Source organism: Gymnoscopelus braueri, assembly GCF_963280865.1.
Source record: "Gymnoscopelus braueri genome assembly, chromosome: 8".
NCBI classification, from domain to species: domain Eukaryota; kingdom Metazoa; phylum Chordata; class Actinopteri; order Myctophiformes; family Myctophidae; genus Gymnoscopelus; species Gymnoscopelus braueri.
In genome coordinates this window covers 38,847,334-39,135,691 of record NC_137609.1, presented here as the reverse complement: position 1 = coordinate 39,135,691, position 288,358 = coordinate 38,847,334, and the positions used below count along the sequence as shown (strand labels likewise).

Sequence of the window (288,358 nt, the reverse complement as noted above, 5' to 3'; positions counted from 1 at the left end):
TTATTGTAGCGGTCAATGTCAGTCATTTCTTTGTATATTAAGTTACTTGTCATATCTGCCCTGTGCATTTTTTTGTTTACAAAGCCTGAAAGACAAACAGAAATTTCATTTTCATTGATACGTTCCAATGTTCAATGCCAAAAACACAATTAAATTGTTAATCGCAATTGTTTATATGAAAATAATCGTCAAGTAAAAATTCATGATTGTGACAGCCTCAGGCCTACTAGCATGGGGTATGACCTCTACACGGGGTCGGCGTGGCGGAATGCATCCCTGACAGCAAATGGCGGCGTTGGGAACCTCATCGGAAGGGAGACACAGAAGCTGACTTTTGCTGATTTTGTGAATGAAACAGGCAATAAATGCACCTTTATGATTTATTTAACACAATTGGAATAAATGACAAATTAAATGCTTGCTCCAATGGTAACTATATTTGTACTGTGTAAATGAAAGGCTGCAGCAAGTATACACACATTGATACAACAAACGGTTCTATACACTTTCTGTAGTTACAGACCTGTAAGGGTCACTTTGGACCATTGGTGGTCCCCGAACTGTTGAGATTGAGAACCAGTGCATTAATATCACCAAGGAGTAGTAGCTGCCAAGAGTCAGATCAAGTTACACTTTTTACAGAACAAAATTGGCCCTAAATACATCAGTACGTTCAAAAACAGGGACATAAACAACATAACATGAACAATAGAATCCTCCAAAAATATAATTAAAGGTAGGGTAAATTATATCTTTGGTAAAAACAAAAAGGTTTTTGTTAAAAGGTTAAAGCACTATATTGTGATAGTAATCATTGCTATAGAGTGTTTCTCGTCTCTCCAGATCTTTAATGAACAGAAACTTAATTTTCAGGTGGGTGGCCAATCTTCAGCAGCAGAAAGTATCCATTTATCAGCTCCAATTTTATAGTGTTCCAGTTCCAATTTTGTCTGCTCATATCTTTGTCCCTTCCAATTTCACTTGTTTAATCGGGGTCATCCCTATGTTCCCCGGGTTCTATGTTCCCCATGCACTTACCTTAGGGTTAGGGTTAGGATTACATAGAACCTGGGGAACATAGATACGCCCCTGTTTAATCTGTATCCTGTGTGAGTTCTCTCTCCTGAATTGATCAAATCAAGAGCTGAGGGACCCTGTTACTGAACAAACACTCTATGCTAATGAGTACCATGAACATATAAAGAAATGTAACAATTATTTTAACAAAATCACTTACCCTACCTTTAAACAAAAAAGAACACATTTAATAATGTTAACATTTTTAAACAAATGAGCAGAACTTGAATACAGTCAGTTGAATAAACAACACAATACGGAGCAAGTTAAATTATAGTCAACTGAACAAACAGAAAAAACACAATACTGAGGTACAGTCTGAATCACTTGCACAAGTTGACTTTGGTTAGAGTCTGCTCCAATTCAATCCTCCTGCATTAAAAGATGAACATTAAAAGATGGGTGACACAGATATACGTACAAATATATTCATATTCAGTAGCTCATTTCATAAACAGTAAATTTGGTGTGCTTCACACTAAAAGCCTGGGAAAGATGGTACTGTAAGTCTGCTTTTAGAAATGACACAGTTGTAGCAGATCTCAGGTCACCAGGAGGTTGTTCCAGGGAGTAGAACCATGACTAAATGCACCTTCACCTGATTCACATTTTATTCAACGTACACAGTATTTAGGAGACCAGTTCCTGTTGATCTGCCATGATTTGATTGGTTCATAGGCAGTGAGGAGGTCAGAGATGTATTCAGATGAGGATACACCATTTAGGGCCCTATTCACCTCTTCAGAATCTATCTCACCCTCTGGCACTCCCCTTTCCTTGTATCACTTTTTGTTGCCTATATTTTTGATAGATGCTAGTTATACTATGCTGATGTATGTTGGTTACTTGTTCACATGATGTTATTAAAATAGACAAATACTGTTTCCTTGACCACAAATGCTAGGAATGTAAGTTTGGTAGCATGTTGTTTAGACAGATGCTGGGTTTGATCTGTACCTGGCATCCTGGTTACTTTGTATCACTTCATTATTTTTCTTTGCACTCTTATGTGACCATTTACCCATGTTGTTTGTTAGCTAGGGTTCATGGCATTTACTCTGATCTTGCACTTAGTTGTAAGTCACTCTTTCTTTGCAACAAATACTAAATACAACGTTTTGATCATCTCTGGTATAAGACACAGTTGGCATAATATGCTGTACAAAGCACATCTAAATGTATGTAGAAAAGACAGGACAGAGAAATGATAATAGCTACAGTGTACCTGTGAGGCTGACGGCACTTTGTAGAATGTGATGCCATCTATGGTATGTTCTCTGTCGGAAAAAAAAGCAACACATCATAATCTTTAAACAAACATTATTTTCTGGGGGTCCCTGGCACAAAGTATTTTCAGGTGGGGGTCCGCAGCCAAATACACATCGATTTGGGGTTCCTTGATATGAAAACATTTGATAAACAGTGGGTTAGCCGTTAGTGGACACTCACCGTTGTTCAGACAGTCCAGTGAGCTCTGGGCTTGTTTGGTTCCCCTCCATCTGCACACACTGTAGCGCCTCATCCAGAGTAGACTGAGCTCTAAACACAATCACAGTTGAACAATCACTGTTGTGGATAAAAATCCTCTACTACACATATCCTGCTATAGTATACAGTATGTTCAGTGTGTCCATGTTTCTGAACATACTGACGTACTTATGGGCAGTTCCCATGGCATTATTAGGTCTATTCCGTATTGGTTTTTTGTTCTGTGAACTTCAACTTTATCGGACTCCTGGCAGCTGTCCAGGCTGTAACTACTCCTTCGGGCCATTAAAGCAAGCTAATGATGCAGAGGTATTACAGCTGTGCAGAGTTCTGTATGTTATCATGTTCATCAATGTATTGGCCTACTGTCAGCGTGCACAAGAAATGTGATGCTGATCAATTGTGTTGTGAGTTTTTAGATCAGTGAAAGTGATTAAGTTTGTGGGTTTTTTAAATACTGAACCAATGAAAAGTATTAACACGCTTAATAACTACATTGGATCGATCTTTTTTCCATTTCCTGAAAAATAACATACAAGGTTGCCACCCGACAGCGACAATATACAAAGGTGTCTACAGTACCTGTTGGTGTCCTCTAACAAGCTGGCTCCTTCAGCAGAACCTACACCCAATGCTGGCCACTTCTCCTCTGGATGGAGATCACAGTCACCTGTAGGGGTGGAAAGTAACAAGAGTACATTTAAACTTTTACTCTAATTCACCACATCTCAGAGGCATAAATGAAATTATAAATTAGGGCTTAAGTGGTTAATGCATGTTTTGTAATGATCTAAATCTGCAAAGTAACTATAATCAATAAACAAAGGTGATTTGATTTGTTGGACATGGACAGCATTATTGTTTCTATGGTTCCCATCCTGCTTGCTCAGTACCTTCTTCCGGTGACATCTCCTCCCCAAACTCTTCATCACGGCTCAGCACTTGATCCATATCTTCATCATCCTCATCTGCCAATGCATCAGGATTATTATAGTCAAAAGGTAGAGTTAGTGTAATTTTTTGGTTAAAACAAAACGTTTTTTGTTAAAAAGGTTAAAGCTCTATATTCTGATAGTAACCATTGCTATAGAGTGTTAGTTCAGTAACAGGGGTCTTTCCATCTCTCCACCTCATTAATTAACAGAAAATAAAAACTTTCAGCCAATCATGAGAGAGTACCTTTTTATCAGTTTACATTCTATACTGTTCCAGTTCCAATTTTGTCTGCTCATTTCTTTGTGTCACCACTTCCAATTTCACCTGTTTAATCTGTGTCCTGAGCGAGTCCTTTCTCCTGATTGGATACAATTGGTATCCTGACCTAAAAATGCAATGTCTGTTTACTTAAGAGCTGGAGAGACAGGGAGACTCCTGTTACTGAACAAACACTCTATATCAACGACGACTATCAGAATATAGAGCTATTTTAATTTAACAAAATAAATCACTTACCCTACCTTTAACTAAAACCAACAAAATAACTACAATTGGGAAAAACATTTCAGTTAACTGAAATAGGAAATAAAAACGAGGCCTAAAACAATAACTCACTGAAACTGTATTGTGTGTTTACAGAAATAACTTCAAGCAAAATCGTAGAGAAAATGCCCTTAGTCTTGGTCAAAAATAGCAAAAATAGCAGATCTACAAGCTCACAATATGGCGCAGTGCGTAGCTTTGTGAGCTTGTAGATCTGCTATTTAGCAATGTTCTGACCTTGTTCAATCTTGCCCCTGACCAATCCATCTTACAATAAAACATTGGTTGAACTAATACAGTAAAACAAATATAATTTAACTAAAACTAAGCCTTTTCAACAAAATAAATACTAAACTATAACAACAAATCTGTTTTAATCTAAATTAACATAAATTGAAAACAAAAAGTAAAACAAAATGAAAAACTAATAAATGCAAAACTATAATAACCTTGCAATGCATGTGCCTCTCTGTGTAGCATTCCTTGCTTCCTCTCCTCTTCCTCCTCCTTCCTCTGGTCTCTCAGCTCTTTGCGAGCACGTCCCTCCTGCTGGTCTCCTTCCACTGCAAGGAGAGCTGTGGTGTAGGTCTCTCCTTCACCAACAGGTGGCACTGCGGCGTAGGTATCTCCTTGACCAGCAGGTGGCACTGAGGTGTATGCATCTCCTTGACCAGCAGGATGTTTAGAGGCGGGGCCCGCCTTGATGGGCGGAAGCTGAAGCACGCTGGACGCTGAGGCAAAGATCTGCACATCCACAATAGAACAACACAGTTAGTTAATATTACACTAATGGTTCTCAAAGAACGGTCCAGGGACCCCCAGGGCTCCTTGAGGGGGTGCCATGAGGTCTCTAGGTAAATGATTGATAGTTAGGAATAACATGGAACCTTACAGGTCTGTAACTCTGAGAGGGTATAAAGGTGGTCCGTGACCCATTAATGCATACCAAAGTGGGGACCTTAAATTAAAGTTGAGTACACTCATAACAAATTAACTGTGCATTCAGATTCTACTTTTAATTGCATCCATATACGGACACAATAAACTCAAATTGACCTTATCCCTGAACATATTGGTATCTAAAGCCTAGTTCAGGCCCAAGATTTTCGATGAGACCAAACCGCTTTAAGACCAATTTATACTTCAACATATGATAGGTGTCATGTGCTGAAAATAACCCATCTGCAAGTAGATCCGCTATTTCTGGCATGCGACAGCATCGTACAACGGAGCATAAATTAAGCATTACAGTTTTGTGGAGAAAAATCACAGCTCTCTGAATTACCTCAATGTTGCAACAATGAAAAGGTGTCCCTTACAGCAGTGTTATGATGCAGCATAAGGGGCCGTATCCACAGAAAGACTTTTATGAGCGGAGGAGTGCTTTGGACATCATGTCCTGAGCGCTCACACAAAGCGTAATATTCAAACCTATCAACACTTGCTGTGCTCGAACAATGTCATGTCATGTCGTGTTATCAGCACGGACAGCTTAGCTGAAATAGCATGGACTGATGATGAGCAGCGCTCCTCTCCAAAAATTTAACTATTTTCTGCTTAAAAATAGCCCAATAAAACGCTGGATGGCGAGATTGCTGAAGCGCGATGCTCGGCGCTGGGAAAAGCCTTTACCATAGAAATGCATGAAATACGGCAGCTCATAAAATGCTTTCTGTCGACACGACTCCTAATGCAATAAGTCAGCGTTTCCCAACCTGTGGGCCGGGGCCCACTGGTGGGCCATGAGGATATTGCAAGTGAGCCCCCAAATATTTGGCAAAACACTTTTTTAATGATTTTAATGATAATAATAAATAACAATATAAAACAAATATGTAAAAAGAAAAAAAACTTGGTATTTTTTTTCTTTAAAAGCTTGAAAAAATCGTTTTCATTGTGATACCGATAAAAAGGAACTGAAAGTATGCTACAGTAATGTTAGTTCCGTCACTCCGTGGATCCAAGTCAGAGCACAATCGATCGATTGATCATTCAAATAAACACGCTCAGAAAGGTAACGTGGTCCACCCAGTATAGTTTAGTATTTATCAGTGGGCCCTGATCCAGAAAAGGTTTGGGGAAACCCCTGAAATAAGTGAATGTAGGACGTTGTTTGTCTCACAGAGCTGGCTGTGGTGAATGTGACGGCTCCAGATGTGGAGTGACCACAGGAGGAGGGGTCCAGGGAGCTGCCAGGATATGGGATGACCTCTACACTGCCTCGCACCACACCATGCTGCTTCTGGTGCTGGTGTGCTGCAACAAAACACAACACAAGCACGTCAACCACGCGTAGAAGAGCTGTCTGGGAGAAACAAGACTACTTCAGCCGGTAACCGGAGCAGTGAGCCCACTGAGAACACTGGGGACCATTTAAAAAATTATAATTACTTCATATTTTATATTTGATTATATATTTGTTTTACAAATGAGGAGCCAAATACATATAATATTGTTTAATTACATTTAAGGTCCAATATTTCTACAAATGCTACAAATTGCTACAAAACCTGTGATATCCAGTCATTTCGGGGATAAACGAGAAGTTGAAGCGTAAATTTAGGGCTGATAATGATAATGATGTACCGTGCATGTACAAATCATTATACTTTACCAATCATTTTCCAAAGCATACATTCATAGTGAGCTCTTGACCTGTTCCACTATTAAACTGAGTTCACAATATGAATAAAATATCGAAAACATAATTACATCCAACATCTAAAGGCTTCCTAGTACAGAATTTGTGAAGCGTTATTGAAATGTGCAAGGGAGAATTATATCAAGTGAAGGGTATGTTTTTAACAAATTCTATAAAAGGAGGTCCAGGTTTTAATATATCTGTTTCTGGAACCACTCCGGTTGTATCTTAATTTCTCTAAAGAAATCATGGAAAGTACTTCTTTGACCCAATGAGAGGTTTCCCTGACTTCCACGGCCGAAGAATCAACCTCTGACCTACAGAGTTAAGAATGCTACAGAGTTTGCCTGGAGACTCGTTTCACCGATGGAAACACCCCAAAAACAGCCATCACTGGGCACGCCTAATCTCTTGCCACCTATTAGCCTATATTTTGATCCATTTTCAGTATCACAAATGTAAGTCTATGTCTTGTAGGGCAGTCTGTCTTGGAGTTCCAGTAACATCACTATCAGTTTCTCAAATTAGCTTTTCATTTTATGTTTTGGTCCGCCATTTAATGCCTTAGAAAAAACTTGGCCAGAGGCCAAACCTATTAATTTACGTAAAAATCAAAACGTCTAAATATAGAGATACAAAGTTTCTGCCTGACAGCGACGATATGTACAGTAGGGTGTATGTGAGAGTGTACAGATTGTACCTGGGCTGCGTGGTGTACTGTTGTACAGTGGGGGCATTCTGTTGAGAGGAGACTGCAGTCTGTTCTGGAGATGGGTTGGAGAGCATGTGATGCTCGACAGCTCATCCAGCTCTGGAAGAGTTCTGGAACCACAGAAAGCAGGTTTTGGCAAGTTTAGTAGTTTAGTGTACTTGGTCCCCTCTTTTTTCCCCTCTACACCAAATCTACAAACTCAAGCTTGTAGATCGGCTATTTTTGGCAAATGTTCTCCTATTATGACATGCTCAGAATAGGGATGCTAGGGTTCATTGGGTTAATGCCAGCTGTGTGTGGGCCAAAACATGTTAAACAAAATTAAAGGACACTGTCCATAAATTACTCTAAAGTTCTCTTGCAGGTCATGATTTAGGAAAAACACTACACTACACTGCTCAAATAAGAGTATAAAAAACTAAAGCACACTGTGTCTTAATGTTCTACAGTATTTAACCACTTAAACTTTATTTACTTTGTTGACTGGTGTCCCCCAGGGGTCTATCCTTGGCCCCATTCCTTTTCCCCCTAGTCTAAAACAAATGTCTTCACTGAAAGTAGCCGCTCTACAAGCTCACAACACGTTGTGAACTTAGCAAAAGTTCAGGGACGCTAGGGTTCAAATGGTTAAATACATCAGCATACACTACAGCCCTTGATTGTGCTTTGAGTATAACTGTTTATTACTAATGAAGAGAAGCCCAGGTGCGTACGCACATGTTTTCAGGCAGTGGGAAAGAGGCCTGTGCAGCACTGATGGCACCACCGGTGTGTGTTTCTTCACAGTTCTTTACAGCCACACATTCTGTGAGAGAGAAGAGAAAGTAACTTTACATTGATAGATTACATAAACACATTTATATGATTAGTGACTGTGTATTACTGCATTGGTTCTCAAACATTTTCATGCCAAATTGATATGCATTAGGCTGCATACCCCCATTTGGAAATCTTTTGTTCCAGGGAAGAGAAGATTTGGGTTAAAAACATTCCAAACTAGAAAATGTGCTCCTCGGAGCACAAGTCTCCGCCAGCAGACTATAGCAATTATATTATCATAGCATAATGTATAGAGGATTGTTTTTCTTTAGCCAGTTTAGGGCGTCAAGCACCTTTTTTGGCCGCACATATTCATGTATATAGTGTCCCTTGTAAGCCAATTTTCGTTTTAGTTTTAAGGGAACAACCTCCGCAGTTTCAGGAAGTCTTGGCAATAATTTGATAATAGTGTCTAGGTTAGATGGCACATTGACTGCATTACCATGGATTGCCTTTTGTCTGCCTCTTGGCCAGCCAACAAGTTTCATGAAGGCAATACGTTGACTTATCAACCTTTCTTCTAACGGGTGCAAGTCCTGCAGTTCTCGGGGTATTGGGTCGAGTAATAATTTGTTAGCCCAAGCCTGTGTAGGGAGTTTCCCAAGTTTAATGGACCGATGACACGTGTGGCACATCCAAGTGTTGTTTTGCTTGATTGCAGTTGGGTTTTTGTCTAGGAGACTTACAATGTCTATCGTTCCTGTATACTTTCTAGGTTTAAACTCTGCCACTGATTCTCTGTAGAGCATTCGTTCACAGGAACCACAGACATAATTGGGTCCACTTTCGGACATCTTCTTTAAGAATGCGAGAGAAGCTTCATTAACTTCTAATTCTTGTGATCTGTACCGTTTCTTCTTACTCGTGTTATGTGCTTGTTGATGTTGTCTTTCATTATTTGAATACTTTGACCAGTTCCTTTTTTTCCTTTCGATGTTCTCTTCAGACTCTTCTACTTTTTCTTCCAGAGATTGTAGCAATCTTTGCTGTGTCATATTGTCAGCATTCATGGCTAGTCTTCGTCTTTTGTCATTTAGCGATTCTTTGTCTCTGATTAATTTCATTCTTTCTTTATGATTCTTAGCTCTGTTTAATTGAAGCAATGCTCTGTTTACATTGAAGCAATCTATCATATGGGAGTCATCGTAATTGACTGGTTTGTTCAAATACTTGTCTGTCTTCTTCATCTTCATTGTCTTGAACAGTTTCAGCAGTTGATTGGTGTGTTTGATCTATGTCAGTTTTCTCTAGTGCTACATAATGTATTTGATCAAGGTGGCCAATTGTTATAGTATTAAGACTTCGGCCTTGTTGTGGGATCAATTCAACTCTAGTCCTCTTCTGTGTTACTGTTGTAGATGAGTATGCTTTCTTAGCTTTGGCCTTCTGCGCCTTTGTTTGACCAATGTTACACACATACGCACGAGGGACACACACACGCACGGACGGGTGATTTGGACTAGAAGATACTGTTCCAATCAAGACTGATTGATCCTGTCTTACCTCGCTTCAAAAACGTAAACGGCTTTTTGAAGTGACACACCTATTTATAGAATTGTATTTCGTCATGCATCCCTCTAGCCAATCAAAGGCATTGGTGTCAACATATTAACACGTATTAAGACTTCGGCCTTGTTGTGGGATCAATTCAACTCTAGTCCTCTTCTGTGTTACTGTTGTAGATGAGTATGCTTTCTTAGCTTTGGCCTTCTGCACCTTTGCTTGACCAATGTTAGGTGTTCTCAGAGGGACACACACACGCACGGACGGGTGATTTGGACTAGAAGATACTGTTCCAATCAAGACTGATTGATCCTGTCTTACCTCGCTTCAAAAACGTAAACGGCTTTTTGAAGTGACACACCTATTTATAGGATTGTATTTCGTCATGCGTCCCTCTAGCCAATCAGAGACATTGATGTCAACATATTGACACGTATTAAGACTTCGGCTTTGTTGTGGGATCATTTCAACTCTAGTCCTCTTCTGTGTTACAATTGTAGATGAGTATGCTTTCTTAGCTTTGGCCTTCTGCGCCTTTGCTTGACCAATGTTAGGTGTTCTCAGAGGGAAACACACACGCACAGACGGGTGATTTGGACTTACTGAAGGTACTGTTCCAATCAAGTCTGATTGATCCTGTTTTACCTCACTTCAAAAAGTAAGAGCTTTTTGAAGTGACACACCTATTTATAGAATTTTATTTCGTCACGCGTCCCTCTAGCCAATCAGAGGCATTGGTGTCAACAAATTGACACGTGTCACGTGGAGCTTGCCCAATGTTAGCTTGGCTAACAATGTTTGCTCACACACGGCGGGACGAAGCGAAAACATATTCTCCACCTTCGGCGGAGACAATTACTTAACATTTTCACAACTTTTCAAATATTTTCTACAATAGCAGATATACAAGCTCTGCGACGCGTTGTGATTGGGTTCTGTGGTATAATGCATACCAAACAGGGGGTCCTTGACATTAAGTTGTTTGAGACTCCATAGTTGCCATAGTTGAATCATGAACATGTCGTTACCCTCGTTGTTGTTGGTATCCAAAGTGTCTCCAGGTGGAGTGGTCCTGCTGGCTGCAGGTCCACACACCTCCAATGTAACGTCTGCTGCTTCTTCTGCACAGCAAGTCTGGAACACAAGAGGGCATGAGCTTTTAACCACATGAACCCTATAGCCTCCCTATTCTGGGCATGTTAGAATGAGTTCCCAAACCTTTCCATGCCAAGGACCCCCAAATAGCCATATAGCCACTGACCTATGGTAAATTGGCTTAAAAAAATAAACAAAAAAAACGAAGATGGCTAAAACGGCCGAACTACAAGCTCACAATGCATCGCAGCACACCACACTGTGAGCTTCTAAATGCCAGAATAGGGACAAGGCCGAAATTGGGACACCAGTTTGATTATTGCACAATAATCTTATCAACAGAATTTCAAATGTTTTTCTTTCTTTTTTCAATTGGCCCCTTGGTTCTCCCTGGCGGTCCCCATTTTGAAAACCACTGGTCTATACATTCTGATCCCAACCTGATTGTCTTCAGAATGTTGACTCTCCTCCTCTGCTTTGGCACTGCCTGCAGCAGTTTGATTCTTCTCTGTGTTGGCACTGTAGAAAACACTTGACAAGTTGCTCCATGCTGTTGTACCATGCTGATTCTCCTCCTCTGAACTAGGACAGTCTGTACCATGCTGATTCTCCTCGTCTGTGCTAGGACAGTCTGTACCATGCTGATTCTCCTCGTCTGTGCTAGGACAGTATGTAAGATGCTGATTCTCCTCCTCTGTGCCGCTACTGTCTGCAGCATGGTGATTCTCCTCTGTGTTGGCACTGTAAAAAATATTTTTTTTCCCTTCCTCCTGAAAACATGCAGTCACACGTCAGGTTGCAATGAGCCATGCATTAAAACATAGTCACACAACATTAAGGCCGTGGCTGTCCATCAAAGCCTAGAGTTGAAATATTTTCAACTCTCTGTGACCAGATAAAAATGCCATACGTAAACCCGGCACTCAATTATTTTAGTTTTTCTCTCTCTTTCATAGTAGATTTAAAAATAAAAAAATACATTTAAATTAATCTTTACTTGATCATACTACCACAAAAGCATCAAAAGTAGCAGATCCACTCTCGAAGCGTGGCACAAAGCGACGTGCTTTGAGCTTGTAGAGCTGCTACTTTTGCTACTATTGAATACTTTGTCCACCATTGGTTAAAACATACAGTGGTTAGAGTGAGACATGCATTTTGACCAGTTGGAAGCTTAGGTTTGGATACCTGTGGACATGCTTCTTCATCCCAGACTCTACAGGTCTGACTAAAGCTCTCGTTGACTGTGTGGAAATCTGCGTCCAGCTCACTCTCCTCCTCAGCTATTAAAAACAAGCCTTTAGAGATCAAGACAGAAGAAGAGATTTGGTGTAGAGGGGGAAAGGATGGGGCCAAGAATAGACCCCTGGGGGACCACGGTCAATGATGTATGTAGGGTTCAAGTGGTTAATGACATCACGTCTTACCCACTGAGCTGTTCTCTGAGTCTGTGCCACTCTCAACCTCTGTTGTTCTCTTCTGTGTGTGGGGATCTGTAGAGGGCTTTCTGTTGTGGTCCCTGCAGCCTAAGAGCTTCTGGTTGGATTCACATGCTGCCTGCATATTGTTGTCCACCTCTTCACTGTCACTGCTACCTGGCACCTTGTATCCGGTCATTCTATCCACCAAGTCCGATATGTAATCTACAAAAAACAGAATACAAGTGGGACACATATAGTCTATCAAGTGGCAGAAGATACGCCTGGTATCCTGCGCTTGACTCTGGTTTACGTATAATGCAGAATATCCCTCACAGTTGTACAGGCCTGGCATATGCACTAAGGTGGTTTTTAACCACATTTGAATGTGAAATATGTGGGGGGGGGGGTTTCTTTACCTTTCCATGCTGCACAAACTGGTCTTAATTTTCTACCCAGTTCCAAACATCATGTATATACACAGTACCAGCGATCACATACGCCAGTGGTTTTCAACCCTTTTCATATCAAGGTCCATTATTTATTCGGCAATTGAGCCACGGACCACTGTTTGATGAGATTTAGACTCTCAGACTCAAGACTTTAAATATTTTGTTGTCATTGGATAAGATTTTGTCCACAATTCCATGCTGTATTGATGTTGGTACCATAGGAGAGATGACAGGCAAAAGTTGATCAAAATAACAATTCTTTAATTAAGTAATGCAGATGTTTAACAATAATTTAACTCGTGAGAGCATAAAATGAAACCAAATGGACCCGTTTGATTTTACGCTCTCAAGAGTTAAAGATCTATAGGGTCCATTTGGTTACTACTGGTTAACAACTCTCCATCATTTAGCTGGGGACCACCTGGAACCGGACCACTGGTTGAGAACCACTGACATACGCTATCTGTAAATGTATATATAAAATACAAAGATATTCTATTCTTCTACAAAAAATAAAACTGCTTCTTAATTATTTGATTAACCTACATGAGCAAGATTAAGTGTGGTATTGGTAATAAATGTGGGTTTGGATATATTTTGGGTTATTTTCCCAGCTCTAGTGTTCAGTACAACTCACTGGTCCATGAGGCTGGCTCAGGCTGTAGAGAATGTCCCTCCTCCACACAAACACAATCTGTGTCAGGTGAAACACAGCGTCTGGAAGCAAAAACACATTTTGTACCATCTGTGTGTTAAGATATAAACAAATCGAAAGTCGAATCGAACCGTGGATTAGGCGTTCAGCCGTACATTTTAGGCTGAACTGGTGACGCAAAGGGCCATGGGCAGCAGTGTTCTTTTTCCTCCATTTCATTTATAGTAGCTAGTTAGTGCTATGCTCAAGTGCCTTGCTCCTTGTATTCAGCTTTTATAGCATTCATTATACACGTACCTTCACATTGATGACCGTTGCTTATCCCTTCCCCACTCCTAGTGTGCAGTATTTCTAACAGTGTAGTGCAGTGTTTTCATATGGTGTGTATTTTACAGAGTTTTCATTTGTGTGCACAACTTAGGTCACAGTCTCCAACAGCTTGTAGTGTTATTATCCTAAAATGTCATTATTGTCCCCTTAGTAAATTGATGTTGGTACAGACACAAACGTGTCATTTGTATGCTTTTTAATGGTGCTGTTTAATAAAACTGTGAGAGAGAGAGTGTGTGTGTGTGTGTGTGTGTGTGTGTGTGTGTGTGTGTGTGTGTGTGTGTGTGTGTGTGTGTGTGTGTGTGTGTGTGTGTGTGTGTGTGTGTGTGTGTGTAGTATTGCACATGTCTAATGCACACTAGTTTGTGTGGCCTGTACCTGGGTTGTATAGTTCGTGTGGCCTATACCTGGGTTGTGCCTTTGGCTGCTGATCACAGGGTGACTGGGACCGCTGTCTTCTCTCTGGTCCTCTGGAAAGTCTGCCTGGGGCTGCCTAGCAACGCCAGGGACAAACACGCATTATCGTCAACCCTCACAGGCCCTGATATATAGGAAATACAGAGATATTCTGTATAATAGAAAACAAAAAACCTGCTTCTCGATTATTCGATTAACCATCATTAACAAGAGTATGTCGGTGAGAGGTTCTAAATGTTGGTTAACCCTTTAAGACCGGGAAAGCATCTGTCATTTTCGATTTGAACCACTTTAACCATTATCTTATACTTTGGCTATTAAAAAATCATGATTTTTTTTTGCAAATCTTTGAATATATATATTTTTAAAGGGTTATCTTTGCTTCTGGGGGATTCTACAAATGTCTTCTAAATCCTAACAGTTTTCTGGAAAAAAATTGTATAATCAGTGGTTCTCAAACTTTTTCATGTCAAGGACCCCCAAAATGATATGTATTTGGCCGCGGACCCCCACCTCAAAATATGTTGTTCCAGGCACCCCTTGCAGAAGCAAATATTTGAGTTAAAAATGTTCGCTTTTAAAAATATATATATTCAAAGATTTGCACAAATTTTCACGATTTTTAAAAAATAGCCAAAGTATAAAATAATGGTTAAAGTGGTTACACAGATGCGTTCCCGGTCTTAAAGGGTTAACTGCCCAGCCCTACATTGTTACATTATCTCACCACTGTCCACTTGTCCCTGAGCAGCAGGCTGTCACAGATCAGCTCCTGGCTGCCACCACCAGCCCCCTCAGAGGTAAACTCTGAGCTGCTGGAGTCTGCATCTGAAAGCAGTGGTGGAAAGTAACTTCAGTACATTTACTCAAGTACTGCACTGAAGTACAATTTTGAGGTTATTTTAGGTTACTCGAGTATGACTACAGTATGTGCATGTTTCAATACTTTATACTTCTACAATCTACTCCACTACATCTCAAACTACAAGGCAAATGTTGTACTTTCTTGCTCCACAACAATTATTTGAAAACTTTAGATAGAAGTTACTTTGTAGAGTTAGATTACTATTACAAAATGTACATTAACCAAATACTCCCCATTATGTGGCTATTCAAAAATAGCAGATCTACAAGCTCACAACAGCAGATCTGCTATTTTCGAAAAATTATGCCAATACTTTTGTACTTTTTACTCAAGTAAAATATGGAATACAGGACTTTTACTTGTAACAGAGAATTTCTACACTGTGGTATTGCTTAAGAAAAAAAAATCTTAAGTTATTTTTCTAACCTCTGTCTGAAAGATGGTCTGGTGGTGAACTGGACTCGTGGAATGGGTGCTGCTCAGCTGGGTACTGAGTCAGCCAGAAAGACAGTTCTTCTTGGTCCAGCAGGGTGAACTCTCCTGTTAGAAATCGGACATTTTTGAAAGTGTCAACTTAGAGGAGTTTTTAGAATGTCTAATGTACCGATGTCTGTTCTCTGTGGTTGTAGAGATATCTACAAGCGATTTTCAGGGGGATGTTCCGTCTTTATTGATAGTACACTGATTGAACAGGAAATGGGGAAAGAGTCGGGGAGTGACACACAGCGTGGCTCCGCCGGACTCAGGAATCGAACCCGGGACTTGCTGAGCCCCTATTTGGTACGCGCCATAACCACTAGCCTAGGCCATCGGCACCCCCACGCAATCTCCATATACTGTATGGACATATTGGTCGGATCGGCCGGTGCGACGTAGGTGTGAGGGCCGTGTAGCGGGCTGAACTCTAGATGTGAGAGCCGTGTGTAGCGGCCCAAACCTCTAGTACCACATATAGGCTCTAATGAGTCCGACGACCTTTGCTGCATCTCACTCCCCGTCTCTCTCTCCTTGTTTCCTGTCATTCTCAACTGTATTAAACAAATAAAGGCAGAAAAGCCCCAAAATATATTTAAAAGAAAACATGAAGTCCAAATAAATCAAATCAAATCAAACCGGTTAGAAGCTGGAGCTCCATCTTCTCAACTGCAGGGTGCCCCTGTGGCTGGAGCCGGTACTGTGACGGTGGCCCCACTGCTGGAAAGATGAAAACATCATGGGTGCCTCCCATCATGTCCATGTCCTGGAGATTTTTCTCCACCGCGTCCAGGCTTCTATTGGCCTGCTGCAGCAGCTCACGGGAAAGCTTATGGTTGGATCTGATCCTCGCCGCCCTTTCGGTGTATTCACTGATCTCTGTCTGGAGCGCTGTAGAAAGTACACCTGAGGGAAGAGACAGAGAGAGAACCCCTATGATTGACTGCTCACCAAGGTTATTATAGTTTTAGTCTCACATGGCCAGACTGTTGCCTCCCACAATTTTCAAATGTTTCCGGTCATACAGTCTGGGACTCGGAAGCTCTGATCATGATTAGAACATAAAGTGGATGTGAAGCCTCCTCCCCACTTCCGTTTCGTCTTTACGTCAAATTTATCCTAATATAAATCAAAATCATCTAAGCATATATAGCTTGCTGCTTAGCAGAAATGGAAATTCAAAAATAAAATGTAAAGATATTTTGAAATATATTTACGTGAACGGAAGTGCCAGCTTTCTCTCTCTTTTCTTAGCATTATATTATATCATAAATATATGTGTTTTTTTTTATGTAAACAAATCACTTTTAGGTAAATAAATCACTTAAGCCCTATGTTATACTTCGTCACACAATGTTGTTGCACAAAAGAAATTTAAAAAACGCATCACATGAGCTTGTAGATCTGCTATTTTAACTATTTATGTATTTATTTCAAACGTTTGCCTATGGCATGCCCAAAATAGGGTACGATTATTTGATTAAATTATCGATAATCAATTACTTTTCATAAATGATTAAATTTAATAGTTTGATTAACTGTTGCATCCCTAGATTACTTCCACCAGTGTATGTTATTGAATTCAACAAATCCATCCACTGCACACAATACAGGGATCGTAATGAAAATGTAACCATTCGTATGATCCATCCCTGTGTGCTATAGTAGAGTAGAGCCGTGGTTCTCAATTTTCTGGATCAGGGCTCACTTGAAAATCTCAAAAGCATCCATCTGACCACTTAACACGGCAGCCAATAAAAATGGTCAGATGGGTGAGCCGCGTGCATTTTCAGAGCATGTTTACTTGTGATCTGGCTTGGATCAGTGAAACTAACATCGATATCACAGTGAAAAAGTTGTAAAGAAAAAATACCCTGATTGTTTGTTTTTTACATAAATATTTTTAATATTATTACCGTAATGTTATATTATCATTCAAATCTTAGTGTTTGGCCAATTATTTGGAGGCCCACTTGTAATACCCTCACGGCCCACAGGTTGAGAATGGTTGGAGTAGAGTTTAAGTGTGTGTGTTCATGTGCTCAGTCAGTACCAGTGTCAGTGTCAGAGTGTTGTGGAGAAAAGCCTGGATCTAGATGCGAGAGCCGTGTGTAGCGGCCCAAACCTCTAGTACCACATATAGGCTCTAATGAAGCCTGGCGGCGAGTCGCGGGTTCGATTCCGGAGTCCGACGACCTTCGCTGCATCTCACTCCCCGTCTCTCTCGCACCCAAAGCGTATCCTGGCTCAGCACGCAGCCCATCGTTCATCCTTGCTTCCTGGGGGAGCTTCTACAACACACACACACACACACACACACACACACACACACACACACACACACACACACACACACACACACACACACACGTCTTTGGCTATTCTACAATAGCAGATATGCGTGGCTATGAGCTTGTAGATCTGCAAAAACATTTTGTAATCTTTTTAATCGTGAAAATGTGTGCAAATCTTTGAATATATATATATTTTTAAGCAAACATTTGTAAAATATTTTGTTCCACGGACCTCCAGAAGCAAATATGTGAGTTAAAAATGTTGTTTAAAAAAATATATGTGTATTCAAAGATTTGCACAAACATTTAGAACCAACAACCGACTTAATCTTGCTCATGTAGGTTAATCGAAATTAATCGAGAAGCAAATTGTTTTGCCCACAGGTTGGGACTCACTGGACTGGAAGTACAATGTATTGGTCACCGTCAGGCAGAAACCTTGAATCTCCGTGTGTTTTCGTAAATGAATGCCCTACTCCATCATACAAAATGTGTCACACTAAAGTAGTGAAAATAGCTGATCTACAAGCTCACAACTAGTCGCAACGTGCTGTAAGCTTGTAGATCGGCTATTTTCACTATTTTAAAACGTTTTCAAAATAATAATGCACAGTACAAGGTTTCCATCCGACAGTGACGTTATGAGAAGAAGGCAGACCTTGCTGTGGGAGCGTAGAGTGTCGTATAGGTCCTGCAGGCTACGGGTGCGGTCCTGAGCTCTGGGTCGCAGGCCCATTTTGATCACGTCGTAGTGTGGCTGAGGAACCTTCCAGTGTGGGTCCAGGGCATGGCCACCGTCCACCATCTGTTTGATCCATCTGGGTTCAGCTAGGCCCCATGGTACCATGTCTACGATATAGAGAAAATATCCTTAGGGACCAGTCGAAATTTACATAAGGGGGGGCATGGAGGAAAATAGGGGAGGGTCATGCCTTTCTAATTTTGGTCCAAGGGAGGGTCAGCTAATTTTACTTTGAATCCAAGGGAGGGTCATGCAATTTTGAATTGATAAAATAGTCCGTTTTTTATATACCTTTTTAGTACAGCAGAACAGTGGTCAATGACCCCTCTCCATTTCAAAGGATACAAAGAATTCAAATCAAGTAACACCTTGTCTATTTAGAATCAATGACGGTCGTTAACAAGCCATCAACGCACAGCGAGTGTGAACGACCCAGTCAAATCTATTCAGCGTCTTAACGATGGTGGTTGAACAATTAAGCAAAACTTCAACAGGCGTTATTGGAGAGATGCATTATAAATAGGCCTACTATAACTGGATATTCATAATAATTTGAAGTAATTCTGTGCATGTGATTAATGTGGATCTATATGGACAGTTGTGTATAGATGCCTAGCTCCACAAGTAAACCCAGAAGCATCAGGCCATAATTGATAGCCTAATTTGTTTTATGTAGGCAACAGTGTAGTTGTAGTCACTGTAGTTGATAATTAAAAGGGCAGAGTGACAAAAGTTTTAAACTACTGGTTACCAAATATTCAACTTTTTTCAATCTGACCAGGATTCAATGGGTTTCCCACATGTAAGATGAGAACACTATCCATTCTGCTACCACTACTACAGATACACTGTGCATTTAGCAAGACTGACTACACTACAGCAATGTTCTAATCAATGTGGAAAGCAAAACATTGGACATATCAGTTTTAAATGTCATGTTGTATTTGATGGGGAGGGTTAGGGGTGTCAAGAATTTCACAATACGATATATGATGTTGGGCATGATATCGATATGATATATTATTAATGTTCTTTTCTCATGTATCATCAACATTGGCCATCATCTTATAAATAACGTTATAAAGCAAGTTAGAAACAATTACAAAGGGCTTTGTACACACAAATAAATACATTTGTGCAAGCTTAATGGAGAAGTGAAGTTCTCACTAACTATAAACCCATTGTTTCAGAGGACAGATAGACACTAATATAACAAATATAATATAATATAAGACTGCATAACTATAAATTCCACAAACCTCATATTTTTGTCATCTGGACTTTACCAACCAAGTGCAGCCTAGTTATTTCCAACAGCTAAAAAAAATCTATAATACCAGATACAGTATAATACAATCTTAGATTAGATGTAGGCCTATTTGAGAGTGCAGATGCATGTCACATTAACTAGCGTCAACGAGCATCAGCTGACACACAACACCTCCCCTCTGCAGTGCTTTAAACTGAAAGTGACTGACTGGAGTCTGTTTCATTTCTCTCCAAAATACCTTGAATATGATGGAGGACATGATTAATAATTACTATGATAAGCTTTACATTTCATATCATACAGTAAAAACTCCTAACTTTCACCGGCCAAAAAAAAGAAAGTGTTTTTTTTGTATTAAAAAAACAATTAAAAAAATATTACGATACAGTATGACATCATGACAATACCTATCATCACATTTTAATACCACGATAGGCTATATCGTGACACAATATATCGTGACACTTCTAGGCGGGGAGGGTTACTCTTTTTTTTGTAATCACTTGGGGAGGGTCATTGATTTTTTTTTTTTGTCAAAGGGAGGGTCATGGCATTTTAGATCAGGGCACATACATTTCCTCCATGCCCCCCCTTATGTAAATTTCGACTGGTCCCTAAAGATCTGCTATTTTCAAAAGATTTGTATGGATTTTACACATTTGAAAACTTGTGAAATGGGACATTCTGCATAATGAGTAATTTCTACTTTTGGTAGCCTACTTTAAGTACATTTTGATACCAATACTTTAGTACTTTTACTCAAGTACATTTTGAATTCCGGACTTTTACTTGTCGGGGCGCGCTCTCACCAAAAGTTGGCTGGCCTCTGTTAAACGCAGGTTGTGCGCGGCCACAGTTTTTTGCAGCCAGCGGATAAAAAAAAAACGCTGTGACGCACCTGTCACTCACATTCAAGACCGTCCCCGTAGCCCGCACCGCCTTCTGCCTTGAGCACCATGTTGCTTCCTGAGTCTTGGGACGGTCCGCCTTCGACTCACCCGATTGGACAGAGGGAAAAAATCAGCTCCTGCCTCCAGCAGTTTTATGCTTCCAATGGACAAGTCGCGTAGAGCAGATAAACGCAAGGTCTGCGCGACAAGCGGAAAAATCCGCTCTTGCGTGAATCCACGCATTTACATTGACAATGCATTGGCAGATTCTGCCCCAGAGGTAAAATAAAAGTGCGGTGAGAGCGCGCCCTAACAGAGTATTTCTACGTTGCAGTATTGATACTTTTAACTAAGTGAAACATTTGAGTACTTTTTCCACCACTGGTGTCTGTCTGTCTGTCTATCTATATCCATCCATCCATCCATCCATCCTAGCTTTAATTAACACTTGATCCACGATGAAGATTAATACATCTTTATTTTGCTCAGAGAACAACAAACAAGAAACAAACAACAACTTTATCAACTCTTCAGCAGTGTGCGTCATACAAGTTCAATACATCACAAACGATCAGTTAGTTATGTTTCTGTTTCTCTATTTTATGCATGAAATGTACAATTATTTAGAAGCAGAATAAAAGCTAAATAAATGCAAAGGCAAGCATTAAAACAAGACAAAAATAACATCAACAGCATGATAGGTAGCAGCAGTGTGATTGTGTTCAAAGCTGCAGTGTACAATATTAAATGGTCCAACACTGACACCTAGTGGTGTTTCTCAGTCATTTCAGTCTTTGCTAGTGGAGCTAAACTGTCTCTGCAGTGGCCAGTCCTCATTTCACCAAAACATGTCGGGCAGAAACCTCTTATCTCCATATTCTAACTGTTTGTGTTTTTTTTTGTAAATTAACGCCCTACTTGATCATACTACAGTGTCACACAAAAGCATCAAAAGTATCAGATCTACAAGCTCGAAACGTGGTGCGAAGCGATGCGTTCTGAGCTTGTAGATCTGCTACTGCTTTTGAATTTCAATCCTGAAAAGTAACAGTCTTGGACATGTGAGGTTTCCACCCGACAGAGACGATATACTTTTATTATTATTTTACCAAGAATGAGACCTAAATTTTGGTCAAAATATGACAAAAAAGAAGAAGGAAAAAAATATATAACTTTGGCCTTTTTTGTGCATAATTGCATAATACCTTTTTGTAGCTTTTCATTATTAATTAAACACATTTAATGTCAATTAATTATCAAGGCTTTTGTCATGACGAGGTAAATGAGGGTCATTGCATAAATACTTTTTGCACCCTTGACATACCAGTGGTTCCAATTACTATTACAATATAAGACTATTCAAAAAGGGATGTTTTAAATGTACTATACCAGTACACAGATATACAGTATGTCATGTGTCTATGTGTCTGTGTATCTTTTACTTAACTGTAACCAGGCCTTCAGTAGTCATATCATTATTTGAACCATTCATTTCAAAGCGGTCATAAAGGCTGCTATTCCTTTATGGCGAAGAGCAGAAAACCACTGAAAGTGTTCCTTTTTTGTTTATCATCATAAAGTCTATAGTCTTTAGGGAGACGCATGGAGACGACACTCCCCTTCTCCAGCTGTAGAATCACTCCGTTTGATATGAAGGTAGAGTCATCAGCTATCTCTGCATTGCACACGATCATCTCGTCATCGTGGTAGAGGCTTACTCCCATCCATTGTCCTTTGCCGTAGACCCAGTGGTACGCAGTGAATCTGAAGTCGTAGACTCCCTTGACTGGTGCTGTGAAACAACCTGCGTCAGAAAAGGAACACTTGTTTATACAGTGACACTATAGACCAGTGGTTCACAAACGTTTTAGTTCGAGACCCAAAAGAGACACTTTATGTCTCCCCGGCCGGGACCCACACAACTAGTGAAAATAGCAGATCTACAAGCTCACAACGCGTCGCGTTCATGGAATTTCTTAGATTTTGTTATTTATTAATTAAATTCTTTGATAAATATGTACTATATTATTATTTATGAAACATTTTGAGGGATTTAAAAAAATATATATATTGAAATAATAATAATAAATAAAACAAAATGTAGGAAACAATAAATAAAGGGTATTTAGTCACGACCCACAAATGGGTCCCGACCCAGACTGTTCTTGGATCAGTGTTCATTTTGACGACTAAAACTATGACCAGAAAGGTTTGTCGACTACTTTTTTTCCACTGACGAAAACTAAATAAAAACTAAGCTATGAAGACAAAAGCTATGACTAAATAAACAGACAAATAAGACTAAAACTAGACTGTTTTGTACATGCTTATAAAATCAATAAAAAATGGTTCACAAAAGAAACAAACAAAAAAATAGACTAAAAGTCAAACATTTCAGATGACTAAAATAAGATTAAAACTAAATGGAATTGTATAAAAAATACAACAACTAAATTGAGAGAGAGAGACCCCTCACCCCTCCCATCCTCCCCATACCTGTATCTGGGTTGTAGCCCTGGCCGTTGTTAGTGATCACTGTTTTGTAGATCAGTGGAGTTTCGGTGCCGAAGGGTCCGACGCGAAGGTCGCCTCCGGCTGGTTCATTCAAACTTGCACAGAAAGCAACGTTTGGCTCTTTTGTAAGTACAGAATGAAAAGACAGTGACATTTAATTGTATAAATCAATAACAATAGTAATTTTGAGATATCTTATATGCAAGTGAAAATGTGTAGCCTAAAGGGGCGTGTCCGCAGAGAACGCCTTTTGAGCTGAGGAGTGCTTTGGATATCATGTCCATAGTGCTCACACACAGTGTGGATATCATGTCCATAGCGCTCAAACACAGTGTGGATATCATGTCCATAGCGCTCACAAACAGTGCATATATCATGTCCATAGCGTTCACACACAGTGTGGAAATCATGTCCATAGTGCTCACACACAGTGTAGATATCATGTCCATAGTGCACACACAGTGTGGACATTTTCTGGGCGGGGCTAAACACCTCACCTGATGACAGGCTCAGGTGATGTCATCAGAGTCACTGATGGCATAATTCCTAACTATGCCAGTCTTCTGCCAAGGTAGATTTTTTCCCACATACTTAACAACTCATTTGCTGGGTGGTTTAAAAAATATTATTCTGTGGTCTGACACAAAATTAATACATACTGCTTGTAGGCCTACTCATACTGGGTCAGAGTACTTCCTGTTTACAGGACAAGCCCCTTGTCAAGATGTAAACAATGTGAGAATTGTTTCAACGATCAGGGCCAAATCAAGTATGACATCCGTTTGGAGCTCAGGGTTGCAAAGGGGCATGGATATTAACCACTTAGACCCTCTACACTTAAGTCAACTGGACCTGAGTTGTCTCTGTACTTGGACAATTTTTTTCTGTCTACACCAAATCTCAAAAATATTTACAAGCTCACAATGCATCTCGTTGTGAGCTTGTAGATCGGCTATGTTTTGGCAAATGCCCCCTCCCTCCAGAATATGAATGCTGGGGTTCAAGTGGTTAAATATCAACAACAAGCTCTTCTATGAACTCACCTGCAATCGTCTTCTCCATGGCTGCCAGTTTGGAAGATAGTGGCTTCAAAGTCTTCTCCATGTCTGCCAGTTTGGCAGTTAATGGCATCATATCCTCCACCGTCTTCTCCATGGCTTCCAGTTTGTAAGTTAGGACTGAAACCAGTAGGGATAAAGATCACTTTAATTTAGGACTGAAACCAGCAGGGATTGACAATGGTGAAAAATAGTCACTGAATTAATTTGACTTTGGTTGATGTAATCAGCATAGTATGATCTAGCATCAGGAGTTCTCCTTAATGCTATGCGACTGTAGCGTGTATTTTCCTCATTTGAACGAGTAAACGATGTGATGTCAACACCTTAAAACCGCATTTGTTTCTGTAAGTTGTTTATTTTTTACTTAAGTGTAGATATCGTGCTCCCGTTCACACGAGGGAAAATATACGTGTACAGTCCCATAGCGTTAAGGAGAAGTCCTAACGCTATGGACCAGAGCTAAGCATGATCCATAATATATTTACTTTACCTGCATTAGCTCTCTCCAAACCAGCCGTTTTCTCTTTTTCGTTTCTCAGCTCCCCCCTCATCTCCACCACCATGTCTCTGAGCTCCTTCAGCTCCTTCCACATGTCCATGCCTTGAGACAGAGCAGCAGACAGACAGAATATCAACACAGACTTTTTTTCTGTTAGCAGTACAGTTAAACTGTGTCCCTCTCTCTATCTCTCTGGTTGAATAGAGCTATCTTATCAGTTGGAAAGTGTTGGTCTATAAATCAAAAACAACTCTCTTATCAGTAGGAAAGAACACCGTGACCACACGAAAGGCCAACTTCTGAGGCAACTCTGTAATTCAACTTTTTGAACAACTGATTGTTCAAGATTAGTTAGTCAAGTGACTTATCACTTAGTCATCGTGTTAACACACTCCTGAATGTCAACAAAGGCAGCAGTGAAAGATAGTCCAATGTTTTTAAATCTGAATGATTATCCACTCCCTTCCTTCTCCTTTAGTTTACTTTAGATCTTCCTCTTTTTGTATTAGGGGCATCAAAATACTCTTAAGTAAGCATATCATCACCCACTACACAAATGCATTTATGTAATTAGGGGCAGAAGAATAATCTTCATAGCAATATTCATTAGCTCATGGAGGCAAATGTTGTACCTTTACTCAACTATAATTATTTGCATTTTTTAGTTACTAATTACTTTGTAGATTTTGATTATTATTACACAACCGCTTCAGACCTATATACTGTATACGTTGTCAATTTGAATATATCAAATCTACAAGCTCACAACCTGTTGCTTTGCGATGCGTTGTGAGCTTAGATCTACTACTATTTTCAAAGAAGTTTTATACATTTTATACATTTGAAAACGTGTGAAATGGGACCTTCTGCATAATTAGTACTTTTACTTTTGGTACTTTAAATATATTTTGATGACAATACTTTTACTCAGGTAAATGTTGAATATCAAACTTGTAACAGACTACTACAAAAGGGTATTGATACTTTTACTTAAAAACAAGTAAAACATGTGAGTACTTCATCCATCACTGCAATTCAATTATTTTCAATTCAATTCAATTCAATTCAATTCAATTCAATTCAATTCAATTCAATTCAATTCAATTCAATTCATTTCATTTCAGTTCAGTTCAGTTCAATGTGATCGTGTCTAGAGTCCTTACCTGTCTCAAGTCCTGATGAATCCCCGTCTGTAGAAATGCCAATGTATTTGAATGGAATGCAATTTAAATGTAATTGTTGAATGACAAACAGTCACACGTAGTGTCAGCTGGGAGCGGTTACTATATACTGACATAACATGTGTTTTGTGTCCTGCTTATATACAGAGACCAGCTGGGAGGAGACACACAGGTAGAGAAGTGTGCCTGATAGCATTGGCCAGCCTCAACAAAGCCAATCAAACAAATGATTGGATCCTTTGATCACAAGTTGTGTCCCTGTCATTGTCATGGGCAAGGATGTCATTGTAAACTAATTGATGATAATTTGAGGATGGTTTCATTGTAAACTGATTGAGTCACCACATTCCATTGTGATTTTTTTTTTTTTTTACTGTAATGGAGTATTTTCAATACTTTTACTTCTACTCCACTACATCTCAGAGGCAAATATTGTACTTTTACTCCACTATAATTATTTGAAAACTTTAGTTGCTAGTTACTTTGTAGATTTTGATTATTAATACAAAACACACATTAACTACTTCAGCCTACATACGTTTTTTCCATTTGAACATAGCCAATCTACAAGCTCCCAATGTGTCGCATGGTGACGCATTGTGAGCTTGTAGATCGGCTATTTTCAAAAGATTTGTATACATTTTAAAACTTGTGAAAAGGGACATTCTGCATAATGAGTACTTTCTACTTTTGGTATTTTAAGTACACTTTGATACCAATACTTTTGTACTTTTACTCAAGTCAATTTTGAATTCTGGACTTTTATTTGTAACAGAGTATTTCTACATTGCAGTATTGATACTTTTACTTAAGTAAAAAAAAAAAAATCCACAACTGTTCATCTGACTACACTACAGCAATGTTCTAATCAATGTGGAAAGCAAAACATTGGACATATCAGTTTTAAATGTCATGTTGTATTTGATGGGGAGGGTTAGGGGTGTCAAGAATTTCACAATACGATATATGATGTTGGGCATGATATCGATATGATATATTATTAATGTTCTTTTCTCATGTATCATCAACATTGGCCATCATCTTATAAATAACGTTATAAAGCAAGTTAGAAACAATTACAAAGGGCTTTGTACACACAAATAAATACATTTGTGCAAGCTTAATGGAGAAGTGAAGTTCTCACTAACTATAAACCCATTGTTTCAGAGGACAGATAGACACTAATATAACAAATATAATATAATATAAGACTGCATAACTATAAATTCCACAAACCTCATATTTTTGTCATCTGGACTTTACCAACCAAGTGCAGCCTAGTTATTTCCAACAGCTAAAAAAAATCTATAATACCAGATACAGTATAATACAATCTTAGATTAGATGTAGGCCTATTTGAGAGTGCAGATGCATGTCACATTAACTAGCGTCAACGAGCATCAGCTGACACACAACACCTCCCCTCTGCAGTGCTTTAAACTGAAAGTGACTGACTGGAGTCTGTTTCATTTCTCTCCAAAATACCTTGAATATGATGGAGGACATGATTAATAATTACTATGATAAGCTTTACATTTCATATCATACAGTAAAAACTCCTAACTTTCACCGGCCAAAAAAAAGAAAGTGTTTTTTTTGTATTAAAAAAACAATTAAAAAAATATTACGATACAGTATGACATCATGACAATACCTATCATCACATTTTAATACCACGATAGGCTATATCGTGACACAATATATCGTGACACTTCTAGGCGGGGAGGGTTACTCTTTTTTTTGTAATCACTTGGGGAGGGTCATTGATTTATTTTTTTTGTCAAAGGGAGGGTCATGGCATTTTAGATCAGGGCACATACATTTCCTCCATGCCCCCCCTTATGTAAATTTCGACTGGTCCCTTAGTTTTAGTCTTTGTCACCATTTCATACTAATGCAGCTACAAAAGATACAACGTGAAAGATATAAAGGAAAATAAAGCCTGGTGTTAAAAAGAACATGGAACTAGCGGACGGAAATAATTTGTTTTCCCCAAGTACATGCAGGAATTGTGTGGAGAGTGAAGGTGAGTGGAAATGGCTTATCAACACTTTTGAAGCATTTGTAGTTTTGTAACTGCAGTTGAAGCCAGCTCAACTTGGATTACAATTTGTAGCAGCTCCAAATGTCGGGTGTATCTTTGTCGCTGGTTTCCATTGAAAATGAACGGTAGCCTGTAGCTTTGCATCTGCCAGCGTGAAGACAGTATAAGATTTCGGTTGGACCTTTTAGAATCTCACCCATGAAAGAAATAAAACTACTTTGGGGCGTAATTATTGCTACTTTTGTGTGACACTGGCATATGACAAAGTTTAAAAGAAATATGGCGAAACAAGGTTTCTGCACGACAGCGACCATTATGTTTATTATTAGGGTTTTTTCTTACTCTTGTGTTGTTTTTAAGCAAATGTTTTTATTCTGTACTGTAACACTTTAAGATTTGTTCAAAATGTAAAGTGCAATATAAATAAAAATGTTTTATTATTACCTGCGTAGATTTCTTGGATGATGGCACACAGGCTGTACAGGTCAGCCTTCCATGTGCATGGTTTCTGCTGAATGACCTCTGGTGCAGCCCAGTTGTACAGGCTGGGTGGTAGGGCTAGACACATTGCCGTTTGGGCACACGTCTCCTTACTGACAAGTATACACACACACATCAGATATGTCAAGTATACACACACACTCATGATTTTTGGCAAAACGGCACGTCTGCAAAATTAGGAGCCAGTCAGAATGGAATATGAAAGCTCTGACTGATACATACAAAATCTGGAGTAGTCGCAGGAATCCAGGGGAACAATGCTTTATTGTATGACGTTCAGTTCAAGAGTAATAGGCCAAAACACGAAGCGGCCTGTTATAGCGCCATGATGAGGTCGATTTGAAAGATTTGGGGTGGAGGTTCTTCCTTGGCCTACTGGGAGTGTGTGTGCAAAGTTTCACGCCGATCAGTCTAGTGGTGTCTGAGATTCGCTGTTCACAGTCACACAGACAGACCCACGGACCGACAGGGGTGAAAACATAATCCCAGCTTCCAGCCATTTCGGCCTGACGGTCGTGAGATAATGAAGTGTGGGTTGGGCTGTATGGAGCCTATACAGTACAAAGTTCTATAGAGCCTATATACAAAAAAACTTGTATTTACTATTCAAGCTTAGAGTCTATAAAATACAGAGACATTAAAGCCTACTCCACAACGGGAAACACATTGCAGAATGACAAGGAAATGAGGAAATATCAACCACAATACATATGCTGGTTTGAGGTCAGCTTCACTGCACACACACTGAGACAGACAGTCAAGAGAGACAGCTCAGAGTGACAAAAAAAATAGATATTCATATCAGAATGTCTGGGATCAGATGGATTCAACTGTTTTTATTGTTGCTGCTTGGAGTCGACAACACCCACCACCAAACACTAACTCCCCTCTACAGTAGATCTGGATATACTGTCAATCTGCCATTTAACAAAGAATTACCCGATGACCCTGGCTGTGTTTCAACTGTGTGGCTTTACAGGTATAACGGAAAAGATTCTGTTCGTGTGGCTGAAAGTGGTTCGATTCGAACGACTCGAATAAATTCATCTAAAGGAAACAGAATGAACTTGGAGTCTAACTGCTCTCTGACTGTTAAAGATATCAGAGCTGAAGATGTTGGTCTTTATGGCTATCGACTATATGTCAACAGCCATAATCAAACAACCAGACATGGAGAAAGTCTATGGATTGCTTTGACTGTATTGGAAGTGAGAGACATCACCAGAGGAAGCAGTTTGACTGAACAAACATTGAAGTGCACTCTGTTTACAACAAAGGGTATAAAGGGTACAAGCTGTGAAGATCACACTCTGAGCTGGATAAAAGAAGAAAGTACCCTGATAAACTCAACGTCTGGATGTTCTACCACACTGACCATCAAAAAAGACAACCCGACCAAGAAGATCAGCTGTCAGGTGACTGTCTATGGAGAAGTGCAGGCATCTGTTGACTTCCTACGAGGTAGGGAGGGGCTGTAACTACCACAATGGTATTAATTTGCTACCGCTATTGTTGGCTTGCCTTCCTAGTTTCTGTAGTTGTTGCACAACAAGCAGTGTGGCAACTAGTGTCATTCACTGGCTGCCAAAACGGAGCAGGAAGAAATACTGTACAGCAGGCGTTTGGACAGTTGGGACGCACTTACACCGTGTGTCTTACATCTCTCTCATTCTGCCTGTGTATGTGTCAGTTTGCCGCTCTGTGGAAGAGACACATGCGTGTTGTTGTGATCTTTAGCAATCTCCCCGAAGACAACTAAATATCTCTTGACAAGACACTGTTGGTGTAACCGGAGCTGGGTTAACCACCACAGGGCCTGGGGTTAATCATCTTTGCAGGCCCACTGATGCATTACATACATCTTTATTACACAGCTTGGTTGAATGCTTAATTATGATTGGTCAATCACTGTATTCAGCATTGTGTTATTGCCAGACCCAGGGGGTCGGGCCTACATGAGGCTTTGTCGGTCCCCCTCTCCAAACGTTTTCGTCCATACATGGGCATTAAAGAGGTCTGTCTTCTGTCCTCTTTTTGATTGGCCAAGCTTAGCGTGACGTAGTGCTCTGATCTTTCAACCACTAGGGGTCTGGCAGTACCAGGTCTCCTGGTTCCCTTGTTTCTGTATAATGACCGATGATGAGCTCAATAACAGACCACTGTCTAATCAAAGGTTCAGAGCGCCACCTGCTGCGCTGCTTGATGTTGTGCCGAATCCAACATGACAGCCATGTACTGTAATAAACACAATGTCATTTACATGTCACAACTGACCCCATGTTACAACTGGGTCAGTTGTATGTGCGGTCAGGTGTAAAAATGTGCTTCTACAAAGAAATGTCTGGTTAATTTAATGTATTAAAAAAAAACTTGTGTAAAAGTGTAACAACTGACTCTAGTCTCCTCTCACCAGCACCAGAACATGAGGGGGGTCCACATGTCATTGCCACGGTGATCGTTGTGATGTCGGTGGTTGTAGTCGTAACGACAGCGTTTGCGATCGTCATCGTCAAGAGGAGGAACATGCCAACCCAGAACAATTCCCTGAACTCAACCAATCAGAGCGCAACAACAGTGAGCCAACCCGGACTATCGTCCAATCAGATCAACCCTGATGGCGGTCTGACCTACTCGTCTATCATCCACACTAGTGAGACGAATGCTGCTGTGGGAGGAGACACAAGGGCACAAGATGACGATAAGGTGACCTACGCTAGCGTCAAACCTGGCTCTTCAAAGGACCTCTAAGCCAAGGGCAACACATGACATGTATTTTTGTACAGAGAGGTTTAGTATTAAGGAAATCTAGCAAAATGTTTAATAGACAACGCTTTTAGCATCTGTATACTGTAGATCCAATTGTCTATACATACGTATCTGTCTAAAATGTCTACTGTCTACACTGTGCATCTGTATATCGATCGACTTTATATACTGTGCATCTGTATATCGATCGACTTTATATACTGTGTATCTGTAGCTCTACTGCTTATACATTGTATTTACTGTCTATACTGTACATACAGTATATGTATATAGATCTACTCTACTGTATGCACTGTCAGAATATTTTGTGGTGCCACAGATAGAAACCCCGTAATTTTTTCCCATAGCGATGTCCGAAAATTGATTTTCGACAAAATTTCAGCCAATCAGGAGAGAGTACCCTTTTTTTTTTGTGTTCCACTTCCAATTTTGTCAGCTCGTTTATGTGTGTCATCACTTCCAATTTCACTTGTTTAATCTGTATCCTGACGAGTTCTCCATCCTGATTGGATAAAATTGGTATCCCAACCTGAAAATAAATGTTCTGTTTAATAAAGAGCAGGAGAGACATGGAGACTCCCGTTACTGAACAAACCCTCTATAGCAATGAGTACAATCAGAATATAGAGCCATTTAACGCTTATTTTAACAAAATAAAATCACTTACTCTACCTTTAATAAAGAAATCTTAAAGTTAACTATAATAACTCTGCTGACAATAATAGCATGTTGCCCTAATGCACAATATTTTAAAACACCATACACCAACACCTGTCATATGAACTGTTGAATTATAGCAACCCATATTCAAACAAAACTAACCTATCTTTTGGATTGTATTGTTTGTGTGCGTGTGCATGCGCGCGTGTGTGCTTTCTTAGCCAGGTGAGTCACTCTCTGATGCAAAACAATGGAAATGTCACAATATGATGTGGCTTAGTGCTGTACTGGCACACTACACTAAACACTACTACACTACACGTACTGTATAGATTCGGATCAACTCCTTATGCCGTTTTCTGATCCGGTCTAGAGCGGATATAACTTTGCGTCATCAGGCGGGCAGAAACCATGGTGAAAACCAAAAACGTGCTCCTCCAAAATCATTCCTCTCTACCAGATCAAATTAGTAATTAAATTAGTAAAAATTATTCCGACAAGTTTCTTCAAGTAAAACTTGAATACTTTGTATATCCATCCATCTTTTATTCCAACTTGTAGTGCGACTGGTGAGAGTAGATTATTCGATTCGGCATTCATGTGGGGGGGAAGAAAACAAGGTGGCTCAGTCAGAAACTACAACCGGAAACCACTTTCTAGAGGGCGTGGCCAAAATCGGATCACACTGGTCTGTTCAGAATGAGAACCAGGCTTTCCTCTGTGTGGAAAGCCTGGTGACGCAAGGTTAAGACTCATACAGACCGTTGGAGCTGCTGCTACAAAGCTGTGTGGCCTGTGGCAGCAGGGGAAATACAGACTTTGTCACGTTTAATGTCACATCATCATCAGCTGAAGGGGGGGTCACTGCATGACAATGGTTTATGTTGTGTGTGACGTGACATCAGAGCTTTGATCATCATAGATAAGCAGTTGCAGGGTTCTAACATAGAATACTTCTGTTGTAGAGACAGAGGGAGAAGAGAAGAGACAGCTACAGTGAGAGAGGAGATAGAGATAGAGGAGATTGAGAGACAGAGAGAGAAACACAAAGACAGGGAGAGATGTTACGCTGGCAAACAGAACGGTAGACCAGGGGGAGACTATCATGTTTGTGAAACAGTAGGTTACAGTAAAATGGAGCACAGTGATCAGATTGAGGTGCACGTCTTAAACGCAACGTCTTTGATCAGGATGGAGTTGCCCCCAGTAACAACTGGAAAAGGATAATGTCACCTTTAGGCCACAACAGGCACTGGGGCCACACAGTTGCTTTAGGTTACAACCGTAATATGTCTGATACAGGGAAGTTACGCAACATTCTTTATACCTTTAATGTTATGTATATGTTATGTATGCCACCATCATTGGGACAAAGATCATTCAGCGTTTGCTTACAATGGAGAGCTGTATATATTTTGGGGCTACAGCATGTTCAATAATCTGGGGAAATTCAATAAGGAGACCTTCTGGAAGAAGGTTAGACCTAAGGGGAAAGGGCCACGTTTGATGAATTGGATATGCTCTGGCATGGTTGGGGATCGTATCATCCTCTACAAATAATTAACATCCATTGATAACCTGTACATCTTAGACTTAAGTCCTAGTCTGAAGACGATATGCAAGCGAACAGTTAATAAGTACGGTCTGAAGCTGACGGACTCCCACACAATATCAGGTTGGAACTGGCAGCAATGACAAAGAAAGTAAAAAATAAGTAAAAACAATGAGCCCACTAGGAAACAAAAGTAAGGTTGGGAACTGGCAGCGTGGAGACAAGAGAATATAAAATAAACTAGAAAGGTGCATTAGCTCAGTGGAGCGCATTATCTCCGCAAGGAAGTGTGGCCAATCTATGATGTCAGTACTATAACATCAGTCCATCTCCATATTTGGGTACAATTTCAGCCTTATCCGACCTTCCAGAATAAAATCCCCCAAAATAAAGGAGAACAAAACAATAACTACCAGGCTGCTCTGTTTGAGGCCGCGGTTTTCCCTATTCAACTGACCAGGTTCACGGTTAAGTCCCATCACCTCTAGATTGAGGAGAACCAGCCAAAGTGGAGATGCAGACCTTCCTCAAAGGACGGAGAGTCGGGTATTGGCTCAGCGAGAAGAAGCTGAAGAAGCTGAATTTTCAGGCCTTCGCTGATTTGTGCAGGACAAGAGGAATTGAAGTGGTTCAGCTGGATCTCAGCCAGCCTCTGGAGGAGCAGGGACCGCTGGACATCATCATCCACAAGCTGACGGACCTGGAGGCCGAGCAGAATGACTCCCAGTCTGTCTTGCTGGTGCAGAGAGTACAGGACTACGTTGATGCCCACCCTGAGACCACTGTTCTGGATCCTCTTCCAGCGATCCGGACCCTGCTGGATCGCTACACGTCCTACCAGCTCGTGCACAGGATAGAGCACTGCATGAAAGACGAGAGGATTAGTTCCCCTCCGTTCATGGTTCTCAACACAGAGTGTGGTCCGGACACAATGGAGCAGATGAAGACGCATGGACTCAGCTTTCCCTTAATTTGCAAAACACGGGTGGCCCACGGAACCAGCTCCCACGAGATGGCCATCATCTTCGGCGAGGAGGGCCTGGCGGACGCGAGGCCTCCTTGTGTGATCCAGAGCTTCATCAACCACAACGCAGTGCTGTACAAGGTGTTTGTGGTGGGAGACTCGTACAGCGTGGTGGAGAGGCCTTCCCTGAAGAACTTCCCCGTTGGACCGGCAGACAGGAAAGTCATTTTCTTCAACAGTCACAACGTCTCCAAGCCAGAGTCGTCCTCAGACCTGACGTCTAGAGAGAATGTGGAGGGGGTGTCTCGGCCGCCTGACGATGACGTGATCAGAAAGATGTCTAGGTGTTTGCGGCAGTCACTGGGGGTGTCCCTGTTTGGCATTGATGTCATCGTCAACAACCAAACGGGCCAGCATGCGATCATTGACGTTAATGCATTTCCTGGTTACAAGGGTTACCCCGGGTTCTTTGACGACCTACTGAACCACATCATCAGTGTTCTTCAGCCTAGTGCTGCGTTCACACCGGCAGCTATAGAAGAAGACACTAAGATACAAAGCGACACAGCATCTGTCGCTGAGTCGCTGTTGAATTGTTGATCAACAAGCTCCTTGACTTCAACCATGCGTCCTATGAATGACAAAAATATAGGAAAATACTGTATAAAGCCTGGGGTTAAAAAGCACACAGAACTGGCTGACGGAAATAATTATTTCCCCCCATTACAAGCAGGAATTGTGTGAAGAGAGAAGGTGAGTAGTTTTGTAGCTGCCAGTGTGTGAACCCAGCCTAAAGGCCTGGTGGTGACCCCCAGCACCAATGTACCCAGCTCCAGCCCCCCCGACACAGGGGCTGCTGCAGCAGCGTTCTGGGGAAGGAATCCAGTAGCAGCCCCTGGGTCGTGGAGGGTGATGGAGGGGTTAAAAGCTCCCCGCCAGAGACTGGGCTGCAACTCAACCATGTCCCCCAACTTCCAGAAACAGTCTCCACAATATCTACGAAGGCTTCGTCTGAGTGACTGACACCCGCCCTGTACTCCCCCCAGAGAAAAGTTAAAAAGGGGACAATGTTAACCCATTAATACCTGGAACGCATCTGTGTCACTTTAGATTTCTTTGGCTATTCAAAAATAGCAGATATACAAGCTCATAGCGCGGCACCGAGTGCCACGCTACGAGCTTGTAGATCTGCTATTTTTGAAAAATCGTGAAAAAATATTTTTATATATTTTTCAAAAATCTGTTCAAAACATTTTAAGAATCGGACTCAGGCCTTAAAGGGTTAATGAATAATCATAATATGATATTAATGATAATGTATCTGCAGATTTTGACGATGATGGTGACTGGGTGTTGGCTTCTTCTCTCTTTGCCTTTTTTTGTGTTTTACGTTCTGTCTAATAAGACTTACTGTACTCTACTGAACTCTTGGGAACTTTGTCTAATTGTTGAGTTTATTTCTTACTCTACATGTGAATTCTCTGTAATGTAGGGGTCCACATTTGGTAGTTGAGGGAGAATGGCAACGTCTGTTTCTGACGATAGATGTGCCATTAGTTGTGCAATTATTCATCTTTCATAACACACACACACACACACACACACACACACACACACACACACACACACACACACACACACACACACACACACACACACACACACACACACACACACACACACACACACACACACACACACACACACACACACAATATTTGCGACTATGAAAACGATTTGAATGGAAAGGAGTAGGATATAGAAAATAATTACAGCTTCATCTTGCATTAATTATCTAGGCTACAATCGCACAGGTTGTGTCCGTGGCTGTGTGCGTAATGATTTCTCAAGCCGGTAGGCTCGAAACATCCCGTCCAATTATGGTGTAAAATGGAATTAAACAAATACATTTTTAAGCTTTGGAGCATGACCCAATGTGCAGACTTTATTCTTTTTGGATTCTGACCTCAGCACCTGGTTTTTAGTGAGAGGCTGTGTGTGCTTTATTGTTTGTTTCTTCAACATGTGTTGCATCATTAGTTTCATAGTAAAACATGTTCTTCAGAATAATGAGCAAAGTCGGGTCTGCGCAAATCTTTCATAAGGTTGATTGATTCATCTGGCCAGCAATGAATCAAAATATAGGTTACTCACCATATGTGGTTGTATGGTGACATAATTACATGTTCGGGACTAGGGAGTGTGTCCATGCGTCTGTTAGCAACTTTGGGAAAGTTGAATAAGCTTTTGTGGTGATCCTCTACTACAGTCTCCTGACTGACTCCTCATAAAGAATTTAAATTCAAGTGGTAATGATAGTTTACGGTAGAACACACTGGCCATGGTTGAGAGAGAGAGAGAGAGAGAAAGAGAGAGAGAGAGAGAGAGAGAGAGAGAGAGAGAGAGAAGCAGCTACAGAGAGGCACAGAGGATTTGAAATTTGTTTGATTTGCAGACAGTGATAATAATAAATGACTGTGCGTTTTTTCGGAAACTGTCTTTTTCGACCAATCACAACACAATGCTCTGTGTCAGCCTTTCCCTACCTGGGGACCATGAAGCCCAGGCCGGTGAGCTTGGCCAGCCCAGGGCGCGTGAGCATGACACTGTGAGAGGACAGAGCTCTCATGACCAGGCCTCCACTGTGCAGGAACATGAGACCTTCACACACCTGCAGCACCGTCCACAGCAGGTCCTCTGCTTGTGGTGTTGGAAACTCTGGTGGCTAGAAGACAGAGAGATAATCAAACTAATACATTTAATTGATTATTTAAAAGAATGATCTCTATCGTTTTTTTTAAATACCAGAAATAGCTGATTTACAAGCTTGTAGATCAGCTATTTTTGTTGTTTGTGTGCAACACTGTGGTTAATCACACTAATCTATTTAGTCAATTATATATAAAAGATAATCTCATCAAAAAAAGGTGTGGAGTCAAGGGGGGGTAGTGTTTTTGTGTTACCTCCTGGTGAAGCAGGTTGTATAGGGAACCAATATGGACCCTCTCAAATACCAGTCTGGTCCTGTGAAGGTCATCTGACAGATTCACTGCCAAGAGCTGCAACAGCTGGGGGTGGGGCAACTGACTGCAAACACACACACACACACACACACACACACACACACACACACACACACACACACACACACACACACACACACACACACACACACACACACACACACACACACACACACACACACACACACACACACACACACACACACACACACACACACAGATGAACTAGGTAGAACAATTGGTTCATCACTGTCATTCTACATTAAAAGTGGCTTAAGGGAGGACCGGCCGGCGGACCACAGCCACGTCACTCTGATTCAGACATAACCATAGACAAACACGATACACCCATATATAGGCATGTCACTATGACTCAGACATAATCATAAACAAATCCGATATGCCCATATATAGGCATACAGTATAATGGAGATCCGGTTGTCCAGAGCCACAGATCCTACCGCTATACGGTCATGTGCATATACTGTATGGGACCGACTGACTTCAAACTTGACTCGCCATGGGCATATATGGATATCCAGTTGTCCAGAACTGCCGAGCCAACCAATGTTCACTGCATGTTCACCCAGCCAGAATAGGGATGCTAGTGGTTAAAACTGATCCTAAACGTAACTGGCAGCCAGTCCAACAAAGGCAAAATGAGGGATTCAAACGTAATAGGTTTGAATCTAGGTAATAAACCCATGTTACCTTCCCTGTCCCTTCGTTCTACCCTCACTGACATGGGAGGTTTTGTCGTACGCTATTCCCGGCCTGTCCCACCCTGATCCCTCGCTCACCAGCAGTAGTCTTGCTCGATTAGGAGGAGGTCGAGGTAAGATGTCGGGATGGCCCTCAGTTCTTTCACTGTGACCCGGGAGTCTTTCCACATGCATCTGAAATACAATGTGCACATTTATGAAAGGATATTTAGAACAGTCACAGTGGTTCTCAAAGTTTTTCAGGCCAAGGACCCCTTAGCTGAGAGAGAGATGAAGCAAGGAACCCCACTACATTTTCCATAGATTTCATAGATACCTACATAGACTTGTTTAACAGCACTATCATCAGTGTTGTGTAAATGAATGTTTTTGTTCATGTGTATTTTCAGACATTTAACTTTGATTTTTTTCTTTTTGCCGAAAATATTCGATCGGCTATTTTCTGTGAATGTTCCCCCCAGAATAGGGATGCTAGGGTTCAAGTGGTTAATGTAAAAAAATATTTGGCAGCCCCCCTGTAGTAGCTCTTAGGACCCTAGGGGTCCCAGACCCCCTGTTGACCCATGATTTAGATAATTTATGTTCATGTAAAGTAATGCTGAAATGAAGCTATAGTATGGGCGTGGCAGCAATCACACCGAGAAACGTTGTCATGATGGTATTCCCATAAAGAAATGCCTTTAACACATCAATAATACATAATGAATGTATGGTCTCACTTGGTCATGGAGATGAAAGAGCCACAGCTAAATGAGAACGGAGCTTCATCATCATCCAGTGTCAGATCACTGTCCAGAATCACTGGAATTGGTGCCGACATACCCAGCACCTGGCGCGGCTTGTCCACGCACATCTGGATAGACACACACAAAGCAGGAGATGCCTTAGTTAGGTAATGTCTTCAGCTGGCGAAATAATTGATATCTCTCTCTCTCTCGCTGTATAAGCGGTGTGTCAGATCTAGAAAAGGGACGCAATAATATGTAGACTAGAGTGAAAGTTTCACTGTGTCAAACCAGCCTTAGAGGGCAGGGCAGCACATTTTCCTATTCCTGTATACATCATCATCATTTTTCTACTCAATATTTTGTATATTTTTTTACCGTTTATTATGTGGTTGTACTATGCTACTTTTGTGCACGTTTATGATTGATAAAGTAGCAAAATAAGCTCAAGAACTAATCATTTCAATGTATAGTAGTGACTGTTGATTTAATAGGGAGTTTTGAGATTGGTTGTAATTTATAGCATATGGATCTAATGAGGGCTTATTAGGATAGGTTGAACTACGCACAGCATGTATGACATGTGTTTTAATAGTATCTGTCAATAATGAACATCTAATGCCATGTAGAACAGAAGAAGCTCTGCTACTTAACTGACTTCTTCCCTCAGTATGAAAATCAAAGAAATACCTTTCCGAAACCTCGACACGGCACCTGGTTAGACATGGGAGACTTGCTGCCCAGCAATCTGTTCAAGTCCCAGCCTCTGTGGAAAACAGGATCATACACAAGCCAATTATTAGTACCTGTACACTATTAACGTCAACTTACAAGTTCACTTGACCTGTAACCAACAACAACCACAACAACCAAACCCCTATACATATACTTTGCCGTATGACATATAGCAAAAATAGCTATTTCCGTTTTTGTGAAAAAAAAATAAAAAATGAAAAGCTTAAGGGAAAATTGGCTAAAGGGAGGACCGGCTAGTTGGCCGGCCGGCGGCCGGACCTATGATGCCACCCTCATGTCACCATGACTCAGCCATTACCATAAGGAGTTTCCAATGCAGCTACGCCCAAATTTGGAGTGTGTTGTCTAACCTCAATGTGTCGTCATGGCATCAGCAAACAAATCAGTCAGCTCCATAAATGGGCATAAAAGGGACAAGGACTGACAGATAAAATATCTCCATATATGGACATAAAAACAAGGACTGACAGATACAGAGATCTCCATATGGGCATATCAGTCAAATCAGCGGTGCGATGTAGGTGTTTGGGCCGCATAGCGGAAAAAAAGTCCCAAAATAGGGATGCCGAGGTTAATGTGGTTAACAATAACCTGAGATTTTACACAAATTATACCAATATTTTACATTGCTATACAAAAATACACGTGTAACTGACAACTTTGATGAATGATTTCATGTCGTCTGTGCTAGTGTTATAAACCAATTCGACAGGGTTGGGGATGAAGAATATGAGGAGCATATGTCTGGACCATACCGGGACTTGAAGAAGCGTGAGATGGAGTTAGAAGTATGGAAGTGTTCCTTCATCACTGGACTCAGCAAGCGCTGGTGCACCTGAAACGTCAGGCTGTGCAGAAAGTCCACCATCTGTATGACCAGAACAAAGAGAGTAGATTACAGTAGGGCTGCAACTATCCATTATTTCCTTATTTGGTCTATTTTTTTATATCAGTGGTTATTCAAAGTGGGGTCTGGGGACCCCCAGGGGTCCTTGGGGGAGAGATTCCAGGGGGTCGCCAGCAAAATGTGTTAATATTAGCGTCACAATCATTTTAACCACTTTAACCATATTTTATACTTTGGCTATTTAAAAATAGCAGATCTACAAGCTCTTAGCAGATCTGCTAGTTTTTTTTTATCGTGAAAATTTGACATGAAAAGGTTTGAGAACTACCATTTTATATATCAACGAATGACTGAAATGAACGGTGGTTCCCATCACTAGTGGAGACCTACTCTAGCGCGGTGCTGCTCAGGAGCAGTGGTGAGCCAGTCCTGCGGTGTCCTGCCGTCCAGGTCATGCAGTCGGAGGTCTCCTCCAGCGTCCAGCAGTGCACCCAGCAGCCAGGGCTTACAGGAGAACACCGCGGCATGGACCGCCGTGCTGCCGTCCTCACAGCGGCTGAGGCAACAAGCAAGTATAGGGTGCAACAGTTAATCTAACAAATCGATTTAAGCGATTAAGAAAAAAAAAAAGAAAAAAAAAGAACGTTAATTTAATAAAATAATCTATTAAATCAATCCCTATTATGGGCATGTCATTATAGGGGAAAGTTAAAGAAAAGGCGTTTAAAAAAATGCTTTAGTGGTTGGTTCATTGATATATAACAAATACATAAAAAAGATGCTTCTTGATTATTCAATTAATGACAAAGTAATCGATAGGATAATCACTAAGAAAATAATTGAGAGAAGCAGCCCTGCAAGAGAATCAAGAGGGGTTTATTTGTAACTCACTCATAGTGGTACAAACAGTTAAATGTTGGTGTATGTTCTGCAAGAATGTGCAACAGCAAAAAAAACTATATACAACAACATAATAAGAGAGATAATACTGGATTGTAAGACCGCACTTGATATTAAAATGTATTTTTAAATGCAAGGCAACATTTACACTTGTGATTTCTGTTACATTTTGGCATTACATTTTTTTATGAAAAATTAAATATGGTTAAAAAGTACAGATAAAGACACTCTAACCCTCTTTAAAAACCTCTTAGCAGTAATGGGGAATGTGCAGAATTGGGGGGGGGATATAGAATGCAGGAGGTAAGGTATACTATACATCAAGTACACATATCTATGTACTTTAGTGCAAGCAACAGAATGAGCAAAACAAGCATGGTTACTTATTAGATTAATGCAGTTTTTGAGTACTGGAACACAATTCGTTTTGTAATGCCATCTTTGAAATGACCAAAAACCTCTTATTACAGACAGAATTTAAGCCTTAATACCTGTTTCTGATTCTTTTTGTGTCTGTCTGTCTACTAATCTCCGGCACCGCTGGACCAACTGGCGTGAAACTTTGAAACTGGTGGTTTATGATGAGCGCTCAGGGGTGAGCAGTTAGGGCTTAAAGGAGTAGTTCACCCAAAAAAATACTTATTTTCTATCATTGACACACCCCATGAAGCCTTGAATTCATGGAGATTTTTTAGTTTTTGTCGCATTCCTAAGCCAAAAAAACGTAAAAAAAAACGTTCAGAGACATTTCAACGCATGTCCCATGGGATGGGAGGCGAACCGGTGACCTTCTTATTACCAGATGGCCTCTAATGTGTCACTATTCACCACAAAACGTCCTGAGTGATAACTAGCTGCAGTAAAATTAGAGTTTGGGAAGTTTTATCATAAAGAGTACAAATGGTAACCTGACACCGTCAAATGGAAGAAGCTTGCGACACACATTTAAATCAAATGCAAATGAGATTTCCGGAGGGAGGGGGTTTACCAGGCTATACAAATGGTTGATGGAGAGGATGAACGAAAGTGCAATGAGGTTAGTACCACAAGCAAAGACTCTTTGTGGAACCTAAACACAAGTGACCAGAAAACACATTTTAACGAGTTTATCGTGCACATATGGAAAATTAATTGGGTGGTGGGTAAGGTAGAATTCCTGTACTGTGACTACTGTCTCTCCTCTCCTAGAGGAACACATTGACTCATCATCACATGGACTTGCAGCAGTTATTTCCTACTGTACAGGTAATAACTCCCTCAGCTCGCAGCAAAAGCAAGCTGAGGGATAGAGGGACACATTTCTAAGTGAAGGAAGAGGTAAGGAAGTAAGGAAGAGGTGATTGCTCAATCATGTGTAAGAGCACCATCCGGTGGACATTTGGTGTAAGCACCAGTTTCACTATCCAGTAGGTTTGTTCAATTGAAGAGGTCAACCAAAGGCATTTCAAATGCGTGTTTGGTGCCGTGCTTCTAGTATCTTCTTCTATATTGCTTTGTTACTGTCCACCATCGGTCATATTTTACATTGTGGTAGACAGATTACCCAAGGCTTAGTTCATGACTTAACACGTTTCAAGGTATCAGCTCTGTTTTTTAACCACATGATCCTGAGTCTCACACAGCCAGACGATCAGAGATCTCTACTTACTGGTTGGAAATGTATAATTTTAATAATATGATTATTTTAATAAAATAAATGTATAATAACAGCATCACTGGAACCAATGCAAAGACTTTATTGCAGTCCTTCATACTGGGACGTACCGGGTTTGGTTTTCAAAGCAGTGGGCGTACAGTAGGATTGTTACCACTGGCTGGTTTTCAATTAATCTAGATGTCCCCCAGATGTATCATCAGCAGGCAGGGCAGAGATCTCTGATCGTCTGGCTACGCAAGACCACATGAACCCAAGCGTTCCAACTATGAGCATGTGATAATAGGCGAACATTCAGTAAAAATTCGGTGAAAATAGGTGAAAACTGTAGACCGGTTATTTTCGCTATTTGAAGTACAGCAAAGTATAAAGGGCTTAAGTACTCACTGGTTTGGGTCAGCACCATATTGCAGCAGCAGCTTTGTGACAGCCGTGTGGCCCAAGAGAGCAGCATAGAACAGGGCTGTCTGACCCAAGTGGTTAATGGAGTCCAGATCCACATCCACCCCTGCAACACACAAGAACAACACTGTATACACTACTAGAACATATAGTCGCTGTCGGGCAGAAAGCTCCTATCTCCATATTCTAATTTATTTAGTAAATTAACGCCCTACTTGATCATACTACAGCGTCACACAAATGCATCAAAAGTAGTGGATCCACAAGCTCGAAACGCGGCTCGCGCTGCGTTTTGAGCTTGTAGATCTGCTGCTTTTGCTATTTTTTTATTTGAATCCTGAAAAGTAACAGTTTTGGACATAATGAGGTTTACACCCGACAGACGATATACACCTGGAACACACAAGAACCAGAGGCAACCACACTAATAACATATCTGAATACACAGTATTTGAACTTGCTTGCCTTTTAAATAATAAAGAACAAAAATGTGTTCTCATTTCTTACCATGAATGTTTTTCCAAGAATCTATAACACTTTGCTCCGAATGGACATGCATGAATCTTATTTACCTCGTCAAAATGATCTCTTAAACGTAAATTTAAGTATAATTATCGCAGGAGGATGTCACTTGTCAAAAAATAACTGCTCTATCGGTTAACAACTGTTCCTTTTGGCAAGCAACGCCATGGTACTATAGAGTTAGCCTGGAAACCAGACAAATCTGCCATTGCAAAAACAAATTGCCCTCGGCAGATTTGGTCTGGCACCGCTCAGTTGTGATTGAATATCACTCCCTCCGAAGTAATCATGGACCAACAGGGCCCAGTATGCAAATATGGGGCGGATTTATCACTGGAAGCATTTTTTTTTATTCGCCCCTTGGAAATGCAGGTTCCACACAGAGATTCCAGACTAATATCTACGCAGTGATATTAGTCTGGCCATGCCAGGCTAATACAGAGTATATATGAGGCTTTAATAGTATGAGTCAGTGGTTCTCAACCAGTGGTCCGGGGACCACCAATGGTCCTTGGGGGGGTAACAGGGGGTCCCCAGTGAAATTAGTTAACATAGCGTCACATCATTTTAACCACTTAGCTTTGGCTATTAAAAAATAGCAGATATACAAGCTCATAGCGCGGCACCGAGTGCCGCGCTATGAGCTTGTAGATCTGCTATTTTTGAAAAATCTTGAAAATGTGTGCATATCTTTGACTATATGTGTTTTTTAAAGCAAACATTTCTAACTCAAATCTTTGCTTCTGGGGGTCCCTGGCACAAAACATTTTTAGATGGGGGTCCGCGGCCAAATGTATATCAATTTAGGGGTCCTTGGCATGAAAAAGGTTGAAAATCACTGGTAAAAGTAGTCACGAGTTGTGTACCTTTGTTCAGCAGTTTCTCCATCTCTGCCATGTTTTTGTCCAGGGTGTATCTGTGCAGCTGAGCAGACAGGTCAGCATCACTTCTCACAACAACACCCAGATGCACATCGCAGGGGAATGGCCACGCCGTCATCCTGCTCATCTCTGCTCACTGTGTTAAACGCAACAACAGCATTTTGACATTACAATCACACAGAGAACATTTACAATAATAATACATCAGACTTATATAGCGCTTTTCTAGTACCCAAAGTCGCTTTACAAAACAGCTTAAAAACAATTTTATTAGGAGAAAAGAAAACATTAAAAAGGCTAAAAACAAAAGGCTAAGACTTAGAGGAAGAAAGTGAGGTTTGGTTTGGGTTAGGCAGGGAAAGCGAGTCTAAAAAGGTGGGTTTTGAGGGAGGCTTTGAACACGGCAAGAGTGGGGGCGGCTTTGATGTGAGGTGGGAGTGGGTTCCAAAGGGTGGGGGCCGCAACTGAAAATGCCCTGTCACCCCAGGTGCGTTTTTTGATATTTTGACAACATTATGAGTCAACTTGTGATAAGCATTTACCATCATTTTGCTCTTTAATCCATTAAGACCGGTAAAAGCATGTGTGTGTCATTTTAGATTTCTTTGGCTAAAATGGCAGATATATAAGCTCATAGCGCAGCACCGAGTGCCACGCTATGAGCTTGTAGATCTGCTATTTTGGAAAAATCTTGGACAACGGGTATTGCGTTCCCAATGGGTATCGCCCTAGTAAACATTTTCAGCTCGTCTTAAACTTCAAGTGAAGGCTCTTTTGTTCAGCTTGTTTGTTTACTTTTGGTGACATGAACTACATAAATAAGTAGACTTATTCATAACTATCTTTACTGGATGTTAAGTTTAGCACTCAACTGAGAATCCCACTGTTGGAAGTGAAACCTAAATAAGTACAGTACCTCTTTATCTAACACACCCTGTTGCATCGCGAGCATGTGATGCATATACTACAGTAGACTTTGTAGTTTACAGTGGAGCTATTTTTGAAGGAGTCTAGCCGAGTAGCCGTCTAGACCAGTGGCTCTCAACTTTTAAATTTCAAGGGCACCCCAGTTTGGTATGCCATTAGGCCATGGACCCCCATAACTCTGAGAGTTTACAAATGGGAAGCGTAAGGGTCCATTTGGTTCCATTTGAACTCTTGAGTTACTGACCTGTAGCTTCAATTTGGTTCCTCAGAATCCTCACTATCAATAATTTATCTGGGGACACCCTGGAGGACCCCTGGGGGTCCCAGGAACCCAATGGTCTAGAGTCTAGACTGCCTGTGTGTCCAGAGCTATACTAATCTCACAAACCACTTGACTGATCAGTACCACCACATTTATTGTGCACAAGTAGGCCACAAGTACCTCCACTAATTATTTTCCACATTTTGTGTTAAAGGGGTAGTTCACCCCCAAAATAACTTTTTTTCTATTGATTACTCACCCCATGGAGCCTTGAATTCATAGATATTTTTTAGTTTGTCACATTCCTAAGCCAATAATTTGATTATAATAAATTTGTCCCCATTGATTCCGGTAGGAGACACAAATGCATTTGTGTCTCCTACCGGAATCAATGGGGCTAAATTTATTATAATCAAATAATAAAGGAAGGAATGCGACAAAAACATATCCATGAATTCAAGCCTCCATGGGGTGAGTAATCAATAGAAAAAAAGTCATTTTGGGGGTGAACTACTCCTTTAAATACTTAATAATGGAAGTCAACAGGGCTCGGATCAGGCTGAAACCTTGTCCAAATTTAAACTCATATGTCTCAGATATATGTGTCATCATGTGTATGTGGGTCGTCATTGGAAACCCACCAAATCTATTGTCTGATAACTGAAGAGTTTGGGGAGCCTCCTGTTATTGAACTCAACAAACACTGAGCAATGATTAGATTACTATCAGAATATAGGGCTTTAACCCCACCCCCCATAATAATAATTTGATATATATTTATCACTTAGCCTACCCTTTAATCCATTTTAAATTAATTAGTTGCAGTCCCGATTGCAACATAGTTGCTATTGCTTTAATTACTAAATTCATACATATAGCTACAGAGTTCCCTCTATGACATTCAAACATAAGTTCAACATGAATAATATACAGTGATCAGTGGTGGAAAGTAATTAAGCACATGTACTCAAGTACTGTACAATTTTGAGGTATTTTACTTCCTTTTTTTCTGTACTTTTACTTCTACTCCACTACATCTCAGAGGCAAATATTATACTTTTAATCCACTACAATTATTTGAAAACTTGTTACTTTTTAGATTTTGATACTACAAAACATACATTGCCCACTTCAACCCTGGCCTGTATACAATGCGGCCTTTTGAAAATAGCAGATTTACAAGCTCACAATGCATCGCATGGCGAGGCATTGTGAGCTTTTAGATCTGCTATTTTCAAAAGATTTTCATGCATTTTGAAAACTTGTGAAAAAAAGGGACAGTTTTGGTACTTTAAGCACATTTTTATACCAATACTTTTGTAGTTTTACTCAAGTAAATTAGCCTAAACAAACATCACTTTGAAGACCAATTACTTGTAATGTTATTAGCCGACGTTAGCTAACTTGTTAAACACACAACTCACATTATTATGGACGACTTACCAACACAGTTCTGTAAACACTGTCATAATGTGGAGTTAAAAGAACGTCTTACCTGTTTAAATAAAGCTTTTACGATTAAATATAGCTTTAATGATGGAACAGTAGGTAGAACGAGTGTTGCCAGATTTTGCGAGAGAAATAAGCAGCCAGGTGTAGAAAAACAAGCCCAAAAGCAGAAACTATTAGGCCAGTATAGTTGGAAAATAGCCAATCTACAAGCTCACAACGCGTCACGATGCGATGTGAGTGAAATCTGCAATTTTCAAAAAATCTTATAAATAAATTATGGAATATTAGGAATATTTTTGAAACATTCTAACAAATAATTATGGTGGGATCCCTGGCATTTTCTAATAGGGGTTAAATCATTTAATAATTGTGAAGCAAGCCCAACTACACTTTAGAAACGAGCCCAAAAAACCTGCAACTTCACAGAAAGATAAGCCCAAAGTCGCTTATAATAAGCGGACATGGCAACACTGGAAAGAACAGTCAACATGTCATGTGTGTCCTTCAGGGTGGAGACTCAATTTGGTATATAAGGTGTGTCTTTAGGGACAAAAAGGGAGAGTGTTAAAGACAAGTGGTGGAAAAAGTACTCAAATGTTTCTTTAAAAAAAAAGGTATATATATATATATATATATATATATATATATCTTAGTAGACTAAAACAATCAGGCATCAATATGCAAATCTGAAATGCAATTTAACTCTGATATTATGTAGGAATCATCTTGAACTCCAAAGATAATTTCCATTCAAAAACAACCCATCACTCAATATATATGTGATCAAGCAACTCTTATTCAGTGGTCAGGGAGACATGTTGAGGTTTTACTTTTTTCCCTCCTGCAGTCAAAAAACACCCACTACCACAAAATATGATGGCCTATAAATATTATCCAAGACAAGGAAACACTACAAGGATTTGCCTGTTGTGGTTTTTTCCTCCAATATTATCTATATTCCAAGTGTAACACCCAGGGCCGAAACAGATTACTAAATACATGAACTTAACAACTCTTGAACTCAATGGCATTTGGATTTACACCAACAAACCAATTAAGGCTTTAATTTTAGCAAAACAGGTTAGTTTAACAGAGCTTTAAAACTGGGTAAGAGGCTCAGTGAAGACACCAGAAGTTACAAAATTGACATTTTATTTTCATATTCAACAGTTGCAATTTAGGCCACATTACAGCACATAGATTGGTACAGTATCCTGACTCATCCTCAAGATACCATACTAGATTTAAGGCAGCAGTCAGACCATCAAAAGTAAAGAAGTGAATACACGGCACACAAGGGCTATTCCCCCATTACTAATTTAGTAGTTATTTTCACTGCACTGAAAATAACACCACACAACTGAGAGGTTACTGCAATAAAATTTTACATGGCATACAAGCACGGATGGACTAATCTTACTGCATTCAGTGGGTTCAAAACATAAGATAAAATAATTAACAAGAAACAACACACTTTGAAAGAACACACTAACATTACATGCACGCAATAAACCAACTTACCACAGGACAAGCAGAGTGAGCGGACCATTGCAGAAAGCTGCATAGTTACTGAGTCCTAATACACAATATAGCGTACATTGTTACATTATTGACCCCCATTCATGTACTAGTACTTTAACATGGTACCTGTAATCAAAACCATTATTAAAAGCTGGTCATACTGGATCACTCTGCTTGCCTGAGCAAAACAAATCTATAACTGAACTCAATCGTTTAAACTTCCTGATTTTAAAAGCATACCTAGACCATGATTGGACAGCATCAGATTGGTTCACCAATCCTGATGCACCAAGTCTCCACACATGCACACCTGCTCTCAACAACACAATAAATCACATCAATTGGTGTCAGTGAGACAAGACATACCACTAAAAACTCCACCCAGTTACACAAGCAATAATAGAGATATTCCATAATCTGATAATTAGACTTCCATATTCCTGAATGTTTTACTGGCAAATTGACATTTTTTTGGTATAAAAACGTTTTGAAAAACCTAAAAATAAAGGGAAAGCAATGTAAAAAGTGGATAAAATGTCACAGGAAAAACATTTCCACCCTTCTCTACCTCACTTTGTGCAAAAAGATGTCAATGACATATAATGCACAAGCTCTATTTGGGCTCTTTTCTAGGGCTGAAGTGTTTAAACATCCTTGTTGTTACTGGGGTTGACCTACATACAGACAAACCTATGTGTTGGTCCTACCGCTGTCCCAAAGGCAGACATGCACTATGTTTATGTTGTGGGTTTGTCATAACATGGTCATGTGAGGGAAAGGGTACAAGAGTGCACTACATGTATTGCACGTATTGCACACATGCTGTGTGCAATACGATGTGTTGATGTATGTGTGCACGCACACATGCATAATAAGTGTGCTTCTGCGAGAACGCGTCTGTCCACGTGCGCGTGTGTGTGTGTGTGTGTGTGTGTGTGTGTGTGTGTGTGTGTGTGTGTGTGTGTGTGTGTGTGTGCTATGAGACATAGCATGAGGTATATTTTGTGTGTTTTCTTGTGTGGGTGTGGGTGAAAGGTCATTGCGTGGGTGGTCATCCGGGGTTGTGTGAGGGAAGCCATGCTAGCCTGGGATGTTGTTTTGAGACAGGAGGGAACAGAGAGAGAGAGAGGTGTGACTGTATGTGTATGTGTATGTGTATGTGTGTGTGTGTGTGTGTGTGTGTGTGTGTGTGTGTGTGTGTGTGTGTGTGTGTGTGTGTGTGTGTGTGTGTGTGTGTGTGTGTGTGTGTGTGTGTGTGTGTGTGTGTGTGTGTGTGTGTCTGTGTCTGTGGGGGGGTCCCCATCAAACATGAGGCCCTGCCTGATGGGCCCCTGTGGGCCCCTGCCCACGCCTGTGTGCACACACACACACACACACACACACACACACACACACACACACACACACACACACACACACACACACACACACACACACACACACACACACACACACACACACACACACACACACACACACACACATGCCTTATGGCTCAATAGACCTGTATCTCTGCAGAGAACACTCACTTTCACTCAAATTGGTCATGGCCTTTGGCTTTTTTAGTGTGTCATCCATCCATTTATCTTTTACTCTGTGTACTACTGTACTTTAAAGAAATGTGTCAATAAAATATTAAGTCAATCAATCAAAACTGATCCAGCAATCCTCAGTGTACATTTACACCTGAGATTGTCAAATGGACCCATAAGGGTATGATCCCACAGGCACATTTTAGAAGGAAAATTGCTGCCTGCAACATCTTTTCTGCTGAAAAAGAAAAAAGAAGGGGATCTGGGGCGTCATGTGATCAACATAAACGGACTACAAACTCTATGGAAAGTATACTAGTGATTATAAAGTTTTAACAAAGTAAAGTAAGTAAAGTAAACCCCTACGCTTGTTTAACAAATGGAGTTGCAACTGTACTTGGACCGCCATTTCCCTCTACAAGCTCACGCGATGTGAGCTTGCAGGTCTGCGTTTAACTTAGACCAATTATTTGTTTACCAACATTGAGCGTGGATGCACAGGTGATTGTTTCACGCAATCAATTCTCAACCTGTTGTTTTGGGGTGCGCTGGTGTGTTGGCTGGTGAGGCGCGTCCTAGCGAGACCTGATAGAATGGGTTTCATTTGCGCATACTGGTTGCACGCATACTGGTTCTTATCAGTGTGACGTCGTCTGTTAAGGGGTCTATAAGACAGCTGATAAAAAGTGGTCCACATCAAAGGCGTATTTCTCAAAAAGTTAAACTTTTCTCAATTTTTAAAAGCACTCGGCTCAGCCAGAGAAAGCGCTCTGATCAGCGCCTTATGAAAGCCTATGCTGTTGCCTTTTGTTAATTTCTCACTGTAAACTGGACCTGAGGGCTCTGTAACTGGACATTTGTCCATCTACACCAAATCTACACTAATGTATGTACCCCCAGAATACGGATGCAGTAGCAGTACTAGTGTTAACACAGCCTCAGGGTTGATTTGGTTCTATTTTACACTCTCAGAGATAAATGAACGCTCCAAGATTTGACTGTGTCAGTGAGAATGGACAGCAAGGAGGTGAAGTGAGGCCTGTGGTTGATTGGGTTTATTTAGTATCCTGGAGAGACAGTCAGAGGTCATCGTGTCACATGACCTTGTTGTGTCCAAACCTTGATCTCAGGAGGTCAAAGGTCAGGGCCGGTCAGAAACAAAACATAGCAGCACAACATGTGGTCTGCTGGGGTTCAACTTCATTTAGCTTATTGTAAAAACAAAAAACAAATCACTGAGCCGCCTGGAATTCTGGCAAATCAAAAATGACCAAATATTTACTGTAACATGCTGGATGCATTCCAATATTCCAATATTAATTATACATTTTGGGGATCCCCTGTTGACCCAGGGCCGCACGCACGCACACACACACATACACACACACACACACACACACACACACACACACACACACACACACACACACACACACACACACACACACACACACACACACACACACACACACACACACACACACACACACACACACACACACACACACACACACACACATTTCCCCCTAGCAAGTGAATATGATATGATATAGAGGCACAATCTACCATTCGTGTACCATCTATCAAAAAAGTTAATTTCACTCTGTAATAAGCATCATAGTGAAAGCAAATATTCTTTTGAAATTGGAAATAAATCATTGCAGGCAGCATTTGGAGACAATAGGGTCATGGAACAATTGTGTTGCCTTCTCACACTCTGTATCCTGGGGTCTTCCAGGAATCTAGAAGAAATAGCAGAATGACTAAGTCAAAAGTAACAAAATAGACAATCAATTTTTCTTCTGTTCTTTGTGCTGCTCTTTGTTCTGCACATAAGTATTTGTGTGTTTGTTTGTTTGTTTGTTTGCTTATTTACACAGACAAGTACATACTACTTATGATGATGATGATGATGATGATGATGATGATGATGATTATTATGATTCAAATAAAGCATAACCTAATAAGGTGGAATATGAATACTATTAAAGGCTTAAGTAACAATGTAAATAATAGAAAGTATTGATTAGATACCTGGTTGCAGACAGCCTTTCCGTATCGTACAAATGTGACAAAGTGTTCGCAGTTGCAGGAGAACAGATCATATGTTAATACCACATCAAGAAGGCCACTGAGACGTTTCTGCATATCTTTCTTTGAGGATGGTGGGAATTTATGGCTGTCGTTGTCGATGGACACGCAGGCTCCTGTGGGCACGTTCACCTCCTCAAGTGGCATCCTGCGTATCTTGGTTTGTCCCAGAAGGATGTCCCCGCTCATGGGGAAAGCTGATTGCAGGTGAGTGCGCACACTGGACATCAATTCGTTCTCATCTAATAGAAAAATAAAAAAATATTTGACAAATATATGCATACTCATATGTTTGCCTTTTAATTTTGCGTCTCCCTAAATAAAATGAACAATCTTATCATCAAGCAAAATGCTTTTCTGCTAATTAAGTTAAGTTATATTATATACATGTCCCACCTGCTACAGCGAAATGGATTACATGTCCATCCTTTTCATATACTGCCCAGTGTGAGTATCCAATAGGGTAGTGAAATTGTATCAAGTCTCCAAACTTGGCACTGGACTTAATTTCACCAATCTGTGTTCATAAAAGAATTGTTAACAACAGAAAAACAACCCTCTGCAGACAGATCTCCATCCTGGTAAACTTCACCTGTCTAGTTTTAAAGCTTAAAGCTTTGGCAGCATTGTAGGCCTAGTGTTCATTGAGGTGAATGCCGAATTGCTTTTTTATTCTTTCTCCTATGTTTTTAGATACTTATTGCATTTGCAAATAATCACTTTCATTGTAGTCTTTGTTAGATTTTGCACCACTATTCTATCTTGTGGAAGGAAGGAATCCATCTATGAATCTGACCATGTCAGACCATGCCTGATTAACAGCATATGTGCTTGTTTCATTGTAATATTTATAAACATGCTGTATAAAATATGTAGGATCTACTTTGCCTATAGTAGATGTTCCTTCTCTTAGAGGTTTACAATCTCAATGCATGCAACTCACTATTCACCTCTTTCCTGACTACGTTTCCGCAAAAACAAAATCCTTACCCACAGCAATCCTCACATTATTCTTTCTGTGCAATTGAAACCATATTTAAATGCATTCCTTTCTATTTTCTTACCTGCTTTTGGTAATCCATTATTGACTACTGACAAGTTGCTCTCAGTGAAAGACTGAATTAATTTCTCTTTCATTCTTTCTCTTTTAGCTAACGCGCCCTACTGGGCGTGTGCCATTGTTATCTAGTTTGAACAAGCGGAGACATACAGATGTAGGATGACCCCCGATGAATCACTTCATTCAATGAAAGGAATTTGGGGACCAAATGTCCCCATTCTTTGGGGTATAATTGTACAATCTCTACAACCCCGCAATTCCTTTCCATTGAATGAGGTGATTCATACATCGGGTGCACACACAGACACACAGACACACAGACACACACACACACACACACACACACACACACACACACACACACACACACACACACACACACACACACACACACACACACACACACACACACACACACACACACACACACACACAGTGTTTGTGTGAGTGTAATAAAGAGAGAGGGGGCACAACAGATATCTTTAGAGGACAATAACATTGACTATATTCATTCAGTGAACCTTCTTATTGTAATTTTATTGTTATCACACCATTGAGGAGGCTCTAAGTACTGGTTATCAAACTGTATGGCCATCACAGAGGCAGTGGAAAGTGAAGTCTGCATCTCCCAGTACTTGACTGGATCGTCAAACAGACTGATGTCATGGAAGAAGATCCTCTTCATGCCAAAGCCTTGAGGGCAGAAGTCATTCATACGCACCTTGCTGATGTAGTTGGAGTGCAGTGTACACCACCTTGAGAAGTAAACAAGCAGAGGGGATGAAGAGCAGCAATGGCTACTTTCATTATCGATTACATTTCAGTTTCATAGATAGGTTTTAAAGAAACCATCATGAATGTTTTTTTTTAAACATTATTATATTAACACTAAAAGGTTAGTGTATTGCCAATTTTATTATTTTATTTTATTTTATTTCAGCTCGTCTTAAAAGTAATTCTCTCCGAACTCAGTGAACTGGTTGCGTTTCAGTTTGAGGTCATGGGATTCCATATGGCACATTATGTAGAATTCTAGAACTGCTATGAATTCAAGTCAAACTTCCATAGCACATTTTGAATGGAAGCAACGTTTAGGTAATGCTGGGTGGCTACGGGTTTTGATAGTTTGCGGTCCTGCAATCCATTTTTAGCAAATAAACAAACACAAAATGGTCATTTTAGCTATTAACTCCAATATTAACTGAGGTTCAATTACACTATAGGTCTACTTGAACTATACAGTTCAGGGGTGCACAAACATTTCCCGCAATGACCCAAAAATATTGATCCATGCTTGTTGTGACCCAACTCAATGTAGTATTTAGTCAATAATTGACAATTCATTGTTTGACTGCTGATAACAGCCATGTTTAAATTGTACAGCTGTTTAGAGTGTTTGTGCCTTCAAAAAGCCAGTGATTCCCCCCCTCCAGACTTGTTACAAACAAATAACATTTTGGCCAAAAATGAGGTCTTCTTCAAAGGAAGTTTTTTATAAAGTTTTTCAATACATACGAGAACCTGCTCTAAAAGTAGGTAAAGAACGCTTTTTTCTGAATTCTCTGAATTTGAGATTGTTTGCATTTATGAATAATGTATTGCTAGGTTCTTAATAATCAACTTTATTAACAATTCGTATTGCTTTTTGGGGGGATTGGTTAATGTTTTGTACGTGTTTCCCCAGACTTCAAATGTACAGTATAATTAATGATTGGTACAAGATGTGTAGAGTGAATTTGTGTAATTTGTGGATGGTTAACATCCAACCATGTTAAAATGTAGGTATGATTTGTGTGGAATGACATAGCCAAGGCTATCCAACAACAGTAACAAAATAATAAATATTGGTACAGGCTACTGTTCTTGCACTGTAAAATCCTCAGTTAATTTAACTGAGTGTACGAAATCAAATTGACCCATAGCCTTAGGAGCCCAAATGGAACTTTGTAATTCTGAGAGTGTACAAATGAAATGAACCCTTAGGTGCCCAAATGGACCTCTCAGAGAGTAAGACTCCATGGAACCAAATGGCCTTAGGGGTTCAAAATTGACCCCTTAGAGTTAGACCAATGAATGGAACCATTTGTACGTTCTCAGAGTTAAATAAAGACGTGGGATTTTTACTGTGTGGAGTCAACTGAGTTGTTCATACCAGTGGTTCTCAAACTTTTCATGTCAAGGAACCCCCATCGATATGTATTTACCTGCCGTGCAGACCCATTTGAAAATGATTTGTGCCAGCTAGGGACCCCTGACACAATATAATGTTTGTGTTGAATTCTTTTCAATAGACCTATATTATTCCACAATGTTTTCTCATTTTAAAAAAAATAGCTGAAGTGTGTTGAACTGATTTATTAACTCATTTATTCCTGAAACCCCCTCAAGGACCACTGGGGTGGCCCGGGACCAGTGGTGTAAAATAACATTTACTCAAGTACTGTACTTTAGTACAATTTTGAGGTACTTTTACTTCTACTCCACTACATCTCAGAGGCAAATATTGTACTTTTACTCCACTACAATTATTTGAAAACTTTAGTTACTAGTTACTTTGCATATTTTGATTATTATTACAAAACATACCCACTTCAGCCCTATATACATTTTGGCCATTTGAAAATAGCAGATCTACAAGATCACAATGCATCGTGATGTGACGCATTGTGAGCTTGTAGATCGGCTATTTAAAAAAAAAAAAAATTAATACATTTTATACATTTGAAAACTTGTGAAATGGGACATTCTGCATAATGAGTACTTTTATTTGTGGTACTTTAAGTACATTCTGATAGACTTTTACTTGTAACAGAGTATTTCTACATTGCAGTATTGATACTTTTACTTAAGTAAAAAAATATGAGTACTTTTTCCATCACTGGCCCCCGGACCCCACTTTGAGAACCACTGGGTTTATACAAGTTGCACAATGTTGTTTCCTGCGTGACGTCACGTCGGCTGTGGGTCCTAGCCATAGATATATCCTAGCGGTCCAGCCGCTGTCTGTCTGTCTGACTGTCACTTTAAATCAGTGTTGCCATGTCCGCTTATTATAAGTGACTTTGGGCTTGTTTTTCTGTAAAGTCACTTGTAAATATTGGTAGTTGCGGACCCCCCACCTGAAAAAAAACAAAACAATTATGCCAGGGACCCCCATACAAGATTTGTGTTGTTAAAATGTTTCAAAAGATATTTGATGTTTGAAAATAGCAGATCTACAATTAAGCTCACAACGTTGTGAGCTTGTACATACATTTTGTGTACATACATTTTATTATGATTATATATTTTTTAATAAAACAAATTTGTAGTTGTATATAAAGTGCTCAATGAAGCCAATTTGCTTATTTTGGGCTTGTTTACATAGACCTGTTTCTGCTTGTTTCTCTCGCAAAATCTGGCAACGCTGCTTTGAAAACCGCTACTTAACTCATCCCTGCCAGGATCATCAGCTCCTGTACAATCCTGAAGGCACTTGATCGTTTAGTTTGTAGTGTGTTTGTGTGAATTGTGTCCGTAGTCCGTATTATACACTGATCAAACACACCTAAACACTGTATTCTATTTTAGATTCATTGGGATCCCCCTACACAGTACAGAGAGTGTGATGTCGTTGAACTTGTCCGTGTCGCTTGTCCTGCTGGCCGCAGTGGCCGGTGGAGCGGCTCTGACTGCAGAGCTGACCGACACGCAGCTGGACAGACAGCAGATCCAGGCCAAGAGACGCCTCACTCTGCAGAACACAGGTAAGTTATAGGTAACCGCCTGTCAGTGGTGGTTTTTGCTTTAAAAAAAAAAGTTGTTAGAAAAACTAACTTATACATTGTTTTATTTTCAAAATGACAAACGACTAAATACATTGATATGTTTGTTGTAACTTTGTTTTTTGAGCAATCAAAATAGGCTATATTTTTCCCATTTATAGTCCTAGATATAAAATATAGCTGGCAAATTATTTTTGATGGCTTGTTAGGCTACTTAGTTATAGGCCTACTAGCTGTCTTATGTCTAGTATGAGAGTTTAATGTGCTAATTAATCGCACGCGTGTGTGTGTGTGTGTGTGTGTGTGTGTGTGTGTGTGTGTGTGTGTGTGTGTGTGTGTGTGTGTGTGTGTGTGTGTGTGTGTGTGTGTGTGTGTGTGTGTGTGCGTGTGCGTGCATGTGCGCGCGTTGGTTTTTGATGGGTTATTATTATATTAGGCAAATCATGTGTCCAAACAGGTTCTGTCCTCTAACAGCAGCAGCAAAAAAAACAACTGCAAATGCAGATTTGATATTCTCCCCCAAGTAAATTGTCCCTGGCTGACAGTGACTGGATTGCTCAGTGGTGGGAAAAGTACAAACTATTTTTACTTAAGTAAAAGTATCAATACTGCAATATAGAAATACTCTACTCTATACAAGTAAAAGTTCGGAATTCAAAATGTACTTGAGTAAAAGTACAGAAGTATTGGCATCAAAATGTAGTTAAAGTACTAAAAGTAAAAGCACTCAGTCATTATGCGGAATGTCCCATTTCAAGTTTTCAAATGTATCCAAATCTCTTGAAAATAGTAGATCTACAAAATCAGTGGTTCGCAAAGTGGGGTCCAGGCAGGGTTCCAAATGGACCGTACAAATTTAACCAAATGAACCCGTAAGGGTCACTCTCAGAGTTATGGTGCTCCTACAAAGCCAAAGTGCTGTAACTATGTTTAATCTGGACACACTGACTTATTTATTTAATTTGTCTCAGAAGTCAGATCAGCCTTCATGATTTCGGGGGATAAAAACAACTATTAGGCCGTGGGCCGAGTGCTCCAATTCTGACTTTCATTGATGCCCACTCAGGAACTGCATTATTTTTTCAGGGTAGTCTTATAAGTACTGTAACGAATGTTTCCAGCTTCGATTCGTGCACCAGAATGAAAGAGACCGATTAAAAAAAATGCACTTTTAAACACGCAAATATGCAGGGCTACTAAGAATCTCCATGGCAACCTGGAAGAAAACATTCTGCAAAACCGAAACTTCTGGTCCAAAAAGACTAAAATGAGCGTAAAATATAGATTTTCATAACGAACTTGCAACAGCTATACCATAGGCTACTAATAGTTCATTAATAACTATTAGTATGGTTTTGCAGAATGTTTTTTTCCTGGTTGCCATGGAGATTCTTAGTAGCCCTGCATATTTGCCTGTTTAAAATTGCAGTTTCTTTACATTCTCTTGACCAATAAAGAGCACATTTCAAGAGCATGTAAGACTAGAAAAGGTATCCAAATAAATGGTTTGTATCAAATGCAGTCTCTTACACGGAGGTTCAATAAACCTACTCACTACCAGTAACCCTGAATTCGACATTGCGAATTTCATAGATATATTCTGAACACTTTGCATCTCAACATTTGTACTAAAAAGAAGTACTTGAACTGCATCAAAAAGCATATATTCAGTAGGGTATGGTAACCAGTAGAGGTAGTACAAAAAGTTACTTTTTTAGAGTGATTTATTCAAAGTTAAGATATTACATAAAGTATCACATTGCAGCAGCAAACTGTGGCATTGATGGATGACATGCCATAGGTCCTTGTCTGTGGCCCAGCTACATTACTTCATATACGTACATTTTCTGCATTTGATTTGATATCAGATCAGCCTTGAACTTCCCCTATAACCACTAGGACAGGTGTTCTATAACGTAGCATGTATCATAGACGCACTGTGAGGAAAACTGGCACATGAAGTTCACTCGAATGCATTGAAGTCGATGAGAGCAGTTTCTATCAGCTTATGAACATATTTTTATAATTTCTACACAATCATTAACACATCTTCATAATCATGTCGACCCATCTCTCATAGACTGCAAACGTGACGCACAATCCACTCTTCTTCAAACATGTCACAATAGTTCCCCAGATCCAGTTGTTTGTCACCTCTTGCACCTCTGCAATTGAGCCACTCCATACAGCCTGCAACACACAAACATCAAAGGTCACTAAAGAGGAAACATTACCACATCTATTTAGGTTTATAGAATTTAATCTCAGGTGTTCTGCACAAATACTTGGGCACTGTAGATTTTTTAAGTCAAAACTGTGTTATCTAGATTAAATACTGTATCAATACATTGTGTCCCATTAACATGTTTAGAAGAACCAGTCAGATTCTGTGATGAGCATAATTCTGCCTAAATGTAGCTTCACAATACTGATTAATATTATGCAAGTGATTTTGTCTAGTGTTGATTTGTTAAATAGCATCTGATTATGTATATTTTTTGTCTACTGTTTTGAAGGTCTTATGAAATGGTACCTACAGTCAGGACATGTATGAAGCAGGATTTGCTTCCGTTTGTGGTTATTGCACACAAACATGAGATAGAGATAACACACACTGTACAAAATAACGAATGCAGCATGAGTGCACACACACTTACTTGACAGACAAACGTAATTTAACCCAACTAAATACATTAACAACTGGTAACTTTAGCTTAGAACTTGTCAAGAGAGAAAGAACAAATCACCAACCATAACTATAATCTAACGTTATAATGATATAATATTGATGCTTAAAGTTGTACAATGCAGAATCACAAATAACGATCTTTAGCAACCTCTGCTGGTCACTACCGTCACTGCATACAATTTCCCTAGTCCTCGATTACCCAGAATTCCATTCGTTTTCACCGGAAGCCGGAAGCGTTTCAAAAAGCGATCTTTTAATTGTTTTATACTATCTACGGATCGTTTCTCTTAGCCAGTGGAGCATTAGTTACCATGAGCTGTGCTTTCTTTTTCTGTTCTTTTTCGATCTTCCAATCTACATTCTCTTAAAATCAGCGTGAGGTTCCTTTTTGTTAATAGCGCGGTAGTTCCTGGCCAAACAGGAAACCGTTGCGGTAGTTCCTGAGGACGTCGGCCACGACGTCATGACGTTGGCCAGGAACGTCATTTTCCCGGGAAAGTCCCCCCCGTACACGTTCAATAGAAAATATATAAATAAAAGGCTTCCGGGGGTGAAATTCACGGAGTGGGTGTTGTGAAACTTTTGCCACTCGCAAAAGATATACAATTTAACTTTAGTTTTGTTGAAAACGTTACCTAGTATTACTTTAATATCATAATGTGCCATCATCAACATGGCTCATTCTATTGTCTGCATCCATTGTATACATTTTCATAAGAATAAGTCCAACAAGCATCCCAAAACAAATATTATTATTACCTCTACTTCTGTTGTTTTCTTGATTCCATCTGAGCTGTATTTCCTGGTTCTGCTTTTCAAGTGGTACGAAGAATGTGATTGGCCAACTGAATTGCACAATACAGTAGGCGAGCTTTGATTGGTTTATACTTCACATGGGGTTGCCAGGTTTTTGAAAATAAGTAATGTTTGGTTAGTGATATTATATCTAAGTTTTATTATTATGGTGCAACTTTTCAGGTTGGAAACATTTGATAATGTGTTCATAAACAATTCATCTACACAATACTAAAAAATTAGCCAGTTCCTTGATGGGGATCAACCAACTCAAAAACTAAAGCAGATAGAGGCACTCGGCACATGGCCTATATGTCAATAACAGATATACAATTAATGCACTTTTAATCACTTATATGCCATTAACGCATTTGGCTGACCAATTGAAACACTTAAAACCTGTTTTATAATTATTTGCATATTACTGAAGGGCTAACTAACTGTCCAAGAACATTCCCCCCTGTGCTGTGTCAACTGGCACCCAGTGTGTAGCTACCCACAGGGACCACTCTAAAGAAAAACAGGGGGAAATGCCCAGGGGCCATTCATGTAGCAAGTCGGTCAATGATTGATCAGGGTATATTTGACCTTTTGACCGCTTACTGACACACTAATTATTAATATCCACTTTAAACCAAAACATCCAATCACTAGACCTGTCACAATGATTACATAATCGCCTAACCGCAATTATTTGAGATTTGCATAATAGTCTGAATCGTTTCCTTGTTGAAAAATGTTCATACATTTTCAAAAATTGTGGAAATGGCTGATCTACAAGCTCTCAAACGTGTCGCTGTTGTGAGCATGTAAATGTACTATTTTCACTCTTTTGAGTGTAAAATTATTAAATATAGCCTATTTTTGATTATTGGTATCGATCATTGCCAGTAATTTCGTTGCATTATTCAAGTTACTGTTAAATTGTTGATCGCAATTAAAATGTCATGATGTGTGTGTGTGTGTGTGTGTGTGTGTGTGTGTGTGTGTGTGTGTGTGTGTGTGTGCGTGTGTGTGTGTGTGTGTGTGTGTGTGTGTGTGTGTGTGTGTCAGTGGACATCCAGGGTTGCTTGGTGAGTTCAGGGGACGTGGGCTGTGGGATGTTCCAGTGCTTCAACAACAACTCATGTGAAGTCCATGGACTGCACCACATCTGTATGACTCTGCTGCACAATGCTGGACGCTACGACTCACAGGTGAGCTGCTGCTGCTGGCACGCACGACATACGCACGTGCGCACACACACACACACACACACACACACACACACACACACACACACACACGCGCGCACACACAACACTACTAATGGGTTGTAGTTAAGCGTATTATTGACTCATGGATTCAAGTTTTATAGTCATTTATATAAGATTAAAGAAGAGTACGGTTGGCTGTATGTAGAATGCAGGGCCGGCGCACCCATCAGGCAGAGTAGGCAGTTGCCTAGGGCGCCACTAGGGGGCGCCTAAAGAAAAAAAAAAAAAAGTTTTTTGTTTTGTTTTTGCAGGCTCAAGTTGGCACTGTGGCAGAAAACGGTGGCGCGGTGCTGTCAGACATAGGATAGGCTCCTGTCCTCTGAATTACTTTCTGTTTAAAAGAGACCGAGGTGCTCTTATTTTTAAATTGGGGGGGAGGGGAAAGGAAAAATATTGCCTAGGGCGCCAAATTGCCTATAGCACCGGCCCTGGTAGAACGGCAAGAACATAGGTTTAGAATGCCAATACATAAACGTCATAATTCTACATATTGTGTTAATTGTTTAGGAAACAGCGCTAATGTGGGGAAGTCCTTTCACAAATCACAGATTGGGAAAGCCTAACAAAGTAATATAAAGAGTCATGACTTTTGTTTTTGCTTTAATCCCTGTATACGTTGTTGACCAGCAACACATTGAGCCTATAGATCTGCTATTTCCAAATGTATAGCCTACCTATAATTACACGCTCAAAATAGGGGCAAAAAATAAGGCATTTTGAGATAAATCAAGTATTACTTTGATTAACTAGGGAAATTGCATCCCTAGACTCAAATATAGCACAACACAATATTCATTAACAAAGACCATGCCAATTCCGGTATGGATTCAGGGAGGTTTATTGCACAATGGATGTACAGTAGTATGGATGTTTGAGGGTTGAGGTATGTAGGAAGGGAGGGATGGGGTAAGGGTCCAGGGATGAAGGTTAGAGGGATGAACGGGTGCGGATATGAAGGGAAGAGGGTTGTGGGATGAAGAGATGAGGCATCATGAGTGGATAGAGGTCAGGGTTGAAGGGATGAAGGTAAGAGTCAGGGTCGTGGGTGGATGGATGGATGGATGGATGGAGTAGTCAGGTGTTGGATTGATGTTGGCTGGTACGTGGCTGGAAGTTGAGATGACACAAGGGGAGTCAAGACACTGGGTGGGGGGCCGTCTCCTTGATTTGTCCCCTCTCTAACCCCCCCCCCCCCCCAAACACGGTCATGGCCGCCCACCCTAGATCCTGGGTCTGCCTGACGTTTCTTCTTGTTAAGCTGGCTCCAGACCAATCCAAATCGGCCCGACTTTGGGCCGATTTGGCTTCGGGAAGCGTCGGCCAGTCGGTTAGGGGTCCGTCGGCCAGTCGGTTAGGGGTCCGTCGGGACCTTTTCGGCCGACCCAGAGCCGACCGAACATGTTCAGCTTTTTAGCCGACTGGCAGAGCAGTGGCAGTGACAACAAAGGGCTGTCGGTGTTGCCAGATTATGTGAGAGAAACAAGCGACCATGTCTATGAAAACCTACATTCACTGTTTCTCGTTGTTGCTCCCAGAGAGAGAGAGAGAGATTGATTGATTTGACCTAGTTTTGCGCAGTTTTGGTGCGCAACACAACCCTCGTTTAAGTGAATTGCTTTCACCTGCTGCTGCTGTGTGGAGCGCAGTGGTGGAAAAAGTACTCAAATGTTTTACTTAAGTAAAAGTATTAATACTGCAATGTAGAAGTACTCCGTTACAAGTAAAAGTCCCGAATTAAAAATGTACTTGAGTGAAAGTACAAAAGTATTGGTATCAAAATGTACTTAAAGTACCAAAAGTAAAAGTACTCAAATGTTTGAAAATAGCAGATCTACAAGCTCACAACGCGTCGCGAAGCGACGCGTTGTGAGCTTGTAGATCTGCTATTTTCAAATAGCCTAGGTATAAAATAGAGCTAAAGTGGTTACTGTATGTTTTATAATGTAATAATTTATATCTGCAAAGTAACTAATAACTAAAGTTTTCAAATAATTGTAGTGGAGTAAAAGTAGAATATTTTCCTCAGAGATGTATGGAGTAGAAGTAAAAGTACTGAAAATTAGAAATACTCCAGTAAAGTAAAAAATCCTCAAAAGTGTACTTAAGTACAGTACTTGAGTAAATGTACTTAGTTACTTTACACCACTGGCGGAGTGTGCGCTACAGGGCATATCTCCAAGCCAGGGTGACCTACCCAGGCTCATGAAATTCATATGCAGGCATAGTAGCCAATTAGAATGAAATCCGCAAAAACGGACTCATATACTGATACAGAACCATATATTGGCTATTATATTATGGCTGTCGGGTGGAAATCTTGTATGTTCCTTTTTTATTATTATTTAAAAACAATTTAAAATCGTGAAAATAGCCAATCTACAAGCTGTAATTATTAATAATTAAGAAATACTATATTTTAAAGAGTGAAAAATCAACTAAAGTCATTATTAGTGCAAGTTCATTCACATTTCATTTGAATGAAAATAACTTGTGGGTAAAATACATTCTGTGAATCTAATGTGATTAATGTGACCCCTACTTCAGTCAGTGAAGTCCAGGGCTGAATGTGACATATTGAGACCTATATAACTAAATATTGGTCATTTGCCAACACATTATTTTGTGAAATAAATGGGTTATATTTCACAGATAGTTATACTATTCTTATAATATATTAAAATACAATGATCCTTAACCTTCAAGTTAAATGCATTATTTCCGTGGACTTAAAAATCATTTTTGGACTTAAAAATCATTATTATTTTTTTGGATGGCCTTCCTGCCCTGGCAGGAAGACCGGGCAGGGCCTTTGTGCCCTCCAAAAAATTACAACACCAAAGGCCAAGTGGCCTTGCCCCTAAAATGACGAAATTCCAGGCTTGAATGCAATAGATGTACTCTGAGTCTGTTACAAGTAAAAGTCCAGAATTCAACATTTACTTGAGTAAAAGTACTAAAGTATTGGTATAAAAATGTACTTAAAGTACCAAAAGTAAAAGTACAAAAATGTTTGAAAATAGCAGATCTACAAGCTCAGAACGCGTGCATCGCAACACGTTGTGAGCTTGTAGATCTGCTATTTTCAAATAGCTTATAGGTATAAAATAGGGCTAAAGTGGTTAATGTATGTTTCATAATGATTTATATCTGCAAAGTAACTAGTAACTAAACATTTCAAATAATTGTTGTGGAGTACAAGTATAGACAATTGGAAATACTCCAGTAAAGTAAAAGTACCTCAAAATTGTACTTAAGTACAGTACTTGAGTAAATGTACTAGTTACTTACACCACTGCACGTCAGTGAAGAAAAAACGCTGGGAACATCCCTAAGTGGCTTTGCAGGGAAACAAGCCCAAAGTCGCTTATAATAAGCAGACCTGGCAACGCTGGCACGCTAAAAGTCAAATTAGCACATGAATGGCCAGTCGGCTGACAGACTTAAATGGTAACTTTTGCCAACCGAATACCAGTCTGTTGCAGTCTGGAGTAGTCTGCAATAGTCTGGACGAGTCTGTTTGGTGCGGAGTTGCCTTTAAGGGGGAGTTTTTCGTTGCCACCGTTACAAAAATGTTTGCTCAGTGTGGGACAATGTCGGGTCTCTGCTCTATATGTATGTGCGTCTTTAGACAACTTGTTGTGATTTGGCACTATAATAACATTTAATTGAATTAGAGCAGTGGGGTCCGGGGACCCCCAAGTGTCCTGGAGGGGGTTCCAGGGGGTCCCCAGCTAAAAGATTGATAGTTAGGAACTAAACAGAAGCTTACAGGTTATGTAACTCTCAGAGTTATGGGGGTCTGTGGCCTAATGCATACCAAAATGAGGGTCCCTTGAAATTTAAATGTTTGAGAAGTTGAACCACTGCAGTAGTGTCCAGTGACCTGTTAGGTGTGTTCCTTCTCTCTCTCTCTCTCTGTCAGGGTAAGTGGTTTGTGAAGGAGGCATTGCGCTGCATGGCAGTGGGTCTGCGTCAGCGCTTCAGCTGTGTGAGCAGGAGGTGCGCGGCGGTCAGGGACATGGTGTTCAGCCTGCAGAGGGACTGCTACTCCAGACACCAGCTGTGTGATGCTCTGAGAGACCACATGGACACCATGGGAGACCTGCTGCACTTCCACCTGCTCTTCCCCCCGGGGTGAGACACACGCACGCACGCACGCACGCTCGCACGCAAGCATGCACACCAAGGTTATTATACTGTAGTTAACTAAAACTACCGAAAACTAAAATTGGAAAAAACATTTTCTTTAACTGAAATACATAAAAACAAGAATTTAAAATAAATAAACGATAACTAACTGAAACTGTATTGTGTGTTTACGAAACTAACTAAAACAAACAACAACAAACAAATTATAGACAAAATGCCCATAGTTTTAGTTTTTGTAAATTTTTGGGATGATATGTTTATTTCGCTGTACCAGCTTTACACCAGCTTTTGGCCCCACCGTTTTTATTACACAATACTTAAGGTCCTTACACACCGGGGGCGATTTTTTCGTGCGAATAATACGTTTTTTTTTAAAACCTTATAAAGTCAATGCAAGCGTACATGGCGCGAAAAAGCGGAAAAGCGAAGCGAAAAAGCGTCTTTTAATTATTCGGAACGAGTCCGAATTTTGCGTATATTCGCCACATTCGCCGGTGTGTAAGGACCTTTACTCTGGCCCTTTTCAATCCTGCACCTGACAATTTTTTTTTTTTTTTGACAAATAACCGAAAGTATAAAAAAACTAAAACTAACACTAAAACTAATAAAAATTAACTAAAACTATTAGAATTTTCAAAAATAAAAACTAATAAAAACTAGCAAATCAGCTATAGAAATTAATTATAACTAACTGAATTACGGAAAAAAAATGTCAGAACGAACTGAAACTAAATTAAAATGAAAAATCCAAAACTATTATAACCTTGATGCACACATACATACGTGCACGCTCGCATGCACTAGGGGTGCAACAGTTAATCGAACAAACTATTTGTACACTCTCAGAGTTACCAATCTTTTAGCTGGGGACCCCCTGTAACCCCCTCAAGGACCCCTGGGGGTCTCAGGACCCAACTTTGAGAACCACTGGTCTACACCCTCCCCAAGCCCAATCAGCAGGGATTGGCAATGCCAGGGACTATAAATATGGGGGGGAAATGTCAAAAACTTGGGGAGGGAAAAAAAAGTAACTTCCCATACTGTTCAACAATACCAGCTACTCTTGCAGACATGACTTCACATTGTGTGTGTGTGTGTGTGTGTGTGTGTGTGTGCGTGTGTGCGTGTGTGCGTGTGCGTGCGTGTGTGCGTGTGTGCGTGTGTGTGTGTGTGTGTCACCACCAGGCCGTATGTAGAGTTGGTCAACTTCCTGCTGGGCTGTGGAGAGGAGGTGAGGGCGTGGGTGAGCCAGCGGCTGGGTGAGCAGTGTGACCAGCAGTGGGGCGCGCTGTGCGGCAGCTTCAGCGGCGGCTGCGCTTTCAACCAATCGCACGTTCCGCTCGCCGCCGCGAACAACTCGTTCCCCACCGCACCCCAGCCTATCACAGAGCAAGACCCCACTGTGCTGCAGCCAACCAGACAAGACCATCCGCAGAGGAGGAGGGATCAGACCAAGAACAACACGACCGACCCCGGAGTCTCCAAATCCGGACACACAGCCGTACCGGCTCTGTAGATGGACACACATATAAGCCTGATTTACGCTTGGTTGTGCGCCAGTGTCGCGCACGGAAAATAACAGATCTACTGTACAAGCTTGGTGCGAGCTTGTTCAAAGTTTTATATAGAAACCTAGCACAAAAGAAAATGTGTTTGGTAGATAATTTCTCTATTGTAAATAACTTTTATACCCTTGGAAAGCCTGTTAATTTTCCTTTTAAATGGTGACCCATTTGTAAGGAACACGCATATGTGGGATGATCAGTGTAGCTGAGTATGTTGGTAGGCCTGTCACAATTATTACATAATCGCCTAATCGAAATGATTTGAGACAATTAATCGTTTCTATGTTGAAAAATGTTCAGTTGTTGAAATAGCAGATCTACAAGCTCACAAGCGGTGTGATGCGTTGTGAGCTTGTAGATCGGCTATTCCCACTATCAATGTTTTTTTTAAGTATAAAGTTATTAAATATGTCAGTCATTTCTTTGTATATTTAGGTTATTTGTCACATCTGCCCTGTGCAACTTCAAAGCCTAAAAGCCTAACTTAATTTATATTCATATTTTCCAGTGTTCAACGACAAAAACACAATTCAATCGTTAATCGCAATTATTTGTGTGACAATGAATCGTCATGTAAAATATCATTATCGTGACAGCCCTGTATGTGGGTTGCATGTAGAATATTTGTCACATTTTTCATGGACTCATCCCACAAAAGCATCTTCCTTACAAATGGGGCAGCATATAAAAGGGAAATAAACATGTTTCCCAACGGTGTAATAGTTATTTCCAAGAAGCATTGTTATAATAGAGAAATAATATACACAAACACAAATTCCCGAACTGTTTGTGCTATGTTTAGATACACATACACACATATATTTATATATTATATATTATACATGAATAATTATAAATTGTAGATTATATACTGTGCAGTATAAGGATGGAACCATTTATCTACCTCACTTCAACATATGAAGTTGTAATGGATATATGCATTACAGCAAGGACAGATGCACACACACACACACACACACACACACACACACACACACACACACACACACACACACACACACACACACACACACACACACACACACACACACACACACACACACACACACACACACACACACACACACGTGAATACTTACAGGGAATGTGTTTCCGGTTGATGCACAGCTGAAGATTCACTGTCTGTATACATGTTGACATATTTAAAGTCTTTATTTATAAAGGGATGGTTTTGCATCATCACATGCTGTCTGAGCCATTCATTATCCTCAGTGGTGGAAAGTAACTAATTACATTTACTCAAGTACTGTACTTAAGTACAATTTTGAGGTATTTTCTACTTTACTGGAGTATTTTCAATTTTCAGTACTTTTGCTTTTACTCCACTACATCCCAGAGGCAAATATTGTACCTTTACTCCACTACAATTATTTGAACATTTTAGTTATTAGTTACTTTGTAGATTTTAAACATACATTAACCATTTCAGCCCTATATACAATTCGGCCATTTGAAAATAACCGATCTACTATTTTCAAAAGATTTTTATACATTTTATACATGTAAAACCTTTTGAATTGGGACCTTCTGCATAATTAGTACTTTCTACTTTTAGTACTTTTTGATACCAACACATTTGTACTTTTACTCAAGTAAATGTTTTGTTCCGGACTTTTACTTGTAACTTGTAGGCATTTCTACATTGCAGTATTGATACTTTTAATACAAAATTTGAGTACTTTTTCCACCACTGACTGTGCTTTTGCTACAGTTGTATTTGTTTACTTTTTTTGTATGAAGCTTTCCTAAAACCAGTGCATTTGAAGCATGTTGTCTACATGGTATGGTGCAACACAATAAAGTCATCAAACGAAGAACTCAATGAGTGTGTCTGTCAGTGTTGCCAAGTCTGCTGATTATAATAAGTGACTTGGGCTTGTTTTTTCTGTAAAGTCGCTTGTAAATATTGTTAGTTGCTGGTCGCGATTCTTTTCGGCTTGCTTCTAAAGTGCAGTTGTGTAATCAATCAATCTAAACTGATCCAGCAATCCTCAGTGTGCATTTACACCTGAGATTGTCAAATGGAACCAAATGCTACAAACTATGGAAAGTACTGAATAGTGATTACAAAGGTTTAACCACTTAAACCCTCTATACTTGTCAAATGGACCTGCAACTGTACTTGAACCGCCGTTTCCCTCTACACCAAATCTCTTTGCCAAAAATAGCTTTGCTAAAAATGTATGTCTAAATTTAGAGTAGCCAATGATCTTTTATCCCCTTTTCTCCCCAATTTAGTTGTTATGCCAATTGATTCCTCCCCACACACATTTCTGTGATATCACTGCTGTCGTATCCTACTGACTCACCAGCCAGTGAGGAGCCCCCACCAGGAGGACGTAGACGTAGAGCCTTCGTCCTACTCCTCCCGCCCAACACTCCCTGCTGACAGGTGCCTCCCCAGCCCACAGAACTACGTGCAATGACCAAATATCATCTTCCCCGCCCGGCTTCCCTCCCCCGAACACGGGACAATTGTGTTCGTGTAGACGCTCGACAAAGCCGGATGCACCACGGTGGATTCTAACCCACAACCTCCGTGGTGGCGGGCAGTGACTTTACCACTGCGCCACCCGAGCGCCGCTATTCTGAACTTTTAAAAGCACTCTGCTCAGCCAGAGAAAGTGCTCTGATCAGCAGCACTTTATGAAAGCCTATGCTGTCGCTTTTTGGTAATTTCTCACTGTAAACTGGACCTGAGGGCTCTGTACTTTTCTTTTTCCATCTACACCAAATCTCTTCGCCAAAAATATGTCAATTTTTGGCTAATGTTAATTCCCCCCAGAATCTGGATGCAGTACTGGTGTTAACACAGCCTCAGGGTTCATTTGGTTCTATTTTACACGGTCAGAGATAAATGAACGCTCCAGGAGAGAATGGACAGCAAGGAGGTGAAGTGAGGGAGTATCTGTGGTTGCTTGGGTTTAGTTAGCATCCTGGAGAGACAGCGAGGTCATCGTGACATGTGACCTTGTTCTGTCCAAACAAAACAAAACACAGCAGCACAACAAGTGGTCTGCTGGGGTTCAACTTCATTCAACTTATTGTAAAAACAAAAAATTAATCACTGAGCTGCCTGGAATTCTGGCAAATCAAATATTACCAAAATATTTACAGTAACATGCTGGATGCATTGCAATATTCCCATATTAATAATACATTGTGTTCCCAGGGCCCTGACAAACTCTCGCGCGCGCGCGCGCACACACACACACACACACACACACACACACACACACACACACACACACACACACACACACACACACACACACACACACACACACACACACACACGGACGATAGCACTAAAATGGTTGAATCAATCCGCCATCCCTTTTTTTTATTTTATTGTAGTACAAATATTTCACTTCCTGTAATATTGTGACAGCTGTATTGTAAGTACGTGTGACAATTAAAAAAGTCTAGAACCATAAACCTTTACCTGTATGAGACCATTATCATAATACAACATTGTTATCTGCTCTGTTGATGAAGAATGGCCAGTGTGCAAAACAAACTACTAAATACTATATACTTTCAAGTAGTTGTCGTTGTTGTTTTCCTTTTTTCTTTCAGGGATCCATTTCTGGGAAATGGGCTGACTGGCTGTGAAGCTACAGTATGTATGTACAGTACATTTAAGAAGAGCATGTTTCATACATCTAACTGGAAAACAAAACAAAACAAAAACAAAGAAAGAAATGTTAGAATTCCGAGAGATTTTAATGTCATCTTTACATACAGTGTGTGCGTTATATGACATTAGAGCAAATATTCTCATCAGTTTAATGGTTAGGGTTAGTTAGATTAAAATTAACAGAAACGTTACCCATTATTATTCTTAGCAAACCATTTTTCACCCTAGCAAGTGAATATGTTAGCGCTATGTTATTTGTTTTGCTCATAAAGTTTTGATGTGTATATATTTTGAAAGAGGCACAACCTACCATTCATGTACCATCTATCAAAAAAGTTAATTTCACTTACTATGAATAAGCAAGATAAGTTCACTTCATTACAGTGAACATCATAGTCAAAGCAAATATTCTTTTGAAATTGGAAATATCCTAAATCATTGCAGGCAGCATGTGGAGGTAATAGGGACCTGGAACAATTTTGTTGCCTTCTCACACTCTGTATCCTGGGGTCTTCCAGGAATCTAGAAGAAATAGCAGAATGACAACGTAAAAATTCACAAAATAGTACATATTACTTATGATGATGATGATGATGATGATGATGATTATTAAGATAAAGCATAACCTGATATGGTGGAATATGAATACTTTAAATAATAGAAAGTATTGATTAGATACCTGGTTGCAGACAGCCTTTCCGTATCGTACAAATGTGACAAAGTGTTCGCAGTTGCAGGAGAACAGATCATATGTTAATACCACATCAAGAAGGCCACTGAGACGTTTCTGCATATCTTCCTTTGAGGATGGTGGGAATTTATGGCTGTTGTTGTTGATGGAGACTCGGGCTCCTGTGGGCACGTTCACCTCCTCAAGTGGCATCCTGCGTATCTTGGTTTGCCCCAGAAGAATGTCCCCGCTCATGGGGAAAGCTGATTGCAGGTAAGTGCGCACACTGGACATCAATGTGTTCTCATCTAAGAGGAGCAGAAGGAATTAGAAAAATCTCAAAACATTTGACAAATTTGATATTACTTACTCAAATGTTTGCCTTTTAATTTTGCATCTCCCTAAATAAAATGAACAATCTTACAGGTCATACATATCATTTTCTTATTTAATTTAAAATGGAAACAGGAGATTCATGTAAAGCTATCATGATACAGACATTCAATATTATATAGGCCTACATGTCCCACCTGCAACAGCGAAATGGATCACTTTTCATATACTGCCCAATGTGAGTATCCAATAGGGTAGCGAAATTGTATCAAGTCTCCAAACTTGGCACTGGACTTAATTTCACCAATCTGTGTTCATAAAAGAATTGTATGTAAACAACAGAAAAACAACCCTCTGCAGACAGATCTCCATCCTGGTAAACTTCACCTGTCTAGTTTTAAAGCTTAAAGCTTTGGCAGCATTGTAGGCCTAGTGTTCATTGAGGTGAATGTATACAGTAATTCGTCTTTTTGCTTTATATTCTTTCTCCTATATTTTTAGAGATGGTAAATGCTTATTGTATTTGCACATATTAATCGCTTTTATTGTAGCCTTTGTAAAATTTTGCACCACTATTCAATCTTGTGGAATGAAAGAATCTAGGAATCTGACCATGCCTGATTAACAGCATATTTGCTTGTTTCATTTTAATATTTATAAACATGCTGTATAAAATATGTAGGATCTTCTTTGCCTATAGTAGATGTTTCTTCTTCATCTTAGAGGTTTACAATCTCAATGCATTCAACTCACTATTCACCTCTTTCCTGGCTACGTTTCCGCTAAACAGACATAAAATCCTTACCCACATCAATCTTCACATTATTCTTTCTGTGCAATTGAAACCATAATTAGATGTATGCCTTTCTATTTTCTTACCTGCTTTTGGTAATCCATTATTGACTACTGTCAAGTTTCTCTCAGTGAAAGACTGGGCGAGTAATTATTAACTTCAGTTTGTTAGCGGTTGTGTGTGTTGGAAGAGGAGAGGATGAGGCCACAGAGAAGGCTGTAAATCCTGATGAGAAAGGACAGATGTGAAACCTTCAACCTAACCACATCCCTATGACTTGCAAACAACACCTGCCTGTCTGCAACCACCATCGAATCGAAAACATAGTCAGAGACAACTATTTCTGCATTGGCTTGTCTTGCACTGTGGGAACAAACACCACGATCATGTTTTGAAACGGTAAAGTTGATGACCGTGCGTGTTGGTGGTATATAGGCCTATATGAAACTGCAGCTAATAGCTCTGTCTGGTGTAATTTAGAGAACAGGGCCGTGGGAGGACGTTTTAGGTTAGAGGTGCCGTATATTGGGGCCGGGTGATAGCTGCACTCCATTAACTCTTTGACTGCCATGAAATAACACATTGTTTGCCACGCCACTGCCAGGGATTTGAGTGTTTTTACTAACCTTTGAAAAATCATGGAATATTTTCCGTGATCGGCGTCCTCACAGCGATCGCCTCATTACGCATGGGGGTCTCGCAGAATCGTTGGAGGTGCGTCGAGGCAGTGAGGCGTTGTGGGCTTGTAGATCAGCTGTTATATGTTTGGGTAGGACACCTGGGCCGTCAATGCCTGTGATTGGGCCAATAGGACGGTATTCAGATGATAGACAAGCCAGTGCGCCAATCATGTGATGTCTCTCTGCTCTGTGGGCCAGTGCTACTGAAGGATTGGCCCTCTCCACTTAGTGGCCCCCCAGCCCAAAAATAGAGTCCCCTGTATACATGGCACCCGTTTAGGATGTGGGACATGGTTTCAGCTATTTGTTCATGACCATGATGTATACAGTGAGGAGCATGGTTGCCTGGAAACCAGATAGAGAGGTTAAGTTTAGATGGTAAAACCTGCAACCTCACTTTCAGAGTAAAAACAACAATGCATTCGTCTAAAGCAACATTTTTTTATTGACAGAATGGTCCGCAGCAGGGAGACATGCAGTCTTCCCTTGCAGTCTTAGCTCAGTCCAATGTTGCCGCTGTCTTTGCTGTTGTGCCCATAAGAGGCGACCTCGGGCATTAGTCAGTGGGAGTTGGTGTTCTGTTCCACACACAGTCATAGATGCTCTGACAGAAATACTGGAGTCAGATATAAAGTCCTCCGAGACAGCCATCGCCTCAGAGTTAGACCCTACCCAGGGAACGCACGCACGCGCACACACACACACACACACACACACACACACACACACACACACACACACACACACACACACACACACACACACACACACACACACACACACACACACACACAGACACACACAGACACACACACACTTATTGTTATCAAACCATTGAGGAGGATCTATCTACAAGGATTTCACTTCCTGAAATGTTGTGACAGCTGTATTGTGCATGTGACAATAAAAACCTTGAACCATAAAACCTGCTTCACACATTGACCTGTATGAGACCACTGTCATAACCCTGTTATCTGCTGTCTGTTGATGCAGAGTTACTGGACATGTGCCATTACACTAGCCTGATTATTGCCCTGAGAGTGGGCGGGGGTCTATGGTCTGGAACCAGGCTGCCATTACACTCTAGTTTGAACAAAATGGTTATTTGGGAATCCCCAGTGTGGTTAGAGCGAAAACATTGGCCTGGCCATGGCCAACATGCTGAGAGGCTGGCCGATTACATTTGCTATAATAATTAGGCATACAGAAAATATATACTAGATGACAATGGCAACACATCAACAACGTTCAACAAAGTGTGAGCACATCAGATTTTATATCAACAAGGTAATGGCATGCTCTGTTCTTAATTTTTAGAAGGAAAACATTTTGTAAATTGAATCTGGTCATACCTAGGAAAATAACTTGATTCATATGAATAATGTTACCCTCAAAATGACTTTTCAATGTGTATATGTCCTTTCCATTCATGAGAAGCTATAGCTAATAACAAAAATAACGTTTTAAAGAAAACATATCATGCAGGTTTTTTGTTGTTGTTTTACATAAATGTTATATTATCACTAAAATCTTAGTGTTTTGCCAATTATTTGGTGGCCCACCTGCAATATATTCATGGACCACTAGTGGGCATACAGTAGTTAGCGTGTAAGTTCCCATTGTGACCGCCTTACTGTATGCTCAACTGGCGGTCCGCGGGCCACATCTGGCCCCAGCGGAGCTTTCATTTGCTCAACTGGCGGTCCGCGGGCCACATCTGGCCCCAGCGGAGCTTTCATTTGGCCCCTGGAAACACATTCCATATCCCAATGTACAATTTAGGCATTTGTCAGATACTCTAAATCCAGAGCAATTTACAGGTAAACCTCAAGGTAAACATGAGGTAATACATCAAATGCATAGAAATAGTCATCTAGGATCATAGCCGGTAAACCAAGAACCTATCATAAGTCTAAATACGTTTTAAAAAAGAAATCTGTACATTGAAACTATACAGGTCATTGACTTTTTGATATTACACTGTTTAGACCAGGGGTTTTCAACCGGTGGTCCGCGGAGATTGCAGGTGGTCCCTGGCCATGCATTAATTATTATTTTTTTACTTTTAATAACTTACAGGAGTTACAGTTACTGTATGGTGTGTGCGTGATATGAAATGTGAGCTTACCATAATCACAGTAATCCTTAATCATATTCTATCATATTCAAACAAAATCACTGTATTTTATTAGATATTATATTGATATTATAGCTATTTTCTCCAGCTCCCTGTGGTGCATGAACACCACTATTGTGTGGGGTGGGTCTATGATGGACCCACCACACACAATAGTGGTGGTCCCCAGGTTGCTCTTAGTCAGGATGGTGGTCCCTGGGTCAAAATCAGTTGAAAACCCTGTTGAAAAGTCTGGTTTAGACTGATGATAGGTTCTTGGTTTACCTTGTAAAAATAAATGTAACAAATTATTATTGGATAGTTGGTTGTACAGAATGACCTTTTTGAATGTTTTTCATAACCGTTAATTGAAGCTTGTCAATGGTTAAGCAACCATTAAGCATCTGCAGTCAAGACACTGCTACAAGAACCCAAATTCGGGTAAATGTAATCTTTGGTGAGAATGGAGACCATCCACCACTCTGGGCCGTATATATTTCCTAAAATACTACTGTAGATTTGCTGTGCTGCGTGTTGTTGTAGCACGTCTGGGTAACTACTGTAGATTAGGCAGTGGGCCTCTTATAAAATTACTGGAAGTTGGTGACCACAAGACCGTGACAATAAAAGAACAACATGTTCATAGTTAACCATTTAACCAGAAACCGTTAAGAAATGTGTAACTGGGTTCATTTATTATTATTTATTTATTTTGGTGCGAGGGTACAGTAGCTTAGCCAGGTTACATAAACAGTAGCCTGAGGCTACGAGCTCAATCCATGGTCTTGAAGGGCGGACCCAAACACAGCCGCCTGGATTTGTGCGTGGCTTCCTATTGCTTCACCAATCTATGTTGTGATATTATCCTATATGATTGACTGCCACTCTCTGGAGGCAAGCTAGAAGACTTATCAAGGTCCTGTTGAAATTTACAGACAGGTGCTCTTTTAAGGATGGTTTTGAAAGAGGATAGGGAGTCGCACATTTTGTTGGCTTGTGGGGTGTTCCTCATTTTTGTCGGTGCATTCACCGGAAAGATTGTTATCCAAAATACAACCCATATAGGTAACCTCTTCTTTCCTTGTGATAACATTGTCACCAACTCAGACCGTAAAGTCTGTGGCCTTACTGAAGTTAATTTTGGACCCAAAAAGTATGGATTCGTTTTTACCCAGGTGTAATGACAGTTTGTCATCAGAGAGCCATGATGTACAGATTCTGCTGCACTCGGAGCTAAGGACTTTTTCCCGATGCATGAGTAATACTGTATGGGCTGTCGTATATTGGTCCATTGATCAGACAAGAAAAACACTATTCCATAACCATTCCCTAAGTGCAAGAATAAGAAGCATCCAGTTTGAAAGAGGGTTTGTCCATAGAAATGCTTTTATTTCCACAGACGTGACACCTGAGTTGCCAATCCACACAGAGTGTACCTGAATCACCAAAACATTGCACTTTATACAGACAGACATTTGACATAGGACCTCCTCCCAGTCCTCCTTCTTGACCACTCACAAACAAGCTTTTAGAAACAAAAGGCTTCTTGGCCAGCCTTTCTCAGTCATCACAAGGAATTAGCATCCGCCTAGATTTATCTATAAATCTATAAAACTATACTTTTACACAAGCTCATATTATGAAATCTTTGTTTAACATCTTATTAGCTTCAAATTAAGACCACACACATTATACATTCACAATTGCAAACAGCTGTTAGAAATACAATGAGTCAACAAAGACAACAGTTATTTTAAGACTGAATATTTTCCTTAAATGACATTTCTCTTTGTTAACAACACAAGTCATAGTTATCAAGACTTTAATCATTTAAATTACACACTGCAGACCTAAGACTGAATAATAATAAAAGTGTATATATTTTACTGTTTACCCAGTCATCTTGACCTGGCTTCCAACCATTCACTACACATTTGCTGTCTGTAGCTGATTGCCCAGGAAGGAACAATGATTACTCTGATTAGTTTAAATGAATACAAAAGCCTTCTTCTGATAATCAAGACAAGACAGAGGGTGTCAATGCCTCTGAACCAAGGAACAAAAGGTTTATCAAAGTGACTGTTGTGCCTCTCACCTCTTACCTGGACTCTACAATGGCCAGGAACTCTGAACTGATTGCATTACAGCTGAGCCCACACAAAGTTGGGTGAAATCTCTCTCTGGCTTACATTATTTGACCAAAGGTCAAACTCAGTCCTAAACACAAACCTTCAAGTGTTTTACCAATTAAATGGAATATCATGTGCTTGAAACGATACTTTAGTCCTGGATATACCATAGGGCATATCGGCAGCCGACCCCACAGGGGCCACATGTGCAACGGGTTCTGTTGTGTCTGACATAAAAGGGATACAGTGTGCCTCGGGCAACGGGCAGCACACACACACACACACACACACACACACACACACACACACACACACACACACACACACACACACACACACACACACACACACACACACACACAGTGTCCCTTTTGTCTCCTTTTTGTCCCCTGTCTCTTGCCATTTTCTATCAGTCACCTCATTAAATTGCCTTCTTTACCTCTCTCTGCTCCAACTTGCCTCCCACTTTGCCTCCATGTTCCTTTTTAACCAATCTCTTTTTCAAAGTTGAATCGACTAGGCTCTTCCTACATGAAAGCCCCCGTACCCGAAAACTGCGTCCTCCCAACTGTGCCCATCACCTTTGAGTGTATGATCTAAATTGATCATAGTATGTTGTATATAGCCTACATAGGCAGCAATAGTGTTGATTCTGAAAAGCAGAAGTGCTTAAAGAATTTGTTATGAATGCAGAATGTTATTTAATTGAAAAACATAATTATTCTAAACATGTGAATTCAAGTTATAGTAATAGAAGATTTTCAAATGTATAAAAATCTTTTGAAAAATAGCAGATCTACAAGCTCACAATCCGTTGCATAGCGACGCATTTTGAGCTTGTATGTCGGCTATTTTGAAATGTATGGGGTTGAAGCGGTTAAAGGCAGGGTAAGTGATTTGCTTTGGTTAAAATAAGTGTTAAATAGCTCTATATTCTGATAGTACTCATTGCTATAGAGTGTTTGTTCAGTATTAGGAGTCTCCTTGTCTCTCCACCTCTTTATTAAACAGAAAATGCATTTTAGTTTCAGTTTCATTTTCATTTCCAATTTTATCCAATCAGGATAGAGAACTCAATCAGGATATAGATTAAACAAGTGAAATGAGAAGTGATGACACTAAGAAATGAGCAGACAAAATTGGAACTGGATCACTATACAAATTAAGCTTAAAAATGGGTACTTTCTCCTGATTGGCTGAGATTTTGACACCTACCGAAAAATGTATTTTCTGTTTATTAAAGAGCTGGAGAGACGAGGAGACTCCTGTTACTGAACAAACACTCTATAGCAATGATTACTATCAGAATATAGTATTTTAACCTTTTAACAAAATACTTTTTGTTTTAACCAAAAAATATCACTTACCCTACCTTTAATGTATGTTTTGTAATAATCAAGAACAAAAAAGTAAGTAGTAACTAATGTTTTCAAATAATTGTAGTGGAGTAAAATATAATATTTGCCTCTGAGATGTATAGTGGAGTAGAAGTAAAATAATTGAAAATTGGAAATACTCCAGTAAAGTACAAATACCTCAAAATTGTACTTAAGTACAGTACTCAAGTAAATTATACTTAGTAACTTTCCAACACTGCATATTGTAGTACTGTCACAGTATAGAGACACACGGTATTTTTTCTGTATTATCTGTATTTTCATGTTGATTTTTGAACTGTTTGGTTGCTACTATATATGTCTATGAAATTAACTCAAGGACCCCAACGGAAACAAGTCCGCAAGGACTTTTTTGGCCGGACCTTTTAGACAAAAGCATTATAAATGTAACTGTGTTGTTTTACATTCTTTTGCCTAATAAAATTTTCAATCAATCAATCAAACGGCCGGAAGCGGAAGGCCTACAAATCCACGCCCACTTTTGACACTCGGGGTCCGTGTACTGCAACGATGTACTGCAGCTCTCAATGCAATTTTTTTTTCCCTACACCGTCGCGTGTCTAAGGAGTTATGACAGACAAGCACTTATGGACATCAGCACAGCGATTACACACAGAATTCCGGACTTTTTTGCCGAAAACCTCCCACTCGGCTGGGTGGGGGGAGGGGTTCCCTTTGTTCCGGCTGGAACAACTGCAAACCCGAGGCGACGGAAAAGACCAGGACGACGAGGGACAAGAGCGGGTCTCCTCGTAAGAACAACAAAACGTGGATATAAACCTGCACTGCCTTCAATCCTGCTAGCGAACGTTAGATCTCTGTGTGAATCAAGAACAGTGACCACTATGGACGACTTATTGGCGCGCATAAAGTATAACAGTGAGACAAGGAACACGTCCATTGTTGTGCTAACAGAGACGTGGCTAACGGAGTTAGCATCTGATTCTTCCATCACTCCTCCTGGCTTCACCGCGTATAGGAAGGACAGAGACCCTGTACTGAGCGGTAAGCAACGTGGGGGGGAGTTTGTGCCTTGATCAACAACAACTGGTGCAAAGATGTTAAAATCCTAGATAGTCACTGCTCACCAGACCTTGAACTTTTAATCATAGCCTGCCGTCCTTTCTACCTACCACGCGACTTCAGCATTGTGATTGTAGCCGTTGTTTACATTCATCCTGGAGCTAATAAGGACACAGCTATGAGGGAATTACACCAGGCGATCAGTGCACAAGAAAATCGCCACCTGGACTGCGCAGTCATCTGCCTAGGCGACTTCAACCGGACAGACTTAAAAAAGGTCTTTCCCAAATTCCACCAGCATGTCGCCTGCAGTACCCGTGGTGACAATATTCTTGACCACTGCTACACGCCCTTCAAGGATGGATACAAAGCTCTCCGCCGCCCACCGCTAGGAAGCTCTGACCACGACGCCATCCAGCTGCTACCTGCCTACAAACAGAGGCTAAAAAGGGAGCCGGTCGTTGAGAAGGAAATCCGAATCTGGTCTGAGGACACAGACGCTATGCTACAATCCTGCTTCTACCAGACTGACTGGGGGATGTTTAAGAACGCCGCTGGGAATAACATCAACGAACTCTCAGACTCAGTCACTGGCTTTATCAGTAAGTGCATAGATGACATAGTCCCAAAAAAGACAGTTCGGATCTATCCCAATCAGAAACCATGGATGGACAGCGGAGTACGTGCACATCTGCATGAACAGGATGCTGGTTTCAAATCTGGCGACGTGGAAACGCGCAACACGACGCGCGCGGCCCTAAACAGCGCCATCAGGAAGGCGAAAAACACAAAAAAATGCAAGACAAACTCAGCAATGGCGACATCAGGAGCACATGGCAGGCGGTACACACCTTGACAGACTGCAAAACAAGAACCAGAAGCGAGGTGAACCCGCCTGCCTCCCTCCCCAACGAACTGAACACTTTCTACGGCCGGTTTGAGATCAGCTCCAACCGCGGCAGCCAAGCGGGGCCATCAGCAGCACCAGCAGAGGAGAACCCTCTAACCATCTCGGAGAGAGAAGTGCGTACAGCCTTCACACGGGTCAACATCCACAAGGCAGCCGGACCTGATGGGATTCCAGGCCGGGTCCTTAAGACATGTGCAGACCAGCTGGCGGGTGTCTTCGCTGACATCTTTAACCTCTCCCTCTCCCTGGCTGTGGTCCCTGCAGGGTTCAAAATGTCAACCATTGTGCCCATTCCCAAAAAGGCCAAAGTGACATGCCTGAACGACTGGAGACCTGTTGCTCTCACCCCGATCGTCAGCAAGTGTTTCGAGAAACTGGTGAGGGAATACATCAGCTCCACGCTACCTGCCTCGCTGGATCCGTGGCAGTATGCATACCGCAAAAACAGATCCACCGACGACGCTATTGCCATGGCTCTCCACACCGTCCTCTCGCACATGGACAACAAGCTGCTGAAGGACAAATATGTACGTATGCTGTTCGTGGACTACAGCTCAGCATTCAACACCATTGTCCCAGCAATACTTGACAAAAAGCTCAGAGACCTAGGGCTACACCCAAGCATGTGCGACTGGATACAGGACTTCTTGTCCAACCGACATCAGGTGGTGAGAATGGGCAGCATCACATCCGACCCCCTGACCCTCAACACCGGAGCACCCCAGGGATGCGTGCTGAGCCCTCTCCTCTACTCCCTGTACACGTATGACTGCATAGCCACACATGTCTCCAACACCATCATAAAGTACGCGGACGACACGACAGTGATAGGCCGAATCGTCAACAACGACGAGTCTGACTACAGAGAGGAGATCAAATCACTGGCACGCTGGTGCCGGGAGAACAACCTCTCTCTTAACGTCGACAAGACCAAAGAACTGATCGTGGACTTCAGGAGGCCGCGGAGAGACCATGCGCCCATCCTCATCGACGGTGCTGCAGTGGAAAGGGTCAGCGAGTTCAAGTTCCTCGGAGTACACATCGAGGAGGACCTCAAATGGGAGACGCACTCCACACACGTGAGGAAAAAGGCTCAGCAGCGACTGTACTGGCTCCGCCGCCTGAAGAAGCTCGGAGTAGGACATCGCATCCTCAGGCTGTACTACAACAGTTCTGTTGAAGGCATCCTAACAGGCTGTGTCACGGCCTGGTACGGGAACTGCACTGCCCGAGAAAAGATCAGCCTACAACGAGTAGTGCGATCGGCAGAGCGGATAATGGGACTCGAGCTCCCAGCGCTCCAGGAACTGTACAAAAAGCGGTGCGTGGTCAAAGCCAAGCGCATCATCAAGGACAAGCACCACCCAAGTCACAGACTGTTCAACCCCCTACAACGACCGCGACCGGGCAAGGGGCTCTACCGCAGTATCAAGAGTTCCACCACCAGATACTGGTGTAGTTTCAATCCGGCTGCTGTCAGAATGCTGAATGGGGCATAAGCCTGAATGAGGCATAGGCCTTGTTCAGCAGCCTGACAACAGGCGGCGCAGACTTTTCTGGCTCTTCCTGAACACACCTGTGGATTATACCAGGGACAATGACTTGGACTTTAGCCCCCCCTCGGACACACCTGTGGACTACACCAGGTACAAATGACTTTTTGTTGCACTCCCTCATGGAGCTACCTGCGGATTATACTAGGGTCAGTCCACTCTAGGTGGACACGCACTGACCTTTTGCACCTTAATCCCTTGTATAACGCACTGACTTTTTTTGTTTTTTTATTGTGCTCCTTTTCCTCTAAGCACCTTAACGTCCATTGTCTATCATGCACAGTATAAGTATAACATGCACAGTATACAATACATTGCTGCTATGCTCAGGCACCTTAGTTTAGTTTTTTTTAGTTTTTTATTATCTCAGGTAATTTGTAAATATGTAGATAACTTGTCTGGCCTTCTGTTGCTCTCTTGTTTTGATCTCCTTCCCACTTGCCCCCACCCTCTTCTTCTCCCCCCCCCCTCTTCTTTCTATGGAAACTAACGTTGCGATGGGAACGATGTACAAAAAAGAATTTCACCCACTTTTTTTACCTTGTAAACCTGTGACGTGACAATAAAACTGATTCTGATTCTGATTCTGAATCTCTATGAGAGGCATTGTAAAATACCGTCATTTCACTGGTTAACTACTGAGGCTGTAGCGATTTTTTTTGTGTTCTAAAAATCTGTCCCATTTGTTTAATTTGTCCTTTTTAATGTCCCATATCTTTCATCTCGATATACTACCCACAATATACTATAATATACTCCATCAGTATGTCAAAACCGCTAGCATCGGAGATCCAGAGTTTAAGTGGTCGCATGGTATATACGTCACGGACGTATCCCTTGAGGTTTTCAATACCCAGAAAACTGGCGAAAGTGGCCGTTTTCAATAGGTTTTGGTCATTATCTCTGGAACAGAAGGTCCAATCTGCTCAGTTCAAAGCTTGTTGGATGCGTGACTTTGAGGACATTAAGCACGCAATGACACATTTTCGGTTTTTTTAAGGGAGGCGAGATCTTAGTTGGGCAGGCGACTGCCTCTCCTGCCTCTACAGTGGGTACGCCACTGGTCGGCGCTCGGCGCTCGTAACTTTAGTGATGTCACTGAAATGCCTGTCTGCCGTTTACCCTCTGCTGTGTTAGCATTATGGGTAACTCGTTAAAGTGGCAAATTAAATGTGAAACACATCAACTATTAAGAAAACAAGAAGATATGTTGACAAAGACACTCCATACATTTGGAAACATATTTTTTATTTAAATCAATATCGTCTCCAGTTAATGTAGGAATATTTCAAAAGTAGGCTAATTCTCATATCCTCTCATAGGGATTGCATTGGCAGCTGCAGTTCATCGTTCTAACGGACCTCGAGTAGCGGCGCTGTCTCAAAAGTGGGCGTGAAATTTGTAGTCCCCGTGTCTCTATATAAACGATAAACAGTACCCGAGACCAACAGTAGGGGGCATCAATACACCAACTGGCGTCTAGACAAAGTGGTCGTCAGAACAACATACCCACAATGCAGTAGTGAAAACAAGTTAAACAACATGGTGTGTTGACTGACTGTTGTTGTCACTTTAAAATACAAAGAAAACTAAACAGTGTCGTCGATAAGTAGCAGGAGGACGTTTGTTAGCAGCTCAACCACTGAAACACAGCAGGTAATGATGAACTCATTCAGGTTGTGTTTCATCTATTTATCATTTAAGATGAACGAATCACGTCTTGTTTAATCCATTTGTCTTTATTAACTCATCATTTAAGTTGGAACATAAATCAAATCACTCTTAGCTGTTAGCTTGTTATAAACAGTGGTGGAAAAAGTACTCAAATGTCTTATTTAGGTGAAAGTATCAATACTGCAATTCAAAAGTACTGTGCAAGTCCAGAATTCAAGATTTAGAAGTACAAAAGTATTGGCATAAAATGTACTTAAAGTATCAATGGTAAAAGTACTAAAATGTTTGAAAATAGCAGATCTACAAGCTCACAACTGTGAGCTTGTAGATCTTCTATTTTCAAATAGCCTATAAAATAGGGCTAAAGTGGTTAATGTATGTTTTATAATTTAATAATTTATATCTGTAAAGTAACTAATGTTTTCAAATAATAGTGGAGTAAAAGTACAATATTTGCCTCTGAAATGTAGTGGAGTAGAAGTGAAAGTATAGACAATTGGAAATACTCCAGTAAAGTAAAAGTACCTCAAAATTGTACTTAAGTACAGTACTTGAGTAAATGTAGTTAGTTACTTTACACCACTGGTTATAAAGTGATCATAAACACAAACAATAGCTCCATAGCAGCAGCAAGACATTGTTGTATTGCATGTTGTTGTTGTCACTATTATCATTGTAACCCTATAGTTACAATGTTTTATAGCATTACAGTGGTTAATCTCCATATAACTTAAGCAACGAGGTCTAAACGTATCTTGTAAACAAGTCGGATCTTTACTCTGTCCACAGTAATGTTAATGTGATTGGCAAGTGAACTTAGAGCTCCATTTCTTCATGCACCAGACATTGAATCCTTACTAAAAAATAAAAGCCTGGAGTTCGAGGCTAAATCCTTACCAACTAAACATTTGTCATGCATTTGTCATGCTGTAGTGTGTCAGGCCTAGAATGATGAATGATGTATTCTTGACAAATACCTGACAGGTGAAAGCATGGCGACAAAGGTGGTCAAAAGAGTAAACCAGAGAACCAAATATATGGGTTTCCTCTTTTGTCAACCCTCAGGCCACTCTCAGGGGCCCTGATTCAACCACTTTTTGACTATGCTTGCACCTCCTGGTACTCCAACACCTCAGTGTCACTGAAGCAGGGCCGTAGGAGACGGGGGGGACGGGGGGGACTCGTCCCCCGCGGGCCGCGGAGCGGCCTCGCGTGGGCCGCGAACCGGTATTTGGGCCGCGAGGCCACGGGGAAAAAGAGGAGGAAAAAAAAGCCTCAAATGAGGCCGGCACTAGGACCCCGCGGCCGCTGCCTGGAAGGGAGGGCTGCTGGCTGCTGCTGTGAGCTGCTGTGAGCTGCTGTGAGCTGCTTGAAGGTGGAAGAGCGGCACAATCACATTTATTAAGAGTTATAAAAAGAAATAACCGCAAATAACCACCCAAAACTTGGAAATATCCGCCCAGAACCGCAAAAAAACACCGGATGGGGGTGCGCACGCGACTTCGTGGGCCGGTACAAATATGTCCCCCCCAACTGGGAATGGCTTCCGACGGCTATGCACTGAAGACTAAGCTTCAAACCTCCCAAAACAAACTGATTCGGCTACTCCTCGGATTGGGGCCCATGACCCACCCTTCTCCCACCCATTTTGCCAGCCTAGGCTGGCTCAGGGTGGAAGACAGGGTTAAACAACTAAAAATGGGACTGGCCTTCAAAATTGTAAATGCAAATTTGCCCGATATGCCCCCTATTCCCGCATATCTGAGTAAATACCTCCAAAAGGTTAGCGACACCCACAGTCACAATACCAGAGGGAGCGTTAACAACAATTTGGTACCACCCACCCATAAAACAAACATGGGCAAATTCTCCTTCTACAGCACTGCCACACAGGATTGGAATAGTCTAACCCCATCCCTCAAAAAATGCAGTTCGCTGGGCTCATTTAAAAGAGCCTTAAAAAATCACCTTTCAGGAGGCCAAAATAGGAGGTAGTACCATTTTCCCGTTAGACAGTCGACCCCCCCCCCCTGTTCTTGTACATATCTTTTTCCCCCCTTTTTTATTTTTCTGTTGTACATAGTGTTATTTTTTTTTCTGTTTTTTTGTAATGATATTCGAACTGTGGTGCCACTATATATGTCTATGAATTGAATACCAAGGCCCTCATTGGAAACAAGTCCGCAAGGACTTTTATGAACGGACCTGTTAGACAAAGTATTTTAAATGTAACTGCTGTTTTACATTTTTTGCCTAATAAAATATTCAATCAATCAATCAATCAATCAATCAATCAATCAATCACCCATCCAGGTAATGTATGGCATTGAAAATAGTTTCCCTGTCTTGATCATAGGCTGAAAATGGTCAGTTTAGCTCCAAACCCATTAACTATATACATACTGTAGTAATATAATGTAGTTTTCTTAAACCAGAAATATTGTACTCGACAACCTGAAGGATAATACGGCAAGAACCATGTTGTACTTGCTCATCCCATTATCTTCCAGTTAAAAGTAAAAGTTGTAAAAAAAGAAAAGAAAAAAAGAAAGGCTGATCTAGCTCACAATGTGTCTCATCGCGATGCATCATTATTCAATGCCTTGTAGATCTACTATTTTCAGATCACCTATGTATATACGGTAGGTTTAAACTGGTTACACTGATTTTGATGCTATACATTTTGCTGGGGGACCACCCCGGAACCCTCTCAAGGACCCAGCTGTGGTCCCCGGAAGTCAACAACTGTGCAGAGCCATGGGCTGTCCTTTTATGAATCATGAGGAGGGTGTTGGGGGGACTAGGATAGGTGGGTGGTCATATAGGAGGAGGTGAAGGGACTGGGTCAGGTGGGTGGTGCTAAGGTGCAAACCAGGTATACTTGATGAACTGGTGGGTGGTGATACACAGAAAAAACATCCTTCCTCCTTATCCTATATTAAAAATGACTAATGGGAGGACGGGCCGGCCAGCTAGCGGGTGGATGGACCTCTGACGTCACTCAGACTCAGCCATAACCATATAAGGAGTTCCCAATGCAGCTATGCCCAAATATGGAGTGTGTTGTCTAACCTCAAGGTGTCGTCATGGCATCAGCCACAAACTTACCAGTCAGCACCATATATGGGCATATATGGGATCGACCGACTTCAAACTCGGCGCGAGCAGCAGCAAGGACTTGAGGGTGTGCGGTGCCCGCCGTAGAACGCTTCGGATATCCAGTTGTCCAGAACTGCCGATCCAACCAATATGCCCATATGTGGGCATTCCAAAATATGGGCATATACTGATGACATCAGGGATCTCTATATATGGGCATAAAAGGGACACCGGTAGACAGACAGAAACAGACATCTCTAAATATGGGCACAAAAGGGACACAGGCAGACAGGTACAACGGTTGCTCTGACAAACCCCCAACACCATGACTCAGACATATTGGTCGGATCGGCAGTGCGACGTAGGTGTAAGCGGCCCCGAATGTCTAGTATAATAATAATACCCAACGACTATGTTTTAGGGGGGAAAAGAACCACGAACCCCATCTTTAAAGTCCTTATTCAATTCTTTCATTTCAGGCCAGTGTGTGGAGTCCAGACAGCAGGTGAAGATGAACTCTCCAGACTCAGCCAGGGCTATCTCTATTAAACAGGAACCTGAAGACCACCCAGCCAGGGCTATCTCTATTAAACAGGAACCTGAAGACCACCCAGCCAGGGCTATCTCTATTAAACAGGAACCTGAAGACCACCCACACCTCGGTACGTTTCATGCGCTCGCTCTTTCTTGAATGTTTTTTATTTTTCTTTCCTGTTCTGTTGTAGGGCTGTCACAATATCTAATTTTACTGAGATTTTACTAAGCATCGGATAGGAACACACAGCTTGACAATACATCAGTGGTTCTCAAAGTGGGGTCCGGGGACCCCCAGGGGTCCTTGAGCGGGTTCCAGGAGGTCCCCAGCTAAATTATAGTTAGGGACCAAATGGACCCTTATGTGTCTGTAACTCAGAGAGTGTACAAATGGAACCAAATGGACCCTCAGAGTTAAATTAATGCCATCAAATGGGGGTCCATCGCCTCATGCGTATCAAACTGGGGGTCCTTGAAATCTTCTCTTATGTGTCCCTGGCATATCTTTTCAAATGGGGGTCCACTGGCTAATGTGTATCAATTTGGAGGTCCTTGACATGAAAAGGTTTGAGAACCACTGCCATACACAACTAAAAGTCTGCAAATACTTTGCCTGGGCACATCCCCGGGTAATGCAGCACTCACTGGGGGTCGACCTGCCTAAAAAAATAGCATGGTGCTAATAGCTACTACTACTTTGTTTAGGGATGTTCAGCAATACAAGTGCTATGCATGTACACAGTGTATAACCCAAGATTTGTAATCTTTCAGTGGGAATGCACCTTAAGTAGGCGATACCTCCTTTGTACATGGTACATGGAGGATGGAAATGTTTATTTACACTTCAGGAATCCATTGTTCACTATCATGTTAAAATATAAAATATGTTATATTTTCTGCTCCAATTAGACATCCTGCACATGGTTGTGTGTAAAGAAGAGGTTTCCCCTAAACAGGAGAGGAGCCCCAGTCTGCTCCAGGAGGAACCAGAGCCTCCACAGATTAAAGATGAACAGGAGGAGCTACTTCAAAGACCAGAGGAGGCTGATGGGTCAAAGTTGACATTACTAGCAGTGAAAAGTGAAGAAGATGATGAAGAAGACATCTCTTCACACTGTTCTGAAGTTGAAGTTGAGCTTGAATCTGACACTGAAGTCACTGAAGACAGTGATGATTGGGAGGAGACTGGTGGAGGTTAGTCAGTGTTAAACACAGGGACAGGACTTACATGGGTAGGGAAAACTGGGAGTTGGAATAAAAGAGGTTGATGAAAAATACAATTAAATCAGAAATATTAACAGGGAAGACGTAATGCTCCGGATTGTAAAACGGACTTGTTTGATGATGGAAGCTTTCAAGTTGTATGTGTACTCACAATTTTTTACCTGCCTCTCCCCTTCTCTCCTCCTCTCCTCTCTCTCTCTCGTTCTCTCTCTCCCCTCTGTCCCTAAACCCCCCCTCTCTCAGGAGTGAGGGTCCAGTCTTCCCAGACTCAGTTCTTCTCTTGTTCTGAGTGTTCATACTCCTTCACATCTCAGGTCTTCCTTCATAAACACATCAGGAGGGGACACGACGACCTCTACCAGCAAATGCTGAGGAATGGACAGATCACCAGCTCTACAACCAACCAGGAAGAAGGAGACACTGATCAACCAGGATCTTACAGTCATCAACAGTTTACCAAGACTTTAACTCAACCAGATGGAGAAAAACCTTTCAAATGTAAACATTGTGACAAGAGATTTTATCAGCCAAGTAACCTGAAGACACACCAGCGTATCCACACTGGAGAAAAACCTTTCAACTGTACACTCTGTAACAAGAGATTTGATCAGGCAGGTAACCTGAAGACACACCAGCGTATCCACACTGGAGAAAAACCTTTCAACTGTAAACATTGTGACAAGAGTTTCAGTTGGTCAATTGACATGAGGAGACACCAGCTTATCCACACTGGAGAAAAACCTTTCCACTGTAAACATTGTAACAAGAGTTTCAGTAAGTCAGGTTCCCTGAAGGCACACCAGCGTGTCCACACTGGAGAAAAACCTTTCCACTGTAAACAATGTGACAAATGTTTCAGTGAGTCATATGACCTGAAGAAACACCTGCGTGTTCACACTGGAGAGAAACCTTTCCAGTGTAATCATTGTGACAAGAAGTTCAATGAGTCAGGTTCCCTCAAGAGACACCAGCGTATCCACACTGGAGAAAAACCTTTCCAGTGTAAACATTGTGACAAGAGGTTCAGTTACCTAGGTTCCTTCAGGAGACACCAGCGTATCCACACTGGAGAAAAACCTTTCCAGTGTAAACATTGTGACAAGAGTTTCAGTGAGTCAGGTTCCTTCAAGAGACACCAGCGTATCCACACTGGAGAAAAACCTTTCCACTGTAAACAAACATTGTGACAAGCGTTTCAGTTACTCAGGTGACCTGAAGAAACACCAGTGTATCCACACTGGAGAAAAACCTCTCTACTGTAAACGTTGTGACGAGAGTCAGTTGTTTTAGTAATCTAAAAAGACACCAGTTTATTTACACCAAGGGAAACAAACCTTCTACTATAAATTAACTCACTGGGAGGATTCAAATTAAACACCTGTATGTGGGTAGTCTCTTGTTTTTTTTCCCACTTTTAAATCCTTAATTTCCTCAATCTGTTTTAAGTGTTAAGAGTAACCATATGCAGCTATGCATTGTTATAAGTATATATGTATACATAAGTTAAAGGTTTAATGACATTCACTTTTACACCACATTCAAAGTCTTTGTCCTGGTCCTTCAAAAGTGTACAAAAAGTTTTAAGTGAAAATTCCATTCCAGTGATCCATGGCAGGTGTTTTTCTCTCACATTTCTAAAGCCTTTTCAACTGCAATGAAAAAAGAAATCTTTGCCTGCGGGTGTCGCTGGTGAGGGATTTTGCCTGTCAATCATCGCCTCTGCTCCGCCCCCCCCAAAGGAAAGGATAGGGGAGGGGAGGGGCGAGGAGGAGAGTGGGCGGGATTAATCGACTGTGACCTCACTGTCGAAGGGCCAAGCTCAGATTACTTTTCAGCCTAATTATTCAGAAAACCCCAGACCACAGAAAATCCACTGAATGTTCTAAGTTCAGGTTTTTTGGGTGTAATTGAGGTCATAAAACCCCAAATAAAACATTGAAAATAAAAAAAGTGAAAATGAATGTCATGATACCTTTAATATAGCAACAGAGCCGTATCTGCAGACAGGACTGATGAAATAGGATTGTGGGTGTGTTTTTAGACCTTTTTGTGGCGCTACATCTTCACACAATCTGAAATCTCATGATAAGTTACACAATTTTTAGGTCAGCCTGACCCAGTGCAATTCATCCATTACAATCAATATATCTTACATAACTATTTTCCTGTTTACTAGAACATTCTGGTACAATAACCAAACTCTGAACTGTAATCCATTATTCTCTTCTCCATGGCTTCATTAAATATTTCTACTACAAAAATAGCTTATTTGTCACAGTCTTAATTCATCATACAGTATGAATACAGCCTATCATAGAAATATTGATACATTCACAGTTTGAAAAATATATGGTTAACACATGTTTAATACATGGTATATGTTGTATCCTGTAACATGGTATTGGTATGTGTCATATTCTGCATTTCTGTGAAACGTGAGGATCAGATCTGTGCAGCATCAATGTGCAGTGATGGAAGCTCAAAGCTGTGATAGATGCCGTGCTGAAACTTTACATGATTTTGTAAGTGATTATTCTATAGATTACTTTTCAGATTAATCCAATAAAATATATATATATCTCAACGAATTGATTAACTGTGTTGTGCACAGTTAAAAATCTTTTGAAAATAGCAGATCTACAAGCTCACAATGCGTTGCATCACAAAGCATTTTGAGTGGAGTGGAGTAAAAGTACAATATTTGCCTCTGAGATGTAGTGGAGTAGAAGTAAAAGTATTGGAAATTGGAAATATTCAAGTAAAGTACAAATACCTCAAAATTGTACTTTAGTACAGTACTCAAGTAAATGTACTTAGTTACTTTCCACCACTGATAGAGATATATATATCTCTGCTGTCTGGCAGGAACCAGTTAACTCCAAAATGTTCATTTTTCAGGAAATGACTGAAACAAAACAAAAAGTGGAGTTAGGAGGTTTTGTTCATCATTGATAAGAACAGCTGAAAGGACCTATCCAAGCTCACAATGAGGATGGGCTGTCAAAAGGGTGGGTGTGGAGCCTGGAGTCAGCAAAACCAGCTAACTCCACCCCCCCTTTGGTGGACTTAGCTGGTTTAGCAGAAAGTTTGAGGATCCAATGGAGTTAGCTGGTTTTGTCAGTAGCACTTTTTAATACTTTTCATTGGTTCAATATGTTTTTAATCAACACACAGACGTAGAGGGTGCACTGACTTGGTGATTTCGGAGATGTGGTTATGGCGGATCTCGCAAAGTCGATGCAGTCCCGGAACTGGCCAGCTACTGGACATCTGCATCATTGGTGGTGATGCTCTCGAACAGCTTCAGGAATTTCGAGTTGTTGGTTGCCAGTGATTTTCCAGCTGCTCCAGCAATGCCAGCTGCTCCGCGTCGGTGGTGATGAGCAGCTTGATATTGCTTGATGCTGTGAGAGGCTACTGGTATCGTTAGATAAGCCGCCCCACTAGAAGGATATTTCTTAATTGTGATAAGTGAATATATAATGTCAGTATCTCTTCTGAAAGATGCACACTGGCTGTGCATCGGTCTATTGTCTTTCTCTCCCTCCATATTTTAACAACTTATTTCCCTCTCAGTCACAAATTGTGTGCACGTGTGTGTGTTTAGGTTCCAAATGTGTCAAATATACAAGTAAAATAATAATTTCCCAACGGAACACCTGAGCTGCTAACTAAGAAATAATTTAATAATTTGTCAGCCTTCACAAAGGTAGATTAAATAGCCTACAGTAGTTTTATAATAAAAAAAAAATCTAAGGGAAATCAAACGGTTAGATATTGCAATACAAATAATATTGAAATCAGTTATGTACAGGATATATTTACTATTTACAATTGACAGCACTAAGTGGGGATTAACAGTGGGGATTAACATTACAGTGTAGGATAATAAATGGATTTGGTCAAAAGGCTGTTGGCTCAGACACCATGCGGTGATACAAAACCATACCTGTGAGAGCCATATTTAAAAGAAATCTGTATTAGAGTATTTTTGAGTACTTTGAGTATTTGGATTACATTGCATGATTGCTATTATTTTGTACATGCTTGTGAGTTTACAGCTAATTAAGTTCATTGAGCCAGTTGCTAGAACAGCCTTTGATTAGAAGCTTTCTGTATTAACAGCACCTGTGTCTAGAAATGTTGGTCAGTCTAGAGCTGGAAGCCTAGGAGCAAACACAGTTTTTTGACCCTGTTAAGAACCTACAAACCTGTTAAGTTAGAACCACCTTTTTGAACACTTTGGATGTATATGTCATGTATGTTTTTTCTGTGCACGTTTTTCTTCACTAAAAAGTTAAACTCATCAAGGTGTGATTTTTTTGGAGTCAAGCTTATTGTTTTTTGGGCTTTCACTGGAATTAAGAATTGGGACCAACATTTTGTCAAAAAACTAGCTCAAGAGAAGCAAGTATAATGGAAGACTAACATCGCTGGAATTACCCACAAAAGAAACTCAAGAAGTTACAGTGACTGTTAATCTTGTGGAAAAAGAAGAAAAGGAAATAAGGATTGATTGCACTGGTGAGCTGAATATTGTTGATTTTGTCATTGCCGTTTTTGAAGATATATTCAAGCCTATATCTGAAGACAGTGCACTTAAGGAACAGTTTGCAACGTTTTATTGGAAGCTTTTTTGGGAAGTTTAAATATTGCACTGTATTTGCATTGAAAAAACGAAATGCCAGATGATGCAACAACCATGGCCACAGATACTCCTAGCCACCACAAGAGGGTGTCAATACCCACAGAAAAGGCTATGGAAGAGAAACTCCATAAACTGATTAGATCTAGGAGAGCAAAACTAGGGCATATAACTAACAAATATAACGAATTGGATATGCTGAAGAAAGATGTAAGCAATGTGGATAAAGTTGAACAAATGGTTCTGGCTGACCTTGCAAAGCTGTGTACAGAATTCAGTGGTGCTAATGATGAAGTGACAAATCTTTTACATAAAGAAGAGGTTACTGCTGATCAGAATAATTGGTATGAACCGAAGATCGCACCAGTCAGAGATTTTGTCAGAGCAACTCAAGAATGGATTGATGGCGTGCGTGAAATAAATAAAGAAGGCCCTCTCAAAGAGGGTGAAGAGGAAGATGACATCAAGCCTGGTGACAGTGCTTCTAATGTGCAATCTTCAAGAGTATCCTCTACCACGTCTTCTGCACGTAGAAAAGTAGAAGCAGAAAAGGCAGCACTGCTGGCACGGGCAGCAAAGTTAAAGGAGAAGCAAGCCCTTGAATTGGAAGAAGCCCAATTGAAAGCTAAGAAAGAACAGTTGGAGCTAGATACAGCCATTGCAGAATCTGATGCCAAGTTACAAGTACTTGAAGATTATGCAGGCACCCAGGATGGAATGAATGACTACTTAAAGTCACGTGGTGCAAAGACATCAAAAGTAGGCTCTAAGACATCAAAGACAGGACCACAAAAGGCATCTAAAGAGGCAGAGGAGCAGTCTCTAACACAACGTTTCGAAAGGAAGGTTGCCTTGGCACCTTCAGGAAGTGAGAGAGACGGCTATGAAGTGATAAGGCGTCAGAATCAGATTACAGAGATGCTCGTCACACAGCAACAATTGTCTTATCTCCCTAAAAGAGACATACCTGTGTTCCATGGTGACCCGCTCACCTACAGGTCCTTTATTAGAGCCTTCGATCACGCCATAGACAGCAAGGCGGGGAACAGCAGAGACACGCTGTATTATTTGGAGCAGTTTACCAGTGGAGAACCACAACATCTAGTCTGCAGCTGTGAACATATGGACCCGGACAGAGGTTACAAAGAAGCCAGGGCGCTACTTCAGAAGCATTATGGTGACGAGTTGAAGATAGCCAATGCCTACATTGAAAAGGCTCTGAAGTGGCCTCAGATGAAGTCTGAGGACGGGACAGCAATGAACACATACGCTCTTTTCCTTATCGGATGTCGAAATACCATGGAAGATATTGAGTTCATGAATGAGATGGACAACCCCACGAATATGAGAGTTGTTATCTCAAAACTTCCTTACAAGATAAGAGAAAAGTGGAGGGTAACAGCGTTTGACATTCAAGAAAGACATGGAAAAAGAGCCAGGTTCTCAGACTTGGTGACATTTATCTCCCGACAAGCGCAGATTGCAAGTTATCCGCTGTTCGGAAATATACAAGACAGTAGCACAGCTACTGAAGGAAAACCAAAGAGCAGTTTTGATACCAAGACCCTGAAGTCTACCAAGCCAAAGGGAAGCAGTTTTGTTACAACTGTAACTTCTGCTGAAGAGGAGAAGTCACAATACTCACCTTACAAGAAGAATGTAACATCCAACACTGTAAATGCTTTCCAGAAACCCTGCTTGTTCTGCCAGAAGAATCACGCTCTGGATGTATGCAGAACTATAAGAGAAAAGCAGGGTAAAGACAGAGTTGAGTTCCTGAAGAAAAGAGGCCTCTGCTTTGGTTGTCTTACGCAGGGACACTTAAAGGGATACTTCACTCTCGGGCCGGGGACACATTTAAAAAAAATATTAAAAATAAATGAAAAAAGTTATGGAAAATTCATGGCCCCCTCACGCATTAGAGTGTCCTACTAATGCGTGAGGGGGCCATGAATTTTCCATAACTTTTTTCATTTATTTTTAATAATTTTTTTAAATGTGTCCCCGTCGGGAGAGTGAAGTATCCCTTTAAGTAAGGACTGCAAAAAGAGGATGACATGTCAAGAATGTTCTCAGAAACATCCAAGCATCTTGCATGTCGACAAAGAAGACAGTGTTCAGTCAAAGAAGAATGAGGACAGCAACACTGAGGAAAGGAGCATCACAAACGCCCTCGTGTCACTAGAGCAAGAGACCTGTGGACGCACTGGGGCCGGAGATGAATGTATCCTTGCAATTGTACCTGTAATGGTTAAGTCCAAGAAAAGTGAGAAGACTGTGAAGACATACGCCTTCTTGGATCAGGGAAGTTCAGCCACCTTCTGTACTGAAGCACTCATGAGACAGCTGAACATCAGAGGCAGGAAGACAGAGATCCTTCTGCGGACTATGGGCCAGGAGAAGCTGGTTCCCAGTTACATCCTGTCTGACCTGGAAGTGTGTGGACTCGAGTCGAAAGATTACATTGACCTACCGAAAGCCTTCACACATAGGGACATACCGGTGAAGAGGGAGAACATTCCCCGGCCAGAAGATGTGATGAGATGGCCCTACTTGAAAGAGGTACAAATCCCGCAGCTCGAAGCAGAAGTCGGCCTGCTGATCGGGACCAACTCGCCTAAAGCTATGGAGCCATGGCAGGTGATTAATAGTGAAGAGGACGGACCCTACGCAGTTAAGACCATCCTTGGTTGGGTAGTGAATGGGCCTGTAAGAAGAGAGGATGACATCACATCAGCAGATGGAGGTCGCAGTCACACAGACAACCGCATTTCCGTAGCAAGCATTGAAGAACTGTTAGTCCAACAGTACAATACAGACTTCCCAGAACAAAGCTGTGAAGACAAAACAGAGATGTCTCAAGAAGATCACAAGTTCATGCGGTCAGTCACTAAGTCTGCTGAGCTTGTTGATGGACATTACTGTATCGGCTTGCCATTGAGGAATGAGACTGCCAATATGCCAAACAACCGCTGTGTAGCTGAGCAGCGTACAGTTGGTCTAAAAAGAAAGCTCAGCAAGAACCCAGACTTCCATGAAGACTACAAGGGATTCATGGCAGGAGTAATAAAGAAAGGCTATGCTGTGAAAATCCCCAAAGAGGAGCTTAGCCGAGAGGATGGACGTGTATGGTATATACCTCACCATGGGGTTTACCATCCAAAGAAAAACAAGATCAGGGTAGTCTTTGACTGCACTGCAAGGTTCCAAGGAACATCACTGAACGATCAGCTGCTTCAGGGACCTGATCTAACTAACACCCTCATTGGCGTCCTGACAAGGTTCAGGGAGGAGCCTGTCGCTATGATGGCCGACATAGAAGCAATGTTCTATCAGGTCAAGGTTCCAGACAAAGATGCTGATCTACTGCGTTTCCTTTGGTGGCCGGATGGTGACCTGAGTCAACCCGTAGAAGACTATCGAATGACTGTGCACCTGTTTGGAGCCACATCGTCTCCCAGTTGTGCATCATATGCCCTAAGAAGAACAACTGAAGACGGAAGGAACGAAACAACACCGGAAGTGGTGGACACAGTCCTCAAAAACTTCTATGTTGATGACTGCTTGAAGTCTGTGTCCTCAGAAGGTCAAGCTGTTGCTCTGGCGAGGGACCTCAGTGCCTTATGTCACACTGGAGGATTCCGTCTGACCAAGTGGGTCAGCAACAGCAGAGTTGTCTTGTCGTCTATCCTGGAAGAAGATAGAGCTACTGAAGTCAAAAATTTGGACTTGAGCCATAACCAGCTTCCTATGGAGAGAGCTCTTGGTATCCAGTGGTGCACTGAATCAGATACGTTCCAGTTCAAGATGCAGCCACAGGATAAACCAGTCACAAGACGAGGGATTCTCTCCGTGGTCAGCTCCGTTTATGACCCCCTCGGTTTTCTGGCCCCCTTCGTTCTGCCTGCGAAGCTTCTACTAAGAGATCTGTGTAGAGAGAAGAAAGGCTGGGATGATGAAATCCAGGGTGAGCAGGCACAAAGATGGATGAAGTGGTTAGCCGACCTGACACAACTTGCAGATTTTTGCTGGGAAAGATGCCTCAAGCCTGTAGGGTTTGGATCTACAAGGATGGCACAGCTCCACCATTTTTCAGATGCCAGTGAGAATGGCTACGGCACAGCTACCTACATCTCACTGACAAATGCACAAGGCAAGAAACACGTCTCCTTTCTGATGGGCAAGTCCAGAGTGGCACCGCTCAAGCAGGTTACTATGCCTAGGATGGAATTGACGGCAGCCGTCGTCGCAGTCAAGATCGACAAGATGATGAGACAGGAGCTTCAAGTACCACTTGAACCGTCTGTCTTCTGGACGGATAGTACTACTGTACTGAAGTACATCGAGAATGATACGGCTCGCTTCAAGACTTTTGTAGCCAACCGAATCTCGATTATCCGTGAGGCTACTACCCCAACCCAGTGGAGGTATGTAAACACCTCAGTTAACCCAGCAGATCACGCTTCAAGAGGTTTGAAAACTGTGCTGAGAACTTTTGTCAATGTGAGATTTGGATTCATGGCCCGAGTTTCCTGATGAAAAATCAAAGTGAGTGGCCAGAAAGACCAGATCAGTCGAATCATGTTGAGGAAGATGACGTCGAGATCAAAAGGTCAGCTGTAGTCAGTCTTCTTACCACAGACACGAACACTGCTACACTGAGTAAGCTAATTGATCACTACTCAAGCTGGCATCAGCTGAAGAAAGCAGTGGCTTGGTTTCTCCGGCTAAGGGAGTTGCTGCTGCACCTAAGTGGCACAAGGAAAGAGCTACAAGCTACCATCAGTCACTCTGAAGATGACCCAGTCAAGCAAGAGATGCTTCTCAAGCAGCAACTGGAGAAACATAGAACAACTTTGGAAAAGAAGCCGCTCACGGTTGAAGACCTGAACGCGGCTGAACAAGAGCTAATTCTCTTCAGTCAGAAGCATTCATTCCCAGAAGAAATTGAAGCTTTGCAAAGAAGGGCACATGTCAAGAAGTGTAGCCCACTTTACAAGTTGGACCCAGTTCTGCAGGATGGAGTGTTGAGAGTAGGTGGACGGTTGAGTAGGTCTGCTATGCCAGAAGAGGCCAAGCATCCCGCCATCCTTTCAAAGCACCAAAGAGTTGCTACTCTCATCCTTCGGCACATCCATCAGGAAGTTGGGCATTGTGGTAGGAATCACATGCTCGCAAAGTTACGGCAGAAGTATTGGATTCCTAAAGCTAACTCTGCGGTGAGAATAATTGTCTCAGAATGCACTGTGTGCAGAAGATTGAATGCCAAGGTTGGAGAGCAGAAGATGGCAGATCTGCCAGAAGACCGCTTGCTGCCCGACAAACCCCCCTTTACGAATGTAGGGGTGGATTACTTCGGACCATTTGAGGTCAAACGAGGGCGCAGTATGGTCAAACGATACGGTGTAATCTTCACCTGCCTCACAATCAGAGCAGTTCATATCGAAGTAGCCCACTCTCTGGATACCGATTCTTGTATCAACGCTCTGCGTCGCTTCATCAGTAGAAGAGGACAGGTGGCTGTTATACGTTCCGATAATGGTACAAACTTTGTCGGAGCAGAGAGGGAGCTGCGTGAAGCTATTAAGGAACTTGATCAGTCCAAGATACAGGATGTGATGATGAAGAAAGGGATCAAGTGGACATTCAATCCACCAGCTGCTTCCCACCATGGAGGGGTATGGGAAAGGCAGATCCGAACAGTAAGGAAGATTCTGAATTCAGTGCTCAAGCAGCAGACCATGGATGATGAAGGTCTTCAGACTGTCTTGTGTGAGGTTGAGGCCGTCATAAATGATCGTCCCATCACCAAGGTCTCAGATGATCCGAACGATCTTGAGGCACTTACTCCGAATCATTTGCTGTTGTTGAAGACACAACCAAATGTGCCTCCAGGTGTTTTCAAGAGAGAAGATCTGTACGCGCGACGGAGATGGAGACAAATCCAGTACCTTGCTGACCTGTTCTGGTCAAGATGGACCCATGAGTACTTGCCGCTCCTTCAGGAACGGAAGAAATGGTCGACAGTAAGAAGGAATTTCCAACCTGGAGACGTCGTTCTGATTGTGGATGACTCCGCTCCTAGAAATTCATGGATGATGGGAAGAATCCTCAAGACTATGCCAGATTCAAGGGGAGTTGTGCGTCGTGTCAGTGTGCAGACGAAAACCAGCACCCTTGAGAGACCAATTACGAAGCTCTGTCTGCTACAAGAGGCAGTGTGAAGAGTTCCTAACAACAGTAAAGGAATGTATTTCAGTTGATTTGTTGATCTTATTATGTATGGCTCTAAGTAATGCTAAGTTGTAATTGTTATGCTTCCCGCCTAGCCAATTAGGGGCCGGAAATGTGAGAGCCATATTTAAAAGAAATCTGTATTAGAGTATTTTTGAGTACTTTGAGTATTTGGATTACATTGCATGATTGCTATTATTTTGTACATGCTTGTGAGTTTACAGCTAATTAAGTTCATTGAGCCAGTTGCTAGAACAGCCTTTGATTAGAAGCTTTCTGTATTAACAGCACCTGTGTCTAGAAATGTTGGTCAGTCTAGAGCTGGAAGCCTAGGAGCAAACACAGTTTTTTGACCTTGTTAAGAACCTACAAACCTGTTAAGTTAGAACCACCTTTTTGAACACTTTGGATGTATATGTCATGTATGTTTTTTCTGTGCACGTTTTTCTTCACTAAAAAGTTAAACTCATCAAGGTGTGATTTTTTGGAGTCAAGCTTATTGTTTTTTGGGCTTTCACTGGAATTAAGAATTGGGACCAACAATACCCTTATAAACAAAGACTTGAAACATGTCTGATTGCGAACGCGGAAGGAGGCGCCTCCGACCAAGTGGAGCTTACTATGTAACCCTGCTCAGGTTGTGTGTCTGTCTGTCTGTATGTCTGTCTGTGTGCATGCACTACCTATGTAGAGGGCGCCAGAGTGCAGGAATTTAGACAATGCTCTGATTTAAATGCAACACCACACACACACACACACACACACACACACACACACACACACACACACACACACAATGTTCTCTCCCCATCACAGTGAAATAACACGGATTACAAGTCCGTAAATACACAATATTTTCGAGCTGCGTTCGCTTCCAGCGTTCGCGCGTCTTACTTGTATATTAGACCGTGAATGCATTCCCTGTAAAGTATTCACCCGTGTGTGTGTGTGTGTGTGTGTGTGTGTGTGTGTGTGTGAGATGATTGACAAACTGACAAATTCAGTTCAAACTCAGTCCTTTTGCCAAGTACACTACGTTAAAATTGTCTTTGACATTCATATTCCTTTTATAAATAAAGACTTTAAATATGTCAGATATATAGACAGTGAATCTTCAGCTGGAAATGCATTCCCTGTGAAGTATTCACCTGTGTGTGTGTGTGTGTGTGTGTGTGTGTGTGTGTGTGTGTGTGTGTGTGTGATTGACAAAATGACAAATTCAGTTAAAACCCAGTTCTTTTGCCAAGTACAGTACATTAAAATTGTCTGCCATTCATTGCAACAATATACTATAGGCAGAAATGTTGGGGATGATCTCCTTGGGCTGGATGGTTGTACAACCTCCACTCAGCTTTCCAACTTTAGGTTTGGACTTTTCTTTCCATCCACACACCCTGCACTACACCCTGTTCCACTCATGCATACACTTACACACTACTGACTTGTGACTCCACACCACATTGCATCCATAGCCCTATCATGCTTTGTTTGTACATTCATTTATGCTTTAGTTGCTTTTTGTTAGTCTGATTAGTTAATAAATGTTACTTGTTACACTTTTACCCGGGGTCTCCCTTCCCCTTTATTTGCCATAGCGAGAGCCAGCTTTGACATTTAACTCTAAAAATTTAGAGCTATTTAAGTCTTATTTAACGAAACAAACTGCACCTTCAATACTATGTACACTTGCAGTGGTTGGAGGTGATCTCCCGACTCCTCCATTCAGATATTTAGACCCTGGCGTCAGGTAGGACACTAGTCACCTACCAGTTGACAAGTAGCACTGCCTTGAGCAATAGCTCCCCTGCATGGGCCCTGGACAAGAGGGAATTCTGTCTTGACAGGGCAGTAGAATGTTGGTCCATCACATAGACCAGGGTTTAAATCCTGGGTAGAACATAAAAGTTACGGATCACAGCTTTAAGCGAGACCCCTTAAACACAAAACTCACTTACTGCAAGCTGTTGTGGACATTGGCACCTAAAACATTTTATTTCACTCAAGTAATGTAATGAAATATAATGTTGAGTGCTGCCATCTACTGGTAGACCAATGGCAATGACTACATAATTCAACCGGTTGGAAAACTACAGCTTCATCTAGAAACACACGAGACATCAATTCAGACATATATCGTTACTGTATACTCTCCACATATTAACCGGCAGTCATCAATGCAGCATGAGAGACGGCCTCACGAATACAGGTGCATTGGAAATAAAGATATTATAGAATGTCATTTATAGAATGTCATACCATTTATAGAAATGCAGACCAGTTACAGAAAAGCAGACCAGTTATATAATTGCAGACCAGTTGCAGAAATGCAGAACATTAGCCCGTGTACACAGAGTAATGTGTCTGAATAGAAAGAAAGGCACTCTATAAATGTCTCAGTAAATACAATTACCACTCGTTAAGTCAGCAGAATCCAAGGCTTGTGCATAAGACGCTAACCTCTTAAAGGTAGGTGATCTTCTTTAATCACATACTCCATACACATGAAAGCCCATTTCCACCACTGAATAGAAATAATAAATACTAATCTGTATGATAGGCAATTGCAAGAAAAAACTGAATGTCCGAATAGAGGGGGAAAAAATGGCAGAATTCGGATTTTACTCAGTGGAAACAGGCTTCTATAATACTGGGATAACGCCCGATGCTGAAAACAAAACAACTCTTATTTACTAAATAACCGCAATCTCAATGTGAATCCCAATGGCGTGAACACAGCCTTTTCTAAATATTACTTTATATGCACTCCAAAAAGTTCAGAAACAATGATTCAAAATGTGCCCAGTTTGCTGCATTCGTTGGCCTGAGTTTCTGCGGCACCGCGGCACAATAATTAGCTTAGTCTGTAACAATCACAGCCTCTTGCAATTTGCAAATACATACAAGACAGTGATGCAATTTTCAATATTTCTTGGCAATTTGTAATGAGCCCTTGACCAAAAACAGAGACAGATGGGAGTGTTTGTTAGTCTAGATGAAGGGGAACAGTCGTTTCTTGAGAATGTAGAGGACAGTGGCCAGGAACAGAGCCAGGGCCAGGAAGATGAGCAGCTTGTCCGTCAGCTCGCGACGGTTGTACTTAAGAATGAGCTTCCTGCCCAGGTGGATGGTCCCCGTCATGGACTTGAACTCCTCGTTGGTCTCCAGAATCGTCCTGGAGGACGTGGCTACACAGCAGAGAGGAGAGGAGACCAAAATGTGAGGCGACATTAGATAGATACAGATGAATGAAACGATTCTGACGATTTTGCTAAATAATTGCGATTATCTCATATAATTTGCGGTCAGGAGATGATGCAATAATTGAGACAGGCCTAATGATGACAGCACGCACGCACACACACACGCATGCAGTGTCTTACACAGTGTGCCGATGGAGTCTTCACTCTGTTTGACGTTGTGGTCCATCATCCTGCAGATAGACATCAGGCTGTCTGTGATGTCACCACTGCTCTGAACCAAGCTCTCCTTCGTCACCTTCCTGACTCATACACGCATGCATGCATACACACACACACACACACACACATATATCATACGCACGCACACAAGCACAGGAACTTAGGGTCAAGGCAGCATGTGGTTGGTTTGAGATTTCAAATTTTCGATTATCTTCTTAGCGATTATCCTATCGATTAACTTTTATAATTTACTTTATACTTAATCATACAATGGCGTCACTCACAAATACCAAAAATAGCTGATCTAGAAGCTCATAACGCATCGGATCACAACGTGTTGTGAGCTTGCAGATCTTACATTTTGAGTATTTTTTAAATGTATTATTTTGTTCAAATTATTATTATTGTCAATTATTGTTTTATAATTGATTAAATTGATTAGTTCTATTAAGTGTTGCACCCCTACAGTTTCCTGAAGGCTTTTGTAGTGGATTGCCTAAATGTCAGTTGTATACTCACCTTTGTGAGTGTAGTATTTTAGTTGTACTCACCTCTGTCTGACTATAGGGTTTTGTTGGCCGTACAACAATTCATCTTTCTCCATGTTGTCGATGGCCAGTTTACAGGCCAGGTTGGCTTTACGCCATGCCGTCTGATTACTGACACACACACACACACACACACACACACACACACACACACACACACACACACACACACACACACACACACATTAGACTTGCTTTCATGCAATTAAACAATTACTTGTTCTATGATGTTGTGTTAACCCATGACGAATTCACTTCTCAAACTAAATAAATCCTGATGTAGGGCTGGGAATTATATGGATATTATATCTACCGTAATACGATTCTAGATATCATCTGGGATTCTGGATATCGCCGCTCACACTGAGCACTATAACAACATAGTTTTTATTATTTTTAAGTCAAGTGAATGGCAGAGTCCACACCAAAACTATAACAAATACAATGGCAAACAATATAATTTTAGTTATAGTGCTCAGTGCAACCCTTAGGTAGGGTAAGTGATATTTCTTAAAAGGTTAAAGCACTATATTCTGATAGTATTGCTATAGAGTGTTTGTTCAGTAACAGGGGTCTCTCTGTCTCTCCAGCTCTTTGATAGAAAATACATTTAGATAGGTGACACCATTTCAGCCAATCAGGAGAGAGTACCCAACTACCCAGCTTCATTTTTTATAGGGTTCCGGTTCCAATTTCATTTCTTTGTGTCATCACTTCCTATTTCACTTGTTTAATCTGTATCCTGTCTGAGTTCTCTGTCCTGATTTGATAAAATTGGTATCCTGACCTGAAAATGCATTTTCTGTTTAATAAAGAGCAGGAGAGACATGGAGACTGTTACTGAACAAACACTCTATAGCAATGAGTACTATCAGAATATAAAGCTATTTAACACTTATTTTAACAAAAGAAAACCACTTACCCTACCTTTAAGTGTTGTCTTTTCCTGGTTTTAATCACTTAAGCCTCAAGATATATGTTAAAAATCACACCCAGTGTGAAGGTGGCGGTGTGGTCATCACAGTGGTCATCAGATCCCAGTCCTATTTATAGGTTATTAATGTCATCGTGTGTCTCGCTAGCCAATCAGAGTGCTGAATAGAGTCAGCCAATAGAGTCAGCCAATCACAGTACAGCTAGGGGTGTACTAATGAGCCAATCACAATACAGCGGAGGGTGTACTAATAAGGTGTCCCAACCCCACTTATAGAGGCGGCTACACCGCCCCAAATTTTTTTCACAACCTGATGGCTTATTGCTCAAGTTACGTCAGTTTCAGACAAACACATTTTCTATGAGCACATCCCACAATGTCCAACATGTACAAAGTATATTAGTGTCCATGTTGCTTGTGTAAACCTCAGTATCTGCTTGCGTTGGCTTTCCGTCTCCGTTTGGATGGCCAGTCTGTCTTCCTCTCTGTCCTGCTCTTTGGCCATCTGCTCCAGGTCCTGTCAAAAACAACCACCACAAAAAATCAAACATTGTTTCGTCGTACACCACTGGTTCTCTCAACGGTGAGTTCAGGGACCACCGGGGCCGGGTCCAAATGGACCTTTTTTTTGGGTCTGTAACAATGAGAGTGTACACTCTCAAGAGTTAAATTAAGAGTGTAGATTGGGGTCCCACTTCCAGAGATAAAAAAATCATATCAAATGGGGGGGTCCTTGAAATGAAAAAGGTTGAGAATCACTGACCTAAACTATACCAATCTACACTGTAAATTCCTCTGTTTATTTAACTCTGAGAGTGTGCAAATGGAAACAGATCCATCTGGTTCCATTTGCACTCTCTCAGAGTTACAGACACGCAAGGGTCCATTTGAACCCCTGGTGGTCCCTGGACCCGACATTGAGAAACAGTGCTGTACACCATTCCGTAATTATCAGTGGTGGAAAGTAACTAAGTACATTTACTTAAGTACTGTACTTAAGTACAATTTTTAGGTATTTGTACTTTACTTGAGTATTTCCAATTTCCAATACTTTTACTTCTACTCTAAATATTGTACTTTTACTCCACTACATTTACTTGAAAACTTTAGTTACTAGTTACTTTTCAGATATAAATTATGATATAATGAAACATACATTAACCACTTTAAACCTATTTTATACCTAGGCTATTTGAAAATAGCCGATTTACAAGCTCACAGCGGCGCGTTGTGAGCTTGTAGATCTGCTATTTTCAAATATTTAGTACTTTTACTTTTGGTAAGTACATTTTGATGCCAATACTTTTGTACTTTTACTCAAGTAAATTTTTAATTCTGGACTTTTACTTAACAGAGTATTTTTATATTGCTGTATTGGTACTTTTACTTAAGTAAAGAATTTGAGTACTTTTTCCACCACTGAGTATTATTAAGTATTGTACAATTGATTCTAAACGTATGTGCGACACAGCTACAACAGCAAGGTGTGTGTGTGTGTGTGTGTGTGTGTGTGTGTGTGTGTGTGTGTGTGTGTGTGTGTGTGTGTGTGTGTGTGTGTGTACGGTTTACTTGCCTGTATCCGCAGTCTGAGATGGTTGAACTTCACCTTGACCAGAGAGTTGAGCTCCATGAGAGTAGACTGAGGGCCCGGACAATCTCTGATGTCCTGCAGCACACGTACATGTACACACACGCAAACATTGCATGAGAGATTATGGATAATAATCAATAGGTGAGTATTAAACTTAGAACATTTAATTGTAGTATTTAATTAAAAAAAATTAAAGAGTTCATTACATTACATTTCCATTGGAGAATAGGTGGACATAGCCAATTATCTTAGGTAATTATTTACTCAATTACTGTACTTAAGTACAATTTTGAGGTATTTTTTACTATACTTGAGTAATTCCAATTTTCAATAGCTTTTTACTCCATTACATCTCTGAGGCAAATATTGTACTTTTACTCCACTACAATTATTTGAACACTTTAGTTACTTTGTAGATTTTGATTATTATTATTACAAAACATACATTACCCACTTCAGCCCTATACATTTCGGCCCTAAAAGCATTTCAGAACGAATACACGCCTAAAGTTCCGTAAATAGAATAGAAAAAATATATATAGATTTTTTATTCTACAACAATGTAACAACGTTATAACTAGGCGGGTAATATTGCCCCCATTGAAACATAGGGCGCGTTCGAAAATACAGCACTGAGCGCACTGGCCAACAAACTAATAGGCGAGTGTGCTCCGGTGCGTAATTTTCGAACGCGCCCATATTTAGTCCTTAAATGCTTTGTAATGTTGTATGGTCATGGATCACACGACGGTCGTCTGTCACGAGTCACGGCCGTCATGGATGAACTTCAATCTGGTGTTTGCATTTTCTCCCTTTTTGGCCCTTCATCTACATAAACGTTCAGACTTCAAATATAAAGTGCTTACCCCACGGCCACGGATGTCAAAATTAGGTACGGGCCCTCAGAATTACCCGTATTTTCCGTATTGTTCAATAAAAAGCATTTTAATCCGATGGGTGGCCATTTTCTCATAGAGTTATCATTGTATAAGAGTGCAATACACCTCCCAACCGATAGGGCAGCGCAGTTGAAAGCATATGGAGGAAATACAGAGAAAATGGCCACCGATCGGATTAAAATGCTTTTTATTTAACAATACGGAAGATACTGGTACTTCTGCGGACCCGAACGGAATTGTAACATCCATGGCTGTGGGTTAGCTCGATAAATTTGAAATCTGTCATGACATGACAGTCATGTTTCAGGGCTCTAGTGTTTTATTTAGGTGGAACGAATACACGCCAGAAGTTCCGTAAATAGAATCACAAAAATAAAAACCGTTTTATTTGTATTGTACAACAACGTAACAACGTTATAACTGGGGTAATATTGCCCCATGGTTACCTATTTAGTCTTTAAACGTTTTTCAATGTTTACTATTTGTAGAACTTCATAACAATGGGTCTGAACTGTATCGTTATGATCTAGACAGACTGTTCATCTCAGTAGAATTAACAAGTTACATAACAATTGTATAATGACGTGAATGCTAGAACATTCCTGATGGTTTACCTGAATGACAGCTTTAATCTCCAGGTCATATTTGATGATTTCTTGTGCACAAATTCGGACGTGTACGTCCAAAGAAGCCGCCATGATTGTTTTGCTGTTGTACGGCAACAATGAGGGACAATCCACACCAAAAAAAGGGCTTGTAAAATCACTGTTTCCCAAACAGTGGGTTGGGACCCATTTTTGGGTCGCGGACTAATTGGCTCGCGAGTAAATATCCCCTATTTTGTCTTCCATAAAAATAAAAATGTCAAAATAATTCAAATTGTAAAAATTTCCATAAATAAAATAAAATAAAATGTTTAAGAAGTAGTGAAAATAGCAGATCTACAAGCTCACAGCATGGCGCAAATCGACACGTTGTGAGCTTGTAGATCTGCTATGTTCACAAGTTTGGGTCCCGGGCAAATGTCTAATTTCTCTTTTGGGTCTTGAGCTAAAAAGTTTGAGAACCACATGGTTAAATCATGAGTAAAATGACCAGAACATTTTTTTTTTTTAAATAATAGACCAGTGAGTGGAGTCTGGAGATCCGAAGGGGTCATTGGTCCCCAGCAAAAATACAGCTAAATTAAAACATCTTTGCTATCTTTGAAACATTTTTACCACAAAAATCTTGTATGGAAGTCCCTGGCACAAAATATTTTCAGATGAGGGTCCACGGCAACTTAGCCTACATATTTATCCTTGACATGAGAATGTTTGAGAACCACTGTCATAGACACAGTGGACAAAACATCTTGATAGCAAAAAATAGCAATGCGCCCACACACACACACACACACACACACACACACACACACACACACACACACACACACACACACACACACACACACACACACACACACACACACACACACACACAATAACGAACAGTCAGAATGTGGTGCTAATGTTTTTATTACTTTGATATTAAAATCAAAAATAATCAGACTACTGTGGTTACAAGAATTGTGGTACCAACTCCTGGCTGATACAACACAGAGAGAAAGGATGATAGAAAACAAAAGAAAAACAAAAGAAAATGAAAGAGGCACAAAGAACACAACAGTTTTGTGGGGCAGGTGGATTCGCAGGATGTTTTAACAGCTAGAGACAAAATACAGTGTCGAAAGCTCTTTTAAGTTGTTACAATACAACTACTGACACGTTATTAATTAATATCTCCATGCTTAATGCTACCACACTACCCACTGGGCCTCGTATCAGAAACAAAACAAAAGATTACAAAGTGTAAAACAAAAAGAAAGTTAAAACAACAACAAAAAAAAGTATAAACCCAGCACGACATTTATTACACAACATAAATATAACAATAGTCAAGATATTGTATTTTTGAACAGGCATATATGTGAACTACAAATATAGACGTCATCGCTAAAGAGAGGATCAAGTTAGTTTCAGCAGGATACACAAGTTCTGCGGATTTTGCTTCTTTTTATGAAATATAAGAATAGTCATAATCACCGAATCCATTAACAGAGCACTTAGCAATGAAGTACAGTCTTCCTACCGAGACTGAAGAGGGGGGCTGACTGAAGTAGAACACACACACAGGACTAGCTACGGAAAAGATCCCATGCGTTTTTTTGACTCAAAAGAGGTTACCGTACAAGACCAGGAGTAGGGCTGTCCCCTCGTAGTCGATTAATCGGTTACGTTTGGTCTTAATCGACCTAGAAAAAGGCATTTTTTAATGCCTTTTTCCATCTGTTGTGATCTCTAGATCAATGGTTATCAAACGTGTTTTAATTTCAAAGTCTCCCATGACTCTCAGAGTTACAGACCACTATAAGGGTCCTTTTGGAATCCCGTCAAGGAACCCTGAGGGTCCCTGTGAAAACTGCTACTATAACCCTTTAATTCTGTCAGGCTATAACTTGTAATAGCCAGCAGCCATTTTGAAATCAACATAAAAAATGTTCAGTTCTTGACCTCACCAACCTGAAAATGCTGAGTCTCTGCATGACTGTATGCAGCAGAACACTATTTTACAGATGTTGTTGATTAAACCAACTAATCGATTAATCGACAAATTCCTATGACTATCATTCCACTGAGAACTTCTTTAGTTGCAGACAGCCCAACCAGGAAGCATCACAACGAGGAGGTGGAGTGTAAGCCTAATGTATAGCCTACTTTGTACGTCAGTGTCGCTCGCCGAAAACAAAGATATTTTTGGCAAGAGACTCCTCCGAACAATCAAGTATTAATTAGGCGTTTAGAATGGTGGGCATCTCCCACATGTCACAGGACTTGTATGGGATTCCTAAAAATCCATGGTAGCCTACTGTTCCTCAATATAAGAAAAAAAGAAAAGAAATAAAAGAGCAAACGTTTGAAACCTGTTGTCTTTCTCACTCCATGCATTTTTTTGGCAAGTCTGTAAGGAGACGTAAATCATTGCGATGTTTTGATGTGTTTGTTGATATTAATAGGATTTCTGTACCGGGTTATTTATTATTGAGGGTGGGTTCTTGTTGTTTATCACAATCAGTCTGCAGGAATGGGAAAGGATAATCCCCCAGCAATTCAAAAAAATAAGGAAACGAAAGGTCTCTGCCCACCAGCCCTTGGTGGCCCCCATGGCTAAATTAAGGGCCTCGCTGACCTTGACATTTGCAAAACGTTGCCCCAAAACCCCTCTAGAGATGCTGCCATGTGGCTCACACATCTCTGTCAAGAGGGTGGAGGGGGGCAATTTAGAGCAGTGGTTCTCAAACGTTTAAATTTCAAGGATCCACATACATCTGAGTGCACAAATGGAACCAAATGGACCCGTATTGGTGCATTTGGTTCCATTTGTGCACTCTCAGAGTTACAGACATGTAACTCTGGCTCCCCGAACCCACTTTTGAGAACCACTGATTTAGGGCACTGCTTAATTTGCTGTACCACTGTGGACGATTGATAGCTCTTTATTACAGAACTTTGTTGGCTGCACAGACATAAGTGATTCTTTTCAGAAGTAAATCCTCCATCTCCCTAAATATCTCTGTCGAAAATATCACGGAAGATCCTGTCTGTGGAATTGACACCAAATGTAAAGCTGGATTCAGTTGAACAACAATATAATTTATGATATATCTACCTGCATATTAAGATACAGGCCTGAACAATAACCTATCTACTTCAATCATAAGGAATTGGGCAATAAAATACAATTTAAGAAAAACAGAAACGAGTCAAACAATATCTTATAGCCTCAGAGCATAAATATTCAACCATACTATTAATGAAAAACATAAGTAGGACAGCAGCGGGCATTTTGACATACAACATTCAGAAATCTCTCTCCCGACTAGTAAAAAATAGCTTACAAAGGTTCATTCAAACTCTGTAACGATAGGAAAATCTCAATTAGTAAAATGTACTGTCTCTACGGGTCATATTAAGGAAGACTAGTCTACATTCAACAGCAAAAGCAGCAGCAACACCTCTCCGTGTCAGTCCACCTCAGACTGACCACAGTCCTCCACAGAATATACACAATATGGCTAATGCAGTGTCTGGAAAGAAAGAACACACTGCCCCCGGTAGCACCACATTTGCATGCACATTGTCATTGCTTAGCAACTCGGACTCAGTGCCAACACTGACTTTAAGGAAGGTCTGGCACTTCACAAAAGCAATGTAATGAAGAACAACGTTCTTATCATTTACACTACTGTAAATCACATTGTATTTCGGTGGGGAAAAGGGGGTCAAACTATGCTAATGACTCCGATATGGTGAGACGCTTTTCGGAACACTAGCAGTAACAGCCAACACAGTATCATAGCTGGGCATAGTGGGCAGAGAAAATGACTCATATTAGGGTTAGGGTTTCTCAAAACAAGATTTTGTGTTGTAGTTCTCAATTTTGTATTTTCATGTCTTTGTGTAAAGACAAGATGTCACTGTTGGGTGGAAACCTTGTATCTCCATATTTAGTTTTTCTTTTTTAATAGGTCAATGTCACACTTTACGTCTCTCTGTAGGTTTTAAAACTATATAACCACTTAAGACCCATCTTATACTATGAAAAAACAATAAAATAAGGGAAATAGACACTCTACCAGCTTGCAACGAGTGCCAGGTTGAAAATGGTTACAGCTTGTAACTATATCTCATAACTCTGTTAGATCCATTCAAATAGGCTAAGTTACGGTGTCGGACACACAAGGTTTCGACCCGACAGCGACAACAATTTGACTGGATGGTTGCCATCCTCACGTGGCCAACAGAGAAACCAACCAATGTACTTGTAGTGATGTTTTGGAAAACCCAACCCCTGGTTCGTGCAGGGAAACCAACCCCCTGCAGACTGACAAGAAGATGCAGGTCCGGTTTGTATTCAAACCGGGACCTGGTTGAGTAAAGCCTGATTTATACCTCACCTCAAAAAACAGCTGACATACGAGCTCTGTGAGCTTGTACGAGATCAGCTATTTTTTCGGCGCGTGACTCTGTCGTGCGACAGAGTATAAATCAAGCATAAGGCACCTGGTTCAGCAGGCATCGTATTCAAAATAATGTTTTGTGGTTTCTTTTTCTTTTTTTTGTTTAGTTTTTTTTACTTGAGATTTTGTTAAAAAGTGCAAGGTGAGCAACGGTGCCGGTCAGTCAACCAGTTGCTTTTTTCATAAGAAAGACGAGTGAAAGAACAGGGTTGTGTAATATATAATTTATATATAATATATCTATATATCGTATTTGTCTTGTACACCTCCTAAAACCTTCCCATGTAGCTCTTTGTGCTCATTCTTAAGCAGCAAGTACAAAATGCTTGGACTGAGAGTGAAGCTAGAAATGCCAGTACTCTAGACCCCTTGTAACACATTTACTCTAAATCAAGGTCAGAGATTTAACCAAGAATTGGTTCAAAACGTATTTCCGTATTCATGTGGACCTTCTCAGGCTTCTAAACAAAAATAATGTAATCATTGTTCTTATGCGGCATGCACACGGCATGCATAAAGTTGGCATTCCAGATGCAGTCACCTCACAAAGTTTCGCCAACAATCTATTTTACACAGAAAGAAAATGGGAGGGGGGTGGGGGAGACCATCAAGCCCAATTTATACTATGTCATATGACGGCATCCGCGACGCCGTCATATGACAGAGCATGAATTAGGCATCAAGCACACAGCCTCTGTTAGATGAGAGCAGCCCAGTTGGATCAAGATGGAAGACCTATGAAAAGGCTCAAACATAAATGTAGAGTCGGCCACAGAGCTCTGATAATCACACCCACTGTGTGTGTTAACGTCAGTGGTGGAAAGTAACTATAAGTCTTAAGTACTTAAGTACTGTACTTAAGTACAATTTTGAGGTACTTTTACTTTACTGGAGTATTTCCAATTTGTTATACTTTTACTTCTACTCCACTACATCTCAGAGTTAAATATTGTACTTTTTACGCCACTACAATAATTAGAAAACTTTTGTTACTAGTTACTTTGTAGATTTGGATTATTACATATATTATTACATATACGTTTGAGAACCACTTCAGCCCTATTTAAACGTTTTTTTTTTTTAAATAGCCGATCTACAAGCTCGATCTGCTATTTGCAAAAGATTATAATTTTTTTTAGACAAGGAACGGGACATTCTGCATAATGAGTACTTTTACTTTTGGTCAATACTTTTGTACTTTTACTCAAGTAATTTTCTGACTTTTACTTGTAACAGAGTATTTCTCCATTGCAGTATTGATACTTTTACTTAAGTAAAAAGAAATGTAGTACTTTTTCCCAACACTGGTTAACATTTGGGTTCAATTGGTTCAACAAGTCCACTTTGCTACAGCGCGAGCATCGGCCCTCTTTTAATTCTTGGGACTTTGAGCTTTCCATAGTCAATTGTCATATTAAAAGCTGCAATCTTCTATCGCTCTGTCAAGAGTGAATCCCTGTTTAAAAACTTTGGGAGATATTGCACTTATGAGCGTTGGGCGGTACTACTTGTCAACCAGTAGATGTCCTTCCCGACACCAGGGTCTAAATTTGACAATGGAAGAGCAGGGAGACCACCTCCACTGTACATGTACTACAGTAGTTATATTGTATTAACATACTATTAACATATTGGTTAAAATAAAGTTGTATTCATTCAAATAAGTTCCCGGATTGCAGCTTAAACTGCATTATTAAAGTATTTGTTACATAAAAGCAGATATGGGTTTGCACACATACACTAACTGAGATAAACAATGTTTCAAATATAAAAAAATATAAAAGCTGCTTGTTTTGTCTACTCAAGTGCCTGAAAAGACATGTCAGACACATTCATAATAATTATTATTTTTAACATATTATCTACAATATATGTTTTGCCAATATGGTGAACATGATTAGTCTTAATGTGAAATAAAGACAGTACAGTACTAGGCAAAGGTGTCAAATTGGACACATTGGTCTGTTTTGAAAAATGGTACGCACATAATAAATACAAAAATTAAGTTATATAGAAATAGCTGTCCTACTGTAGCTTAGAGAAAGAAGTTAAAAGTCTTCCGTTGATTGGTCCAACTGTGCACTGACATGCTATCAATTAACCACTTAACCCCTATACAAGTTACTGTACTTAGTTGACCGAGCTCTATACTAGGCCCCCTCCTGTTTCTGCTCTGGTCTACACTAAATATCTTCGCCAAAAATAGCCCATCTACAAGCATAATGCAGACTGTAGATCTGCTATTTTAGGTTTGCGCCCGGAATACGGACGCAGGAGTTCATGTGGTTAAACATTACTGCCAGTCAGCAGAACTGACAGAGTTAAGGTGGTCTAATGATGTTCAGAATGATAAGTCGCTCGCACAATGTTAAGTATGGAAGGAACTGAATACAAACAGACTGTTTTGGAATCTCTCTCTTACTTAAGATTCTTGGATAATAATCAGCACCATGTGACGCACCCTAGTCGGATCAAAACTGGAAAAGCAGAGACAAAACCCCTCTTAAAAGGAATCTACTGTATGTGGGAATATCCATACAGAGAAAGCTGGGACTTCAGTGACCTCTAGTGACAAATCCGTTGGCCTGTTTCGTATTTATAGATTGCACCATATTGATTTACATTGATAATAACACATACATAGTTTTTTTTTTTTTGTCTTTTTTCTTTTCTTTTTTGTACAGAGGAAAGAATGGCGACATTACTTGGAATACATAAATATATTTTCTTTTAGATTTTATATGTCATCACATATTTCAGAGAGAAGAACAATGTTACCCTGATTTGCTGAAGAGCTTTTACGGATTCAATTATGTTTTATTGGACAGAAGTAGCACAAACTTACACAATCTATTAGCTTAATGTTTGACTGTATAGGTCTTTCATGTATGTCAGAGGAAAAAAAAGAAGGAATAGTTTTACTGGCGCAGAATTTCACCCATTTCCTTAACTGTTAAAATGCCACAGAGTCTCCTGGTGTTTGAATGTAAAGTTGCACAGCTTGCGCCTATCATGTTAAATGTAAAAACCTGTGAGGACTATCTCTCTCCTTGAACCAGCCACGTGACCGACAGTCGACAAGTCTAATGGCTCTTTTCGACTGCGAAGGGCAACCCAGAACCTGAAACGTTCCAGAACTCGTGAAGTTTTGAAATAGTTTCTTTTTTACAATTTAGGCTTTTAGCAGACGCTCTTATCCAGAGCGACTTAGGTTTACGTTTCCATTACGTACGTAAAAATAGCCAATATGCAAGCTTACAAAGTTGTGAGCTTGTAGCTTTTTTGCTAGTTTAGAAACACATTTGAAAGTATAAATTGAGTTCTGGGCTCCCAGAACTCAGGGTTAGTGCCACCTCCTGAGCAGGGACCCAAATTATGTTCTGAGAACCTTATCTGAAACCGAGCCAAAAAAAAAAGTTTTACGGCACGATCCACTAGTCAAAAAGAGCCTTAATGTCAGTGTCAGTCTATCGTCGGTCAACTAGCAGCCCGCTGCTGGCTCGACAACAGGCTATTGTTTTCCCCAACCCTACCCCCACCCACACTCCCACCCCACCCCAACATATTTGGACAAAATTGCAGTTGAACTTGTTTCAAATATGTTTCAAATGTTTAAGTGCCTGATAAGTACATCTAAGCGCCTTGAGAAGTTCAATTATGTGAATATCATTTCGAAGTGTATTTTCCAGATGTCTGCTACCTCTGTCATGGCATCTGACAGTTTATTGTCATGTGGTGTGTAAGCGAGAATGTTATTTAAGAAGGCAATAAGTGTCCGGATTGACTCTCCATTTGTAATTGGCTTGCCATACAGTACAGTGATATAGTAACTTCCCCCAAGGCGGCCAGTATCAACCTCTTTTCAGCTGGGTTGGTACTGGTCGCCCCAGGCTAAAACCCTCCATGTTAAGTCACAAGTAGAAATCAGTTTAAAAATGATAACAATATAGCTCTCTGGAGAAATGTGTCTACACTGTACATCACCCTGAAGAGGAAGCCAAAGCAGAATCAGTTTTTCCATAGGAAACCTCTACTGAAGGCAAACGAGACATGATGCCAAGGAGGTCATCATTAGAATCAATATTGGGGCCTTGGAATCAAAACCTCTTTTTAAGACCACAAACACACTGTCCATACAGTCCCAAGCCAGGTAATAAACCCATCCTGTCCAATAGACAGGCACATCTGAGACAGGCATATCTTTCCAGTACAGCCCGACCGATGCCACATTTTTGGGTCCGATGCTGATTTTGGAGAGTCCTAAAACATCGCTCACAGATGGTTTTCACTGATATTTTGTAAACAATAAAGTAATTTTATGGTATAATCTACAAACTCACAACGCGACACACCACGAAATGTTGTGAGCTTATTAGATGTGCAATTTTAACTTTTTAGCCTATAATGACATGCCCAAAATAGGGACCCCAGGTTGCAATTGGTAAAAAAAAAAAATCAGGACTTATCAGTCGCATCGGTCGGACTCTACTTTCCAGGACCATTCTATGATGTGTATCACGTGATCACATCAACACATGGCTCTGGATAGACCAGTGGTTCTCAAACTTTTCATTTGAAGGACCATCATAACTCTGAGAGCGTACAAATGGAACCAAATGGACCCGTAAGTGTCCATTAGGTTCAATTTGTACATTCTCAGAGTTACCGACCTATAAGGGTCCATTTGGAACCCCCCTCAAGGAACCCCGAGGGTCCTTGGAACCCACTTTGAGAACCACTAGGGATAGACCTACTTATATTACCTAGCCAGGCCATTGAACCAACCTTACCAGGCAACAGACCTTTCCTAGCCAGGTAATAGACATATCCAAGCAAGTAATAGTCAAATTACACTGCAGCATTCAAACGAGGCCTTTTTTAGCAGCAAATGGAAGAAAAAAATGCTTTTTCTTTTTGTTTTTTCCTTTTTTTTGGAACAAAGTGCGTTTGTTTTCATATACGATAGAATATTCTATACACATATCTAACATTTAGAAGATAAATTTCAACTCAAAGTATATATTTACAAAAAAAGCGATCACTGCTAAGAAAATAGCTATGGACGGTGGGGAAGAGAGCGAGTCTTATCGACTTCGACTGGAGCAAGTCAAACAAAACAGTCATGGACGACACGCATCATTCTAGGTTCAGAAAAAGCACCATTTCTCCCTTCTTTAGACTCAACAGAAAACAGATGGAGTAATAAAATATGTATGTAGCACTAGTTCTTCTTCCACCACACACGACACACACACACGCCACAGGAAAACCACAGGCTAGGACAGCAGTTTCTAAAATCGTATCTACTGTAGTTCCAATAAGTATCAGAGACACCCCGAAACAGACACCCCTGTCACAGCCACTCGTATGGCAATTCCAGAGTAGGTGTGCAAGACGTCACAGAGAGGCGTTGTGTTTATCATTTTCATCGTCGTTTTTCTTTTTCGTGTGAATTTGTCGGACTCTGTGTGCAAGGGGCTTTACACTTAGTTGCGCGTGGGTGCCGACACCTGCACGCAGCTAAGTACAAATCGGGTGTTAACAAGTGAAAACTAAAAACAATGGATTGGTGCCAATAGCAGGTGGAATCAAAATGTGGTCTGCCTCAGAACAGCAGTCAGGGCTGGCTAGGCCTGCCTAGCTCCATTCCAACTGCATGCTGAAGCCCTACATCCCTCTTTCTGTCACATGCCCTCCATGCTGTAGAAACTAGCATGTTCAGATCTGTACTACACTGAGCCAGCCCAGGAGACAGGAGGGAACATCAGGACATTTACAACCACTTAAGTATTCCTGCTGTGTCCTTTTTTCCTCTCTCTTTCTCGTCGTCACCTCCTCCAGCTCTCCGTTTCCTCCTCTGTCATACAGGAGAGTACCTGGAGGCTTATTCTATGGATTACTTCCAAACTAACAGGAAATGTAATAGGCAGCTAACATACAAAAATATAATAAAATTATTATTTTTTTGTTGGCTTTTTGTTTTTCATTAGGTTTTTTTTTTCTCCTCCAACTTTCTCGACTCAAAGACAGACTTGAGAAATGTATCATGCTTAATAATAATATATCAATTGTCATGAAAAAAAGTGGCAATTCAACATAGATAAGATATATCATGAATGTAGCTACAGTATATACAGTACTTTTAAAACAATTCAGTTAACAATATTCTATCCAACAAAATATTTCTTGTCTACATGTAGAAATCAAACAGGTGACACGGATATATAACATTTTGGTTATTGTTGGTGACATTTAGACAAAAAAAAAACAGGCAAAAATGTAAATAGCTTATCTAATAGCGCTCTTGTGCCGTAACACGATTAGCTTGTGGAGGGAGAAATCTGTTGAGGAATGAAGCGCTCTCTAAGCGACAGACCTACTAGAAAAGCCCACGGGCAGGCAGGCCAAGAGATTCTTTTAGTTAACAAAACAAAGAGTGAATGAATGTTCCTTTTCTGTACAGAATTGGACCCAAGCTAATTTCACAGTTCTATGAAAGTTCCCTGACCCTCCCACATCTCTTACATTCAATACGGCGTCAGGTAAGCTGTGCAAAACCTTACTTAAACTGGCTAGTCGCCATTTCGTTGCATGTGTCTTTGGTACAAAAAACAATCAAAATATACTGTGCAAATATCTTTTTTTTCTCGTAACTCTAAACAAAAATATCTTCTAAACCCTTTCCCCCCTGTTCCCCCAGATCCCTAAAGACAAGAGTACCAAAAACCAACAGGTCACCTCCTATATACACAGACTCTGTGGCATCACGACTCGGTAGCTTCCATATTCTTATGTACATTCGTTTCAGAACATCTTTAAAACAGCTGAAATACACAACAAACCGCCTCTCTGCGCTCCATCATCATCATCATCATCTCAGGGAGTTTTGACCAATCACCTCTTCCCTGTCTCTCTCTCTCGTTCTCTCACACACATACTGTACACACACATACACAAGGCACAATGAATAGAACTCTGATCAAACACTAGTATGAACACACTGTTAGCCTGGCCATCTCTACTGTACAAAAGAAGGGCCAATGCTAGTTCCATTGGGAGACACCTCAAGTGCAGTGTAATAAAAGAGGAGATGGATCATTGATAGCTTCATTCATCAACAACGTCCCCCTGCCCTTACAAGCTTTCACCCATGTACAAAGCTTTTGGATCGGGGGGCCAGCGCACCAAAACGATGCATTCCCTCTGCACAAAAAAATTCTTCTGCTGCTTCGGTTGATGTGGTCAGAGTTAAGCCAACATCTCCTGCAGCAGACCTGTCGACCATCCTCCTGTGGAGTCAATATATCGGCAGGCCGCTAGGCGCTCGACTGTCTAAAACAGCCTGATTTATAGTTTGTCGTACGACGCTGCTGCGGGCGGAAAAAGCTCACAACGCAGATATTTTCAGCCCCGTGGCGCTGTCGTACGACAGAACATAAATTAGGCATAAGTTAAAACTTTGTGATGTAGACAAGCTTATTTGTACAATATTATCTCACCTCCTCCCACATCGGAGCCGGGCTGCCAGAAAGCAACACGTTACAGAGGAGATGTCACGGATCATATTCCATATTCTGCCTCTCTACTCTTTAGCCTGACACCTTTGGGGTGTATTCCTGCTGTGATGCACCTTTATTTTGAGTGTGCAAGACAATAAAGGTTAACCTCTGCCTTTTAAACAATAACTGATAGGCTGACAGAGAATGGCATGACTTCTATTTAGGCCTTCAATACCAAATACTCCCCTGCCATTCCATGAGGCCTCTCAGCTTGCCGTTTACTCCTCCGTAATTCTGTTGCTGTCCGGCAGTGCGGCTCCCAAGGCCATTATAATGAAAGGCGTGTGGCGTGGGTTGATTTGCCTTATACATCGCACAACTATCGCTTGGAAGGTTGACATTTTACGCAATAGTATTTGGAACGACTTCACTACTTGCAGATTGTGTGAGACTATTCCATAAGGATGCACTCGTAATGACTCTCATTACTATAAACTAGAGGAGAGCGTGTTTACATTAGCAAGACCTGAACATACCTTTAACCTAACATGTTACATTACACACCTATTAACCATCACCTGCTTTAGAGACACTTTTTTCCCCAACGGGTACCCGTTACAGGTTTTGGACTCCTGGGAGTCGGCGACATATTGATTAGAGTGCAGGGACAAAAAAGCTGTAGGCTCTATGTCCCACGCAGAGCGCATGGCGGCACAAGCACACATATGCACGCACACACGCGCACACACACACACGCACACACACACAGGGGCGTGGTATGTGTGTTTGTGTGACTAATAGGGTGGATGTATTCTAGGCTGGAGGGTCATGCAGATACGGGGGTCACAGTTACAGTGGGACAACACGTCACGTTGGTAATATTTAACCCCACTGGGATCCGCCTAGATCCTGGAGGTGGGGACTCGCAGGCCAACCAGTCCGCCGGTGGGATCGCCACTCCCCGTTGTCTCCAGGATCTGGTTGACAAAGTCTGAAGTCTGCCCGGCAACAGGTGGTGTCACTGCAATGGATTGGGTGATGTGGTTAGTAGGGAGGTTTTGCAAACTCACTGTGATCATTCGTAAGTACAATTGAAGGCTGCAATTGACACTGGCTACTAGAAATTATGCAGATGTCTTTGGTGAACTCATCACACAAAAGGGCACAAAAACCCCACCGGTGATCCATGTCTGTTGCTTCCCCTTTTACCCATGTGTTATTCATAGGTAGGGCTTGACAATATGGACAAATTCAAATATCACTATTTTTTTCATCAAATACCTTGATATTGAAATACCATATTTTGGTCAGAAAACCTTGAAAAATATTGAAAATAGGCGATCTACAAGCTCACATCGCGGGGCGTTGTGAGCTTGTAGAAAGGCTATATTTGAGTAAGTACAAAATAAGTAATTAAAACCATTACGATATCCAAAATCCCTATGTCGATATAATATCGATATATATTGCCAAGCACTATTGAGAAGTCTGATTTCAGTAAATACAAACATGAAACATGAACACTGTTCAAATGTGCCATTATAGAACTTTAGAGAACATGTGACAAAATGGAGACATATGGAATGTTTGAAAAATGTCTCTCACCTAGTGTCTCCTGGATGAGTCTATCCAGACTGTCAGCCATGATGCAGGGCTGTGGAGACGAGTCCTTCACCCGGGTTACTATCTCCTCCTTGATGGCATTAATGACAAACAGCAAGCGATCTGCACATACACATACACACACACACACACACACACACACACACACACACACACACACACACACACAGTCCAGTATACCTTAAACATATTCACTGACATGAACTGAAAACATAGCTACGCTAATGAATGCACATGGACTAAAAATAACTATATATTCTGTGGAATCACATGTCTCAGTATCACTAAGGCATCAGAAACAGGGGAAAAGTGGAAAAACAGATAATTTATCATCTTTGATTTATATTTAGCTATTTAGATGAACAGCATAAATTTATGAATATATGAAAAGGGGTGGAAACCTGTCGGGGGGCAAACCTCATTGAACCTTGTTCAAAACAGTTCTTTTCAGGATGCAAATTCAAAAATAGCAAAAGTAGCAGATCGGCAAGCTCAAAACGTGTCGCTTCACACCACGTTTTGAGCTTGTAGATCTACTACTTTTTTCCTTTTTTTAAATATTTTTTGGGGCTTTTTCTGCCTTTATTGATAGTATAAAGTATATAGACAGGAAATGGGGAGAGAGAGACGGGGAGTGACACGCAGCAAAGGTTGTCGGGATCGGGTTTCAAACCCGCAACACACTGTCAGGCATTGGAGCCTAAGTGCCCGGACAACTAGGCCAAAGGTCCGGGCCAGATCTGCTACTTTTGATGCTTTTGTGTAACGCTGTAGTATGACCAAGTAGGACATACATTTACAAAAAACACAAAAAGTTAAAATATGGAGAGACAAGGTTTCTGCACAACAGCAACGATATAACGGAAACACTGTAGCATGACGTACGTACGCGCTGTGTGTGTGTGTGTGTGTGTGTGTGTGTGTGTGTGTGTGTGTGTGTGTGTGTGTGTGGGGTAACATACCGTACTCTGTGCTGAGTCCCCACAGCTTTACTTTGTTTGCCTCATACTGGGCCTTCTTTTTCAGACGGCAAGCTCTGAAACACACAAGAGGACGACACAACAGAGCTGAGTTTGGTCTCAGAAAGCAGTTCCCCAAACACTCAGCAGGACAGGCTCAACACTACAGCAGAGAATGAGACTGGTGTGTGTGTGTGTGTGTGTATGTGTGTGTGTGTGTGTGTGTGTGTGTGTGTGTGTGTGTGTGTGTGTGTGTGTGTGTGTGTGTGTGTGTGTGTGTGTGTGTGTGTGTGTGTGTGTGTGTGTGTGTCTGTGGCTACATGCATACTGTACATGTGTACACTCGGGCAGTGGTTCTCAAACTTTTTCGGGTCAAGGATATGTATTTGGCCGCGGAACCCCATCTGAAAAGGTTTTCTGACAGGGACCCCCAGAAGAGTTTGTTCAAAAAGAATCTTGATTATTCAAAATCTTCCAAAGATTTTCAATATTTTTCAATGATTTTCAAAAATAGCAGATATACAAGCTCACAACGTGCGGTGAGCTTGTACATCGGTACATTTTTGAATAGCCAACATATAAATGGATAAAATGCTTAATTATTTTTTTGTCATATCTGCCCCTTTTGTTTACGAAGCCTAAAAGCCAAACAGAAATGTATTTTGTATTCATAATGAAGGACAGAAACACAATTACATCGTTAATCGCAATTACTTGAGTGACAATAATCGTGACAGCCCTACGTGTGCATGCGTGTGTACATGTGCATGTGTGTGTGTGTGTGTGTGTGTGTGTGTGTGTGTGTGTGTGTGTGCATGCGATACCTGGAGGCCAGCTTGTTCTTCTCCTTGCGGGAGCGTGGCCTGGCGGTGAGCGGCAGCTCGCTGACGGGGGTCAAGTCACTGATCACCTTGTTGAGCTTGCGGAGCTCCGTGCCGATCTGCAGCAGCTTGCGTGGGTTGGGAGTCAAGTCCTCCACGTCCGTACGGCGAGATTTTTTCAGCATGTACTTCCCTGGTGATGGAAGACGGCACGCAAAACGTAGCACCATACAGTATTAATACAGTATCACGTGTTATCGGATATAATACATAACCTAACAAAACTGAAAAACGAAGATTTCAATTTAAACATTTTAAAACCTGGTGCCCCTATTTTTGGCATTATTTTTATTATGATGCGATGTTTTGTGAACTTATTGTGAGGTGTTTTCTAGTGTGTGTGTGTGTGTGTGTGTGCACAACTTGTTTTATCCTGCTGTTCTTATTTCAATATTAATACTATTACTACTGTTGTATTATGCCTTGTGTAATCTCTGCATCATTGAAAACGAGGGCTCTGCCCTCAATGTATTTCCAATAAAATAAATAAAGGTTGAATGAATGAAAAATACCATGGAGGGGTCCATTCTTCTGGTAGAGATTACTGGGCAGGGTGTGTTTGTCCCACTCGGAGGGTTTGAGCATGCGTTCCTGTTTCGAGGGGGTGAGCTGTTCACTGTATTCCCAGAAATAACGCCTCTTCCCTCTCTTGGAGACCCCTGCTGTTAGACCTTTAATGTCCTCCATCAGCTCCATGTCACAACCTGGACAACAGAGAGAGAGACCAAAGGAATCTTTACTGTCTGTCCACATGTGGACATTTCTGTGCTGTGGCGTGGAACACAGACATAAAGATGAGTAGCTAGCAATGCAATCGATTAGTTTGATGAACTTTTGGACCTCTAAAGATGGGCTTCCATTACAAAGTGCATGTCATCCTACATTACAATTGCCTAAATAGGGTGGGTAGACAGTGGACAGTGGACGTCAAAAAAGTTGCATCCGGACTTGCGAGGCGCACCGTTGCTCCGATCCGCACCAAACCTGGCACAGACACAGCTCAAATGGGGATACAAGGCACGTTATACCATTGGTTCTCAAAGTCGGGTAAGGGGACCGCCAGGGGTCCGTGGGGGGGTTCCCCAGCAAAATGTTAATATAGCCTGCAAACAATACCACGGTTTTAACTGGCCATGAATGATTCTATACAATTATAAACTTAAACTGTATTGTGTAAGTGACCTAACAGACAACTACAACAGATGAAACTGCATGTCAATGTGTTATTCTGCGGATCAAATTCTAGGAATTTGAACTATTTAGAAGTTATTGCATTTGCCAAAAACCGATGCAAAACAACAAGGATGTGAAGTCTCCCAAATCGAACAAGAAAACTTTCACAAGACGGCTAAGTCTTCACAGGCATGTGGTGTTGCAGGTCTTGAGTAGATTTGCAGGATTTTAATGAGCATGTTGGATTTGACGACAAGTTATGTGTGATTTATTGATTGTTTGGAATTGTGTCTATTGCTCTCCCCTCCAGAATGCACTGAAGCCTGCAAAGGAGATTCCTCAGCTCTCTAAACTGGAGCATTTGGTCAGAGACTCGCTATGGTTGGAAAAGACACAAAAATTAGGTCTAGGCAGAATTCCCTGTGTTGACAGCCCGTACAGGGACAGCCATTAGGTCCAATAATAGCCGACAGAGTAAATATGGGGTTGGATTTCCACTGTTGGCAAGAGTTGAAGGATAGAGGAGTGAAGAGTGCTTCTGTCACTGGGAATTGTGTTTAATCATAGGAACTCTAGCATACATCCCTATTCTGGGCATGTCAAAATAGTCAAAATAGCATTTGGCAAAACAGGTAGTAGTGTATATCTACAAGCTCACAATGCGTTTCGCCGTGCCATGCTGTGAGCCTTGTAGATATCATAGGCTATTTTATAGGGCTGTGAATCTTCTGCTATCTCACGATTCGATTCCGATTCTTGGGGTCACGATTCAATTAAAATCGATTCTCAATTTGATTCTGATTCTTTCCGATTTTTTTCAATTGAAAACTATTTTAAAAAGAATTTTCTCATTGAAACATTATTTCCTATCAGTTTAATCCAAATGATTTAAGTCATATTGTTTTCATCTGGACTTTAACAACCAAGTGTAGCCTAGTTATTTCCAACAGCTCAAACTAACAATTATATAATACCAGAGAGGGTTGTGTAGAGTAAAAACTCCTGTAACTTTAACCAGCAAACAAAGAAAAAAATAAAAGGAAATCGATTTTTGGAAATTGTGAATCGATTTTGAATCGTTGATAATAAGAGTCGCGATTCTTACCTGAATTGATTTTTTCTAACACACCTACTATTTTAGCTATTGTATTTTAGCTAGAGTATATAGGGTTTAAATGGCTAAAAGCAACAAGAGGAGCAACACACAATGCCCCTCAGTATATTTTTGAAATACATTTTTAACACTTATTGGTTGTGGGTATTCTATAGTCAAACTATTTAAAAGATATGATTAGAAAGAGACAGAAAGACGAGAAAGAGGGACAGAGTAATGAGATTCTGAGAAAAAGGAAAGAAAGAGATGGAGAGAGCAAGAGAGCACAAACGATTTGGAGGTTGATAATGACAAAGATAATTAAACAGATGGTCACCATGGCAACTCAGAGGTCACATGCATTGTGGGTACCTTGCTCCGAGAAGGTGTCACTCATGTCGTCATCCTTGTCAGCTTCGTAATCCTCTTCCTCCTCCTCCTTCTCCTCTTCCTCCTCGTTGTCTGACAGCTCATGTTCGCTGCCGAAGCCCTCGTCGTGGTCTTCGTCATCCAGCTCCAGATCTTCTGCATCTGCCTCCTCCTCCTCCTCCCCATCTTCCTCATCCTCCTCCTCTTCCTCGTCATCCTCCTCCTCTTCCTCCTCCTCCTCCTCCTCCTCTTCGGCCTCCAGCGGGCTGTGGGTTCTGCCAGCCTGCCTGGCTTGGGTCAGGAACAGTGAATAGTTGTGCTCCTCTTCCTTGCTCTTCTCGCTGCCCTCCACCACTAGGACCCCGCTAGCCCCCGGCAGGCTGACCTCAACGCTGACTAGGTCAGCGGTAGCCCCCTCCTCGCCGTGGCTAGCCGCCACCAGCTGAGGCATGGCCGACCGGCTCGCAGACGTGTCCCTTCTCCCTGCACCCTCCGCCCTCCTCTCGTAGCCGATTGTGCGTCCTGAGCTACAGGCTGCGGTACCGGGAGTTACCACCAGGGTGCCGCCAGAGGTGGAGGCCACGTGGTCCTGGGAGAGGGGGAGAGGGGAGTCGGGGTCCTCTGCCTCCGGTTGGATGGGTGTGTCGCTCTGCTCTCTGTGGCCAGAGCTCACACGCACCTTGGCCTTCCGCACAAAGTCAGAGCCGTGAGAAGAGGGGGCCGACATCTTGTTTCCCAGCACTCGGGTCTTGGGTTGAGTCTGGGTGTGGTCCTGGGCGGGGTTTGGCTGGTTCTGAGCCTTAGCCATTGTGTCAGTGCTGGAGGGGACGGGCCAGGTGGCCTTCTGCGAGCCCTCGGCAAAGTCAGCGAGAGGGCTGCGAGAGGGGAGGGAGGTGGACGGCGGTGGGACTGGGAAAGGCCTGGTGGGGCCGGGCCCCAGACCAAAGCCTGGCAGTCTCTTAGGAGGCTGTGGCTGGGGGAGGGACAGGGGCAAGTCAGTAGGGTGGTAAAGTGTCTCGCACACAGGCTGCGAGTCCTCACTGTTGAGTTGGGCTAACGTCGGGGTTCGGGCAATCACCTCCTCGTCCTGGTAGGGACTTGAGAAGTCATCCAATCCCAGGAAGTCCACCTCTTTGTCACAGCTGGTCAGTCGTGTGTATCTGTCAAGCACAGAGAGATGTGTTATATCAAATTGTAACAAAACAAAAATTGTCTTCATTCCGTCTGACACTATTAGGCTACTATCCAACAGTTCAACTAGAGTTCAGCATGTCAGAGCAAAAAGGAAGAGCTTGCAGGAGGTAAAGAGAAACGGGTACAGTTACATCTGGATGAAAACATATTTGTCATGATCAATCAGAGCACATCACAACCTTGACCACAGCATAAAGAAATCTTGACAGAACTAACTTCAAATGTTATCTAATATAACATCTTCTATCACCTATATTTCCCCAGATGTATCCCAATATTCTTCAAATGATGCAGCATCACTCCTGCCCTAGTCTGGGAGACTTCGCCTCAGAGCCTGGACAGCAGGGGCACGGCCACTGCGTTCTGATTCAAATCAACAGCCAATGAAGAAAAGGGGGCGGGATCCACATGCAGTGGGTGTTGCATGTAAATAGGAGCGACACAATTTCTCCTTGTATTGCGGCCGCCATTGTTGTGTACTGCTGTTTGCCTCTCGTCGGACTGTTTAGACGAGTTGCACAGCTCACAGACCGGTAAGAGGCGTGTCCGCTCAGATTCTGAGCGTAAGTTACGTGCCGGCCCAGAAGTTTCCTCGCCCCTCCCGTTTGTATGCGAGAGCTGGCGAAAACTTCTGGGAACTCAGATTACTCCTGCCCTCAAGTAGGAAAACCGGGCCTGCCTAAAAAACTACAGGGCAGTGCCTTCAAACACTTAAAAGAAGTACGTAAAAACTAGGAAACCCTCAATTTCTAAGCCTTCTTGAAAGTCAGAGGTCAGTTCGGGTGGCTGGGACTCTGCCTCACCAACAACGTTACTTTATGGTCCCTCTATCAAATCATTCAACTTAGTAGATGACACACTTCTCTGATAGGGCTCATCGTCAATGGATTGAATAGCATAATAAGCTCTGGGCTTAAGCCTATTCCTCAATGATTTCAGGAACTCTTTCTGTGTGAAATGGACTAGTGAAAGCTTGTTTGATGTATTATGTATGATCCGCTGACATTCACACAATTTGTCGTGTTGCCATTCATTCCTCAACAACTGGGAGTCCATATAATGGAAAGGAGTGAATATGTTCAGCAGCAAACAACCTAGAGGTGGACATATTTAAATATTTGCAAATAACAAGCTCTCGTCCCACCTCATGTTCTTATCCCAGAAGACATCATTGTCAGCAGGTGCACTGCACTGCATTGCACTGCACTGAGATTGTCTGCTGTGCATGCTTGTTGTCAAAACCACAGCCACCACTTGTCACGTGACGGAAGCACCAGACCAAAACATAATGCACACATCAATTCTAAGACGTTTATTAAAGACAAAAGGCCAACTATGGAGAGCTGCTCACAGAAATCCCTGACTTCCAGCAGCTCATTACATACACACTCAAAACACAATTCACTGAACTAAACAAATTACTTAATTACCATTAATGCAAAAGAAGTGTACATCCGATGCCACTACAAAAGTCGGACTTGATTGATTCATTGAATACTTTATTAACAGTTTGCAAAAAAGGCACAGTGGCACAGATTTATACAAAAGAATGCATGAGTGCATGAAACCCTAGAGCTGATTTTGTCATGTGTTTTCTGGTTCAGGTTGAAAACTACTGCAGTGTAAAAACATAGGAAGTTAGCCAGCAACACAGCTCGCTGCAGCTGATCAAATTGATAGTGGGCGTGTTGTTCGATTTAGGTGTCCCCAGAAAACATATGCACTAAAGTAGAAGAAAGTAGTGCATGGAAATACAGTGTTGTACCTGGTGAGGTCCTCCCAGTAGGAATCCCACTGTTCAAAGGCAGTGCCGCCATTATGGGCTGTCTCACAGTCTCCCAGTCCCATCACACCCTCCCAGCCGTCTGCGTCCTTGCCTACATCCACCATCATGCTGTCCCCGTGGGGACTCTGCCGATGGGACATGTCTCTGTCCTGCAGGGGAGAGACACACACACAAAGACAGGTGGAGCTGTTAAGCCTGAGTTATATAAAGTTAACCCATTAATACCCGAGGCCGGGATTCTAAAAATGTCTTCTAAATCCTAACAGTTTTCTGAAAAACCTATGATGCAATATCAGTGGTGCTCAAACGTTTTCTATGTCAAGCACCCCCAAAATTATATGCATTTGGTCGCCGACCCCCATCTCAAAATATTTTGTTCCAGGGACCCTCAGAAACAAAGATTTTAGTTAAAAATGTTCGCTTTAAAAATATATAGATATTCAAAGATTTGCACAAATTTTGCATTTTTCCAAAATAGCAGATCTACAAGTTCATAGCGCTTTTTGAATAGCCAACCACTGTGCTATATATGTAGCAAAAATCTAAAATGACACAAAAGCTTTCCCGGATTGAAGGGGTTAACTAAGTATAACTCAGGCTTCACACGTCCACAGGTTGGAATCCAAAGATATTCTGATGTATGCATGCATTAGTTTTTCCATTGTTCTAGTTGTTGTGTAAGTGTGGTAAAGTTATTTCTGGTCTAGATGGAGTGCATTTCAGAGTGTACTGTGTTATACTTTCTAAGCTAACGGACCATATCGGTGTCAAGAGTGTTTAGAGTTTGCATTTGATTACGTTTTCTCCAGTCATTAAAATGTTACCAAACCTAACTGAATAATTGCGTCAATGTTGGGTTAAACATCACTGCACGGTTAAGAAGTCATGGATGCTTGAATTTCGTTCATAATTTTTTTTTTCTGTGCTTTAAAATTCATTGAAACGCCAACAATAATGTAACTTTGACATAAGGGGGCAATAAAGTTCTTTGTGTGGGACTACGTATCCCAAGTGGGTTTCAAGTCTCTGCAACTTGATCTGCATACCACACTGAAATGAAAGGAATCCTTTCCCTTGACTATCAAACAAAACATGTTATGATTTGGAAAATGGTCGGCAGTAATGTCTAATATACCATGAGTTGTACGGGCCAAACATGCCAGACCACTGGCATGGTCCTTTAAAAGACATTTCCACTTCGAGATTTGAATTATGAATTGAAAACACAAACAACTTAAAAAGTATGATGAAATAAAATCCAGAGCATAGCACTTAACTCATTCCCTGCCTAGAACGTAAAAAACGTAATTATTTCCAATTACCAATTCTGCCAAGAACATAAAAAACGTAATTTTGATAAAACATTTATTTTATAAAGATCTCATCGTCCTTCATCTCTCGAAGTGACACATTTCATTGTAGCACACCCGGATACGGAAATGACGTCAATCGAATATTTCCGTTTCCGCCTGCCGCTCTAAACCTTCCGCTAAATCGCCATTATCTCGGCTTTGTCTTTCTCCGCCCCGGAACGCTGTTTAGAAACGCTGTTTAGAAACGCTGTTTAGAAACGCTGTTTAGAAACGCTGTTTAGAAACCGCTACTACTGCAAAATGGAATGTCGCCGATTGAAAATTTCTTCTCTGGGCCACTCACACAACTACCCTGTGTGTCTACAAACAGTTGAACACGCGATCATAAGGGATTTAGCGAGGTCTGTGGCGAGGTGAAAAAGTAAGTGAGTTTTCCGTTCACATAGCGAAAACATGGTGTTTTTACGTTGGTCTGCTGCACAGAGACTCCGCCCTGATCGGAATGTTTGCTGTCTGAGCGACGTGTGTGTGTGTGTGTGTGTGTGTGTGTGTGTGTGTGTGTGTGTGTGTGTGTGTGTGTGTGTGTGTGTGTGTGTGACTCACCAGTTCATACATGAAGTCTGGGTCAGAGCTACTGGCGAGCAGATCAGTGCTGGTCAGGGCCTGGTCAGCAAACGTGTAGTTCTGAAAGGCATCCCCGAAAGTAGGCTCCATCCCGCTGATGCTGGGCTGAAACACAGCACACACACAAAACCAATCATGTATGGACCAACCAAAAATAAGTCACGTGTATGGAATGACATATTTTGTTTCAAGTCGTGCAATTTTGCAATAAAACATTTGACACTCGCTTGACGTGGATTGGGTCGATGAAGGAATAAATGTATGAAGGATTGAAGGAACAAACCACAGCTAGGGTTCACCTAGTGTCCCTATTCTGGGGGCGAACCTTCGGCGAAAGGAGCCGATTTACAAGCTAACAACACTATGCGTTCTAGATGGGCTATTTTCAGCAAAAACATTTGGTGTAGAGGAAAATAAAGTAGCGGACCAAGAATAGAGCCCTTCTGTGTGCACCCCAGACATGCCCCCCCCCCCCCCCCCCACATAAGCCCATTGAACTTCAAACTAGAGCCCTGCATCGGGAGCGGGATCCCATGGGAGCAGACGCAAATCTTGCTGGAGGGGGTGGTCCCAAAAAAAGAAAACTGTGGGTCCCGCAATAAATCAGATATAACGCACCTGAAACATGTGTGGTCACTGGTCATGCTTGATATGAATACATTTATCTTAAGGCTTAAGATTAGTAATTTTGAAACGTTGTTCCGGACGTATGTGCATAATGCATCTATTTAATAACTTACTGTCAAGCAGTAAGTCCAGCCAAGCCCACTGTGTTGCTGTCCGCGGTGCTGTAATGGCTTTATATATATATATATATATATATATATATATATATATATATATATATATATATAAATCTAAATATTGAATCAAGCAACTTAAAAACTGTCTGGCGTGCACACAAAAGCCAGAGTAGAGGTTAAAATGACCCCAGAGTTATATACATCTTCAAGATTAAAACATGACAATACGGAAACATTAACCTATATTGACAGACAGTTGGTCCATAGATATGGCGAGAATGCTTTTAGATCACATGGTGTGCAGTCCGTGGTACCTGAGGCATCGCCGGGCACAGCTGGGAGTTCCAGCGGATGGAACCGGCGGGTCTCCTCTCCAGTCCCAGTGGTGTGAGACTGCTATAGCCTGGCAGAGAGACCAGGTCCGCAGAGTGCTGTGTGTGGGGGGGGGCCTGTGGGGTCTGCGCGGCTGGACACTGCTTTAAACCTGTGTGTGTGTGGGGTCCGCTCCGCTCTGCTGTGTTGCCGTGCTGTGTCTTCTCTATGCTTCAGGGCTGGAGACACAAATGAAAGGGAACATCAGTTCAGACGGCACATTTTCCCCTCACATGTGTTTGCGTTGAGATTATGCTCATTACATCATTGCTTCTCAAAGTGGGGTCCAGGGAACCCCAGGGGTACTGGGGGGGGGGGGGGGGTTGTGTCACAATCATTTTAACCAATTCAACCATATTTTATACTTTGGCTATTCAAAAATGTTCACAACTTTTTGAGATGGGGGGTCTGCAGCCAAACACATCATTTTGGGGGTCCTTGACACGAAAAGGTTTGAGAACCACTACATTACATCACGTATTTAACCCATTAAGACCTGAGGCGATTCTTAAAAATGTTTTCTAAATCCTAAGAAAAAAAAAAAGAAAAAAAATAATGTTTTCACGATTTTTCAAAAATAGCAGATATACAAGCTCATAGCGCGGCATGAGCTTGTATATCTGCTATTTTTGAATAGCCAAAGAAATCTAAAGTAACACAGATGCGTTCCAGGTATTAATGGGTTAACCTAGATCGTGCACCTAGTGTACATGCACAATAAAAGGAGCCACGTGTATTTTTGTTTCATGGCAGAACAAGTGCAAGACATCAGTCAGTGAGCCATCGGCACTGGTAGACCGCTGCGCGTTGAATTGACCTTTAGCTGGGAGCCAGGAGGCAGATGAAGATAATCTACCTAATACCCTGCTGTAGAAAGAACGGTGTGTGCTTGGTCCTCCTCCTCATTTAGAATCTGTAATGTGATCAATCAATTCTTTAGTGAAACTCTGTCCCCAAGTTAGTCCATCCATAGTCTCATCTCATCAACATGTGCCTCTGGACAATAGAGAAAGCACAAAGTGAGGCTTCCTCACTGTTCCTCTTTAACAATGGGGAACTCTCCTCTTGGGGGTATAGCTACCCTTGAAGCTGCCCCAGTCAACTGTTTGCAGGATTGCAGATGGGGTTCAACACTTTCACCACATTTCTGACATGGTTTAGTTTACATACAGTTTGTGCCAATTTATTTTACTGAGGGTATTCTGTGCAAGTTTTTCATTCAAGCCTCAGTGGTACCTACAGTACCAGCAAAAAAGGATAGCTTTGATTGTAATTCAACAATACATCAAATGCATAATTGAACGAAATTTCGTTCCACTGGCTTACAGAATTCTAAAACTACTCCTAGTTAAAATAATACTAAAAAAATACACCAAAAAAAACACTAATAAAATCAGAGTCAATTCATAATGATACAAAATTCACCCAATAGACCAAAAATATTGTACAGCAACGAGTCCTCAGCAGCTAAAAAAGGAGGCTACACCTCTTTTCTGATGCCTGAAAAGGTTTTTAAAAGTCCTGAGTGAAATTAGCCTACATACAGTGTTTAATTTAACTCGGCAGTCAGAAGCAATTAATTACCAAGCAGGTTCATGCAGTGTTTTGTTAATACTCATGTGCAATTTGCTGAATGGATCTTAACATGCTGTTATGCTGTTGGACACCACCATGTCACAGCACTAGCCCAAAACAATGTTTACGTGCGGGGGGATCAGTTTCCCTATAAACACAGCACATGCTAAGCTAAACTACCGTAGCATAGTACTGTCATTGTCCTTCTTGACCATCACTTTCATCAGTCATCGTCGTTTCATCATTGGTGGTGTTTTATCGTTTTCACACTCTCCTTGTCTACACAGCCAACTGGCTGTCACAAACACAAACACAAACACACAGCGCTGCCTTTGCATAACAAATAATAAAGGGTCTGTGGGAAGGCATGCATGTCATGACCCCTGTATACAGTAGAGCACACGCACACACACAGCAGAGGCCAGCTTCACTATGCTAGGGACAGAAGCTGATGTCATATCCTCTTGCGGTAGGCCTATGTGTTGACTGAGTCAAATGAACTCAGCATCACCTCTGTGATCTCTCAGAAAAACAGAGCAACACTTACACAACTGTAAACACAACACACACACACGCACGCACGCACGCACATGGGCAATATATTGGTATTAAATGTGAATACCGGCATGAAGTAGCTCCAAGATCAGGTTTCTTCCATGTCATAGCGGTCATGAAAAAGTGTAACTAAAATAACCGATAGCCAATAGCATTGTGAAGTGTTGCTAAAGCTCACTGTGAATTCTAAGTTAAATGCATGTTTTCTTCTTACATATTATAAACAAAGATGAATGTACGAAGGGATGACATGTCATCTTAGTGGCATCCCAGTATTCTTGGGCGATCCTTGGTATTTATTTTCATATCATAACATAATTTGTTGCCATTAAAGATTGCTGATACACATCATCAGGGAGTGGTTGGGGTAAAAGAGGTGTCATATATATATCATGGTAAAGATTTACCATGCACGAGGTTAGATGCATTGTGGCAATGGGGGGTTGAGGAAGGGATTGCATGGGTTTTGAAACAGAGTTGGACCTGAGACATTTCGAGATTTGCCTTGAATTTGACTAGAATTATTTGAGACTTGACCTGTTATTCAGAGAGTTTAATAAAAGCATTACTGGAGTAAATAGGCTTCCATCATCTGTTACAAGGGGAGTTACATCACCGCATGGAGCTCACAGCAAAATCAATGACATGATCTGTGTCAAAGTGTCAAAGAAAAATGTAATCTCTTTTATTTGGCAATAGTATGGGTTTTACCCAGAGCATTAAAATGATGAAAGGAGGAGACAGCAAACAAATATCTTTGCCCTCATTACTCATGCTGCAGGCCTCCGCGAGTGCGGTAATGCACAGCGACAGTCGGATTCAGATTCCAGAGCATTGTAAAACATCTTAGTTTTTCCCTTCAAAATCGGTGATATACAATTCTACCGCCATTCGGAACAAACCTACATCCCAGACAGAATTTCCACATCGTAGCAAAACGCAGCAAAGATATTCGACCTGATAGCTTAGTTTGAACTGTACCCACACATGGGTTGGGTTCCATTTGCTACTTGTCACTGCCCTACTCTCTCTCTCTCTTTGTGTCCTGTCTCTCTTCACTGTACCTGTGAAATAAAGGCTACCCCACCTAAAATAAAATAAATAATAATAATAATATAATTGTACCCAGGATCAAGGGTTGAGACAGGATCAAGATCCATCTACAAGTCAATGCACAACACTGTAGGCAATGGGCCTGGTTCTTACAATGTGTCTGGTGCTACAACCTGTGCTAATATGTTGAAATAAAACAAACAGAAGCTCATCATTATTTTGTGTTACCAGAAATTGCTACGTTCGTAATTTTACAGGTTTCATGTGTTCAAGCAAAGGTCAGGGAATCAATATATATCCGTTAGTCTGGTCTGTGCAGAGTTTCGTGAAAAATGGATGGAGAATTGCCAACCCATGAACATTGACAGCCGACGTAGGTTAATAACTCAGTTCATCTCGCACAGTCTGAAAAGGTGGATAATCAAGATTCCTTGATTAATCATGAAAATATACATTCCCATCGCACACTGTGTGATCTGTAATGACAATATGTAATATGATACCAAATTGGTAGAGGGATTCATGCATATTTTCTCAATCTATGTTTAATAAGACTTTATGATAACTTTGTTTGAAGTTGTAAATATCCCCAGATTAGGGTCTTGTGTGAGTGTCTGGTCATGTATTGTTATTATGGTGTTGTGACGGGAGTGCTGTCCTGTGGATTGCACTGTAGATTATCTATGGTTCAGCTGATTGATGTGTTTTTTTTATGTTTCTGCTTTTTCTTTTTATCTTATTTCACTTTTGTTGTACATTTTCATGCATGGATTTTGTCACGCATATCGTCGTGATCTTATTGTCAAGGACCAGTCAGCAGCAAATACTGCAATACAAATTCTAGTTCACATTGCCCACCCCTAACACACAGACACACACAAGGACACACAGACACCCATACAAAAACAGCTGATGACTGAGAAGGCATTTGGTCACAGCCTCTGACAGATTGTGATCATTATAACCCCTACATGTGTACTTCCTTCCTAAGCAGCTGTGTCTGGTTTCAAAATGCGGAAACGCGAGTGCATGAATGCAACAGCATCAACAACACGACACTCTAAGCTTTATTGCTGAGAAGAAACTCAGAAACGTGTTCATTTGACAACAGGATTCTTCAGCATCTGAAGTGAACTGAGGTTCAGGACTTATCTGGGGGAATCTGAAAGTTTGCTTCTCTACAAATTGGCAATCCGACTTGGACTTAATAACACAATATGTCCCAATTGTTCTTCATCTGTGACCCTGAGCAGAGTGTCATACAACCAGATTTTGGGTTAAAAGCCCACCAGCTGAGAAACAATGTGGGATGTGAGTATTTTACATGAACAAACAGAAGGCAAGAATAGTCAAAATATATATTTTTTAGAAGGTAAAACACACTGCTTGTAGCTAACAGCCTGTAACATAGGCCTTCATATTTATGCCCGCCCCGAACCCATGAGGACACGGCGAGCCAAAAGTATTCCTTAACAAGAATATACTTTGTTGTACAAGTAGTGAAAACAGCAGATCTATAAGCTCAAACCTGTTGCAATGCAATGCATTTCTTTAAAGAAACATGCCCAAAATAAGGACGGGTCGGGTTAATGTGGTTAACTCTTTGATTGCCATGGACGTGTAACTAATTATTTGAAAAAGATGACCAGTTTTAGTCTTCAAACGGTTTGGAAATACAGTTTTGGAGTTTGGATTGGACCTGGGTCACACTGACTGACTGCACTATGTCTATGACACTAAAAGATCACATGCGCTGCTTCCCAAAACTGGAGACAAACAGCCAAGAGGACACTTGTGCCGAAATAACAGAAATAGCATAAATAACAGACCTGCAATTTAGGGCTGTTTACTAAAGAATCACAAGGCATTCTTGGGAAATCTCTTTAGGTCACAGGCCTTCAATACGCCTGTGTGCAAGCGCGTGCACATGACATGACTGTCTACTGCAGGTATAAATTAACAGTATAAGCTGTACAACATACAACATACAACGTTATTCACCTGGACATGGTGGACTGTCAGGAATGTTGTTGTCTGTCCAGGAGAAAATAATGACAAAAATTTGCCAGGAATCTTTGTTGTGTTGCATACATTAGTATTGCTTAACTCATTAACACCGTGAAAGCATCCATGTCATTTTAAACTTTGGCTATTCTAAAATAGCAGATATACAAGATCATAGCGAGTCACTTCGTGTCGCGCTATGAGCTTCTGGGAGTGCCTGGGATAACATATTTTGAGATGGGGTTCCACGGCCAAATACAAATAATTTTGGGGGTCCTTGACATGAAAAGATTTTAGAACCCCTGATATAACAACATACGTTTTTCAGAAAACTGTTAGGGTTAAGAAGACTTTTTAGAATCGGCCTCAGGTCTTAATGGGTTAATGAAATAGACAGCTTACAGTGTTCATTCCTGAATGTAATGTGACCCAATCAACTATTTTAGATAAGTAACATATTCATTGCTTTATTATGCATACCAAACTTCGAACCTGAAAGCAGTGTGTGTGAGATTTGAAGCAAAATTTGAAGTAAATTGAACAAATCAAACGATGGCTGGTGCAACGGATGAGGAAGATGATGGGCAAATGAAAAATCCCATTCCTCAAAACATACTAGGACTTTTTGTATCGTACAAGGATTGAGAAAAACACGGGCTGTATGCAAACTGGTTGAAACAAGATCTACTAACCATCAGTATTGAGCAGTGTGTTCACTTTGTCTCTCTGCAATTAATGTGAAATATGAAGACAGAGGAAACCAGTGAGGTTCTGTGTTTGATTAACCAAGTTGTTAATATAATTGACTTGTACCATAAGAAAAAGTGTAATGAAATAGTGATATAAGAAATAATTTCTTGAGAAGCAAGTTTTGTTTGATGCAGATTAACAAAACAAATTACATTTACAAATACTCTGAACATCACTTAGTTTGTCTTAAGTAGTTATTGTTATTGAATAATTTCACCATCACATTTGGCCTATACAGTCCTAAAGGTATATTATTTTTGTATGGTTACCTCTATTCTTATTTATGTAGTCATCCTGAGGGCAATCTGGGAACCCATCGCCAAATGAAAAGGAAAAACAGCGCCCTCTGCTGTTTTTGACTATCTCACTTGGCTCTGGGAGGAAGTCGACGTAGCACCCGTGCGCAGGGAAACCGGGGTTTTGGTCTGCCTTCAGCCTTTCACTTCCGGTGGTGCGACTATGTTTTCATTCCCACTAACAATATTTCTACACGGAACACTAACACCATTTCTCCCAGAGAACATGGATCGTTTTGGTTATAAGCCCACTTGTTTCTATGATGAAAGAGCAAGTTAAAATGTGAATATCTTTCCGTGGTTTTGTCTGCTCCGAGGACGCTATTGTTAAATTAGTTTCGGTTTGCTTCTAGAGGGGAAGGATCGGTACACACGTAAATCCCGCCCACTACATTTGATTGGGTAAAGCGCGGCCTGCTTCCTGATCTGAAGGCACGCACACCTGTAGGCCAGTGCGTACGCGATATGACGAACCCCCCCGACAGATTCAAACGCAGAGCAGAATCTGTTCTTGAGAGATTATCCTGAGGGTAATTATCAAAGCTGGCTAACTCACTAAGATTAACTTCTGCACTAATGTAAAACCTGGAGGCTCTTCAAATATCAAACACAGACTAAAGAAAAACAGCTGTTCTGACTTATACTCTGCATAAATCTGGCCTACTCCGTTTCCCAGCATCGTATGTGTCCAGGACTTAAGTGGTTAAGTGACAGGGAATACAGAGGAGAGAGATAAGAGTGGATTCCATACAAATATGACTGTAGGCTGGAATATGGGTGCCGCTGTGTCATTATTCCGACGGCACGTTGGTCCGACTTGCCCCATTACTAACCCTAACCCTAACCGCACGTGGAAGCCACATAATCGGAGTAATGTCAGACTTATGGGCAGTCCCTGGACAAGGAAGGAAAGTATCATCAGACCAGACGCCGTGTGAATGCTGTTAAACTGTTTGTTTACTCCATAGATCACCTTGCCAGGTAATCTATCATCATCTTATGCAGGTGAATTTGGTGGATGTCCATCACTGTGTCCTGTAGGTCAAAATAGTTCGATTTTAATCCTGCATTTAACCCCCACCAGAAAATTACCCTGTTGCTAATAACAGTTGGAAAATAAAATCACAAACTTTTCAAGACGGATATTATTGGTACGAAACTACGTATTATACCTATAGTAATAACGAGTTCATATAAATAATACCATATTTGAGGCTTTTTCATACTCGTATTTTGTAGCAATAGCCATTCAATTTAATAGCGTCCTTTAAGCGCATTTCTTTTATGCTAGTTTTAACTGGTGGTGGAATCACAAAATCTAGAAAAGAAAGGTTGACTGAGGAGAAAACTCAACTCTCATGTCACAAAACTGGTAAGCCGCCAGCAGTCAGGGTGAGGCGACGCAGGTATTGACTTGACAGACGCACCTGACAGACGCAGATCCGACAGTTCAGTACCAGTGGTGGAAAGTAACTAAGACTAAGTACATTTACTCAAGTACTGTACTTAGACACGTCGCTTTGCGACGCGTTGTGAGCTTGTAGATCTGCTATTTTCAAATTATTTTTATACATTTGAAAACTTGTGAAATGGGACCTTTTGCAGAATGATGAGTACTTTTACTTTCTAAATAGGGTATTGATACTTTTACTTAAGTACTGTAAAACATGTGAGTACTTCTTCCATCACTGTTCAGTATAGGGATGTTAACAATTAATCTATAATCGATTAACTGCCGTTAAGAATTTAATCGATTAAATGTATCGATTTGTTTTTTTTGTGCTAGTGAAAGTTACAGGTATGGTCTGTGTGATATCAAATGTGAGCTTACCATAATCACAGTAATCCTTAATCATATTCCATCATATTCAAGGGCTTTTAGAGAGAAATGAGACAGACTCCATAGAGCACTGCAGGTGTGTGTGTCATATCCAGCTGATGCTTGTTGACGCTCGTTAATGTTATGTACATCAAGGCAATTATGTTTCTGCACTCATTTTCGGTTTTCCTTTTGGTCCTAAAAACGCTGCTAATCGATCGATAAGGTGATCAACTGTAGTATCAATTAATGAATTAATCAATAATTTGCATCCCTAGTTCAGTATAGATCAAACTAGAAAGGTACGCTCAGTAGAGTGCAAATCTCCCTCTCTCTGAAATTCTAAAACATTGTCAAACATAGTGCTTTTATGGTGTCTACGCAAGTTCCCCACCAGGAAGTGCCAATACAATACATTATGTTGAATGATCCAAGTCAGGGAACTTGGAAACATGGATGCAATACGAATTGGACTATTCATAAAGTCAATATAACATTTAATCGTCTGGTCAGTTATAGTGGCCAAATGTATGTAAACTTGTCACTGTAGGTACATTACAAGCCACATCTTTATATTCCCTCCCACGAACACGACCCATGTGCTCGTGTGGTCGCTCAGCCAAGCAGGATGCACCTTAAGTGTGAAAGTGCACAGCACACATGCATGTGTGTCGTAGGTGTGTTCCGGCACTTAAACAAATAGCACTACACTCTTAGTAATCAGTAATCCAGTAATCCTGGTCTCTATACTGCCTCCCCCTGGCCAGCGGGGCGCCTGATGGAGAGAAAGGAACTGGTTGGAATAACGTGTTCCTTCCACGCGCTACATCCTACCGGGGAAACTCCCCCCTGTCAGGTGATGAGAAGCGGCCTGCTCACTCCTCATGCATTGAAGGAAGCATGAGCTCAGTTCGGGGCTCTCCCCAGGCTGGCAAAGGGAGAGTAGCGCCCAGGATTACAGCTTAGGCAATTGGCACTGGGTGAAAAAATGGGTTACAAAAATCGTGGGATAAAACATTTAAAATAAATAAATAACATAAAGACCAATTCATAGTCCAAACAAAGCATACACAGACCGGACCTCTGCGTAAGTTCAACTGGACAATGTCCATGCGAAGCTCAATGTTTGTGATTGCATGTTACCAGCATGTCACCGTCATGCACTATCACAATGAAAATCTGTGTCAGCTGTTCTGTCTTTAGACTTGGCAAATGTAATGAGGTTTGTGTGATTTTAATTAGCAATACCTGAAAACAACGACCGCACATACTAGCAATCTTGATCAACTCCACCAGTTAGGACAAAAGTACATTGCAGCTAGTAGATCCCACATGCCAGATGGACACTTTGCGCCCGATTAGCTAGTTCCACTCCACAGCCTCGCAGACACATGTCACGTGTACCCATAGCCTGGAGGTGGGTCTAAGATTATTAATTAACAAAAATGACAAGTTGTTGTTGACCGATTTGAAAAGTATTCCAAAAATGTGTTCCTTGGCCTCTGTTGGCAGCATGTACAAGAAATGACGCTGATCGGCCCGTCTAGTATGTGAGAGAGATTAGCTGCTGACAGACACATGGAAACACACAGACACACACACACACACAGCAGTGATTTCAATATCTCCACCTGCCTGGCTGAGATCATTATAAAAACTGGGATGTGAGTCACAGTGTGTGTGTGTGTGTGTGTGTGTGTGTGTGTGTGTGTGTGTGTGTGTGTGTGTGTGTGTGTGTGTGTGTGTGTGTGTGTGTGTGTGTGTGTGTGTGTGTGTGTGTGTGTGTGTGTGTGTGCGTGCGTGCGTGCGTGCGTGCGTGCGTGCGTGCGTGCGTGCGTGCGTGCGTGCGTGCGTGCGTGCGTGCGTGCGTGCGTGCGTGCGTGCGTGCGTGCGTGCGTGCGTGCGTGCGTGCGTGCGTGCGTGCGTGCGTGCGTGCGTGCGTGCGTGCGTGCGTGCGTGCGTGCGTGCGTGCGTGCGTGCGTGCGTGCGTGCGTGCGTGCGTGCGTGCGTGCGTGCGTGCGTGCGTGCGTGCGTGCGTGCGTGCGTGCGTGCGTGCGTGCGTGCGTGCGTGCGTGCGTGCGTGCGTGCGTGCGTGCGTGCGTGCGTGCGTGCGTGCATAGCAGCATCACAACACAAAACTATTATTCGACAATAAAAGGGAGGTGGGCAGGTATCATGGTAAACCATCACAAAATTAACCAAAGCAAGGCAAGCACATCTGTTTTAAATGGGGATAGATTGCATGTATATCTCTAGGCGCTCAGTGATGCAACGAGAAAGAGTCAGCAGAAGAGTTGGGTACATGAGACACTGCAAACTTATCAGCAAGCGTAGGCCATCTGTTGTAAACAGGGAAAGGTCTAACTGACGGTTTTAATTTGGCAGCATCAGTCAGACTCATTTTCGGTTAGGGTAGGTCTCTGATTTGTCAGTGCACTCACAGCGCACACTCACCGGATATCTGTGGTTACAATGCCCATACTGATTAGCAGCACAGTTTGCAACTAGGAAAACTTGAGTGGGAGTACTAAATAGAATCCAGTAATAATCGCAACCTTTGGCGATTAGCAGAATACATCAGCCAAAGTTGTAATCTCAATTAATACAGGATATGATTAATTCAATTGTGCACTACTACTATCCATTATCCATTACAACTACTATCCACACCCGAATAGTCGGCTGTCAGTCGAAATTGATGCCCTCAGTTGACTATGGAAATTCTTAGTCAGGGACAGCCCTAATGTCTGTCTATGGTCTGCACTGAGGGAAAATATTTGAGATCATTATTGAGATTTCTCATGAAATGTCAGCGCTGAGACAGATCAGGTACAGATACAGTAAGTGTACACAACTATTTATGGTATTCTTCAAAGTAAACATCCATGTCCAACATGTTTTGTGTTATCTGTCACAGGAAGTGTATTTTGAATCAAAACAGACTTGATGTGCAAACTTTTTTAAAAGGACAATGTCAGCACTTGGCAAAGAACACTGTCACAAGTGCAAAACAATGACCTAAATGAAATAAACATCTTATAACATAAGGTTATGGTCACTGGTGTTTTCTTGTTTCTAAGTGTATGATGTAACAATGCAGGTTGTGAGTTCCAGCGTTAACCCTTGTCTATGTCAAATGTTACGTGCCAATCCGAGGACTAGTTAGTAGGTGCTACCTGTGCCACCCTCTTGACCTGTCTGCCAACCACAGTGTCAGGAATACCTGCTTTAGGTGGCAGGTGTGGTTGAGAGTTGAGAAGGTGGTGGCCCTATTCATATGTGAAGCATACTTGTTCTGAACGCAGCAGTGGTATATACTGTATACTAGCAACCATTCCCTGTTAAGCTGGCTCCAGACCAATCCAAATCGGCCCGACTTTGGGCCGATTTGGCTTCGGGAAGCGTCGGCCAGTCGGTTAGGGGTCCGTCGGCCAGTCGGTTAGGGGTCCGTCGGGACCTTTTCGGCCGACCCAGAGCCGACCGAACATGTTCAGCTTTTTAGCCGACTGGCAGAGCAGTGGCAGTGACAACAAAGGGCTGTCGGTGTTGCCAGATTATGTGAGAGAAACAAGCGACCATGTCTATGAAAACCTACATTCACTGTTTCTCGTTGTTGCTCCCAGAGAGAGAGAGAGAGATTGATTGATTTGACCTAGTTTTGCGCAGTTTGGTGCGCAACACAACCCTCGTTTAAGTGAATTGCTTTCACCTGCTGCTGCTGTGTGGAGCGCAGTGGTGGAAAAAGTACTCAAATGTTTTACTTAAGTGAAAGTATCAATACTGCAATGTAGAAGTACTCCGTTACAAGTAAAAGTCCCGAATTAAAAATTTACTTGAGTGAAAGTACAAAAGTATTGGTATCAAAATGTACTTAAAGTACCAAAAGTAAAAGTACTCAAATGTTTGAAAATAGCAGATCTACAAGCTCACAACGCGTCGCTTTGCGACGCGTTGTGAGCTTGTAGATCGGCTATTTTCAAATAGCCTAGGTATAAAATAGAGCTAAAGTGGTTACTGTATGTTTTATAATGTAATAATTTATATCTGCAAAGTAACTAATAACTAAAGTTTTCAAATAATTGTAGTGGAGTAAAAGTAGAATATTTTCCTCAGAGATGTATGGAGTAGAAGTAAAAGTACTGAAAATTAGAAATACTCCAGTAAAGTAAAAAATCCTCAAAAGTGTACTTAAGTACAGTACTTGAGTAAATGTACTTAGTTACTTTACACCACTGGCGGAGTGTGCGCTACAGGGCATATCTCCAAGCCAGGGTGACCTACCCAGGCTCATGAAATTCATATGCAGGCATAGTAGCCAATTAGAATGAAATCCGCAAAAACGGACTCATATACTGATACAGAACCATATATTGGCTATTATATTATGGCTGTCGGGTGGAAATCTTGTATGTTCCTTTTTTATTATTTAAAAACAATTTAAAATCGTGAAAATAGCCAATCTACAAGCTGTAATTATTAATAATTAAGAAATACTATATTTTAAAGAGTGAAAAATCAACTAAAGTCATTATTAGTGCAAGTTCATTCACATTTCATTTGAATGAAAATAACTTGTGGGTAAAATACATTCTGTGAATCTAATGTGATTAATGTGACCCCTACTTCAGTCAGTGAAGTCCAGGGCTGAATGTGACATATTGAGACCTATATAACTAAATATTGGTCATTTGCCAACACATTATTTTGTGAAATAAATGGGTTATATTTCACAGATAGTTATACTATTCTTATAATATATTAAAATACAATGATCCTTAACCTTCAAGTTAAATGCATTATTTCCGTGGACTTAAAAATCATTTTTGGACTTAAAAATCATTATTATTTTTTTGGATGGCCTTCCTGCCCTGGCAGGAAGACCGGGCAGGGCCTTTGTGCCCTCCAAAAAATTACAACACCAAAGGCCAAGTGGCCTTGCCCCTAAAATGACGAAATTCCAGGCTTGAATGCAATAGATGTACTCTGAGTCTGTTACAAGTAAAAGTCCAGAATTCAACATTTACTTGAGTAAAAGTACTAAAGTATTGGTATAAAAATGTACTTAAAGTACCAAAAGTAAAAGTACAAAAATGTTTGAAAATAGCAGATCTACAAGCTCAGAACGCGTGCATCGCAACACGTTGTGAGCTTGTAGATCTGCTATTTTCAAATAGCTTATAGGTATAAAATAGGGCTAAAGTGGTTAATGTATGTTTCATAATGATTTATATCTGCAAAGTAACTAGTAACTAAACATTTCAAATAATTGTTGTGGAGTACAAGTATAGACAATTGGAAATACTCCAGTAAAGTAAAAGTACCTCAAAATTGTACTTAAGTACAGTACTTGAGTAAATGTACTAGTTACTTACACCACTGCACGTCAGTGAAGAAAAAACGCTGGGAACATCCCTAAGTGGCTTTGCAGGGAAACAAGCCCAAAGTCGCTTATAATAAGCAGACCTGGCAACGCTGGCAGGCTAAAAGTCAAATTAGCACATGAATGGCCAGTCGGCTGACAGACTTAAATGCCAACTTTTGCCAACCGAATACCAGTCTGTTGCAGTCTGGAGTAGTCTGCAATAGTCTGGACGAGTCTGTTTGGTGCGGAGTTACCCTTAGCACACACAGTACACCACGCTTTACTAAACAAATACATAATTGCGAAGCCCTTCAAGCAAGAAAGCAGCATTGCAAATGCATAGAATCTCTGGTCAAATAATAAAAATGTCAGAGTAAACCAGTCATTTTGCTCAGATTGACCAAATACAAAGCATTGATATATAATTATTTCTTTAAAAACTATTTCATACCAGCAATGGGCATTTTGCCCATATGATACTCATGTAGCAGTCCCTTTGTAGATAGATACTATGTGGCAAGGCAAGTACCACAGTGGGAAGCATTTCAGTGGAATTAACCATAGATTCAAAAAGCTGTTTCAGAGGCCTTTCTGAAACAGCACTAGTGAACTGTAGAGGTGTAAGACAAAGTGAACTATCTAAAATGAAATGAATGAACGTGCTCTGCTAAAACACACTCAGGGAAAAGTCCCATTTCTGCACCACTCTGGATCTGCTTTTGAAAAACGCTTTAATTTGGGACACAATTAAATGACCAGCAGCTGCCTGCATAGAAAGAATGAAACCACAATACATTTTAACCAAATCCTTGGGTTCTCTCAACACACACACACACACACACACACACACACACACACACACACACACACACACACACACACACACACACACACAGGACTGATCAAAACAAAACAAAACCTCAACCTAGCGTTTCTGTGCCAACACCCACGTAATCTCGTCTGCGCATTGGTTGAAAGGAACTGGAGGCCCGCCTCCAGATACGCATGATTGGCTAGTCCGGTCTGTCAATCGACGAGCCTCGCTCCATAACAAACATGGCCCGTTTCAATCTAGGTTGAGACTGAAGATAAACAATGTGAAGGCCCGCGTCCGTGGCCTACATATTTGTTTTACAGATAATACCACATTCACGGCCCAATACACCGCTTATGACAAACATCAAGGTGGTGATTGGTCACTACTAACAATAATAAAGCGATAATAGCCACGTGAGAAGCGGGGACATACTGTTCAATATTGATGATCAAGTGCATGCTCTCATAAACTACTACCTAGCACATAGTTCACAATCTAAACTTGGAAATCAAACTGAACCAAACATTAAAATATCTGCAACGACCTTGTTATCATCGACAACATTAATGGCAATAGCATTTATTTTTTACTTTACACATGTCTGCGATCATGTTATGAAGGGGGGCGTGTACCAGTGAACCGATTGCACTGCACTCTCTCTCTGTTCCCTTGACCCAATAAAGCTCCATCTAATTGCAACATCTCATCATAATCACTTCAATGTTTATTGTTTGCACAATAATTCACACAATAAACAACACCACCAGGGATTGCGTTGATGATTTTTTTTTTTTTACGAATAACAACAACAACATGGTGCCTGGATTGTGTAATAATAACACAAGACGATGCACGTGTGCTTATGTAAGTGTGTGTGTAAACGGCTTCCAAAACAAAAGCCCCGTTTCTGATTCCTTTTGGGCCAAACCGTTTGCATGCGGAACTGGTCCGTGCCTTTGCCCCTCCAGCCAGGCACATTATATCACAGTATGGCCTCCAGTCCGCTGCCCTCCGCCCCCTTCGACCAACAACACACAAACACACACACACACACACACACACACACACACACACACGGACGCACACACACACACACACTCACAGCCAGGCTAATAACAAGCTAGAACCAACCCATACCCCCCCCACCCCCCGACAGCCCGTCCATCCCAACAGCTCCAACACAAAACAACCAAAACAACCGCTGCAAAAGTTGTCCAGACGAGCCCCCCCACCCTACGTACGACCACCCTACTCACTTTTACCGTCGCCCCCCACTGTCGCTGGGTGTCACATATAGGCTCCTTTATGTTGAGGAGAACAAGGCCATTCTCTACAATGGAGTCCACGCTGCTGAGCTTTTCCTCCTCGGGTTTGTTTTGTTTTTCTTCTTCCTGACGGGTTCCTGGAAAGCGCGTGACTGCCACCCCCCCCTCGCCCCCCTCGCTCACGTGACCCCCCCGTTGGCCAATGGCGACGCTCAGAGAGGCCTCTGGGTTTTTGCAGAACGAGCTAGAACGATCGAGAACGATTGAAGCCTCAGAAGCCTGGTGGTTAAACCTGGTATTGCAACACTTCTGCATTTAAAACGCTACTACGCATGCTTCTATCGTCTGAAACGCTAGTGCGCCTGCTCTATTGGCTCCAACGTTGGAGTCAGTCAATCCAGGAAGCAGATACTTCTGGGTACTTCATGCGCTCGTGAGCAACTTTCATTGAAATTAACAGGTGGGGCGGGCCGTCCGTTCTCTAGATATATTATAACACTATGTTTTAAACCCCTCTCTCCTTCTCTCTCTTCAGTGACATTTCTGCTTTGTAGCAACACTTATCTTTCTTCTCAAAGACCACACGGATGGTGGCTTTCTGTCACTTGTTACAAAAACATGAAATGCTTGGGTTTTAAAAAAGTACACGGTTGTCCACATGTAGGGCAATGTCTGCCACAAACATAGAGAGAGAGAGAGAGAGAGAGATAGATAGATAGATAGATAGATAGATAGATAGATAGATAGATAGATAGATAGATAGATAGATAGACAGACAGACTATAATTAAGACAATAATATCAATAAAGAAAACGAACAAACAAATAATAAATAAATAAAACACTTACATGGTCACTCAAATGGTCCTAATATGTCCAATACTACATGGTATTATTCATACTTAATATTTGTTTTTATTTAGACCAATATGCAGTTTTACTGCATACTGATAGGTCTACATTGTAAATTAATGTTGTAGACTCTACAACATTAATTTACTCAAACATTTACACTATATTTATATGCTCTACTTTTTGTTTTATAACATGTTTTATTTATTAAAAATATAACTGTTATCTTAATGTGTTGAAAGTCAATTTTATTCCAGGACTACAGTACTAGCATTGGGCACAATATACAGAGAGAGAGAGAGAGAGAGAGAGAGAGAGAGAGAGGAACAATACATTTTCCATCAATGTGAATCAAGCTGTGTAGAAAAGGGTGATGCAATCAGATGTCAGAATGATATAATTGCCTGAATTATCAGTGCAACATCACAGACATCAGACAACACAGCAATATTTAGGGAAGGCAAATGACTCAGCATTTAGAGTAGACCATGTGGCACTGAAATGCTTTCCATTCAAAACAAGTACAAAGAAATGCAGTCAAGAAAGAGATAGTTTTAGGGCACCACCCCCACCTCTCTCTCTCTCTATCTCTGTGTCCCTCTCTCAAAATAATTTCTGTTTCTGTTTCAGTATTACTCGGGGGAAGACATGAGAATGAAGAGTGATCACAAAGAGTACTGTACCTGCTCTGAGAATAACTCGGTATCAGGCTATCCCTCAGCAGTGACCCAGTGAACAAAACATCACAAGACTCAGAGGCACTCTCTGACTCAAACTTTCATCCTTCTGACAACAGAGGGTGGCTATGCAAATAAATAAATATAAGTAAGTAAGTAAGTAAGTAAGTATAAGTAATTACATACATACATACATACATACATACATACATACATACATACATACATACATACATACATACATACATACATACATACATACATACATACATACATAATAATCTAACTATAAATGCACAAAATGTCATGACCGGGCAGGATCTGTATCCCCCCCTGCGTTGCGGGACACATACGTGCGATTTTTTAAAAGCAATTAATTAATTAAACGACCATAAAGCAACATTAACAACACACTCTACCATCCTTCAGTGGTGGAAAACTTACTCAAATGTTTTACTTAAGTAAAAGTATCAATACTGCAATGTAGAAATAGCCTATACTCTACTCCAGGATCCATTCTCTTTTGGACTCCTTCTTAGGACATGATCTGACAGTAGCCTATGCCTCCTACAGACTACGGTACTTAACAGGTTACACTTGGACCATTGTTATGCAGGAGACGGCAGCTTTAGCTTTGTAAAAGGTGCGAATGGGGCAGCCAATGTATCACTGCGGTAACGTATCTATTGTCGGAGCAGAATTATTTTTTTCAGGGGAATCTTGCCCTACAGTTTGAGCAGCTAGACGAGCAGCGAGCAGCAGGTCGAATGTTGCGAAGTCCGCTAGAGCCGACTCAGTGCCGTTCGAGTTATGTACCAATAGGGACACTTATGCAGCCAAGTTACTACGATCGGATAGGAAAACGACACACGCCATTACGAAACGTACACATTGTTAGATTTTGTGGGTTTATTTTGTCATAGCGCAACAAAGTATTGTAGTGCAGGTAATTGCAACAACCACTGATCTTATGAATTTTTTTTATGGGACCGTCAAATATTCTAAACTTTCTGCTATTCTGCCAATAATCATATTGTTTGAGACACACATCTGAGTTTTTGCCTATTCGCTCATACTAGGACATGACGTATGTGTAGGCAAAGGAGCATAGGCATATATGGAGATCCGGTTGTCCAGAACTGCCAATCTGACCGATATGGCCATATACAGGCATATATGGATATCCGGTTGTCAAGAACCAGCAATCTGACCAATATGCCCATATATACATACATACATACATACATACATAGTACATATGTATGTATGTATGTATGTATGTATGTATGTATGTATGTATGTATGTATGTATATATGCCTGTATATATAGGCATACACATATGCCTATATATGGGTAACAATATTCTCATATGGGCATATTGGGACTGATGTCCATATATGGGCATATACTGATGACATCAGGGATCTCCATATATGGGCATTAAAGGGAAAAGGACAGACAGATACAGATATCTTCATATATGGGCATAAAAGAGACACAGGCCTACAGTTAGACAGATACAGATACAGATATCTCCATATATGGGCATAAAAGGGAGACAGAGAGACAGACGGGTGAAACAGGTATCATTCCCGAGTAGGCTGGACCCGCTCTAGTATATGACAGTATATCTATACATTCGTGAAATCTCTGAGTGTGTCTGTTAGTGTAAATGTCCTTCATGTATCTCGAGAATCGTTCGACCAGTCGACTTCAAACTTGCCTTGTGTGTTGTGTTGTTGAGGTGTCAGTCTGTCTGCGCCCAAATATGGATACGCCTGATTGCAGCTGTGACACAGCAACTTGGGAGAGTTAAATATTTGACGTGTGCACTGCTGCACAGGATTCATTTAACAGTCTACCAAACGGTTACAGGAAGGAATAAATCACAGTCATGCTGCCGTCCACACAGAACTACATAATAGCTTTACTTATCACTGCCTCAGTTATCCTCACCGGTATCCTCATCGTTGCATGTATTGTTGTATCCATGGTGACGTTTGTCCAGCATCTCCGCCGGGCCCAAAGAAGCAAGGCCCTGCTGAAGAAGCTCCCCCTCCAGAGGTACAAGACAGGGGACAATGTGAATATCAACGTGTACTCCATCTGTCTCAATGGGTACAAGAACGGAGACTGGCTCAGGGTCCTGTCATGTTCTCATGCCCACCACAGTAAGTGTGTGGACCCCTGGCTGAAAATGAATATGACGTGTCCCTTGTGCAGGCAGAAGGTGGAGGTGGAAGAGGAGGAGGAGGTGTAATCTTCCAATAGTTGTTTTACAGTGTGGCTCTGAGAAGGGCGCTTAACCATCTTTAACCCTTCCATTGTGTTAGGGTCTTTTTTTACCCGTTTTCAAGTTTGAATAGGTAAAAAGTACCCTTTACATTTCTTTATTGGAACGAGGCTTCATATCCTCAGAAATAGCCATTTTAACGCAACAAAATTATTTATCATCATTTTAATTAATTCTGATGGTCTAAAAAAAAAATTACACTTGTGGTGTTAGGGTCCGAAATGACCCGGCAAAGAAGTGTGGCTCAATTCCCCCCCAAATTGTTAATATTCAATGTTTACATGTTTGAGAGTGAGAGAGACTTGTCCTCAATTAGCATTTGCTATCAGGAGTAAAATAAAGTTAATGAAAAATAAATGACTTTTTACCTTCTAAGGTATACGGGTCATTTCGGACCCTAACACCACTAGTGTCACTATTTTTTATAATTTTAAAAAATTTTAAAGTTAAAAAACGAAAACAAGTATTATTATTATTATATATTTTTTAAGTGTGTTCTAATTATTATTCTTAATTATTATATTATAGCTAGATAACATTATCCATTGCCTTCATTATAGGAAATTTAATGAGTGAATTTTAACATTTAGTAAACGAGATATATTGAAAGATGAAACCCTAGCCCTAACCCAACATAATATTTTAAAAAGTGTTTACATGGATATGAATGCATTATAAGTCAGCTATGAGGTGGGAGAAAAAAATGAATGAAAATACTTATTTTTTGAGTATTTTGGGCTGATTTAAATCACGGGTCAAAAATGACCCGCTAACACCACAAGTGGATGCAGTTTTCTAACACAATGCAAGGGTTAAGATGGCTAATATGATCAGACGGATCACCATATATTATATGGGACGCATATCACGTAGGTGTTGCGCACGTATTGCACAATAATGTAGTCATATCGGAGCACATTTTCCAGAACCTCAGAGCCAATCAATATGCCCATGTATGGGCATAGATGATATTAGGGATCTCCATATATGGGCATAAAAGAGAAACAGACAGACAGATGGTACAACGGGTACTCTGACAATGGGTACAACGGGGATTGCATAACCAGGTGGGGTGTGCGTTTCCAACTTGCACAGTTCCTGATTTCCATCGTTCCCGAGTAGGCCGGCGCTGCTGCTGCTGCTAATAATAATAAATATAATACAGGGTGAAGACTGCATCCAACCTTGCATATGGCTTCATCAGTTAGATAACCTAAGGGGATCATTTGTTTATCACGATATCCATTTTTTATAAAAGCATTTGTAAATAAAAACCTGCTCCACTGGAGTAGTTTGGGGTTCAGTGCCTTGCTCAAGGGCACTTCAGTGGTTTTGGGGGAGGAGTAAACTAGTGGTCATTCACTTCCCCACCCTGAGTTTTTCTGCCAGTCTTTTTCTTTCTTTTTTTTCCCTGAAAATTTTCAAATATTTATTCAAAACTTACAACAAATGTATGTTGCTATATACTGTTTTTCTCCCAAATGAAGTCAGCGTGGGTCGGATCCTTATAAATCTATGATGACCACTGCCCAACCAGTTTTTTCGGATAAATGATTTCAGTAGTTCGGAGGGGAAATGAAAAAAAGGCTGTCCCATTGATGGTTATTGACTGTGTGACGGCCCTTTGGCCTTAGAGCAGTGGCTTACTGTGTCCATGGGTGTTCATGGGATCCTCTGGGGAGAGACTCGTTAGTGGGGAATCCTGTACACCTGGGTGGGGTGATTGCGCAACCTATATAGTGGGGCCTGAGTCTTCATTCTGTCTCTCCACCTGGTTTGGTTGCTTTGGTTCTTTGATTTGCTTACATTGCTTTGAATTCTCATACATCCATACACTTGCACACATCACTGATATATTGATAACCTACTTTAATAAGTTGATACCAATTACTTTATTTACTATTGCTTTTTCTAAATAAATTTACTTCTTATTGAAACTGAAGTCATGTGTGGTCTCCGCTTTGTCTGCCTTTTATTTTAAGTCATGACAACTGCCACACCTACAGTACCATTGAGCTCCATGTATACTTCAATGTATGTTGGTACCGAAAATTGCATATCTACAAGCTCCCACCGGATCGTTGCTCCTCTCTCTCTGTAAGCATGCAGTAGCAGCCTGATTTGGTTATAGTAGCCTACAGCGTGGATTGGAATGCTCTGTGAGATCATTATGGATCATCATCATACATGTTTCACAAATGCCGGTGTGTCTTAAGACTAACCTACTGAAACTCTTGTCACACAGTTTACATTGGAAAGGTTTCTCTCCAGTGTGGATACGCTGGTGTTTCCTTAGATTACCTAAGTTATTGTAACTCTTGTCACACTGTTTACAGTAGAAAGGTTTTTCTCCAGTGTAGATACGCTGGTGTCTGTTCAGACTACCTGACTCACTGAAACTCTTGTCACACATTTGACAGTGGAAAGGCTTTTCTCCAGTGTGGATATGCTCATGTTTGTTCAGGTAACTTCTCTTACTGAAACTTTTGTGACACTGTTTACAGAGGTGAGTTTTCTTTCCTTTGTAAATCGTCAGATTTTGCTTTACATCTCCTGGTTGAGTTAAAATCTCGGTAAACCATTGATGACTTTGAGATTTTGGTGGGTCTGTGTCTCTGGTTACAGAGCTGACTATTTGCTGACAGGCCTCTGAGCAGATTTGTCCACGCCTCAGCGTTTGGCGGTTGAGGTCGTCGTGGCTCGGATGAGACGTGAAGGTACACTCAGAACAGGAGAGCTTAGTCTGGGAGGATTGGGACCACACTCCTCCCAGGCGTGGCGGTTCATGGTCGGCGCTGCTGCTGTACATGGACTGTGATGGGAACAGAGTTGTAGGTTCTGTTGCTGGAAAATGTCTCCCTGTATTCTTTGTCTACCAAAGTTCTGTATCCCTTTCTCTCACAACACTACATTTGGACACGCTATCTTCTGGTCTCAGTGGAATGAAGTGGAAGTCTAAAGTAACTTCACACCTTATATATGCTGAGCAGAGCTTTGGTCTGACCTCACTCACAACATAATCGGTTGCCATGCATGCCTAGCAACACCGATGTGTGCAGGATGCCGCCCCCTCCATAATTGGGCAAGAGTGATGTCATCAATATAACATCATCACCATGACGGCAGAGATCCACATGGAAGCCACGCCATGTCTTTTTCATTTTGTGTGTTTATCATTTACTAATTAGTCAAGTAAATGACAGTTTAAGTTACGTTTGCGGTACAACGCGATTTTAAACGTCTCACAAAGCTCAGCGACGGGTGATTATGACGCACCGCTCGTATCAGATATATTGCCAGAAGGAATCAAATGTCCAAATCATGGCAGAAATAGTCACTTGTTGATATTCCCAATAGCTTTATTGAATTCCTTGACCCCAAAAACATATATTATGACATGAAGATTGACCTTCTAAGTGGCTTGGAAACCGAGATATTGGCACTTATAGATATTACATGGTGGCCATCTTTGAAATCCAAGATGGCCACCTTCTGCCATCTTGATGACGTGGCTCCCCGTCCAAAATGAAACTTACAGTATGGTGATGGAGAGCATGTAGAAAAAATGCTTGTCAGATGTGTTGACATTTTCCTAAAATCTGGTCCTAAGCAACCTGACTAACATAGCAACAAGAACCCCAAAAGGGGTTCCAGTCCTGAAAGGTATGGTTACAAAAAGGGGTTCCCGCCCAAAACGGGTTACTACATTTTGTTTGACCCCCTGCAGCCCCCTCAATGACCCTTGGGGGTTCCTGGACCCCACTCTGAGAACCACTGGTCAAGCTACTCTGACTGGTGAATTACTGTACTTGAAAAAATCAATCCATCGACAGGTTCAGAGGAAGAATGATATCCTACTAATGTGTGAGGGGGCCATGAATTTTCCATAACTTTTTTCATTTATTTTAAATATTTTTTTTAAATGTGTCCCCGGCCCGAAAGTGAAGTATCCCTTTAACGGAGCTAGCTAACGCTAGTGGAAATGAATAACCAATGTTTTCTTTTGGCTAACAGAAGTTGACAGCATGGCCACGTTATATTAAGAAACCCTGTTATGTTGAGAATGAAAACTTCTTTGTGACAGCTAAATGTGGAGAATATACGTAGTCATTTCACAACAGTGCAAACTAAAACTATATCTGATGTTGGAACATCTGGCCCTTGATTTAACCAGAGATAACAGTTCCTTCAGAGATGAAAGTTTATTCAGGATGATACTTTATTAGGGGTTTCCAAGCACCAAAGGTGTCACCGCTGTGTGCTTTGAACCTGCCAATTGCTGCTTGCAGCACTTCACGTATTGGTCCATAAATTCTGATCCATGTGTCATAGAATCAAAACTATAATGTTGCGTTTACTGATAAAAATAAATATATATTTTATTCTCTTTTAAGGGATAGTTAATTTGATTATGGCTTAGGAAAAGCGACAAAAACAAAAATGTCCATTAATTCAAGTCCCCATGGGGTGACTAATAGATTAAAAAAAAGGTAATTTTGGGGGTGAACTATCCCTTTAATGCTCTTTTGAGCTATCCCTAAATGTATACTACTAGTGCTGTGGTCCTCAAAGTGGGTTGAGGGACCTTCGAAGTTCCTTGAGGGTGGTCCAAATGGACCATTATACGTCTGTAACTCTGAGTGTGTACAAATGGAACCAGGGTCCATTTGGTTCCATTTGTACACACTCAGAGTTATGGGGGTCCTTGAAAATAAAATGTTTGAGAACCACTGTACTGGCGGACTCCTAATGTGCCATAGTGTCATAGTAAATCAGTGTCATACATATTCTGAAGAGAACCTGGAGGCTGACATTCAGTAATTGGGTGTTATGATCAAAATAAGAACATTATAATGTTATATAAAAACACATTCAAAGATTTGGACAAGTCTGGCCACGGACCCATTTGTCTGTTTATGGACATATTGATGACCCCTGCAAGCACCAAATGACTCAATGGAGGGGAAATCAGATAGATGTTTAACAGTGGATGCATTACAACATCCATGTGGAAGGGGGAAAAAAAAATATATATATATATATATATATAGGGTGGCCGTAGGTTAGTGGCTAGAGAGGCCGTCAGGTAAGGTCTGCCGTTCACCTCCTGGTCCCGTCTTGAAGTGTCCCTGAGCAAGTCACTTAACCCCTAACTGCTTCCACCGTCCAGAGTGTTCATCATAATTATTCATCTGAGCAACCATCTGCTGGGCGAAGCTGAAAACTGAATGTCCCACACAGGATTAATAAGGTAATCAAATCAAATCAAATTAAGCTATTCTGTAGATTATTGTAGTGCACAACATGTATGACATGTGTGCAATATAACACAAAAGGCATAACATTACAAATATGATTTAATCTTTAATCGTTTAATAAATACTGAGTAATAAAGAGAGCAATTATCTTTCTGTTACTGATCTGAACTCAGTAAAAATGTCTGGTATGCGATGCAGAGAAAAACATTCACAACTACTAGTTGACTCAGGTCTGTTTACCAGGAGTATTGTTATTCTATTTCAAATAATGCCTGTGGACCACAAGGTAGAGACACAGGATACTATTGTCTCATTCTATATTACTGTAATTAGGATATTTATTCATCTTGTTGTAGATTGTAGTAAGTGGGGTGTGCATGACCATAGTCCACCCAGTGTCAGTGGATGGTCCATTAGCAACTTTATCATCATCAAATCAGTTATATAGTATACAAAACACACTAGGTAGAAACCCCTAACATTTAAAATGCTGTGCCAAATGTCAAATTTGAGTAATGTAGCGTAGCAGGAAACGTTGAGATTAATATTAGAAGCAGCCAGGCAATTTCAGCTGCTTTGTTAATGTGTGTACTGTATATATTGGTTATAATGAATAATGAAATTCATAATTAAGACAACTTTTATTAGATAGCACAGTGGAGAAGGGAAGGTGAAAGTCGGGAATACATGATGAGGAGGATTTAAGCTCAGAATGTCATAATTATGTGGTCATTATCAACTGCGCAAATAATTTACAATAACTCATTGCATTCTTCCCTTCATCATGTAAATACCATTGGCTACATGCTGGTTAAATAGCCATGGCAATCATAGTGTAGAGCACCAGTAATTAGCTGAGAACAGAAGCAAGGGAGCTGTATCTTTCCAGTCCAGTATTCTAATAGAGCACTGGGACATATTATAACTCTATGACTGGGGCTAGCTATGTAAGTGCACTAGAGTTCCCTACTGGGCTCTACATTAGAAGAGTTGGGAACGGGAATGGGCGTAGTCACATTCTAATACAGCCCGAATACCCAATCTCAGGACCGCGACGGAGGGGCACAGTCTCAAGCGAACTTGAGCCACGAGAGGCACCACGCACGCGAGTTGCCGTGCCGAAAGTTGGCTTGTGCCTACTCAGCCCCGTCCGAGTTATGTACCAATAGGCACAGAATCGTAAATCATGTTGTGGGGACTGCGTTTGCCCCAACTGCCACTCAAAGTGAATACTGGCCAATCACAGCGCGTCTTTGCCGGGACCTCCCCAACTCCCGTGCACTAACATACAGTAGCTCGCGTAGGGATTAACAACAACATTATTAGGCACTTCTCAAAACAACAGAGAGCATGACCGTTCAGTATATCTTAATGGGACTTAATGTGATTTATGTCGACACTCCAGCATCACTTATGGATGGCATTACACTTCGGTCCTTGAGCTTTCAACAAAGATAGAATCCATCGCCCTGTGATAGCTACATAAATGCATTGATTTAGAGGGAGGAATTTTACTGAGCTCTCCCTGTCCAATTTGACTGTGTGTCTGTCAACAGAGAAACTGTACATGAAATAAAGTTATAGGAGGGGTTATAGGGGTTACAGTTATAGGAGGGTGATGATTAGAACAAAATTTGTATGTAATTGTGAATGGGGTGAATACCTTTTACAGCAACATTATCATATGGCTACGATAACACATATAGTTGTAATGTACGGTACATATCTGTTTCTGTCGAATACCATAGTCCAGACCTCATCCAATGCATTGCTGATAAAGATCTGATGGCCTAAATGTCAAATGACAAAAACAGAGATTCTTTTAGGGGGTCCGAAGGCTTTGAGGCAATAGATTCAATCATTGTTATCTCCCATGACAGTAAAACCTTGTGAGCAGGCCAAAAACTTGTGTGTGATTATTAGTGCTGATCTTAACCTTCGGAAGGACATAACTAATATATTCAAGACTGCTTTATATCATCTAGGAATACATCTAAATTTAGATGCTTCCTGTCATGGTCAGATTCTGAAAAGCTGGCTCATGCTTTTATTTCTAATACACTTGATTATGAATTCTGCAGCCAGAGTATCCTGAGTACAGACCAACAGATCCCTAATCATCAGATAAAATATATACCTAGAATACATTCTAAATCAGATTATGGTGCCTTTACTCATTATGGTCCTACTCTCAGGAATTCTCAACCACTTTAATTAAGGTCCTGCAACAAGAGTGTCTTCATTTGAAAGCAGACTAAAACATATCTCTTTTTATAATGTTTTAGTTAGGTTTAAAGTGTGTGGTTATCTTATTCCTTTTTATTGTACTGTTATTTTATTGTAATACATTCTTGTGTTATGTTTTTATATTATTGCATATGTTTTCATATGCAATACCTCCTATGTGCAATGTTCCTATCTTATATGTTTTGCCATGTTTGATTGCCTATTTTCTTGTATTTTTATTTTGAAGTACAGTGAGTCTTCACCTGTCTTATGAAATGTACTATACTAGAGGTTATGGCCGCTACATACTAACACGCTAACGGAGGCTGCATTACACTTCCGTCACGTGCTCTGGTCCGTAGCTTTTAGCGGTTATTAGCTGACTATTAGCATCGTCTATGGGAAAGGCTATGTTAACGGTTAGCGATTATTAGCTTACTATTAGCATCGGCTATGGGAAAGCCCATGTTAACGGTTAGCGATTATTAGCTTAGTATAAGCATCGTCTATGGGAAAGCCCAAGTTAGCGGTTAGCGATTATTAGCGCTAACATGCTAACGGAGGCTGTACATTATTACACTTCCGCCACGTGATCAGGCCTAGCCAATCACAGTCGCCACGTGATCAGGCCTAGCCAATCACAGTATAAGTGCGGATGAACAGGCGTGGAATTATGCCAATTTAGATAAAAAATATATAACCGTTTATCCTGCATGAATATTTTGTATAACTCAAAGAGAACAGTGCTCTTAGGGTTTGGAGGTTGGAGTAATGATAGCAAACTAGCAAGGCTATTATTTCATTCGGTGCCGCAGATGGACTTGACAAAAGTCAACATGTCACCAACAGATATACCTTCTCACTCAGCTCAGTATACCTGACGAAGGCCACATAGGCCGAAACTAATTTTTTTTGGACCGCTCTATTATTAACTTATGTTGTGATCAAGACGGTGTGCGGTCCTTCTCCTTATGTTCACAATTTATCTAGTTTGATCCAGCACCAAATGTTTGGATGTGCGTGTACCTCTTAACCGCTACCAACAGAGTTTTAAACACAGTCTGGAGACATGTGTGGTATGCTATCATGCTGCTAGTCTTCAAGGCATTGAGATATAATTAGGGAGAGGAAGTAAAAGCATTGTTTCAGTTGTTGACACAGCCCCAGAGAGTAAGATTAAGATCAAGTTTCTTTTACTCTAAGAGCATACAAATGGAACCAAATGGATCCATTTGTACGCTCTCAGAGTTACATCGCCGTAATGATCCATTTGGTTCGTAACTATCAATAATTTAGCTCGAAGTTACAGACCCTCAATGGTCCATTTGGTTCCTAACTATCAATAACTTAGCTGGGGACCCCGTGGAGCCCCCTCAAGGCCCCCTGGGGGGTCCCTGGACCCCACACTGAGAACCAGTACAGTAGGTTAAAAGGGTCCTGAGACCTGAGGCTAGGCTTAGAGACGTACACGGTCGGTCATAGTTCGGTCTTGATCCTGTGCATCAGGTCTTTCTGGTCCACCATGTCCGTCTGTCTGGTCCAGCGGTGGTAGGCCAGCAGGGCTATGTTCTTGGCGGCCACCGAGCTCATCTCCATGGCGCTGCCGGCCCACTCGATCCCGTTGAGGTAGTAAAGGTTGGGGTGGAGCTCCACCGGCGGCAGGCCCTGGCCACTGCCGTAGCTAGGATAGGCCTGCCACTCTGTCACCTGCACCGAGTAGTAGGACCTGGAGGAAGGAAGGACACCGACCGTCAGAGTATTGTCATCATGTTACATACATGTTCAATGTCATTGTGTCCCTCCCCTGTGCTGCATGCACCGATGAATGAACTGAAGTTCAGCTGTGGACTACTGACACATTTTGATAAGAAACAACCAGCCAAATCTAGCGGCGCCGTGAAAACGTGACATGTTTTGTGACATTTATTGTGACTTCCACCGTCATGCCAATTTTAATATAAGATAAGATGGTAGCCTGTTATAATTAATGCTATTAATGAAGAATAGAGAGCAGACATACATTTGTTGTGTTTTTTGTCTTTTGGAACCCCTCTTGTTCTGGTCGAGTGCTTTGCTTTATTCCTTTCACGACATGGAACCGAAGGTGTCAGTTGTCTAGAACAGTGTGTGTGTGTGTGTGTGTGTGTGTGTGTGTGTGTGTGTGTGTGTGTGTGTGCCCCCCAAGGTTTGCCCAAATATGGATTTTTTTGTTGTGATATTATCACTTATCTACATTTGTATCACAATTTGCATTATGCTGATAAACCAAACCAATTATGCCACACTACTAAGCATAAATGAATAAATCAGCATTACGTACATCACAAGAGAAGGTGGCAGTTCTTCGCTAGAAACAGAAACTAAGACGTGACGATAGGTATACAAGTGTCTACATACGAGCTGCCAAGTCACATACGGATCGGCTGATAGAGCTGAACTTCAGGACCCTCCTAAGGGAGATGCCATCTGGTAAGAACTTTTACATCAGTGGTAATGGGAGGGTCATTACAGTCATTTAGCAGGGGGTCATGAGGAAAGATGAGAGGCCTCGCCAGGCTGCCTCTCACCGGGAAAGGGGTGACCTTCCTGAATGAGAGACTCTTGCCCAGCCTGTAAGTGATGAACACTTCAGCTTGATCCATTGGAATGTGAACGGATGGACAGATTGTGGTTTAAGAGCTTTATTACTGCAGTCCCTTGACCCTGACTTTATTTCTTTAAACGAAACACATTTGAAAAATGACATTATAATTACTTTGGAGGTGTTATACTTGGTTTGGTCAAAATAGGAATATGCATATTAACACATTCCCTGCCAGGTATTAATTAATTAATTATGTAGCTTCTGCCTGGGTTTTTTACCTTATATTGACGATCTTTGCAGAGCCACGGGAGCCGTAATGTGCGCGTGCACGTAAACAAAGCCTGTCTGGGGGATGGGGGAGGGTCTCTGATCTCTCCATCAGAGAAAAAGAAAATTGGAACCGCGATCGGCCATTTTGTCCCTGTCGGCAGTTGTATAAGCCGTTTTCACCAAAAAAGAGGAAGGACGTTTTTTCTTAAACGGAGGTTGTTTAATTATGAGGTATTACATTTTGTTTCTAGAGCCTGGAGTAGAAGACAATCTCAGCTTTTCAAATAGGTTCATGTCCGGTCTCCTGTTAACCCATTAATACCTGGAACGCATCTGTGTCACTTTAGATGTCTTTGGCTATTCAAAAATAGCAGATATACAAGCTCATAGCGCGGCACCGAGTGCCGCGCTATGAGCTTGTAGATCTGCTATTTTTGAAAAATCGTGAACATTTTTTTTTTTAGATTTTTTTCCAAAAACTGTTAGGATTTAGATTTTTTTTAAAGAATCGCCTCAGGTCTTAAAGGGTTAAGATGTGAGGTAACAGGCCCAATGTTGTATTTCAAGTTGTATTTATGTAATCTGCCATGTACAGTATGAAGCTTGAGTGTTTTAGTTTGTTATTCATTTGATCATTGTTTGTGAATTATCATGTCGGTTCATTGTGTTCTGTAAGTCCATATGGGCTGGGCTTCCTTGGAAGCATGACACTTTAATAAAGAAAAATCATCAAATCATCGGGACCCGAACCCGCGGCGCTGTCAGGCTACTTTAGAGCCTAGGTGCCTGGACCGCTACGCCAGCGGTCCAGGCCTCAGTGTACTAGTCCACCAGTGTACTAGTTTAATGGCAAACAGAAAGAATTCAACTAGAGCACTGGTTCTCAAAGTGGGGTCAGAGGGCCCTCAAGGGTCCTTGAGGGGGTTCCAAAGAGGTAACTCTGACAGTGTTACTGATAGTGTGTTAAAAAAATGGTGTGTACAAAAAACAAAATCAGAGTTACGGGGGTTCCTTGAAATCAAAACTTTTGAGAACCACCAAACTAAGAGATCCAACTGACCTGAACAGCGTCTTGAGTTGGCTCTTGTCCAGGGGTTGTGGCGAGAACACCTTGTAGACGCCGGCCTCCTGCGGCTGCTTGCGTCTGAAGCCCACCGAGATGTTGACGGGACACACGCTGGCCGCGCTGTTAAAGAACAACTGGTCCGTGTCGGTGGTCAGCACGCTGGCGAAGGGGAACAGCCGAGGGTCCGGGAAGCCAAAGAACGAGGTGTTGAGGTAGCCGTGCACCACGGTGGCCACCGTGCGCTGGTAGTCGCCCGGCAGCGGATCGAGCGGCAGCGAGAAGCCGTGGAAGTGGACCCCGGAGCCCACGCTGGCCTGGAGGGGCGTGGCCAACACCACAATGTCATACATCTCTGTCCCTTCCCCCACTGGCGTGGTGAAGCCCAGCTGGTACTGGACCGAATCCCCTGTAGGAGGAAATATGACATCACATAGACCAGTGGTTCTCAACATGTGGGTCTGGACCCCCAGGGGGGTCCCCAAATGATTCTAGGAGGGCACCCAGATGATTTGCTTACATTGTTTTCTCACTCAAAAGTAAACAAACCAACATACAGTATAAGTGTATATGTTACAGGTAAATTGGCATTCCAGGTAAATTGGAAAAGAAGCGCTTGTTTTCACCGCCCCCCAGGCAATTCTGTAGAACCAACACTAGAGGGCAATGCAAGCCAGACATGAGTCCCGCACCACCCACGCATGCACACACACACACACACACACACACACACACACACACACACACACACACACACACACACACACACACACACACACACACACACACACACACACACACACACACACACACACACACACACACACACACACACACACACACACACACACACACACACACACACACTTATTCCATGCAGTTGAAGCACAAGGGGGCGAGCCTGAGGAGGCGGGGCTGGCGGGCTATGTTAGTGCAGTGAGTGGCAGTTGGGGCAAACCATAGAGGGGCAAACGCAGTCCCAACAACATCATTTACGATTCTGTGCCTATCGGTACATAACTCGGACGGCGCTAAGTCGACTAGCAGACCATCGGCCGGTCGGCGCGGGCACTCGTGCCTGGAGGCGCTCGGGCGCACCTGGAGGAGCTCGGGCGCGCCTCCTTGGCCTCAAGGTCTGCTGAGTCGGCGCGCCTCCGTCATGGTCCAAAACTATACTTTATCGGCGAAAAAAAGTAGTCTGCGGTTGTTTGAAAAAGTAATGGGAGTCAAACCCAGACCCCAGTGATAGTGGATGGGGAGTCCAATGATTATCGAAGTGAGGACCCCCCCCCCCCAGGGAACATTAGCTTGCAGATAGGCTATTTCTTTTAAAGCATGAATATTTGTGAAAATCTTTGATTGTCTATATTTTTAACTCAAATCTTTGCTTCTGTAGGTCCCTGGCACAAAACATTTTTGAGATGATGGGGTTCCGCAGTCAAATACATATCAATTTGGGGGTCCTTGCCATGAAAAGGTTTGAGAAACACTGGCCTACCAGAGCGGACAGGGGAGATGGAGTCGACCCGGGCCTGCACCAGGTTGGCATTAGCTTGCTTCAGCAGACCAGAGCAGACCAGCTTGTTGCCTCCTTCCACTGCCCACAGGTTGGTCTGGGCACCGGCTAGAGATACAGCACCTGGAATGTACATTTGCACAACATATATGTATATATTATGCACATAATGTTGTTATTATGGTGTTTTTACTTTTTACATGTGGGGACTACGGATGGAAATGAGCTTCTAGCTAAATCCGGCATGTTTACATGAGATGATGTTCTATTGATTGAATTCTTCGTGTATGTGTATTGAATGTTCATTAACGTACACAATGTCCCGTAAATAAACAAAGTAAGTACGCGGGCGCGCGTACTTACGTACTGTTTATTCAATTATATTTATCCATATTTAACCACATGAACCCTAGAATCCCTCTTGAGGGCATGTCATAACAGGCAAAGATTCAGCAAAAATAGGCGAACAATACATTGGTGGTTTTTATAATACTAATCTAAATCTACAAAGTAACATTGCTCACTTGCTTGTGAGATGTAGTGGAGTAGAAGTATAAAGTATTGAAAAATGGACATACTCAACTAACTCAAGTAAATGTACCTAGTTAAAAATAATAATAATAATAATAACAATATCTCAAATTTATATAGCGTATTTCTAAGTACCCAAAGACGCTTTACATGGGAAACAACAAAAGAAAATCAACTTTATTAGGAAAAACACAAAAAAAAGGCTAAGACTGTGGAATAATAGTTACTTTCTACGACTCCCTCCCACTGACCTACAAACGCGGGGATGCTGACATTCTGTCCGTAGTTGACCCTCATGATAGGCGCGATCACTTCGTCTATGAAGCGCTGTGACACGCCAAGCTCCAAAAGCGAATCAGAGAGCGGTCGCCGGGTCATGTTGATGAAGCCACTCCCACCCAGCGAGGCCAGCAGCTCCTCCACCGAACTGAAGGCGTGGCCATGAGCCTGGTACTTATAAATCCTAAAACACACACGCACGCATGCACACGCATATTAGAAAGGAAGAGAGGCCCCCTGTCCGGGCACCTAGGCTCCATTGCAGCCTGACAGCGTGTCGCGGGTTCGAGACCTGATCCCGACGACCTTTGCTGCATATCACTCCCTGTCTCTCTCTCTCCCCATTTCCTGCCTATGTGTACACTATCAACAAAAAAGAAAGGAAGAGAGAAAGTGGATGTGGAGTAGGCTACTGCAATCGATTATTTTCTTTGTGTTTAGTCTATTAATTTTCAAATGAATTCAATCATCAAATTATTGGCTTAGGAATGTGACAACAACTCAAAATTCAAGACTTCATGACCTCCGCTCTTCAAACACCAACCTCCTCCAAGCTACGTACCATGGGCGACCGGGCTTTTTGCTCGGTCGCCCCCGAACTGTGGAACGCCCTCCCTGTCCACCTGAGAGCACCACAGTCGGTTGACAGCTTTAAGAGAGGACTAAAGACCTACCCTTTTAACAAAGCATTTTTTTTGCTACACTGGTTTTACCTCTAGGCTTTATGCCCCATGTTTTAATTGTTTTTGTTCAGTTTCTCAGATGTTTTTAATGGTGTGATGTTTCTTTTTATGCAACTGCCTATTGTAGCACTTTGAGATTTTTCAAATGTAAAGTGCGTTATAAAATCCACTATTATTATTATTATTTAGGTGTGTAATTGATAGAAAATGTCAGATCCTGTGTCTATGTGAGACATGACCTTTGAGAGAGAGACTAGTAACTATTGTGTTGGTAGCGTAACACAAGCCTACCTCATGAACTTCTCCATGATCTCCTCCACCCACATCTGCAGGCGGATGAAACTGATGCCGTAGCGCCACCACAGACGGAACAGGTCCAGCAGGTACCAGTCCGTCTCCTCCAGGATCACCTCCTCGCCGTTAAACACCGCCGTCTTGCCGGCAACGCTGCGGCGGTACTTCAGACCTGATGAAGGCAAACACATGCACGCGTACACACACACACACCATGCATATACAAAGGTAGAATACAGATACACACATCGACATCACATACATAGTCACTGTCAGGTGGAAAGCTTTTATGTCTAAAACCGTAACTTTTCAGGAAATGGAAAAAAACTAACTATGTTCATGGATCCAACATAATTATTATTTAGTCACAACTTCTTGTTCATTGATTAAATAGCAATAAAGCCCACAGACATACTCAACCACTTTCAATCTGGCATCCCTATTTTGGGCATGTCAGTATGTGCATTTTTTCCCGAACGAGTGTTTGTGTGTGTGTGTGTGTGTGTGTGTGTGTGTGTGTGTGTGTGTGTGTGTGTGTGTATAAACTAACCAAGTTGTTTGACAAAGTCCTGCATATGGAGGTTGAGGGAGTGGATGATGGAGCCTCCAGACTCATATTCCTGGTGATTGACCGTCACCGTGGCCAGGCGACCTCCGACCTGGCCCTTCTCATACACGTCCACTTGGACTTCAGGGCCAAAGTGCTGGCGCAGGAAATGTGCTGTGGCACTGCCGCCTATCCCCGCCCCAACCACCGCTGGACCACAGAGACACAACAGAGAGAGAGAGAATATAATAAATCGTTGGGCAGAAACCTCATAAAGGATCCTTGTCAAAAACTTTAATAATGTAGGCCTATATAGGATAATAACATTTTATTCCACAGCTTATTCAACAGTAACTACACAACATCTGGGTTAAAATGTAATCTAATTTTCAATGTAATTATTAGTGAGTCTGCAGTGGGGCAGAGATGCTCTCATGATCTTGAATGCAGATCATGCATTACAGCATCTCACCAACATCGTGTATTTTATTTCGTCTTAATAGAACGATAAATTGTGCAAATTATCCATTCCAAAGACGGGTTACTATTCATTCGAGGGGACACAGGATAGGTGGGCACCTCAATGTAAAATTGGCTATTTTTGCCAAAATGTAAAAAGATAAATACATTTGAAAAATCTTGCTTAATGTAAAGTAGCCTATACATGATGTGAACGTGCATGGTACATCATTATCAAACTTAATTTTATCCTTCAACTTCCTGTTTATGCCCCAAAATGACTGGATATGCAGGTCAAGTGAGGTGCCATTGATTGGAGAGACCTATTTACTATTTAACATTAACTCATTTGTACACTCTCAGAGTTATAGAACTCATAAAAGGTCCATCTTCTGGACCCCCTGGTGGTCCCCCGGAGTCGGACCCTAGTACCCTACATTGGAGAACCAGCCTTGATGAATTGAATACATAGGACCACAATGGAAACAAGCTTTTGTGTTATCCTTTTAGCACCATAGTATAACCGTACCACTGTACGATTTTGCAAACTGTTAATACAAGTATTCAATCAATCATTCAATGAAACCAGTGCACTAAACCAATCACAGCACGACCGTACCCCCTGGACGGTGGGATCTAAACTCTCTGCTCTTCATCATAGCCATGGATCACACGACGTCGTCATCAATGAACTTCAACATAGTGTTTGTACTTTCTCCCTTTTTGGCCCGCACATCTACATAAACGTTCAGATTTCAAATATAAAGTGCTTACCCCATGGCCGCGGATGTTACAATTACCCTCAGAAGTAGCCGTATCTTCTGTATTGTTCAATAAAAAGTATTTTAATCCGATCGGTGGCCATTTTATCATAGTTATAATGTATCAGGGAGGGTGCAATACACCTCCCAACCGATAGAGTCGCGTAGTTGAAAGCGTGAGAAAATACGTTGAAAATGGCCACCGATCGGATTAAAATGCTTTTTATTGAACAACACGGAAGATACGGCTACTTCTGAGGGCCCGTACATAATTGTAACATCCGTGTCCATGGGGTAGGCTCTTTATATTTGAAATCAGAACGTTTATGTAGATGTATGGGCCAAAAATGGAGAAAGTGCAAACACCAGGTTGAAGTCCATCCATGACTGTGATGATATGACAGTCATGTTAGGGCTAATGCTCTTCACATCTCTCTCCTCCACTTGCCTATTTTTGACGGCGGAGCTCCGTCCAGGTGAGCTGATCCCGGGTCAGCGTGGACCTGGACCGACGCCCCCATCAGGACCAGAACCAGGAGCATCGGAGGCAGACAGAGCAGCAGCATGGCCAACAGAGAACACACACACCCTGGCCCAGGACCACAACAACGTGCTGCTGCGACAAGGGCGGCGATCACTGCATTGTCATCATTTTACACGTCCATCTAGTCCCGTTTTGTTACAATTAACTCTCTACCGTAGCAATTCACCCCTCAAACTATGATGTTTCTATGAATCGTATGTACGTATCGTATCGGGCGCAGGATCTCAAATTAAAAGTGATTTTAAAAGCCTATTTAAAAGACGGTGATGATGTAGATGATGCAGATGATAGACTTGCAGTGCAGTCATCCTGGTACAACATCCGGCAACATTGACATCACGTGACATTCAGTGGTGCGAAGTAACTAAGTACATGTTCATGTTTTGAGGTACTTACTTTCTTCAGTATTTACCATTTTCAGTAATTATATTTCTACTCCCCTACATCTTAGAGGAAAATATTACTCCACTACAATTATATGAAAACTTTAGTTACCAATTACTTTGTAGATTTTGATTATTACAAAACATACATGAAACACTTCAGACCTATGTATATTTCTACAAGCTCACAATACGTCGCTGTGAGCTTGTAGATCTGCTATTTTCAAAAGATTTCTTAATACATTTTGAACTTGTGAAATGGGACTTTCTGCACAATGAGTACTTTTACTTTTGGTACTTTAAGTATTTATATATTGTAGTATTGACACTTCTACTGAAGTAGAAAAAGAATGTGTTCTTTTTCCACCACTGGTTATCTTATCATACCAATCACATCTGGCTGAGCCTGGTCTCCTGAGAATAAAATATGCAGTTTTACAATCATCCAGTAAACCTTTCCCAATGCTTATCATTATAACCAAACCTTTTCAAAGATGGCCAACAGATGGACGTTGCCATATGTCTTAACAAGTCCATGTTAAAATGTACATAAGCAGTGGTGTAAAGTAACTAAGTACATTTACTCAAGTACTGTACTTAAGTACAATTGAGGTATCTTTTACTTTACTGGAGCATTTCCAGTTTTCAATACTTTTACTTCTACTCCACTACATCTCAGAGGCAAATAGTGCTTTTACTCCACTACAATTATTTGAAAACGTTAGTAACTACTTAGTTTCTAGATTTTGATTATATTACAAAACATACATTAACCACTTCAGCACTTTATAGATCTTATATTTTCAAAAGATTTCTAATTTAGAAAATTTGCAAAATGGGACATTCTGCATAATGAGTACTTTTACTTTGGAACTTTAAGTATGTTGATGGCATGCCAATACTTTTACTAAAGTACATTTGAGGCGGCAGTGCCTCAGGGGTAGAGTGGCAGGGTAGAGTGAACTGGAAACCGCAAGGTTCCCACAGTTCGATCCCGGGCTGGGGCGCTCCCCCAGAGTTAGTGTCGAAGTGTCCTTGAGCAAGACGCTGAACCCCTAATTGCTCCCGATGAGCAGGTTGGTGCCTTGCATGGTTTCCTCTGCCATCGGTGTATGAATGTGTGTGTGAATGGGTGAATGGCACAATCAATGTAAAGCGCTTTGGATAAAAGCGCTATATAAATGCCCCATTTACCATTTACATTTTGAATACCAGACTTTTACTAGTAACAGATTATTTCTACATTGTGGTATTAATACTTTTACTCAAGTGAAAACTATGAGTACTTCCAATACTGTACATAAGTGCCATGTTTGGTACTGGTCTTATCCTCTCATTAGTTGCCCAACTTTGTTTCATCCGTCATGTATCTCTGTTGTGTATTGATTTATTGCCTGCTTTGTGTGTGCCTTTATAAAAAATACAGTACAAAGTTACAATGTGCATAACTTTGCAACAGAATTTAAAAAAAGAAAAGAAAGCCCTACATCATGTAGGCCTATATGAAGAGCAGTGAAAACATCAAGTCAATCAATAACATTTAAAATAGTTGTGGAGTCAGGTCTTTAAATAGAAGCACATTTTAAGAAGAGGATAGTGATTTATGGTTTCAGAATCAGATTCAAGGAGACATGGTCCCACCTCCATTCAGAACCAGCAGGCTCCTGCCTGATCACCTCAGGCAGCAAACAGGCTCGTAAATGATTCATCAAATGGAATTAGGGACCAGGCCATGAAGTGCCTTAAAATAGATCCTAAAACATACAGGCAACCAGTGTAGGGAAGTTAAAATAGCAGCAACATGTTCTCTTCTCCTGAGTGTACATATTGCCAACTTTCTTTAGTTTTATCTCCTTATATTGTATTGTTGGTAGCCCACTAGCCCAGTCTTGCAGAACATGTCACACCATTATGAGTGATAAATTATCCCCTCTTGAATCTTCTGTACAATTTTTTGCCCGTTGAGTGTTTTCTTTGCTTATGTTAATCTGTGCTAACCGCTTGACTTATTCTTCATTAACATTTAATGTTTATTGGCTTTTAATTTGCTTTGTTCTTAATCGTCATCTCAACTCGGACTGCAACTGGAAATGGCACATCTACAGTGATGTTGATTAACCACATAAACCCTATATACTTCGTTGACTGTCCACCAGTGGTGGAAAGTACTGTACTTAATCATTTCCAATACTTTTGTACTTTTACCAGAGCATTTCTACATTGCAGTATTCATACTTTTACTTAAGTAAAGAAATGTAGTACTTTTTCCACCACTGCTGTCCACCAGGGGGTATATACAAGCTATTTTTTGACAAATATTCACCCCAGAATAGGGACTCTGGGGTTCGTATGGTTAATGTGCAATGTCCATGTAAAATAAAATCCTAAAAAAGCCATTATAGATCTGAGGCCGCCACCCCTTGTAAGTTAAAGACATGCAGTTGTGTTTCTCTGACACCCCCTTGTGGTGGATTCAAGTCATGACAGAATGCTGTAGAATGAAAATACATTAAACACCGCAGGACGAGAATTAGAAAAAACAGTGTTAGTCGCCTTTATTTTTTATTCAACAGAGAACCTGCTGCGACATCAGAGTAACCCGATGGACAGCAACAAACATTCACACTGCGCCGCTGAAACGATGACTGGCACAGTGGAGCAGTAAGGCCTAAAGGACGCCACACACACGCACGCACACCCGCGCACACACACATTTCATGTCATTTACATCATCAGCTATATTACACCTCATTGGCTGCGGAGTGACAGCCTCATCATTAAATCCCCCTCTTCTCCAATTTCGGTCAGTCAGAGGGGAGGGGCTGGAAGGTCACCTCGAGTTGTGATGACCTTCAGGTCCGTCATAGACGTGGGGCTACAATGTGACGTATAACACAGAGACTAAAACAGTGCATCTCTCTGGTACGTCTCTAAGTTAACACAACCCCCCCCTGGCAATAACACTGCTCTCTGGAAGGCCGGCGTTGTGGCCTACATGGGTGGGGGGTTATCGTGGTTTGGAGGTGGAAGGATGGGGGGGGGGGGGGGGGAGGGAGTCATGCTTTTGGCCGAAGCATACGGAGGAGGATGATTATGGTGCCAGCCGCAAGGTCGAGTGAACTGGTCACTTAGTGGAGCGTCGGGTGGGCTCTGAGGCGGTGGGGGGAGGCGGCGGTCCGCGGCGGTCCAGGTCTTCGATATAAAACATGATGAGCTTCCGGCGCTCCTCCGGGACACACTCCAGGACCAGGTAGCGTTTGTCGTTCTGGAGGACCTTCTCTACGTCTTTGAGGTGCTGCTCCGACTCCTGGATAAGCTTCCTTGACCTGGAGGGACACCGGAGGCAAAACAGCACTTTTCAAGACACGAAAGAAATTCAAAGTGCCTTAGGAAAGGCATTTACACCAGTAACCACTTGAAAGATGTAGACTTTATTGCCCGGGGTTTCTCAGGGGTCTTGGCCCACTCCTTTTTATAAATACAGAAGCATTTCACAACACTCTTAAGCCAATACTGATCATAGCACAAATATAAATGTGAAATCGACTTGTGTTGTGTGTGTACAAACCTATAAGTGATGAACTTGGTCTCCTTGAGCAGGGTTCTGAAGTCAGCTTTGGCTGTGATGTACTTGTCTTTAATGTAGTCTTCAAACTCCCGCTGTCTCTTCTAAATGGACAGAAAACCAAACGTGTTAAATGCCTCCTATGGGTCAGAGAGACTCAAAACCTTCTGTAGCATCAAAACAAGATCAGGGCTTAGTTTGTTGAGACTGCTCCAGTAGTCAATCATCTTCTCCAGTTATTTGTCATAGTGAGCAGTCGTCAGTAATGCCTACTATACTTAGATGTCTTCTGTGTATTGCAGTACAAATACATAATTTACAAGCTTACTTGCCTCCTTCAGTGATGTATTTTGAGGTCAGTGGAAGAACTACAAACTGAGATTGGCAAGGCTGCATTTGATTTCTACTCTTCACCTCAAACGGGGGCAGGGGGTCACCTAAATTCAGTCAGCCATCGTAGCGAGGAAGAGAGGCATTTTGAACAGCTAAAATGGTTTCCCAGACCATCTGCACAGAGGACATCATGATTTCACATTTTGCAACATTATGACAGAGTACAACAACTCCACTGTACTTGCATTAGCCAGAGTACACAGCAGAAGACACAAGATCAAAAAGAGGTGGTCGCTGATTTGGTCAAGCAAGCAACTACTCGAGCCTACAGATGACGGGTGGTGTTTGTGTTTTAATTACCAAAGTATAAAAGACAAATCAATGTGCTACAATTTGTTCCATCCTGGACATTATTTGTTGCATTCTATTTCTGTATATGGTTTTGACCTGGTCTATAAAGTGTCATGAGGCAACTTGTTGTGAGCAGGTGAGGCTTGATTTCTATCAACATGATTCAAGTTGGTTGCCAACTTGGATAGTGTGTCAGCCATATCACAATGTACACGTTCTATCCTGACTAGAAACCTGTGTTGTGTGTTCGTCCCCCTCTCTGCTGTCTCCTGTCTCTCTACGATCATATCTAAATGAAAAACTACTCGAAATACAAATTTCTAGCTAATGCTAGTTCACAAATGTACATTTTGAAACTTGACCAAGTGAAAACAGGCACCAATGGTGCGGTGACAGCTATGAACTTATGGAGTCTCTCTTCAATTGAGAAAATGTTGGTTCAATACTTACCCGGTCACTAGATGAGAACTTGATGCAGCGAGGATCCTCCTTGATGATCTTCTTCACCTCTTTCCATGTGGTGGTCAGTGTGATCTGGAAACGAGCACAGCTTATCAATCAACAAACAAATAAATGATCAATTAGACTGCTGGTCATATTTTTTCTTTTTGAGTTGAATGTTTTTATTCTATGTTATGTAGGACTGCAACTATGGATTATCTACTTATTCCATCGGTTACGTTTTCGATTAATTGAGAAGTGTTTTTTTAAAGTGATAGTCTGTCCTGATGAAGGTCTAACGACCGAAACGTTGAAATAAAGAGCTACATTTTTTTTGCAAGTTCCAGACGGTGCGGGTCCCATTATTTGACTTAACCATCAGAGATCTCCTCCATAATTTATACTTTTTTGACTTACGCACCTGTCGCCAACCCTGGAGGTGTGCATCGGCCTCCTTTACAAAAACATGCATAAACAAATCAATTATTTATTCAAATCAAAATCAGTTGTGAGCTTCACTATTTTTAAAATTAAAATGTTCACCTATAATGACATACCCCAAATCAGCATAGATGGGTCACCTTTTATTTCTTTTTGAGGTTACATGTTTTTATTCTATGTCTCACCATGCTGGTCTCATCCAGTAGCTGTCTGAAGTGTTCCTTCTTCTTCTTGGCCAGTGCCTCTACGTGTTCGTTGAACAGCTTTTCCTTCTCCTCTCTCTCCAGCAGGGAAGCGGACTCCCAGCGGTGGTCCTTGCGCAGGTTGCGGCGTGTGTCCGACCACGTCGCGTCCGAAGAACGCACCTAAAAAAATTAAGCACAGGGTGAACACACAATGTACAAAGAGCAGGCAACACACAGACAATAGAAAGACAAAAAGTCAGTAAGCCGAAGACAAAAGGACAACATCCGAACATCAGTAATGAACTGCCTAAGTGTTCTAACTCCTAAGAGTTCTATTGAAATTCTAATTGCAGTGGTTCTCAAAGTGGGCTCCAGGGACCGTCGGGGTTCCTTGAGGGGTTCCAAATGGACCCTTTACAGGTCTGTAAATCTGAGAGTTATGGGGTTCTTGAAAAGAAAAGCGTTAAGCCATTCAGCAGTTGGTTCAGGGTGGGTTGTCAGTATACAGAAGGAGGGGCAGGGGGGGTAGACACGGCAACATAGGGTTGAGATCCGAAACGGGAGGAACCGGATCCAACATTGAGGAATCGGTTCCATCCCATTTGGAACCGTTTTATCACACCATCAGAGCTGCTACGTGGACTGAAAAACGTTTTCATTTCAAGGACCACCATAACTCAGAGTGTAAAAATTGAACCAAATGGACCCTTACTTGTACACTCTCAGAGTTACAGACATGTAAGCGTCCATTTGGAACCCCCTATAGGAATCGTTAAAGGGAACCGTTAAGGAATCGGACCGTTAAAGAGGGAATCGTTAAGGAACCGGAATTGTTCAAATCCTTAAGGATCCCAACGCTAAGCAACACCTTCCAACAACACAAAATAGGTAGGAGCAGAGGAACAAGACAGACACAGGGGGCATCTCACCATGTCGGACATGAGTGCTCTAAAATGCTGAATGGCCTCCTCTCTTTTGTGCTGCTCCCGCTCTCTGTCAATCTCCTTGGTTTGCTCCGATCGAGCTTTCTGCACCTCCCGCTCCCTCTCTCTGAGGCTGGCCTCGATACGAGCCTGGCGCTCCATCTCTCGCTCCTTGTCAATATCCACGCTCTGTGGAGGAGGAAATACAAACACGATTGGTTGAATTATTTATGTCCACTTCGATTTTACAAGACCTGCCAATTTGCGTGTGTTCAGTTCAATCTGTAATCACAACTATGCAAGCAGTTAAGAACACAATACAAACACACGGCTAACACAGTCAGTAACAATTGAAAAAGGAGGATTCTGTATTTTTCTCCTCATCCAACCATGGGAAGACTTTCCCAATGGAACATTTAATATTTTTGCCAGTGACTGAGACCTCAAGGAAGAGGTCAAGGGAGAGGTCAACCAAAGTGTAAATAACATGAAATAAACAACATGTTTGCATGACAGGATGAATGAGCAATGACAGATGCTTTCGACAACTACACTTGCCTAACGCACTGGTTCTCAACGTTGGGTCCGGGGACCAACAGGGGTCCAAATGAACCCTTGCAGGTCTGTAACTCTGATAGTGTACAAATGGAACCAAATGGACCCTTATGGCTCCATTTGGTTCCATTTGTACACTATCGGGTCAAATGAAGACTTTATGATGAATGATTTTACAGTGTAGTGTAGGTCCCATAGATGAAAAAAAGGTATCAAATGGAGGTCCCGTGGCCTAATGCATATCAAACCGGGGGTCCTTAGAATTCAAAAAGGTTGACAATCACTGGCCTAGCAAACACGTCAAACATACACACCCTGGCACGGACAAACCCGGGTGGTAGGTTGAAGCTACCTTGGCCTGCTTCTCCATGTACTGTTTGAAGAGCTCCTCCCTGAGTGCAGAGCTGTCTACAGCCTTGTAGCGAGGGTCTGTCTCCATCCTCTCCTTCACTTTGCTCCAGCGCTGACTGCCCTCCATGTGCTGCTGACCCAGCAGCTCAAAGAAGTCCAACTTCACCTGGACACACACACACACACACACACAGGTTTGTATAACTATACTTGTGAGGAGATCAACATTTTAGGACGGTGATTTTACGGCCATTTTCCTAGTAAGCCTAAAGCCGAAAAATTGCAGATCTACAAGCTTATAGATCAGCTATTTTTCGGTGCATGACACTGGCACGCTACCAAGTATAAATCATGTTTAACTCTAATTCCGATCCCTAAACCTGAACCTCTAAATGTCTAACCCCAACCTGAATCTTTTTCTAATTGTAAACGTCTAAATCTCTAAACATCTTCTTTCAACCAGAAAACAACAATTTCTCTTGTGAGGACCAGGAAAATGGTCTTCAAAACGTCAATGTCTATATTCGTCAATATTCTACTGTACTTGTGGGGACGTTAGTAATACAAACACCCACCCCTCCCTGTCAGAGACAGATGTCTATTCTAGGGGGGGGAGAGACACCTGAATGCAGTGTGTGTGTGTGTGTGTGTGTGTGTGTGTGTGTGTATTAGAGCTAGTCCTACTCAAAAACGTTTTGAAAATCTTCTCCTATAATGACATGCCCAAAATAGGGATGCCAGGTTTAAAGTACCCATTTAGACCAGGAACCCCTATACGTAACTGTACCTTTCAATACGGGAACCCCTTTTGGGGTTGTTGTTGCTATGTACAGTATATAGCTACATAAAAATGTTGTACTTTTTGAATAAATATTTGAAGTTTTTCAGAAAACTTAGGTCAGGATTTAGAAGACGTTTTTAGAATCGGCCTCAGGTCTAAATGGGTTAATAAATATATACATTTTTCAAACTGATTTGAAAATGTTGCACTTTTTGACATAATACTGGTCAAAACATTAGTTATCTGTGGGCTAGGAATCTCAAAAATAGGTATCAGACCCATTAATCTGGTATTGGTCAAGCTCTAGTGTGTATACGCATATTACCTTTTCTCCTCTGGTCTTTGAATCCTCTTTCTCTCTCTTCCTGATAGCAGTGATAAACTCAGTGAAGATGGCCTCTCTGTCCTTCATCTTCTCTATGGTCTTGAAGCGCGGGTCTCTGCCGTGCTTCACCGCAAACTCACTGAACGTTGTCCTGCACACATTTAAGATCAAACATTCATTTATTCAGGGTCCCTGCGTGTGAGAGCTGTTCATGTGGGTGCTGGTGCGGTGTTAGCAGGTAATTGAAGACATATGGTATAGTTCACAAAGGCATTTGGTTTATTAAATCGACAAACTGTTTTTTTCTTCACAAATAAATCTTGAGTACGGTTATTATCGGTATCGATAATGCCCAAATGGCAGACCACCTGAACGAACACTGTTTGATCCTCAACTGAGAATAGTTTTAACAATTTAAACTTCATGAGATTTGAAAGGGAAGAAAAGTTCAAGCAAACATTAGAAAAAAAGAAAAGAGATTTAGTTAAAACTCTATATTCCGATATTCTATCAGAATATATTTATACAGCTATTCAAAAAAACAAAAACAAATAAATAGATTAAGTGTGTACACTGGCATTTGACAGTCGCTTATCTGTTAGAGCCATGAATGGTCTCGTCTGTCTTTACAGATGCACTAATAATTCCAAAATGGTGGTCCTTTACCTGGGGTTGAGTTTGGCGTCCTCCATCATCCTCCTGAACTCGTCTTTAGCCTGCATCAATTTGTTCTTCTTTTCCTTCCTCTCCTCCTCAGCGCGTGTCTTCACGTACGAATCAAACACCTGCGAGGGGGACACAAGTAAACACACAATAGGTTCACAAATAGGCTATTTGTGGCCATATGGTTCAAATGATTTCAACTTTGGGCAGGTATACGAAACAAGCTGGTCTCCTCCATTTCCTTTCTTTTTAATGTTTTGTGTTTAATCTCTATTCATGATTCATTATGTTTTGCGGTGACCACCATTTAAAATGACCACAAAAGACATCGGTAGAAAATAAAAGTAACATAAATGAAAGAGTGAACGCAGACAGTGAAACAGTAATGCCCGATTTATACTTGGTTGCATGCCGTGTCGTGCACCGCAAATAGCTGATCTACAAGCTCACAACGTGTCGTGCTGCGACGCATTGTGAGCTTGTATTTGCACAGGACACCCACGTGCAACTAAGTCCAACTCAGGCTCAACAGTGAGGGTAAAACAGATATAGTGCACCTGTTTCCTCTCCTTTGGATTGAGCAGAAGGTAGCGAGGGTCAAACACAATCTTATGCAGCTCTTTGTCCCAGGTGGAGAAGGCAGACACCTATATGGACACACACAGGCAAACAGTCAGTTTAGACATACTAGCAGACAACAATAAAAATACGTTTAACCCACACTCACAATTTGGACTTTAAATGCTGGGAGGCAGGAACGTGGATGCCAACATTTAGTTTGTGGACTGTCTGTGGAGTACTTCTACAATACAATACGACCTACTTTTGGTATGCAACACACAGCGACTTCCCTAGGCGTACCCATAATTCCAAGTTTGGTCAATCTAGGGTGTGTCGTTTAATGCAGTATGGTATACAAGGCAGCCAAGTGGCCTTGTGGTTTGAGTGTCCTCCCTAAGATTGGGAGGTCGGGGTTCCGATTCCCCAGCCGGGTCATACTAAAGACTAAAATGTCTCCCAGCTTGGCACTCAGTATCAAGAGTTGGATTGGGGGTAAGTTCCTGCGACATACTTGGCGTCATGTCCAGGGGGTGTACTTGTACAGTACATCATGGCCGGGGGTTGCACTTGGACATCACGCCGCCTCACGCTCACGGAAATAGGCTCCTGCCCTATGGGCCACATTGCTTGGCAAGGCTTACCACACAAGGCTGCATATGGACGACGTGCAAAACCTGACTAACATCAGTGCGATTTATAAATGTGTGTGAGAGCAAGCAAGTCTGTTACCCCTCTCTCCAGCAGCATGTCTTTGAACTGGGTCATCCGGGCCTCTAGGGGCACTATGGCCCTCTCTCTGGCAGCTCTCAGCTCTGCCTCCATGGCCGCTTCCTTTTCTGAGTCGGCCTCTTTGGCCTCGTCCTTCCTATAGAGACATTATAGAGACAAAATGACACGGTCACACATAGTCTGGTGGGCCTCAGACCCTCCGTCATCTATTCCAGTAACGGTCTGAAATTAATCACACGTCACCATGTCTGGGTTTTTCCAGAGAAAGAGTAAGGTAAGCCTCTGATTGGTTGGGCTGAAGTGGAAGTCTGTTTAATCTAAGGAGTTGGTTGGTCAATTCAAAACAATCATAAATGCACACTCACTTCCTTTTCTTGGCTTTGATTGGCTCGTCATCATTCTCCTCAGCAGTGACTGGTACCTCTGGCTCGTCCTTATTGAGGCCTGGACACACACGCGAGCACACACACACACACAGTTGGGATACGGAAGGGGAAACAGTTTCGCACCGTTTACCGTGCGCACCACCGAACGCCAACGGCCACAGCCGAAACAACACGAAGCAGCGGCCATTGAAATCAGCCGTCTTCGCTCGCAAAAGTATGTAAGGGATAATGCATGGGGACGTAGTCATTATTCACATTTAAAGCCCTTCAGGGCGATTAACCACCATTATCCCGCTTATTACACGGCTACTTAATAAATACAATGAAAGTATTCCATAACTATTGGGCTGGGCGGACACGTTTGCCTCGGAAAACAAATGACACAATGGAAAAAAAATCGCCCCAAAACACAGTCGCCCCGGGCCAAATCCGGCGGTATTACAGGCAAATCGCCAGTATATACACTGGGGGGCGACTGTGTTTTGGGGCGACTTTTTTTTTTCATTGGGGCGACTTTTTTTTCATTTCCTCATTTGTTTTTGGGAGACGACGTAGGCCTAATAATAGAGCCCTGTGCGCGGCTAGCGGGCCGGCCGCCCGTAGGGTGGACGGACCTCTAGTTAAGTATATAGGGCTTATTAAAGGAGTAGTTCACCCAAAAAATTGCTTATTTTCTATCAATTGCACACCCCATGAAGCCTTCAATTCAGGGATTTATTTTAGTTTTTGTGGCATTCCTAAGCCAATAATTTGATGACCGGGTGTATTTCCGGTAGGAGACACAAAGAATCTACTTTGTGTCTCCTACCGGATACATTAGCCGGTAGGAGACGGGAATCAAATTATTAGCTTAGGAATGCGACAAAAATAAATATAAATCCATGGATTCAATGCTTCATGGGGTGTGCAATTGATAGAAAATAAGTAATTTTTTGGGTGAACTACTCCTTTAATATGCTATATATTGTATACATATATGTTTTCATGGCCCTACCCGTCTTCTTGCCGTCGTCCAGGCCTCTCTTGTGCGGTGGCTCCTGGATGTTCTTGTCGACGTCAGCTCGGCCGACCAGCTCCTCGGGACGGTCCCACATGGACAGCCGAGTGGTCGGGTTGTAGAAGAACACACGGTCGTCACCTGTCCACACCACACACCTTGGAAACAACACACACACACGTTGTGAGCTTGTAGATTGGCTATTTTCACAATCCTTTCACGACACTGTTGTGCAACACAAGTACAAAATAATGCTGTGTGGTTAATCAATTCGATGATCTATGAAAATGTAAAAACTAAATTATACATCGTCTGTCGGTTGGAAACCTCATATGTCAAAAAACGTAATCGATTAGAAAATTATCGAAAGTTGCAGCCCTAAAAAACCTAAAAGATGGGAGAGGATTCACACCCCAAAACATACACAAAGCTAATGTATTGACAGAGTAAATCTAGTGTGTGTGTGTGTAGTGTAGTGTGTGCAAATGTACCAAGGAGTGCCTGGGATGGGGTTTGTAGCTACAGGCTTGGCTTTCTGAGCCGCCTTCTCCTCCTCTGTCATCTCTTCCTCTTTAGGCTCCTGCAGACAGAAAAGGGTGGAAAGAGGAGAATACCATTATTTGTGCAACAGGTCATCAAACTAATCGATTTAATAAATAATATTAAATTAAATTATCGTTTTGTTTTATTCGAAAACGTCCACGAATTAAAAAAACAAATAGCTACTTTTGTGTGATACCGTTATAAGGCAAAACGTACGATAGGGCTTTAGTGGTTAATAAGACTAATTGATTTAGTTGATTCGCTGACATCTAAATCACTTGATTCGTTGATATATGAAAATATATATATCAATAAAACATGTTTCAAGATTAGCTGATTAAAACATGTTTCAAGATTAGCTGATTAATTGAAAAAGCAATCAATAGAATAATCACTAAGACAATAATAGCTGCAGCCCTAGTGTGGAGCTTTATGTGGAAGGTGTCCATACCTCCTTCTCATTGGCGTTGTCCAGTTTGTTCTCCTCCTCTTCCATCTCCATGGCCTCTGCTTCCTCCTGGGCCAGACGCTCAGCCTTAGCCCTCTCTGCTTCTTTCTCTGCACACACACACACACACACACACACACACACACACACACACACACACACACACACACACACACACATTAAATATTGAACTGCTAGAGTAATGGGGTCGTTAATCCAACTACTGTAGTTACCAGTGGTCGAGAACAGTGGTTCTCAAAGTGGGGTCCGGGGAACCCCAGGGGTCCTTGAGGGGGTACCTGGGGGGTCCCCAGCAAACTATGTTCATATAGCATAAAACAAAACAAAAAAATAGCCTTTTCACAAAATAGCAAACCCGAAAAAAACTAAATCTAAACTAAAATTGAAAACATGAAGTCAAAGCGAAACGAAAAACAAAACCTAATGGGAAATTCATACAGACAATAACCTCGGTGGTTACCTTTTTCGAGCAGGGCCTGGGGTTTCTCCCAGGTGGACTCTAAGGTGCGGTTGTTGTAGTAGTACGTCTTGCCGTCGGCCGTCTTGTACTCGGACCACTCTGGGAGCTGCAGAGATCCGGCCAGGGAGGCGGGCGCCGCCGCGAGCGCCAGCTGGGGGTGGTGGTGGTGCATCATGGGAACAAGGGGCGGGGCCATACCGGGGAGCATCCCTGCCACCGCGTCAAGAGGGGAAGAGTGTGATTGGTTTACAGCTATTTGACTGGGTGGAGCTGATGAAGCACTTGTTACGTTCGCTGTCGGGTGGAAACCTTGCATGTCCAAAAACTGTTACTTTTCAGGAAATGGGAAAAAGAACCTGTGTTCCATTGGATAATAGTGTTGTTATTATTTAGTCACAATGTCTTGTTAATACTTTATTGATTCAATATTTATAACAGCCGATATACAAGCTCACAATGCATCCCAATAATAATAGCTCAGATTTATATAGTGCTTTTCTAAGTACCCGAAGTCGCTTTACATAAAGAAAAGAATGTGAAGCGTTGTGAGCTTGCAGATCAGCTATTTTGGCTACTTTCGTGCGACACTCTTGTACGACGAAGTAGGGCATTAACTTACGAAAGAAAGCATTGAACGTTGAAAAATGGATACACAAGGTTTCTGCCCGACAGCAACGACTTATTAAGTCGCTCTGGATAAGAGTGTTAAATGTTAAAATGCTTAAATTGTAAATTGATGAAGGATCCAAGTCGAATAGTCGATAGTGTACACAGCAACTTCCTGACTAACTAATAAGGGTGTAATGGTACAGGTACAGGATTTGTATGGAGCCCATGCTGTACATGGCTTGTGGCGCAAGTAACCCTACAAACCCAACAAACACAGTCATGCATTGCGGAAGAAGAAATGTACAGTTCCACCATGTTAACAGTACACTGTCCTTGACAACGTGACGTATGCTCAGCCTCTCATAACATGATAATGGGTCCTGGGGTCAATACGGCCAACACTGATATCTACTGTAAATCGTTGCGGTCGGGCAGAAAACTCCCATCTCCATATTTAAACTTTCTGATTATTCGTAAATTAACGGCCCACACGATCATACTATACTACTATAGCGTCACACAAAAGTATCAAAAGTAGCAGATCTACAAGCTCGAAACGGGACGTGAAGCAACGCATTTTTTGAGCTTGTCCATCTGCTACTTTTGAATTTGAATCCTGAAAAGTTACAGTTTTGGACATATGAGGTTTCCACCCGACAGAGACGAAATGGACAGTTTCACATTGACCTTTCAGTAAAAATGGAGAAAGTGTAGTGTCGTTCATCAACGTGATGTGTCTGTATTGTTCAATAGATGCAAGGCATGTCGCTGACATTGATTATATTATATTACATGTAAATACCTATGTTCCATAACTGAGGCAAAAACTGATTTGTGGGCCGTCACACCCCATAATTGATCATCTTACTCAGTAGGATGTCCGGTTAAAAATTACTTAGTAGGATGACTGGTTAAAATAAAAATTATAAAACGCTATAAAATGCTCCAGTGAGCACCACTGGGAAGAGCGACGATAAGCCTGTTATATACGTATATTGCTACTTTGTCAGGGCTGTTCCCCGACAAAGGATGTCTGGTGGTCCCCCAGGACTGCTTTATTTTCACTTAAGATGACTGAATTCAGGAGTTTGAGGGTTTATAGTTCATTTTGTGGGAGAGATGAGATAACTGAATGTGGAAGTCTAAAATGTTAAGCAGCTGTAAAACCAACATCAAAATGGACAAAGTACAACCACTTGACAGCCTGACACACCATTAACCACACACACACAACCATGCCACAAAACTAGACGAGCACAACCACATGACCAGATGACATGTAGGCCTCAATGTTATTAATTACTACATAGCCAATATAAAATACCCTCCGTCTGCTTACTTATTTACAACTTACAGTTCACGCTCATAAAATACCACCATGAATCGGTGAGTAATCACTGATCTACACACTAGCAGTACCCAGGCAAAACCAGTCATTGTTATGTTACCCAGGACTGAAGGTAATACGCCACCTAGAGGTTCAAGAGACTCTGACAATTGTATTATTATTTTAACTGGTCATACAAGTTGTCCAATTTGCTTTCCAATGAGATCACAACAGACACTTTTTTCCCCCTTCAATTGTTTAACATTTATATGGGAAATGAGGTAACATATTAGGCAGCATGCCACTTTTCTCCAAAACAGCTTTCAGTCGTATTGAGAACTTGTGTAGTTTCACAGTACCTGCCTTGCTTGTTTGTCCAACTATGGACAGTATGAGCAGCACCTACCCATCTAGATAGACCTAAAAAACAACCAAATTCTGCATCATAAGGATAAACAGATAGAACCACATATCACATGATGTCAAACTAAACTAAATGCAAGCTGAGTAGAACTATCCTAGGTATAGGTCCCATCCCATGTTCAATCCTTGCTATAGCCATTTGCCTTCAAATCGTGACAGTGAGCTGAAGCCCTACTTACTGATAACAATGCTGCATCCCTACGGATAAGATCATCACCTAAATGCCTTAAAAACACACTGCGTTGTGGTCACTATTATTACATAATCGCCTGATTGCAATCATTCGAGAGAACAGATTTTGCATAATCATCAAGAAATGTTCATACATTTTCTAACGTGTTCAAAATGTGCGGATCTACAAGCTCACAACACATCATGATGCGACACGTTGTGTGCTTTTAAAATGGCCATGTCCACCATTATTATTATTATGTTTTAACATTTTGAAAGTATAAAATGATTAAATATGGCCTGTTTTGTTCATACACATTTTATGACATATGTTATTGACAGTCATTTCTTTGCGTATTTAAAGTTCTATATCGTCTCTGTTGGGTGGAAACCTTATATGTCCAAAACTGTTACTTTTCAGTTTCAGGATTTAAATTCAAAAAAGAAAAAGTAGCAGATCTACAAGCTCAAGACGTGTCGCTTTCCGCCGCGTTTCGAGCTTTCAGATCTGCTACTTTTGAGCGACGCTGTAGTATGATCAAGTAGGGCGTAAGATTTACTAAAGTTAAAATATGGAGATAAAAGGTTTCTGCCCGACAGCGACGATATCTGCCCTGTGTATGTTTTGATTACAAAGCCCGAAAGGTAAACATAAATGCAATTTGTATTTACACATGTTCCAATGTTCAATGCCAAAAAAAACACAAATAAAATCGCAATCATTTGTATGACAAATCGTCAACTACAATTTCATGATGGCGACAGCCCTAGTAGCTGTGTTATGGGTGGTGGAATTCCACTACTACACACAGCACACGTTCACAGCACTCACTGCTCACGCCCATGCCAGTGTATTGAAGGATACCCATGTACACACGGTATGAATCATGTAGACACCATTCACTACCATGCCGTTCTAGCTGTCAGCGGTGCACGGCTGGGGGCTTTACCGTTAGCGCTGGGGCCTGCCTTTACAAAGGGTGCGCCTACTATGTGCATCATTGCTACACCTCCTGCAAGAACAACGGACAAGCAAGCATTGGGTTGGACACAAGAAGAAAACTATATGCATAGGATGCCAGAGTTAAGAATGTATATAATATGCACATGTGATTTTAAGTACATGTGCATGCCAGAACCATGACTGACACACACACACACACACACCACGCGCACACACACACTTTGACAAGGGAAGTTCACCACATAATTATTAACAGGCAGGTTTGACTAAAACATTTTTCTGTGTTACAGACATTAACACCATGAGCACATCACACTAAACGTAGATTCAAAAGTACATTTTGTTTACAGGCCAATGTTGTTATTACAGCTATGACAGGATAACGCATCCCCACAAACACCAGCAATTTACATTTCTTTAAAACACAGTGGGAGCAGAAAAAGGAAGGAGCCATGTGTCAGAAAAGAAGGACGGGTGATAGACAGGATCTATGGCAGTGGTTCTCAACCTTTTCAGGCCGCGACCCCCTAAATTAAAATAATCCTATTTGAACTGGGGACCCCTCACCCTGACAAGCACACAAGAATTGTAGTTGAGTTGAGGCATTACATTTAGTTTGACTCAATTCCACAGAAATATTGTGAAAATACAAGCTCACAACGCCTCGTGTTGAGAGGCATTGTGAGCTTGTAGATCAGCTATTTTCACATTTTTTGCCTCTTGACAATTTGGCCAATGTTTTGTTTGGTATTAAAAGTCCTTAAATTGTTACTTTAACTATCATCTGGGGAGTGGGGACCCCCCGAAAAACATGTGGGGCGACCCACAGGTTGAGAGCCACTGGGTTTTGGAAGGGGGGGGGGGGGGCACTGGGTTGAGCAGCGTGTACCTGGCAGAGGGATGTGCATGCCAGGCAGAGGCACTCTGAAGGGTGGCACCATCACGGGTGGGAAGGCGTGGGTGGGCTGGCCAATGTTGTGTGGCATCATCGTCTGCACTGCCGTGACCGACGGCGGCACGGTGGAGACGGTCACCACGGCCATCGGCGACATGGAGATGCTGGACGTCACTGTGGTGGCGGTGTTCATGTCCGCTGCCACGGAGACTGTCGTTGGATGGGAGCAGGGAGGGAGTGTTCAGCACATGTTTTCTTGTTTGTGTGATAGCATGCACTCCACTGAAGTGTGTCACATAAATAGGGGTGTTCGAACTAACTGATTGAAATTGGTTATAAAACATTTATACATTTTTTTTAAATAAAACATTTTTGGGGGGAGAAAAGACCATTTGTTCTTTTCCTTCATTTTATATGATAGCACAAAGAGACCATCAATTACAATAGGGCTGCAACAAAGATTTTCAAAAATACCAAAAAGCACAGTTCTACAAGCTCACAACGGGTTGTTATAAGCTTGCAGATCGACTATGTTCACTATTTTAGTATAAAATAGGACTTAGGTGGTTACTCAGACTAATCGATTATTATTATTATTAAAAAATATGCGTTAATATATAGACAAATAAAGAATTATCCCAGGGGGGAAAAAAATGCTTCTTGATAACTCGATTCATTTTAAAAGTAATTGATAGAATAACCTTTAAGAAAATGTGCGATTGTTGCAGCCATAAGATATAAACATGTCTGCTAACCTGCGATGGAAACAGGAGAGGGCGAGTCTGGACTGGAGGTGTGGGTGCGTGAGGGAGTCGGTGACGGGGCCTGGGTGGGGACGGCTGCTGAAGCTGCCATCGTACTGGCTGTGGTGTTGTTGACACTGCTTGAAGTGGCAGTCACCGCGGGCCCTCCGGCACCAGAGGCAGCCGCGGCAGCACCGGTGGTGCCGGCTCCTGCGCCCCCCGCAAGTAAAGGGTTGAGCTCAGCCTGCTGAATGATCTTGGCCACGTCTGGTTTACTCCACGACGACTCTCTGGTCCGAGCATTGTAGTAATATGTCTGAGATGGCATGAATGGTAGAGGAGGATATTGTTAGACATAGGTGTGATTAAGGCAGGTTCATTCATCTCAAATATATTGAAACATCACTAAGAAAATAATCGACAGCCGGTCATTTGGCTAAATCCTTAATTCCTCGCCCTGGTTTGTGTGTGTGCATAAAGTATCGCATATTATGACAGTCTCACCTTTCCCTCAGGAGTCTTGTTCTCCACCCAGATCTCCTCAGCAGGGTTGATTGGTGCTGGGGTTCCCGTTGCGGGAACGGGGGGCATCCCAGGCGGGAACAACATCCCTGGAGGAGGGGGCAGGTTCCCCATGGGCGGGGGGAGGAATGGAGGTCTCTGTGGCAACACAAAAAAGCCAATGTTGACATGTCAGAATTGAGGCAACTACCAAGTTTTGAAGATATGATTTAGAAAAAGTGATCTGTTTAGTATTTTGTTGCTGTAATGCTCATACAGTAGATGAAACTATGTCACTACAGTGTGTGAATTTACTAGAGATGCACCGATTAATCGGCCGCCGATTAAAAAAGCCGGTTTTAGGTCACACCGGCTGGATCGGTGCTCGGCCGGTCACGGTCATAAATTCCGATTTTATGCCGGTCAAATTGAAACTGCGTTGGCACTGCGCAGCAACAGCATGATGATCAAAGTCGTGTGAGTCGACTCAGTAAACATTAGCAAGAGAAGCCCACAGATGGTGCTGATTACCATTGAAATATAAGGATACATATATTGAATATCTATACAATATGGAATATATTATATTCCATAATGTTGCGCGCAGTTATAGCCTAGTCAATGTAGTGACTGTCGGTTTGTCAATCACAGGGAATTTAAAGGCAGTAAGTGCGTCACCAGGCTTCTCATACGGTCCATGCAAAATATGTTGTAGACTACAGAAAAAAATAGCCTTTAAACATCCCTTTTATTGTAGCCAGTTGCAAAGAAAAAATCACCCCCTGACTCTCGTTGCATATGCTGTTGAAAAGACAACTTTGGCAAGGACGGGTGGTGTGTATGTGTGCGTGTGTGTGTGGCCCGGGAGTGCATGCGATGCGATGCGTGTGCGCGCGCGCACTTCTCTCATACAGACAGTGGCTGGCTGCTCCTCCTACCTGCAGGGTTGCCTCTTATTCTAGGCGCCATCTGAAAAGTCCTTAATGCTGTAAACAGCTTCCAACAACAACTCTAAAAGACGTTGTGATGTGATCATGATATCAGCCATCCATTCCACACCGCTGGTTTAATTCATGTGCCTATACAGACGTCTTCTCATCTATCCAGCTGTAGCCTATTAAAGCTCGTTAAGACTCGTCTGAAAGTTTAACAAAGTCCACTGAGCAACAGAGTAGTGTAACATTTTTAGTCAGAGGTTAAAACAAGCCAAAACAGTGACATAAGGTGAGCTGAGAGAGATGAAGCAGGGACCCCCTTCTATATTGTATGAAATTTTTACTTGGTCTGCTCTTTTTTCCCCTCTACACCTATATACCTCTTTGCCAAAAATAGCAGATCTACAAGCTTGTGAGCTTGTAGATCTGCTTTTTTTGGCTTTAGTCCTCCTCAGAAATGGGATGCTAGTGGTTAATGTAAAAAATATCATATCACACAAAGATTTGGCAGCCCCCCCCTGTAGTAACTCTGGGGACCCCCTAGGGGTCCCGGACCCCCTGTTGAAGACCCCTGGACTAGAGTGACATAAGGTAAATTTCTCACCTTGAAAACAATTAAATGCAGACATGTCCTGCTATGTGTCTGAATGGGAAAACCTTATTTATTTATTTTTGCTTTTAGTTCAAATAAGAAAATAATTTTGCATTAAGATAAGATTTTGTTAGTTAAAAAAGATTACCATTTTTAATAAATAATAATTTCAATAACTGACCTCAATATGGACCCATAATAAGTTTTGCCAAAATCATGCAGCTCTATAACAGCGACAGCCATAACAGCAATGGTACAAATAAAAATGATGATATGGCATAAGTGCTCTTTTCCTGGTTTATTATTGGTACTCTGTATTGGCAAATACACAAAATTAAGTACTTGTACTTAGCCTGAAAAAAATCTAGTTCGAAAATAGAATATCGGTATCGGTAAAACCGGTATCGGCAGGTCAGACTTTAAAAAAAAACGGTTATCGGTATCGGCCAAGGATTTTGCAATCGGTGCATCTCTAGAATTTACCTTACCATACCTGCTTACGGTCTTATTATGGTATTTGGCGGTTTGAGCTTGTTATCCGTGTGGACAATTGTGTTATTGAGAACGTCTGGTCCATCATAGCACACAAATCGGTCAGATACGCAGATACTTACAGTATACGTCCAATCGACTGTTAGAATTCTTTAATTACCGGTAAAATGTAGTGTCCCAATCCAACCCTGACAGTGCATTTGAATCAAATAGGATATAGGCCGGTGTGTCTGTGATAGCTCATCTCTTGAAAATCTTGTACTTTATCTTTGAATTTTGCAGTCTTTATGTAAATTCGTGACTGTGAGGCAGACGAGCAGTTTAGTGGATTCTTGCCAGTCTAGGGCAGGCAAAACTTCAGGGAAAAGTAACGACCATGGAATTTGAAACAATGTTGTAATCAGTTATAAATCGCATACCCGCGGTCCGTGAACCAGCGATTGACATAATGCGAGACAGTTTGTGACATCATACGATCAACAGCCTGCAACTCCCCTACAAAGTTGAATTCCAGATAAATAGCAAACAATGCAAGAGCTACATAATCTTTATGTTTGTTAATGTGTTTGAGCACCCATCCTATGATCCTACACCCATTTTGTTTATTGTAGCGTATTCTAAAGCATGTTAAGAGGGGTGCAATGTTAGGTGACCCAAAAGTAACACCTAATTGATGTCACAGCGGATGAAGAATAATCAATTGATCATTGATTAATCATGTACATACCAAACCTGAATGGCTTGGTATTAGTGTTCACTGTTCATACAACAATACTGTATAGCCTAATGATAAATTGTTCATTATACCCAAAACAAGTGTATGTATGTTGTCGACCATAAATCAGGTTTAAGACTTCTGGCCCTGCTCCCCAATTGAAACACCCTGGTACCTTTCTTGCTGCTCACCCCCTCCCATACCCATGCTTCCCACTATAGTAGTTTATCCAGCCCTAATTGACCAATTGCTTTGGTTGCCATCGCCTGTTGGGAGTGTGTAGGGAAGGGAGAGCTGGCTAGTTTCAAACCACAAAGGCCTATTTGACCTTGTTTATCATTGGTGGCTGCAAATTGCAAAACAGGGCATTGAAAAAGATAATGTTTTTTCAAAGTTTCTTCTGTGAAATTCAAAGGTTTTTCCAGCACTTTAATAACATTTCATGCACATTCATTACCTTGAAAACACAAGCATTTAAACAACATCAAAGCTACAATTCACAAGTTTTATGTCAGTCATCTCCACCTCCCCAAGGAGAACTAGCTACAATAACTACCACCACCATCCTACAATAAAGTAGTGTGGTATCTACTTCAAATAACGACAACTTTGTCAAACAGTCGGTGGTCCTAACTCCTAACTACCCAACATCAATTACATTTTCACAATGGAAGAGTAACGACCATCTCCAACCACAGCAGATGTGCTAGTTATATTGTATTAACATACATACAGATTTATCATATTCGTTAAAAGAAGTCCCGGATTGTAGCTTCAGATAATGCATTACATTCCTGGGGTTCACTGGCAGCTGAATGAACAGTCTGTGGACTATGGTTGCAACGTCTCTGGTTTTATTCCCGCCGGAGCCATGTGTCTACCCTCAGCATCCCATCTCTCTACACTCTCCTATATAAATAAAACAATAACTGCCTAATGGAAAATGTACTCGAGGTCAGCACTGGCCATGTGGAATGAGTGACTCAGCTACTTTGCTTTGTGCTCTTATTTAACAGGGTGGGTTCTTCCTAAATAACAGCAAAGGTCCTCGTGCAGGCAAATTAACAAAACGAGTCCATACCCGGGGATGTGAGCAGTGGTATGTGAGCACTGAGGCTTTATGGGTCAGGATTTAAAATGTAGTATCCCAGCTGTCTGTCCCTATTCCATCCATTTCTTCACTGAGACTAAGGCATCTCCAGAGGACATCTACACTGATCACATTTAAACAACATTTTAACAACATTGAAATAAGCATATCTGCTTCAAATCAATTCATATTTCAATGTATGACACATCGTTTGAAAGCTTACATTCTGTATTTCCATAATCTGTAAAAAGCTGAAAAACTTGAGCACACAAGTGTGGCGTTACACAGCTCAGTAAGCAGTTGTGATGGCTCAGCCTGTTTTTCTGTGGAACCGTCACACACAATCCCACACCCAATACTCACTTTGTGCATTCAAAGACATGTGTAATTTGTGTAATTTACTTAATTGTGTGGACATTTGACTGGTTAACCCTTTAAGACCTGAAGCCGATTCTACATGTCTCCTAAATCTCAACTGTTTTCTGAAAAACGTATGTTTCTATGTCAGTGGTGCTCAATCTTTTTCATGTCAAGGACCCCCAAAATTATATGTATTTGGCCGCGGACCCCCATCAAAATATTTTGTTCCAGGGACCCCTAGAAGCAAAGAATAGAGTAAAAAATGTTCGCTTTAAAAATATTTATATTCAAATATTTTCACACATTTTCACGATTTTTCAAAAATAGCAGATCTACAAGTTCATAGCGCGGCACTCGGTGCCGCGCTATGAGCTTGTATATCTGCTATTTTTGAATAGCCAAAGTGTACAATTATGCTTTTTAGCTCAAATCAAAAAATGACACAGTTCCAGGTCTTAATGGGTTAATTTGAAATGGATCGCACTTTCGACCGTGGCCAGACCAGGAGGTGGGACAAGACTACCAGATTTCTGAACAGCTTCCACCGGCTAGCATCACACTGTTGAACAAGGCCTGAACACTGCCTGTCACACTGGAACACACACAGGATTCGGGCTACCCTCTTATGTGCTGCTACTTTTTGCACCTTATGCCTAACCTCATGTCCGTACCTGCTATTATGTGGACCTAACAAAGCGGTGCCACTCTTTTGCACCTTATGTCTAACCTCATGTACATAAAAAAGAAACGCATCCACTGGAAGGTAGGTGCAAGACCAACAAAAATAGACAAATCAAGAATAAAAGTCCCCAGTCAAAGCTTTATTGAATTAACATTTAGGACAAAAAAAAAAGTCTCCTTCAGAATGAAGCATGGACAAAACAAAATGATTCAAATAGTAACATTTAGCCAGGCCGACCACCAATCAGTGCCGAGCTGCACTGGTAAAACAGTCAATGTTTTCACAGAGTGCCTAACCCATTAAAACCGGGAAAGCATCCGTGTCATTTTAGATTTTAGCGTTGGCTATTCGAAAATAGCAGATATACAAGCTCCAGCGCGTCACTTCGTGCCACGCTGCGAGCTTGCACATCTGCTATTTCTTTTAAATTTTTTAAAAATCTTGAAAGTGTGAGAACTACTGATTTAGAAGGCGTTTGTAGAATCGGCCTCAGATCTTACTCATCTTAGTAGATAACCTATTGTACACACCTGCTGCTTTTTTATGCTATAATGTGTGTATAAATATATATATATATATATGTTGTCTTCTCTCTCTTTGACCCCCCCCCCCCTTTTTTGCATGAAAACAACGAATGATGGAGCTTGCACAAAAATTATTTCCCCCCACTTCTTAAACCTGTTTAACTTGTGAAGTGACAATAAAACTGGGATTCTGATTCAGAATATTGTATAAGAGTTAATGAGCTGTCAATCTGGGTGCCAATCTTTTGTTTGAATTTGCTGAATCTGTCTTGAGATGTCTGAGATTTGTGAGATGTCCCGTACGGTTCCATTTGTACACTCTCAGAGTTAAATTAACACCGAGGATTTTACAGTGTAGATTTGGGTCCCAGAGATTTAAAAAAAAAAACATATCAAATGGGGGTCTGCTGTCCGAATGATGCATATCATCAAATTGGCGAAAAAGGGTTGAGAACCACTGATTTACTAGTGTATAAACATCTATAGTGTGTACCACTGTAGTGAAAGGCAATTAAAAAAAGACTCACCTGTAGGTGGGGAGGTCCGATGATGGGCGGCGGGAGACCACCCGGCGGAGGAATGGGCGGCATACTGGGGTCGAAGGGCGGGCGTCCGAACGGGGGTCCTCGCGGCGGGGGTCCCCGCATCATGCCGAACGGCGGGGGCGGCGGCCGGAGGAGCGGCGGAGGGCCTCGTAACACGGGCACGGGGGTCTGGATGGGCGCAGGGCCGCGGAAGCGCACCGGCTGTTGCTGCTGCGCCATTCTGCCAACAACCACAACAGCAATAATCACTCACTAATTACCACGTCAGGTCTTAAAGATCACAGTCTCAGGGGGGGACTCGGTCGCACGACGCAAAACTAGCCGATCTACACAACAGCTTTCATTCATTCATTCGTTCCTAGCCTTGGATTATGACTATCATAGATGTATTTGATCGATTGTTACATTTGTACATCTATAAAAATGTCAAAATCGATCAAATACATCTATGATAGTCTTGATCCAAGGCTAACTAGTTCCCATTGTGTGATAATGTGTTGGTTACCTCGCCATCTCTACTGGCTGAGCTTAAGCTACTAGCTAGGCTAACACTAGCAGTAGCAGCAGATACACAGTGGTGGAAAAAAGTACTCGAATTTTTTACTTAAGTAAAAGTATCAATACTGCAGTGTAGAAATACCCTGTTACAAGTAAGTAAAAGTCCGGAATTCTAAATTTACTTAAGTAAAAGTACAAAAGTATTAGTTAAAATATACTGAAGTACTAAAAGTAAAAGTACTTTATTATGCACGATATCCCATTTCACATGATTCCAAATGAATAAAAATCGGTCGAAAATAGCAGATCTACAAGCTCAAAACGCGTCGCAAAATCGTGGGCTTGTAGATCTGCTATTTTTCAAATAGCCATGGCTGAAGTGGTTAGTGTGTGTTTTACAAAGTAACTAGTTATGAAGTTTTCAAATAATTGTAGTGGAGTTAAAGTACAATATTTGCCTCTGAGACGTAGTGAGGTAGAAGTGAAAGTATTGAATATTGGAAATGCTCCAGTAAAGTAAAAATACATCAGAATGGCACTTAAGTACAGTACTCGAGTAAATGTACTTAAGTTACTTTCCACCACTGCAAGCATCCAATCAAAACACTCCGTTTCAAACCAATAAGCATTGTATAGCATAGCATGCTAGTAAGTGCCAGCTGTATGTTATGACTGGCTATAGGAACTGCATCATTCAGTGCATCAACACACACACACACACACACACCAGTGTCGACGTGAAGAAGTAGTGAGTTGAGCACTGCTTTAGACCAGATGTTTACCTGCTGCTTGCAGCCCCACGGTCTGCTAACCCTGGCTAAAGCTAACCTAGCCTGCTAGCGTGGTGCTCACATTCAGTAAAGGGAACACCGACCAGCTTTCACAGATGCACGATGCATTTTTTACATTTTAATATGTTTTAATTCAACCGTACGTTTTTCGGAGTGCTATCATGTCGCGGTCACCGTTTGTTTTCATGCTTCGTTCACTTTTTATTCTGACCTGTTGTCGTTGAAGCCGATGCTCTCGTTCTCCGTCTGGTCCGCCATTACAGGGAAAATAACGGTTCTTCCTGTAAACGCCCCGTTGCACGTTTGTCCACGTGTCATTGGCTAAACGACACGCCAATCACATTCGCGAGCCAATCTCAAAGCTCGGTTCATACTTCGTCGCGCGACGGTGTCGCGTGCTGAAAAAGAGCAACCTTGCAAGCTCACAACGCGTCGCATCTGCGATGCTTTGTGAGCTTGTAGATCTGGGGGGTTTCATTCCGAATTCACCAGTGTGTGAACCGGTCTAGAGCCCACTTTCCGCATCCGCTTACGACCCAAACCGGATCAGCAAAGTGATCCCAATTCAACTAAACACTCCCTGGCAAAATGTTGCTAATTGTTTATGTTGAATAATGGCATTGTTTCTGTTGAATAATGGCACTTAATTCATTAATAGTCCACACAAAGTCCATCCAAATTACATTGAATATTACCATTCATTATAGTCGGGCTGGGCAATTTGAGGGAGAAGGACAAGAGGAGGAAGACAAATACATTTAGCTGCATATCTTATATATAAATAAATATAAATGATAGGATATGTTTTCTGGGACCCAAAAGGCAGACAGACTGACATTGTGATGTTTAGAGCTAGCAGGGCTGAATATCAGCTTGTGACAGCAATTTGTTCTTGTTCGCTGATGACTCTGCTCTGCTGGTCCCGGAGAAGGACAAATTGCAGGTTGAAAGAGCCCTTAGCTCTGAACTCGATACAATCTGTACACCCCCCCCCCCCCATACTATACATATTTTTTATTTTCGATTCCTACAGTTTATATGATGTTTTTGCATAGTAGTGTATATTTGTCTGTCATTAAATGTTTCTATGAATTGAGCACAAAGGACCCCAATGGAAACAAGCCATAGTGCTTTCTTGGGTTTAAAATCCTCTAAACAGACCTTGTATTGAACTGTACTTCCCTGTGCTTGTCTTCGCAAACTGTAAATAATCTATTCAATCAATCAATATGCATTCGGAATAACCTGGGACCCGTACTCAAACAAAAAGGAGAAAGGAAAGGCAGAAAGGCATTTCATAATTTTATTGAGCATAATCAATGTTTAAGTGAAAAAGCAACATGTAACAAACCATTCCGTTGCTAAATCTCCATTGAGCAGCTTTTTGTTCATTGCAAATTCTGATGCATAGTAATTGTGGTGGTGTGTCCATGAAGCTATAAATACTGTCTCTTGATACATCTCTTGATTGCTTTAAAAAAAAGTTCCAAAATAGTTCCATCCTGATACTAACAATTTTGCTGTCAATTGTTAACAAGAAAAATCTGTCATCTTATGTTTCCAGCCTGGCCTATAGGTAGAATTTCCTTCCAACATTTGACAAGTGAGGCAGGAGCACATTAAAAAGGTATACAAAAAGAATATTACACATAAGAAAAACAAATATTACACAGTATTCTTTTCTAGTTGCACTGTCAAACATACATGTACAAGGACATTAGGAGGTTGTTGGTCATTCAGTTAATGAATGGCGTTCATCGTTGATCTCTACCTCCTTAAGGGATTTATATACTTTGTTGCACGCCAATGTCACGCACCGACAATAGCGGATGCACAAGCTCACAATGCGTCGCAAAGCGACGCATTGTGAGCTTGTGGATCCGCTATTTTTGGTGCGCAACACCCCGCACACAACAAAGCATAAAACCGGCTTTACTTAACGATGACGATAGAAGTGTGTTGAATGGATTCCATGACAGCGGTCAGACGGCTGCAGATGTCATGGGGGAAGCTGACGTGCACCTTGGGCGGATCTTTCAAGACCACCATCTCAGCAGAACCGTCCAAGACCCTGGGCAGGAATTCACCCAGCTTCTCCTGCAAAGAGTCTGTGGGAGACAGATGTATTTCACAAGAAAGAAATACAGTAAGTAGAAGGAAAAAGAATAACAGTGTAACAGTGCAGTAAATTCAGAGTTGAAAAGGAATAATCTGAGTTTTAAAGTGAAACTGATTTCATGGAGAATTGTTAATCTAGTATAACTGTTAATGTGATTAATTATTCTTTAAAAAAAATGTTGCTACTATGAGGTGCATCATTTTGATACAACAGAAAGTATCTGTGTCACTTTAGATTTTTGTGTTGGCTATAAAACAAATAGCAGATATACAAGCTCACACTTCGTGCCGCGCTGCAAGCTTGTACATCAGCTTTTTTTAATTAATTTTTTTAATCTTGAAAGTGTGAGAACTACTGATTTAAAAGGCATTTGTAGAATCGGCCTCAGGTCTTAATGGGTTAAATATATACAGGATATATATTTTTAAGTGGTTCTCTGTTATTCGATTATTTGAAAAGTAATCGATTGAATAGTCGCTAAGATAAATAATTGTTACCGGTCATATCCTGTCCCAGACAGGAACACCAGTGGCTGCGAATGTTCTCCATGACGTCCAGGTCCTCCTTGGGTAGGCTGCTGTCATCACGGCCCATCAGGTGCAGACAGGGGATGATGGCGTCGTTCATGATGGCCATGCCCTCCTCTACCTCGCTCTCCTCGCCGCCGCAAAACAGCTGTGCCGCGCTCTCGTTCAGTGCCTGAGTGGTGTGGTTTGGGGGAGGGAGAGTTCACAGGAAGTTAGTTTATTTTCATTTATTTTTGTGGAATAATATTTCTCAAAAGTCATGATGGCCTAATATAGCTGGTTAGTGGGAGCTATTATTTTCCTCAAATTCCTATGGAAAGTATGTAAAACACCTGCACATATCTTCACTTGCTCAAGAAAGATATAGCTTGTTTTTTTTTTTTATCAGGATGCAAGGTTTCGGTCAAAAACCTTCTTCAGACATGATGCCTTTCTTGGCGGTTACGCTGTGGTTTATTGTATGTTTTTTAATAATGTATATCTGGTAACTAAAGCTGTCAAATAACATACAATTATTCTTATTATTCTCAGTGGTCAATAAGTACTCACCATGAGACACTTCCTCCTGTAAAGTGCAATGAGTGACTGCTCCATTCCCCTCTTCTCTCCCTTCCTCAGTAATAAGGCGTTATTCTTATGAGCATGGGCCAGGTAGGTGAGAGCCTCACGTACCCTGTAGAGGTGAAACAGTTAATCACACGAATCCATTGAATCTATTACGAAACATAATCGATAACTAATGTGGGCAATGGGCATGTCATTATTAAGTCAAATTTCAAAAACGTTCTTTTTTGCACAACACCGTTGTGTGACAAAGTATAAGGTAGGGCTGAAGTGTTTCATTGATATAAACTATTGTTTTTAAATCCTACCCTGTAACATCAACATGATGCCATTACAGGGTAGGGCAAGCAAGTCACTCTAGATAATTTAAGAAATGGTTAAATTGTAAATGCATTTAACCACTGAAGCCCTATATACTTTGTTGTATGACAAACAGCAAAAATCATTATCTTAAATTGTTGCAAAATTGAACATACAAAAATACACTTCTTTCTGCAATGCTGTAATAACATGGCCAAAATAGGGACACAAGCGCTAAAGTGTTAAAAAAGATGCGATGTGTCGCGCGCACACACACACACACACACACACACACACACACACACACACACACACACACACACACACACACACACACACACACACACACACACCCACACACACACACACACACACACACACACACACACACACACACACACACACACACACACACACACACACACACACACACACACACACGTGGTCATGACAACACCTACTTCCCATGCTGGTATTGCTCCAGGCCCGTCAGCATGTAGACAAACACGGTGCGGAACAGCTTGTAGTCATCATGCCAGTCCTGCAAGGACCAGGACGAGAGACAAAAAATATATACGTTTATATACGTTTATAAATATTTATGTTTAAAAAATACATATAGTAGATCTGCCACTGCTGCAAGGAGACACATCACAACTCTTCAGAAATTCTATTCAGAAGTTAATCAAACTAAAATATTAAACAGATTATTAAAAAAAATCCTTATTTTGGACGTGTCATTATTATAGGTGAAAGTTTCAAAAAATGACAAAAATCCAAGGCACAGCTGTATTCATAGTGAAAATATCTATAGGCACACGGCGGGTCGCATCACGACGCTTTGGAGATATTTCTAAAATACGTATACTATATGTTTATGCCCAAGATATAGACACCAGTTTGAAATGGGGTTGAAGTATATTTTTGGGGAATTTGTCTCTGTATTTGGGAAATGAGCGCACAAAGTACCACTAAATAATTCATAAAAGTTTGTATAGTTGTGTGTAGTATAGGCTATAGTAATAATGTGTGGTTGTCACAAAATCCCAAGGCACACCTGGACTGTATAATACTGGATTTTGAAAAGGTTTAGCCAGTGGATCATACTGTACCAGGTATTCATCCATGTCCATGTCCTCTGGTTTGATGAGGCGTATTTTTGATCTGGCTTCCCTCATCATACTGATGGCCCTGTAGATGGCACACAGGAAGAGGACAGGTGATGTATGAAAATGTCTGTGTTTTACTCTTTACCACTTGTTTCAACATGGCATATCTATTTTGGGCATATTATTACGCCCAAACGACGAACATTTTCAATAAGAATTTTCAGCACAAACATTCAAACATTTTATTTATTCTTTAGTATTTTCACCCAAACCCAAACCTCTATCAAGACCACTTTGATAGAGGTTTGGGTTGTGTTGTTACCTTGCCATGATGTAACTCCAAAGGTGGTCAAGAAATCAAAAATAATTTCTCCATTGATTAGAAATTGATAATTAAAAATATGCTCCTCATTGATTACATTGTACGATGAAGCAGCTCTGAAAGTCACTATTTTAGCACATAAACAAACACAAATAAAGCTGATTCAGACAATATAGAACATCACAAAATCCAGTACTGTTTGTTTTTTAAATACAAATGTTAACATCATGTTGATTTTACTATCTTTATTAGGAAGAAAAGGACTGGATCCGCGGATCCGGATCCGGATCCGGATATTCAAATAGTAAAATCAACAGGAAGTTGACATTTTTATAAAAAAAATAAACGGGAGCATATTTTGAATTATCAATTTCTTTTTTTTTTTTTTTTAACAAAGACGTTTATTTGCTTTTCTGCAGAGAAAATTCACAACGTACAAATATTTTAAGCAGATAAACTATGAATTATCAATTTCTAATCAATGGAGCAATTATTTTAGATTTCTTGTCCACCTTTGGAGTTACATCATGGCAAGGTAACTAACTACACCCAAACCTCTATCAAAGTGGTCTTGCCTTTTAACTGGTTCACTTTCAAGACAAGTAACCTGCAAGCCTCTTTATAATTTTTTGTTTGTTTGTTTGTTCATCTGTGTAAGACGATCTGTTGTATAAACGGACCTGTCGTCAAAGCTGAGGTTGCGGTCAGCGAACTGCTCCAGCAGGGTCCTCTCAACGACCCGGTTGGGGGCTTTGTTCTGGAAGAAGTAGACCAGGGAGTGCTGGAGACGCGGGTCCTCCTGGATGGTGACCTTCTCTTGGGACAGCTCGTGCAGACGGCGGTACTCCTCATGGAATGCCTGGCAGGATGAGTCAATGACAGAATGTTGCTGTTAGGCAGAAACCTCTTATCTCCATATTTTAACTTTTTGTGTTTTTTTTTTGTAAATTAATGCCCTACTTGCTCATATAATACAGCGTCACACAAAAGTAGCAGATCCGCAAGCTCGAAACGCGGCGTGAAGCGACGCGCTTTGAGCTTTTGGATCCGATACTTTTACTATTTTTGAATTTGAATCCTGAAAATGAACAGTTCTGGACACAGGTTTCCACCCGACAGAGACGATAATTAATATCATAATTAATTATCTGTTTATGTATTCTTTTTTTTCTTCATGTGTGCGTGCATGTGTTGGTTGAGTGGTTATCTGTAAGGAATGTGGACCCAATCAATTTGTATTCTAAACCCATTGTTCCCTACAGTCCATTTTTACATTTTAAGTTAAATTAACACCCCAGATATTACTGTATACCCATCCTTAACCCGCAAAAAACTTTAAAAAGGGGCGGGGGGAAATTACAAGAGGTTAATTTAATTAATGAAAAATAATTTAAAATAAATAAATTGGTATAAAAATAAGGAAACATCCTGATGATTATGAGCAAGGAGAATTTACATAGAGAGCTATCCTTCCGTTGGTTGTGGATTCATGTGGGGGAAAATATGTATAATTTGAGACCCAACATGCCTTATGTGTAATCATGCCATCTTAATGTTCAACATCAACATTAAAGGTAATACCTTGATGAGACCTGCCTCAGGGCCTTCCTTGTCAAAGGTTTGTCTGGCCTTGGCTATGGCCATGATGACTCCCTGCATGGCGGGAGTCAGCATCATCTGGACAAGGAAAAATATACAAGCAAATATATGTTATAAACTACATTCTTAGAAAGGGATCTTTGATATCAAATCAAATCTTTCATCATTCTTTATTAAATCGATGTTTCGGTCGTTAGACCTTCATCAGGACAAACATAAACTGCATTCTTATCCACAGCATCATAGCCATGGACAGAAGATTTATGGATTAAAAACATGCGTGTGTGACATAATTCAGTGGTTCTCAAAAGGGAGGCCCGGGGACCCCCAAGGGTCCAGGGGCCCCCAGACTTTAACCCTTTTTTATACTTCGGATATTCAAAATAATAATGAAATAATTTTAACATTTTAGTCAAGATCTTTGCAATTGGCCAAATGGCCACCCACCTTTCTTTGGGGGGGAGGCACAAATCTTATCTAATGGGGGTCCGCAGCCAAATACAGATGAATTCTGGGGTCCCTGACATGAAAATGTATGAGAACCACTGATATCATCCGACCACATTACGAACCTCTTCATTATATCCGTCTGCGTCTGCTCTGACCATGATGCGTCCTACGTTGGGGATGTCCACCTCTGACACCTCGTTCTCCGCTGGAAGTTGACGCCGCCTCCTTCTGACCGTGGCGCCCTCCTCTTCCTCCTCCCCCTGCTCTTCACCCTCCTGCTCCACTTCAGTCTCCCGTGGCTGCCCGGTCAACTCGGCCACCTCTGAGTCCTCCTCGGTACTGGCGTCCAGGACGCCAACCTCTCGCTCAGCCTCTTCCACCTCAACGTCCGCTGACGATGTGTGGCTGCCTGGCTCCGCTGTGTGGCTGGGCGACTGAGGTGCACCATGGAGAAGAAAACCAGTTAATCCAAGGGATTTCTAATAATCCACTAGCAGTGCAACAGATGACCTGAGGCCAATTCTACAAATGCTGTGTAAATCTCATACTTTCAAGATTTTTCAAAAATGTTCAAAAATAGCAGATGTACAAGCTCGTAGCTGTCTGCTATTTTTGAATAGCCAACGCAAAAATCTAGAATGACACAGATGCTTTCCCGGTTTTAATGAGTTAACCGAACTAATACTAATTATGGTATAGATTTATTTATAATAAATAATTTATAATTTAATCGATTATTTAAAAGAAAATCGATAATCTAATAAAATAACCGATAGAAATCGATCCCTTCTTTGGGCATGTCATTATAGGCAAACATTTTCAAAACAATTCAAAAACGTTCAAAAGTTATGAAAATACTAATAGGAAATATGGCTTAAGTTGTTAATCGATTTGTTCATATATATATATTTTTATAAATAATAAAAAACTGCTTCTCAATTATTCGATTAATCTGAAAAGTAATCAACAGAACAATCACTAACAAAATAATCAATGAGCAGTTTAGTCAGGAACAAGGCCTTCTGAATTGCCAGGGGGAGTGCTATAGCCACATTGGCCACTAGAGGTCATATGCAGACCATTTATAAACCAGAGTAGAACTCTCAAAGCTGCACACTTATTTTGATTACAGTTAAATCACTGAGATCTACATTATTTCCCACAGATAAATGAAAAACAAATACATGAAATTATGGATGACAAATCTACTTTATCTCTCTTTTCAATATTTAAGTGACTTCAACTTAATAGAGAATTTATTTTCGCACATTTTGTTTTAAAATACTGTATACCAAAACGGACAAATCTTGTCTCATACCTAAGACAAAATACTGTATATTTTGATTGAGAAAATCTAATATATTTGTTAAAAAAGCAATTTGTGATCATCTTTAGTGTGATCTTCTTCTTCTTCTTTCTGTTGCTTGGTTTGCAGCACAGTGGAACTGATCGAGTTGTTTCATTTTGTTTATAGTTAAAGCTTATCATTATACTGGTACATTAATTTTGTTTAAAGTTAAAGCTTATCATGATAGTGATACATTTGTTTTGTTTAAAGTTAAAGCTTATCATGATTGTGTTAAATTCATTGCCAGTGCAGTGTTGGATTCAACGTTGATGCTTCCATATTCTTCCACTCATCAAGAATATATGATCACTAATAAGATGATCACAATATGCTTGCATAGGGAGGAGCTTGCATGTCTATTCATCTATATAGGATGCAAGTCTAAGTAATAATATCTGGAAAGTATCTCCAAAATGATCGTTCTTTAGAAAAATACGTAATTGTTCCTGAATGTTTACAATGTTATGAGCATTCTTTGAATCTGTCTCGTTCTATTTTAGTAAGTACCCTAGCAGGCGGACCAGTGTGGAACATTCCAGTTGGCATGAGCACGATTAAGCTCTTTCTAGAACATACAGGGAGGGCAATGAAAACATGCTCTATTTTAAAGCATGGCCACTTCAGTCTTATCTGACCCCCCTGCCAAACTGATTGGGCCAGAGGTTCTCAAACCTTTCATGTCAAGGACCCCCAAAATTGATACAGTATGCGTTTGGCCGCGGACCCCTATCTGAAAGTTTGTGCCAGGGACCACCCCATACAACGTTTGTGTTGTTAAAATGTTTGAAAAATATTCAAAATGTTTACGATTTTTTCAAGATTTTGTGAAATTAGCAGATCTACAAGCTCACACAACACGTTGTGAGATCTGGTATTTTCAAATAGCCGGCGCCACTGTAGGGCTAAATCGTTTAAACTAATTTTGATGCTACACTATTTAACACATTTTGCTGGGGACCCTCTGGAACCCCCTGAAGGACCCCTGGGGGTCCCCGGACCCCACTTTGAGAACCACTGGATTAGTGACAGTGAGAAAATCAGCGTCATTGACCTATCATGATGGGGTTGAGGTAAAGCCCAGGGCTGTGTGGAGCAGTTTGGACCTTACTGAGGATCAACTAGGATTAATCACATTATTGGGATCTGACTGTCACCTTGTTTATACTTGGGTAAATGCAGCAAGCATACAATGCCCTTATAAAGTAAAGAAGACACAAGATAATAAAGAGCAAATGCTGCAGAATCACCCACATTTTATGGGTCTGTATTAAAGTGGTATATTTTTGGGGGGCATAGCATTTACAGTGTCATGCAGGAATAATGGGAATAAGTAAATATACATATTGCTATATGCCAAGGCTTTCATAATAACTACATTTTAAAACGCATTTATTTTGTATTACATCATACAGATTTGGACATTGTGCAATGCCGTCATACAGAGTCGTAATGATTAAATAAGTTACCAGTGTCCTATATCAGTGGTTCTTAACCTTTTCTGGATCAGGGCCCACTTGAAAATCTCGAAAGCATTCGCGACCCACCCTGTTAAGTGGTCAGATGAGTGGGTCGAGTGCAAAAAATCTTAGAGTTTTATAAAATGTTTTGGGGCCCACTAGCAATATCCTCACGGCCCAAACAGTGGGCCTCTGCCCACATGTTGGGAACCACTGTCCTATATCCGTGCCCTGCTCAGCCTCAATAGCTCCACCCTGTGGCGGGGGTTGATCTTATATGTCACTGTGCTGGAAGTGGTGAAATGGGAGCTGCATTCCACAATGTATGTGACCTAATTTGACGTTGACCCATTTCCTATGGACAGGGGGGTATGTGGGGTGGGGTGGGGTGGGGTGGTGTGGGGTGATAAGTGGTAGCCCACCTGGTGCTCTTCCTGCCCCTCCTCAGGAATGGGGGTGGTGGCAGCCGAGGTGGAATCTTGGCAGCGGCACAGCGTGGCTGTGACAGCTCCGCTGCTCTCGTCTGGCTCACAGCAAGGAACGTCCTCCTGTGTCTGTGAGGTGAAAGAGTCCGGGGTGTGGAAGCGCTCTGGGGGTTGTAGAGGAATGAGAGGGGCCATGAGTGAATCAGGTGATCGTACAACATCGAAGATGGTAAAACATTCAAAGATTGTCCAACCCAATATAATGAGGTTTCATAGATGTGGAACTGGGTTAGTCTATTTACCGAAATAGACCGTAAGTCTTTAAATCCTGTGTCCATAGAATACATTTCATCTCCACAGCCTTCTCTTAGTGCTTGTTATTGTTTGCTTTTTTTTCTAAACATGCATTAGAAAAGACTGCCGTTCTTTCAATCTGAAAGTGATAATGAGAGTAAACAGTGCTATTTTGTCTTCTGCCATTGATTGAGTGATGTGAGTTGATCAAAATGTAAAATGTAAAAGTTTAAGCAGTCTGTGCCACTGGACGTCTAAAACGTCCGTTGTAATAAGCCCTGTGCCACTGGACGTCTAAAACGTCCGTTGTAATAAGCCCTGTGCCACTGGACGTCTAAAACGTCAAAAAAAATTACATATATATATATTTTTTTTAATATTTTTTTTGGGGGGGGGGAAAATGTTCAGAACCCAAGATATGATGATTTGAAAATGTTCTGCTCCATTCACTTCTTGTTTAACTTCTTACTGAAAAAGGCTGTATCTCGGCTCCTAAGCACTTTTTTTTTACAATGAATTTTGGCTGTGGCACTGAATGGCACTTTTTTACAATGAATTTTGGCCAGTGGCACTGAATGAGTTAAAGGACCATACCAGTGTCAATACCTGTCAATATCTATTCACTGATCACTCATGTTATACATAAACATACTGTGCACCATTATCCTGTTAATATGCCAGAATATGGATGCTGGGGTTCAAGTGGTTGATGAAATCTCTCAACACAGACCTTCAGCCTCATCCCCGGGCTCCGGGGTCTCCAGTCCCTCATTTGATTCCGTCTCTGGAGTAGGTGTCTGATCCTCTTCTGCTGGGAGTTCTGGGAGCTCTGTTGACTCGGCACGTGTCTGCCGTGTCAGGGGCTGACTGGGCCTGAGGGCCTCTGGAGGGACCGAGGCTGCCACCGGAGCGTGCTCTCCTTGCTGGGACGCCTGCTGACAGAACTGCTCTTCCCACTCGCTGATCTCCTGCTGGAACCAACGGTTGTCTTCGTGGACGTAGCGTTTGAGGACAGGAGGCAGGGAGTCCATGCCATGCAGGACCTGGCCTGTCTCGTCATCTGTGTGCTCTGGATTCGGGGGGGACAGGCTATCAGTTAGAAGAGTAAAAACATTCCTCTGAACCTAAGCAATCCAAAATTAAACCCATTTTCAAGCCATGATTAGTCTTCACAACATAGTATTGGATAGTGTAAAATACACTGAACATTGTCACGATCACTGTCATTAGAATTCCCTTGAAGAATTCCTTCGAACATCTTTGCTTGCATATTTAAGGATTCTGCACACCGAACAAATTACAGTCTAGGCAAGCAAAACTTAAGGTGCCTTTTCATAGAGCTGTAAACATTATTTCATGGGCAGCAATTGCTGATTGAAAAATAATCTCTTGGTTTTGGATACAAATGTGACTAAAATATGCCCTGCTGCTGACAAATGAGCTGTAGCAGTGCACCAGTGTGAGGCTGACTCTATATTATTCTAAGAAAACTTTTCAGGAACATTAATGGCATGTGAAGAACAGCAAAAATACACAATGAGGTGTGGCATCCGTTATCAGAGTCACATGTTAATCCAAGGATACAGAAGAACCTGAGACCTTAAAGGAGTAGTTCACCCCAAAAAATACTAATTTTCAAACAATTACGCACCCATGAAGCCTTGAATTCATGGAGATGTTTTAGTTTTTATCGCATTCCTAAGCCAATAATTCAATGACAGGGTGGCTGCTCAATAAGAGACACAATTGGATGACACACATGAGCCTAGCCTACCTGCGATGAGGTTGGGCCGGCTGTCGTCGATGTACATGAGACAGTAGGCACTGGCGTTGGTCATGCCACCATAGGATTCCCGCATCAGTTCCTCCCAAGACGATTCACTGATGGAAATGTCATTGTACTTCATCCAGCGCTGGTTGGCGTGGTCATAGATATAGGCCCAGTAGTGGCCTGCAGATGCCTGTCCCTCGTGGACCAGCACCGCATGGAGCCTGTATGGCACCTAAGCAGCAACATTGTGGAGGAAAGGTGTCATTGTTATGGGTAAAATTGTTGTAGTTGATCCAAACAACAAGTGTTGTCCAGTGATGCCCCTCACCAGTTGCTAGAGATTGTATTGTAATGACATTTGTTTGTTATACATTTTTAACATATAGTATAATGTACAGTATGCATATACTGTGGTATTGTGGGAAGACAAATATGCCAAAGAGTTACACTGTCATTAAAAAAACATAGACCTAAGGCAACTGGCCTTCATCAGGGCATCAGAAAAGGGCATCTCCATTAGTTCACGGCCATTAATGTGCACATATTTCATATTGGTTGAAAGTGATAGTATATAGTAGTATGATATGATCAAATATTGTGTATCATATTTATCTGTTGCTTCTGTGCTCCGTGAGAAAGAAAAAGCAGAATTAGTAAATCCATTATTTAACAGCAAAAAAATGTACTTTTACCATATAAATGAATGCAAACAACAATTGCGTTACTTTGAGATAGTTTTTAAGTTAAAAGGAATCACTTTCCTCATTCACAGAAGCAACAGATGGAGCCAATTCACAATATTTGGGAATGCATTATGCCTCGGTAGCAAGGTTCAGCCAGTTCAACATTGCTTTAGTTTATAGCAAGTGACTGGACAGAATACAGACAAGCCTTTATAATATTATTAGACAAAAATAGACACGCATTCACGTAATTTAACATCTATAAAGATTGACAACTTCCAGTTCACCAGTCCTCCAATTAGAATGTAACAAGGTTTTGTTTCTGACAGAAAATGTTCCAGCTGTACATAGGGTCTGACTGAACTAGGCTTGCCTTGTCTCGTTTTGCGATTTTTCTGTAGATCTAACAAATTAATAAGCAACCCAATAACCCTCGACCTCACCAACAATCACTCAGAGAATGTCTTACTTAGGGTTTGCACTGGGAGCTCATCTACAAAAGTTCTCCTCTGTCTAACTTATCCAGACACAAGAGTGTTTCAAAAATCATGTTGACATGCATGTGCTTTAGGATACGTTCCAAAACTATGAACCCAATATCATAAACATCACTGTTAGCTAGTTCACAGGATGTAGAACAGAGGCTATAAGGAGTATTTCAGATGACAGACTGACGCTCTATTTCCATCTTCCATGTGACTGCTTTATTTATAAATAGCTTCTGTAAGTGTTGCTAAAGGTTAGTGAATCAAATGTCAAAACACAACAGTCACTGCAACATTAAGGCTGTGACACAGACTTATTTTTCAATTTATATTAGTGGACAAGCACATGCACAATTTATAATATGTACAGAACATACCATAAATCAGCAAAACAATGTAAATATTGGTATATATATTGGTAAGTATATATTCTACCAAGATTAATTCTCCAGTGTAACTAGAGTAATGTAAAACTATTACCAGCCTCTAAATACATAGCAAAAGAAAACGTTGCAAGAGCTAGTCACTTGAGTTGGTGACAGTGATTCAATAAGAGGCAAACATTCGTTGAACATTGAACATTCATTCGTGAGTGCACAGTGTGAGGCTAGGAGGCATGAGATTGATTTGCCATCTGCCGTAACGTTTTAGGTGAGTATCAGGCATGGAGCTTACCTGACAGAGGCTGTTATCTGTGTACATGCCTTCCAGCGTTTGGCTGACCCTGTCAATGCTGGCCTTCAGTTCTGAAGCACAGAGAGAGACAAACACCCATCATTACTGTGCACCTGGGGTTTGGTTCAAACACAGATAGAAAGACACACGCTTAAGTGTATAGCAAGAAAGTCCTTAATTAATTTATAGCCGCCAAGATGTAAGTGTCCACTTCCCTGGGCAGTGGCAAATTTTTTGTTATAGTGTTGTTATTGTTTTCTTCACCAGTCACTTGTACAATATGGCAAAATACAACTTCATAATTAATGTGTTATAGTTGTGGCCTAGTGGAGTTCATCCAGTCATTATGCAGCACTGCCATTCCCATGACAGTAACCTCCAATATAATGATTATTGGCTAAGTATAGAGCTATATCTGGACTATTCTTAACCACTTCAACCCTCAGTCTAGACTTAGTCAACTGGACCTGTGTTGGCTTCTTTTCCTGTACACCAAATCTCTTCGGCAAAAATAGCCGAGGCACAAGCAAAGATCGGCTATTTTTGGCCAATGTTGACCCCACAATATGGATGCTGGGGTTCAAGTGGTCAATAATAAACCATATTCGTGGCGTTAATGTCTGGAATAGCACACCGTTTATGTTGTTTTCCACTTCAGTCCTCCAACGCTGCAAGCAGCTCTTAACAAAATGTAGTTCTTCTTCGCTGACACTGTGAGGGGCTGGGTGAGGTGGGTAGTCCTTGGGGTGTCTGCACTGGGTGAAAGGCTTGTAGATGGGCGTCCTCTGGCAACTGGAGACCAAGCCCTCCACTTCACCGGTGTCTCCTGGTTGAGAATGACTGACAGGGACAATACAAGAGGACATCAGAAATATCTGTTTGTTGGTTTCCACCGGGGAACTAAATTATTATTAACTCAGCCGCATAATACAAAATTTCATTTTATCCTTAATTCAGCTGACTTTTTACTCTCTACACCAAATCTCTTTGCCGAATGTTTGCTGAATGTTCGCCTATTATGACATTCCCAGGACAGGGATGCTAGGGTTCATGTAGTTAAAGGGGAATTTTGGACTAAAGTTTTCTTACCTTTTCTATGACGTTATGATATCTTAGGATGAATGGTACAGTAGAAAAATGTCATAACTCCACCCCTGAGCCGCCACAGCTTAAAAGGTGCGCGGATAGGCCTTAGGTTAGATCACATATTTTAATAGTAATAATTTTTTTTTTTTGTGAGATCTGACGTTCATAGTGACAGAACATTATGCAACCAAAAAAAAAAAAAAAAAAAAAACAGAAGTCTCGCTAGACGAGATTGAAATCTCGAGATTTCAATCTCGTCTAGCGAGACTTCTGTTTTTTTATTTTTTATTTTTTTTGGGGACAGTGTTCTGTGGTTCAGGGGTGGAGTTATGAAAATGTTCTACTGTACCATTCATCCTAAGATATCATAACGTCATAGAAAAGGTAAGAAAACTTTAGTCCAAAATTCTCCTTTAAGGTTGGATCATCTTGCACAGCAGTAAGTAAGCATGCATTTACACACAGATGCCTCCCCCGTTTTCTACGCTCAGTATAACTCAGTGGTTCTCAAAGCGGGGTCCAGCGAACCCTCAGGGTTCCTTGCGGGGGTTCCAAAGGGACCCTTACAGGCCTGTACCTCTGAGAGTGTACGAATGGAACCAAATGGACCCCTCAATCACTCTCAGAGTCATGGGGGTCCTTGAAATTCAAAGTTTGAGAACCACTGAAACTCAAAGACTTGCGACAGACATTATGTAGTAGAAAAATATATATGTACAACAGGGGGTCCTACCTGGTGTCTTCAGAGAGGAGGTCTGTGGGGGTCTGACTGGAGGGTGTTGGTGAAGAGGCAGCGGCTCGCAGGTCCTCGGCTGGGGATGCACTGGTGGGCTTGGTGGTGGCGAACTCCAGAACATACTGCAACATGTCAGCCAAGGGATACTTTGTAGGTCCCGAGCCATAGTTTTTGTAGCTATGAATGAACATAGATGGGGTTAGGATAACTGGGTCACTAATTAGGATACATACCATACAAGCATGCTTGCTATAATGCATTATAGAGAAAGTCAGATTATCTGTAATTAAAGCTGGTTTCAGAATAATGGGCCTGGGGTTCCCAAACTTTTCCATGTCAAGGACACCCAAATAGCCTATTGCAAAATGGCTTAAAATAAATACATGAATACATATAGAGAGAGAATTGAATATTTTTTATTAACATGTACTGTAACATTGTCATTTCTATTTTTACAAAATAGAAATGCAAACTGAATTGCAAAACACGGTCGTCCAGTAAATTTGCATTAAATTAAGGATGAATATAGACAGAGGGGATCTTCTTCAATGGAGAGCAGTGTATCTCCTAAAACAGATCTTGTCCACAGCAATACTGCAAATAAACATTGGCCAGGCCCGTTGTTCTCGCATTTCAAACTGCCTCAGCAGTCAACTCACCACTCAAGTTTCTGTTGAAGCATAGCAAGCTGGTCCTTCAGTCTCTTCACGTCACCTCTCCTCCCATGGGTCTGCTCAATGTTCTTGTGAAGGTATCTGTACACAAGAATGGCCATTTAAAAAATTAAATGTGCGCAGTAGCAGCATCTTTAGTTAATCTTTGGCCTGTTTAGAGTGTCTGTATTTGTGGATGACGTTTTAAACTTCATAGTTCTCATATCAGTACCACTTGTTTCATACATCGATCACTTTCAAAATGTGTTTTGTTACAGATACAGGCACGCACGCATCCGCACGCATCCACACACACACACAATTGTGATTCTACATGCACAGACTCTCTCAGAAGAGGAGTGAAAAGTGAAAGTCTTACCGATCCATGTAGACGATTTGTGGGAACTCCAGTTTCTTGTGGATCTTCTCAGGGCGTCCAAGCTGGGCATTGAACTCAAATCTTGACAGCTCAAAGGTCAGGACTGGTGGTAATTTTGAGAACCATCTCTGCAATCGCCCCCAAAAAAAATATTTGTTAGTAAGAACAAATAAGTCACTCTATTTGTGTTGAATTTGTAAATTAAATAATAATAATTATTATCACCTCATGACTTGGTAAAGAGGTTTGATCCGAATGTAGGGACTCGATATCCTTCTCTACCATGGCCCCCTCCAGACATTCATCCAGGTTATTGAAACCATTGACTTGAAGAGGATATTGGCCAAACTGCTCAATGTTGGATAATGTCTTACCTATACACAATAAGAATATAGTTGGAGTGAATTACAGGTAGACAATACAGTGGCACTACAACAACAACAACAACAACAACAACAACAACAACAACAACAACAAAACCAAAATTTGTATTCATACCCTCATGTCTTCTCTCTGTCACAAAGGTACCATAGAAAAGCTGGACCATGGGGTTTTCCAGTTTGTCCTCTGGATTTCTGAAAGTAAAACAATATAATAATGTCCACAATGGTTAATTCAATACATTGACTAAGGCAATTACCATAGTCAGTCTAATTAGTAACAAGTCAGAGTAAAGGCCATACTGTATGTCTCATGTGTAAGCAAAACATGTCCAATAAACACTTTAATTAAGTTTTTCTTCTTCTTTTTTAATGTGTCAATTTACCTGACATGGCAGCATGGTGTGCTGTGCTTTCAGTTTACTATCACTTACATTAATGCAAACAATAAAGAAAACCGAATAATTGAGATGAAATGTTTCTCACTTGATACTGAGACTTCCTTGTATCGCACTCAACTCTCAGTGGAACCCATTTATAAAATAACACTATGGAAACGGGGTGCCTGGGTAATTCACTTTACTTTGAACTATGTAAATGCTTAAAATAAAACATTTATTTAAATGATGTACATAATGCTACATTATATAATGTATTTGAGGATAGCCATGCATACCAGTATCTGTACTGAAATGATTAATTCTGGGAGCTGTTTAAGCATGATTATGCTTGTGATGCCAGGAACTCTCAAACATACTGCAAACATGGAATGCCACTGTCGAAGTACAACTCACCTGCTTATTAGAACATCATATAGGTCTAGGTATATAATGTGCATATGTATCTTTCTCTTTATCTCATGACTGTATGCACAGCATACAGTCTGTTCGTGTACTGGCTTGTCTAGCTTAGGTCTATCAGTCATGAATCATGATGCAAATCTTCCAGCCACGTGTACTTGACCTCAGCAATTGTATTTCTCTATACATTTCAGAAATGCAGTGTGACACTGCCTTGTGTCATGTTGTTCTCTAGCTAACAGAGAAGTAACTAAACTGCGGGACCAGTCACCACCCTTAATAGAGGAAAGCTCTTAGGACCATAACAGAGGACCGTAACATACGTACTTTCCATTGGCAGACAACTGAAAGGCATCCTCCAACCAGTCCAGAAGTTTGTGCGTAAACTCGCTGACATCCTAGAATCAACAGGAGAGAAAAGATGCATTATATTGGGGGGTGGCGGCTCATGCATTTGTGGTGTTTGTGAGTTCCCAAACTATCCAGCTCAAGACCAAAAAGACACATTTGGTGTAAGACCACTAGAGGGCAGTAGTTGAATTTGAAAAACTGAATAATAACAATAATAATGTATCATTGAAGATATTTGTAACTGGGAGTATATCTTTGTTATTGTATATAGTGTAATTGATATACATATGAAATTGAAATTATTATTATTTTTTTTTTATTAATATTTACAACATAATATGGTATAGAATTTAATTTGTTATTTATTTTTATTGAAGAATATCATTAATCTGGTGAGTATTGAAGCCATTGCTTCAATTCACCCTGTCCTGTCGTGCCGATAATGGACGGACAATTGTCATATTGTCATACTGAGTATGACATTGGTTAATTTTAACATTTCAAATGTATGCACCACTTTAACCAAGTTATCTCTGAAGTCTGTCTACATACAGTAAGGGTCCATGTAATTGTGTACACGTGTCTGACGTACCTGCTGGGCCTCGTTGGTCCTGAAGGCATCTCGCAGTAACTCCACAGCAGCAGATGGATCCACAAACTTGCGTGTGGAAGCCATCATGAGAGAAAACAGACAACGCAGCTCCTGCATGAAAGCGATGTTCCTTTTGTCCTGTGAAGACAAACGCACACTTGTAACACATTTGTAACTGACTAAAATTAGACAAATCATGGAAATGTGTGTGACATAAAACATTTTTAATTTTGTGGTTGTTTGAGTGCCGAGTTGAATCACACGCAACATTTCTACTTTTCATCAGAATTACTGATGACACATAGAGTATGCTAACACTTTACAATAAGGGAGAAACATTAAACCAAGGGCAGAGAGAGAGGAGAGAGACGTGAGACGTCTTGTCTCACGTCGGATCGGGGTCGGATTCTAACCGACCCCTGGTCCTTGTGCTCACAAAGAAACATACAGATGCAAACTGTGCACTAACCGGCTGAGCCACTATGCACCCCCAGCTATTATCTAATGCTTAATTAACAGCCCATTGATGATTACTTAATTATTTTCATAGTATCATACATTATCTAATGTATTCATTGTTCATTAATGGTTCATTAACCCTTTAAGACCGGGAACACGTCTGTGTCATTTTAGATTACTTTGGCTATTCAAAAATAGCAGATATACAAGCTCATAGCGCGGCACCCGGTGCCACGCTACGAGCTTGTAGATCTGCTATTATAATTTTTTATCTTGAAAATGTTTGCAAATCTTTGAATATATATATTTTTTAAAGCCAACATTTTTAACTCAAATCCTTGCTTCTGGGAGTCCCTGGAACTAACCATTTTGAGATGGGGGTCCACGGCCAAATACATTTTGGGGGTCCTTGACATGAAAAAGTTTGAGAACCACTGATATAGCAACATACGTTCTTTCAAAAAACTTAGGACATTTGTAGAATCGGTCAAATTGCACAAATGTTCACGATTTAAAAAAAAATAGCAGATCTACAAGCTCGCTACGAGCTTGTAGCTATTTTTGAATAGCCAAAAAGAAACTTCAAATGACACAGATGCGTTCCCGGTCTTAAGGGATTAATGGTAATGTTGGTATAGTATACTGTACTCACTGCTTGGCTCTTGCACTTCTCCAACAGCTGCTCTGTCAGACTGTAGCTGAGAACCAGCCTCCTGAAGACAGGCAGATGGAACAGTGACTGCCAACAATACAAGGAAAAAAAGGGATATTATTCTAATGCAATCATTTACATCCTTTCGAACTTGAGAATTGTACTTGTATTCATTCCACAAATAAGTATGTTTAATTGCCCTGAACAAAATGTCTTGTTTTTTCCCCCCTGAGGATAAACAAACTTAGATTTTCAATATCATAATGTCAAACTAAATACCAGCATTATATAATTGTATAATTGTAATTGTATAATTAACATTTGTTGGTCAACTTCTTCAACCTCTCCAATGAATCATCACCTTACCGTGGTGGAGAGGTTTGTGTGCCCCAATGAACCTGGGAGCTGTGTTGTCGGGAGCCTAGTGCTCCTGGTAGGGTCTCCCATGGCAAAGTGGTCTCGGGGGAGGGGCCAGACTAAGAATGGTTCACCAAACACTTCATGGACAATTCAAGACGAAGTGATGCGACCCGGCCCGGAGGAAGCCCGGGGCCCCCCTCTGGAGCCAGGCCCGGAGGAAGGGCTCGTCAGCGAGCGCCTGGTGGCCGGGCTAACCACGGAGCCCGGCCGGGCACAGCCCGAAGAAGGAACGTGGGCAGATCTTCGCCGCCACGTGGGCCCACCACCCGCGATCGGAACCAGTGGGGTCGGGTGCACTGTCAGATGGGTGGCAGTGACAGCAGAGGTTCCAGACGGACCAATCAGGGGCAGCAGAGGCTGACTTTTGGGACGTGGAACGTAACTACGCTGGTGGGGAAGGAGCCTGAGCTGGTGCGGGAGGCAGAGCGCTACCGGTTAGACCTGGTGGGGCTTGCCTCCACACATAGCAAGGACTCTGGAACCAAACTCCTGGACAAGGGGTGGACCTTGTTTTATTCTGGAGTTGCTCAGGGTGTGAGGTCTCAGGCGGGTGTGGGGATACTCACAAGCCCCCGGTTGAGTGCCATCACGTTGGGGTTCACCCCGGTGGACAAGAGAGTCGCCTCCCTCCGCCTAAGGGTTGATGGGGGGAAAACTCTGACTGTTGTCTGTGCGTACGCGCCAAACAAGAGTTCAGAGTATTCGGCCTTTTTGGATACCCTGCATGGGGTCCTGCATGGGGCTCCGGTGGGGGATTCCATAGTCTTGCTGGGGGACTTCAACGCACACGTGGGCAATGACGGGGATACTTGGACTGGCGTGATTGGGAGGAACGGTCTCCCTGATCTGAACCTGAGTGGTGGTTTGTTATTGGATTTCTGTGCTAGTCATGGACTGACAATAACAAACACCATGTTCAAACATAAGGATGCTCATAAGTGTACTTGGTACCAGAGTACCCTAGGCCAAAGATCAATGATCGATTTTGTAATCGTATCAGCTGATCTGAGGCCGCATGTTCTGGACACTCGGGTGAAGAGAGGGGCGGAACTGTCAACTGATCACCATCTGGTGGTGAGTTGGTTCAGATGGCGGGGGAAGCCTCTGGACAGACCTGGCAAACCCAAGCGTGTAGTGCGGGTGAACTGGGAACGTTTGGAGGAGACCTCTGTTCGGAAGGAATTTAACTCCCACCTCCGGCGGGACTTCTCTGGCATCCCTGTGGAGGTTGGGGGCATTGAACAGGAATGGGCAATGTTCAAAGCCTCTATTGCTAAAGCTGCGGCTGTGAGCTGTGGTCAGAAGGTCTTAGGTGCCTCAAGGGGCGGTAACCCTCGAACACCCTGGTGGACAGCGGTGGTCAGGGAAGCCGTCCGACTGAAGAAGGAGGCCTATCGGGGTATGATATCCCAGGGGACTCCAGAGGCAGTTGCAAGGTACCGACAGGCCCGAAGGGCGGCAGCCACAGCTGTGACGGAGGCTAAGCAGCGGGTGTGGGAGGAGTTCGGGGAATCCATGGAGAAGGACTTTCGGGCGGCACCAAAGTTGTTCTGGACGACCATACGGCACCTCAGGAGGGGAAAGCGGGGAACCATCCAAGCTGTATACAGCAAGGATGGGGCTCTGCTGACTTCAAGTGAGGAAGTCGTAGGGAGGTGGAAGGAACACTTTGAGGAACTCCTAAACCCAATGACATCAGACCCACCCTCCCTGACAGGAGCAGAGCCTGAGGATGATGGGGGATCGGCGTCAATCTCCCGGAAGGAAGTCACTGAGGTAGTTAAACAACTCCACAGTGGCAAAGCTCCGGGGGTTGATGAGATTCGTCCAGAAATGCTGAAGGCTCTGGGTGTTGAGGGGCTGTCTTGGTTGATACGTCTTTGCAACATCGCGTGGAAGTCTGGGACAGTACCGAGGGAGTGGCAGACTGGGGTGGTGGTCCCACTTTTCAAAAAGGGGGACCAGAGGTTGTGTGCCAATTACAGAGGTATCACATTACTCAGCCTCCCTGGGAAAGTTTATGCCAAGGTACTGGAAAGGAGGGTCCGGCCGATAGTCGAACCTCAGATTCAAGAGGAGCAATGTGGTTTCCGTCCTGGTCGTGGAACAACTGACCAACTCTTTACTCTGGCAGGGATCCTGGAGAGGGCCTGGGAGTATGCATATCCGGTCTACATGTGTTTTGTGGATTTGGAGAAGGCATATGACCGGGTCCCCCGGGAGTTTCTGTGGGAGGTGCTGCGGGAATATGGGGTGAGGGGGACCTTGTTGAGGGCCATCCAATCTCTGTACGCCCAAAGCGAGAGCTGTGTCCGTGTGCTCGGCAGTAAGTCGGATTATTTTCCAGTGGGGGTTGGTCTCAGACAGGGCTGCGCCTTGTCACCTATCCTGTTTGTGATTTTCATGGACAGGATCTCGAGGCGAAGTCGTGGCGGAGAGGGTATACGGTTCGGTGAGCTAAGGGTTGCGTCACTGCTTTTTGCGGATGATGTGGTCCTGATGGCACCATCGGTCCGGGACCTTCAGCTCTCACTGGATCGGTTCGCAGTCGAGTGTGCGTCGGCTGGGATGAAAATCAGCATCTCCAAATCTGAGGCCATGGTTCTCAGCAGGAAACCGGTGGATTGTGCAGTCCGGGTAGGGAATGAGGCTTTGCCCCAGGTGAAGGAGTTTAAGTATCTCGGGGTCTTGTTCACGAGTGAGGGGAGGACGGAGCAGGAGATCAGCCGGAGAATCGGAGCAGCAGGAGCGGTATTGCAGTCGCTGTACCGCACTGTGGTGACGAAAAGAGAGCTGAGCCAGAAGGCAAAGCTCTCGGTCTTCCGAGCAATCTTCGTTCCTACTCTCACCTATGGTCATGAAGTGTGGGTCATGACCGAAAGAATAAGGTCGCGGGTACAAGCGGCCGAAATGAGTTTTCTCAGACGGGTGGCTGGCATCTCCCTTAGAGATAGGGTGAGAAGTTCGGTCACCCGGGAGAGACTCGGAGTAGAGTCGCTGCTCCTTCGCTTGGAAAGGAGCCAGCTTAGGTGGTTCGGGCATCTAGTACGGATGCCTCCCGAGCGTCTCCCTAGGGAGGTCCTCGCTGCACGTCCCACTGGGAGGAGACCCCGGGGCAGACCAAGGACCAGATGGGCGGATTACATCTCCACACTGGCCTGGGAACGCCTCGGGATCCCCCAGGAGGAAGTTGCTAATGTTGCTCAGGAGAGGAAGGTCTGGAGCTCTCTGCTGGAACTGTTGCCCCCGCGACCCGACTCCGGATAAGCGGTTGAAGATGGATGGATGGATGGTCAACTTCTTGGTTATTTCTCAGTACACTGTAAAGAAGTATGAGCAACATTCTATGCATGAAATGTGCAATAATAATAATAACAAGTTCATATTTTACACATGCCATCCTCTCATGGCAATGTAAATGAATCAACGTCGGCTTCAATAAAAGCCATTTCATTCAATTAGTCTTCTATGTCATACAGTATGGCGCACAGTGGTGCTTCTAAGCACTTATGAAAACCTCACTGTATCGTCTTTCCCATTGTCCTAGGAAATTACATTACAGCTTATCTAAATCTTACTGTAATTTATACCACAAAAGATAAGCGTGGAAATATGAGTGGACATCAGGGGTTATGTGGTCACTTAATCCGATGATGACTCTTTTCTGGTAAAAGTGTTTTTTATCAAGGGGTCAAAAACTGTTGATACTAAAACAAAACTGATTAAAGAACAGACAACAGTGATGCCAACAACAGAATACATAGTTGGGTATTAGTGTGTGATATCTTTTGCATTCAAACTACAATTAAATGGCTAATTTGCCTGTTTCAATTCTCCTACAGTATAACAGCCCACATCCTACTTTTCAATGTGTAATCGGTGGAAGGGCATATCGTCACTGTCAGGCAGAAACCTTGTATCTCCATACATCTTCATTCATCTATCACATCTGTCTCACATTTCCTTTATTTCATCAATCTACAAATTCACAACATGTCACGATGCAACGCATTGGGAGGTTGTAGACCTGCTCTATTTTTGTGTGAAGATTTTGGTCAAAATAGAAAGTGGTTAAAGGTAGGGTAAGTGATTTACTTTGGTTAAAATAAGTGTTAAATAGCTCTATATTCTGATAGTCCTCATTGCTATAGAGTGTTTGTTCAGTAAAAGGAGTCTAACATGTCTCTCCAGCTCTTTATTAAACAGAAAATGCATTTTCAGTGCTCTCTCCTGATTGGCTTAAAATGTGTCACCTACCTGAAAATGTAGAATATTCTGTTTACTAAAGAGCTGGAGAGACCCCTGTGACCGAACAAACGCTCTGTAGCAATGATTACTATCAGTACTTCAACCTTTTTAACAAACTACTGTCTGTAGGTTTTATGAATATATGGCCAATGAAAAGTATTAAGAGGAGGAAATAATAACTAAATTGGATCTATCCTGAAAAGTGGTTTTGCACATACAAGGTATCCACACAACAGCGACGATATCTGAGTTAAATAGAGACAAATGAGCACTCCTTCATGTCCGTGCTAATCGGCCGGGCTATGAGCTCATTTCAGGCCTGTGCTATTCCATTGCTCTCTCCATCATCACAACACTGCACTATTTAATTATCCTTGCAGTCTATGCATTTCAATGAAGGCTCCGGTGTCTGCCGAGCCACCCGATAGGCTTGGCTAAATTCAGTCTGGAATGGACTTTTAACAGAATTAGAAACACTGTGAACGTGAAGATGCTTTTTTATTTTGATTCGGGGGGAAAACAAGGTACTCCTGTTGATGCAATACTGTAACTCCATTAGAATGGCATACAGTTGATGCAAAGGCATGGCTCAATAACTTACTGCTATACTGTAGGTACAGTATGTCTGTGCTCAGTTTAATGTCAGGGCATGAAATCGAGAGTGGCCGTTACAGTTGGAGTGCACACCAGCGATTACCAACCTGTGGGCCGGGCCGAAACACTAAGATTTTAATTATAACATAACATAATAAGTTATTGTAAAAAGAAAAGGTCATGGTATTTTTTCTATAAAACCTTAAAAAAGGTTTTCATTGTGATATCGATACATAAGAACTTAAAGTATACTATGTTCCATTGATCCAATCGATTCACAATCGATTGATTTATTGATCATGTAAATAAACATGCTCTGAAAATGCACACAGCCCACCCATCTGACCACTTAACACGGCAGCAATTGCGAACGCTTTTCCAGATTTTCAAGTGTGCCCTGATCCAGAAACACCAACTACGGTACAACTGACCCTGGAGAACATCATGACTCATTAACAGACACAAGCAAGAGCCAGGAAGACGTTTTCTGGCTGAGTACAAGTACTGTATCAATGCCCTTGGACCTACTGACATTACAACCAACTGTAACTCCTCCAAGACTATAAATATTTGTGCACGGCCGAGTAAGGGAATTATTTTAAACCACAACTGCAAATGGAGCAGCGAGACACTATTAGAACAGGTGTTGGTGTTTGCACACTAAGCTGGGTCAAATCATGACCTACAGTACAATGATAATTCTGTGATGTGTGTGATGACCATGCATTTTACAGTGAAGAATGTCAATTTCCTCATGGTGAGAAGATGGCAACTTCCACCATTTCCTAAAGGATCCTCATCTTTTACCTGGATGACGGCACTGAACCAGCAGGTGTTGCCCACATTGCGGATCCCCACCGGCCAGTCGTCCATCCGGATCCAGTCTGCAGGACTGCATATCTCATTCTGGACCTCACCTCGCTTCCGCTTCACTCTTGATGTGGTCTCCTCAGCACTGGCCTCCAGGGCCCTGGGAAGATATCACATGGTAAGAAGGGAACTTCTCATAATCACTGATCTTGGGGCCAGTCATTGGCCATTAGCATAAAAGAGTCAGTAGTCGATTTCGCCAAATGTATGCTTATGATGTTTATAAGCATTATTGTGAACTCTCACTCAATTAATAGAGGCCTAACAAAAATAAGTCTCGCTCTTATGTACTCCTGTGAATCATGGGAGCTTCTTATCTAACATCTCATAGGTTTTTACATAAGAGCTCACCTAAACACCAGAGAGTTATATTACCCCACCTTGTGTAGCTATTGGTAAATACATATGACAATTTCCTAACGGCCCAAGCAACCACAGTATACTTCCGTTAGAGAGCAACCTTAAGTGTCACATTGTGAATGTTTTGGATTGAAGCAAGGAGCCTGTTACCTGTTTAATTCTCTCTCTTCCTCCTGAGCCTTTTTGGACTCCTGCAGGCTGAGCTCGATGGCAGCTTGGAGTTCATCTTTCAGAACGCCTGGACGTACTGTACAGTACATACAGAAAGGACCAAAACAACACAATTGATTTTGTGCACTCAAGTGCATAGAATAGTTCCACAGCTGTTGTTCCTCGTCCTGATTGCTGCACTAAAGGTAAAGGTAATCGACCTATACTTCAGTTGTTAGGGATTAAAAAAAACAATTAACTCCTGTTCCACGTATATATGGTGGCAAGTACATCCATTTTTCATTAAAGCTAAAATGAGCACTTAACATCTTTAAATCATTAAGAAAATCTTTCAAAATGTATAACTTTTCCCTGTGGTTTCCGACCTTCTCCATTGGGGATGACATCTTGTGGATCACCGGGGTCTTGAACCTCCGTCAGCGGTGTTGTCAAGAGTCCAACAGCATGGCCAATGTCACCCTTGCTGGCCTGATGGTTATAAAAGATAGGGATAGAACCGTCGTCCTTCATGCCACTCGATTAACAGTTCCTGACATGATGAGTACAGCCTCCCGTGATAGTTTTTACCACTTGAACTCCAGCATTAATATTCGGGGGGAAACGTTTAAACGGTTAAAGTACAGTTGTAAGTACAGTTGTAACTCAGAGTTTTATAAGATTATTACTAAGTAACTAAGTATTACTAAGAATAGAGCGTTTAAGTCTCCAAATACAAAACAGTACTAAATGAACTACAGTATATACAATTCCCAGTACTTTGAAATAGTGTGTAGTGAGTGAACTGCACATTGTTTGTCATGATCTGTCTCCTTGTTGTGTTGTGTTATTTTAATTTGTATTGATATTAATTTTCTGGTTCTTTGTTGTACTGTAGTTAGGTTTTACATTACAGTTGTGTTCCTTTTATTTTTAAGCAAAGGTCCTAGTGTTTCCTGTTGTCCTTCGTCTCTGTGGCCCATAGATACACATAGATACTGCACTGGCTTGGAGTGATACATCAACAGGGCCACCATATTGAATAGAATAGAGCATTAGATCCCAATCTTTTTCAGCTGAGACCAAAAATATAAATTGGTGTCTCACCAGGACTCAAACACACAAAAATGCATTATGATAATATCAATAAACCACTTAAAGGGTTAGTTGAGATTTTTTGAGTATTTTCTGTAGGAAATACTTACCATTAATGTAGTGGTTGCAAAGGTATTAATTGATTGCCCGAGTCCCGTGGTCAGAGTTATGGTCCGTTTCTGATAAATATGAAGTAGTTCCGGTAGATTAGTAGATTTCACCAGTAGATTTGGTGGGGGCCGATTTGGTGGGGGCCGCTCATTAAAAATAAATTAATTTAAAAAACTAGCGTCATTTGTATTGTTGACCTTTTCTACCATATAGAGCAGGTTTCGTTAAATTTCGACCCCTCTGTCACATGGTACTAATGTTTGTGTCCAGAATCACTGCACCGTGGCAGCCTACTCACGCACAAAATATATGACACAAAAAATAGTACCATGTGATGTGACAGAGGGGTCGAAATTGAACGAAACCTGCTCTATATCGTAGAAATAGGTCAACAATACAAATGACGCTAGTTTTTTTAATTAATTTATTTTTAATGAGCGGCCCCCAGCAAATCTACTAATCTACCGGAACTACTTCATATTTATCAGAAACTGACCATAACTCTGACCACGGGACTCGGGCAATCAATTAATACCTTTGCAACCACTACATTAATGGTAAGTATTTCCTACAGAAAATACTCAAAAATCTGAACTAACCCTTTAAGCCCAATTTAATAGTGAAAATAGCCAATGATGTGTTAATTGTCCATCGTGTTCACCTGTGTTCTGTCAATCCATTGTGTCGATTTATACTAGCCTGTGATGTGTGCTCCTTGCCAGTCTGTTGTGAATGTTGCCAGTGTTTGATCTTGGTGGCTTTTTCTTTCTTTTTAATAGAGCTCCTTGTGTCTATCCCTAGTGCTTGATCTCCTAGTGTATATTCTTGATTCTTTCTTAACTGCTTGATTGTAAATTTGTAAATATGCCCCTTGCATTATACTGCCCTGCTTCTGCCTCTCATCCATATTCTCCTGAAGCTCATGTGACACATTGATATTTGTCAATGTCACTGTTACTTTGGACCAAAGTGGCCGGTTGTTGATAAAGTACAATGCTGGTGACACTGATCATTTATGAACACTTGAACTTTATACAATTTAGAGAACCCAATTCAAACTACAAAACCAACACGGAGAAACAACATGAAAACTTTTAGTGTTAGTGTATAAGCTTACAAGTCTATTCACTGATTATTAAGCAGCCTTCATGTATTGTATAGCCTCACGTCTGTATTCAGTTTCAGTATACCCACAATCTCAGTTAAATGAACACTTGGGGATTTTAAATTGTGTACATCTAGATACTGTACACATGTATAGTGTATTTTAGACTGCAAAAATAAGCCTCCATTTCACTGCCAATACAGCCACCCAAGGCAATGTTTTGGCACTGATTTAGAGCTTTGTTCCTTTGGTTTCATGTTTTGGAACATGCCATGTTAACAGAAGGTAAAACTGCTGCCAGTCATGTGTTTGCACAGTGGTAAGATGATCAAAGAACACCTTTGACCACAGTAAGATCCATAAATGTTCCTTGGATGGAGGTGGCTTACTTTTAGCGCCCTGTCGAGTACTTCTGTGTCTCGGATACCAGTGATTTCCCTCAACTGGTTCAGCAGCATTTGGCCCTGAAGGAGACAAAGGATTCATGCAGGGAAAATAAGTCAAACTTTGTCCTGCATCAATGTGTACGTACACGGGCAAATGTGTCCGTGGCAAGACTTGTCCATTTCTGTGGCAAATACTTTTTAATAATATTCTTATTGTGTTCATGTATTGTTATGAAAGCACTGACTGTACACATAAGACCCAATTATTGAAATCCCAAACACAGACTAGACTTGAACCATGCTGCGTTGATGTCTGTATACTGGCTGACTTGCCAGTCTCAAGGTTTTCTGATTTAATGAATACAGAAATACTTTTTAAAATGTGCAGCATATAGACAGTAGACACTGAGAAACATTAGGAAGTCCACAATCACAACACCAGAGGCAGCTCCACTGATCATGTCCAACCCAGATTTGGCACAAACAAGGGGTTGAACTCGTTCTCTTGCTATGCAACAAAAATGTGGAATAAGTAGTGAAGGAGTGTAAAACCCTACTCACTTTCAAAACTGCCCAAAAAAAATACCTTCAGGAGGCTGCAATTTTAAACTGGCCCCTGTCAAAGTCATAACCTAGCCCCCCCCACTGAACTGTTTACTGTACATATTTTTTGTTTATTTTTGTTTTTCTTACTTTTAAAATGTTCTTACGATGTTCTGCATAGTAGCGTATATCTGTCTGTTTTTTAATGTCTCCATGAATTGAGTACCTGGGGATCTCATTTGTAACAAGCCATTGCGGCTTTTATGAGCGATCCATTTTAGCTGACCTTGTATTGTAAACTGTACTTCCATGTGCTTTTTCCCTGCAAATCTTCTAAATAAAGTATTCAATCAGTAGGTCTAATATAATTTTGTATGTACGTGGCAAAAATAAAGTTTGACGAATATGACCATCACGAAGCCGGCATTTGTGATGACCCCTGCCCTAATAATACAACTTCCATTAAGGTTAATTTGTAGGTCAATACAACAAATATGTATTTTCAACGGAAAAAGATGCACAAGTCTGACCAGTAAAATATCAACAAAGGAATTTTCAGGTTTTACTGTAGGTTTCATCAGTCGAGCCAGACTTCAGCTTGATAAATACATGATAAATCCACAGCCCCTTGTGAGCTTGTAGATCTGTTATTTTGGGCTCGTGACTCCATCGTATGATGGACTATAAATCAAGCATTATACAGCTGTGACAACTATGACCTACTGTAGGTGTGATATGGGTATAGCACGACAACCAGTATAAGATGCTGTAGCGTAACCATGCTTCTGTCCTGGATTCTTAATCTTTAAATACAACAAGGTCAACAACAAAGGTCTAGAAGCCTCTTCAAAGTTTCAAATGTTAGAGGACATCAGTTAATCCACACACAGCAGTGCAAACCTGCAAATCCTCTTTTTTAAATGTAAAATCTAATGTCATCCATGGATTAGTCTCATAACGTAACTTTGTATCTGTTCTGTTGTAATTTGTGTCTTGTTTCTAAAATATTTTTAAAGCACTATACAGAAGGCTATAAATAAAGAATGGCAATATTTGATTATATAGCCAGCCAAATAACATGCCACTGAGAAGGGTGTCAGTCACGATACGTCAGGTAGCTGTTTTGAACTCACACACCCACATTAGCATATTATGGGCCTGCTGGGTTGAGGAGGGCTATATAAAGACCAGCACCCCACCAACAGCAGGTGGACATGGTCAGGGTATCTGTGTGAAGAAAGACACACGCGCTCACATGCAAGAGCGTGCACGTCTCTGCAAAGCATACAGCGAATGCAGGGCAGACTTATATGGGGGAGGGGGGGTAGCTATCTGAGACCTCTCTGGGTGAGCCTCTATTTTGAGCCCCCTGACATGGATAGCACAGGCCTCTGTTTATCATTCCACTCACCATGCCACCTCACTTGAGTGACAAAGGCAGTGGGTGTTTCACTCTCTCACTCACACACACACACACACACACACACACACACACACACACACACACACACACACACACACACACACACACACACACACACACACACACACACACACACACACACACACACACACACACACGTTTGACATTGGTCCACATCAGACACAAACCAGCAAGGACTTGAACAGTGTGAATGACGTCAAAAGTATTTTAGGTGCCATTGACACACTGACATGTTTGATGTCTATGTAATCTGTTAATCTGGCCTACCGTATATAAAACATGTTTGAAAAAAGTGGCTATTCACAGGCCTACCATTTGCTTAATTACATGGAGAACAGCATAGTTTACATGAATCAACAGAGCAGAAGACAAAAGCATGTCTAGTCTAAATGCTCTGGACAAAATATGGTTACGTTTGACCATCTTGATTTTGAGCTACATGAAAGTATTTTACATTTTAAATTAGACTACAGTTGCCTTTTTCCTTGAGTCACACACACACACCTTTCCAAAAAAACAGATCATGTTGTTGTTAGGTTGGTGAAGCTTAGTGTCGTTTTGGTTAGTGGTTTAGCCAGTGGTGGAAAAAGTACTCACATTTTTTACTTAAGTAAAAGTATCAATACTGCAATGTAGAAATACTCTGTTACTAGTAAAAGTCAGGTAATCAAAGTGTATATAAATGTACTTTAAAAAGTAGAAAGTACTCAGCAATGTCCATTTCACAAGTTTTCAAAAGTAGGCCAATAAAATGGATACTAATATTTTGAAAATAGCAGATCTACAAGCTCGCTCACAATGCATTGTGCGCATGTAGATTTTCAAATGGCCGATATGAATATAGGGCTGAAGTGGTTAATGTATGTTTTGTAATAATAATCCAAATCTACAAAGTAACTAGTACGTTTTCAAATAATTGTAGTGGAGTAAAAGTAGCCTATAATATTTGCCTCTGGAGTAGAAGTAGAAGTACGGAAAATTATAAATATTCCAGTAAAGTAAAGACTCCTCAAATGTGTACGTAAATACAGCACTTGAGTACATGTACTTAGTTACTCTCCATCCCTGGTTTTGGTTAGTCGTTGGTGTTAGAGCATTCAACCGAAAACACTTGTTAAATGAGCATTGGTTCCACACAGCATTGCCTCACCGGGTCCGTTGAGTTATTATCCCCATTAGCACTGATCTGATCAACTTTCATCATGGCAGAAACCAAATTTATAGCTGTTTTCCAAAAAATGCCTGCGATCTGCGATTCGAGTCAGACCAACTCCATGTGTCAAACGCGCCTCCTCACACACACACACACACACACAGCAGATCACACTCACACACGCACACAACACAAGACAGACGCGCCTGGAAGAAGTGACCGCACTGCTGCACTGTGATTGGCGCAGCTGGAGAGCCTATCACAATAGGTCAACAAGGATCTTATTTTCAAAGCTGCAATAGTGAGAGATATGAATGATTTGTCTTCGGATCACATGGCCATAGTTAACTAGCCTAAATCAGAGCAATTTCAGTAATAATAATAAGTTGTACAATCATTATTGTCAGAAAGAAGTGTAGTCTACTGTGTAAACTATTGGCTACTCCACTCTGAGTGCCAACAATAATTGAGTAAACACAACTCTAAAAAAAAGTCCATCACATAAAAACATGTGTTAGTATGTTTACTTGTCACTTGTGTTAGTAGCCTGTCACTAGTGGTGTTGTTTGTCTGCTTCAGTATCACAACAACAGCTCATTCATTAATTTAGTTATGTTATTCGACATATGGACATACTCTTCTGATCAGCAATTTGACTCAGTTTACCATATGGAAATATTTGTGCTGTTGTATTATAAGAGCAACATGCAGTAATCTGCATTATTATGAATGCCTACACAGCATGTGAAAATCCGGAGTGTGACATTATCTGTCTAAGCCCTATACTTAAATAGATAAATATATCAATATATCAATATCAAATAAATATGCAGTATAAGTGCAAGTATTTCATTGTAACTTCAAAGATGAGTACCTACAGTAGCCTATAACTGTTCATGATGTTCTCTAATGAACCAATGAAGTGCCAATACCAGTGGTATTTTCAAAAGATGTTTATACATTTGAAATGGGACATTCTGGATAATGGGGAGTACTTTCTACTGTTGGTACTTTAAGTACATTTTGATACCAATACTTTTGAGTACTTTTACTCAAGTAAATTCCGAATTTTTACTTGTAAGAAAGTATTTCTACATTGCAGTATTGATACTTTTACTTAAGCAAAAATTGAGTACTTTTTTCACCACTGGCCAATACACAAACCCCTGGGGATATTCTCCTCCAGCGTTGTCCATCGCTGGATCACCTTACCAGAGCCGTGGTAAATCAATTTCAGCTCCGGCAAACTTTCCAGCGCTAGTTTATTTGCTGCTCAAGCTCTATACTGTACAAAGAAGAAGTACATTTCTTCATATTTTAATGTACAGATGAGTGTATTTTATTAGACATTTTTATCTTTATATAGAGTTGAGGACCTGGGAGAGCTCTACAGTAAATCATTGCAGCAGTGATGTCTTTCATTTGGCTGCTGTTGCTACAGCAAGGTGAGACGTTCCATCTTGTCTTATGAGCTGTCTGGTTGATTTCTGCTCAATGCTATGGACTGTCTTTTGCTTGGATAAATTACAGTGGTGGAAAATGTACTCAAAATGTTTAACTTAAGTAAAAGTATCAATAATGCAAAGTAGAAATACTCTGTTACAAGTAAAAGTCCGGAATTCAAAATGTACTAAAGTGAAAGTTCAAAAGTATTGGTATCAAAATGTACTTAAAGTACCAAAAGTAGAAAGTACTCATTATGCAGAATGTCCCATTTCACAAGTTTTAAAATGTATACAAATGTTTAGAAAATTGCAGATCTACAACAATGCTTCGCATTGTGAGCTTGTAGATCTGCTCTTTTCAAATGGCCGAAATGTATATAGGGTTGAAGTGGTTAATGTATGTTTTGTAATAATAATCAAAATCTACAAAATAACTAGTTACTAAAGTTTTCAAATAATTGTAGTGGAGTAAAAGTACATATTTTCCTTTGAGATGTAGTGGAGTAGAAGTAAAAGTACTGAAAATTGGAAATACTCCAGTAAAGTAAAAAATACCTCAAAATCGTACTTAAGTACAGTACTTGACCCAGTGAGCCATAGTCGTTTTTTAGACGTCTGGTTTTTGTTTAGACCTAATTTCACCGGTCTACATTCGGTCGTATTATAGACCGAATCTAGACGATTGAATTTAATCCATTATTCCATAAACTTTGATTAAAAAAAACAACTGTAAGCTGCACAACTGATCTCCAGATATTGGACTAAAATAATTTGAATAGCCATTTATCAATATACAGTATAGTTTAAATGTAGCCTAGATTTAGACGTTTAAATCAAAACCATATATCAACGTCTACATTTAGACCAGTTTTAAACCATGACATTTACTTATTGTTTTAGTCATGTTGTTTGAAAACTTTGATTAAAAAAACAACTGTAAGCTGCACTTGATCTCCAAATATTGGACTAAAATAATTTGAATAGCATTTATCAATATACAGTATAGTTTGAATTTAGCCTAGATTTAGACGTTTAAATCAAAACCATATATCAACGTCTACATTTAGACCAGTTTTAAACCATGACATTTACTTAATTTCATGTTGTTTGAAATCGTTTATTTTAGGATGCTAACAATAGAAATTATTAAATCTCACTATTATAGCGAAATAATGCAGTTTGCATTAATGGTGATATATGCAAATATATTTTTTTAAATGCATATAAAAAATAACGTCAGTTTGCAGTATTGGTGATAGGCTAATATAAAATACTGAGGAACGAGTGAAAGCCAAGCAGTAAACCGCTACCTCTCGTCACCAGACTTTCCACAGTAAACCGCAGATTGTCTTTGTAGTTCGGTTTGCTTATTTCTCTCACGAGACTTGGCAACACTGGGCTTCACAGCAACAGTAAAACGCAGATTGGTTTCGGAGGTTGGTTTTCTGATTTTCTCACGAGACATGGCAACATTAGTGGTTCCGGTTGCGGACGACAAACAGTAAACACTCACAAATAGATACATTTCATGCGAGTTATCACGATGTTCATCACCATGAAGTTTAATTATTTAAATGGCAATACGACTATAGAGGTGAGTGTTCTTTGCTTATTGATTTTAAAACTTTTCTTAAGCCGCTTGCAAGCTTATAACTTCTAAAGGAAGCTGCTAGCTGCTGCAGCCTGGCTGCAGCTAGCTAGCTAAGCTGCTAGATGCAGCTAACTAATGCCAGTAGCTAACTTTAAGCTCCGTTCCGTGAGCAGAAATTGGACTTCCGGTTTTCGAGCTAGCAGAAATAAGGCTTCCGGTTGCCTTCAAAATAAGATCTAAATTTTTTTAATATTTTTTAAAAGACACAAATCTATTTTAAAAATACATTATGATGTATGCCTTTTAAATGGCTCATACTAAAACACTTCCAAGTGGCAAGTTTAAAAAAAGGACACAATTGCATATAAAAAATACATTTATGATGTACAGTATGTCTTTTTAATTGGCTTAGATCACTTCTAAGTGCCAGGTTGTTCCAGATTGAGGCTATTGACCCCCATCAAATGTGCACTTCACACCTAAATATGGGCCATTTGTAACAGGAATTTATTCAAAGGTTTGAAAACCACTGCATTTAGGTTAGAAACACTTTGAATGGTTAAGCATGCATTCTCTAATTAATGTTTGTCCTGCAAGTGTAAAGTGTAACCTGAAAACCTTATATTATTGCTTTCGTTTTTCCCTGCTAAATGTCTCTCCTTTCATTCTGCTGTAGTTAGGTAATAATTAAGTTATCAGTCCAACCCTGATTTTAAAGCAGATGCCTAGAATTACATAATTACGGTGCTTAGTGCCGGAACTTCCGAGGTACGCACGCGTTCGGGGAGACCCCCTCTACACCGCCACACTCTCCGCTAAGCGGCACTAAGGTGTAGACAAAAGTGGCGGGCCGTCCAGTGAGGTCAGGGGTCAGAAAAGGGCCTTTTTCAGTGCATAGCCTATACAAATTGGACACTGGACAGGAGACGGTGCTTAGTGCCGGAACTTCCGAGGTACGCACGTGTTCGGGGAGACCCCCTCTACACCGCCACACTCTCCGCTAAGCGGCACTAAGGTGTAGACAAAAGTGGCGGGCCGTCCAGTGAGGTCAGGGGTCAGAAAAGGGCCTTTTTCAGTGCATAGCCTATACAAATTGGACACTGGACAGGAGACGGTGCTTAGTGCCGGAACTTGCAAGGTACGCACGCGTTCGGGGAGACCCCCTCTACACCGCCACACTCTCCGCTAAGCGGCACAGGTGTATTTTGAAAAGTGGCGGGCCGTCCAGTGAGGTCAAGGGTCAGAAAAGGGCCTTTTTCAGTGCATAGCCTATACAAATTGGACACTGGACAGGAGACGGAGCTTAGTGCCGGAACTTGCAAGGTACGCACACGTTCGGGGAGACACCCTCTACACCGCCACACTCTCCGCTAAGCGGCACAGGTGTATTTTGAAAAGTGGCGGGCCGTCCAGTGAGGTCAGGGGTCAGAAAAGGGCCTTTTTCAGTGCATAGCCTATACAAATTGGACACTGGACAGGAGACGGTGCTTAGTGCCGGAACTTGCAAGGTACGCACGCGTTCGGGGAGACCCCCTCTACACCGCCACACTCTCCGCTAAGCGGCACAGGTGTATTTTGAAAAGTGGCGGGCCGTCCAGTGAGGTCAAGGGTCAGAAAAGGGCCTTTTTCAGTGCATAGCCTATACAAATTGGACACTGGACAGGAGACGGAGCTTAGTGCCGGAACTTGCAAGGTACGCACGCATTCGGGGAGACCCCCTCTACACCGCCACACTCTCCGCTAAGCGGCACTAAGGTGTAGAAAAAAGTGGCGGGCCGTCCAGTGAGGTCAGGGGTCAGAAACGCAAACGCGGTCATTGGACGCAACCCCACACAACCCCACACAACCCCACACAACCCCACACAACCACACACAATAAAAGAATACAGACAAGGCTTTGAAAGTTTAAAAAAAAGACCTTTTAATTACTCTTTACTAATAAAACAGTGTACAAATTATCAAAAAAATTAATAAATAAAGTTTCCAATATTTGTTTTTAAACATTGCCAATTGTCTTAAGGTGGACTGAGAGGCTACTTTAGTAGTTTAGTAGTCACAGATTTGATCAATTTACTTTATGTGTGTGTGTGTGTGTGTTAATAACAGCACTCATTATTCAAACACAAATCATGCAAAACTGTAAAAATTCTAGGAAGTGCAAACACACTCAAAAGTATAAAATGGTACTGCGTGCAACGTACCTAAATGCAAACATCACTGTTGGAACTGCGTACCCCACACAATTTTTTTAAATGTCTATTTATAAATAAATAATAAACGGGTACAACATGCAATGTACCACGGTGCAAAGATCACTCAAATGTATTATAAACGGGTACAACGTGCAATGTACTCAAAAGTGCAACACAGCAAACATAAAGTGCAAACATTTTACACACACACACACACACACACACACACACACACCACAAATTTATCAAAAGATAGATGTACGTATATAAAGCAAAACCAGCTCAGTCCAAACATTGCATAGTCTTGTGCTCTAACGTTTGTTTTTTGATGATCACAGTAAGCACAAAGACTAAAAAATTAAATAAAATAAAATTAGATTAAATCAAAACCTAAAGGAAAAAAAAGCAAGACCAAAATGAAATTCCCTCCTGGTGTCTTGGGAAGATGTCAGTTCGGGTCCTTTGCATTCCTCCATTGGCAATGTTCTCCTGCAACATAGACACAACAGAACCTTTTAGGTAGTTTGTCCAAGGTAAGGTAAATCATCACAGTACATGCTTAAACTTTGTACTCAGAGAATTAACTTTCCGCCTGACAACTCATACATAACACAATCTCGCTTTTCACGCTGGCTTTTGAAAGTGTTGAGGCTCACATCAAACAGAATAGCTTTGGAAAACAAACAAGTGAAAATACCACAGCTGCTGCCGTCTTCTTGTGCTATGAAATTGGGACAACTGTGATAACACTCATATCTAAATGTGATACTCATACCTCTGCCATACAATGCAAAGTACTGTAAGGCTAAGTACTTTTGCAGTGGAAAAAATACCTTAACCAGGTCTTGCTCATACACACGTAGTGAATCCATTATCACAAAATCTAATGCTATAACATCACCCTTCACTGTCTTTTTTGAGAAATCTACCGCGATGGCTCCCCAATGGGACTTATTTGCGTTGACAGGCAATATCACCAACTCATAATTCCACCAATTGCCTGATGCTCGTGGTACATCTGGCAGGACACTGATGTCATCACACCAAGTACTCTGTAACTGTTGGCTGACAAAAGTGCTGGGACAAATATACGCTTTTTTTTCAACACCAGAAAGCAAGAGCTGATGGTACTCATCGATCGTCTTATCACTCAGCCACCCGTTATTCTTCACAGTTGGCTTTGAAATGGGTCTCACTTTTCTATCCCTTGTCTGCTTGGGTTGTTTGCATCTGGCTGTGCATTTATGTTTTAGTTTGACCTGCGGAAAGTTGATTAGTTTCACACTATTCGTTTTTTCGTATGACACGACAAAGAAACTAGCTGTGGTCAGTATTTTTTGCATCAGCTCAAAGGTATAGCCTGCTGTGTCATTGGATGCATTTGTCATGATATGCCATTGCTGGTCTTTACAGGTGTATAATGACACATATGGTGACTTATCAAAAAATGCACAAATACTGGACACAGCATAATCATTTTGGTGGTACAGACAGGAGAGAGTGAACGTTTTTGGAATTTCTGCACCAGATCTTAGCAGGAGAAGTAAAGACTGTGGGCTGTGAATTACTTTATAGGTTGATAAGCTTAAGTCCTGCTTACATGTTTTACATTGGTCAAGTTGAGCAGGAAATGTTTTTGCAACTGCATCCAAGATGCCTTTTTGTGACACTTCAAGTGGCTGCACTATGAGTTGTGACTTGTTCTTTCTAGATGGTACGGCCTGGTCACCACATTGAGTACAAATATAGCGACCAAGACTTTTAAGGCAAAGCAGGTCATTTCCAAGGAAAGGAGCCCCAAGTGTGTCATCCACAAAGCTGTCTAATATGTGGCACACGTCTGTCATAGAAAATTGCCGAGACACTAATGACACCACCTGAGTGTTGGCAACATTGAGTTTCTCAAGCGCTTTGTTAAACAATGCTGGGGACTGCGCTGCTGCTGCTGCTGCTGCTGCTGCTGCTGCTCATGCTGCTGCTGCAAGCCGTGTGTGACATTTTTGGAAAGCAGATGTCTGTTTTAGAAATGTTAGTATTGGTAATGGTATGGCTTCAAACATATTGTGATTTGGTCTTTCATTGCAAAAAAACACATCCACACCATGGCCAATATCTTCCAAATTGTCCTCTATTGTGATGCCAGCATTAAGTGATGCATCATTACATTTCACATAGAAATAAATGTACCCATGTGGTTTTGCCAATTGCAATGCATTTGCTGGTTGAAGGATGTTTATATTTGTATCATCTGCTCTAATTACAACATTGTCATAAAGCAAATGTGCCCAGAAGTGTCCGGCTTTGGCCACTGAGCCTACATGACAAATGATTGAGCCCAACTTATACTTAATTTTACTGCTGTCACGAATGGGAATTTCGATTATATCAGATGGGACTACAGGCGTGTGGAGCACCGTCCCACCATTATCAACACGGGACACAGAACATGGGATACATTGCATGTTGTACCCGTTTATTATACATTTGAGTGATGTTTGCATTTAGGTACGTTGCACGCAGTACCATTTTATACTTTTGAGTGTGGTTTGCACTCCCCGAACGCGTGCGTACCTTGCAAGTTCCGGCACTAAGCTCCGTCTCCTGTCCAGTGTCCAATTTGTATAGGCTATGCACTGAAAAAGGCCCTTTTCTGACCCTTGACCTCACTGGACGGCCCGCCACTTTTCAAAATACACCTGTGCCGCTTAGCGGAGAGTGTGGCGGTGTAGAGGGGGTCTCCCCGAACGCGTGCGTACCGCAGAAGTTCCGGCACTAAGCTCCGTCTCCTGTCCAGTGTCCAATTTGTATAGGCTATATGCACTGAAAAAGGCCCTTTTCTGACCCCTGACCTCACTGGACGGCCCGCCACTTTTCAAAATACACCTGTGCCGCTTAGCGGAGAGTGTGGCGGTGTAGAGGGGGTCTCCCCGAACGCGTGCGTACCTTGCAAGTTCCGGCACTAAGCTCCGTCTCCTGTCCAGTGTCCAATTTGTATAGGCTATGCACTGAAAAAGGCCCTTTTCTGACCCTTGACCTCACTGGACGGCCCGCCACTTTTCAAAATACACCTGTGCCGCTTAGCGGAGAGTGTGGCGGTGTAGAGGGGGTCTCCCCGAACGCGTGCGTACCGCAGAAGTTCCGGCACTAAGCTCCGTCTCCTGTCCAGTGTCCAATTTGTATAGGCTATGCACTGAAAAAGGCCCTTTTCTGACCCCTGACCTCACTGGACGGCCCGCCACTTTTCAAAATACACCTGTGCCGCTTAGCGGAGAGTGTGGCGGTGTAGAGGGGGTCTCCCCGAACGCGTGCGTACCGCAGAAGTTCCGGCACTAAGCTCCGTCTCCTGTCCAGTGTCCAATTTGTATAGGCTATGCACTGAAAAAGGCCCTTTTCTGACCCCTGACCTCACTGGACGGCCCGCCACTTTTCAAAATACACCTGTGCCGCTTAGCGGAGAGTGTGGCGGTGTAGAGGGGGTCTCCCCGAACGCGTGCGTACCTCAGAAGTTCCGGCACTAAGCTCCGTCTCCTGTCCAGTGTCCAATTTGTATAGGCTATGCACTGAAAAAGGCCCTTTTCTGACCCCTGACCTCACTGGACGGCCCGCCACTTTTCAAAATACACCTGTGCCGCTTAGCGGAGAGTGTGGCGGTGTAGAGGGGGTCTCCCCGAACGCGTGCGTACCGCAGAAGTTCCGGCACTAAGCTCCGTCTCCTGTCCAGTGTCCAATTTGTATAGGCTATATGCACTGAAAAAGGCCCTTTTCTGACCCCTGACCTCACTGGACGGCCCGCCACTTTTCAAAATACACCTGTGCCGCTTAGCGGAGAGTGTGGCGGTGTAGAGGGGGTCTCCCCGAACGCGTGCGTACCTTGCAAGTTCCGGCACTAAGCTCCGTCTCCTGTCCAGTGTCCAATTTGTATAGGCTATGCACTGAAAAAGGCCCTTTTCTGACCCTTGACCTCACTGGACGGCCCGCCACTTTTCAAAATACACCTGTGCCGCTTAGCGGAGAGTGTGGCGGTGTAGAGGGGGTCTCCCCGAACACGTGCGTACCTCAGAAGTTCCGGCACTAAGCTCCGTCTCCTGTCCAGTGTCCAATTTGTATAGGCTATGCACTGAAAAAGGCCCTTTTCTGACCCTTGACCTCACTGGACGGCCCGCCACTTTTCAAAATACACCTGTGCCGCTTAGCGGAGAGTGTGGCGGTGTAGAGGGGGTCTCCCCGAACACGTGCGTACCTCAGAAGTTCCGGCACTAAGCTCCGTCTCCTGTCCAGTGTCCAATTTGTATAGGCTATGCACTGAAAAAGGCCCTTTTCTGACCCCTGACCTCACTGGACGGCCCGCCACTTTTCAAAATACACCTGTGCCACTTAGCGGAGAGTGTGGCGGTGTAGAGGGGGTCTCCCCGTACGCGTGCGTACCTTGCAAGTTCCGGCACTAAGCTCCGTCTCCTGTCCAGTGTCCAATTTGTATAGGCTATGCACTGAAAAAGGCCCTTTTCTGACCCTTGACCTCACTGGACGGCCCGCCACTTTTCAAAATACACCTGTGCCGCTTAGCGGAGAGTGTGGCGGTGTAGAGGGGGTCTCCCCGAACGCGTGCGTACCTTGCAAGTTCCGGCACTAAGCTCCGTCTCCTGTCCAGTGTCCAATTTGTATAGGCTATGCACTGAAAAAGGCCCTTTTCTGACCCTTGACCTCACTGGACGGCCCGCCACTTTTCAAAATACACCTGTGCCGCTTAGCGGAGAGTGTGGCGGTGTAGAGGGGGTCTCCCCGAACGCGTGCGTACCGCAGAAGTTCCGGCACTAAGCTCCGTCTCCTGTCCAGTGTCCAATTTGTATAGGCTATGCACTGAAAAAGGCCCTTTTCTGACCCCTGACCTCACTGGACGGCCCGCCACTTTTCAAAATACACCTGTGCCGCTTAGCGGAGAGTGTGGCGGTGTAGAGGGTGTCTCCCCGAACGCGTGCGTACCTTGCAAGTTCCGGCACTAAGCTCCGTCTCCTGTCCAGTGTCCAATTTGTATAGGCTATGCACTGAAAAAGGCCCTTTTCTGACCCTTGACCTCACTGGACGGCCCGCCACTTTTCAAAATACACCTGTGCCGCTTAGCGGAGAGTGTGGCGGTGTAGAGGGGGTCTCCCCGAACGCGTGCGTACCGCAGAAGTTCCGGCACTAAGCTCCGTCTCCTGTCCAGTGTCCAATTTGTATAGGCTATGCACTGAAAAAGGCCCTTTTCTGACCCCTGACCTCACTGGACGGCCCGCCACTTTTCAAAATACACCTGTGCCGCTTAGCGGAGAGTGTGGCGGTGTAGAGGGTGTCTCCCCGAACGCGTGCGTACCTTGCAAGTTCCGGCACTAAGCTCCGTCTCCTGTCCAGTGTCCAATTTGTATAGGCTATGCACTGAAAAAGGCCCTTTTCTGACCCTTGACCTCACTGGACGGCCCGCCACTTTTCAAAATACACCTGTGCCGCTTAGCGGAGAGTGTGGCGGTGTAGAGGGGGTCTCCCCGAACACGTGCGTACCTCAGAAGTTCCGGCACTAAGCACCGTCTCCTGTCCAGTGTCCAATTTGTATAGGCTATGCACTCCTTTGAACAGCATTTATCCATTTAGATAAATTATTAATGTTTTAAATCCGTTTTTGTTACACAGTAACATAATATGTGTTATATAGCTTCGTTTAAATGCTTAATTTATAGTTTTAATGTGCAAATGAACCGTTTTTCAATGGTTTTCAATGGTTTCTTTTTACTCTAGAGGGTACTCTTATTCTGAAGAGATCGTCAACCGGAAGTCTTATTTCTGCTCCGTTATTTCTGCTCACGGAACACAGATCTAACTTTAGCAGTCCGTGAAGAACGTCGATTTACAAGCTCAACGCTTTGCATCTGCATCACGGTGTGAGCTTGTAGATCCACTACTTTACTGCAAGGAGTAAAACCACGGAACATAAATTGTGTATAATCTTTTATTTTGTTCCAATTGGAGTGAACCTTGTTGAATATGGTACAGTGTAATAAATTATTGTTCTTTAACAATGTACAGGCTAACATGTACCAACATGTTGAAGATGTTGTGAAATGTTTAGTTTATTTACTCTTTTTAACTATTTTTAATTGGAACAAAGTGACTGTCCGTGTATTTATAGATCTCTTCTGTTTAAAGTGACACCAAAACAACAAATTAATTTCAGAGAATGTGTAGACTACTTGTCACTACTGGTGATATCCAATGTTAATGCTATCACCTCTTGTGAGGACTACATGTGATATATTAGGCCATAAAAATTTCTTTTTTTGTCAATCTTGTTTCAGGAACACAAATGGCAAAGGGTAATGGAAACATGTGAGTTTGGCTATATTATGTAACCACGCTGTCATGTCCTGTGGTGGATGTTGTGCCAATGTTTAGATAGTTATACAACTAAACTCTACAGATTGTTTTTAAACTATACACACTGCCCACAGAATACCACGTTGACAGCCCCTATCCACACCTCAACACCAGGTCTTACTAGCAATAGGCTGTAAACACCACAAAGGTGTTTACAACAAACATGTTATGTCTCCTTGGTAGTTCAGCAAAATTGTACATTTGAATTTAACTGCTATTATAGTTACCAGGAGCCTCTCGTATAACATATGTTGAGATGTAGCAAATTCCTACAAAGTTGGCTCATGTATGTATTGTATTGGCCACTTGTACATTCAATTGAATGACATGACTTACAAACTAAAATGTCTTATATCCTGTAGAAATGCATGTTTCTAATAATCGCAACACTAGTTAAGAGTCATTCCTGTGTTGTTGGACTCTTTACTCACCTATGACACACTTTAATTTGAATGGAGGATGTCAACAAGGGAAAGGAAGTTCAAAAAGACATCACCATTACATCAACAACTGTATTTAAAACGGGTGATGTTGCAGTAATTGTCAGGGCTAAAAATGTATTATTTCATTTTCAAGCTGTACAGTGTACACTCTAGATTACATAACCTCTGCTATTGATACTCCCAATCTTAGAATTAATTAATTCGTTTATATGTTCATTGCAGAAGCCACCTAGATTTTGTTTTGGCCAGGCTACGGAGGAACAGTGCTGTTGTGGATCCATTTACAGTGGAGTCAGTACTGCTATATGGGGCTGAGACAAGCTGTGAAATTAATAATGTCATTGTTTTCAAACAGATCACAGCAATACACTGCTTGCTCAAGCTGCCCTGAATGGACTGAGGACACAGAGATCTATGTGTAGATATGTACATATATGTAGGTATGTGTAGATGGCTAAGTGGAGATATTTGGAGATGACATTGAAAACATTATGTTGGATATGTAATTTCATTGTCTTCCACCCCTAACAGTGAATTGTTGCTTCAGTCCAGTCCAAGCAAGAGTCAGGACTACACAATGTAGAATTTGATTTGCTATAGCTGTGAGCACAATAGTGATGGTGTAATTATGACATGTAATTTACTTTGTTTTCTCCCCAACAGTGTATCATAGGCGTATGCCAAAGCAGTGCCAGGACTCCACAACCACAAGGTACAATTTATTTGAGTTTTGCAGTGATATAAATGGTGAGTTTGTATGTGAGATGAGTAAGTACCCCCACCAAACAGAGAATCTTAGCCTTACTCCAAGATGAAGGACAGATCAAGGACTACCTACACAAGGTAGATTTTGAGTCTAGGAGTGATCATAACGGTGACTATGTCTAATTTATTTCCTTTACCCCCAACAGTGAATAGAAGCCTTACTCCAGCCCCAATGAAGAAATAACACCACAAGGTAAATTTAAATTGACTGTAGCAGTGAGCAAAATAGGTTGCAATGGTGCAAGTAAGATGTTTAATTTTCTTTTCTCCCCCCAACAGTAAGTAGCAAGTATGACATGTAATTGCCTTGTCTTTCACCAACAGGAAATCTTATCAGAACTCAGAGGAGAAACATTCACAGGATTCCAAAAGGTACCTTTTTATAAAGTTTGGAAGTCATCTTACTGTGGCAAAGATGTAATTGGGTAGGGATGATGATGTTGAACTTGTAAAACAAGTAATGTTGTTTATTAAGATCTGCACCTGCCAAAGTATAGCCTCACATCCTAAATCACAGGCAGACTGTCACAAGGTTTCTTTATTTCAGTTTCCCATGTCGGAGAAAAGTAAGAATGGAAGTATTATTTATCATTTCCCACTGTGTTAGTGTATTATTTATTATTTCTGTTTCATATCAACATTATTGTTGGCAGAGTATGCCATTGACGATTTAGCTTCTCATTTTCTTTTTGTTTCTGCTTTGTTTAGCATGGTGCCGGACAGCAGGAGAGAGCTTTCAAAAGCACTACCTTCTATCTTTCTGTCATCAATGGTAAAAATAACTTTGTCAGTGCTAGTTATTTGTTGATTGCTTATTCAAGTTGTACACGTGTGTGTATGAGAGTTATATGTCATTGTTTTGACTGCAGAAGCCGTTCAGAAGACATTCAGAGAGACAATGGAGAACGTGGTCAGCGCTGCCATCTCTGACCACTTCAAGCAGGCGCCTGGTAGAAGTGGTGGAGGGGGATACAAGAAGAGGGCGACGCCTTGAAGCAAATCAATGTTATTATTTGGTCAAAACATTTTGTTAAAACTTGTCTTTTATGGTTGTTTATCCCATTAAGATAGGGAACGCATCTGTGTCACTTAAGATTTCTTTGGCTATTCAGAAAATAGCAGATATACAAGCTCATTGCGCGGAACTCGGTGCCGCGCAATTTTTTGGAGAGTACTTTTTTTTTTGTGCAAATCTTTGTATATATATATATATATATATATATATATATATATATATATATATATATACACACATTCAAAGATTTGCAAAAATGTTCAATATTGTTAAAACAAAAATATAGCAGATCGACTAGCGCCGAGTGCCGTGCTATGAGCTTGTAGATCTGCTATTTTTGAATAGCTCAAGTATAAGATGTGTTAAAGTGTTTAAAATCTAACATGACAGGTGTTAATGGCTTAAAGCATTAAGAGGTGCAGAAATTAAAGACCGATTGTACAAGCTTTGGTATTTTTTTTGTTGAAATATGTATTGTGATTGAAATGGAAATTACAGTTGAAGGATAGTTATGTTCAGAGTAGATCAATGTTAACATTAAGAAAAAAGTTTTTATCCAGTGGTACAATAAAGAGTAGCATGACATTAGTGTCACATGCATATTTAAAAGATCCTGAAAGATAACAACATAATGTAAACAAATTATCAGAACATCATGGGACTACACTTCTACAAAGGTAAGCAAAACGGGTTAAATTTGGTCCATCAGGTATTTTTTTTGTAGAGAACCTGCATCTGCATTAAAATTGAGGCATTTAAATGCATTAATATAGGTTTCGTGTGAATAATTTGATATATCTTAAAGGTATATAATGCCTACAAGTTGTTTAGATGTTATTTAAACATGATTTAATTATAAGTATATTAAATAGACGTTTACATGACGTCTAAACAACGTATATAGTCTATAATAGGGTTTAACCCACTGTGCATTTTTCGGGCTATTAGACGTCTAAATAACGTCTAGGCTAAATCCGGTTTATGAGTGGTCTAAAAATGAAAGTTTTTTCAACGTCTAGGCTAAGCCTAGACGTTCTTTCAACGTCATTTGAACGGTTATATATTTATATCTAGCCGTCCAAAAGACGTTGAAACAACGTCTAGGCTAGGTTTAGACGTTGAAAAAACTTTCAATTCTAGACCACTCATAAACCGGATTTAGCCTAGACGGCTAGGTGACGTTTAGACGTCATTTAAACGGCTAATAGACCGAAAAATGCTCAGTGGGGAGTAAATGTACTTAGTTACTTTACACCACTGTTAAATTATTATCTGACCTCATTGTGGTCAATTGTTTTCAAATATTTCAGTAACAGTCTTTCTTACATGTTATTTTACTTATCTAGCATGTTTAAGTCCTTGTTTTTTTTGGGATGGGGGGTATTTTTGCTACTGTTACCGTTTGTCAATCATTGTTACATCCTCATTGAACATCTGTATACAATATCGATTCCCAACCTGTGGGCCGGGGCCCGCTGGTGGGCCATGAGGATATTGCAAGTGGGCCTCTAAATAATTGGCAAAACATTGTAATATTAAAAAAAAAAAAATCTTTCTTTAAAACCTTGAAAAATTTGTTTTCGTTGTGATACCGATAGGAACTTAAAGCATGCTACATTAGTTCCATTGATCCAAGCCAGAACACAATCGATTGATTCCTCATTAAAATAAACATGCTCTGAAAATGCACACCGACCCACTCGTCTGACCTTAAGCAGCCAAATGGCTGCCGTGTTAAGTGGTCAGATGCGTGGTCCCTGAATCCAGAAAAGGTTGGGACTACTGATTTAGGCACATTCACAGGTTGGTGTCAACCCCCCCTCCCCCCCTCCCCAAATAACAAACATCATTTTGACTTAAGATCCCCCACTTGCTTTTTAGCCCTTCTGGTTGAATCTGTACCAGAGAAGCCCAAGAGGTCAGCATTGAACCAGCTGACCAGAACCCTGCTGAGGAGATATGACTGCGGGGTTCGACCCATTCAGGACTGGACCAGTCCCACCACGGTCTACATAGATCTCATACTGCAGTCTATCCTTGATGTGGTACATAGACATTTTATCACGCTCATTTCTTTTTTAATACGTCTGGACCTGACAGAATGTGTATAACACAGTTATTTTAACTGAGAGTATAAAATCAATTCTCTGTTTCTGTTAAAGCAGTGGTTCTCAAACCTTTTCATGTCAAGGACCCCCAAATTGACATGTATTTGGCCACAGACCCCCATCTGAAAATGTTTTGTGCCAGGGACCCCCAGAAGAAAAGATTTATGTAAAAGAAAATTGAGAATTTCCCCCCCCAAAAAATCCCCCAAAAATGTTCAAAAATAGCAGATGTACAAGTTCTATTTCTGTACGAGCTTGTAGATGTGCTATTTTTGAATAGCCAACGTGTAAATGGATAAAGTGGTTAAAATGACTGTGATGCTACATTATAGCTACTTTCACTGGGGAACCCCCCCCCCCCCGGCCCCCAAGGACCCCTGGGGTTTCCCACTTTGAGAACCAATGTGTTAAAGAAGCATGTGAGGAATTAATAGTCACAGTCATTAATCTCCAGTCAGTGGAGAATCCGTTGCAAACAGGTCTGTCTAAACAGTTTTCAGTGTGTATTATATATATATAAGCTACATTTGGACAATTATTTTTCTCAGGATGGAAAGACCCAGAGTGTGACCGCAAGCATTTGGTACAGACAGGTAGGTCTCACTGCTTCTCTCTGTCTCTCTAATGACCAGTGGTGGAAAAAGTACTCAATACTGCAATTATGCAGAAACACTCTGTTACAAGTAAAAGTCCGGTAACAGAAATTTACTTGAGTGGAAGTACAAAAGTATTGGCATCAAAATGTACTTAAAGAACCAAAAGTAAAAGTACTCATCATGCTGAATGTCCCCGTTTCACAAGTTATTTTATGTCTAAAATGTATAAAGAAATATTTTGAAAATAGCCAAAGTTTAAATAGGGCTGAAGCGGTTAATGTACGTTTCGTAATAATAATCAAAATCTACAAAATAGGCTAACAAGTAACTAAAGTTTTCAAATAACTGTAGTGGAGTAAAAGTACAGTATTTGTCTCTGAGATGTAGTGGAGTAGAAGTATAACGTATCGAAAATTGGAAATACTCCAGTAAAGTAAAAGTACCTAAACATTGCACTGAAGTACAGTACTTTACATGCACTTAGTTACTTTACACCACTGCTAATGACCACCCAAACAGTGATTACCATTAACCTCTTAAACCATAATATAATTAGTTGTATCTGTCAAATAACGCAACCAGCCAAGCTCACAATCTGCGGGTTGTGAGCTTGTAGATTAGGTTGTTTTCACCTGTTCGCCTATTATGACATGATGCCCAGAACAGGGATCCCAGGGTTCATGTGGTTAACTTTTTTCATCATGGTCAATTTCTCCTGCGTAGCTGTCTTGTGGCATTAGTTTGATAAATTAAACCAGCAAGAGGCCAGTGCACTGTAATTAAGGTTCATTTATGTGGTAATTTTTGTGAATAAGAGGCTTCATGTTAAATCTCAATTAGGCTCAATATTATTCCAGTATTGTTGTTGACTTTGGTTAACAAGCATATACATGTATGCATTATAACAAAAATACTTAAACAACAAACTGTCTGTGATTGATAAGACTTTTTACAATTGTTTCCCCATTTAAACACTATGTCATCCCTATAAAGTGGGAAAAAAGTGAATTCCCAAAATGTCAAAAATCACATGGGACTAAGTATAAATCAGGCTGAAATGGTAATAATTGCAACGATATTATGCCATGGAACAACATAATTATTCTCTCTCTCAGATCTGGACAGATGAGTTCCTGGTGTGGGACCCAGAGGAGTTTGATGGAATCACTGAAATCTCACTGTCATCTGATGCCATCTGGGTACCTGATGTTATTGTCAGCGAATTGTAAGAAATCCTTGATTCCTGTCAGAAAACCTATCATCAGATAATACCTTTATATCTTACTTCAGGTACTACATGTGTAAATAATATGTAGATAATCTGTTTGTTTTCTTTGATTGATCTCTCTTCCCCCTTCTTCTTCCCTTTCTTTTTTTCTATGGAAATAACTAAGACGAATTTCACACACTTTTTTACTTCTGTAAACCTGTGATGTGACAATAAAGCCGATTCTGATTCTGATGATAGTGTAAAAGTTAAAGTTTTGTTGTGCTATAGGGTTTTGTTAAAGCCTCACTACGTAATTTGTTTTCATGAATACATTTTAAATATATCCAATCTGTATGGTAGAGTATGTTAATACAATATAACATATACAATTTGGGTGGTTGTATTTTTCTCTTCTAATGAGACATTTAGATCGTGTCAAAGGTCATGTCTCACCTGGACACAGGATCTGACACAAATTTTGACCTGAGGGTCAAGATTCAATTTATCCCCCGAGCAAGTAGGCAGGCTCTATTAGCTCAATGGAAGAAAAATTCAGCACTTAGCACTTAGGGCGCAGTCCCACTGCGCTTTTATTTTACCTCTGGGGCGGAATCTGCCAATGCTTTGTCAATGCAAATGCATGGATTCATGGTCTTGCACATTTTTTCCATGAATCCACGCATTTGCATTGACAAAGCATTGGCAGAATCCGCCCCAGAGGTAAAATAAAAGTGCGGTGGGACCGTGCATGCCCTTAAGCAGGAAACCAGGTTCAAATCCGGGGTAGAAAGAGAAACCTTACATAGTTTTTAGCAGGTTTTAACATAATTATTATTATTAGTCTAGAAAATATTATATTGTCACTTTAAGATTGCCCCATAATAAAGTTGCATGGACAAGAAGCAATTAGACTCCGTGATGTGAGCCTGTTTTCCAGTGTCATGTTCTGCGCTGCTGTTGACTTCTGATCTGATCCCTGTCTTCAAGTGTGGACGAGGGGAAGTCCCCCCCCATCCCGTACGTCTATGTCAACTCCTCCGGCTCCGTGAGGAACTACAAGCCCATCCAGGCAGTGCTGGCTTGCAACCTGGAGATGTACGCCTTCCCGTTCGACAAGCAGAACTGCACCCTCACCTTCCGCAGCTGGCTGCACTCAGGTCCTCTTCTGGTCTTTTTAGCCAAATTTGTTAGAGATGTCCTTATCGGCCGATTAACGTACAGTTAAAGGAGGAGTTCACCCAAAAAAAGACTTATTTTCTATCAATTGCACACCCTATGAAGCCTTGAATCCATGGATTCTTTTTTGTTTTTGTCGCATTCCTAAGCTAATAATTTGATTCCCCTCTCCTACCGGCTAATGTATCCGGTAGGAGACACAAAGTACATTATTTGTGTCTCCTACCGGAAATACACACGGTCATCAAATTATTGTCTTAGGAATGCCACAAAAACAAAAATAAATCCATGAAATCAAGGCTTCATGGGGTGTGTAATTGATAGAAAATAAGATTTTTTTTGGGTGAACTCCTCCTTTAACGTACAAAGGTAGGGTAAGTGATATTTTTTGGTTAAAACAAAAAGTATTTTGTTAAAAGGTTAAAACACTATATTCTGATAGTAATCATTGCTATAGAGTGTTTTTTCAGTAACATATGTCTCCCTGTCTCTCCAGCTCTTTAATAAACAGAAAATACATTTTCCAGTAGGTGTCAAAATCTCAGCCAATCAGGAAAAAGTACCAATTTTTAAGCTTCATTTGTATAGTGTTCCAGTTCCAATTTTGTCTGCTAATTTCTTAGTGTCATCACTTCCAATTTCACTTGTTTAATCTGTATCCTGATTGAGTTCTCTGTCCTGGTTGGATAAAATTGGAAATTAAACTGAAACGCAAATGCATTTTCTGTTTAATAAAGAGGTTGAGAGACAAGGAGACTCCTGTTACTGAACAAACACTCTATAGCAATGAGTACTATCAGAATACAGAGCTATTTAACACTTATTTTAACCAAAGCAAATCACTTACCCTACCTTTAATATCCGAACATATCGGTATCGGTTTTCATTTATTTGTTCAACTGCTGTAGGCTGTAGCTTGTTGCATTTATGAATGCATCCAGTGGGGCATCACGATAAAATTAGGATGTGTTAATTCCACGACAGGACATACGTGACATTCCTTTTGGTGAAAAAAAGCCTGCATTTATCGGTATCAGTTGATACCGGAATCGGAAATGAAGAGTTGGACAATATCGGAAAATCGTATATCGGCAAAAAGGACAATATCGGACATCCCTAGTATGTATGCTCCATCGTACACCCGTGTCGCGCGGCGAGAAGGGCAGACCTACAAGCTCAAATTGTGTCACCGCCGTGCGACTAAGTATGAATAGGGCTTCAGTCCAGTGTTGATTTTTGATAAAATTCCATTTAGTTTTAGTCATATTTTAGTCACCTGAAATATTTTAGTTTTAGTCGACTAAATATCATAAGATTTTAGTCGACTAAATCTACAGTTGATCTAGTCGACTAAAATGTATTGTGGCGGTGCCTTGATGGCGTCATAATGGCTGTTTTTACACTTGGTTGCACAACCAAACCTGAGCACAACCAAACATAAAACGACTTGTCTTGTCTCTTCTCCACTAGTCCCTCACTAACATTTTAGTCTAGTTTTTATTTGTTGACGAAATTGTCAATATATTTAGTCTAAGTTCTAGTCATCGTAGCTTAGTTTTTGTTTAGTTTTCATCAGTGAAAAAAGGTCTGCTTCAGTGGAATAGTGGAATGATGTCGGAGAAAGGAGTTTGTGGGAGGCTGGGGGCATAAAGGCTAAGTGGGGTCCACGCGCATAGGGTGGATTTTGTTCCGCCACCTGTTTTTTCTTAATCCTTGAAGTGTGTATTTTAAGATTCTGCCAGGTAACAGGCTGAAATAATGTCCCATGGGGTTCATTTTTAACCCTTTATTACACATATCCTGAATCCAAACCCTGAAATGGGAAAATAAATTAAAAGAGCACAACTTTTGAAGGAAACAACCTACAGAGACAAAAAAAAATCCATACAATTTGGACCCAAGAAATTCATTTAAGTCGTTATTATTCAAAATCAAGCACATCTTGAATCTATTACAGGACAAAAACTGCACAAAAGAAACAGAACCGAAAATGTTCATATCACATATATATATTTCTACTTTTACTAAATACTTTTTCTCACAGACAGACAGACAGACAGACAGACAGACTTACCTGTTGTGTTGTGTGTTGGTTTATTCTGAGGGGCTGAGGAGAAACATAAAAAACTAAATGAGCTTCAGTGTAACAGCTGGTTGGATGAAAAAAACAAAGCCAAAATTGTTCAGATTACATCTATATTTCTCTTCTTACTAAATATTTGTTGTTGATTGTTTTCTTGCCTACTATTTTCTCATAATCCTTGGAGTGGACAAAAGTAACTAGTTACTGTAATGCATTACTTAATTGTGGTAACTAGTAATATAACTCATTGCCAAACGGCAATTCAGTAATACATTTGCCTTATAGTTACTTAGTTACTTTCCAAGTTACTTTACCGACCAGGGTCCCCGTCATCCCGTTATGAACCAATACGGGTTGTATGATGTAAAGTATGATGTGAACATTCACGGTACATCATTACGAGACTTAATTTTATCCTTCAACTTCTTGCTTATGCCCCAAAATGACTCACTGGATATACAGGTTTCCTACCTATCCTGTTACCCTATACCTGCCCATCTAACTCTCGATGGGATTTGTTTACTCTTTTTTAAGTCAAATAAATAAACATGCATTTAATAAATGAATCAATTGGCCTATATTCAGTAGTGCCCATATGAAGAACAACTCTGAACAGACAATGTAATGACATGATTTATTGATATTTATTTAAAACAAATATTTAGACTCTTTAATTGTTCAATTTGGGCATTTTGATATAGTAACTAAAACGTAATAAGTAATATAATCTTTTACTCTTGCTCAGACAGTAATATTGTAACAAAATGTATTACTTTAACATGAAGGAAATAAGTAATATATAATCTATTAAAAATATAAAGTAACTTACCCAATGCCGATAGTGATGTCCAGGAGACCAGGACCCTTCACGTGACCAGCTACGACGATACATGTCAGCTAACCAGGGTCTACTGGTCATATCTTGACTCTATTTCAGGGCAAATATAGAAAACAACAGAGTCAAAATTGTTCATATTACATCTATATTTCTCTTTTTACTATATTTGTTGTTGATTGTTTTCTTGCCTACTATTTTCTCATAATCCATAATAAATAAACATGCATTTAATAAATGAATCAATTGGCATATATACAGTAGTGCCCATATGAAGAACAACTCTGAACATACAATGTAATGACATGATTTATTGATATTTATTAAAACAATTATGTAGACTATTTAATTGTTCAATTTGGGCATTTTGATAATAGTAACTAAAAAGTAATAAGTAATATGTAATCTATTTAAAATATAAAGCAACTTACCCAACACTGTTGAACACAACAGTGATGTCCAGGACCATTCACTGACCTGCTACAACGATACATGCCCTGATCAGGTTGGGCGGCAATTGTTGAATGGTTAGTGAGCGCGAAGTGTCCCTGTCCCTAAGCAAGATACTTAACCCCTAAATGGTCCCAAAAACTAAAATGTATGGAATGCCCTTCCACAGGTCTTGAGAGCTGCAGCCTCTGTGGACATTTTTAAGAACCACTTCAAAACACCACTATTTAAACAAGCATTTGTGGAATGTCTTGAGATTATTATGATAATTTTTTTTTTTACATTTTGAGTGCTTCGTGCTGTAAATAAAGGTGTCTTTATTTCTGTTGTATGTAAAGCACTTTTTGAGTTCTCTCTGTGAGAAGTGCCATACAAATAAACACATATACATACTTACTTCACCACACTACACGTTCACAAGAGTTGCTGAACAAGCGTAGCTTATGCAAAATGTAATTTAGATAGCATGTTATGTAGACAGATGCCAGGTTCATTTGTAGACCTGACATTATAGTGTGTATAGATTCAACAAACAGATTTTTTGATATTATACTGTTTAGACTGATTATAGGTTCTTGGTTTACCTATGATCCTAGATTACTATATCTATGCATTTGATGTATTACCCTGTGTTTACCTTGATTACTGTAAATCACACTGGATTAAGAGCATCTGCTAAATGCCTAAATTGTAAACCTGTTTCACCAGGCAGGTCATGTCATTTGTTAATGAGGTATTCAAACGTGGCACTGGCTTTAACAATATTAGAGACTATGGATGATGATGATGGTGCTGTTGTTCCCCAATTGGAAGGAATGTTTTAAGCCTGCGCTTAAACTTATTAGGGTGTCTGCCTCCTGGACCAAACCTCGAAATTGAATAATGATGCTATAGGGTTCAAGTGGTTGGGCGGATTCTATCTTTAGTTGTACTTTTTTTTTGTTAACTCTATGACTGCTATTAGTGGATACAGGTGCAACTTTTCAATCATTAAAAACATTATTATTGACTCCGTTCAGAGCCTACAATGTTTTATCCATACAGAGTGTGTTTGGATGAAGATCTGTCATCTACAAATGCCTCACTCAGATATTCAAGCCTGCACCTCTCTCTGCTCCCCTCATTCCTCCCTGGCTGTCTTCCCTCCTCCTCCATTAGTGAGTGAAATCGACCTGGCTCTGTGGAGGAGCGCAGACACCATCGCCAATGATAAGAGGGAGTTTATGAACGACGGCGAGTGGGAGCTGTTATCCATACCGTCTCGTTACTGGCGCCTCCACCAGGGAGATGTGGACTACGCTCAAATCCAGTTCAACGTGTGTACACTTTTATTCTGAACCTTTACATGCCGTACCCATCCAGAAAAAGTGTTGGGAGTGTAGCCTAAAACAGTGGTTCTCAACCTTTTCAGGCCGCGACCCCTCAAAATTATCATATTTGAACTGGGGACTCCCCCAAAAAATCTGATTTGAACTGGGGACCCCCCAACTTAATATTTGAACTGGGGACGCCCCAAAATAATCAGATTTAAACTGGTGACCCCCCAACATAATAATATTTGAACTGGGGAGCCCCTCACCCTGACAAGCACTTATAAGAGTTGAGGCATTACATTTAGTATGACTCTGTTCCACAGATACATATTGTGAAAATAGCAGATCTACAAGCTAACAAAAAAAAAGAAAATGACTATAGTGCTTGCCAACATGTAGTCACCATGGGGGGCGTGGCATAGTAGCTGCAGACATACTGGTGGGGTCAATGTTAAGTCAACCTGTTTATCCCCCACCAAGATGTCCGCCACTCCAAATGACACTTGTTGACGCCCCCTTCAGGATGTTTTTGGTACGCCCTATAGGCTATATTGGCTATTAAAAAAATCACAATTTGTGCCTCTTTCTTATATTATTTTAGCCTGGTAAACCACCCCGTCGCGAATCCCATTCCTAAAACAGTGATTATCACCCTTTTTTATTTTAAGGACCCCCCCAGTTTGATATGCATTGGGCCCCGGACCGCCATTTTATACAATTCTTATCTCTGGGACCCCAATAATCTAAAATCCTCTGTGTTAATTTAACTGTATTAATTTAGTGTTAAAATAAAAAATTACAGGCCTGTGAGGGTCCTTTTAGTTCCTAACAATCATTTAGCTGGGTAGTGGGTACTCCCCGGAACCCCCTCAAGGGCCCCTGGTGGTCCCTGGACCTCACATTGAGAAGCAGTGGCCTAAACCCTAATCTATACTTCCTCATCCCTCACTGTAAATAACTGATTTTCAAGAAGAAGGGAAAAAAATGCAACTCGCAAATATCAATCAGTATTTTGAGTGAGACTTGACAGGGGCAGTGGACACATTGGGAAAATGTCCATACTAGTCTAGATGGAAAGTGAGGTCTGCGTGCATAGGGTGGATTTTTTTTCCGTCAGGTGGTTTTTCTTGAAGTGTGTATAAGATTCTGCCAGGTAACAGGCTGAAATAATGTCCCATGGAGTTAATTTTTAACCCTTAAGGGCGCGCTCTCACCAAAAGTTGGCTGGCCGCTGTTAAACGCAGGTTGTGCGCGGCCACAGTTTTTTGCAGCCAGCGGATTAAAAAAACCGCTGTGACGCACCTGTCACTCACATTCAAGACCGTCCCCGTAGCCCTCACCGCCTGCTGGCTTGAGCACCATGGTGCTTCCTGAATCTTGGGACGGTCCGCCTTCAACTCACCCGATTGGACAGAGGGGGAAAATCAGCTCCTGCCTCCAGCAGTTTTCTGCTTACAATGGACAAGTCGTGTAGAGCAGATAAACGCAAGGTCTGAGCGACAAGCGGAAAAATCCGCTCTTGCGTGAATCCACGCATTTACATTGAGGGCGCGCTCCCACCAAGAGTTGGCTGGCCGCTGTTAAACGCAGGTTGTGCGCGGCCACAGTTTTTTGCAGCCAGCGGATTCTAAAAAACGGGAGTGTCGCGCCTGTCACTCACTTTCAGGAGCCTCCCCGTAGCCCGCACCGCCTGTGCCTGCTGCCTTGAGCACCATAGATATATATATAGGCTAGATGGCTCAAGGGGGCGGCGCAAGCGTAGCTCAACCGCGGCCATCTTGAAACAGTCATTCATAACATTATGTCTATGGTGCATATACTTTGAAATAACCATAGCATGCTCAATTTTCATCCGATTTTCAAACGGTTTGGTGTGTTGTAAACACCAAAGATGTAGTTATGATACTGCATACTTATAATTATAATCATGTTTTTTTTTTTAAATATAATTTTAAGTATGCAGTATCATAACTACATCTTTGGTGTTTACAACACACCAAACCGTTTGAAAATCGGATGGAAATTGAGCACGCTATGGTTATTTTAAAGTATATGCACCATAGACATAATGTTATGAATGACTGTTTCAAGTTGGCCGCCATGTAGCAACGTCGTACTCCATTGGCCAGCAGCGCGGGTGAGTCATCTAGCCTTTATATATATCTATGTTGAGCACCATGTTGCTTCCTGAGTCTTGAGACGGTCCGCCTTCGACTCACCCGATTGGACAGAGGGAGAAAATCAGCGCCTGCCTCCAGCAGTTTTATGCTTAGTCGCGGAGAGCAGATAAACGCAAGGTCTGCGCGACTAGCGGAAAAATCTGCTCTTGCGTGAATCAACGCATTTGCATTGACAATGCATTGGCAGATTCTGCAAACAGCGGCCAGCCAGCTCTTGGTGGGAGTGCGCCCTGACAATGCATTGGCAGATTCTGCCCCAGAGGTAAAATAAAAGTGCGGTGAGAGCGCGCTCCCACCAAGAGTTGGCTGGCCGCTGTTTGCAGAATCTGCCAATGCATTGTCAATGCAAATGCGTTGATTCACGCAAGAGCAGATTTTTCCGCTAGTCGCGCAGACCTTGCGTTATCTGCTCTCCGCGACTAAGCATAAAACTGCTGGAGGCAGGAGCCGATTTTCTCCCTCTGTCCAATCGGGTGAGTGGAAGGCGGACTGTCTCAAGACTCAGGAAGCAACATGGTGCTCAAGGCAGCAGGCAGTGCGGGCTACGGGGAGGGTCCTGAAAGTGAGTGACAGGCGCGACACTCCCGTTTTTTTCAATCCGCTGGCTGCAAAAAACTGTGGCCGCGCACAACCTGCGTTTAACAGCGGGGCGCGCTCCCACCGCACTTTTTTTTTACCTCTGGGAAAGGGTGGATTCTCCAGAAAAATGCGCAAGACCATGAATCCACGCATTTGCATTGACAAAACATTGTCAGATTCCGCCCCATAGGTAAAATAAAAGTGCGGTGGGACTGCGCCCTTAGGGCGCGCTCCCACCAAGAGTTGGCTGGCCGCTGTTTGCAGAATCTGCCAATGCATTGTCAATGCAAATGCGTTGATTCACGCAAGAGCAGATTTTTCCGCTTGTCGCGCAGACCTTGCGTTTATCTGCTCTCCGCCACTAAGCATAAAACTGCTGGAGGCAGGAACCGATTTTCTCCCTCTGTCCAATCGGGTGAGTGGAAGGCGGACTGTCTCAAGACTCAGGAAGCAACATGGTGCTCAAGGCAGCAGGCAGCAGGCAGTGCGGACTACGGGGAGGGTCCTGAAAGTGAGTGACAGGCGCGACACTCCTGTTTTTTAGAATCCGCTGGCTGCAAAAAACTGTGGCCGCGCACAACCTGCGTTTAACAGCGGCCAGCCAACTCTTGGTGGGAGCGCGCCCTTAAGGGCATTTGTCAATGCAAATGCGTGGATTCACGCAAGAGCGGATCTTTCCACCTGTCGCGTTTATCTGCTCTACACGACTTGTCCATTTGAAGCATAAAACTGCTCATGCAGACTCAGGAAGCAACACGGTGCTCAAGGCAGAATGCGGTGCGGGCTACGCGGAGGGTCTTGAAAGTGAGTGACAGGTGGGTCACTCCCGTTTTTTAGAATCCGCTGGCTGCAAAAAACTGTGGCCACGCACAACCTGCGTTTAACGCTAGCCGACCATGTTTTGGTGGGAGCGCGCCCTTATTACATAATATCCTGAACCCAACCCGAAAATGGAATTATTTTTTAAAGAGCATAACCTTTGAAGGAAACAACCTACAGAGACAAAAAACTATCCCATACAATTTGGACCCAAGGAATTCATTAAAGTGGTTATTATTCAAATTCAAGCACATGCAGGACAAAAACAGCACAAAAGATACGGAGCACATAAACTGCATTTTCTTAATCCTTGAAGTGTGTATTTTAAGATTCTGCCAGGTAGGCCTACCAGACTGAAATAATGTCCCATGGGGTTCATTTTTAACCCTATGTTACACATATCGGCGCCAAACCCAAAGGTGGAAGAAATAGCATATAGCAAATCTTTGGAATCATACAATATACATTTCCATTGAATTTGGACTCAAGGACTTAAGTAATATTGGTATTATTAAGATTCAAGCATATCTTGACTCTATTTCAGGGAACAAATTGAAAAACAAAAACAAAGCCAAAATTGTTCAGATTTCATCTATATTTCTCTTTTTACTAAATATTTGTTGTTATTATTTTCCTGCTTACTATTTTCTCATGATTCTTGGAGTGTGAATTTAGGCTTAAAACGTTCCTTCCATTTGGGGAACAACAGCACCATCATCATCCATATAGTCTTTCATGTCGTCACAGCCAGTGCTTGTGTCGCGTTTGATTAGCTCATTAACAAATGACATGACCTGCCTGGTGACAACAACATGTAGTGTGGTGAAGTAATTTGTTATGGCACTTCTCACAGAGATAACTAAGTGCTTTACATACAACAGAAATAAATATAGACACAGCACGAAGCATTCAAATGATTCAAAACAACAAAAACACAAACAACTAAAGATTAAAGACAAATGCTTGTTTAAACAAAAGTTTTTAAGTGGTTTTTAAAAATGAGGCCTGCAGCTCTCAAAACCTGTGGAACGGCATTTCATACCTTTTTGTGCTGCCCACAGAGGAGCGTGGAGGGGGGAGCAGTTAGGGGTTAAGTAGTCTCGCGTCACCAGACATTGGCAGACAACTATTCCACAATCTCTGTATGTCGGAAACATTTGTAAATTGTGGGAGGCAACAGTCTGGCCACGCGAGACTAGGGGTTAAGTGTCTTGCTCAGGGACATTTCGACTCTTAAAGGGATATTTCACTTTTAAAACTAATTTGGGTATTTCTATCGTCTACTCAGGCTTTTGTGAACACCCCGGACAGTTTTTAAGTTGCTTGATTCAGTATTTAGATATTTGATATTCATTTTATCAGACACCAAGGACCAAGGACGGGTGTCTTTGATGAATCTAACATGTTAAAAATGGAGTTTGAAGTTATAATGGGTTTGTATTGGAATGGGGCTTGTCTGATGAAACAAGCAACTTAAAAACTGTCTGGGGGGCTCACAAAAGCCTAGCCTGGGCAGCATTCCTTTTCGGGTATATGATCCGGTCGGGAGCGGAAGTAAAAAAAAAAAAAAGTGTCCGGAAAGACGTCTCACCCCAAAATAGGTCCGTCCTAATAAAATCCTTGATGCGGCATAGTTTAGCTTATTTTTTAAAATGTAAATGTCCGTGCACTATCCGGAGACTATTTAGCGTCTGTATTATCCCACAGGGAAATTCTATTCCATTTAAATAGGGATTGGGGAACCAAAACAAAGCGGCACCGCAAAACCGGATGGGCAGAATCCGGAAAGAGGATTATTATTATTTTATTTTTTTCAGTAGGCGTGGCCTAGACCGGATCATATGGGTCTTTAGTAACGCAGACCAGGCTTTCCTCCGAGGTGGAAAGACTGGTGATGCAAGGTTACAAAAGCCTGAGTAGACGATAAAATGACCCGAAAAAGTTTTGAAAGTGAAATATCCCTTTAAGCCCTATTCTTAAAACATTTTTAAAATAGAAGATCTACAAGCTCACAACACATCACAGTTAAGCTGGCAGAGCTGCTATCATCACTAGTACTTATATTTTATTTAACCTTCTGAAATAGTTTTGGAAAGTGTCTACATTTTGATACAGCATGCTTTGATATTAAAGAAAGAAAATGTACTTTTGAATACTTAAGCATTTTTAAAAGCACCTACTCCAATACCTTAACTGGGAACACATTTGACTGAGCAACTTTCATTTGTAGTAGTTAAACAAGAATTCATTTGTGGAATGTCTTAGATTTTGTTGTCATTTGAATGCTTCGGACTGTGTCTTTATTTCTGTAAAGCACTTTTTGAGTTCTCTTTGTGAGAAGTGCCATACAAATAAAATGCAGGCTACATACCTACTTACTTCACCACACTACACGTTCACAAGAGTTGTTGAACAAGTGTAGCACTTGCCCTAGCCTTGACAACCTTGCAAGCTTATGCAAAGGCTAAAATGTAATTTAGATAGCACACACACACACACACACACACACACACACACACACACACACACACACACACACACACACACACACACACACACACACACACACACACACACACACACACAAACACACCCCCGGTAGCAGGCAAAATCTTTAAATACACACACCAAGGATTATGATAAAATAGTAGACAAGAAAACAATCAAGTATATAGCAAAAAGACAAATATAGATATAATCTGAACAGTTTTGGCTCTGTTTTTTGCTATTTTGAAATAGAGTCAATTATGCTTGAATCTTAATAATACCAATTTTACCGACTCCTTGAGTCCACATTGTATGGAAAATGTGTTCATTTGTCTCTGTATGTTTTGTACTTCCTAAGATTAGCTATTTGCAATTTTTTTCATTTTGGGGTTTGGGGTAGTATATGTGAAAGATAGGGTTAAAAATTTACCCCATGGTTGGCAGAGGGAAGGTAGTGCCCAGGATTACACGCTTAGGCATTGGCACTAGGGTGAAAAAATAGGGGTTACAAAATCATATAGGATAAAAAAATAAATAAAAAAAATTCCCCATGGTGCATTATTTCAGCCTGGTACCTGGCAGAATCTTAAAATACACACTTCAAGGATTGAGAAAAGGGCATTTGGTAAGAAAAAGCCACCTTAAAGGTAGGGTAAGTGATATTTTTTGGTTAAAACAAAAAGTATTTTGTTAAAAGGTTAAAGCACTATATTGTGATAGTAATCATTGCTATAGAGTGTTTGTTCAGTAACAGGGGCCTCCCCGTCTCTCCAGCTCTTTAATAAACAGAAAATACATTTTTTGGTAGGTGACAATATTTCAGCCAATCAGAAGAGAGAACCCATTTATCAGCTTAATTTTTTATAGTGTTCCAGTTCCCATTTTGTCAGCTCATTTCTTAGTGTCATCACTTCCAATTTCACTTGTTTAATCTGTATCCTGAGTCATGAAACTGAAACTGAAACGAAAATGCATTTTCTGTTTTATAAAGAGCTGGAGAGACATGGAGACTCTCTTTACTGAACAGACACTCTATAGCAATGAGTACTATCAGAATATAGAGCTTATTTTAACCAAAGAAAATCACTTACCCTACCTTTAAGTATTTAGTAAAAACAGAATTATATATGTGATCTGAATTTTTTTCGCGTAGTTTTTGAATTTTTTGTCCTGAAATAGAGTCAAGATGTATACTTAAATCTGAATAATAACCACTATGTTGAATTCCTTGGGTCCAAATTGTATGGGGGAAAAATTATTTGTCTCTGTAGGTGTTTCCTATTTTCTCCATTTTCTGGTTTTGGTCCAGGATATGTGTAATAAAGGGTTAAAATGAACCCCATGGTACATTATTTCAGCCTGTTACCTGGCAGAATCTTAAAACACACACTTCAAGGATTAAGAAAAACCAATCGGCGAAAGAATAATCCATATGCGCGTGGACCCCACTTTCCATCTAGACTATACCTCTCGATATATGATATTGCATTGAATATCGATATATGATCGATATATGTATGAATATATACAGACAGTGGGACCATCATGGTAAAACTTGCGATTGGCCAGTAGACCTACGTACAAGGACTGTAGAAGGACTTTCATTGCCTCACTGGATAGAAATCGTTCACGTCAGCCACACTGACACACATAGTCGTGTAATGTTACTTCATAAAAAGATGTTACAGATGACAGTGTCATCGACACTATTTAAGGTTGTGTTGCATTCAGGTCAAACAGAGTCAGGGTGTTGCTATTGTTCATCATGGCTCACTGGAAAGAGCCTTAATTAGTATCACTGGTAACACCTGTGAAGGAAGTAACATTAAACTATCCGTGTCAACATGGCAGCTGTGAAAAGGTCTATTCAGCTGTTGCTGAGCCACTGTATATGCAGGCTGACTAACATAATATGACATAACAACACACCACATCTATAGGAGCATTTCAACTGAGTGGTGTCTTTGTGCCTTTTTGTAAAGGCAGGCCGATACAGCCTGCTCTGCTCAACATTTCACTTTCTCCCCAAAACATAATCTCAAAATCCTTTTTCTCTCTCCATGTAGTATTATGAGCCAGTGGTTCTCAACCTTTGCAGGCCACGACCCACCAAAATAATCATATTTTAACTGGGGACCCGCCACTCTGACAAGCACTTGGAATTGTAGGCATTCAATTTTGTTTGACTGGGTTCCACAGATAAATAGTGAAAATAGCAGATCTACAAGCTCACAAAGGCGCTGTGAGCTTGTAGACCGGCTATTTTCAAAATGTTTGCCTCTTTATTATAATATTTGACAATTTGGCCAATGTTTGTTAGTATAGTTTGTTGATTAGTTTTGATGCAGTGATGGCCTTTTTTTTAGGGGGGGGGGGGGTATTACATATTTCTTAACGGTCCTTAAATTGTCACTTGACTGTCATGTGGGCCCCACCCCCCTTGCTGGGGGTCCCGACCCACAGATTGAGAACCACTGTTATAAGCTACCCCCCATCCCAGTGAGCCTGTAACTGCAACAGTGACAGCTGCAATTGCTTTATTGACAGCGAGTTTTAAGCTGTGACCCATCCATGGGGGTTCACTCCCCCATGCTGTGCCATAAAGCAATTGGCTGGGACCTTCATGGATCGGGGCTATAGCGGGCTAAAATATGAGGCTAAAGGTTGTTTGTGGCATGTAAAAAAGAGAGAAGAGAGGCAGTGACAGGGAGATAGAAGAGCAATAATGAGACTGTCTCAGTGGCTGCCTGATCAATGGAGTTCTTGTTAGCGCCGGAGGAAAATGGGCTCCCAGCCCATTGCAGGTGGAGAGAGAGAGAGAGAGAGAGAGAGAGAGAGAGAGAGAGAGAGAGAGAGAGAGAGCGTGCGTGCGTGCGTGCGTGCGTGTGTGTGCGCGTTGGGGGGGTCTTCAGAGAGCTTGGCTGCTGTTTATTCAGCTGAAAGATAGATTGGGGGGGGGCTTGGCTACTTCAGTGGTTCTCAAACATATTCATGTCAGGGACCCCAAGATGAATGTACATATTTGGCCGTGGACCCCATCTGATTTTTTGTGTGACAGTGCGCCCCCAAAAGAGATATACTGTAAGAGAGGTTCACAATTTTCAACATTATTCGAAATTTTCAAAAATCTTCTTTAAAAAAACAACAATAGCAGATCTACAAAGCTCACAACACTCAGATCGCAATGTGTTTTGAGCTTGTAGATTGGCTATTGTCGAATTATAGCCCAAGGATAAAATAGGATTAAAGTGATGAAAATGATTTTGATGCTATATCAACACAATATAGCATCAAGTAGGCTAGTCAATGGGGTTGTGATCGGGCAGAAACCTTGCCCAGATTTGAAGTCATATGTCATAGTTATGTCAAAGATGACTGATGTCATAGAATAGATGACTGACATCACAGGCTGGCCACATGAATTCTGAGATCCACGTTGGAGCCATGCCATTCCCACATGGATCCAGAGATCGACATCATTTTATTTTTCAAGGGCCTATATTTCAATAACATTTAACCACTTGAACCCTGGCTTGCACGCGACGCATTGCGAGATAATAGATCGGCTATTTTTGGCGAAGGGATAGAGGGAATAAAGAGTGGACCAAGAGCATAGAGTCAACTCATGTCCAGTGACTTTAAGGGGTTATAAAAAGAACATGGCAACTCCTGCAGGAAAGAACTAATGATTCCCTCCCCTCCTCTGTTGCATGTGCTTCAGGTGCTGATCCGTCGGCGCCCCCTGCTGTATGTGGTGGGTCTGCTGCTGCCCAGCATCTTCCTCATGGTGGCGGACGTGTCGAGCTTCTACCTGCCTGCGGACGGTGGCATGCGCATCGCCTTTAAGATCAGCATCCTGCTGGGCTACACCGTCTTCAGAGTCAACCTGATGGATGAAATGCCTGCCGTCGCTGTTAGAACTCCACTCATAGGTACAGGGCTCCATTGGCGAAATACAAAAACTAAACACACTTACAAAAACATGGGGGGGGGGGTGGGGGGAGACATTTTCTTAACCACTTAAGCCATATATATATGGTGGCCCGCGGGCCAAATCCGGCCCCAGTGCAGCTTTCATTTGGCCCCTGGAAAACATTCCATATAATCTTTTTACAGCTTTCCCCCCCCCCAATTTAGTCATTATGCCAATTAATTCCTCTCCACACACTGTGTTGTCACTGCTGTTGTATCCTATTGACTCACACTAGCCAGGGCTGTTAGTGACCCGATCGTTCACTTTGTGATACAAGCTTCAAATTTTCCACAAAGTTTCTTCTGGACCTACTTTTTCACAAAAGCCCGTTAGCCAAGCAAAAAAAATTAATATGTCTGCCATTTTCCAAAATGGCTGCCAGCGAAAGACATGCTATGTGGTTTTTGACCTGGATTGTGAGCCACCCAATATGGCTGCCATTTTCCAAAATGGCTGCCAGTGAAAGACATTTTATGTGTTTTTTTTACCTGGTTTGAAATTATTTTGGTATCAGAATATAGTTTTGACTACCCCCCGCCCCCTCCCCCCGTTAGCCAAGCAAAAAAATAAATAAATATGGCTGCCATTTAACCAAAATGGCTGCCTGCGAAAGACATTTTATGTGTTTTTTTTACCTGGATTGAAATAAGTTTGGCATCAGAATATAGTTTTGACTCCCCCCCGCCCCCTCCCCCCGTTAGCCACGTAAAAAAATATATATGACTGCCATTTTCCAAAATGGCTGCCGGCGACAAACTAACACATTACAAAACAGTACTGTGCTGCTATTGTACAGCACTGTACTTTACTCTACTGTACTGTTTTGTTATTGTACAGCACAGTACTATACTGTAGGCCTACTGTACTGTGCTGTGCTGTGCTGTGCTGTGCTGTACTGTACTGTGCTGTATTGCTATTGTACAGTACTGTACTGTACTGTGCTGTATTGCTATTGTACAGCACAGTACTGTACTGTACTATACTGTACTGTACTGTACTGTACTTTGCTGTACTGTACTGTACTGTACTGTACTTTACTGTGCTGTATTGCTATTGTATGGCACAGTACAGTACAGTACAGTACAGTACTGTACTGTACTGTACTGTACTGTACTGTATTGTTATTGAACAGCACTGTACTGGACTGTACTGTATTGTTATTGAACAGTACTGTACTGTACTTTACTGTACTGTACTGTACTGTACTGTACTGTACTGTACTGTACTGTACTGTACTGTTATTTAACAGCACTGTACTGTACTGTACTGTATTGTATTGTTATTGAACAGCACTGTACTGTACTGTACTGTATTGTTGTTGGTTACCAGTTCACGATTTAGTGAAGAATCTAGGCCCTGAAAAATCCATTGGCATCCTTTTCTTTTACGCTTTCACTGGATGTGATGTCGTGTCAGCCTTTCGTGGGAAAAGGCAAAAAGACAGCATGGCAAACCCCGCAAGTGTGGCCTGAAGTGTCTCATGTCTTCCAGAAGCTCAGTCAATACCCACCAGTAACAGTGCTTGACAAGAACAGCACTGCTGATGGGGTTGATGATGCAGGATTTTACCTGTTTGCATGGAAGCAGAGGTCCTATGATGCCATTCCACCTACAAGGGCATCTCTTGCACATCATGTGAAGCATGCCACTTATCAAGTTGCCCGTGTCTGAAGCCAGGCAACTGTATGTCAAATGCATACAGAGAGCTCTGCCAGCTGGGGATGGCGAGCAGAAGATGATATTTGGCAAGTGGCGTGGATGACACTACCAATTGCCCAGATTTGTGAACAACTGTCAAAATGCCGGTGCAAGACTGAATGTCGTGGTAGATGCAGTGCTACCGCTTTGTCCTTCAGTGCACACAGCTGATTGCCAGCAAATGTGACGATTAGAACCATTTGTGATCCAGGGGGGGGGGGGGGGGGGGCAAAAACTCATATGTTGATACCAAAATAATCAAAACCCAATCACAATCCAAAATACACATAAAATGTCTTTCCCCAGCAGCCATTTTGAAAAGTGGCAGCCATATTGTTTTTTTTGCGTGGCTAACGGGGGAGGGGGCGGGGGGGAGTCAAAACTATATTCTGATGCCAAAATAATCAAAATTGGATAATCCAATCACAATCCAGGTCAAAATACACATAAAATGCCTTTTGCCTGAAGCCATTTTGGAAAATGGCAGCCATATTGTTTTCTTTTCTTCACGTGGCTAACGGGGGGAGGGGGCGGGGGAGTCAAAACTATATGTTGATACCAAAATAATCAAAATCCAATCACAATCCAGGTCAAAATACACATAAAATGTCTTTCGACACCAGCCATTTTGGAAAATGGCAGCCATATTGGATTTTTTTGCGTGGCTAACGGGCTTTTCTGCAAAAGTAGGTCCTAGGCATTGTTCATGCCAAATTTGGCGCTTGTATCACAAAGTGAACGATTGTAACATAAAAATGGACTTAACAGCCCTGACTACACGTAGAGCCTTCGTTCTACTCCTCCCGCCCAAGCCCAACACTCCCTGCTGACAGGTGCCGACGCAGCCCGTATGAATACATGCAGAGACACGTGTTCGTAAAGCCAGATGCACCACGGTGGATTTGAACCCACAACCTCCGCAGTGGTGGGCAGATACTTTACCACTGCGCCACCCGAGCGGCCACCCGAGCGTACCAGAATGACCATTTTGAGTGTTTTTCATAACCGTTAACCAAGAAACAAGCCAGAAATGTTGTCTAGGTCTCACTACTTCTCACCACTTTCAGAATAATGTAGCTTTCAAGTAGTTCATCCGTTTCTTTTTCACCATGTAGCTGGTTAGCTTGACAAATGCTACATCGCTAAATTTCAGAGACACATCAACATAAAAGAGCAAAACAGATGAGTTTTGAGTGCAATAGTGCATTTCATCCATCACATGCCATCCATTCGTAGCTATTTCTGAGTTTTGAGTGGTGTCCATTACGCCAAAGAAATAATTCTCCTTCTGCATCCATATAGTTTTGAGTGGATTTTGTCCATCTTCATTCTTCATTCACTCAGGTAGGTTTTATACAGTATGATTCATTCGTCCTCATTAATGTCCTGGGCTGAATGATGGTCTAACTCTCAACTGATGGTTCTTTCCTTTCCTTCATACAAACACTTTCACCTTGCCAGCCTCAATACTCTTCTCACAAAGACGCTTCCATGCCAGGAACTAGAGCTTAAGATTTTTTCCCCGGCCCGTCGGCACGGGCTGGGCCGGGTCCAATTGGTCACGTATTTGTCGGGCTTTGGGTCGGGCTGGGCTAGGCAACAAAATGCAATTTATTTTTTTATCCAAATAAATGCATATATTAATTAATTTGTAGCATATTCTTTTTTTCTAACAGACTGTTGGGAAAAGGGTGAATGACTCCTGTTCTTAACGAATTACCAAGATTTTATGAGAAAAAAGGCTGCATGCAGCAATTAAGCTTGTTTAGAAAAATTACGGGCTACGGGCTGGGCTGGGCCCATTGTGTCAATTATGTATCGGGCTTTGGGTCGGGCTGGGCTTGAAGTTCTGTCGGGCTGGGTCGAGCCGGGCTCAAATAATTAGGCCCGATTAAAGCTCTACCAGGAACCCGTTTACAGAACACACTGAAATATCTACTTCCTATTTTCTAAATATACAAATCAAAGCCTATGCATTATAAAGGACTGGCACAGAAATGATCCTATCAAACATCAAAAGGCATGAATGCAGTATGAAGCAGGCCCTAAGTTACCATAATGGACATGATGTCCATTGTTTTGTCCTACATACAGTAGCACACACAACAAACGGCCAAACAGTGAACCGCAAACACTGTCTTGTTTCTTCAAGTCATTTTACAATTATGGCCCCCTGCCTAATCTAGTTGAATACTCACTATTCGACACTATTCGATTTGATCAAAGGCAGAGGCATGTTTGAATGCCCCCCACCCCCAGCAGACCAAACCCTGCATTGGTACACTGCAAATTCTGGTTCCATTTGATTCTATTTGTATGCTCTCTGAATTAAATTAACACTCAATAGTTTAGGGTTCCAAAGCTAGTCAGGGCCAGCTGTGCTAATTTATTCTTTGATAGGATGTCTGGATTATTATCTTTTAATAATATAATATTTTTATTATTTTTATAAGTGTCATCACAATGTGTTTGCTATAGTCATATTTGTACTTGTTGTTTGTTATAATTTACTTACTTATCTCTTATCCTATTCAGTCATGCATTTGCTTTGTCAGTCTCTTTTTGAGGTGTGAAATCTTCTTACGCTTTGCTTTATTATCTCCCGTGCTGTAGTTTTTTCCCTAAGTTCCTGATGTATTGTATAATTTTGAATATGTCTGATAGCAGAGTCAAGCACAGCAACATTTTTGGTATGGAAACCGTGATAGTCTCTCAAACCTTTGTTGTGACAGTGGCTTCGCTTTAGTGGCTTGTTTACATGGCCTTGAAAGTGAAAGGAAAACACACAATATACATCTCTTGAAAGTGGAGTGTTTACCAAGGAAAGAAAATGGGTTCTTATCACCAAAAATTTCGTTTTCACTCAGTTTACATAATGGAGTTTTCTGTTTTAATGGTTCTGAAAATATGCTCACTAAATAAATGAACATGCTTCACCGGTAGCTGACTAGATAATGCATAGATACACAGGGGTGTTTCTATAGGCATAGGCAACCGATTGCACCATTGACATGATACTGACCAGATAATAACCATGATACTGCCATGATACTGACCATGATACCGTCATGATACTGACCATGATACTGACCAGATAATAACCATGATACTGCCATGATACTGACCATGATACCGTCATGATACTGACCATGATACTGACCAGATAATAACCATGATACTGCCATGATACTGACCATGATACTGACAAGATACTGACCATGATACTGACATATAAATTAGATGAATGCAAAGAAGGGAACCTACTCTCTTTCTGTACTGTAGCTGAAATATTTACCTTCTACAACCTACTGTAACAGCAGCTCTGTGAATCATGAAGTAGCCCAGTGGTTCTCAAACTGGGTTCGGGGACCGTACTGTAAGTGACTCACATGGGAGAAGACCTCAAGAGGTAGCTACAGTGAGTGGAGTCTGTACTGCTGTATGGGGCCGAGACATGGACCCTCACAGCACAACAGGAAAGGGCCCTGGATGGAGTCTACACAAGAATGCTACGAATGGCACTAGGTGTCACATGGACGGACCACATCAGAAATGTGTTCCGCTACGCAGTCTACGGGGACCTACCACGGGTCAGAGAGAGAACTATGAGGCTGGCAGGGCACTGCATCAGGCACCCGGAACTAGCGGCAAGCAAACGGACACTTTGAAAGGCAAGAGGCACACCGCCTACGTGCGACAGCGGAGCTAACAACACTGCAGAGCTCAAGACCCTGATGCTAGGAGGGTGTGGAGGGCAGTGATTCAGGAGTCCCGAGTTGGTGTTGGCTAGACTGCACTCTCGCATCGCACTTTTTAAAAAAATATATTTTTGGGGCTTTTTCTGCAATTATTTATAGTTTCATAGTAGAGATGGACAGGAGGGAGAGACGTGCAGCAAAAACCATTGGGATCGGGACTCGAACCCGCGATGTGCTTATGAGCCCAGGTGCCTGGACCTCTAGGCCAGGTCCGGGCCTCTATAGCATTGCAGAGTATTTCCCCATTGATTGTGATATTTTTTACCTTTTCTTAAGCAAAATAAGAAATACCACCACTGCTTTTTTTTGTGTGTGTACATGGTCTTTGCCATCCAGGTGTGTTCTTTGCGGTGTGCATGGCTCTGCTGATGCTGAGCCTGGCCAAGTCCATCCTGGTGGTCAAGCTGCTGCACCACGGTGAGAAGGAGGTGCAACAGATGTCAGTGTCTGCGTACCTGCTGGACAAGTACGGCTCCATCAGTCACAGCTTCACAGAGAGCGCCTTCACATCCATACGAACCCTGGACGACGTCACCCAGTCTGCGGGTGAGGAAACACTGATTCTACCAGCTCCACTTAAACCCCATAGGAGCGGAGTCCCTCAGGGCTCTATTCTAGCGTATTTTCTGTTTTCTGTTATTGCAGGGAAAGCTTTCGGTGAAAATAGCCGATCGACAAGCTCACAACGCGTCGCGCGAGCTTGTCGTCGATCTGCTATTTTCTGTGAAAGTCTTCCCCACAATAAGGATTTCATGTTTTGTCATACTGTACGATGGTGTCAAAAATAGCTGGTGTACTCTATAAGCTCACAACATACGACGCATCGTGACGAGATTTGTAGACTACTTGTAGTAGATCTGTATTTTTTGTATTTGTTTGTTTGTTGTTTTTATAATGTTTTAGAAAATATTTGAAAAAGATGTACAATTCTCACAACGCATTGAATCAAATTTGGATTTTGAGCTTGTTGATCTACAATTTTTTTTAATTTCAAAACATGTTATGAAAACTTTAGAACATTTGGGGTCATTTTCTTTAATTTCACCTATAATAAATACATGCCCAAAATAGGGGCGCCAGGTGGATTGGAAGAGGTTAAAGGATCTTCAAATAAATGACTTTATTTGAAGACATTTCTGCTAATACACAGATTTATTACGGATTATTACGTTTTTGATGGAAATCTGTTTTTGTTTGCGTTTCATGCGGTCACGTTCCTGCCAAAACGCCACCTAGAGATTGTAGTGTACGTGCACAATCATCAAATGAGCTTCTCTTCCTCGTCTCCAAGGTTATGAGTTTGACCTTCCGCCGAGGGAGGACCTGTTGTCCCTGAGCGAGCTGCCAGACAGTCCCACCCGCCTGGAGACGCTGCATCAGGAGCTGCTGTCCCTCCGCCTCTCCCTCTGCCAGGATGAAGGCCAGGATTCATACCAGTCTGACTGGCTGGCCCTCTGCAGCAGGCTGGACCTCGTCCTGTTCCGGGTTTACTTGCTCATTCTGGGGGTGTACGCCTGTACCCTGCTGCTGCTCTGGGCCAGCTGGAGCTTTGCCTGACCGCAGTGCCAACATCGCAAACGAAACAGCATGAAAAGAACAACCTTTATATCAGTGGAAACTGCTTGTTGGTCTTAGGTCTTGGGTTCAGAAAAAAACAAAACACAATATATGATTAATAAAGTTTTTTAAGAGGTCTTAGGTCTTAAGTTCAGAAAAACAAAATACAATATGGGATTTGTGATGTTATTTAACAGGTGTTAAGTTCAGAAAAACAAAACACCAATCTATGATTTATGAAGTTGTTTAGGAGGGCACCTCAATGCACCTTTTATTTAAGGCTACAGGTGATTATATAGTCATAACCATTGCTATATAACAGCGGTTCCTTGTATAGCTTGATGAAGTACAGGGTTTAAGTGATTAAAAGAAAGTATTTATTGTGGACATCCTGTGAGCCACCTGGACCCTGCTGTGACTCACTTATGGATGAGCTATTATGCTATACTGAATATCGTCGCTGTCTGGTGGAAACCTCCTATGTTCAAAAAACTCGTACTTTTCAGGAGATGGAAAAAAAGAACCTGTGTTCCAATGGATCCAATGTAGTTGTTATTGAGTCACAACTCCCGACGCGTCACAATGCATCGCATCGTGAGCTTGTAGATTAGCTATTTTTGTGCCACTGTCATACGAAGAAGTAGGGCATTTATTTATGGGGGGGGGGGAAATGTTGAAATATGGAGATACAAGGTTTCTGCCTGACAGCAACGGTATACTACATTACATATTGGAGTAAACCTGATGTAGCATGAAGGGATGGTTTCAGAGTGGGTGATGCATTCCTGCAATGAAACATAAAGCTGCCAAACGGTGCCATTTGCTCCGCTCACCCTCCGACATAAGTATGGTTTGTGATGCAGAATAGAATAGAATCACCAATACATTCTGCTGGGCCATTACTTTACACAATAATATCATGAATTACAGGACAGGAGAGGCAGATCTTTGTACCCTGAAGTGGCAATGCAAACATTTACAAAAAGCAACCCCAGGGCAAATGATTCCACATTTTTGTTTTAACCTCATATCCCATTCCTACCCACATCCAACAGATCAATAAAAGTCCATTTAAAGCTCATCGTCTGTAAGTGTGTTTATTCCCCGTTGACTGAAATAAATCCAAGGCGCGTTAAACGTCTACAGTAGAGTGATCTATATTAATGCAATTTTCATTACATCACTAGGCGTTTGCCTCCAGAGGATCTCATTAAAAGTTATTGTGGAACAGGACTTAAGATAAATGAGATGATGTTTATGGTTCATGTCGTCCATCCATGTGTTATCTGCAGCATGAGGTAACTGATAAGTGCATGTGGCAGCATTTTTAAACGGATTTCATGGCACAAATTGATGATAACGTAATATTTCTTTAATTTAATTAAAGATGCAAATCTCTTTTTGTTGCAGCCAACTGAATTAAACACAGATTCAACCTGTCCACTGCATGTATTCCTATTCTGTCAACATGAGCCAAATGACACGTATACTGTGTTGTGTATTTGTAGAAAAGATTATACATGAAACAGGAAACCAACAATGATAGTAGGCCTAAACTCACAGCAGTTTTATGCCAATATAACTGTACCTGCTTTATGCCGCTTTAAAGTGCAAAGATATTTTTTTTCCAAAAGCACAGCATGTCAATCAACAACACATACAACTTTAATGCCTGGTGCCTTTGAATGAAAATATTGTGACAATTGATTGACATGCTTAGCACAGCTTACAATTCCTGAGTAAAAAAAGAATTAAGTCTTGCTGCTTTCTATCAGACACATGGGGCCAGACAGTGCAGGACACAGGCTACAGTTTTTTACTGGGGGTAATTGTGTAACATGGAACTTTATCACCTACATCTGCTATTGTAAGCAACAGGAAAACTGCATCCTACCTTGTAGGAGCCTTGAGAAACAGTGCATTTGGAATGAGACTGACGCTGGCGTAGCGGTCCGGGCACCTAGGCTCAATATACCTTGACAGCGCGTCGCGAGTTCAAGTCCCGATCCCGACGGCCTTTGCTGCGTGTCACTCCCCATCTCTATTTCCTTATTTCCTTTCAAACTACAACTGTCCTATCAATAAAGGCATAACAGCTCAAAAATCTATCTTAAAAAAAACCCAAAACTCAACACTACTTGCATCATGCCTCTTGCTTCCTGATGGAAATGAAACTCAGTATTAGTCCGTAGCCTATTACAGTTTTCAAGGACACATTTCAAGGACCCCTATAACTGTCAGAGTAACACACCTGTCAGGGTCCATTTTGAACCTACTCAAGGAACCCTGAGGGTCCCTAGACCCCACTTTGAGAACCACTAGCGTTCTATTGCTCATGCCTTTTATTCATAAGTGTGTGTGTGTGTGTGTGTGTGTGTGTGTGTGTGTGTGTGTGTGGGCGCGCGCGCGCGTGTGTGTGTGTGTGTGTGTGTGTGTGTGTGTGTGTGTGTGTGTGTGTGTGTGTGTGTGTGTGTGCATACAAGTTGATAAAACCATGCCACGTTTTATGCAAGGGCCTGTTGGATAATACGAGGATAAATTCATTAGAGCTTCCAAATAAAGGGGCATATTGCTAGAATTGTGTAATTCCAGGTGTCACATTTGTCAGGATATCTCAGTTTAGAAAGAATTTCAGACTATAGGGGCTATAGGCTTTACTGTTAGCTACAACAGTGGGAAGGAAGGAAGGAGCCAGGAGGAACACGTTTTGCCGTGCCCCTCCGTGGGCGGAGACAATAAAACGTGGCCTGGTTGAAAACCATTTACTGGACTCCTTCAATTGGATCGAGGATTCACGCATACGATAGTAGAATGACTTCTAATTGACCACACTGGCACTTGTCATTTGATCTGGGCCAGATCATCTGGCCACACAACATTATTTTCAGCTACATTAGTGCCGTGACAGCAAACGCTACTGAGCATAGGATAGGCTATCGGGACTCTGAAGTTCACGGTCACATCTTACAGCTGAACGGCCGGTCGACGCGCTCAACTTTTAACGAGAAAATACAGACACTCCACAATGAGGATCTCAGCACCATGGACAGTGCTACTTTTCCTTCTGCTTCAAGGCGCGCTGCAAGCGTGCACAGGTAACCTCCATCTCCATTATTTCAATGCACACAAGTAGTGAAAATAGCATTAGCAGATCTACATGCCCACAACATGCAAGTTGTTGTGAGTTTCCCAAACAGTGGCTCGGGACCCATTTGGCTCGCGGACTCATTTTTAAGGGTCGCAAGGGGAAAAAAAACTTTACAAACCTTACAAAAATATTTCAAAAGATTAATGAAAATGAAAAGAAAGGTAAAATCTCACATTTTCAGAGATAAGATCTTTTCAAAAGAACTTCGTATATGAAAAAAAGAAAAACTTTTAAGGAGTAGCCTAGTGACAATAGCAGATATAGCCTACACGCTCACAACGTGTCATGACTCATGACGCAACACGTTGTGAGCTTGTAGATTGGCTATTTTCACTAGTTTGGGTCCCGGGCAAATGTTTAATTTCTCTTTTGGGTCTCGGGCTAAAAAGATTGGGAACCAGTGGCCTATTAGTGTTCCTGAATTCTTTTGAATGAACACTTGTTCACTGAAATGATGGTCAGACAACCAGCACTGCTTTTGATTCAACTTTTACTTCAGGTTCACAAGTGGCATCATTACTAAATGAGCAGAGCATGAAAAAACAGGTGCATACAATGCAATAATTAAGCAAAGCATAGCCAATCAATGCAATGCTCTAATTAAATGAGCATTACAGTGAGCTTGTAGATCAGCTATTTTCACTATTTTAAAATAGAAAAAATAACGTTTTACAATGTTTCCACATAAGAGCAACATTATGCAGAAAGTTGCATTCAATTCCATATTAAACTGGATTCATAGTCGTGCCTCCTTTAAACCTTCACTTTCCCAATGCTACTTTGTTGTAAAGGAAATAATGGACTGTTTGAAAATGTCTTTAAAAAAATAAAAATAAATGTTATTGCCCTTCATGTTCAGTGACAGGCAATTTACATCACATTGAAATAAATGTTATATATTTTCCAAATATTACAAAACAGCACATTAAAGAAAACATATATAAATGAACAATAGACTAACAATAATATATATATATATAATATTTAAAAAAAGAAAAAATTAACTTAACATTTGCCTTGAGAGTGGGATCCATTTGACCCCATCCGGAGATAACACCTTTTAGGTATAAAGACCCGACCCACAGCTCTACCCACATGTAGACTGCGTCCAGATATTCAGCCACTGATATCCATCTCTTTTTAAATATAGGAAGCTTTGATTGTAACTGGGCTGTCATGTGTTCCATCTTATATATCTGCTTAACTTTTTGTCATTTTGAAAATGTCTTTATAGTGAAGAAGCTCGGCAGTAGCACGGGGCGGTTTGCCAACGCCACCTTGGTGCGTCTCTCTGAGTTTCTGAGTGCCGGCTATAAGAAAGGAGTGAGACCTGTGAGAGACTGGCGAGACTCCACCATGGTGGCAATAGACCTCATGGTCTACTCTATTCTCAATGTGGTACGTTTATTATGGTGGAATTAAATATACTGCACAAATGCCAGTGGTGGAAAAAGTATTCAATTTGGTTTTACTTAAGTAAAAGTATCAATACTGCAAAGTACCCTAGGCTGTTACAAGTAAAAGTTTTTTAAAAAAAATCTTGAGTAAAAGTACAAAAGTATTGGTGTCAAAATGTACTTAGAGTACCAAAAGTAGAATGTACTGTACTCATTATGCAGAATGTCCCATTTCACAAGTTTTCAAATGCAAAAAACTTTTTAAAATAGCTGATCTACAAGCTTACAATCGTGACGCATTGTGAGCTTAGTTTGGCTATTTTCAAATGGCCGAAATGTATATATAGGGCTGAAGTGGTTAAAGTATATTTTGTAATAATAATCAAAATCTACAAAGCAACTAGTAACTTAAAGGTAGGGTAAGTGACTTACTTTGGTTAACATAAGTGTAAAATAGCTCTATATTCTGATCTCTCATTGCTATAGAGTGTTTGTTCAGTAAAAGGAGTCTAACATGTCTCTCCAGCTGTTTATTAAACAGAAAATACATTTTCAGTGCTCTCTCCTGATTGGCTTAAATGTTGTCACCTACCTGAAAATGTACTATATTCTGTTTACTAAAGAGACACATGTGACCAAACAAACGCTCTGTAGCAATGATTACTATCAGAATATAGTACTTTAACCTTTTTAACAAAAAAATTATAAATTACCAAAAAATATCACTTACCCTACCTTTAAGTTTTCAAATAATTGTTGAGGAGTACAAAGTACAATATTTGCCTCTGAGATGTAGTGGAGTAGAAGTAAAAGTATACTGAAAACTGGAAATACTCCAGTAAAGTAAAAAATACCTAAACATTTTACTTAAGTACAGTTCTAGTGTAAATGTACTTAGTTACTTTACACCTCTGACAAATACAATATTCTTTATGTTCCGATACCCCATTCTCCCCGTTATTGATCAATAAGACTGATATTCAATCTACTAACCTAAACACACTCCTGAACAAGTGTGCACTCTATTGACACATCCACAAAAGACCTGATTTGACAGACATTGACAGACATTTGTGTGTGTGTGTGTGTGTGTGTGTGTGTGTGTGTGTGTGTGTGTGTGTGTGTGTGTGTGTGTGTGTGTGTGTGTATGTGTGTGTGTGTGTGTGTGCGTTTGCGTGTGTGTGTGCGTGCGTTTGTGTGCGTGCGTTTGTGTGCGCGCACTGCCATGCACACAAGTGTTAATTATGTCCTGGTTTACCACTATACAGGATGAAAAGAACCAGGTTTTGACAACCTATATATGGTACAGACAGGTAGGATTAATACATTTTCAGAATTTGCACAAAGAATTACATTACAATTACACGAGTGCACTCATAACTGCTGAAAGGCCATACATTGAGCTGTGTAATGGTGAATTTTCAACTGCTCACCTTTCACTCATTCTTGTAAACATGTCAGGAATGGACTGACGAGTTCCTGGTGTGGAACCCAGAGGACTTTGATGAGGTCAAACAAGTGTCTATACCCACCACTAATGTATGGGTCCCTGACATCCTCATCAATGAGTTGTAAGTACAGAAGATCATTATCATTATAGGGAAAGATGTTAAGCAATGATCTTGCATGAACGTTTTCTAAATCAGTGGTTCTCAAGCATTTGTTTCCATGGAACCCCATCTTAAAAGAATATATTTTGTTCCAGGGACCCCCAGGGCCCAGAAGAGAAGATTTGTGTTAAAACATTTTTTGTATTTCTAAATTATTTAACATTTTCAATTTGTTTTCAAAAGTAGCAGATCTACGCCAAGGGATAAGATAGAGTTAAAGTGATGCTATATTAACCAATTTTGCTGGGGACCCCTGGAACCCTTTGAAGGATCCCACTTTGAGAACCACTTATCTAAATCCGGAGATGTTTCCACCTTTTAACCCATTAAGACCTGAGGCCGATCAATCAATAGTTCTCACACTTTCAAGATTTTTCAGAAATGTTCCAAAATAGCAGATGTACAAGCTCGCAAGCTGTACAAGAGAGAATGTGAATGAATGAATGAATGAATGTCTTTATTGCAGACTCAAGGTCCATACAAATACAGACTCCAACAATAAACATGAATTAAAAACAGTCCTTTTCACAATAAATTGGGACGGTTATAAATACAAGCAGTTAAGCCAATGTCTCCTAAGACTAGAAGTATATCTGATGCAACTCTTCACAGGGTTATTTATATTGACAATGATGCTATTCTCAGACTCATCCAAACGGCACATGAATCTGTGCATTAGATTCCTAAGAACAGCTTGGAGAGTATTGACTCTTGCAGCCACAAACATTTCACTTGCACTGCTCCATCTAGGCCTTTTGAGTAAAATTCTCATCACATCATTATATGCAACTTGCAGTTTCTGAAAACTAGCTCTCTTGTGCCTTGACCACAAGTGGGCAGTGTAGAGTGGTGTGCAGTAAGCTCTGAACAGAGTGATCTTAACTGCTTCAGAGCACATGCTGAACTTACGTGCGAGGATGTTCGCCTGCGCATACATCCTACGGCACTGTCTGTGAATATCATCATCGTCTGTCATGTGTTCTGTAATAAAATGGCAGAGATACTTGACCTTACTACAGACATTGAGCACATTAAAAGAAAGTTTAAAATCGGGAAATAGGCTATTTGACCTCTTTAGTTCTACAGATTAAAACAACACTCTTACTGGCGTTATACATGACATCATTTTCAATACCATACACAGTGCAAATGTTGAGAAGCTGCTGGAGACCAGCGCTACTTGGGCTCAGTACCACCAGGTCATCCGCATACATCAGATTATTCACTAGATTATCACCCAGCATACATCCAGTGTTACAGGCATTTAACTGCTTAGACAGATCAGAGATCATCCATATATAAATTAAAAAGTACAGGGGACAAAATTCCCCCCTGCCTGACACCATTAGTGACTCGAAAAGGGAGAGATAAACTATTTCCCCACTTAACTTTCATAGTCTGGTTGGTATACCAGTAGGCTAAAATCCTAACTATGCTCCCAGGCACCCCTCTTTGGGTTAGCTTAGAGAAAAGCTTAAAATGATTGATGCGATCAAAAGCGCGTGACGCATCAATAAAGGACATAAGGACTGATGAGTTTTGTCCTCTATATTTATCTACCATTTCCTTCAGCGCATAAATGCAGAGGTCAGTGCCTAGCCTGGTAAACCCTCCCTCCGGAAATCTCATTTCTATTTGATTCCTGGAGTGAGTCTGGCCTGATCCGCCTTTCTGCAATATTGGCTGTGCTGGAGTTGGGCGGGAGTAATACCGTTGACTGACAACCCCTTCAGCCAATGATAATTTTTCCCCTTCAGCCAATCAGCAGTTCACCAGTCTTAATGTGACGCAACAGGACTTTTGAGACAGCCATGCCCAAAATGGGTTGCCTTATTCGGATACATGGGTGTCACTGCCCGCCCCTACCGGTTCTCTAAATTTTTATTTTTAAATAGGCTTTGTCATGATTAATTGACCACATATATGAAGTTAAACAACTAAATTCTATCCAAACGATATCTTATAAGTAAATTCCGTGCCTCAAAATAGAAGTTAGAGAGCTTTTTGAAGTAAAAAAATAGCGGAGAATATAGCGGACAAGAAAAAGATGGCTGCCGTTCGTGTTTTGGGCTCACTCGAACTCGCCACCTGATTGGCCAACGTAAGCTGTCAATCACAGAACAATGAGCGACGACGCTGATAGGCTCGTCCGTTTGGCATACACAGCCAATATTGCAGAAAGGCGGATCAGGCCAGACTCACTCCAGGAATCAAATAGAAATGAGATTTCCGGAGGGAGGGTTTACCAGGCTAGTCAGTGCCATGCTTGGGTTTAAAACCAAATTGATTATCTGTGGAGTGAATGTACTCACATATTTTGTCCAACAGGATCATTTCCATCATTTTGTGAGCTTGCATATCTGCTATTTTTGAATAGCCAACGCAAAAATCTAAAATAACATTGATTTTAATGGGTTAAACTTTTATTCCTCCAATATTTGTGTTGCAATTCCTCTCATCCTGCAGTGTAGATGTTGGGAAGTCTCCAGACATCCCCTATGTGTATGTGTCACATGACGGGCTGGTGCGCAATTACAAACCTATCCAAGTGATGACTGCCTGTACTCTAAACATCTACAACTTCCCCTTTGATGTTCAGAAGTGTAGCCTTACCTTCCAGAGCTGGCTCCATACCAGTAAGATACACGCTTGTAGAACAATTTCACTTAAACAATTAATTATAATAAAAGTGTGCATGCTTCATTGCTTCTATACAATTCTGTTTGAGAATAGTCTGCCTCCAACGCTAGCTGACCTCTGGAGCATTTCAAATCAAGTCAGTTTGTTAGGTTATGTAAAGTCCCGGCTCAAATTGATTTTTATCATTCGTGTTGTTGTAAAAATAGAAATAGCTACAGTAATGATTCTTCCATTGGAATGGAATGCTGGCAATTTTGGAACGCAAAACTGCATATTAACCACCGCCAAACTATCTAATAATTATTATTTTATAGCTATTTCCATTTCAATTTCACCATTGTGATGGCGCTTACACAAATGGCTATAAAAAGTCTAACTAGGCTCGTAGATTGGTCATTTTCACTATTTTTGTAGGCCACCATTGTGCAACAACAATGTGTAATGCAGGGTTAATTGGTTAATCAGACTAATAGTCAATTATTTAAAAAATCTAATTTAAGAAGAAAGAAATGAATGAGAATGTTATACAAGAAATAAAAAACAATATCAAAATGTTCCATACATGATCGATAGATAAGATGTAGAAATTATGTTTTTTAAATGAAAAACAACTAGAGGATATAAGCATAATGATGATGTCCTCAACATGTAGTTAATGACATCAACATCACCCTGATGAGAAGCCCTGAAGTAGTCAGTGAAGACAAGAGTCTGTTCATGAACCAGGGGGAATGGGAGCTGCTCCACATTCTGTCCAATTACAAGTCCTTCAGCCTGGACAACGATGACTACTATGCAGAAATGAAGTTCCATGTAAGTACAGTATGTGCAGCATTACATGAACAAAAAGAAAGAAACGTTGTGCATATAATTTATCAAATGTTTTCCATTTGTGATTATAACTGCCATGATAATGTATTCATCTGTTCAGAAATATTTTGAAGGGAAATACTTTCTCACAGCCAAGTATGAAAATTGTAGAGGGAAAGGGATTTCTACAGTTTATGATGAGCGAAAACTAGATCAGATGTTACTGCATAGCTGACCAACAGTGAGATATTTTCACAGAGACTCCAAATATACAGTATAGGCAACTATACAGTATCCATTCACACTTACTTGTTGGGAGTGAAATTAGATAATTTATTCTTCAAAGGCTGATTCCAACCAAAATTTGACCTGGACCTAATTTTCATATACTTTCGAACCATACTGATCATCTGACACAAAAATCAAACCAAATGCTTTTGGTTCCGAGTCACATACACCACCAAATCAATCAGGCACCCACAACACAGTATTTTCAAATCCCTTTTTCGCTAATGCTGTGTACTGTCTGTAATTACAATATCTCAAGGACGTCTATTTCTTAGTGTTAGTTTTAACTTCACAAAGACTTTCCATTTACTGAAATAGTAATGGTTAGGGACAGCATGGGTGGCAAAGTGTTTAGCACTCTTGCCTCACAGCAAGAAGGTTTGATCTCAGGTGGGGTTGGCCTTTCTGTGTGGAGTTTGCATGTTCTGTTGGGTTTCCTCTGAGTACTCTGGTCTTCTACGACACCAAAATACATGCACATTAGGAACATATTCCTCCCAGTGCCCTTGACCAACGTACTGCCACAACTGGAGTTGGTCCCTGAGCGCTGCACTGTGGCTGCTCACTGCTCCTAAGTAGTTAGGATGGGTTAAATAAATGCAGAGGACAAATTTCCACCAAAGGAATAATAAAGTACGCCGTAACATTTATACAGTACAAGATTTCCACCCGACAGCGACGATATTTAACTACTAACAAAAAAAGAAACAGAAAAATAGCCCAAACTAAAAACACAAAAAAGAAACCAAAAACTAAATATTTTCTGTCAATACAACTGCAACTTATAGGTGGTGATCCGACGGAGGCCGTTGTTCTACACTGTGAACCTGCTGCTGCCCAGCATCTTCCTGATGGTGATGGATGTGGTGGGCTTCTATCTGCCTCCAGACAGCGGAGAGAGGGTGTCCTTCAAGATCACACTCCTGCTGGGCTACTCTGTCTTCCTCATCATCGTGTCCGACACGCTGCCCGCCACTGCCATTGGAACCCCACTGATAGGTGGCTGGGAGATGTCAACCGCTATGCTTAATTTATACGCCGCCGAAAATAAAATAGCAGATCTACAAGCTCACAACGTGTCACGACATGACACGTTGTGAGCTTGTAGATCTGCTATTTTTAGCATGCGCCGCCGCCGTAAAACGACATATAAATCAGACTTCATGCACATCAGTTCACATCTATATTGAGGGTCTTGCAAGCTCCGGGTTTGAAAATAAATTGCCTGTAGCCACAGTTTTATTGTATAGTTTTGTCACGAAAATTATTTGTGCATTTCTTTCTATGCAACCAAACTAAATCTGAATGTTTTTCAAACGATAAATTGTGTGATCATAGATATTACTTTGTTGCTGTTGGCATTTGTAAAACTTTGTATTTAACCCTTGATTTTTATATCTGGGACCAAAACTACATTGTAAAATCCTCCGTGATTATTTAACTCTTTCAAATGGAACCAAAATGGACCCGTAAGTGTCCATTTTGTTCCTTGCTATCAATCATTTTTAATGGGGACCCCCTGGGACGCCCTCAAGGACCTCTGGTGGTCCCCAGACCCCCATTGAGAACCAGTGAAGTGAATAATGATGCGACTCTCTAACTCTCTTTCCTAGGTGTGTACTTTGTGGTGTGCATGGCTCTCCTGGTCATCAGCCTGACAGAAACGGTTCTGATCGTGCGTCTGGTGCACAAGCAGGACCTCCAGCCCCCCGTGCCCCACTGGGTCAAGCACTTGGTGCTGGAGAGGGCCCCCATCCTCTTCTGCATCCACAAGAAGCACCGTCTATGCTCCATGCTGTCCTCCGACTCTTCTGACCTTGAGCGCTACAAAGACAACAATTTTGGGCCAGGTAAGGTGGACTAGTTTTACAGACAAGGGGGACGTGAGACAGAGAGGGAGAGTGTGAAAATGTTATTTTAAAAGGTTATTTTCTTTTGGAGACTCAAGAATTTTCTAGAGGTTGTATTTGTCACTCACTCTCACTCATACTTGCAGTGAAATGTTGGTGTGACATGGTCCATAGACTCTGCTAACAATATAATATTAAAAAAACAAGCTCCAATAACAGGGTAAAATGCAACTTAAATAAACAGGTAAAAATAAACAGGTAGGAAAAATGCTTTGTAAGAAATAAAGGTAAAAACGAATTTCTGGATGGGAAACTCCACCCTTACTCATTCCGATTGTGACGTAAAAAAAAATTAGGGTGGAATTTCTTCTTTGGCCTGGTGGGAATGTGCATGCAAAGTTTCATGGCAATCGGCAATCAGTTGATTGCTGTGCCACGATTCATTTTGTTCAAAACGAGCCACTTCTCCAAACTTTGGAAGCCAATCTTAGCCAATCAGAATGGATTCAAATAAGCTTCAGTGGGGTTAAAGTGGTTAAACTGATTTAGTTTGATGCTATATTAACCCAAGGACCCCCAGACCCTACTTTAAGAACCACTGACTTATAATACAAATGAATAAGACGAATGCAAAATGCAAGTTTGCCTGTCATTGCTGTCACGCCACAGCTCCATGCTCTCACCATCATACGTGCGAGCTGGGGGGCCGAGGGGCCACCCTCCACAGCGAGAGAGAAGGAGGGCTGCTGGGCCTGGGCTTGGCCCCGTCCCGGGACCCCGCGCTGCCCGTCATGGACAACATCCTGCAGGAAGTGACCACGATACGCCACTTCCTGGAGAAGAGGGACAAGTGCAATGAGATCGCCAAGGAATGGCTGCAGGTGGGCTACGTGTTGGACGTGCTGCTCTTTCGGGTGTACCTGGTGGCCTGTGTGGCCTACACCATCACGCTGGGCACGCTGTGGTCTGTGTGGCAGACCGCTTGAGGTTTGACCACTGTCCTGTACTGCTGTAAACATGATACCACCACTCACTGCCATGGCTATAGGGGATCTCTTCCTCATGTAGCTCATGATGCTAACATTGATAGGGTTAGGAGATCTAGCAGGCCATATTAAACATGTAAGGCACATAATGGCATCGATTCCCAACCTGTGGGCCGGAGCCCACTGGTGGACAGTGAGGATATTGCAAGTGGGCCCCCAAATAATTGGCAAAAACATTACGATTTTGATTGTATTTTTATTTTATTTTTTTAACTTGAAAAATGTAGTTGTGATTGTGATACCGTTGAATAGGAACTTAAAGTGTACTATGTTAGTTCCATTGATCCAAGCTGTAACAAAATTTATATATTGATCATTAAAATAAACATGCTCTGAATATACTCGTGGCCCATCCATCTGACCACTTAACACGTAATAATTGGACAGATGGGTGGGCCATGAACACTTTGGGACCTGATCCAGAAACGGTTGGGAACTACTGACCATATGGAATTGTAAGGGGATTTGGCTACCAACGGCTCACCAAATGGTATATATGTTATATAACTATACTATTATCAGTGTGGAGTAGAAGGGACATAGCAATGAATTGATGTCATGTTGTGTTGATTGTGTGACCATGAATAGGTCTTGGGAGAACCGTTACGTTTCAGGAAACACATTGGGAGGAGATGGTAAAGGTCGATGGCTTGCATTTCATGACCTTGACATGTTGGATCGTGTCAGTATGGTGTAATGGTAAGAAAGAAATAACTGTTTTACAAATCCATTAACTCTATTACATATAGCGTGTTTTTATAGTAACTACAACAGATCACATTCAACACTTTCATTAGATAATATTAAATAAGCTATACGTACACGTTATAGATCTGCTATTTTCCATGAATGTTCCCCCCAGAATAGGGATGCTAGGTTTTGAGAGGTTAGATCCCTGCATCCCTCAAGGAGCATGATCAACGAGAAAGGCACGCTCAGTGGAGAGCAAATCTTCACCCAATATATTTACACTGACACAGCCAGGTCAGACTGCCTGTCTGTCCAATATTATAACTTCATTCAGATGACATGGTATAGTTACTTTATTCAATGTTTTTGATGACATAACATAGTATTATTTTTTTCCTGTCTGTTTTTCTTTTCTTTTCTTTTTTGGCAACATAGATTTTTGTATTTATTTCTATCATTTTTCTTAGACAGTGACAAAATAACTGTCTCACGTTTTTTATTCGGATAACAGTATAAGATATATTTTGTATTTGGTTGACATGATATGATGAAGTATGAATTCGTTTTTGTGAAAACAATTTGGGTGACACTGTAATTTATGATTTTTATTCTGATAACATGATATTACTTTATTGTGTTTTTGATTATGTGATTATGTATAGGTCAAATCTTGATATTGTATCTCCTGAAAGCCAACATCCATGCAGAAAGATTGATAAGCTTCATAGTTAAGCCACATGCATGTCTTGTGAACAAGTTGGAGTCTCGCCTCTGCCCTTAAAGCTGCTTTTATTTTAATTAATAAAACATTGTTTTAGCCAATCTGTATGGTAGAATATGTTAATACAATATAACTAGCAGAACTACAGTTGTTGGAGGTGGTCTTGCAACTCTTCCACTGAGATCATTCTTGTATCAGTTGAAAAGCTGGTATCCAAGCATGGAGTGGAAGGCAAGAGAAATGGGCTCTTTTGCGGAGCATTTAATTATTATTAATGAAGTATCCATAATTGTATCTTTGACTATGTCTTATTAAAGTACCGTTTATTTACACACATGAGGTGGTCTACTCCTTCTACACTAAAACACATGCTACACATGCTACCATAGCAAATATATATAAGTTCATACATTTATGTGGTTTCTGGGGGGAAAAAATAGATGATTGGCTGCAGGTCGGCTATAGAGCCAGTACAGAGCTTATACTGTTTCATTGATTCTCAGTCTTTGAACGCCAGCATCCAGAGAACCATGGAAAGCTGCTTGGAGATCTGTTCTTTAACAAAGACAGTGGCGTGATGATTAAAGTCCATGCTTGAAGATAATGTGTCTAGTCCAGTTTAGTAGACCTTGTATTGTGAATTTGTACTTCCATGTACTGTTATGTACTGTCATGTACTATTCTCATGTCTTACTAAATAAACTACATCAAAGTCTACTCTTAACTTTTGAAAGCTAAAACCCAAAACAATAATTGAAGTGCTTGTACTCAGAATTAATTAGATTATGATAACATATGTTTTAAGAGCTTGAGGTTTTAAGTCTTGTCTAAAATACAAAAGATTAATCCGATTCTGAATTGACTGGAGTCAGTGCTCTATCCACTGATTTCGCTGTTAGCTTGGTTGTCAAAGCACATGCATGCCGCTATAAAGGTAGTAAATTCAAGTCTTATCTCTACTTTTAACATGAATATAAAAAATATATATTGAGGGAAAGTGCTTGGGAGTCAGGACTGTATGCAGGGGTGACCATGATACTGACATGATACTGACATGATACTGACCAACTTGGCCTGGTGGAGACCTGTGCTCCAAGGAGCACATTTTTATAGTTGTGATTGTAATAACAATCATACTGCAATAGATTGCACCAGCCACTGAGTGGAGCAATGCCCCACCACATCATTTACCCCAGTGGCACACTGATATCACATTCATCCTAAACATGGTCTGAGCTTAGAGACAGGGCATACATGTATTAAGGGTGCAACATTTAATCGAACAAATTGATTTAATCTATTATTTAAAAATAAATTGATAATCGATAATTTAATCAAATAATCTATTAACTATTAATAATTAATGATATATCGTGTCTGGGTACCAGTCGGTGGAGCTCTCGCCTTTGAACCACAAGGTTATGGGTTTGTTCCGGGGCACCACCAGCTCAGCGTATGAGTATGAGTAGCACGGCTTGGGTGGGGCAGGTTGTGCAGTAAGTACTGGGAGCTGATGGTGGGTGTGGCGCTCCACCTCAGCAATCCATCTCCCAGGGGTCTAGCGCATTGTAACGGGAAGAGATTCCCGCGGTCTTGGCTGATATACAGACAATAGGCCTCTCTTACTAACTTATCTATTAATAATTGATCCCTATTTTGGTGTCATCATAAAGATGTATTTTTAAGAAAGGTCAAAAATTCAATATTTCCACACGACACAATTGTGTTTTGACGAATAAGTGGTTAATTGATTCACACACACACACACACACACACACACACACACACACACACACACACACACACACACACACACACACACACACACACACACACACACACACACACACACACACACACACACACACACACACACACACGCACTTCTCGATCATTCGATTAATCAGAAAAACAATCGATAGAGTAATCGCTAAGAAAATAATGAATGGTTGCAGCCCTAAAATGTATACACAGTAAAGATTTTCACGCTGCTGCACAGGGAGTGCCTGCATGTGTTAAACAATATTGACAGCCTTGCTACATAATTAAAGTAAAAAGCTCTTGTGCAGTAAATGGGAGCATCAATTCCAATACAATTCACTGGCCGCTCTACGTGGGCATGGTGGGTGAACGGACAGCCAAGTCCTGTTTAAAGGTGAACGGCTCCAGACAACAAACTCACACAAAACTAATTAAGTGAAAGAAGAGAACTGTAGGCCAGAGGTTCCCAAACTTTTTCATGTCAAGGACCCCTCAAATTAATGTGTATTTTGGCTGCGGACCCCCAATATTTTGTGCAAGGGATCCCCATCACAAGATTGATGTATTTTCACATTCTTTCGAGATTTATCTGAGATTTACCAATCTACTGTACAAGCACACAGGCTTGATTACTCTTGACTTGATGTTTGTCTAAGAACTGAAGCTTATTTTACTGCTGTGCATTTATTTCGGGCATCAAGCAAAACATAATGAAATGTCACAAAACAAATAACCAAATCTGAACACATTTCACAAAAAAAGCCAATCCTGAAACAAAACCTTTCAGAAAATGCAAAGGGTGCGTACAGATCCTATACAGTCAATGGTACAAACTCACATCTTACATATTTGATGTCAGATAATGTCATTCTAAATAACAACAGAAAGTAGAATACTGTAGTGGTTGTGCGAACTGATTTTACATCATTTTTACATTATCCTTTTCTTCTGATTTGTTTATTTTTCCCTTTTATTACTTTTTAAACTGTCTTGTTACTATTACTAGATCACCGTCCGGATCAGTATAATGTTGGTGTCAAGGTAAATGCAAATTGACATATGACTACAAATCAAACATTGTTAAAGATAGAGATATGTTTGCTATCATCAACAAATAGGAAGTCACATGGTCTTTCATTTGGCAACATGACATTTGACCTTGAGTGACATTGAAAGATCAAACCCATGGTAACCAAATGTGAATTCTGTTTACCACTTAGCCCTGTATTCCAAAACATTAAAAACTATTTAAAAAATAGTAGAGCTTGGAGATCTGCTATTTTTGAAAACATTTTTTTTGCCTATAATGACCTGCCCAAAATATGGACACCAGGATTTAAATTATTTAAGAGCCTGATACCACGTTGTTATACATTATGATGACATTACATGGCATCATTTAATGTCCTTTTTTTCCTGAATCTGTCAACAGAGATGTGAAGATGGTGTATTACACTTGGAGAGCACTAGAGGGAGCCATCAACTGACCAGGGGGGTCCAGAAATGAGCTGTTCAACTTTAGATGGGAAACAAACATCTCTACAGAACCACTGCATTTCACACACAGTCAAAAGGCACGAGGTAGAAACTGAGCCCTTTTATTGCAACATTAATCATTACTGTTTCAAGCAAATCAAATGTTTTTCAGTCATTGTAAGACCTTCAGTTTGCGTCTAATTAATTGGTATGAGATGGAAAGATAAGCCAATGTTGCATTACACTACAGTTTTCCACATCAATATGATTAACCCTTTACACTGGCATTAACTGGATGATTAGTACTGTAGCTGGCATGAAAATCAATGTAATGGTCATTCACCTGTTGATTACTGTTTCCCCATGTATTAGTTTCTAGACATAAAAATTGGAACATATTAAATTCACTGAAAGATCCATTTCTAGCCACAAAATGATGGTTTTCATATCCTGTGTTTGAAAAGAACAAATGACCAAATCACAAAATATTACCAGTAACAGTGAGCCAATCCACAAGCTCACAAGATCGGCTATTTTCACTATGTTTGAAATCATTCATAATGTACATTTTCCCTTCCTAGAAATGTAGTGGAGTCAAAAGTACAAAATGTGTCCTTGAAATGTAGTGGCGTGAAAGTCCCAAGTATCCAAAAAATACTAATACTCAAGTGAAGTACAGATACTTAAAAAAAAGTGCAGTACTCAAGTAAATGTGCTTTGTTACTGCCTAAACAGCAGAGGGTTGCAGACAGAATGAGAAACAGCGTCTGCAGTGATGAGGCCTGTTGCTGTAGAACTCTGATCAGCGGTTAGAGGCATCCATGTTGTTTTTTCCACTCAGAAACAAGATCAATACTTAGCCAAGGTGTGTGTGTGTGTGTGTGTGTGTGTGTGTGTGTGTGCACGCACGTGCGCGCGTGCGTGCGAGTTAGTTTGTGCATCTGTCCTTCTAAGTACAAAGTGACTGAGTTATATTGAAGCGTTTAGGATTGGGGGGTTAGAGCTAAGCATAACGATTAAGACTGGTGGATGTCAGGAAATGGATGTCAGCGGAATGTCCACACGGGATATAATAATACCAACGTGTGTGTGTGTGTGTGTGTGTGTGTGTGTGTGTGTGTGTGTGTGTGTGTGTGTGTGTGTGTGTGTGTGTGTGTGTGTGTGTGTGTGTGTACTTGTAAGACTATACAGTACTTGTGAGGGCCAAATGTCCCCACAAGTATATATTAGAATTTGAGAAACAGACATTGTGATGAGGACCATGTTCCTGGTCGTCACAAGAGAAATGGTATTGTTTTATGTAAAAAATAATAATAATTGGGCTTTCAATTAGGAAACAATTCAGATTGGGGTAAAAGGAGGTAGAAATGGCATTCACTGAAATTGCTGTCCTAAAATATTGATGTCCTCACAAGTATAGTGTGTAGTGTGTGTGTGTGTGTGTGTGTGTGTGTGTGTGTGTGTGTGTGTGTGTGTGTGTGTGTGTGTGTGTGTGCACGCACGTGCGCGCGTGCGTGCGAGTTAGTTTGTGCATCTGTCCTTCTAAGTACAAAGTGACTGAGTTATATTGAAGCGTTTAGGATTGGGGGGGTTAGAGCTAAGCATAACGATTAAGACTGGTGGATGTCAGGAAATGGATGTCAGCGGAATGTCCACACGGGATATAATAATACCAACGTGTGTGTGTGTGTGTGTGTGTGTGTGTGTGTGTGTGTGTGTGTGTGTGTGTGTGTGTGTGTGTGTGTGTGTGTGTGTGTGTGTGTGTACTTGTAAGACTATACAGTACTTGTGAGGGCCAAATGTCCCCACAAGTATATATTAGAATTTGAGAAACAGACATTGTGATGAGGACCATGTTCCTGGTCGTCACAAGAGAAATGGTATTGTTTTATGTAAAAAATAATAATAATTGGGCTTTCAATTAGGAAACAATTCAGATTGGGGTAAAAGGAGGTAGAAATGGCATTCACTGAAATTGCTGTCCTAAAATATTGATGTCCTCACAAGTATAGTGTGTAGTGTGTGTGTGTGTGTGTGTGTGTGTGTGTGTGTGTGTGTGTGTGTGTGTGTGTGCGCGAGCGTGGCTGCGCGCGAGCGTGGCTGCGCGCGAGCGTGTGTGTATGTGGTTACAGAAAGCGCTGGCTACCGCTTACAGATCCAGGCTTAGCTGACAAAACAATCCAGAAGGGATTTGGACACCACTGGACTCCCCTGTTCATCCCCCCCCCCCCCCCCCCCCGCCCCCTCGTCCGCCGAGGTCCTTTTCAACAAACCCCGACTGTCCCCTTCCTCCCCGGCCATGAGATC

At 41.3% G+C, this 288,358-nt stretch overlaps 12 protein-coding genes and 1 long non-coding RNA gene across 28 annotated transcripts; 6 read left to right on the top strand and 7 right to left on the bottom strand.

Annotated features, from left to right (window-relative positions):
• Positions 1–1,244: 1,244 nt before the first annotated feature.
• Positions 1,245–3,539, bottom strand: LOC308090524 (uncharacterized protein). Of its 3 annotated transcripts, XM_080435735.1 has the most exons (5): positions 3,459–3,539; positions 3,148–3,235; positions 2,527–2,616; positions 2,303–2,354; positions 1,245–1,449 (listed from the first exon to the last, which is right to left on the bottom strand). In XM_080435735.1, the coding sequence occupies exons 1-5, from the start codon at positions 3,514–3,516 to the stop codon at positions 1,441–1,443; spliced, it is 297 nt and encodes a 98-aa protein (XP_080291861.1). In that variant the 5' UTR covers positions 3,517–3,539; the 3' UTR covers positions 1,245–1,440. The 3 variants fall into 3 exon arrangements, with proteins under 3 accessions (XP_080291861.1, XP_080291862.1, XP_080291860.1); XM_080435736.1 differs by lacking the exon at positions 2,303–2,354; XM_080435734.1 differs by lacking the exon at positions 1,245–1,449 and having other exon boundaries at positions 2,121–2,354.
• Positions 3,540–33,913: 30,374 nt separating this feature from the next.
• Positions 33,914–35,382, top strand: LOC308090834 (inositol-tetrakisphosphate 1-kinase-like; the record flags this gene model as incomplete). The annotated part of the gene is given in 4 exon segments (XM_080436107.1): positions 33,914–34,944; positions 35,214–35,280; positions 35,282–35,342; positions 35,345–35,382. Coding segments are annotated over 4 exon segments (1,197 nt in total).
• Positions 35,383–49,228: 13,846 nt separating this feature from the next.
• Positions 49,229–54,652, bottom strand: LOC308090833 (phospholipase A and acyltransferase 4-like; the record flags this gene model as incomplete). Its single annotated transcript, XM_080436106.1, has 5 exons — positions 49,229–49,267; positions 52,524–52,822; positions 52,977–53,097; positions 54,239–54,395; positions 54,609–54,652. 5 exons carry the CDS (start codon positions 54,650–54,652, stop codon positions 49,229–49,231), a joined length of 660 nt encoding a protein of 219 aa, XP_080292232.1.
• Positions 54,653–61,452: 6,800 nt separating this feature from the next.
• LOC308090832 (stanniocalcin-2-like) lies at positions 61,453–67,809 on the top strand (the record flags this gene model as incomplete). The annotated part of the gene is made up of 4 exons (XM_080436105.1): positions 61,453–61,465; positions 61,942–62,084; positions 66,067–66,278; positions 67,479–67,809. The coding sequence occupies 4 exons, from the start codon at positions 61,453–61,455 to the stop codon at positions 67,807–67,809; spliced, it is 699 nt and encodes a 232-aa protein (XP_080292231.1).
• Positions 67,810–84,661: 16,852 nt separating this feature from the next.
• On the top strand, positions 84,662–91,155 carry LOC308090557 (uncharacterized protein). 2 transcript variants are annotated; one of them, XM_080435780.1, is made up of 4 exons: positions 84,662–84,779; positions 88,376–88,558; positions 89,340–89,624; positions 89,898–91,155. In XM_080435780.1, exons 2-4 carry the CDS (start codon positions 88,408–88,410, stop codon positions 90,839–90,841), a joined length of 1,380 nt encoding a protein of 459 aa, XP_080291906.1. In that variant the 5' UTR covers positions 84,662–84,779; positions 88,376–88,407; the 3' UTR covers positions 90,842–91,155. The 2 variants fall into 2 exon arrangements, with proteins under 2 accessions (XP_080291906.1, XP_080291907.1); XM_080435781.1 differs by lacking the exon at positions 84,662–84,779 and having other exon boundaries at positions 88,055–88,558.
• Positions 91,156–102,571: 11,416 nt separating this feature from the next.
• bnip1b (BCL2 interacting protein 1b) lies at positions 102,572–108,634 on the bottom strand. Its single transcript, XM_080434901.1, has 6 exons — positions 108,539–108,634; positions 107,008–107,100; positions 105,860–105,951; positions 104,504–104,611; positions 103,914–104,032; positions 102,572–103,718 (listed from the first exon to the last, which is right to left on the bottom strand). Exons 1-6 carry the CDS (start codon positions 108,620–108,622, stop codon positions 103,522–103,524), a joined length of 693 nt encoding a protein of 230 aa, XP_080291027.1. The 5' UTR covers positions 108,623–108,634; the 3' UTR covers positions 102,572–103,521.
• A 4,043-nt stretch (positions 108,635–112,677) lies between these two features.
• On the bottom strand, positions 112,678–148,228 carry crebrf (creb3 regulatory factor). Its single transcript, XM_080436487.1, has 10 exons — positions 148,100–148,228; positions 132,555–132,791; positions 131,477–131,602; positions 129,540–129,709; positions 126,584–127,740; positions 124,458–124,649; positions 123,889–124,078; positions 123,068–123,141; positions 122,088–122,207; positions 112,678–121,503 (listed from the first exon to the last, which is right to left on the bottom strand). Exons 2-10 carry the CDS (start codon positions 132,561–132,563, stop codon positions 121,385–121,387), a joined length of 2,157 nt encoding a protein of 718 aa, XP_080292613.1. The 5' UTR covers positions 132,564–132,791; positions 148,100–148,228; the 3' UTR covers positions 112,678–121,384.
• Positions 148,229–157,055: 8,827 nt separating this feature from the next.
• pcyox1l (prenylcysteine oxidase 1 like) lies at positions 157,056–169,243 on the bottom strand. Of its 4 annotated transcripts, none has more exons than XR_013933576.1 (8): positions 168,850–169,243; positions 167,185–167,391; positions 166,632–166,806; positions 165,630–165,841; positions 164,830–164,970; positions 163,329–163,740; positions 159,974–161,140; positions 157,056–159,920 (listed from the first exon to the last, which is right to left on the bottom strand). XR_013933576.1 is itself a non-coding variant. In XM_080434886.1 (8 exons), the coding sequence occupies exons 1-7, from the start codon at positions 168,965–168,967 to the stop codon at positions 160,891–160,893; spliced, it is 1,515 nt and encodes a 504-aa protein (XP_080291012.1). In that variant the 5' UTR covers positions 168,968–169,243; the 3' UTR covers positions 157,056–158,970; positions 160,879–160,890. The 4 variants fall into 4 exon arrangements, 3 of the variants coding, with proteins under 3 accessions (XP_080291012.1, XP_080291011.1, XP_080291010.1); XM_080434886.1 differs by having other exon boundaries at positions 157,056–158,970; positions 160,879–161,140; XM_080434885.1 differs by having other exon boundaries at positions 157,056–158,978; positions 160,883–161,140.
• A 2,615-nt stretch (positions 169,244–171,858) lies between these two features.
• On the bottom strand, positions 171,859–195,510 carry LOC308089760 (transcription elongation regulator 1-like). Of its 10 annotated transcripts, none has more exons than XM_080434665.1 (22): positions 195,456–195,510; positions 193,938–194,175; positions 188,024–188,179; positions 187,532–187,835; positions 186,771–186,986; positions 185,868–185,930; positions 182,388–182,597; positions 181,910–182,016; positions 181,407–181,495; positions 180,913–181,073; positions 179,898–179,976; positions 179,533–179,668; positions 178,800–178,889; positions 178,246–178,364; positions 177,580–177,730; positions 176,475–176,639; positions 175,574–175,756; positions 174,645–174,824; positions 174,440–174,472; positions 174,028–174,111; positions 172,897–172,997; positions 171,859–172,654 (listed from the first exon to the last, which is right to left on the bottom strand). In XM_080434665.1, the coding sequence occupies exons 1-22, from the start codon at positions 195,500–195,502 to the stop codon at positions 172,453–172,455; spliced, it is 3,114 nt and encodes a 1,037-aa protein (XP_080290791.1). In that variant the 5' UTR covers positions 195,503–195,510; the 3' UTR covers positions 171,859–172,452. The 10 variants fall into 10 exon arrangements, 7 of the variants coding, with proteins under 7 accessions (XP_080290791.1, XP_080290793.1, XP_080290794.1 ...); XM_080434667.1 differs by having other exon boundaries at positions 185,868–185,927; XM_080434668.1 differs by having other exon boundaries at positions 195,388–195,464.
• Positions 195,511–196,533: 1,023 nt separating this feature from the next.
• usp28 (ubiquitin specific peptidase 28) lies at positions 196,534–228,107 on the bottom strand. The gene is made up of 26 exons (XM_080434664.1): positions 227,934–228,107; positions 224,800–224,874; positions 222,489–222,591; positions 222,103–222,199; positions 221,530–221,692; positions 215,461–215,547; positions 214,350–214,487; positions 213,734–213,804; positions 212,725–212,801; positions 212,452–212,600; positions 212,227–212,354; positions 211,854–211,949; positions 211,192–211,371; positions 210,007–210,212; positions 209,373–209,443; positions 207,533–207,761; positions 206,489–206,827; positions 205,462–205,628; positions 202,357–202,668; positions 201,767–201,862; positions 200,866–201,044; positions 199,867–199,945; positions 199,216–199,295; positions 198,440–198,563; positions 197,861–198,062; positions 196,534–197,352 (listed from the first exon to the last, which is right to left on the bottom strand). The coding sequence occupies exons 1-26, from the start codon at positions 227,985–227,987 to the stop codon at positions 197,177–197,179; spliced, it is 3,678 nt and encodes a 1,225-aa protein (XP_080290790.1). The 5' UTR covers positions 227,988–228,107; the 3' UTR covers positions 196,534–197,176.
• Positions 228,108–230,873: 2,766 nt separating this feature from the next.
• On the top strand, positions 230,874–242,198 carry LOC308089761. Its single transcript, XR_013933552.1, has 8 exons — positions 230,874–230,975; positions 239,491–239,521; positions 240,368–240,452; positions 240,676–240,724; positions 240,924–240,970; positions 241,102–241,149; positions 241,486–241,549; positions 241,647–242,198. It is a non-coding gene; the product is annotated as an uncharacterized lncRNA (long non-coding RNA).
• A 249-nt stretch (positions 242,199–242,447) lies between these two features.
• htr3b (5-hydroxytryptamine (serotonin) receptor 3B) lies at positions 242,448–268,614 on the top strand (the record flags this gene model as incomplete). The annotated part of the gene is made up of 9 exons (XM_080436104.1): positions 242,448–242,469; positions 243,674–243,837; positions 244,449–244,493; positions 245,612–245,721; positions 246,694–246,863; positions 251,409–251,566; positions 261,350–261,560; positions 267,394–267,603; positions 268,349–268,614. The coding sequence occupies 9 exons, from the start codon at positions 242,448–242,450 to the stop codon at positions 268,612–268,614; spliced, it is 1,356 nt and encodes a 451-aa protein (XP_080292230.1).
• A 3,025-nt stretch (positions 268,615–271,639) lies between these two features.
• On the top strand, positions 271,640–281,343 carry htr3a (5-hydroxytryptamine (serotonin) receptor 3A; the record flags this gene model as incomplete). The annotated part of the gene is made up of 9 exons (XM_080435301.1): positions 271,640–271,709; positions 272,997–273,160; positions 274,428–274,472; positions 274,621–274,730; positions 277,236–277,405; positions 278,062–278,222; positions 279,296–279,506; positions 280,121–280,357; positions 281,027–281,343. 9 exons carry the CDS (start codon positions 271,640–271,642, stop codon positions 281,341–281,343), a joined length of 1,485 nt encoding a protein of 494 aa, XP_080291427.1.
• Positions 281,344–288,358: the final 7,015 nt, after the last annotated feature.

What these genes read in the sequence shown, in the direction of transcription:
- bnip1b (XM_080434901.1), bottom strand. Translation starts at nt 108,622, where the DNA reads ATGGCGGCTTCTTTGGACGTACACGTCCGAATTTGTGCACAAGAAATC. An exon ending in AGATTAAAGCTGTCATTCAG is followed by an intron (nt 107,101 to 108,538) that starts GTAAACCATCAG and finishes CGTGTGCTGCAG; the next exon opens with GACATCAGAGATTGTCCGGG. An exon ending in CAACGCAAGCAGATACTGAG is followed by an intron (nt 104,612 to 105,859) that starts GTTTACACAAGC and finishes TGTGTGTGTCAG; the next exon opens with TAATCAGACGGCATGGCGTA.
- LOC308090524 (XM_080435734.1), bottom strand. Translation starts at nt 3,516, where the DNA reads ATGGATCAAGTGCTGAGCCGTGATGAAGAGTTTGGGGAGGAGATGTCA. An exon ending in GGAGATGTCACCGGAAGAAG is followed by an intron (nt 3,236 to 3,458) that starts GTACTGAGCAAG and finishes CCACCCCTACAG; the next exon opens with GTGACTGTGATCTCCATCCA. An exon ending in TTGTTAGAGGACACCAACAG is followed by an intron (nt 2,617 to 3,147) that starts GTACTGTAGACA and finishes GATTGTGTTTAG; the next exon opens with AGCTCAGTCTACTCTGGATG.
- LOC308090557 (XM_080435780.1), top strand. Translation starts at nt 88,408, where the DNA reads ATGAACTCTCCAGACTCAGCCAGGGCTATCTCTATTAAACAGGAACCT. An exon ending in TGAAGACCACCCACACCTCG is followed by an intron (nt 88,559 to 89,339) that starts GTACGTTTCATG and finishes TGCTCCAATTAG; the next exon opens with ACATCCTGCACATGGTTGTG. An exon ending in TTGGGAGGAGACTGGTGGAG is followed by an intron (nt 89,625 to 89,897) that starts GTTAGTCAGTGT and finishes CCCCTCTCTCAG; the next exon opens with GAGTGAGGGTCCAGTCTTCC.
- pcyox1l (XM_080434884.1), bottom strand. Translation starts at nt 168,967, where the DNA reads ATGCTGCTGCTCTGTCTGCCTCCGATGCTCCTGGTTCTGGTCCTGATG. An exon ending in CAGCATCCCCGCGTTTGTAG is followed by an intron (nt 164,971 to 165,629) that starts GTCAGTGGGAGG and finishes TGTACATTCCAG; the next exon opens with GTGCTGTATCTCTAGCCGGT. An exon ending in CATCTCCCCTGTCCGCTCTG is followed by an intron (nt 163,741 to 164,829) that starts GTAGGCCAGTGT and finishes TTCCTCCTACAG; the next exon opens with GGGATTCGGTCCAGTACCAG.
- usp28 (XM_080434664.1), bottom strand. Translation starts at nt 227,987, where the DNA reads ATGATGAAAGTTGATCAGATCAGTGCTAATGGGGATAATAACTCAACG. An exon ending in GCCCGGGGATGAGGCTGAAG is followed by an intron (nt 205,629 to 206,488) that starts GTCTGTGTTGAG and finishes TACAACCCCCAG; the next exon opens with AGCGCTTCCACACCCCGGAC. An exon ending in GAGCAATACCAGCATGGGAA is followed by an intron (nt 198,564 to 199,215) that starts GTAGGTGTTGTC and finishes TCACCTCTACAG; the next exon opens with GGTACGTGAGGCTCTCACCT.
- crebrf (XM_080436487.1), bottom strand. An exon ending in TACTGGGAGGACCTCACCAG is followed by an intron (nt 127,741 to 129,539) that starts GTACAACACTGT and finishes TGTGCTTGACAG; the next exon opens with ATACACACGACTGACCAGCT. An exon ending in ACTCATCCAGGAGACACTAG is followed by an intron (nt 121,504 to 122,087) that starts GTGAGAGACATT and finishes AATCCATTGCAG; the next exon opens with TGACACCACCTGTTGCCGGG.
- LOC308089760 (XM_080434665.1), bottom strand. Translation starts at nt 195,502, where the DNA reads ATGGCGGACCAGACGGAGAACGAGAGCATCGGCTTCAACGACAACAG. An exon ending in CTCTCCTGTTTCCATCGCAG is followed by an intron (nt 186,987 to 187,531) that starts GTTAGCAGACAT and finishes ATCCAACGACAG; the next exon opens with TCTCCGTGGCAGCGGACATG. An exon ending in ACATGCTGCTGGAGAGAGGG is followed by an intron (nt 178,890 to 179,532) that starts GTAACAGACTTG and finishes GTGTCCATATAG; the next exon opens with GTGTCTGCCTTCTCCACCTG.